At 45.2% G+C, this 222315-nt stretch overlaps 6 protein-coding genes across 14 annotated transcripts; 5 read left to right on the top strand and 1 right to left on the bottom strand.

Moving 5' to 3' along the window:
* Positions 1-31061: 31061 nt before the first annotated feature.
* On the bottom strand, positions 31062-46853 carry BDH1 (3-hydroxybutyrate dehydrogenase 1). The gene is made up of 7 exons (XM_062498937.1): positions 46796-46853; positions 45488-45619; positions 42402-42474; positions 41094-41204; positions 35913-36054; positions 34244-34396; positions 31062-32893 (listed from the first exon to the last, which is right to left on the bottom strand). The coding sequence occupies exons 2-7, from the start codon at positions 45568-45570 to the stop codon at positions 32424-32426; spliced, it is 1032 nt and encodes a 343-aa protein (XP_062354921.1). The 5' UTR covers positions 45571-45619; positions 46796-46853; the 3' UTR covers positions 31062-32423.
* Positions 46854-46920: 67 nt separating this feature from the next.
* LOC134047716 (D-beta-hydroxybutyrate dehydrogenase, mitochondrial-like) lies at positions 46921-62145 on the top strand. Its single transcript, XM_062499072.1, has 5 exons — positions 46921-47022; positions 50784-50894; positions 56219-56360; positions 59920-60072; positions 61601-62145. Exons 1-5 carry the CDS (start codon positions 46921-46923, stop codon positions 62080-62082), a joined length of 990 nt encoding a protein of 329 aa, XP_062355056.1. The 3' UTR covers positions 62083-62145.
* A 14108-nt stretch (positions 62146-76253) lies between these two features.
* APOD (apolipoprotein D) lies at positions 76254-80087 on the top strand. The gene is made up of 4 exons (XM_062499597.1): positions 76254-76376; positions 76641-76762; positions 78549-78637; positions 79852-80087. Exons 1-4 carry the CDS (start codon positions 76254-76256, stop codon positions 80085-80087), a joined length of 570 nt encoding a protein of 189 aa, XP_062355581.1.
* A 2931-nt stretch (positions 80088-83018) lies between these two features.
* Positions 83019-95651, top strand: PPP1R2 (protein phosphatase 1 regulatory inhibitor subunit 2). 7 transcript variants are annotated; one of them, XR_009933465.1, is made up of 8 exons: positions 83019-83175; positions 87636-87743; positions 88228-88305; positions 88612-88715; positions 89790-89969; positions 91161-91368; positions 92841-92891; positions 94217-95651. XR_009933465.1 is itself a non-coding variant. In XM_062499085.1 (7 exons), the coding sequence occupies exons 1-6, from the start codon at positions 83030-83032 to the stop codon at positions 92843-92845; spliced, it is 621 nt and encodes a 206-aa protein (XP_062355069.1). In that variant the 5' UTR covers positions 83019-83029; the 3' UTR covers positions 92846-92891; positions 94217-95651. The 7 variants fall into 7 exon arrangements, 4 of the variants coding, with proteins under 4 accessions (XP_062355069.1, XP_062355066.1, XP_062355067.1 ...); XR_009933467.1 differs by lacking the exon at positions 83019-83175 and adding an exon at positions 84767-85197; XR_009933466.1 differs by lacking the exon at positions 91161-91368 and having other exon boundaries at positions 89790-89998.
* A 4169-nt stretch (positions 95652-99820) lies between these two features.
* ACAP2 (ArfGAP with coiled-coil, ankyrin repeat and PH domains 2) lies at positions 99821-164027 on the top strand. 2 transcript variants are annotated; one of them, XM_062498927.1, is made up of 24 exons: positions 99821-99920; positions 116885-116942; positions 119441-119560; positions 120187-120240; positions 123819-123877; positions 124364-124547; positions 126781-126825; positions 127909-128004; positions 132218-132292; positions 138911-139023; positions 142572-142592; positions 145697-145748; positions 147107-147207; positions 148396-148501; positions 148931-149139; positions 149355-149424; positions 150658-150752; positions 152048-152232; positions 153057-153149; positions 154449-154636; positions 154970-155079; positions 155450-155560; positions 155811-155872; positions 159805-164027. In XM_062498927.1, the coding sequence occupies exons 1-24, from the start codon at positions 99868-99870 to the stop codon at positions 159906-159908; spliced, it is 2364 nt and encodes a 787-aa protein (XP_062354911.1). In that variant the 5' UTR covers positions 99821-99867; the 3' UTR covers positions 159909-164027. The 2 variants fall into 2 exon arrangements, with proteins under 2 accessions (XP_062354911.1, XP_062354913.1); XM_062498929.1 differs by lacking the exon at positions 142572-142592.
* Positions 164028-164138: 111 nt separating this feature from the next.
* On the top strand, positions 164139-197446 carry XXYLT1 (xyloside xylosyltransferase 1). 2 transcript variants are annotated; one of them, XM_062499337.1, is made up of 4 exons: positions 164139-164534; positions 170020-170167; positions 184052-184184; positions 196313-197446. In XM_062499337.1, the coding sequence occupies exons 1-4, from the start codon at positions 164139-164141 to the stop codon at positions 196707-196709; spliced, it is 1074 nt and encodes a 357-aa protein (XP_062355321.1). In that variant the 3' UTR covers positions 196710-197446. The 2 variants fall into 2 exon arrangements, with proteins under 2 accessions (XP_062355321.1, XP_062355322.1); XM_062499338.1 differs by lacking the exon at positions 164139-164534 and adding an exon at positions 169554-169672.
* The last annotated feature ends 24869 nt before the right edge of the window (positions 197447-222315 follow it).

Here is a 222315-nt window from a genome sequence, read left to right as displayed (position 1 = left end):
GAAGAAATGTGATGTTTTATCACATAGCAGGCTACTCAGGCACTGTCTGTCCAAGAACTGCTAATGCAGGGGTGCCTGGTGAGGGCTGGCTCCCACCAGCACTGCAGAATAGCATAGCTCCTTTAAAGAGTGGGATCTATTTACAGGAAACTCTTTGGAACACAATGAAATTTAAGGGGGTGAGAGGTAATTATATTCCAAAATAATTTGATTTTGTTGAAACTGTTCTTTGAAGACCTCTCTATAGGAGGCCACAATCTGGCAGAAAAAGAACATTATATGGGACCCTGGCAATATTTAGGCTTTGTGAAAGCAGCTGGAAGCAATTTCATCTGCAGTCTAATAATGTTTAAGAATGCACAGCCACGCTTGGAGCAAGATACCTACCCCACAGAGCCAAAGGAGCTGAACTTGCTTAGCTGTGTCTGAATGTGCTGTGGAATACTGTATTGAAGTATTCAGGTGAACTCCTCCAGCCCAAGAAGGGACACGCTGCGGTTGTCAATTCCTGGCACTAAACAGTACAGACCCACTGTGTGCTGAGGATGAGGGAAGGATGAAAAACACCAGCAGGGAAGTCAACACCCACCTCCCACCTCTCCCAGGAGCCACAAGAATTTGCAAAGTTGTTTTCCTTCAGGGGAAAGGAACAAGGAGGTAAAAGAGACTTTTCGGATTTTGTGACTTTACACAAGGAATAGGAGCCAGGGCAGATCCTTGTCAGCCAAAGGTGTGAATGTGTGCATATAAGAATGTGTAAGAATGTGTCTGAGTGTGTGTGGTTGTGTAAAAGTGTGTCTGAGTGTGTGTGAATGTCATATTGACAGCTGCAGCCTGTCATTCATTTCCAGAAAGGCAAAAGAAAAATTAAGAAAAAGAGTGGATATTTTTCCCAATATTCTTCCTTCAGCAAATCCTTCCCCCACTTTGGAGCCCAGAAAGAAACTGAAAAGAAGGGATTAAGTAGCAGCTACTGTTATGACACTCAAAAAGAGACTATTTCTAGTTAACAGTCAATATCTATGCAACACAGAATTTGGTGGACACGGTGCATTTGCTCATACAGCTTCAGTCTCACCTCTGACATGAGCAGGAGAGAGGTGAGAAAACCAGGATGAATTCATGTTTATTTTGTCAGTCAAAGGTACCTGGGGACAAGGGGCTTGCATCCTGCTTTGATCTAATGGTATTGAGTGCCAGAAGACAGGACATCCTTACTTATTACGCTCACAGCAAGCCTGATGTGCTGCAGAGCTGGGGTCACATCTTCTCTGTACAGCACAGGTCTTCAGAGTGCCTCTCCAAAGAAAATTCCCACAAAAAATGGGGCCTGTTCTGCCTGAAAGTATGAAAAGCCTGGGGAAAGCCTGTGTAATGGGATGCAAATCGCTTTTTGAGGTCTGTACTTAAGATATAATCATTCTGTGGCATTTGACCCAGGGCATGTCCATCTCTTCTCACCAAAGTGCAGGAAACACAGACAGCGTAAAGTTATACCCTGTTTTTGGGGTGAAAATTTCTGGATAAACTCTTGCAGAGAAGGTGAATGCTGCTTTTACATTACAGCAGATTCAGTGAAGTAAAAGAGACAGAGACAACCATCTTGATCTAATAATACATGAGAAAAACTGGAATGACAGAAATAAAACACCAGTCTCTAAGTTGTCAGAATATCTATACTGATATGGGAACAGGCAGGAAGAGGGAGAATAGGCTACAAAAACTGTGATCAACCATGAAAATCTACTTCCAAAAGCTATTTGAAAAGTATAGACACTGAAAAGTGAGCCCCGTGTACAGAAGCTGGTTAGGATGGCTATCCACTGTATCCTGTTGGCCTCTTCAGGAGCAGCATTCTCTACTTTGAAATATATGGCTGATACTGCATTAGTAGGAGTCTTTCAGAGCAGTGCTGTTCCATCTTTTAGTTAGTGGATGTAGAGAGCATGGATTAGAGGGTCTCTCTTCCAGCTGCCTGGACAACCATGACACCTCAAGACCTTGAAATTTCAGGACAGTTAAGATAAAAAAGGAGATATTTTCTCACATTCAAGAAATCTGCTAGATCTGCTTGGATATGACCTGTCTCCCAGCAGTGGGCAGGGAGGGATGAGGGAAACTGGCAGAAGCACTCCTAATGTGGGAAAGAGATACTGTGCCATGTATCCCTTGCCCTATCCCAAAAGGAACTGCCTGGCTGCCCTTCTCAAGCACATCACAGATGTCCTGTCATCCACTATCTGTGCCAGTTTGTATCCAGGACATTTCAGGCACACCAGCAAAAACAAAGCAGGCAATTGCCAGTAATGTGTGGAGCACAAACTCAGGTGCTACATCCAATTCACTTGTAGTGACTGCACTTGATGTTTCATTCTTGATTTGGCAAGATCAAGCCTTGTAGAAGCAAGTCAAGCACTACTAAATAGACAAGCCATGAAAGTCTTATGTAGCTTTCAGATGTTTATCTGTTCCCAGAGTAGGCAATTAATTAATTTTCATTTAACATAGTAAAGATATCTGTGTAAGAGCTTGACATAACTGATCATGAAATAAATGTAATCTAATTCTATCTCACTGATACTGCAATTATCTGCAGAAGCAGCTAGCTGGTCAGCTGGATCCCTGCCTTCACTGGAAAGGCAGAGCACTAAGCTCTGCTCCAGGGATGGCATGTTCCCTAAGCAACAACCTGGCATGCTATGTCATCCCAGGGGTCAGAGACCTCCTCAGTTTAATGTGGATCTACTGGAGGGGTTTCACTACAGCAGCACAGCTCAGGAAGGGCAGAAGTGGAGGATCAGAAGGGATGTCAGACATTTTTAAAAGAAAATTCATCTCAAGTTTTGTAGGTCCCTGTATGGAAGCTCAGAGGCAGGTGCTCTAGGTGCTTCCAAATGCTCTTTCCATCTTGAGGAAAAATGAGAGAAATGTCAGGTTGGGGTAGAAAGGCAGTGGGCATGCTGTGATCCTCCGAGTGGGGTCTGTGGGGAGTTCAGGATGGCCTGGCAATCCAGTGGGCACTCACCTCCCAGTTGGTGAGGCTGGCACAGGGGTCGTGCATGCACAGGGGACAGAGCCCTGCAGACACCCCAAGCCCTGTTGCTGCACAGAAAAGAGATCTGTGCAAGATATTGGTACTATGGCTTTGGGTGCTGTGAAAAATATCAGAGGAGCCTGTGATGTGGGCAAAAGATTTGCCTTGCAACCTCTGTGGCAAGTTAATTGCTGTTGATTACAAACCCAGTGCAGTCTTGTTAATTTGCAACGCAGGACAACAGCCATTTAAGAGAGCAGCGCTGCATCCAGCTCCTCAAGCACAACATTCTCACATTGTTGCTCACATTGTTGAATAGCATGGTGTGGGGCTGTTTAAGAAACAAATAGGTAGTGCAGCTGGTAGGGGCCAGGAGGGTTGGAGAGACAGATAACAGATATTTGATTAGTACCAGGAGGTGTTAAGTTCCATGGATCTGCAGTGGCAGCCTGCTCTCACAAAGGCCAGGTCCTTCCTGCTGGGGCAGTGCAGGCAGAAGAGATGCTGTTCTGTACACTGCTCTTGGCACCTGCTGAGGAGCCTCTGGTGCAGCTGAACCTCTGGGTTGTCTCTCATCTGTACTGCAAGAGCAATCCCGTCCTTGTATGTTGGCAGGGGAAGGAGCAGGAAAGAGCTGACCTGAGTGGCAAAGTGACTTGAGCAAGGTCACCCAGCAGGTCAGCAGAAGAGCCACATGCAAGGCTCCGTTGAATGCATGACCAAATTCTGGACACAGTGCCCCAAGTTTTCTCCAGGGCAGGGACAATTCATTAGTGGCTGGACACAAGTTTTCAGCATTTCTGCAAAACAGCCTTTCAGGGGACACCCGTCAAAATTCTGGCAGAGCAAGAGAAAGAGCTGCAATTCCTCACTTCAAGTCTTCAGTAGGTCTGCCAGAAGGACAAAGAAGGGGAATGGAATAAATCCAGGCTGCACCAAAGCATGGCAGGAGACATACGTTGTCTGTGGTTTTGATACCCTGGACACAGGCAAGCTCAACAAGTTCTCTTCCACCTCATCTTGTGAACAAAGACATTTCCTATTGCTGAGAGAAGAACCATTACATCTGTACAGGATGTTCTTTAATCTAATACCACAGTAAATGATTATTTTATAACACTCATATACTCAAATGTGGAGTTTGTAGCAAATGGGTTTTACATTATTTTCTTTGATTCAAATGTCATAATATCACATATGCAGCTCTGCAGCATGTCTGCCTTCTCCCTAAGCTTACGTTGTCCCTTTCCAGAGGAATGGGAGCAAGAGCAGCTCTACTGAGCTGCAGGTTTCTTTGTGGCTGTCCCTGATGGATGATGGTGACATAAGCTGGCTGTCTTGGGGATTTCACGTAAGCTGAAGCTTGGAAGGCTGAGCTACACAGAAGAAGCGTCAAAGCACCCAGGAGCCCAAAATAGGAAGGAGAAGGAGGCGCGTGGACTGAAGTGGCTCAGAAGCACTAGATCTGGACAGCAGATTAAATATAAATTGCTGTGAATGTAAGGTTGGACTAAACCAGCTCCAGCAAGACAGGAATGAGGTGTCCTGCAGAATAGTGCAGGCACAGAGAGCAGAGTGCTCATAAGCAAAAATACCTCCCCTCTTTATCCTGCAACCAAAGCAAGAAATCCAAATCAAAGTCTTGTTCAGTTAAAAGCTATTAGTACAGAAAATATTTTGGAGCAATTGGAAAAGATATGTTTTGAAGCAGTGAAACACAAGGAACAGTGACCAGAAAGGAAAGAAGCCAAGTGAGTAGGAAGGATCCTGATGTAGTCTGAAAGCCCTGGTTGCTACCTTCTACACAGTTAGAGGGGTCTGGAGTGACACCCACATACTAACAAGGCTTGCACACCTCCTGTGGGAATTAAAGAACAGTTTTAGCCTCAGTTACAGTCATTGCTAACATTACTGCAGCTGGGACTGAAGATCAGCAGCTGCAGAACCCCCTCAGGGATGGACTATCAACCTGTGCAGGCTGACATTCAGAAAAAAAACCCAGAAATATAAAAAGCCAGAACACCCAGATATGAGAATTCAAGGTTTGACTTGCTAATATATTCTCACGCAGTGTGAGGCTGGGAAGACAGCATGCAGGTGTGTTTTATGGATGTGTACAGAAAGGGCAGGGATCAAATCACTGAAGTGCTGTTGTCACGTTCAGGGATGATTGGCAGAGTTCAGGAAGAGGAAGCGTTCATCATCCCTGACAAGCTGTATGAGAACAGCAGTGAGAAATGCTGTCATTCCAATGCTAAATCCAAAACAACACATTCACCTTTAATCTAGTGCATTTTAAAAAGCATTAGTCAGATTGGCACATGACGCTGGTTACCCCAGAAGGAACCGTAAGTAAAGCTTAGAGGCTTCTAAGCAGTTTATAGGCTGTATGTTCTGCTTGAGTGCCTCCTCTAAGTAAAAACCCACAAAATCCTTCATCTCCAACACCTTCAGGAGCAGAAGTAACAAGAAGCCAGACAAGGAGCTGACGCAAGTCACAAGGTCAGCACCCAGCACAGAGGCACTGCCTGGCAGCAGAGCAGATGTCCCTGCTGGGCTGTCCCACCACCAGCACTTTAACACCTTGCTTGCTGACTCTGCATCAGCATGTGACACCTCCCAGCCCTCCAGGACTGTACATCTATCCCTGTTCTACATACCGCAGTCACTCTGGACTCTGTGGTTCACTGCCCCTGAGATCAAGGGAATTCACATCTGTGTGAGATCCTGTGTAAGTAGGTAGAAGTGCACGGTCACAAAAGCATGGTGGAGAAAATAATCCTAGTAGGAGCTGGGGGAGACTCCCAGCATGGAACCAGCTTCTGCCTGGCGCCTCTGTTGGGGATGACTGGACACAATTCTCTTTGCAGATCAATGTTATTCATATGTAAATCAAAAGCTGGTTCAAAGGCTTCTGCTGAATTCTTGATTCCCCCTGACTCTGGCTTTCACTTTTTCCTCTTTATGCCAAGAGCTTAGTCAGAAGTCTTTTAAATCACTGGAAACATCTCAATTATATCATTAACCAGAATGTGAATATCTGCAAACTGCCACAGGGGAAGGCTTTGGCTGTCCAAGTTTGAGGGTAGAGAAAGCTTGTGTGCTATTAATTTTTAGCTAAAGCTGACAGAGAGGAGGCTAAAACCAACTGTGATCCTCTCTGCCAGTTCCTCCAAGGACACAGCAGCCACCAAGGTTGCACTGTGCCCACATAATCACAGGCACCACATGGCTGTGTGAGGAGGTTTGAATTCCCTCTGTTAAGGGAAGGAATTGCACAGGAGGTGGTTTTTGCATCCTTAGAGGCAACTTGGCAAGCCCCAAAAATGCTTTGTTCCACAGGCAAGGCTTTGTAGGAGTGCCCCATCACCTGATCCGCATGAATAGGCCTTTTCCTCTTTAAGCTTCACTCCCAGCTGGTGGACCATGAACTGCTGAGCCCTGACTGAAAGGGCAGGGCTGAGGAAGGCAGGAGAGCCAAGGAGTTAAGCAGTCACCAGCCAGTGAACAGGAGAGCAGAGATTCATCTGCCTCTGAAGCAGAGACAAAGGTGAGGATGATTACAGAGCGAAGGGAGTGCATAGAGACACAGAGACAGGAGACTGCAGTGCCACGGGATCCATGGAACCCTTCAGAGGGACACATGGTGCTGGCTGCTCCAGCATATGCTGGCAGAGCTCGTGAAAAGGCAGTGGATAATAATAAATTATTATTGATTGAGTACATGCTGATTTACAACAAACCTCTAAGAGTCATGATCCCAAATTCCCAATTCCAAAAGGCAAACTGATCGTCCCTAGGAAATGAGAAATCAGCTAAGCTGAGGAATTCAAGACCAAAAGTGGAAGAAAAGCTATTAAGCTGCTGTGGTACTTGTATCTCATGCAAAAGAGGTAAAGGGTCTGAAGCAGCCCAGCAGCCAAAAGCACACTTAACCACCTTGGAGGAGTAGTTGGAGCATGCAGAAATTTGCAATGGAATGGAATAGGGAATAAGAGAAAAAGCACCAATACACACAGCGGGTCAAAAGCATCTGGTTATCACCTCCGGCAATCCTCAGACCAAATGACACCTCACAGGAGGTATTATACAAGCAGACAAGTTTAGTCAGCTACATGAGAAAAAGTAGATCAAAGGAAGGAGAAGGGAGGGTCTTTCTACAGAGAAAATGGGGTAAATGCTAATCTCAGGATGGCCCCAAGCCAAGTTAACTCTTTGCCTTACTTTACAGTATGAAACCAAAAATGTTGGATATGATGTAAGAAGCAAGATGGATAATGTGATAAACACTAATTCGCCATTTTCCAGTCCATTTTCAGGGGAAAAAACCCCACAGTTTTGCATACTGGAGTGGACTGACATAAGAGGCTGCAGAAATACCAGGGTTTGAGCACATCTGAGACATTAGGATGTGACTAGGGAAATACAAAATTTAGGAAGGGATCTTAAGATCTTAAGAAGGGAGAAGTGATGAGGAAAGGTTGAGGCTTGATAGTTTAACTGCAGTAGAAAGCCAGATCTTAAAACAAATTTTGAAATAGTACAAGATAATGAAGAACACAGTAACAATGAATGTGGACTGTGCAAAGGGGAATTTTGCCAGACTTTGTTCTTTCTTCCTTTGAAAGTCAAATGAAGACTTGGAGCTCATTCCTTTGGACTTCAGAGAAGCAGCTGACCTGCCATCAAAGGGGGATTAACAAACTGAAGATGCTTCTGCTAAAAGAGAAGGAACAAAAAGGAATTGGCTACAAGGAAATGGAAACAAGTATTGCAGGAGGCAGGATGAGCCTGAAGAGGAAGCACTACCCCAGGTCCATAAGGGTCTGCCATCAGGTCTGATATGTGGTTTGTCTCTCTGGCACAAGAGAAGTTTGCTCTTGCTGCCCACATTAAGGAGAGCTGGATAAATTTCAACAGACATGAAAGAGCACATCAGCAGGAAACCAGCCTACTCTAGCAAGGACTAAATGGCTGTATAGTTCTGCAAAACACAACAGGGGAGACCTCATTCCTCTGTAGAGCACACCAGAGAAAGGGCACAAGAGAGGAAACAGTTATTTCAGCCACCAAGAGCAGCAGTGGCCAGACTGGCTGAGGCAGCATCAGCCCTCCCACCACTGGGACAGCGGGGCAAGAAGCCAAACTTATTTCCAGATCAAGAGGGATTCACTTGTGAAGAGCAGCAGACAGGGCAGAATAATGGGTGTAGTTAGAGACACCCACACCAGCAAAGTCCTCCTGTTCCCTAGAAACAGCACTCCTCTCTTGCTGCCTGCCTCTCTCCTCCTGTGGAACTTCAGACTGTGCCAAAGTGCCTGTAGGGCCCCAATACCTGCAGCACTGCCAGGAAGACCTGGGAGCTGGCAGAGGTGCTCTAGTGCTGCCAGAATGGACCCCTTGGTGACAGCAGGTGCTCCAGGAGCAGCAGCTTACAAGTAATTCAGGAGCATTTTTAGCAGCATTAGTCACCACTCTTGTCCTGACATATTCTGGCTGTCTGGCCAAGTTAATGACACAGACATTGCTTCATGGTGGTCAAATCTCTTGGCTCATAAAATAGTAGTTGGAGAGTTGGAGTTTCCTGCCTTTCATAAAAGCCAGGAGCCCTTCACCCTCCAGTTCATTCATGGGAGATAAAAATCTCTTGGCACAAACTCTTGCCTCACTTGGAGGGTAATTACATTGTTCAGGCTCTGCAGAGCACTTAATACATCTCTGTCCTGTTAATCTCCAGCAAAGGCTGTGACTGATGTGGCTGAGTACCAGCCAGGCACTGCCAGTTAAGGTGTAGAGAAGGTTCTTTACCCATAGGTTCTTTTTCTCTCCCATCTCCACAGCCAGCAACACACTGTGAGATTGCACAAACCCAGCCTGTCATTCTGTCCCTTGCATCTCTAACCTGTCTCCTCACCACCAGAGACATGTCCAGAGCTCTGCAGCACCGAGGAAGTCCAGGACTTCTTCAGCAAGGGTGGGAAAAGCAATGGGACCCAAAGGTGCCTTGGCTGCATGCAGAAGGTGGAGTGACCATGTGTCAGGGAAATGTTCCCAGAAACACCATGTACCTGTAAGCACTAAAAGTCTCTGGACCTCCTGGTTTTCCTTAGGGACTGCAAAGAGCAATGGTGAGAGCCAGCCAGCATTAGGTGTGTCCTTCTGTCCTGGGAGATAATGGCACCACGCCACTGAAGTCAGTACAGTTCAAAGAAATTAGGCAGCGCAATTTTAATTAAAATTGTAAACTAATTAACTAATGAGCTAATGTTCGCAAGGGACATGATAAAATATCTATTGCTGAGGCTTCAGAGCAAGGCTAATTGCATAGCCAGAAAATTAAAAATTCTTGGTTTGAAACAACTGTGGGAATTGTGCAGAGATCTCTGCATCTCCTTCAGAGACAAGACTTCCCAACCTGTTTACCCATCTAGTCCTTTTCCCTCACAGCTTGCTGCAGACATTCACCAGCCATTTCCCCATCCCTATTTAACTAATGTGGTCATACAGACTGTCCAGCCCTCACCCTAAACCTATGTCCCCTCTGAAGCCATCATCTTGTCCCTGCGATTCTGCAGAGCTCATTTAAAGCTGCTGCTGCCTGCTAGTGGTGCAGTGCTTTGTGTCAGGCTAGCAGCAGAAAAGACTTCTACTCTCATAATATTTAGAAGTATAGTCAGTCATGACTGTGCCTTTGTAATTCAGAATTACAGAACTGAGCATAAAAGCAGAGTTCTATAAAAAATATATTCAGAAAGCGATTTGATCAAAGCAGGGCCATACTGGGTGTCCCCACCTGACCCTACACCCATCCCAGCAGTGCCACAGTGAGAGGAGGAGCACTAAACCCTTAGGCTTTTGTTCCACCAGCACTAGTCCTTTCAGAGGCTGAATACTGTTATTCGCTGTTAATAATAACAATTAAAAAATCAGTACCTCTGCTCTACTAGACAGCTACAAGTATACCAAGTACTGCTCAGCCAGTGTGGTTTTCATCAAGGTAGCAAAGAGCTCTTGCACTGCTCCTAAAACGATGAGTTCTCAGCTCTCAGTAATACTGGCACCACCACCATGCTTAGGAAGGTGAGCTGAGCTTTCCCCAGCCTTCCCTTGTGCTGCCTACACCAGGTTTCTTCAATTTTTGATGGCACAGAACATAAATGGAGAGGCTGCATTCAGTTCATGGAGCTGTTGAGAGATTATCCACAGGGTCTGAGCACCAGGACATTTTGCCATTGCAGTGGGGCAGCTCACCAGAGGAAGCTTTGTTCACCACCTCTATATGCCTGCAGGACTTGACCCTCAGTTATTCCATGCCTTCAAGCCCTTCAGTTCAAGCAACAGCCCCAAGCTGTGTCCTCCAAAGCTCTCCACATCTGCCAGAGCTATCCATGCCCATGATACCACTCAACTTCAGCTCTGCCAGGCAAAAGAATGAAGTCACAGTGAAATCCATAAATGAATGCTGTTTGCAGTCTATAAACCCTGCAATCTGCGACAACTTTTCTGCCTCCCAAATCCTGTCTCTTGTTAATGCTCCAGTTCCTGCAGGTTAGCAGTCTCCATCAGTCAGCCACAGTGAAACTGCCAAGCAGCTGGGGAAACAACAATTTTGGTAAGGTTGCAGCAGTGATCAGAAGAACCTGACAGGGACACTACAAGCAGTGTTGATGAAGTGTTAGCTGGACAGCCTGGGACATACCAGAGGAGAGACACCCCTGTCCCACCCATTACTGCAGAGCACCTGTCAGGAGCAGTCCTTGGATTCAAAGGCAGAGGGGAGCTCAGGCATGCCAAAAGGCTTCCACAGGGAAAAAAAATACACCCTATCTGCATTTCTGTGGTGTACTTGTTGCTGCCTGTCATGGATCAAGGGTAGGAAGGTCCCACCTGCTCCATCTGGACTCCCTGGGGACAGGACTGGAGGAGGGGAAGGTGAGCATTGTTGCAGCAACAGCCAAAAACCAAAGCAGTCTGGTCCCCTGCTCCCCAAACAGGCCTGAATCTTCTTCACAGAAGGCTAGGGCAGGGAGAAACTGGAAATTACAGTTTTTGTTCTAAATCCATGATGAGATTTTTTTCACTTGGAGTAGCAATTACATAAGCCCTTCTCAGAAGAGAATAATTTGCTGTTCTTTTCAGGAGCCAGTAGGGAGATGCATGTGCAGCATTTGGGGCAGAGCAAGGGTTTGTCCTGGGTCATCATCCTCCCCTGCAAGCACCACAGCATTTCTCTGATCTGCTGCCCATTAATTCCTTGCATCACTTGCCTTGCACTCAGCAGGAATGACCTCGACAGACACCTCTGGAAATATCTGGGTAGCAAAATGACACGTTTGTTCTTTTTTGGCAAAAGAACAATCTTGAGAAATAATAAACACTCACTTTAATAGAAAAGTCTAGTTTTATATTCATGTCTCCTCTAGTAATTTTGTTCACAGAATTGCATATTTCAAAGTATCTTTGTTATTCTACTTCCCTTCTTGTGCACTTACTTCAACAATGGCTATAACTCACTGCAGTGCCAGCTGCATTAACACCAAAATATTTGCACAGTGTCAAAATAACAAGCCTCCTGGAGAACCAAAAAAATATTCAAATAGGTGACTTTTTTCAAGTGACCTATTTCTCCAGTAAGAAATTTTTGTGATGTGGAAAGCTAGTTTTCATATGTAAATTCTCATTAATAACTTCAAGTTTCACCCCCAATTCTCTTTTTAGTTTTTGTCTGAAGTGGCAATTCCTTGGCATAATCAGTACAACTGGATTCTGGTCTGACATCTACATGAGATGGGAGCAGGTAGAGAAACAGCTTTGAGTTGAATCACCAAAAGCTTCCTGATTTACCTCCTACCAGAAATACAAGGACCTCATGAGCACATGCAATAACTTTGCTACCAGTTGACTTTAAAAAACACAACAGGATCATACTGGTTCAGTGGGACAGATCTTAAAAGTAGCACCTAGAAAATACCCTTTAAGTACATGCTAATAATATCTGAAACATGAGTCAGTGTACTAAGCAGTAAAAAACCCCCTCAAAATAACCACCTTTAAAGCCAACAGGAGCTGAGGGGTTCATCATCTCTGAAGGTGGATGCTTTTTGAGACCACCAAGTGGCTGTACAAAGCTGGCTGGGGACCCAGGTTAGGAGACGGTGCCAATGGGCACAGGCTCAAACCAGTTAAATCTGAGTCAAGACTTTGCTTCACCCCATAGTCATCATAACCTAATCTTTTTTCACACTGAAACATCTCCCCTATCCAGCCTTGGCTCTTCAGAGCCAACAGCAGCAGCAGATTGTACACCTGCATTCCTACAGCAGCATCACTTGTGTGTTTACTGCCCGCCTCAGCCCCGCTCCCGTCTCACTTCCAGATTAGAAGGGTTTCTTCCAAAGAGTCAGAGCATCTGAACAAGGGTTTCCTCTGTTATAAATCCATAAGTATCACATCTCTTTTCAGGAAGTGAAGAGGTGGGGACAGATCTTCCAAGAAAATGTCCTGGTACAAGACCATCAACATTCCTGCTCCTGGAATTTGGCCTCATGATCCCATGTCTTAAAACCGTTTTCCAGATGACATGCATTTGCTGAACTGCTTTATATTGTGGGTAAAACAGGTTTACTCAGCTGTTCTGAGTACAGAAAGTAGATGTAGAATTATCTCTTAGAAATCTCTCACATGGCTTCTTCATGGAAAAGGAGATTTTGCAATCCACAGCAAGTGTTTTTTTCTGGGTTGCCCAAGCCATAGCCCGTAGTATAACACCCTGGCTGAAAAATAACATCAGCAAAAATTCACATGTACAATATTATCTTATTCTTACTCATACTGAAATCTGTTTGCTGCTGTACCTGCACATATTTTTGCAGAAAACAACACATTCCTCCAGGTATGAGCGCACAGAGGAGCACCTGAGGTGTTGTAAAGAATTTTCACTGAAGTAAATCTCTATTGGAGTCAAACAAGTTTTCCAGGGTTAGGTTTGAATAGAATCTTTGGGCTGCAAGTCAGGTACCTTTGTTTTTCTCCTGTCTATGGCCATACAGCTGTGCTGCCTGCAGAGCTCTCAGCAATGCCCTGGGCACAGCAGCAATCCCTGTGCTGGTGGAAGGACACATCTTGCTGCTCATCAGTGCCTGTGGTCATGCAGCAGGTCAGGCCAGCCCCTGGATTATGGGATGCTCTGTCCAGGTACCCAGCAGGACAGGGCTGCCTCCATCAGCTGTGGCAGGAGACTGATGTCAGTGTTCTGAGCCTGGCACCATGAATGGGAGTAATAACGAGTATCATCACGCAGGAACTAGAAGTAGGTAGAAAGAGAAGCTTTGTGTGGGTGGTGAGAGAGAAAAGAGGCTGATTAAGGAGACAAGGATCGGAATCTGCAAATCACGCAAAACCAGTTCTGTGTCAAGCAAGGAATAATTAACTTGCTCTTTTCTTTACTCCAGACAAGCAGCACTGATGTTGATTTAGAAACTCCTTTTCCAACAGCAGGTGAAACTGGACACCCTTCAGGATGCTTTGCTTTGAATTTTCAGTGCTATTAATGCATAGTTTTGCCATTCACTGTATATTAATATGGCACTGTAGAGGGATGGTAGGAGCTGCCTTCATTGCAAATCCAAACCTGCTGGCAGAGACACGAGGCCTTGGAGAGGGTCAGTGCCTGGGGACATGGTTCAAGACAGTTCTAGAGACAGACACTGCCCCAGTGACATCCAGGGTTGTTCTGTGAGTTTAAGAATGCATGGGAGATACTCCCAAGAAAATTGTTAGTATAAAGATTAAATGGCATTCCTTCTACCTTGTTGATTCCTTGGATTTTTCTTCCACACAAGCTTTTTGAACTATTACATCTGTGCAACTTTGAGGTGGGATCCAGGAACCAGGCATGAAGGAGGGAAATATCAGGAGTAAATACCTGCTGTGGCAAAGCTCAAGCTAAACCCAACCTGTTGGCAGGTGAGCTCCCCTTTTGTGGATCAATACAAACCTGTTATTTCTGCATTAATGCCTAGGGCTCTTTCTTGGCAGGATGAGGCATTTTCTGAAGCTGCAGTTCAATCCCACAAGAACATTGTCAGTGTGGGCTGGAGTGTTGTACAAATCATACCTGAGCTTGGGCCCCCACCATGCAATGGCCAGGCTGCATCCATCTGTGCTCTGCTGGCTATGGCACTGAGAAGGAGAGTTAGCTCTGTTCATCAAGTTGTAAAATGAAATCTCAGTGTTAGGAAGCAGAAGTCCCAGGCCTACACCTTACAGTGCACATTGCCAGCATCAGATCTGAACACAGGACTTGGCTGCTGAAGCAGCCCCATCCTGCCTGGGCACTGCTCCTGCTCCCTCACCACCATGACAGGAAAGCAGCAGAGCTGCTTGCTCTTTATACCTGCAGCACAAGAACCCAAATTCCTGCAGGGCTGCTTTTCAGGACATGAGAAAAATAGGCAAGTGTCCCAAGCATAAATAGGCACAAAAAAGGACTAGAGGACTTAGTTATGTAATCTCTGCAGAAGTCAAAATCCAGGAGCCTTTCCACCCTGCCCTGCATGCTAGGAGTGGAGGTAGAATGATTGTTTGCATGTTTTCACACACCAGAGAGGACAGAATCATCCTGCATTTAGAAAAGGCAAAGACATTCAGAGCTGTTTTGAGAAAGAAATCGTTCCAACTCAGGGAAGGAAAAAAAAAAAAAGCCAAACCAAAAAAACCCCACAGGCAGCCATTATTCTGTCTGCACAGGACTTATTTAATAATCCAGTGTCTGCAAACCATAAGTTGAAAATTTTCCCTGTCATACAGCATGCCAGACCACAGCCGCATAAAACAGAGAAAACCTGTTATAAGTGACCAGAGACGTTGGAAAACAGTGGAAATATTGCCTCAGGCTGCAAGGCCCTTTCCTGTGGAAAGAATATTTTGCAATTGTCTGTTCCTTGCTGACAACTAGCACTCATACATTCTGGGTTTCATCAAAAAGGCTGTTCAAAACTCTGAATTGCAAGTACAGAAAAATTTCTTGCTCATTATTCTGATTTATTCATCTTTCCCCCTTCTCTCCTACATCACACATCAGATACTGAAGAGAATCAAAACTCAAAAGCATGGAAAAAAATGAATGTGCAGGAACAGGATGCCACATGTCACGGAGGCACCATCACTTGATTCTGGATTCTCCACGCAATAGATTTTTGACTAGCATATGTCAGCTGATGCTAGAACAATTTTATCACTATTACAGCAATACTTATTCTTTAAGCAAAGCAGCACTCCATATAATATTTCTTTTTCTCAATAGCCCTTAAGATATTAAGTGAATGAATACTTATCTCTGACTGAACATCAGAGCTTCAAAATCCTAAAAAAACTGTAAAGTTTAATCCTCAATTCAGTGCTCCACTCAGCCCTCCCTCTTTCCCAGGCTGTTCCCTTGAGGGCTCTAACCCAACACCAGCAGTGAAGCTGCCCCTCTCCTGCCTCCCAGCCCCATCTGTGATGATCTGCCACCCCCAGTCTCTGCTCTGGCCATGAGCTGATGTTTGTCAGCTCCTGAATGGGAAGGAGCAGACTTTTGAGCTGCCAGCAAGGGTGCTGAGGAGCTCCTGGGCACACATGGCACGGGATTGCCTTGTGGTAAACATTTCCCCTGCATCTTGACTGCAGTCAAAATTATACAGTTTCCCCCCTGGCTTCCCAGGACACATCATGGAGGATGTAAGCGCCAGTGGTTTCCATGAGAAGGTTTCTGGTGGCAGGTTACAGTGGTCACTATGGAAAGATTTCAGCTCCAAAGAGAAAAACACGACCAAGGGCTTTAAAGGGCAGAACTATTTCCAGAACATATCCTAGCCACTGTTTCCATGTGCCCTGCTTGTCAGATCAGAGCAGGATTAAAGCAGCAGAGTGGGAAAAAGCAGCAGGGGACCAAAGCTAATGAGAGTCTGATTAACTGAGCTGGGAGGTGATGGCTAACCTGAAAGTAACAGAGAATTTTGAAGGGTGAGAGCTGTAACAAAGCCAAAACAGTATCAGAACACATGGGGGTCTTCACCAGGGCAGGAGAAAGGACCAAACAAAAAATTGTGCAGAAGATAACACCTGTGACACCTCATGGTGGTTGCACAACAAGCCTCCCACTACAATATACCCTCTAGAGAGTTCTTGTGCAGCCATCAGGGACAGGTTCTCCTGCTGCAGGACAGCATCTACAGCAATATAGGACTGCAGAGAGAAAGAGGAAAAGTTATTTGACAGCAACTTATGTCAGCAAAATCTGAATAAAGCTGAATAAAGTTTTCACAAGCCCTTTGCTATACCATGTAGATTTGCAGAATTCTTCAATTTGTCATTATTTTGAATCCCAGTTCTGTCCTCCCATCCTTCTCGCTGTCAGCCTGGCATGCTCCTGTGAGCCAGACTTCTGACAGAGCCACACTGGAGCCCAGCTCTGGGGCAGTGCTCCCCATCCCCAACACAGAGCAGTGCTTCACACCTGGACAGCAGCAGCATTTGCAACATCTGAAAGCTTTCAAACACTTCAGCAAAACTCAGCCTCCTATGATTCAACAGAAAATGAAACAAGTCCACAGAGTGCAGAGAAGTCACAAAGATCTAGAGATTTTGATTAAAAATCTTAAAAAGGGAACACTCACTAGTGTGGGCTGCCAAAGAGGCGAGTTCCTGCCCCAGTTCCCAGCTGCCAGGACCAGCAATAAAACCTAACATAGCCCAGACTCCTCCCAGCAGCTCCTCACTTATGTCCTCCCAGCAAACATCCCCCCACAGACCTGTCCTTATCCAGCTAATTCACAGGTCACAGTCAGTCCATGTCCAAGCCAGCCCCAGCCCAGAGCTGGGCCACCACTGTCCCTGCTTCCTCCTGCTTTCTCAGGCAAGGCAAGCTCCTGGCAAAGCAACAGGAGCAGGGAAAATTCAGAGTAACACGGATGGGAGGAAACTTCTTACACAGCAGAATCACAGGAAGCTCCAGACCACAGGGACAGCTTGCAGCACCAGCAGCAGCCAAGCAGCTCTGTGCTGCACAGCCCAGGGAAAGCTGAACCCAAACACAGAGGAAAAACAGATTTGCTGGTAGCACAAGAAAATCCACGCAGCCTCTTCCAGCTCATGGGGGAGGGAGCCCTGAGAAGCTGCACAGCCCAGGACCAGTTGAAGAGGTGAAGCAGTGGCGAGTGACAATTAATCAGTAAATAACACCAGGATTTTTGGCCGTGCAAATGAGTGAGAGCAAGGAAAAAAGGTGAGGCTGTGCCACACTGATGCTGGGGGTCCTAGACTGGAATAAGAGCTGTGCAAAAATGCTGCAGGAAGTCCTGAGCAGCACCTGGCAGGTGTCAGGTACATAGGAAGGGAGACTTCCATCCTTCCCATGGTTTCTTCACACGGAAAGTATAAAAACCCCATGCTCAGAGTGAATCTGATGCTGCAAAGCCCTAGGCAAAACAGATTAAATCCACTGGCAGTGGACAAGGCAACCAAACATCTGCTTGGACCTATGTGGTGTGTGGAAAAAGGGCTGTGTGTTCTAACATCTTAATGGTGTGAAGCTAGAGCAAAACCAAATGGTGAACAGTTAAAAGGTGTTTTTATCTTATGGAGAAATTTAAATGTATCTATGGCTCTTGTTGTGTACAGGAGGAATCTGTAAGTCCCTAGAAATTAAAGAAAACACACTTGAATTAAAGAGCCATTTTGGTTTTAATTTTTAGATTGCAGGTTTAATTGAAAGATAAGTGCTGACCTTCTGTACACTCTGCATATCATTGTGCCTGTTGGATCTGACAGTGAGCCTGATGCTCTATTTCATACTCATACCATTTGCTAAGCAAATTTGAGATGCTGCTGTCACCGGGCTGAACCAGGTGGTCAGAAGGGGGAAAGGTTCCCTGGTGAGATCTCAGCACTGCCCAAAACAGTTTGCATTTCCTCCCTGCCTAGGCAGATACAGGCACTGCCTTCCTCAGGGTTTTTTTTATATGATCAGGCAACAAATTCTTTTTATTACACCAAAATAAAGCCTTTTCCTTGAAGCTATTGCAAGGGTGGCTGTGATCAAAGGTGACTGGGAACGCTGCTGGTAGAAACAGCCATCAGCAGTTTGCATGACCCAGGGGTGGTGTAGACTAGGGAGAAGATGAAGAAGGTCCTGTAGCACCTCCTGTGGTCTATTGTTCAGGACTTCAAAGAGCCCAGAATCTGTAGCCACTGCCAATAGCTGTTATCTTCCGGCAACAGTAATTAGGAACTGAAGGAGACTCTGAAACAGTGACTATAAAAAGCCAATAAAGCTACACCTTTTCTACTTCATGTACTTGATTACTCCTGTTTTCATTATATCCACCCCTCTAGGATGTGGCTTTTAATCCTCCAAGCTGATCTATCCCTATGAATATGTACTGTCAATGATACACATATTGCTGCTGTCTGAATATCCCGAAGCTGCTATCAGTCATGCATTAATCTGACATGCAGCTCCTTGGGCTTCATCTAAATTGCAAGTACAAAATGTAAATAACTGGGAGAATAAAATGCTGAAGTCAGTAAAAGATGATTTATGGTTTTCCAGTTCAGCTTCATATTAATTTTGCCATGCTGTATTTTGGAATGTTTAAAGTCCACATATGACTTATGCAACAACCTATAAATTTCACACATATGTTGAGCAAAGGGATGTGGAAACAGTGAGTTGGACTGGCAGAACCTCTCCCCAGTGTGTGCCAAGGGGAGGGTAAATGTCCAGGGGAGCTTGTAAATGTGACTCCTGCTTCTCCTCCCCACATCTACTGACACTTGGTTCAAGGAATTCCTAACTGAGGGGATGTATTTGAATTAATGACCACCAGGTATTTTCTTCTCTTAATACAATGAATCATTTTTTGAATCTTGATAAAATTTTTGTAGCCTCTCTGCCATTCAACAGACAACAGCCTGAATGGAAATGTTGTAAACCAGTTTTTCCTCATTTGTTGTGATGAACATATTTCTGCTAGCTTCACCAGATTACCCTAAACCTCGTTGGACAAGAGGCAGAGGATAACCACTCCCTGTCGGTCACAGCACTCAGGCTTCTGCAGACTTCACTGATTTTGTAGTATGTAGAACTGCCCAAATCCCAGGTCCTCATTCGCAGTGCGTGACCGTGCCGCGGCCCAGCAAATCCCTGCGTGAAGGGGATGTTCCATGGTTGTCTCCAGGGTGCTGGGTGACACGCACAGCTGCGGGGAGTTGCTGATGGCCCCGCAGGAGCAGAGGGAGTGGCACCGCCAGGCTGCCCCAGCCAGCTCCTCGGTGTGCCCACACCGACCGAGCAGCCCTGGCCCTGCTGGGTCCTGGGCAGCTCCATCCCGGGTGTGCCTGGAGCTGCTCCCGGCCTGGCAGTGCAGCCACAGCGCTCCGTGGCAGCAGGGGCTGGCTGCTGGCACAGCAAGGTGCCCTGCGTGCGGCGCAGCCTGAGAACCCCCGGCTGTTCCCTGGCATCCCTGACATCACTCATCACTGTTTTACACATCACTTGTTCATATTTCTTCCTCTACACTGAGAGGGGCAAGAACACTTTTGTCATCAGCTGGTGGGGAGAAACAATAGCCCTGCTCACGCTGCCACTCCCCCGGAGGAGCTGAATCACCGTCAAAGGCCAATTAGCCTCTGGCCTGTCGCTCGGCTCCTTCAACACCGTGACTCATTCTGCAACATGGACGGCAGCGAAAGGCGGATGCTTCAGCCTCCTGCTCCTACACCAAACCGGGAGCCAAACAGGAATCTGTGGCTGGCATCATCTCGGGGCAGGAGAGGAGAGCCCGGGAGGCAGCCGGGGGCTGGGAGCGCAGCAGCTGCTGCCACGGCCCCGGGCACGCAGATTTCTGCTGCTCTGCAGCCCCTCGGGGCTTGGCTTCCTCCTTGCTAAGTCCATCAGCCCATACAGAGCAGGAGAGCCTGTCTTTCCTTCTCAACAAAGGTTCCCCACAAGCAGCAATATTTATTCTACCTTCCCTCTGTGTTTGGTTTCCTGTACCCGGGCTCAGCAGAGCCCCCAAGCCTGAGGGATGCTCCGCTCCGCAGACCACTTCGAATAGATTTAAACGGGCTGTAGGTACCCACAAGGAGAAATGAACCGTGTCCTGGTGCCGCACAGCTGTCACAGCTCATTCTGGAGGACAGACCTGAGGGGATGCAAGCCCCGTGTGTACCTCCGGGCTGTGGGTGCTAGGGCTGGACCCCAAGCTCAGCCTCGCACATCATCCCCGGGCTCATCCATCCGCCCCCAGAGCCGGAGAGGCGGCATCTCACCTGCCGCGTGATGCATTGTACAACGAGGGCTGCTGACTTCCAGTTAAGAAAGCTCACAGCAGCCTGGGAACGTGTTTCCAGGAGCAGGGTACCACATGCGCCTGCCGCAGTGAGGCTTCTCTCGTTACTCATCGGCAGAGAAACGCGCTGCCAGCCTGGCGGCGAAGAGACGACGCGTCACCAAGATTAGACACAAAATGTATTTTACAGGAGAGCTAAAACTAGTCTGAGGGTAATAAATTTTACAGCATGCTGCCTTTTGGAGCACGCTAGAGGGCAATTCCTCCTTCCTCTGGCTTTGCTGTTGCCAAGGGAGCCCCGAGATGGAGATGCTGCAGGGATTGTGTGAGCACCGGGTCACTCCCAGGGGTCAGGTGAGCAAAAGCGCCTCTTGCCCGGGTGAGGAGGGTGCAGCTCTCTCTGCCCTGTGTTGAGGGGCGGCAGCATCTCCTCTCCCTGCCGGCCCCAGTGGCACTCTGCCAGGGAACCCCTACAAACCAGCCCACGGGCACTTTATCACTCTCTGAGTGGATCTCTCTGGCAGATGAATTCATGCTGGCTTAACTCTTCATGTTTGAGTCTCTCCTGTATTGCTGCTTGCCTCCCTGGTCCCCACAGCCACTCCTCCCCCAGGTTTCCTCACTTCCATCACCACCCACAGCACAGCTCTGCAGTGCACTCCATGCCTTGTGGAGGTTCACAAGAGAGTTGGCAAATGGCCTTTTCTGAGCATGCAGAGCTGCTGCACACAGGTTCTGTAAGATGCTATGGGGTAATTAGTGGTTGAGGCAAGAATTATCTCACTAACAAAAATGATCAGGCAATTAAGTTTTAAGACATTTTGGAGATACTAGCAGTCATTATAATTGTCAAATATTTTCTGGCAATACGTAACACATGAACACAGAATTTTACTGGGCTTTTGAAGCTTGGATAAAAAGAAGGTGGTTGGTTTTTTTTCCTACAAGCCTCCTCTCCACAAAGGCAATCAGTAAATCATTTTTACAGATTTTTTTACTGTACAAACATTTGCCAAGAAGGAGAATCTCTTCCACTTGCACCCCGGTTTAGGTTCATCTGTGCATCATTCTATCTTTAATTGTGCCTTTTGTGCCTAGATATCACCTATATTTTCATAAAAAAAAACATGTAATATAAGACACAGAGATTTCAGGTGTTGCTGAGGAGCAGAGGGAGTTCTGCAGGCAACATTTCCATTACAAACTGACTATTCCATGGCTCGTGCCAAGTGCTGTGTGTCAGACCAGTCAGTGCAGAATGGTGCAGGACCTGACTGTCAAAGCCACGTCACCCCAGGGGTGCAAGGGCAGAGAGGAACATCCCCAGTGGCCCAGCTGTTCCCCCCAGCAGAGCCCAGGACCTGGCACAGGGGCTGCAGCACAAACAGTGCTGCTGTGAGGTGAGGGCTCAAGGTGCTTCACCCAGGAAGGTTACCTGTGATCACTCCTGTGGGGAACCACAGAAGGTCTAGCAGCTCCCCAAACACCTGTGAGGTGAGTGAATATGATGAGCTTTTCACCTTACACTGCACAGTAAAGCTGCTGCTGCTGCAGGGAAAAGCTCAATAGCAAAGACTCTGCCAAGCAAGAAAGGATTCCCACTGCAGGATGGAAGGAATCACTGGAAAAGCCCACAGCATGGTCCAGCTAATGTGCCATGAGCTGCAGAGCAGTTCTGCACCTTCTCCAAATATTTTCTGAGGGGGAACCTCTCTATAGCATTGTCAGCATTACTGCAATGCTCCATTTGGGAATAGCATGTTTGTGAGGCCCCCTGCCCCCGCACCCATGGGGATTAGTGGCACCCACACAGGCTGGTGAATCACTAAGCCCAGGAGAAGTGGTTCTCCTGTAGTAATTGTCTTCCCCTTGCACAGTGATGTCTGCAAATAGTACTGACAGCCTTCACTGTGGGGAGCCTTAGAGTGTCAAGAGTTAGAAAATGGTGTTTATGTTCCTCCTGACTCTGGGCAGCCTCCAGTTGGTCTGGGCTTACAATTTTATACCAATAAATAATGGGCTTGATTAGAGATATTACAGACATAAGTGAGCGCAAATGACAGGGCTGCTAATACACCAGAGGCTTACGTTGATGTTGTGAACTGATGCTGAAGCTGGGGACATGGTGCTGGAGACAGTGGGTTCTCAGGCAAGACATTGGTGCCCATTGTGGATATGCACCTTGAGATACTTCATATTGTTTTGGGATGTGTTTCCAAAGCCATTCATTGACAGTTCTTCCAACCTATTTCTCGTATAAAAAAATAACATTTGTTCTACGCAAAAGACAGCTCCCACAATTTACAGCTCCTGCAAGGTTCTGAAAGCCTTTGAGTACTAAGTGGGGCATTATCAGCATTTCTGAAGGTTGGGAACTGTCTTGGATGGTGCAGAAGCCTTGCTGAAGGTGGCAGGAGTCTGAGCAGGGAGCTCAGGACAGCCCAATATGTCTGAGCTGCAGCCCAGGGAAGAGGCTCACAGCAGGGTGAGGTGCAGAGGAAAGGCAAGGAGCATTGCAAATCAGAGGATGAGGGATGTCTGGGGTCCTGCACAGCTACTGCCTGCTGCAGAGCTGGAGGGTGCTGCAAATACCTTGGGCCCAGACACACACATTTGCACCTGAGCAAATTCCATGTGAGAGCCTGTCTGGAGCAGCTGTCTCTGGAAGCACCAGGACCCATCACAGCCCTGAGACACTTGGTGCTCAAACATGTGCCTGTCATGATTTAGGAGACTGGGGAGGAGAGGACATGTCTGATGGCAGTGTCTGCTCCCAGCAGCTGAGCTGTGGGTCCCCACCTTGGTGCAGCTCAGTGCCCTCCCCACACAGAACATCAAATAAAAGGCAGTAGGCAGTATACATCACACTGATAAGAAATTCCCTCCCTGAATTGCTCTTTGACCAGCCCAGTCAGGCTTCCCTTCACCTTCTAGATGTTATGTGACCTCTGGAGCAGCACTGTGCACCAAAAATGCTGCTTCTGTTCCCATCTGACAGGGAAGGGTTCTCCTATCTATCATTTGTCTGTGCCCCCTACTTGTAACACTCAGTTTAAACAAAAACCCACTCCTGCTTGCAAACCAGGCACATCAGGAACTCCTGCTGGAAGAGAGGAGCAAGTTGGGCAGGTCTTTGAGCTCCCAGGAAAGACAAGAAGCTCTGCTTGCCTCAGGGATGGGAAAGGGAGCAATGGCTGGCACTAAGTCCAAGCCCACAGAAGCACATGCCCTCCCTGGAGGATCTCTGGGAAATCCAGCCTCCCCATCACCCATCTCTGGGGTCACTTTTACCAAAAAATATTTGGTAAAAAGATCTCCAGAATAATATGTGGCACTCTTAGCTGCTTGCCCTGAGCCTGCTCAGCACTCATACAAACTTCTCTCCACAAGTAAAGGGCTGCAGATCTGCTCCTTGGGGCCGGGAGCTGCTGCTGGCAGCTGACCACAGAGGGCTGAAGCTGTGAGGAGGGAGAAGGCACCAAACCCTCTGTGACTCACACCAAAACCACGCTGTCTGCATTTCCAGCCAGGCCTGTAATCAGGCTGCAGAAGGGCTGATCCTGAAATGGCAGGAGGGTGACAGATCTGCCTGTCAGAGGGGTCACAGCCCCTGCTGGGGGACTCACAGCTGCTTCTCAACTCTGAAGACCCCCAGGCTGGAAGGAGCATCGCCAGATGGCCACCCCTGCATTTCCCTCTGGATACTCAGGGACTGCTGCAGATGCTTCAGTAGGTGTTGCCAATGGCAGCAACACTCACACTTCCTCCAAAATTAGGTCTCTTAAGGAATGTGATGTTTTGAAAATTCTGCTTTGGGGCTGCAATGTGTACTGGTGCAGTTCAAGCTGAAGACACATCCACCACTTGGCTACCAGCTGGCTAAAATCCAGCTCTGCCTGTTTGCTGTCAGAAATCCTTCAAAACATCTGTGACTGAGCTAATAGCAGCATTGCCAAAGCAAAATCCCTGTCTGCCCTCTGCTCACCACTGCAGTGCCTCAGAGGTTCCCATGTGTTCCTGACTGCTCGAGGGATCAAAGCTGCCAGCTCAGCTCAAAGCACTGCTGAGAGTGGAGCCTAAAGAAAGCCTAGCCAAGCCCTAAAAACATTTCATCTGCTTTCATACTCACTGCAGTCTAACAGACATCCACGGGGCATTGGGTAATTCCTGGTGGATTCCCTTTCTCTCTGCTGTATCAAACCACAATGAATCCTGTCAAAAAGCACATTTAAAAGATCTCAGCAGTCCTGGCAGTCTGCCTCCATGGCTGGGAGCTGGATGGCTGTGAGGGAGTGGTGCTTTCTAGGAGCAGGAGCTCAGCCTGGTGGGCATCCCCTGGAGATGCCAGGCTGTCCCACCTCCTCAGAGATCTGGCTATCAGCTGGGCTGGGAATTATGGTGCATTTTTTTTCCATTTCTGCAGTGGAACTAGCATGCCTGGATGTTTTTCCTAAAGAATTACACAAGAGGAGAGACAGCAGTCAGAAGATGCAGTCCTCCAGGGCCCCAACATTTCCTTGGAAAATGGGAAAAGAAAAATGCCTGATGTTATTCTCAGACACCAGGGCATTTGCCCACTCCTGCCTCCCCAGTGTGACCCCCCACATGCCAGGCTACACTCCTGAGCCCAGACTAGGGCCGCCTACGGCTCCCTTTGTTCCCGAGGAGCAGCATTAGCAGCAAACTCTCTATTCAAGGGAGGGACAGGGCAGCAAAGCAAAGCCCCAGTGCTGCTGGGCAGAGCTGTGTCTAAGTGGGTACCCAGAGCCAGGTCAGCTCCTGCACACAGTCCTTGGGGCCCTGTGAGAAGCTCTGGCATGGGCCTTTGCCAGGAACAGAGCTGGTGACCCTCAGTGCCATGTGGGACGTGTGACATTTGGATGGGATGCATGTCCTGGGAGGGCATCACAGCCCAGACACTGGCCCATGAGCCCTCAGCTCAGCACAGCTTGAGAGTGGCCACATCTAGGGGAAAACCCCAAAACTCATGTTGCTCCAGCTTCACACTCCACTTAGAGGACTTTCTGATGGGTTTTTGGTCTGGGTTTCTATTGTGGTGCAAACCAGAGCACAGCTGCAGCAGGTCAGAAAGTCACAAAGGCATCTGTGTGTAGGACGCAGCCACGAGTGAGAAGCTGGGAGTGAGGGTTGTGGCACAGGTTCTGGGGACAGCAGCCAGGGCCACAAAGGGCCTTTCAGGGTGGTGGCTGGGGCTCAGCCCCATGCTGTGGTACCAGCCTGTGCCTGGCCAGCAGCAGTGGTGCATGGCTTGGCTCTGTCTGTGCTTTGTGCCAGCGCTGAATTGTTGCTGGCGGGTATGTCACCCCTTGTTCTCATCTACCAGGGCTGAAAGTGAACTTTTCACCTCCACGCAGCACTTAGGGCACCCAGCTGGGCCACAGCACTGATGGCAGGTGGCTGGAAGGACTGCAGGGGGATCAGTTCAGGGCTGGCATCTTGGGGACAGCCTGTCCTCCCAGCCACCACTTTCCTGGCCTTCCAATGGCAGCCAGAACAGGACACCCACCCATCCTATGGCAGGATCCCTATAACCTCCTCAAGATGCCACAGTGTTCCCCACTGGGACCCCTGCCACATCCCTGTGTGCCCATCTCATTCTGCAGCATCCCCGGCTGCCCCACAGAACACCCACGCACACCTCCCAACAGCACCAAGTCTGCACAGGAAACCTGCTTTTAGAATTAACAGCAGAAAAGAAAAACTACCAACCTCTTGAAAGCTCAGGAGTCTCTTGCTGCCCCTCCATCCCAACTCTCCCAGCCAAGCCACTCACCCATTAGTGCCTACAACACAGCTGCACATTGATCTGGCTGAAAAGAGCTCAAGGGATCTCCCAGGAGCTGAGAAACAAGAGTACAGGAGGACTCGAAGGGTGAAAAGGAAGGATTGCATCTCTAGGAATGCTGTCCAGGCAGTATCAAACCAGACAGGGCTGGGTTGGGTTGTGTTGGGGTTTGGCCCCCTTTCTCCTGTGCAGAACCCAGGTTTCCAGGCAGGCCAGTGGTGTTCCTTCTCCACAGGGAGAAGCAGCAGGAGGGTCAAGAAGCAGAGGCAAGACAAAGGGGGAGGTGCTGAGCTCCACTGCCGAGTGCAGCAGGCTGAATGCAGGCAGTGTCAGCTGCCAGGAGCATCCACATCAGAGCAGATCACCCCATGTCCCAGAGTGCTGCTCCTGCCCTGAGCAGGATCATGGGCTCTCTCCATTGGAGAAAGGGGTCAGGCTGGCATTGTAGGGATGAATCCAGCCCACTGGGGCAGACCAGCATTCTCCATCCCCATTTCAGATGGAATACACAGCTGTTTGCAGGGATGAAATGGATCCTGAGCCATGGTCAGGGTGGGGAACCCCAGCTAGCACTGACAAGGTTCTGATGACCCATCAGAGAGTAATATCTTTGGTTTTAAACTCAGTGCAGATTCAGAGGTGAGACATCAAGAATAACCCAAAGTTTTACTTAACCGATGTATAATTTTTCTGGTCTCTCCTTCAGAACAGTCACACTTTCAGTCTCATGACAACAAATACCCCAGTTTCACTGTGTGGTAGATTGGATCTTGGTAAAGTTTCCCACAATACCTCCAAGATCTCAGATAGGGGAAGCACCAAATACTCACCCTGTTTTCATGGATATGACAGAAAGCTGCTGCTTTCTGTGCTGGTAATACCCAGCTCTGGGTGGGCTGGCTCAGATGCTCTGGCAGCATTAAGACTCCTAAGGCCTGAAAAACTGGCTGAAAGTCTCTGTGGCAACATGTTATCTCACAAGATTTATGGTTCATCCTGCTCCAGGCAAAGTCAGAAATACCACCACAGTGATCACTCCGGATATTACTGCATTTTTAGGCTACTGCTCTGACATTCACAGCAGGGGAAGAAACGAGGATGGGAACATTTACACTTTCACCCCCAGCTCCAGCAAGGAGCTTTCTGGGCGTTTTGGTGTGTGGGTATTCGGAGAGGAGGCGAGCAGGCTCCACTTGCTTCCCAGCTTGCAACTCTGGCTGGAAAATAGAGCTCAAGGATGAATGCCTGCACGAGATCAGGAGGGGGATATTAGTTTTCTATGTCCTCCTTGGACATAAAAGACTAAACTCATGGGACTAGATTGTTGGGAAAGACAAGCCCTCTCTTCAGTGCCCTATTTCTGATGGAGAGGTAAGCAGTGAGGGGGACAGCACATTGAAGCCTGTCAGACAAGCGAAGGGAGGATGGCCAAAGCCCCTGGCAAGGCCTGCACCTGTCTGGGGTGGCTGCAGGGAGGCTGCAATTCCCAGGGCACAGCTCCTTAGTACCACAGATCCCAGCTGGTCTGTGGGTGGGCTGACCTGCTTGCTGCAGGGCTGAAAAACCAGAGCACCCCCGCTTTGGGAGAGCTCTGTTTCCCCAGGACTTGTGTGGGTGATGACACAGGTCTCCCAAGCTTTTCTGCTGAAGGTGGAAATCACACAAATAATTGCACAACCTTGCAGTAGGGAAGGAAGGGAGAGGATGATTGGAGGAGGCCGTAGCCAGGTCTACTCCCTCTTGCAGTTCATTATGGTGGCAGAGCCCCAGAAAGTCAGAAGTACTTGTATGTGATCAGGGAGAGATGCTGACAAAAAGGCATCCTCAAACAACCACAAACAAAACACTGTTTTAGCAAAAATTATTTTAAGACAACCTACACCTTAGCCAGACTAGTCACCCCTATGCTCCCCACAGACCACAGGGAACTGCCTGCTGGCTATGGAAGCAGAACAGCCTGATTTGTGGTTTTCAGGCAGCCCTGAGGTCCTGAGACTCTTTGGAAGGTAGAAAATGGTAGGCAACCACCTCCACTCTCCCTCACTGGTTGCAGGAGAGCTGCAGGATGGCATCTATGCCACTGTATGTTCCTCTCTGCATGGTGGGGGTGGAGGTTCCCAGAAACACAGGCCAAGCTGGAATCCCATGTTTGCCATCACCACTCTCACTGCTGGCAGGGTGGTGCTGAGCCTGCTCAGGCAGTCTGTCCCTGCAGCTGACAGAGTGGAGATGTGCTGCCCCATCTGCCTGCCAGCATCAGGTCATACTCACAGCACCTCTTGCACCCACCACCATGAGAAGGTCGTGATGCTCAGGTGACGGCTGGTGATAAGCAAAGGGTGGCCATCCATATGACAAGTGCACAGGCTGCTCCTGGCCTTGGCATCTCCTGTTTCTTGCACTCCTGCTCAGTGAGGAAGAACTCCTTGCTTACTGCTTTGATGGTACCAGGCCAGCACTTCCCCTCGTACAGGGAAGTGCCAGTTTAAGTCCACAGCACCCCAGTCCTGCACAGCAAACCCTACATCACTGTTAGGAAAGAGGAGAGAGAAACCAGTGCAGTGATCCTGAGCAGTACCTTCCCAGGAAAGTGTCATCAGATGCGTGAGTTATGCTTATGATTCCCTTCTTGTTTTCTGGAGAGACTTCCTTTTCAGAGCCACAGACCTCAAAGTGACAGCAGCTGCACATACACCTTGAAGCAAGGCCCCCTTGGCTTCAGTCCAACCTCAGAATAGACAAAAAGGGATTTGACTTTGCAGCTCAGCAACTGAGAAAGTTTTATGTTTAGTTGAGGAACTATATAATTCAACTGGGGAAGACATCCTGTGTTCTGCTGTTTAACAATGCCTGAACATGAGTGGTCTTTTCCTCTTTTCTGTTTCCAGAGCAGTCCTGTTTCCAAACTGCCACTCCAGGGTAAGTCTCAGCCAGACCCACAGGGCTGAGACCTAGCAGGGAGCCTGAGCCAGACCTCTGCCAGGATGTGGGAGCTGAAGCATGGGCCTAGGACCAGGCCCCCTGCAGGTGTGTGAATTTTCTGACTGAGAAATGGCATCCTGTTCAAATGGGAAATCCCTGCACTTTGTCCTGATAAGGTGGCAGTAAGGAGTCACTGAATGCTGGTACTCACTACCCTTATCACCAGGAACAAAAAGTGGGTAGGACTTCTGAAGTGGGTAGGACTTCATGATTTCCACATTAATCTCAGAACAAGATGTAACAGCTGCAGTTAAAATTACTCTATCTCTGCTACTTCCCACCACCCAAGGGAAAGTTATTTTTAACTCCAGGTTGCCTAAGGGATACTGCACAGCGAGATCTGTTGCATCAAGGGTCTTTGCCTGGCAAGAAATTTGGGAAGAGAGAGCCCTTCATCCAGCAAGCTGGGACCAGACTGGAGCTCAGGTGTGTGCACTCCTACAGACTGACCCCTCAGGCTCCCCAGCTCCTCCTGAGGGAGCAGAAGCTGCCACTGAGGCAGCCTTGAGAGTACAGAGGACCAGGTGCCTGGACAAGTCCTCTTTAGTTCTTTTCAGTTTTCAAATAAACTTGGGCTTAAGCTATTCCAGGAGCTGCAGTGGCACCATGCAAGCAGAGCTCGAGTGCTCTGAGTCAAAAGGACAGTCATGCAAACCCAGAAGGGATTAGCTTTTAATGCGCTTCTCAGGGCAAACCCTGAAATCGGGGGATTGCCAAGATGCCAGCAGAAAAACTAGCCAGCTTGCTGCCCTCCTGATCACAAATCTACTGCCAAACTCTCCCAGTGTCAGAAAAACTCACACAGAAATATTAGAACAGCTGTGGATGCACAGGAGCACCCCAGCCATTGCCTCCCCATCATATGAAACCACACAGCTCCCTGTGACTTGCACTGCAGGGCAGCAGGACTGTCACATCTCCTCCAGCCCTGGCGTGGTGGCACAGCTCCAGAGCTCCCTGAGGCCACCTCATGGGAGAATTCAGGGGCCTCGAGAAGAAATTGCATGTAGATGTGAGCGCTGTTATCCCTGCTCAGCTTTCTTTATCCTTCTGGCTGGGAATGAACACGGTGCTGTTGAACCCTTTGCTCATTTACGTTTGCTTCCGGAGTCTCTGAGCTAAGCTGAGAGAACCTGGCTGAGTTTCCTCCATATCTAACTCCATTGATGTTTAAAAACCAGCAGTAAAACTGGGAGCTAGCATGCCAGGTGGAATTACATGATTTTTTATGCTCCTTAGCATCTTAAGAGCTAAACTTTAGACTACAAGAACTTCCCTTGAAAAGGCTTTTCTCTCTTTGCCGTGTCATCTGTAACAGACAGTGCTATCCAGGTGCTTTGCTCTGCTTTGCAATTCAGTCCTTGTGCCTGCTGGGTAGTTCATACTCATGTTTTGTCCTAGAGAAGAGTCCTTGTATTGGAAAACAAGGCAATACTTCCTGCACTCAAGATGTAGATATCAATGCTGAGATTCTGGAGAAAATCAGGAAGCTCTGGAAACCAGTCACTCTCACCCTAGAATTTATTTGGGATCTGTCAGTGACCTGTTGTGTGCTACCCCGCTGAATCACTGCCACAACCCTCCCCTCTTCAGAGCTCAGTTTCCTTTCCTGATCCCTTAGGAATAATCCATAATAATCCTTTGTAATCTGCAAAAGTCCACTACAAATGCAGGTTTAAGAGCTGTGACTACACAGAGTCCAGGAGTTAGGCATCCCTGTCACGAGATGCAGGACACAGCTGGTACTCCTACAAAAGTCTTGCAGTACCCAGTACAGACATGAAAGGCTCAAGACTGCAAATGAGCCTCTGAATGATGCGTGTGTGTAACAGGCATGAACCTCACCAGCACAGAATATGAGCCTTCACCATATAGATTTCAAAAATAAAGAGAGGGAGCCTCTGAATTTTGTTACCATTCATCTATACATTTATTAAGCCAAAGGAGTTTGATCATGTCACAATATGTTACTAGAGCACATGAGATCTTTTCAACTTCACTAACAATGGTCATTAATTACTTTTTATTTTTGCCTTTCAAGCTTAAAAAAATTTACTCTTCCTGAAATTCTCCATGAAAGGCTTTTTTTTTTTCTTTTTCTTAAAGTACAAAACAAATGTTTCTCAGATATGTAAACAACCATAATGGAAATGAGACTGCTCCTAAAGTTACTGTATTGTTATGGATGTTCTGATAGACCTGTGTCATGTGGCATGTATTTCAGTGACTCCTGTAATGGGAGTTTTTATTGTTATCATCACCTGTGCTGCAGTACTGGAGGCCTGGTCGGGGTTGAGGCCCTTCTGCATAAGGTGCTGAACAAATACTTGGCTGTAACTGAGGTCCCTGGCAAGAAGAGCACTCACTGATGTGACTATAACCCTCTCTGCTCCATCTGCTCTGCAGTGCTCATCACAAACCACAGGAGCCCAAGCAAAACTCCTCTCCAAGGTAACTCTGGAGTTCATGTTCAAATACTGGTGAAGAGAAGGGAAATGTCACTGCAGGCCAATCCTGACACCTGCAGTCCTGTGCGTAAAGCTGCTCACAGTCATGGGAATGCTCATATGAGTAAGAAACTCCTGCGGGGAAAGTCTGCAGGGTTGAGTCCCTGGGCCATTAAACTCCCTTGCAAGAAAGCAGGTGAGAAAAGCAGACTGTTTCCTTTTCTCAAATGTTGCATCAGTATAATTCTAAGAGAGAAAGAGACGGGGTCAGTTGCTCAGTTTCAGCACCTTGAGCATTTTGAGTTCTGATCCCCAAATCAAAGAAGTCTCTGCTTTGCCTTGTGCTACTGTGACCAGGCCTGGAAAAGTCAGTTGGACATTCTTTGTCGTGAGGAAGCAGTGGTTTGCCATTAGAGCATGCAGGGATTCTGTTTTATGGTGCGAAGACTGCATCCTAGGCAGGAATCGTGAAGATTGTGTTTGGCCATCAGCAGAAATTATTCTGAAAACGCTTCAGAGCAATTGCAGTTTAAATAATGATTATAGCTTCATATTTGAGGTGAAAAACAAGATAGCATTACATGAAATAAATAGCAAAAAAATCATCGTCCCTGTACAAACATAACATATTCCTGCCTATGAAACATCCCTTGCAAATTACTGCCTTTTAGGTTACATCAGATATTTAAATGAACCCTTTAGAGCTAAAATACAGTACTCTGAAATGAGGTTAGAAAAATTTTAAAAGGACTAATGGGAAGTGTGTACAAAGCTCTCCTTAAAACAAATTTCCCACCTGGATAGCTTATGAGTGTGAGGCCTCAGTAGACGTAGAGCCGGTCTGAGATGGCAGCGGGCATGTGGGTCATGATCTGCATGCGCAGCCACCAGTAGTAATCCATGGGGTGGTAGCGGGTGTAGGGGGCCGTGGAGGTGAGCGCGTGCGCCACGCTCTCGATGACCGGCGAGGTGTCCCTGGAGCCGCTGTTGCAGTACGACTCCATCTTGCTGACCTGCTCGTCGAAGTACTTCCTGCCGTAGTCCTTGCGCACGATCTCGGGGAGCTCGTCCCACATTTTGTCGGCGATGGCTTTGATGCGCTCGGGGCTGTACAGGTTGGTGCCAGCGATGAAGTTGCCGGGCTCCACGATGCTGACCATGACGCCCTGGGGCTGCATCTCGTAGCGCAGGCAGTCGGAGAAGGCCTCCACGCCGAACTTGGTGATGCAGTAGGGTGAGCGGGCAGGGCTGCCCATCCGCCCCATCATGCTACTGATGTTCACCACGCGACCTGGGCAGAGGCCGGGCAGAGCACAGCTGAGCCGTGGTACCCGACCCAGAGCGGGTACCTGGCACACACCACCCAACGCGTTCCTGAACGTGCACCCACCCACCTGCCCACTGAGGGCCGCCTGGCAGACCTGCCCGTGGCTCTGCCTGAGCGGTGCTGTCCTAAACAGTGGCCCTCAGGCAGGAGCACTGCTTGCGCTCCTTGGCTCCTTCTAGCTGAGGGAACAGGCTCGTGCTGACATACAAAGCTCAGTGCTCTGGGGAACACAGGAGAGGCTGGACAGAGCCTGCATGGGGGGAAACAGGATTGCTCAGCAGCAATTTGGACCAAGCCCGAACAAGTGAAAGCAAGATCAAGAAAGCCTCTGGCACCAAAGCTGAGTTTGTTCATTTGAAAATCAAAGGCCAGTGATGGCTCCAAGTGCCTGCTTCTCAAAAGGGAATGGGTTGCTCCTGTACCACCAGTGGGCAGAGCAGCTTAAGTCCACTGCACTCTTCCACCTGACAACATGGGTTATGGCTCCAGGCACAGAGGCCTTTCTCCCTGCCAGAAGCCATCTATTTGGGCTGGGGAAAATGCTGGTAAGAGGTTGTGGATGCTGTAGTCTAGGCAGAGGTTGGAGCATTCTGCACTTTCTACCAGGGCTCATTGTTAAGTTGTGTTAAAAAGAGAAACTTTGACCTCAGAAGCGGATAAGGATCCCTGGTGGAAAAAGGGCTGTCCAGACCACATCCAGCCCATGTCTACAGCACAGAGCAACATTGTTAATGCCTGTGGATTCCTCAAGAGTGAAAACTACTCTAATTTAGTAGAGCAGTAGACCCTAGCACAGGAAAGCTTTGCCCCTTTATGCTGAGACCCATGCAAGCTCCAGGTCTGCATGCCTTTGCTGTACAAACCCCTCTTTTCCTATATCACAGGCTCCCTGAGTAGCAGTGCAAAATGACAACTCCCCTGCAAGAAGCTTTTTACACTGCTGCTGCCCACCCTGCCACTGGTTTTTATATAGCAGGGAAGAATGCCCCAGCCACTGTAATTTATTGTGAGCTACAGATTCTGAACAGGTAAAAGAAGGTACAATGGATTAGATCTTGCGTGGGATGTTGCAGGATAAGGCAGCACATATGGAAAAGAGAAATAACTGTTTTCAGGCCTGCTGCCTTGCTGTGTAACTCAGAGAGGTGAGGCAGTCCGTGTGTCTGCTGGGGACCACGTTCTGTCTCTGAAGGCAGGAAGGTGGCCAATGGTGCAGAGGGAAGTGTCATAGACCTTCTGGCCTCTAACACAGCAAAATGTGACAGGATGAGGGACCTGCTACAGGGAGAGCCAGTCAGGAGGTCTGCCACTCACCCTTTGACCTCCGGATGAGCGGGAGGAAAGCCTTGGTGGTTCGCACGGTTCCCCACAGGTTCACTTCAGCTACCTCCATGTAGGTGTCCATGCTGGTGAATTCAACTTCCCCAAATGTGGAGATCCCAGCATTGTTAACCAGCCCCCAGAGCCCTACAAGACAAAACCAAGCACCATTAGTTGTGCTAATAGGTTGTTGAACCACACAACAGAGCTTTTCATTATGACTTGTGATGGTGAAGACCAGAAGAGAAGAGAATCCAGAATACACTTCAGTCTCCTGAGCAAATATAACCACCGTGGAGATCTGCCTATACCACCCAACACTGCAGCCACAAAGTACTGTGAATAAGGCTTCCCAGGAAATTCTGAAACAGCAAACAGAACTTCAGCTTTGTCTAAGCTGGTCTCCTTGCGTCTCTTTTTTTATCCATAATGATTTTTTAAAAGAAGCAAAATCTATAATGCAAATAATAAGAATAGGAATGACCTCGTAAGAAACAAAAGAGTAATTCTTTCAAAGTAAAATCCCTTTTGTCACCATAAGTACTAGACTGTCTGAAGTGCTGGGAAGAAGGGTGTAGGCATGGGTGAGCATGCATGCCATGGCCTCTCCCTTTTATTCTGCTGCAACCAAAATGGCAGCAACTGAAGCTACCTACTCATTTGGCAATAAAAAGAAAGATTTAAAAGGAATTTTGAATAAAATGAACTCACTTCATATAATATTCTAATTGTACAGGAAACACGCTGAGAAAAGTCTGAGAAAGGCTTCTGTCTTTTATTTAGAAAAACTCACTCTTATCTGTTGATTGTGTCCAGACCTGTGTTATCAGAAGAAGCCCACGAAAGGCAACTTTATTCTGGCCTGTGCTTGAAAATACAGAGCTAGAAAACTTAATTTATATAGAAGATCAATATATAAAAATTAAATACAAAGAAAATAAAAAGAAATTGGTTTGCAAAATCCAAACCAAAACACTACTGGCTGTTCTCTGCTTTTAAAACAACCTTGTGTTGAATGTGGATATCCTTTAGGAGAAAAATGTACTTCAAAGGATGGAAAGGTTTCAAAAATGTATGAGCAAAGGCATTTTTACAGTGCTGGAGCAGAATTTGCTATCATCACCTCAGTAGAATGAAGTAGGCAGGGTAAGAAAATCAGTACAGCTACCCCCCGAACTCTAAATGGTTGTATTTACAATAGCATCAATGATACCCAGCTGGCTTTATGGGAAATTCTTTGGAAAACGTCTCCATCTTCTTTGCCTTTTGAAAGAGTGGGGGGGACATTTCCATTGTTAATTCCCAATCTTCGGGCACTGGTCAGGTTTTACGACAGAAAGGGAGTCACAATAAACTTCAGTTCACAGGAACAAAGGACTAATCCCAGAGCCTCGAACACCACTCTGGTTTTTGTCAATGTCCCTACAGGAGCTAGTAGAGAACAAAGCAGTTTCCTTTGTGGATGCTGTGTGAAGTGGGAAGCTCCTTTCTGATATGGTACAATATTCAAACAGGCCATTTGCTCTGCCCTGCTGCTCCTCAATGATTTGTGTCCTTCAATCACATGCTCAGCTTTTGAAATACACCATGACAGTGCTCTTGGAGCCCAGCCAAGCAAACTCCTGCCCCCTCTGCTGCCTCAGAGCCCATTGCATACACCCACCTTTCTCTGGATCCTCGAGGCTGTTTTGCACATGCTCCACTGCCCGGTCCATTTCTTTGCTGTCACAGACATTGAGCTGGACAGTTCTCATTCGATCGCTCTTCATGGCATCCAGCTCCTTGGAGCCACCCTGTCCCTTGTCCTAGAAGGGAAGAAATTGCTGGTTTCAATCTGGCTAAAGAGTCTGTGCAGAATATCAAACACATACCAACTACCAAATCAAGCAAAAGAGTGCACAGGACAATATTCAGGACAGTCCTGCAGCCTTAGGAAGAAGGGGAGCAGACAGGACTGGTCCTGCAGAACACCATCCCTCAAGCATCTCCATCTGATCATGAGCCCTGTACCAAGTCAGCTGGTACAAACTGCTTCAACCACCAAGAAAGCAGGCAGAGCTCAATCTGCCACAACAAGGCACCCAGCAAGTACCCCCTGCCTAGTATGAGCTCCTGAGGCCAAGCTATGTCCCACTGCTGCAGGTGTGGGAATGTGGTGCCATCCTCATTTGGCTTGAGAGGGGGCACAGGAACTCACTTGAGGGGTTATGGTATAAAATGGCCAGCAAGGGGCTGCACATCTACATTGCATGTGATTGTTGGTCACACTGCCAGCTATGGGAGCAGCAGTCCAAGAAGAGGGACTGCTGTCCACTGCTCTCCACCCTCAGCTGATCTAGACACAGCTTTCCAGGCAGTGGAAGCCATAACTACTGCCTCCAAAGGACTGCTACAGAGTCTGGTCATCAAGAGCCTGACCAGTCTGTTTACTGGCAATTCACCCTGGCATCTTCTCCAGCATCTTGTTCTCTTCTCTGCCTCCCCCATCAACTTTTTCTCACTCTCATTTCCCATCTCCACTCCTTTTTTTCTCAGCTCAGAACAACAGTTTCCCCCAGTACACACTCCCTCAGAGCCTAGCAAATTACCTGCAGCCAACCCCTGAGATACTTCTACATACACCAGACATTGCTGGCAACACGGCTGCCATGCCCAGAGCTCATCTCTTTGTAGTGGTGAAGCCTGGCCATGGTGCTTCCAGGACACAGACACAGGATGTCAGGATGAGATTGGGACTATACCTGAATCATTCCCATGGTTAGAAACTACTGGACTGTGCCAGCCAAACAAGAGTACTTTTGAAGAGGATAGTGAGATCTACCTCTGAAAATGATCAAATTTTGAGAATATTCCTGTCTTCACTGTAAGAAGCTCCTTCAGTATCATCCCTCATCAGAAGTCTGTTACTCCCAGTTAACAAGCTAGACATGGAACATTTCCACAGGATCATCTGATGGCTGCTCAGCTCTTACTCCCCCACTGCTCAACCTTCCAGGTAGCCTCACTCACTGTGTCTGCATCAGCAGGCAAGCATCGGAGTGTCCTTCACTCCTGATAAATAAGGGGTTTTGGCTAGAGAACTGTTTTCCTCTGAGCTGGAACAGGCCAGTACTTCATAGCAGGCCTGTTTCCTGACTGCTGAATGACATTAGATTGCTCTGAACATTTCAAGCCACAGGCACTCCTTGTCAGATGCCTGCAGGCAGTTGTCAATGAGATGGAACTTGTCTGCAGTCTGAGCCCAGGCTGCCCATCTGTCCCTCAAGTGAGAGTTCCCTTCAGAGATCACACTTCAGATACCACATGAGGGTGGTCATACAACCCTGCCTCTGTGCCACTTGTCTTCCAAAAATCTTTTCCCTGGCTCCTCTCATTCCTATGCTTATATACTGTGCTCAGAGACACTTCGCTAACCTAACTACCTGATATCTCCTGTCTTCTCCATGCTTCCATATTCCATCACAGACTGTTAACACCAGCTAGTGATTGTCCTTAAGAAAGGACATCTACTGGTCTCTCTTCTCAGGGAAGCACACTGCTTACAGAAAGGAGTGGTTAGAAGTCTCATGCGCAGTTTGATGGTGGTGTTAGAATGACTGAAAAGAGTTTGCTGCTAAGTTTGTTGCTCACTCAAAAACCACTATGGTGCCAAAGCAGTCTATATGGCAAAGCATTGGAAAGCATACAAGTGGCAAATGTGGGAATGCCATCAGGGAATCAGCAAATGAAAAGCAGCAGATATTGCTAAAGGAAAGAAGGAAAAGGAGGCCCAGGTCCTTCTTTCCCTGATCCCAGTTCTATGAGGTAGGACAAAATCTCTGGGCTGCACCAGCCTTAGAGGCCTCATAGCTCTGCTGGGACCTCCACAGCATCTTCTTCTTCAACCCTGACAGGGTTGGCTCTGTAAGCCACCTGCCTCCTGCCCTCCCACCCACATGCAGCTGGGTGCTTGGACAGGGACTCCTGGGGCTGGGGTCCCAGCCAAGAATTGGACTCCAGATGTTAACCCACACCCACAAGGCCATTCGCTTGGCTTTCAGCAAGGGCAGATGGGAGATGTTTAAGCCAGGCACCCGGTGACTGTGTCTCCTGGCAGGGGATGCAGCCTGTCCCACAATCCCCAGACCCATACACAGCAGTGAAAGGATCTTCTCATGCTACAGCAGAGATCAGTACATCTCTGCTGCCAGCCCCATGGCAGGCCATCCCTGTGGCAAGACGGCCCAGCTCTTGCACACTGAAAAAGTACATTGTTGCCTTGCCTTCCTCCTTCTATGGTCACTCTCCGGGGCTCCTGGGCTTCAGCTTGTATCTATATCAGTGTGTCCTTGGTGTCTCACACCCTGTGGCTCTGAGCAGTCCTGTGGAGCCCTGCAGTGGCCAGCCTGTTTTCCAGCTTGCTCAGAGGACCTCTGCCTTTGCATTCCCCTGCAAGCTGAAACAGCCCTGAGCACACATAGCAAAGCAAACAGGGGTTCCACCACACTCCTGACATCAGAGACAAACATAACATATGACCAATGGTAACAGATATTGATGGAAAAGTACCTTCTTTATCTTGTGTCAGCTGGCTTCTCCATATAATAACCAAAGAGGTAAAAATAAAACAGCTGCAGCATGAGTGTTCATTGGATCCAGTCTACAACTGTCTTTTGGCAATGCAGCATCAACACAACTCTCACATGAGTATATTTGCCACTGAAAACATTAGGAAGTAACTGTGTGTGAAACAGCACACTATTAGCACAGATCCATCCTTGGGCTCCCCTCAGCCATGACTCTACACTCCTAGCTCATGTTTCCTTTAGTAAAATTACAGTCAGGTGCTCAGGATCTGGCCACTTTATGAAATCTGTCCTAATAAAGAGTGAACACTGCACATACTTTAAACATGCTGTAAGGACATGGCATTCCTAAGAACCATGCATGCCCTGAGGACACAGTGGCTCCCCAAGCAGCAGTTTGCTTCTGAGGTGCAAGTGTGCTGTGAGAAACAAACCAAAGTTTCAGAGTAATTTCCTCTACATCAGGGCTAGGTCAAATATATCCAAGCCAAAGATTATGTTCCTTATTTCTACCTCCACTTTTACCTAGCATCTAAAATACCAAGCTTTTTCTGCTGCTAAACTCAGAACCAGCAGTAATTATGCTCTGATCTGATTTCTGTTTATCGTTTTGCTAGAGAAGCCTGCAGCACAGTGAAAAATCATCTCAGCCTCCTGGAGTTGTTTTTTGTACTACAGAAAGTATAATGGCCTGAAGACACATGGCAGGGCACTCAGCTAACTCGGGAACTTTGGCATTTTCCAGTGTTTTCTGATGGCAACTGCTGTTACCATTCTTGGCATGGCCACACAGATTTTGGAACACAGCATGTGAGTTCAGCTAAAGAAGCAATATTTAATTACAGAGTGATACTGCAAAGCTTTCTGCTGATTTTTCTGTGAGGAAGTAAATATTGATCAAAGTCTAAAAGACTTCTGGCATGCTGTTGCATGTCAGTTTATGCTGAAATTGTCAGAGGCCAAGATTTTCCACTAACATGCATTCAGCAGAACAAGTAGTGAAGACAACAAAAATAGAAGGGAGGTTTCAGTAACTGTTAGATATGTCCACTGAAAATTGTGCCTTTTTAGCAGCTCAGACAGAAGAAATGAAACCCATAAGTAACTATGCAACTCTGAAGTTTTTTACTTCTGTCAACATAGATGAAGGCAATTCTCCAAACAGTGTTTTTTTAAGTTTGCAGTGTTCTTATATTCTCTAATGTTGTTTTTCAGTTACAAAAGTTGAGTAGAAACATCTATCGAAGTACTGATCTACCCTCTGTCTTGAGCCCTTTCAAAAGGCACCAGTTCGTACTAAGTGTCCTGTTCTGCTGTGACGCCTGCAGAGGGAGCCCAGGTTAACAAATAAATCTTTGAACACACACAAGACATAGAGCTATCGAGACAGATTTCTCTTTTGAAAAAATGCAGCAGAAACAAACTACTAATTTAAGCAAAACTTAGTAATAATGCAAAAAAATAGTAAAAAGTCAGATAACATTAAAGAATACCTGGCAAATTCTCTTTAAATAGTATCACTATTCAAGATACATTTATATTGATGAGTGAGGGAAAAAATTAGATCAAGCTAACTGACCCACCCCAGGATATCCTGAGCAGAAAGTTTGTTTCTGTTAGGAAATAGCCAGGCAGCTAAAAACAGTGCAGTGCTTCATAAGGAGAGAGAGAGACTAAAGCTCTCCTGTTCTCCATGACTATCAGTCAATGCTTTGCCACACCAAGTTCTCTTTCAGAGCATATCAAGGCTGTGTCACTAAGCTGTGGCCTAAATCTTCTCTCATTTGCACTAGTGGGACTCCATAACTTACCCAACTATTTCAGGAGACCCCAAATACACACCATGACATGGCTGTACTCATGAATATAGAAAAATATGCTCAAAACACATGCCACAAAATCACTGGTGCCTTGGTGTATGTCAAAATTAATCAAAATAAGGCCTGCATAAATATATATGGTCTGAGAGCAGGGCCAAAGGTCCAGAGTATAGTCTGACACCAAACTTTGCTTATGGTTAAACCTATAAAATTAGATTTGGGATTCCAGTTCATCAGACATGGAACAGACCACAATGCTGTGGTTTAAATAAGAACCTCCCTAGACACCATTCAGTCCTGGTTCTGCTCTGTGAAATTCAAGCACCTGTGTCTTTCCCTTTGGGCTACCAACCAATGTCCCTCTCCTTGGCAGAAAGCTGTGCAGTGGGGAGGGAAGACTGGAGTTGCTATGTGTCACTGTACATGCCACAGGTGAAGAACAGTTTTTGTTTCCCTTACCTTTTGCAGGCAGCCAGCATAAATAATGAAACCTTTTTCATGCAGGTGCTTGGCCAAGTCAAATCCAAATCCTGAGTCACAGCCTGTTATAAGCACAGCTCTGCTGCCAATCTGCAAAACAAAACAGAACAAAATGCACCGGACTTGAGTATTTGAAATTAGTGATTTGCAGCACACAGAACAAGTCATGTCCTTGGCCAGGAGCAGTCTGTCCCAGGGATGTTCACTACACCCACTGCCAGCTCCTGCTACCCAGTGCCTCCTGAACACAAGAAATCACATTTTCATACTGAGTTCACTCCAGTAAGGCAAGATCACCGCCCTCCCAACATGGAGGAGCTCAGCACCTCTGGAAACAGGCTTCCAAGGCAAACAGATCAAACAAACCACCATACTCTGGCAGTTCATATCCATCTGGTTGGGCTTTTTGGTCTTCCTATTTTTCCAACTCACAATTTAAATGGAAGTATACCTCCTTTCCTCTCCAAATTCCTTTTTCTAACCCAAAGACAGGCAGCAGTTAAATAACAAGCTAAAAATCAGATGGTGCATCAGACAGCAATAATTGCACATCCAAGGTGCTGCTGTGGGTGGGATTACATAACAACTGCCTGCAATTCACTTCAACTCATTTCTTTTAACAAACTATAAATCCATCTGTCCCCAGTATACTCAAGGACCGATCAGGGTGGAAGCTGTGTGGAAGCAGGAAAGGCTCCTCACACTAGAAGCCCAGCAGTGACACAAGCATCACATCTGAGTTCCTCCTAAACTCTGTTCCAGAGTTATGGAGCAAGTTATGCATGCTCTAGCACTGCTACAGTGCTGAGTACTGTGACACAAGACAGACAAGATGAGAAAACACTCCCCTTCCTTTTGCCTGGCACTGTTCCTGGCAAGTCAGTATCTTCAAGGAAAGGGCTGCTGAAAAGGGCCACTCTCCAGATGAAATGGTGAGCACACATTGACTTATTTGCATGTCTCTAAACAACTATACTCCAGAAAGAGTGCTCGATTAAGAATTTGTCATGCAGATTCCCTCCACTGTAAGGTGGAACATTTAATCTGCTGAGTGAGTTCCAAAAATAGAAAAAACCACTCGTATGATTGTTTATTTCCATCCTTAGCAGCACATGCCGTGCTACGTCAATGGAAGCTCGGTGCTAGGAAAGAATGTGGAGCATGCTCGAGAGGTCCAGCTTAGAGTCTTTCTGGAAAACCGAAAAGATGCACTTGGTCACCAGGCTTCAGGGATTTTAAACCCCCTGCTCAACAGAACTAGTTCCTGGAAGCCCCAGTTACACTCACCCGATCGACTTCATTTGCATAAGAGCGGCTGCCACATGGGGACATGAGAGGGAAGGAAAATTTTTGCACAGGCCTGTTAAAAAAACCCAAAACAACAGAACAGTCAGATGTGGAATATCTTGTCCAAACCCTGCTGCAGCAACATACACATGAAAAGGAACGTAGTGCTGCCTACCTACATCATGTAGATTGTCATTTGGGAAGCCAGAATCTAGTCTACACTTCTCCTTAGTCTGAGCCCGTGTTGTTTCCTACGGTATGACACATTTCTTTCTCCAAAGACCTTGATGCTATTTCCAGCTGCAGAAGCTGTCTGGGTATCACAAAGTATTCTAAAATAGCTCCTGGTCTGGAGGCACAGAGCTGCTTCCACCCACAAAACAGGCAGTGCAGTGTTTACATTTTCAAAAGCAACAAGATTTGCACAAAGTTGGGGTATGGGAAGTTATTAATTTGTCTGACAAAGGTATTCTGCTGCGGCTTTGTCTCTGACACCCTGCCTGGTGCTGAATTTGCTTGGATTTGTCTCATTACTTTTAAACACAGTTCCAGCCTTATTTCATCCAGGATGACACCTCCTCCCCTGCAGTGTCTACCCTTTAGATACTCTTAGATTTTACATCCCCTTTTTGCAACTGTTTAAGCTAAGAAATACTGTTTTTGAGCAACACCTGCCATGCAGAACTGGAGCTCCTCTGCATAGTATGTGCGACTCCCAGAAGACAAAACATATTCACAAAGACAGACCAGAGCAAAGCAACAATGCCTTCCAGGAAATAAGAGTCCATTTAGCAAAGCTATGCTACCCAGTAGCATCACTCTGTCTTAAGTCCTGTCATCATTCATCAAAACTGGGCCTGAGCAACAAATCAGAGTGACCCCAAGCTCTGTCCTTGCCAGTCACATCTCCAGACTTTATGAGCTTTTTCATTTTTACTTTGGGCACTGACATTGTGCTTCTGGAGCTTTCTGGCCTTCCCTTAGACTTGCTGTATTTCATTCACCCTCTGGTTCCTCCGACAGCATCTTTCCTTTCCAGAGCTTATCTTGCAGGCTGCTTCTCTGTCTTCTAAGTAAATTTGCATAATTATTTACAATTATCTCCAGCTCAGACATCTCAGGCTCTCCCAGGGCAACCTGTACTATACTGCACAGCAGCTTGCAGACTCTGGCCTCCAAGTAATATCTTGGGAAAGCAAGGGATTTATGAAGGCAGAAGCTTTGAACCAGATGGGAAAGGAGATGACATATCCAGGCAATGGTGTTCACTCATCCTCCCGAAACAGTTTAGCTGTTTTTCTAATTTAGAGTGTCACAAGCCAAATCAGCTCTTGAAATAGCTATAGCCAACATAATTGCTGCAAAGGTCAGTCCCCAGACAAAGCGTGTGTTAACATCACTGACCTGCAATCCTGGATTGAAATTTTTACCTCAACAGAAAGATTCTTGGTGTGTCTTAAAGTGCCCAGAAACTTTCCTAACATTTCTTTTCATTGAATGAACTTGGTTTTTATTTCTCAGCGTCATGTTTGGTCCTGTTATTTCACTGCAGAGCACTCATTTGCTGCACTCAATTCACAATAATCTGTAGAGAATACCTGCTTGACATTCTGCCTACCTTGACCTGAAGGCAAGGGCAAAAGAAAAACAGATGCTGGCTGCCACTGAGCAGGAATATCATCAGCAGAAACAGCCAGGAAGTGATGTGAGCCCCCACATGGTACACCAACAGACCATAAGCCATTTTTGTCATTCTGCATCACTGAATTCTAGAGACCACAACAGAGACTTTTGTCCTCAAATTGAATTTGTGCTTGTAATCATGCATTGGCTTTTGTTCAGTTCCACCAATAAGAGTCCTCAGCTTGAAGAGTCAAGTATATAAATGCTGCTTTAAGACACTGGTATAGTGGCAGCACTGCCCTTCAATGAACAGTTAGATTTCCATTGCAGGTTTAGCAACTTGTGGGGACTTGCAAATGCAACACAGTTTTGCCCTGAGTACAAGACACACAAAGTATAAATACACAGTAAACAAAACAGAAGATGCAAGGGAAAAAAAACCCAAGAATATGCTGAAAATTCTTTCCTCAAGTTAATAAATCATTAATTCGTATTTTTAAGGCCACGGCAGATTCCTGCAGGTGAACTCTGGCGTACGTGGAGCAAATAGGAGATGAAAGACCTATGTCTGTTTGCACAGGAAATCTCTTAACAGCTTAGCTATCTACAACACCCTGTTACCAGAGGCACCCTTGACCGTGATGATGCTGGACATCACTATCAGCAGCAGTAGAGCAACACCTGAGGTGGCAGTTCTTGTTTAACAGGCCATGAGGCACTTTTAAATGGCTTATGTACAATTAGTGGTACATACACTGCTGTTTGGGAACCCTGCTCTAAAACAAAGCTAGGGAAAGCATTCAACTTGCTCTGAATTTGTACTAATAGGGTTCCAATCATACAGCAATATAAATGTCAGAATTTTTTTAGGAATTAGATAGGCAGTTTTCTGTTCATTTGCAGAAAAAAACAGCCTAATTACTCAGCCCACCTCAATTTCTCAGTAAAACCCTCCCTCTCAACTTCCTCTTTTCATGGGATTCACTGCCTCTTTAATGAAGTTACAGAAATATATGACAGTTTCTTGCACTGAAGCAAGGCCTACTTGCAGATATTAAAAAACCCTCTTGATGGATACTGAATTAATGCTCTACTTGACAACTTTTAGACAGCAGTGTAAAAAAAAAGTTAAAAAAAACCCAACATGTTGCAAATCCCTCCCTGTATAGAGAGTCCATCTCTGCTGTGCTCAGCTCAGTGACTGAGACCTGGTTTGTCCAGGCAGGTTCTAGAGTATCTAACCTTAGAGATACTCAGAAGCCACCTGGACACAGTTCTGGGCAACCAGCTCAAAGAGGCCCTGCTTTAGCAGGGTGGTTGGATCACATGACTTTCAGAAGTCTCTTCCAACCTCAACCACCTTGTGATGCTGTAAATAAACTGTCCCACTGAAATCAAGTGAGTCTTTGACATGTGCTTTACTCAAGATGTCACTCTTTCTTCTCTTCCACCAAGTTACTTACCTAAAGCCATTCCCTGGGTCCTTGAAATTCAGGGCTTTCACAGAGAAGTTCAAGAGAGGGCGGGACAGTTTGGTGGCCAACATGTTTTCAACTAGCACACTCTACCAAAAGCACAACTGTTCTTCCTTAGCTCTGCAACACAAGATAGCACCTGTGTTTTAGTTGCTCAATTATTTTGTAAGACATGCTGACTCCACGTATTTCAACAGGAAAATAAAGTCCAAAGGAACTCATCTTCTCCCCTTGCAGTCCCTCACACAGATAAACAGCTCAACCCTCAGCTCCCCAAAATGCCTTTAAATAAACAAAAGCATTTTTTAGTAAAATGCCAAGCAGGGAATCATTTAAAGGAAATGTAAATTTCTCCTTCTTTAATGCATCTTTAACTGATTTCTCCACAACAGGTAAAAATCAAGGCACTCATATGGAATATATTATTTGAGATGAGCTATACGAAATAACTTTAAACAAAAATATAACTTCAAATTACAGGTGATATTACATGTCTCCAAAACAATCCTTAGCTTTACAGCTAGTACAGCCACGCAGTTAAAAATATTTTTTCCTGTAATTAAGTAGGTGGTATTGCTGGATGAGGCACAGGGAACCACCAATAAACTCAACATCGAGTGAAAACATCTCAAGGACAAAACTTTGGTATGAAAAGTCAACTTCAATCATATTTATCTTGGATAAAACTAACCCAAGGTACAAACAACATCTCCCAGCCCCCTTTATTAAAGCTGAGAAACGGTATCTAATTGTTAGGGGTGGTTTGCATCTCTGCCGAAGGCTGGGCCGCCACCGCGGCAGCTTCGGGGCCTGCTACAAACCAGGCCCGGGCTACAAAACAGTGAAATTACCGCAGAAAGAGCAGCGGTGAGCACCGAGATAGCGAGGGAGAGAGCGGACAGGGCTCAGGAGGCTCGCTGGCTCAGCTAATCCTCAGAAATCCCGGTGCTTTGATCAAATTCGGGAGCACGGCTGGCGTCCCCGCAGGTTTTTGTGAGATTCGCAGCGAGGGGCGAGGCCCGAAGCCCGCTGCAGGTCCCGCAGGCCCGGCCCGGCCCGGCCCGGCCCAGCTCCTCTCCGGGACGCGGCTGCCGCGGCCCCGGAGGCGCTCACGGCCCTGCCGAGGCTGCGGGGGGCGCGGCACGGCCGCCAAGGCTTGCGGCGGCTGCGGGGGAGGCCGCGCAGGGGGGATGCCCGCGCCCCCCGCGGGCAAGGTCACCGTGCGACCCGGCTGCCAGAGCTCCGCGGGGCCTCCGCGACCCACCCCGGCCCGCCCCGCCGCCACCCGCGCGTTACCTGGAGCCGGCGGGTGCCGGGCGCTGCTGCCGTTTGAATGAGGCTGGGCCGGGGCCGCGATGCCGGGCGCGGCGGGAGGCGGGCCGGGGGCAGGGCCGGAGCGGCGGCGGCGATAGGCTGCGGCCATGCGGAGCGGCGCGGGGCTGCTGCTGGTGCTGGGCGCCGCGGGGGTGCTGCTCCTCCGCCTCCTCCTCCTCCTGCCGCGGCGGGCACGCCGCGCCCTGCCCGTGAGTACCGCGGCGAGGGGCCGGGGCTCGTCGGCAGAGCCCGCCGGCAGAGCCCCCGAGGCCCAAAATGGCGCCGGGCCCGTGGCCGGGCTCCGGTGCGGCGGGCGCTGCTCTCGGAGCCCGCGGTGCGGCAGCTGCTCCCCTCCGCAGTGCTTCACTTGGAGGGGGAACGTGTTTATATAATCATAGAATGGCTTGGGTTGGAAGGGACCTTGAAGATCTTCCCCGTTCCAACCCCTTGCCATGTGCCACCTTCTACTAGATCAGGTTGCTCAGAGCCCTGTCCACCTTGGCCTCAAACGCTTCCAGGGATGGGGCACCCACAGCTTCTCAGGGCAACCTGTGCCAGGGCCTCAGCACCCTCACAGTTAATTTTTTTTTCTAATATCTAATCTAAACCTACTCTCAATTTGAACCCATTCCCCGTTGTCCTGTCACTACATGCTCTTGTATATGATTTCCCCTCAGGTAGTAGAAGGCGACAATTAGATCACCCTGAAGCCTGTTCTTTTCCAGGCTGAACAATCTAAATTCTCTCAGCCTTGTCTCATGGGAGAGGTGCTCCATCCCTCTGATCATCTTGGTGGCCTCCTCTGGACTCATTACAGCAGGCTCATGTCCTTCCTGTGCTGGGACCCTGGAGCTGGGTGCAGCACTGCAGGTGGGGTCTCACCAGAGTGGAGAGAGAGAATCACCTCCTCTGACCTGCTGTCCGTGCTGCTTTGCGTGCCCAGGATAGACTTGCTCTCTGAGCCAATGTTTTTGCTTCAGGATCCAGCTCAATCCTTCCCCCTCCCCCCCCACTAGACTGGCCAGATAATAGCTGTAGCCTGATTGCAGCTTCACACTTCACTCTTCCATCCACTCTTCTTCTCTTACTTTCCCCACCCTTGTTCCACTTGAGAAAATACCTTCCCTTTAGTGAATATTTTCAGTTCTTTTTCCTGGGATTGAAAACCTCAGCTTTCTCAACCCTGGAAGAAGGAGCAAGCCAAGTTTACTTTGTAGCTGCACTTATATTCTAAAATCAATCTGTTTGATAACATCAGGGGATGGTCAGGGGAGGCAGAAGAGGGAACAGGATAAAAAAAGCCCAAACAAGTGGCACATTAGAAAAAGATAGTCTAGGTATGTATGGGTTATTTGCACGTTGTCTAGAGAGACACGCTGAAAAAGTAGCTTCAATTTCTTCAGTCTGTTCTGCAGTAAATGAATAATTCTGATAGATCACCTGCATTAGTAAAATAAATAAACTGGCCATATCCCAGTAGGAGAAGCTGTGTACATCTGCGCTGACTGCAAGTTAAAGTGAGGCTGCCCTTTTCAGGCTGCCTGAATAGTGAGGAATAGTGTTGTGGATCACACAGCAAGCATATACAGTGTTACTGTGCCCACACGCCACAGCAGCACCTCCAGGACGAGAAATTATTCTGTGCTCTTAGCAGATCCCAGGCACCTGTCCCGGGCAGTCTGTCAGGACTGGAGTGGTGTCTTCCTTGCAGTGTTTCCGGGGAGCACTGTATGACCCCGAATGAGGGAGGCACCTGAATGCTTCAGAATGCTCATTAAGGTCACTGTGCTGATAACTGCTCCTCTCTGCCTGTCCCAGAATCGAGTCAAATTAAGCTGCAGATTTGCCTTATCAAGCTTCAGGAGCAGATCCATTAAGCCTTATCTCAGGACTTTAAAAAGATAAGGGTGATTGAGCTTTTCTGTGTTCAGAAGTTTTTCTGGGATAGGATCCTTTTGGCTGGGAATGGGGTTGATCCCTGCTGTCATCCTTTGAAGCTCTCTGTCTATCAGGCATGGCACAAACAGGCAGAGGTAGAGATGTGAGATCCAGTCCATCCCTTGGGGTTTTGCACACTTTGGTGCTGCTTGGGGCCTCTGTCTGTTAGGAGCCATGATGCTGTAGTCAGGTGTTTTATTACCAACAATTAGGGTTGTAGCAAAGAACAACCACGGGATCCTTTTCATACGGCAAGTTGTCCCTCACTTTCCTTGCAATTACAGGCAGATTAGAGGATTTTTAAACATCATTTCTGTCTACATTTTGGTTGTTTGTTTAGGGATGTTTTTTAAGGTACTAATGATGGTTGAGGATTGGGTATCTGTGTTTGCCTGACCCGTGTTCTGGAAGTGATTACAGCTGACTATTTCCTGCACACTTCTTGCTCTTTTGGGAAGTCCTCTGTCTTCAAGATTTGGAGGCAAAGGCTCTGGGGAGGTGAGAGAAAGAAAAAGTAAAATCCTTTCTTTTTCCAGGGACCAGCTTGTTGAGTTATTGTGGGAGGTGACCTTGACAACTTCTGTGATCTGGTTCATGCTTGATTTTCATCTCTCTTGGAGTTCTGTCACACTAAATTAAATTCAGACTGAGCTCTGTATATTTAATTCTCACTTATTTTTTGTCCTTTAGCTGTAGCTATCTTTAGAGGTTTTAACAGAGTTAGTCTGTACCTGGGTGTTCTTTGTCTTAGTATAGGTTATAGTATAATGTTAATGTGGGTGTTTGTATTATAAATGCAGGATAGACTTCTTGATCAGTTCTTGTTTCAGCTTCACATCTTAACTCCCCTTTGAGAGCAGTTACTTAAACATGAGTTACAGGACAGGGTATTGCTTATTGTTCTCTGCTGAGGCTCACCCTGAGTTTGTGCAGTAATGCTCTGATCACTATCACCCTGCAATCATCCCTTATTGCTGCTTCACTACACTACATGTCAGCAAAGCAGGAGATGAGAGAGCACTGGTGATTGACCCATTTCTCTCTGAAAATGTGGCTGGACCAGCCAGTGCAATTCATATCTAAATATGTTTATATTCCAGCTGTTGTGAATACAGTTACAGGCAATATTACTTGCTGATATCTCCAGAGAGATGGAGATGACCTCACTTCCTTATTGCATCCTCTGGATTTTTATTGTTTTATTGCCTCATGGATATGGTTTCAGTTTGGAGCACTGTGCAGCACAGCAGCTGGCAGCCTTCTAACTGGGTTAAATGTTAGTTCACTGCTTCACACCTGTGGTGAGGAGTTGACTTTCAAAGACAGAGGGTCAATGGGCAGTGTTTTGCTGTAGGCTTCTCTTCAGAAATTGGGATTCTGCTTTCATATCTATCTCAAGCCTGTTGTGTCATACCAGATGGAATATCAAATCTTCTTTCTCAATTTACCTGTCAGTCAAAAGATAATAATAATGTAGGAGAGAACTGTAGGATTTGATAAGTTGTCCCTCTTAAGACTGCAAAGTTTCAGAAGGAAGCTCTAACCTGTAGTCACATTCCTGCATGCTAAAACACGGCATGGAAAGTGCTGCATAGAGTGGGAGTAAGTGGAGAGCAGACAGCAGTCACTCAGCAAGCAGCTAAAAGAGCTGCTGTACAGTTCAAGCCTGTGACTCCTGCCATTTGGATGTTCTCTATGCTACTTACTATTAACTGGTTGATCATTAACTTCTTCTGAGATGTTTCTGTTCTGCTTTGGCCACTTAAACTTGAAAGAAATTCGAGTTACTGTTCCAGCTTAGGTATCAAGGCAACACAAATTGTTACAGACCAGCCGCTGAATAAATTTATGATTTCACAATAGCTGGGAGCTGATTGTGCTTGTGCACACAGGTGCCACTGTCACTTGCATCTGGAATTGCACCTGCCCTGGCTGCAGGACTGCAGGTGGCTCGTGTGCTGTGGGGCAGGGTGCTGGTGGTGCCTGCATTGCAATGTCTGATGGTATCCTATGATTGTCTTTCCCCACACAGGCTGAAGGAAAGGCAGTGCTAATAACAGGCTGTGACAAAGGTTTTGGACATGCCTTGGCAAAATGCCTTCATGAAAAGGGATTTACTGTTTTTGCTGGATGCTTGCTCATGGTGAGTAGTGAAATTGATCAAAATTTTTCTGATTAGAGAAAAATGCTTCTCAAGTGAAAGCGTCTTCATTTGCAGCCTCCATTTACCCTGGTTCAGGACCTGAGAGGTGCAGTTGGCAGGGATCATTACATCTTCCATTGCTTCATCTGCCTGTTGTACCTCATTCCTGTAACTGTGAGCTCTTCAGGGCAGGGATTGTCTGTCAACTGCATGTCTGTACAGTAGCTTGTACAGTGTGGCACTGTTCACTGCTGGAAGCCCTCAGAAATACCACAACACCATAAATCTGATAGGCCAAGATTGCTGTGGCGCTGTGGCTTTCTGTCTTCCACGGCATCCCTGTTGCTTTCACAATGTCATTTATTGTGGACACCCTCCCCAAACTAATCTCCAAGCTGCCTCTCCTGCATTATTAAGGCTCTGTTCCCAAAATGTCCTGTAATTGTGCTTCTGCAGCTTTCTACAAGCTATTAAGTTTGTGGATCACTGAATAAAAAAATTTACCACACATTTCTGACGTCTTTAAGTCTCACTTCCTGTCACATGTCACATGTGTTTGGCAGGTGGCATCACTTGTAAGAAATAAGTATAGACACACTAAATCCAGAGGGGTTGCAGACCCCTCATCCTAGTCCCTGATCTTGCAAAGGATTTAGTGTTGTGAAACCTTTTTTTATAAACTGGGCTGGCTTAACTTCCATCTCAGCTGGGATTTTACCTTTACTTATGCATTTTTGCTGTATTGCTAGTCAAAACTCATGAAATTTCTGACCTGAATTGTTCAAAATCAGTTCATGGTCACTCATTTCTCCATTTGAAGATGACCACATCAACACAGGTGCTCAGGGCATTATGACTACAGATTTTTGAGTACTGTGGAGGGTGAGAACAAACAAAGGTGGCCTTCTGTGCCTGTGTGATCATGGCAGAGGTTACGTTCTTCGGCCACAGCAGAAGGGAAAGTAATTATCGGCTGACATATTGTGTAACTTGAGAGCAAGAGAGTCCTGTTGGATTATTGCCACTGTTTGGAAATTTCCGTATGGAGCCTCTGTAATTCCTTCTGTAATCACGTCATTTGCTGCTTTGGGATGCTTGTCTCAGTGCTGACGGCAAGTCAGGCACTCTGCAGAGCAGCAGATGTAGGGAACAGAGAGGGAAAATAGGGTGGCTCAGGGGGCTGCTTGGAAGGCACGTGCTAGTGTGGAGCAGAGAGGGACAGGCTCCATTGGAAAGCCCATAAAGAAACTAAATGCTCCTGATGTGACGCCTGTTTTCTTGCTTGCTTCATTGCTTGTGAACTGCTGTAGGTTCCCAGCAGGGTCAGAGCAGGTATGGGGGCAGTTGTCATGAAGCAGATGCCAGGCTCTTCGTTCACACCTGGTTAGTCTATCGCCACTTATATGCTTTTATACAGAGAATTAAAGTATTGCTGATGCACTACACCACAACAGAAAGCTCTTGTATTAAATACAGGATAATAGACTGTGAGGTGCATCAGGAGCTTCTTAATGATCAGAAAGTCAAATATAATGTTACAGTAATAAAAAGAGTACTGCGTGCAGGCTGGGATAGAACTGGAAAGAATCAAATGCAAAGGATCCATTATTAAGCCAAAAACATCCACATTAAGCAAGGGCAAGTAAGGGCACTGAGAAAGTTTCTGTTACTATATTAGGATTAAGATGGAAAAACCACACTGAAATAGATTATTAAATAATCCTAAAAGTAGAAATTACAGGAAAAGTCACAATAATAATTGTTTTATTTTCTTTGATCTTACTGAAAAAAAAGAGTAAATTGTTTTCAGATGCCAGCAGTTATCATGAGGACTGTAGGCAAGAAAAGGTAAAGAACAAGGGATGTTTATATAAATTAATGTGCTCTAGTTCACCAAGCCTGATGAAATATACTTAGGGGATTTAGAGGATGAGCTATTGTGATTTCTGCCCCATAGGTGATATTATCAAGAGCACCTGGAGGCCAGGGGATTTCCAAAAGTCTGGAAGAGGGCAGATAGTGTACTTCCCAAAGGTGATAGACCTCTGGAACTGCCAGCCAGGCAGCTCACCTTCAGTGCACATGATCCAGTTGCCACACACTGCCCTGTCAGTTTTACAAATGACTGGATCATAGTGTGATGCACCCTGCCTGTATAAATTTACTGGGAACAAACTGTGCTGTGTCAATCTAATCTCATTTTGGCTAAGCAGCAGAGTGGCTACAGGGGAAGGAATAAATGTATCCTGAGTTAAGGTTTTGTTACAGTTTGTTACAGTCCCTCATGATAGTCTCATGAGCAAAACCATGCCCTAAGTGACTGTTGTTTAGTCTCGGACCATATTCTTGGAAGTACCCCCCAGAAGAGAGTTTGCACTTGGAAAAAAGTATGCACAGAACCATGCAGAGATTATAGGTCTTTTGGGGAACAAAATAATCCTGACAGATTGAATGGAGTCTGAAATCAATGACGTGAAATCCAGTAATGACAAGCACGAGGTGTTCCACTCAGGAAATGCAGGAAGGCAGCACTTGGATTGGCAGTAGGGTGGGGAGGAACTGGTGCACATGGAGTGAGCTGGCTGCATCCATGGGAGTTCAGCATTGTGTTTGTGGCTTCCTGCTTCTCCCTGACATCTCACTACGGGTGCCCAAGTGCTTACCAGGACCTAATCCTGAATCTCAGGAGCTTCCCTGGGAAAAAGCCATGGCTGTGTCTGTAACAGGGGCGTTCTCCACTAATGAACATCAGTGTGATCTGTCTCTCCTCAGCACCACTGCACTGGGATCCTCCAGAACAGGGGACAGGAGTGAGAAAGGGAAGGGGAGGCAGCAAAAAGCTTGAGCAAGTTTCCTCAGCTGGTAGAGAGGGTTTGTGGAGCTCCTGGGCTTCTTAGCCAGGAGCAGCCTAAGGCACTGGGTGGGGTGGGCAAGCAGAGCCTGCAGGGCTGCGAGGACAGGATAACCAGAGGACAGGAGATAGCTGGGAGGAAACCACACAGTCCCATTGAAGGCCTGTGGGGAGAACTTGCAGCAGGCTGGGCTGGAGCACGATGGCTTTCAACGCTTATGGAGCTAGGAAGGAGAAGCTGGGAGATTCTCTGAGAGGACAAAAAGACAGCAAAGGGAGGGGGAGAGAGGCTTTGCAGGAGCAGTTGGGTGGGCCATTGCTGCCAGAGCATCACTTGATTTGTGCTGCTGTGTGGCTCCTTCCTGTGGTGAAGATCATGAAGATTATCCCTGGGAGGACAGTCTGGCTGCTTCCATGGGAATTGCTCCAGGTGTTATGCCAGCCAACAAATCTACCATTTATAAAACAAGGAGGAAATAGCATGTGGTACCTGACAAAGAATGTACTTAAAGCTCCTGAAGACCACAGAAATTAAGATGGTGTTAACTTGCTTCCATAAAAATCTGTAGCTGCTTCATTTGTGATGGGCGTTCTGGGCAAAAGAATTAAGCACTTTGTTTTACAGTTAAATAGTGGCTAAGGTGGTGTGAGGGACCTGAAATGTGGTCCCAATTGATATGGCACGTTGAAGTCAGTCTTCCAAAATCAATATGTTTTGTCAATAAATAGTAAGTTGTAGCTGGAAAGGTAACTTTGCAGATAGAGTTACATTGGTGGTAGGGGAAAATTAGTTTCCATATGAACAATACAAACATTTTTTACTGGATTTTTAAGTTGCCAGCCTATAACTTTGTTTCTCAAAAAGCAGTGGAAATGTTTCTTGTTTATAAGTATTGTGCAAGATTAAAGAAAAAATGCAAGGAAAGGTCTTTTCAGTGCTCAAATGACAGTTGGCACTTGCATGCAGATATAGTTATGGTTTTGCTTTTATATAGATGCAATAAATCTCTCTCTTTACAAGCTGAATTAGCTCCACTTTATTTATTGTTAAGTAGTGGAAATCTGGTTTATATAACTTGGTGAGATGCAGGAGCATCTTCCAGAAATAGTGAGGCATCATACAACCCTCATCTGTTTCAAAGAGAATGCAATATTTTGGTGACCATTTTGTTGACTACTTGTAACACCACTTTGAGATTATTTTTGTGGCTAGATAAGAGGGCCAACACAGCCCATCACCACATTCGATGTGCATTAGAAAAGCTTCAAACTTTGTTTGCTGTTCTTGTTGTACTGGGAAATAAGTCAGTTGTGAAATGACATGCAGCAGTGGGGCCAAGAATCATTCCTACTACTGTCATAATGCCAGTGCAACTATATATTGATTTTTAAGAGAACTGCCCTGTTTTGCTCATGTTTGTGATGGACATTTCAGCTCTTTTCCTTCACTATGTGTCATTGTTCACTGGACTGAAGGTGGAGATGAGATGTTGTATACCACATAAACTAAATAGCCTGAGATATTTATAAAAAACTAAGCAGTTACATGTTTTTCAAATCTGCCTGGCTGCAGAGGCTGCTGAGCTGGTGACTGTGGGTGGGTTGCTCACCTTGCTTGCCCTTGTGCTGTGGGAGTTGGTGTCAAGTGATAAAGGAAGAGTGGCAGCCAGGCATGGTGACTCACCAATTCATAACTTCTTCCTCCCTAATGAGGCAGAGCCTGTGATTCAGGAATAGTTTTGTGAATTAAATCTCAAGCCTGCTGTGGAACTGTGTGGGTAATCTCTGCTCTTTTCACTTTTATTTGTTATTTACCACCTGAGCAAGGCCATAAGGTTTAGGCAAGAATCTTGCCTGGAAGTGAGCAGGTAACATTTGTCATTTTAACTGTGTTTACATTTGACTAAACAAAACACCCAAAAACCATAGTAACAGAATCTCTAATGATAGCACCGGGATGGGGAGGAAAGAAAGGAAAAGGGTGGAAAGGAGAGCAGAGCCATGAAGTTCTATTGCCTATAGAGTGAAAAAAAAAATTCTTTCTTCCTTGGCCAGAATCTCCTTTCATGCCTTATGTCTGTAATTGTGCCATTGTGCAGCAGATCTCCACTGAGCATGTATTCCTGAGCATCTGACTCCAATTTCTGTACATTACCTGTACACCACAGAGACTGAGGCAGTAGAGAGTCACCCATGGTTCTCCCCAGCTGGCTCAGTATTTCAGCATGTTAGGCATGTGAAACCCATCATGGGGAGCCATGAGCAGGGTGGGCTTCTTCAGGGCTCTGATGCAGTTCTGGAAGTGGTGCTGGAGGGAACAGGAGGATGGAGCTCTGATTTGTGCACCAAGTTTACACCTGTGTGTACAGTGTCAGTAGCATCTGTTTCCTGTGCATGTGAACATGCCTGGCCCCAAGCTGCATTGCTGTTCTTGGTCCATCTTAGTGGGACACCTTTGTGTTCTTTTGAACAGGATAAGAATGGAGATGGAGCTAGGGAGCTACGGAACATGAAGTCAGACCGGATGAAAGTGCTACAGATGGATGTGTGCAGTGACCAGGAGGTGGCTCAGGCTGTGGATTTTGTGAAGAGGACCCTGAGGGAGCCAGAGGAAGGTATGTATGGATCTTTTGCTCATAGAATCCTTTCTACAGAGCAGGCCACGCATTGACCAGGTCTTTCTCTCCGTGCACCACCAAAAGAGGGTTAACAAGCCTGAAGCCCTGTGACAGTGTGTGGCTGGCAGTCAGGCTATGCTGTACCCAGGTCAGTGAGGACAATTGTCTTGCTATTGATGTGGCTGCTACATGGAAAGAGACCAAGACTGGCTGGAGGATCAGCCTTTAACTCTGCATCCCATAAAAAGCAATGAGTGGCAGCAAGCCCACAAGTATCTGTGTCTTTGTCCTTGAATGTCTGCGAAGGGCATAGAACAGGCAGAGCTTGATCCCTTCCATGCACTCCTGCCACACGTGCTCCTAGCTCATGCAGACCTTGCAAGTGACCCTGCTAATGAAGAGGTGATGGACCCTGGCTGCTTACTGCTGCTGTCCCCTCTGCTGTGTGGGTACAACTGATTTGAGCTGCCCCCAAACCTGGAGTAATCTTCAGTCAGATCAATCCATGTTTTCCATATTGCCATGCAACATCCTAGAGGTGATGTGAAGTGGAATCCAGGGTAGGCTTGGCATAGATGACCTTAATACATGTCACCTTAAGCATGAGTCCAACTCATGGACCCCAAAATGAAGAGAAGGAAGAGTCCCATCTTTTCTTCTTGGAAGTGCTTTGGCAGTGGGATGTGAGTTTACAGTCAGAGTCTGATGTGACACCACCTGACCTCTTCCCATGTGATGTGAGATTTCTTGCCCTGCAGAGGTTTTTTTGCAGCCTCCATGCCAGTAGCAAGCTGGCCAGCAGACAGCAGTAGACACCTTAGCAGTAGATACAGGCTGAGGGTGAACTGAAGTTTGACATCTGTGGCTTCAAGTCTTCAGGGTTGTGACTTGAAGGTGGTTGCTCATCTTGAAGCTTGGATGAGTCTACCATGGCCCTGGTTTTGTTCACAGCAAGTATTAAGCTAGTAAATAACAACAGCTCTAATTTTCATGCAAATTACATGAGCACACCTTTCCTTCTAAAACAGGCATATGGAATATAACTGAGTAATGTACCAGCTCTGATCCCACACTTGTTCTTTCTGCATGATTTTTCTTCCTACACAATCACCCAGCCCTCGTCATACTTTTCACAGCTTCTTAAGCTTTTCCTGAAGAGCCCAGCAACAGCAGTGGTAGCACAAAGCCTTTTCCCACTGAGTGAAAGCTTGGAAAGGAGCAGTTCTATTGCTTCTATAAATGCAGCAGTGTTTGCAAAACTGTGTGTGTAGCAGGGACAGAGAAGTCTTGCATCCCTGATCAGCAAGTTAGACTGGTTCCTCCTGTAGCTGTTTGCCTCAGCTCGGTGTGCAAAGCAACAAAGGCTTCTTTATAGGCCCATTGGTGTAACCGAGGTTTGAGGCTTCCCAATAAATAGAGCTCAATAAATAGAATATAAAGACTATTGAGACCGAGGTGCCTTGCACAGAGGTGTGGTTGCACACTGAATGTGGCCCCAGAGGAGCTAGTGCAGAACAGCTCTTGGACTGTACAGTTCTTTATACCTCTTCTCCCTGTGCTGTGTACAGAAGGCTGAACTCTTTTGATAGGAGTGCCCGTTCATTTTTGGTCTCATGCAGTTCCCACTGTATTATTGACTCTAGAGACGTAATAGTGATAAGGCTCTGCTCAATAAACACACTGCTGTCCAGCAAACAGCCCTGTGACTGGGCTCCCCTCAGCACTTTGTTCTGTTTGTAATATGCCCTGATCCGTGAGTAATGGAATTCCAACAACAAACTATTGTAAATAATGATTCAGGGACGTTCATGAGAACTAACATCACAACCCAGGAAATGGGAAATTGCTGTACAGAAATTTACAGGAATTTGTAAGGAATACTCTGCAGAGGTCACTTTGTGACCCATGGGTTATGTCTTTGGTAAATCCCTGCCAAATTTTTTCAGCATGTTTTTTTTGTTAGTGGTGAAATTGCTCCATCATGTGCCCTGTTTCCATGGTCCTCCTGCTAGCAGTTAGACCTAGCTTTGCAGCAGCAGAGGAACCCCATTCAGGCTGAGATTCTGTGCTGAATGCAGATCAGTGTGATTTTCAGTCATCTTGACTCAGTAATGGGAGCTTCAGTGGGTGAAGCAGGAACAGGCTGATGTACACAGCTGGTCAATAGCCTTCAGGGAGAGTGACCTTAGCTGGGAATGGGGCAGGGTTACCAGGGCCCGTGTGAGAGCACAGACTCAGTCTGCCAAGGGCATGTTGGTGTTTTTAAGTCCCACAGGAGGATAAATTCCATTGCACATTGGCAGAAGATTGCAATTTGCTTATAGGACCATGTTTGGTAAAATACACAGTTACTATCTGACTGAATCAATATAGGGTGGAAGTTAAAAGACTTTCATACATCAGAGTAGGGAAGCTATGGAGCAGAGGCAGGGCAAATAGCCCAAAAATTTCTAAGAGAGAGCTTGATAACTTTTATCAACAGGGTGGCACGACATTGGTGCTTTTGATAGCAATGTTGGGACTCCCTGGACATTAAGACTCCTTCTCAGCCCTGTGTTAGTTCTTGGTAAGAGGAAGGTCCTGGAGTGGAAAGTGGCCCCAACTTCAACTGAGTCCAATGCAACCCCAACAGCCCAGCCCTGACTCCAACACAGTGAAAAATAACCATGGTGTATGGCAGGACATCTAATGAGGAGCAACTCTACTGTCTTGCTCCAGCTCTTCTGTTTGTTCCTCGTGCAATTTATGGCTGCATAGTCCCATGCTTCAGTAAATCCATGAAGTATGGATCCAGCCCTACAAATGTTTACCACTGGGACTTCTGCAGTAATCGCTTCGAGGGATCAAGTCCTTGCTGACCTGCTAAGTCCTGACATGTAAAGGGTTCATCAAGATCCTTCATCTGTAAAGGGAAGTGCAGTCACTTTAATTTTGACAGGAGTGCATGTACTAAAGACATTCATTTTTAAATTCTAGTAGCTGTAAGGGTTAGTTTCAAGTTTGCAAACTCCTGATAAAGTTAGGGTTGAGGGAAACTAAATACTTGGACTAAAACAGTATCTATTAACCACGCCATGAATGTACAGATCAATACCATGCACTCTCCGAAACAGCGAGCCAGAGTTGTGAAGGGGACTAAGAAATCCAAACTACCTGTTTTCTTTCCTTTTTTCCTCCTAACTGTGGGAGAAAGTCCAGCCCCCTCCAAATTGCAAAATTCATTATAAAGTCACTGAGTGGAGGCAAACCTGGGATCAAGAGGGGGCTAAAAAGAGTCAGTCAGAGGCAGCCTTATAAAGCCCCAGAAGAGCATTTGACTGTACAGGAGATATTCAGGAGGCAATACTTGTGTGCCCCCATCACTTTCTTTGATGTTCCAAACCCATGGTATAGGAAGACTCTGTTTAATTTCCTTGCTGGGTTTTTCTCTACAACTTATTTCTATTAAAGTGCCCAGTTCTTTGTTAAGGTTTTAGGTTACTGTGAACAACAAGGAAAGTGTTTTCTCTGTGACACTCTTTCATGTCCCACTCTTTAATCATGTGCTTGTTGGCAGGTCTGTGGGGCCTAGTGAACAACGCTGGCATCTCGACCTTTGGAGAGGTGGAATTTGCAAGTTTAGACAACTACAAGAATGTGGCAGAGGTCAACCTATGGGGCACTGTGAGGGTGACAAAGGCTTTCCTGCCCCTCATTCGCAGAGCTAAAGGTACATGCTGGGCAGTGTGGTAAGGCTCCGAGCTTTTGTAGCACAGAAAAAAGATGCCACTGGAAATCCAGGCAGTACGTGGGGGGGATGCCTGTGCGGTCCAAGGAGGGTTTCTGAAGTTGTCATGTAAGCATTTGGTAGTAGAGAATATTCTTGGGGCAGACCTGGCATCTTAAGATGCTATCTTAAACATTCAAGATATCAGAGACCTCTGTGCAGTGTTGGCAGATAATCACACGGACAAGATAATCCAGAGTCCACAGAGTGGTCATGTTTGAATAACTGAATCTTCTCTCTTCATGTTATCCCATTCACAGGTGATTTCAGGTAGTGACAGAATAAATGACAGTCAAAAACATCCATTTCAGATATCTTACAGGACAATGATATTATCAAAACTCTTTGGTTTATATTAAAAAAAGATATGTATGAGCAGAACTCTAAAGAGCTTCTTTATTTAGCATGTGTGGGAATGATGGTACAGGTGTGTGTTCTGTGAGGACAAAAAGGGGCTATATTAAGAAGATTTCTCAGATGCCATTCCCAGACAGCAATTAATCACTAAACAAGGTCCATCTCACTATTAAAAGTATCTTACCCATCAGGTTAGCAGGTGGTTCTCACAGTCCCTCTGAGTTATGCTTAGGTCTGGTATGAGACAGCAGAGCTGCCCACTTGTTTCTCAGCTGAAATTTCAAGCTGCAGAAGGGTGTCATGCTCCATGGCTGTGAAAATTCTCTCTGTAAAAATAGCTGGTGGAATTTTGAAGGTTTGTTTGTAAGTGTATCTGAAACCGTAGTGTGCATGTTTTCTCTTGGATGAAGGATGAGACAGGCACAGAGGAGTGACCACTGCCCTGAGGGCTGACACGGGCTGTTGGCAGGAATTAGGACAATTGCTCTCCACTGCCCCATGGACAGCAGCACATCAAGTCTCCTCTAGTTTGTCCCAGGAATGGCCACTGTAGAGCCTTGTGGCTGACCAGCTGGGTGAGAGGGTTGTGCTACTCATGCTGCAGGTGCAGAGAAATCTCTACTTATTCTCTGCCATGCAGCTTGGGTCTAAAAGTATACAGGTGTGTTAGGCAGATGAGCTGTTGAGCTTACAGAAAGAATCAGAGCACTTGTATGGCATCACACAGAATTGTGAGCTTTGCAGCTCATGACACTCCAGTCTGGGAGCTTGAGCCCTTCTCTAGCAAGACACACAGGTGGGACACACTCCTGAGAACACACAGCTAGCAGTCTCAGAAGATATAGATACTTCCCCACTTGGAAATTATGAGGGAAATAGCTTGTATGCTTTGTAAATTCATTGATGCAGAGGTAGGCATATGCACCATCCCTGAAGGAGATCAGAACAGGGATTAGCCTCGCTTGAGGCAGGAGAGAAAAGTTCCATGACAGGGGATGTGTATACAAGATTCAGATTTTAGTAAACAGCATCATCCAACTAAGTACCCTTTTACTGGGATGTTCTGGCTGCTGCTTCTGCAGCCTGTCCTCTCTCCCTGATCTTTTCTGTCTAGGCCGTGTGGTGAATATCACAAGCATGTTGGGACGCATGGTGAGTCCATCTCGCTCCTGCTACTGCGTTTCCAAGTTTGGGGTGGCAGCTTTCTCCGACTGCCTGAGGCAGGAGATGTACCGCTGGGGGGTCCGCGTCATCCTCATCGAGCCCAGTAACTTTGTGGCAGCCACCGGCATCCTGACAGCAGCGGGCATCGACAGGGAGGCTGAGGCCCTGTGGAGGGGGGCCACTGACACGGTGCGGGAGGACTATGGCAGCGAGTACTTCACTCGCCACGTGGCCATGATGAAGTCCTTTGTGAACAGTGGCCTGAAGGACATGTCTCTGGTCTTGAGTGACATCACCGAAGCGCTCACGTCCCCATGTCCGAAGAACCGCTACAACCCCATGGAGACCTACTGGTGGGTGAGGCTGCAGGTCATGACCCACCTGCCCACAGCCATTGCTGACTGGCTTTACATCCCTGGAGCCAGCCTGTAAACAGGCATCCTTCAGGCATCCCTCCAGAGCTCCTACTCACACACAGGTTAGGGCTGACCTCTGCACTCCTTGCTGATGTGTCTCCCCTGGAGATGCACGTGCTTCCACTTTGAGTTATGGCTTCAAGTCATATGTTGTGGAATGCTAGAACAGCATAGTTTTATAGTTCTTGGGGTTTTTTCTCACTCTTGATGTTTGTATTTCTTGCTGTGCTAGTTGAAGTTGAAAGGTGCTTTCCTTTTAACTATGGAGGAAGCAGAGGAAGGTGAATAGAACATGTCAAATATGTGGCTAGTGTAAATAGGTCAGCAGAGTTCCCCCAGTGATAAATTTGGCTTATTAATGGGCTCTTGCTTTTTCTTACCGGTACAAACTGCTAATAGCAGAGCAAAGCTGTTGCTGTGAGATGGCTTGAAGGGAGAAACTAAAATGGGAAACAAAAGCAGAGTTTTCCATTTGGTTGAAAATTGGTCAGTAACAGCCTTCCGTTGTTTTCCTGATACTGCCAAGAAGCTCTGCTGTGCTGTGACTGTCTGCTCTTTCCAGGGAAACAGCAACATTTCCTCTAAACAGCCTCATTACCTAGCTGCAAAGAAGCCTCTCCCCTCCCAGCACTGTGGCCAGGATATGCCAGAGCCAGCAACTGGAGGCAGGATGGGCAGTGAAAAGCCCTTCTAATAACGAGCCATCTCTCAGCAGCCCCTTCACCTGCTGCTGCTAAGCTTTGTGGGATATGGTTTAAGCTGATGTAGCAAACAAATTTGGCTTCTCTGACTACTGCCTTAGGTGCCTGAACTACTCAACTGTGATAGACATTGTCCAGCCATCCTCCTGCTTCCCTCTGGAAGTGGTGAAGGAGCTGCTGTTGGCTTTTCCAAATCTGTTTTTTCATTTATCCTCTGCATTTGAACAGTGATGGGGCACTGTGCACCTAGTGTGGCCTGACTATGAGCTCTGGAGGAATGCTTTAAGGGACACATTTCGTATTTTTAATATTGCACAATTAAATATCCATGTCACACAATCATCTTCTCTGAGAACCTCTTGATAACTGATATGAGCTACCCTTGCCCAGTATCCCAGAGGGTCTCTTCTGTTGGCCATATGCACGATTCTGATAAACTTTTCCAAGTGCTGGGGCTGCCTGGCTTTATGCTCCATGCCCTGTGTTCCAGTGGTGACCACTGGTGGAGCAGTCAGTGAGCTGCAGGTGCTGCTGGCCAGGCTGGGACCTGAGCCTCTTACTCTAGGGACCAGCTTTTTCTTCCACTGTTTTGTCTTATGGTGAGATTAAGTGGCTGTGAAAAGAGTTTATTGATTGCTCTTTCTTCATCTGTCTCTGCTAGCTCTGACTTGGAAACTGTGCCTTAAACTTTTTGTATGCCACTGGCTGCAAATTCTTGGAGTCTGCATGCAGCCATGAATGCTGTGATGCCTTCAGAAGGGAAGCAGGTTTCCCTTGGAGATGCTGTCAAGGCAGCTTGTCTTACAAGTAACAACTGCTAGAAATACTGCTGTTCAGTTTGTGTCTTTTCCAGATCATCTGCACATGGGGATTTCCTGGGATTCAGGACCCAGAAGGATCCCACTGAACTGCAGCTTAAAGAGTAATCACTTCTGCCCCCTGCACTGTGAAATGTGATTAATGTTAAGTAGCTCTGATTTGCACAGAGAGAAAAATAAACTGTGAGATTTTTAAACTGTATGTCTCTGGCTCCAATGCTCATTTCTGTATTTGTTTTTCCACCCCTTTTTAATCTGAGGCTGGGATTTAATTAGGTTCAGTAATTAAGGAGGTGGTTTAATAATGACAATTAATGATGTTTCAGCAGGCAGTGGGACTGTGGAGGCTCAGTGAGAACTGCCTGGAGCAGAATGGCCCATTTCCTCAGCAAAAGGCAGTTAGAGAGGCCTTTCTGTAAACACAGGCACCATCAGTGTTTGTATTTTGTGTCGTTTCCTTCAAAGGAGATCGTTAGGGCAGTGCTGTGCATTATTCATTGCCTCAGCACTCTTCGTGTAGCTAGCTAATCCAAGGGCTACAGCTGCCTGGTAATAAGGATTAGCTCTTCTCACAGAACAGAGACTGGCAAGCCAAAAAGTGTTCGAGGCCGTGCAAGGACCTCGTGGTTGAGCCAAGGTTAGGATTTCACACCATGTGAGCCCCGGTCCTCTCCTCTGCCCCTGAGAAGTGCTCAGGAGGGCTGTTAGTGCCTGATCTGGTTTCTGCCTGGGAGGGAAGCTCTGGGTGTCGGGGGACAAGAGAAGAGTACATGTTTCACACCAAGGAGTTGCACTAATATGGCATTGAGGGCAGATTTTTGTTCTGCTGGTGAGTAACAGAGGGAAGAAAACTCAATTCCAGTTAACAGTGACCTTCAAAACCAGAGGACAAAAGAGACAGAAGTTTACTGAAATCCCATGGAATTGCATGCTCATTGATGCTGTGGTATCCTACAGGGAATTATACTGCCAAAGGTTGCCATTGCTTTTCCTTCTGTTTTTTTTTTTTTTTTCAAGTACCAGCTGCTGAGGCTATGTCACTATCCTACCTTTTTCTGCACGTTTCTCACAATGCTTTGAAGGCAGTGATGGTCCAGCTCCTTAGTGCACTCCTTAGCCTTTGTGATCCTGGCTTTCCCTTCAAATCATTATGTTCTCTGTGATGGCACTAGGAACGAAGAAGTGGTCAGTCCTCTGCATGCTATGTTTGGTCTGGTTCACCTTAACACAGCAAGGAGCCTCCTGGGGTTTCCCAAGCAATCACTGCAAGTTTAGATACTCTGGATCACTCCAGATTCTTTGTGTCTTGCGACCAAAACTCAAGCCCTAAACAAGTGGCAGGTCTCAGTGTGTGTTGCAGACCTCAAGGCACCTGTGGTTCCTGATTTAGCTCCAGTATGAAACCTCCACTAGCAGCAATGGCAAAGAGTTTATTGTGGGTGAAGGGAATAAAGGTCGTCTCTAAAAGCTAAGAGTAAAATCTCTCTTCTGAATGGCAAGAGCTGCAGAAGAAGTGGCTCCTTTGAGGCAGAGGCAAGACACAGCAAGTTCCTATGGAGATCCTTCAGTGACAGTCCTGTGTTTACCTCTTCAAGGAACTACACAGCAGATGGAAATCTAAACTACTTCTGGGCTTCAGAAGTCTTTACCACTGTCAAGGGTGGCTGATGACTTAGGTTTGCTGCTCTGTGGTTTTCTGTATTGTGGCTGAAGACCTCAAACAGCCATGGAGCTGGCCAGGAGGTTGCTGTATCAAGGGCCAGCTGTGTGGTGTTCCTGGGAACTATACTTGACATGCAGGTGGACAAGACCCAGAAATGGGATAAGTATGTGGGCAGTGGGATGTGATTGCTCCTAGGTAATGTTAACCATCATGTTTCTGTGTGCCACTTCCCTCCCAAATAGTAGTCCTGTAGGTGCTGTCTGGTTGCAGAGCTCTAGTGAGAAACCATAGCATGAGGGATACCTGAATGTTAGCAACATAAGTGCTCTCCTTTGCCTAATGGACCCAAGATTATTGATGATCCTGTTTCTGGACAGATCATTCCTATGGCTGATTTGTGTTGTGGTGCTTTGGCATTGTCTCATAGGTAACCTGTTGCTTTAACACCTGGGATGGAGTTAATAAGTTTTAGGGGGGAGTTTATAATTTGAGAAGCATTTCTTGCACATCTGGCTTTGAACTTGTAGCTGAGAAACTGCCCACTGCCAGAAATGTTCTTGGGAAAAAGAGGCCAGTGATGGCAGTGATCTCACACACAGCAGTGTCCTGAAACCAGGATGGGAGGTTATTCAGCACAGCTCTCTTCTGCCTCAGGTCAGGGTCTTACTTCTGCTCCTGGTGGTCTCTCCCCTGCTCCAAAAAGTTTCCATCTGGGGTCTCCCAGGCAGACTGCTTCCCCCAGAGCTTTTTGTCTTTCAAAAAAAAAAAATCCAACCCAAAGATAAAACATCAACACTATCCACTATCAGTTGGACAAACATGTCAACTGCAGATTAGGAAAAACTAAAGCTAAAGCTCTTCATGACAGCTGAAAGAGGTAAGAAAGGCTGCTGAGGTCCTGCCTTGCACAGGGAGGTGCTGGCTTAGCCCTCTGCCAGTGGCCAGGGCAGTGCCTGGGCATGGGACCTTTGCAGGCTTGGGATTTCTGCAGGGAGCTCTGCTCAACAGCACCCAGCTCTGCAACAGTGCCACCCAGCGCACCCGCACACAGGAGGCTTGCTCAGCCTATTAGAAATTTGAATATCTCAGAAACCCAGGATGGGTTTATCTTCCTAGCTTAAAGCATCCCCCTAAACATGCTGGTGCTTTGCAAATAGCAACAGCAGCACCTGTACTTCTGGCAGGGGTTTTGAAACACAAGTTTTCAACTTCTTGTGTAACCACAATGCTGAAAAATGTCTTAGCAACAAACTCAAACAAATACCAGCAGGTTTCTCAACCACCAGCCTGAGCCCTGGGGATTGGAGAGATGCTACAAATAAAGAATTTGTAAGAGAGCCAGCTCCACCTCCAGGGCCTGGCCTGGAGCCAGATACAGTTAATTCATTCTCAGCAGCACTGGAAGGGCCACAGGGATATTACTGATACAGCCCTATCATCCTCTCCCCTGGTGCTCTTTGAGGTAAGAGAAGACCTGTGTTTTCATCTTGAAATACTGATAAATAATACCTCAGCCCAGACAGCAGTTTATCAGAAGGCACAAAGTAGCTGTGTGTGCAGGCCTCCTGCAGTATCCAGTGGTGTCTTCAAGGGAAGAGCTCTGCAGAGCCTTTGGGCAGGATGGCTGGCAGCATCATCCTGCTGGTACTGAAGGCAGCTCTGGGCACAGTGCTTGGCTGAGTTAGAGTTCAGTGCACTTATCACAGCACGGTGCTGTGAACATGCCATATTTCACTGCCTGCAGGGCAGCTTAATTTGGTTCCCTGAATGTGCTTTGTCTCACAGCACTTTTTGCCAACAGAGCAGTGACAGAGGGGGTCTCTGCCCACCCCGTTGGTGTGGGTGTGCAGTATTGCTTTCCTCTGCCCTTAACAGAGAAGCTGATTGTGTTTTACTCCATATGTATGGCCAGGGAGGCATTTTTCTGGTACCTTCTGATAAAGCACGTCATTATTGGGTTATCCTTAATGAAGGAGCCCCCTCTATCAGATAGCCTCAAGCCTGAAAGAATCAATATGGAGAAACAATCTGAAGTTTTCTGCTTTTTGGAACCATAACTGTATTTTTAGGAGTGAGGGTTTTCTATGACTCGATGGTACTGCTGTACCGTTGCCATCTTTGCACTTTCATTGCCATAGCATCATGGCACTGGCCCCAATACCGTGAGTTTTATGGGTTTGCTTTGAAGAGCACACGGAGATATTTGGTCTGCCTACCAGTTCCTGGCTCTTGCCTTCCCCTGTGCCTGCCTGTTCCCAGCCAGCATAGCACAAGGTTGTCCATCCCCCTGAGCGTGGCCCCTGGTATGAAAACCAGCTCTTGGTGCACAACCTAACAGATGATGTTGAGAAGGGCAATGATGTTTCCCAGTTGTTTCCAGCTCCAGCACACAGACAGAACAGATCTGGTCATCTGAGATCTTCCTTCGCTGTGCTTGCCAAGACATTAATAAAAGTCAAAACAGGAAAAATAAAAGAATTCTTGCTTTGGTTACAGAGAGTGTTCAGCAGAAGGACCAGGTAGGAACTGGTCTGTTTTAATGGTTTAGTGGAAAGAGTTCTGCTTGGGACTGAGATGAAGCACTTCTGGCCCTGGCACTGCTACAGGTTTGCTAAATGCCCTGAATAAATCACTCTACCTCCACCAAGCTCCTTTACTATCCCAGCTGCCTCTGCCACCACCCTGCCCTTGCTGGAAAGCAGAAAACCACTGCAATGGAATGCATGTTGTTTGACTCATTTTGTTGTTATAACTGATGCCAGAAAAGGTATTATCCCCCTTCCCATAGGCTGAATTACTTTTTGTGTCAGAATAATAAATGCGGTGACTGCAGTCTGCTGTGTGAAAGCGATTACAAGTGGCTTTTAGTCCTCTGAATTGTTAGAGCTGCAGGGAGGAAGGTGCCAGCGTTGAAGGCAGGCATTAACACCATTGTGCTGCTCTTAAACAGGCACCAAGGTTAACCATCACCTCACAGGCACCTTGCCCAGGGACCTTGAACTGTAACTTGGGAAAAACTTTGCATAGTCTATTACTGCACAACTCCAAGGCCTCCCTGCCAGAACAATTGTGCTCCCCGGGGTGTGGGTGGTACTTATCACCTTGTGGGGTCAAGTGCTGTAGGAGAAGTTATTTTCCTGGTGAGACTTTAACCAGGGTTACTGTGACAATCAGCCAGCAGGCTGTCCTTGTGTCTCCTTCCTGGTTTCTGCCTGCTCAGAGGTGTTGAAGCATTCAGAGCGCATCAAAGCACCTTCCCTTTCCAGCTCTAATGAGAGGCAGCCATGGCTCCAGGAAGCGTGACTAAGGAGGGAGATGTTGGGAGAGGGAATGCACCCTGGTAAGGGCCCATGGCTCCATCACTTACTGCAGGGAGGGATGTGTCAGTTCCTGTGTCCCGCTGGAGACATCCAGTGGGTGTCTGGAGTATGGCTGTACTGCTTCCCTCCCTGTAGAAAGCTTGTACGGGTGCTTAGCCTGGCAGCTCTCCAAAGAAGAAATGAAGATCAAGCACCCCAATACAGCTGAGGGGCACTTTGATAATGAGGAAGTGCCTGCAGGAAATCTGCCTGGGGACTCAGAAAAGGCTTCAGGGTAGCAGTGACCATCTTTAAAGAGGGTGAAATGGTGTGGTGGCTTGGCTATTGGCACGAGGTGGCTTTGAGGAGGTGTAGGACACAGTCATCCAGGGGGTGCAGTGGTCTGTCCATCCCAACTAGTGACTCCACCTTGAGTTTTCTCAGGGCCAGCACTAGTGTGGGGATGGAGCCAGTGCTTTTACAGGGAGCTGCTGCCACACCATGCCACACAGGAAACACTTCTGTCCCCATCTCTCCCCATACTCTTGGCCCACACACTAAGTCCCCACCTCATCCCCTCCCTGCACATGTTCTTTTGCTGTACACCTTTATCAACTAACAAGTCTCTAAGACTCTGTAGCCCAAGAGCACTTCGGGACCTTTTTGTACCACTGCCACTTTTACAACCCTGAACTACACATGAGCTGCCTTGTTCCCTCAGGCTTTGGGGACACCTATATGGGGTGGCTGCTCCCTTCCTGCAGCACTAACAGGAGCAGAAAGCCCCCAGCTAGGTCCATGTGGGCAGGGATGGCACTTGGCCCAGGCAGCCCAGCTCCTGCTTCAGGCAGCTGTCCCTCCTGCAGGTACAAGTCAGGAGCTGTCTTCCAGCTCTGTCTGTGCATGGGCACTTACAGAATCAAAATCAGTCCCAGGTTGATCTCTTGCATCCCAAAGAAGTTCCTACACTCCCATATGTCTGTCCTGCTGTAAGAAGCCTTTGTTTTAGTCCGTGGTTAACAACTATTTCTCAAGAATAATTATGTAGGGGAATGCAAGGTATGACGTGTGGATAGTGCAGGCATGTCCTCACACCAGGTCTCTTTACCCTGAAATACACACCTGACTAGTATTCCTGGGGTGCAGCACAGATAGAAGCATTTTAAATACTCTCTAAACCAATCATTCCTAAAATGATTGGTTTGAATGATACTCATTGTGAATTGTATCTCTGTGCCATTTCATCCTGTAACAATGTATTGCACCAAAGTCAGAGCACTGACTACTGAGTTTATGTTACTGATTTTCTGTACAATGTAAATTCCAGTCTAGCAAACACTTAGATCTGTGTTTCAGTGCAAGCTGTGTGTGCTCGGGCTCAGCGGCCTCAATGCAGCTATTCACAGGCAAAGCCAAACACATATGCCAGTGTCTTTGTGCTCTCAGTCTGTGTGGAGGGATGAGACTTGCTCTTTCAGAAAGGGTATTCTTAAAATTCTCCTCTGATCTGTGGTGTGAGATTGGGGGACTCAGAGATATGGGATGGAAATACTGTGCTGTCTGGTCGAGAAGTCCTTCAGGGCCAAAGTGCTTCCCTTGAGTCTTCCTGGTACATATATAAAACCTATATAAACCAGCCTTGAGGCCTATGAGTCAGGGATATCTGAGAGTCTGAGGCCACCTCTGAAGTCCCTGTGTGATTCCTGGGCTCCTGATAGCTGATGCAAGTTGCTGACTTGAAGCAGTCTCCAAAGTGCTCTGGCAGCAGGAGAGCCCGTGTCCCTGCTGAAGGGCTTCCTGCTCGGCTGGCAGGACAGAATAATCTGCAGAAAATTTCTTAATTGCATTTCTTAATGTAATAGAGGCTGTTCTCTCTTTCTGTGAACAGAGCTGCAATTACCCACTCACTATAAATCTGTGTCGTGAGGAAGATGTAGATTGTATATAGGTCATAGAAAATATAATTGTGTAACTGCATTAATGCATGCCTGAGCTAAGGGCTGAAATATGGCTTAGCTGCAGAAAATAGGGCTGTGGGCTTCAAACAGCCTTACTTGGGCATCTCTTGGACAGAGCTGTTGATGCTATGAACAGATCACTATGCATCCTCCATGAGAATAGAAAATCCCTTTGCAGAAAAAGCTCTCTAAACATGATTAATGATATTTTTTAGATAATTTACAGTATGTTTCAATAGGCTAAACGTTGCTGGTTGAGAAAAAAGCATAATGACTCAATGGGGGAATGTGGGAGCTCTCCTCTGAGAAGGGGATGCACAGCAGTGCAGCCGGGATGCTCTTTGAGCTGGGTTCAGTGGGGCACAGAAGATGGGAGCAGCATCCTGTGCTGAGTCACACAGCCAGGGCCCTGCAGTGCCCACAACGCTCAAATCTGAGTGGGCATTCCCAGACAGGGCCCACAGGAGTCTGGTAAATGCCCATGGGATCTGCTCCTACACCATTGGAGAAGCCCTACTCTGCCCCCTTAGGCTTGCACTCCTTACTCCTCTCTGTGAGGACAAAATTGGACGAATGTCTGCTCTGCAGGGGTCTGGATCTGCTGAGAACCCAGCAGCAAATGCATCAAAAAAACTTTCTCAACCTTATTTAGCAGCCTAAGGCAGTCCTTCATGTGGGGAACTGGGATGTAGCAAAACCCCAGGATCATGGGCACTGCTTAAACTCCAGTTTTTATGGTGAGCACATCCACAGGGGTGAGATGGCACTGGGCCAAAGTTTTGCCACTGGTCCAGATCTACAATGTATTTCTGTGTACAGAGACACATTTTCTGTCTCTCTGATTTGTTTTACTTTGTTTTGGTTTGTTTTTTACTTTCTGAAGGGTAAATATCCCTCTGGGTTCTTCAGGATCTTGGCAGCAAAGCCAGTTAGGTTGAGGAGCCTTCCTCAGAACAGCCAGAAACACTGCTGGTCCTGCGTGATAGAGGCTGCCCCTTAAATAATAAGGCCCTTTTTAGTTTTCTAATTTCGTAAATTCTCTCTCTTTGGTTTTTTGTGTTTTGAATACATAATTGGATAACTTCCAAGGTGGACAGCTACTCACTAATTGTATATAAATGAATGACAACATCTGTGCACTTGCACAGGACCAAATTTCCATATCCCAGAGGCCAGTTCATGTGTCCAAAATCTGTTTACTTCCTTTGCTGTCATAAGTGCAATTAAAAATTTTACACCATTTTGCATAAACAGATTTCAAAGCACTTTTTGCCACTCCTACAGGGGAAAACTCCCACCTGCTTTTTTCTCTGTCTTATCTCCTACTTGTTGATTTTTGTTTCTATATGCCTGTTGCAACTTGTTGGCCAACACAAAGCTGCATTTCCTGCAGAGGAGAAAAAAGACAAAATGGAACACACCACCTGAGGCAAGAAGAGTTGTCCTTGCAAAGAGTGCTGTCTCCATAGTGGGACTCTCAGCATTCCCAGATTACCCGGGCTCTCAAGCTGCTGGGGGCTTCTCTGCAGCTGCTGAAATCCCAGCTGGAGACTCAGCGTGGTACGACAGCCTTTCCCTGGGTACCCAGGTCCCCAGCAGGCCTGGCTGGCTGAAGCTGCTCTGTTCCATATGTGCCAAGAGCTGATATTTGGGAGGTGAAACAGGACAATCTCACTCCTGCACTAAGCCAGGTCGGCTACAGGTAGAATGTCCCGGGTGGAGTGGCACTGCCCTGTCCTCTGCTGGCTGAACTTTATCTGCACTTCTAGCTTCTTCTAACAAGGGGGTTTTCTTTGCTTGCAGTGCTCAATGCTGTTGCATTTTCTCACTGGAGCCAGATGAACTTTGTCTCTGGAATGGATGGCTGGCAATGTGATAATATCCCAGCCAATGTATTCTGTCTGTAAATGTTGCCCCGCTGTCCCCCCTGGATGTGCTGTGTGGCTCATGCCACCTCAGCCCTGTATTCTTTGCACCCACTCCTGTCCACCCCTCCACTCACAGCCCCCTGCCCTGCAGGCAGCGCTGCCCTATCCTCCTGCAGCCCCTGCGGTACCTCCCTGTCCATGTCCTGTACCCGAGCCCTGCAGCCTGCCCTGCAGCTGCCTCATTATCCAGAAATGTGGGGGAGGTTTCATGGTTTCATTCTTGCATGAAGCATTCCCAGCGTGTCTGGTCCGTCCCCCCCCACCTCCCTTTTTGCCCTGGTTTCTCCACAGCTTTCCTCCTGCCCGTCCTCCCTCCCCTGCTCCAGCTTCCTGCCCTTTGATGAATGGCCCCTCCTCTGCTCCAGGGTACAAACTGCTTACCAGGTGGAGATGACTGCTCCCACCCCACAATTAGGTGCAATTATAAAGTTATGCTTCCCCCCCCAGCCCTTGTTCTAGAGTGGCTCAGAGCAGACTCCTGCTGTGGGCAGGTGGGACATGGAGCAGTCTCTGGTCTGTGCAGGCAAGTGGTGCTGGTGGTGCTGGAGGCCCCAAGCAGGGACTCAGCTGCAGCATCCCAAACCTGCTCCACTCTAAGAGATGAGCGGCAAATACCTGGGTGCTTCCTTCTGTGGTCAGGCAGAGCCCAGAAATGTGCCCCTGGGGAAGGCAGAGCCAGTGCTTGTGTGGAGACGTCCCAGCAGTGGCAGCGAGCTCGGCTGTCAGCTCTCATCATCTGTGCTTCAAGCTGTGCATTGCCTTGGCACTCATGGGGTGTTCCTGGTAGTGACCAGTGGAGAAATAGGGCTCCACTGCAGCTCCTGCACTTCTGAGGGTGCTGCCTTCGGCTGGACGTAAGATTTTGTGCAAAGACGGGTTTTCTTCCAGTGTTGTTGGTGCTGGCTGCAAGGGGGCTGATGGCTATAGCCAGACCCACCCTATCTGTCATCCCCACTCTCAGTAGGGCTCAAGGAGTGTCAGCTCCTGCTGGCTTCTGACTTCTCAGTGTCCTGGCCACAGCCCACTCCTGCACACTCCATGCAGGAGTTCCATGGAGCATGGCTGGGTGAACACCTCGATGCTCTGGTGTGGCTCTGGCTGCAGCATGCCAGGAGCCAAAATGGCAGTGCCCAGCCACCCAGATATGTCCCTGGCAGGGCTGGCACTGCAGGGCAGCCGCTGGGTACTGGGCAGCACCTGTAGGCCAGGGCAAGCAGGAGCCCCTCCTGCTACAGCAGTGTAAAACCAGTGTAGAACCATTCTGCCTGAGGACACATTGCTGCCACCTCAGCCAAGGAGTCCTTGCTCCATGCCATAGGAGAATGTTCCATGTGCAGACATGGACAAGCACACAGACAGACACACCTCCACATGCAAATGTTCTACTGTGGCCAAGCTGGCCCTTTTGCAGGACTTTCTAATTTGATTACTCTGCAAGATGCGGGTAGCTGAGCTCAGGAGAAAAACTGCTTGCTGGTGTGCATTGCATGGGGAATCCCACCAGTGCACTCCAGCATGGCAGCACTTGTACCATTCAAGTCAGGGTCTGTCCAGGAATTACCTGACTTCTAACCTGTTTGTATTGCAAGTGGTGCAGGCAAATGTGGGGTTTGCAGAAAGTCTGCAGGACAGCTCTGACTTTGACATGGGCAGCCAGAGCAAACCCATCAGGGACATTTGTGGCTGCCAAAGCACTAACGAGCTGTATGGAAGCAGGGAGAGCCCTGAGTGCTCCTCTGCCCTGTGCCAAGTGCTGTGGCAGACCATGGACCGTGTGCTACCCATGGCCATTCACCCCCAGCTGGTGCTGCTGGCTCTGCATTGGATGAGCCAGGTACAGCTCTGGTGGTCGTTGAGGTCCTAGGACACACCTTGGCTGTTCTGTGTTTCAGGACACGCCTGGGCTGGGCTGGCCCAGAAAGGGACAGGACTGAGCTATCTGTGGCTCTTGGGGTGGCATTTGGGCACTCAGGAGCTCATGTGTGTGTGTGCATGTGTGAGTAAGGCATGCAGGGCAGCATGTAAAAACACACCTAGAGAGAAAGTCTCAACAGAGATTAGATTAAAATATAATTAAACATGTAGAGCTTCCTGTCAATTACTCAACTCTTCTTGTATAACTCTTGGGACTGGCTGCCTTCACAGATGGCTGCTCTGCTATCAAAGGCATTTGCTGGGCACTGGTTGGAAAAAGTGCCAGGTCAGCATGGAATTAATTGCAGCAGCATCTTTCCTTGTAATAAGATTTAAAAATCTAGAAGAAAATTGCTGGAAGGTCTTATAGCTCTTCCAACAAACCTGTGATGCATCCTACTGCTTCGTGCTCCTCATGTACTCGCAGTAAGTGACTATGATGGGGACAAGGACATTGCAGTGGCCTGGAGGATCTCCAGGGGTCAAGTAGGAAGCAGAGGAGGCTGCATGTCCCCCCCGGAGCATGACCATGGCTGCTGCTGAACCAGAGGTTTCAGGATGGAACCTGCTGCTGTCCCCAGCCCCTCTCAAAAGCTATGACATTTCTCTCTTTCCCCTGCCATTTGCACCCAAGCCTGAGGCTTTGGTGAGTGGCTGCAAGGCAGAAGGCTCTGCAGCTGCAGGGTGATATCCAGACACGTGGGGTGCCTTTGTTTGCCTGGGTGAACAGCCAAGTTGCAGCCCATCTCCAGCTTTGTACCAGCTGCAGATCTAAGGCAGCTGACTGGCCTGCCAAAAAACCTAAACACGTGGAGCACCAGGGAGTGGCTTGTGCCAGACCTGAATAATGATGATCCCAGCACACATATAAAGAGATGCAGAGAGCTCACCACAGAGCTGTTCCTTGCTGCCCTGGTCTTTTGCAGAGCGTTACTGCACCTCATCCACCAAGGTATGTCTGAATTGGGAGACTCAGAATGGGAACTGTCTGTGTCTGCAGCAGGGCCTGTGCCTGCAGCTGGAGACAGACTGAACTTTTCTTCTAAACTTGGGGGAAATGTTACCACTGCTCCTGTGGAGGAGTTTCCAGCCAGGGAAGCAGAGCAGCCCAGTGCTGCAGGGTCTGTACGTGCCAACCTGCCCCAAGCAGAGCCCAAAGCATGTGGGCAGCATCAGGGCTCCAGTGACTGTTTTGGAGCAGCACAGCTCCTGCTTCTGCTCTGCAGGAAAACCTGTCCTTTTCCTCCTCACCCCCATGCTTTTGGGGGTCAGTTCATGTTGTATTTGACGCTGATTTGAATCTCTACCAAATTCCCCACTTTGCAGTGCTGTGTATATCCTGGCACACAAAGACTCCTCCAGAGGCAGCTGCACTGTGTCTCCCCCCGTTGCAGTGTCAGGCAGCCCTGGCATACCTGGGGATGTCTCTCCTGCCATACAGGTGTACAGGGCTCACATCCATGTCCCAGTGCTCCAGCTCTCCACTGGCTCTGGAATATGTTCCTTGTGCTCCACCATTTTAAAGCAAACATCCTGCATTTCCCCTTGCCTCAGCTCTGGACAAACAATGATGCTTCTGTGGGTCCTTAGACATTTATCACCCCTGCATCTTTCTAGGTATCAGATGTGGGTGATGAGTACAAGTGCTCTCACCAGGCATTGCCTGGCTTTTTGTGGAGCTGCTGGGCACAGCCTGAGCACAGGCAGGCCTTAAGGCTGTTTTGGGCTTGGGACTTCTTTGGCACTCTTCTAATGATTCTTTCCTCCTTGCTGTGCCCCTGATGTGCCCTGCTGCATTTCTTATCCCTCATGCCACATTTCACACAAAGCTCTGCTCCAGGGAGGCCCCAGCTCAGCTCTTTTCCTTCTTCCCAGGTCCATTTCCTTCCTGCATCCCAGTGCAGCCATGCTGGGCATGGCAGTGCGGCTCTGGGTCCTGCTCAGCCTCTTCAGCATTGGGAAAGGCCAGATGTTTCATATGGGACCATGCCCAGATCCATCAGTTCAAGAAGAATTCGATATCAACAAGGTGTGAGAAGTTCTCTAAAAATATCATAGGGTGTAGCAAGTTAAGCTAAGGGGGGATGGGACTGACAGCAAACTGCCAAAGTGCTGCAGGGGGTAGTGGCAGGTCTGGTCACACCTTGTGCCACAGCTGCCAGTGTGGGTCTGCCGCTCTGCTCACCCCCCAGCCCCAACAACCGAGTGGCAAAAACTGTGCTGACAAAGGAGCCAGGCTGCTCTGCCTCAGTCACTCATGTTAAAGACATCTCTTTAAACTTTCTTCTGTCAGTATTTGGGGAAATGGTACGAGATAGAGAAGCTGCCCTCAACTTTTGAGAAAGGAAGCTGCATCCAGGCAAATTACTCATTGAAGGAGAATGGGAAGTTCAAGGTGATCAACAAGGAGATGCTGTAAGTGTTTGTGTTCGGGCCATGTCTTCACTCTGGCAGTGGCACTCCTGTCACCTCTCTTGCTGTCCTGGGTGTTCATTGCTCTCTAAATTGCCTGTGTCTGGGGCTGAGGGTGCTGGGGGAGGCACCCTGTGCTTGCAGTAGCTCTTCTGAGAGATATGGGTCTCTGATTCCTGCCAGTGACCTGAGGATCACCAGGTCCCTGTCTCATTGTCCAAGGTGAGTGATAAGAAAATAGATCAAATGTACATGGTGACTTCAGCATAAATAACCTGGATCTCTCCCCTGACTGGCTTGTCAGCCTCAGAGGTGGTTGAGAAGCTGGATGGCCTGGGTCCTGTTCTAAGGTAGTCACGGGGCTGGTTATGGGATGGCAGCTATCACCTTGTGGTAGCGAAGAAGTGCCTGTGTCCTGTGCTCCTCTCTGCTCCAGAGTAGAGAGACACAAAGAAAAGGGACAGGGAAGATGAAGCACATGAGTAATTTTTATTTAATTATTTGTCAGCCTACTTCTGGAGAATTTACCGTGCACAGGTAGTAACTGCTGTGCAAAAGGATCAGAAATCATTGTCAGTTTAAATCAGTGGTGAAGTGAATGCTTTTCCCTTTATTAGGGAATTAGGATTGTTTGCAATTATGCTGAGGCCTCCTGGATTTTTACATGGAAAGATGCAAGTGTTAATTCATCTGTTTCCATCACCAGCCTGTGCTGTTGTGGGCTGCTGCTGTGGGGGGCCGAATGGATGAGAGGGAGCAAGCAGTGAATGCAGCGCTGTCCCCTGTGCTCCTGGCATGGCATGGGGACTTTGTTCTGGCTCACAATAACAACAGCATCAGGACACATCCCTTGTGTCCAGAGCACAGCAGCATTCCTGTTGTTCAGTGAGTGCCCAACACTGTGTCAGCAGCTCCACTGCTCAAGCTGTGCCTGGCAAACAGCTGGACATTCATTTGTGCCTGCATTAATCTCGGTGAGATTCATCCAGTCATTGCTGTCACTACTACAGCAGCTGAGGACCCTGAAATATTAGGGATGTTTTGAGTCAGGTGTGCACTGTGCATGGCTCCAGCATCAGCCCCTTGACCTCTGCTGCTGGCAGAAGTCGCTTCTGCCTCCTTGGCTGTTCCTGTTTTACAGGGAAACTTTCCTGCCTGATAGGCAGCGTCCAGGTCTTGAGGCATCCATGCAAAAATGCTATTATAAGATGGACAGCTTAAGTCTTAGGGCTTGCTGCCAACAGGCAGTGCTCTGAACGAGCAGCCAGAAAAACCCTGGCTCGCCACACAGGTACAGGTAATTTGCGTGCAGAGGAATGTGCAGTGACCTGGAAAAAGCACAGGTGATTAAACAGAATTGAACACATGCCTTCCACAACTACCAGAAGCTGAGCTGCTCCCTGGCACATCCAAGATCACGAATGGGATCCTCCCATCCTCCCATGCTGGATTCCTCTCACCCAGTGCAGAGCAGTCTTGATTTCCTTCTCTGTCATTGTCACCCTGGAACCAAAGGACATCCCACTGGCAGGGATACTTGGAGAGAGGCAGCCAGGGATGCTGGGACAGTTTAACCTGAGAGACCATCTACCCACATGGCCCAGGACCTACTGTGCCCTGAGTACTGCTGAAAACATCCTCAGGAATGCTGGGGTTTACTAGTGCCTTTTTCAGCCACCTCTTGACAGGTAGTTGTGTCAGGAGGGATGATTTAGTCGAAGTGGAAAAAAAATTATCTCCCACTTCCCTGGCTTCATTTCTCACCTTTGTCACCATTGTCTCCCCTTAGAGCCAATGGCAAAATCAATGAAGCTGAAGGAGAGCTCATGCACATGGATGTAAAGCAGCCGGCCAAGCTGGGCGTCCGCTTTAACTGGTGTAAGTGTGTGGTGGGAAGGCTCCCCTGTGCCCATGGCCTCTGCAGTGCTGTGGTCTGAGCATTGTGCCATGGCACCAGGGGTCAGAAACTGCAAAGCAAGGGGTGGAGCTCCCCATGTGACTTCAGCACAGCAGTAAAGGGGTAATAGATGTCGTGACCAGGAGGCAGTGGTTTGGTGACATTGATATGCCATTTACAGCAACAGCCCCCTCAGCAGTGGAGAACTCTTCAGCAGCTGATCTCAAAGCAGGAAAGATCAGCACCTTTACTGTCCCTCCAGGTCATTTCACAGATGGGGACAGGGAGGTGGGGAGGTGGGGGAGACAGCCCCACAGTGCTGTAAGAGCCAAGAATAAGCTTGTTTCTCTGCACACTGCAGTACAGCTACTTGCCCACGCTGCCTCTACCTACAAGTGGCTTTTAATTACCATTAATAATATGGTTTTGTTTGCTTGTTCCTTCCCTTGTCACTGTAACACTCAACAGGGGCCTGCTGAGGTGCTCTGCCACATTGCACAGCACTTTCCTCTGTCTGCAGCAACACTGGAAAGTGAGCTGCAGTGTTCCCTTGGATCACTTTTTATTCTGCTCCATCACACCTTTTCTTTGATAGCTCCATAGCTCTCTTTTTCAGAGGGGTTATTTGGAGAAATGGGTGGAGGAGGGGTAGTTGCAAAGGAAGTACAATGACTGTTCCATGACCACAGCCAGACTTAATTCTGTGCTGCTGTGGCATCACTGGCAGCCACTTCACCTGCAGCGTGTACAGCCTCAACCACCTTCCCCAGGTGTGAGCCCCAGAGAACAGCTCTGGGCTCAGCTGGCTCCCCGAGGCAGGGTTCCCCATGGCAGTGGGTGGTGGTTTGTGCTCCTCCTATCACCAGTGTCAGCTCCTACCACTACAGCTCCTTCTCTGCAGCCAGCACCCTCACACTGCTGAGGCTGGGCTGGCTTTCATCAGCCCAGGAGAGCAGTTTCAGGTCATGGCATTAACTTCTCATAAAGACCTTCACAGTCAGGGCTTTGTGTCTTTCTCAAGTTCCTCTGGACAGAACAGAGAGTCCTGGTAGGCTTTTATAAATTATAGCTCCCTGTACTGACCACAAGTATGCAGCAGCCAAAGTGGGACAGTCCCAGGAACTGTGGCTGTGGTGCTGCAGGGCTGCCCAGAGCTGATTACACATGGCAATGATGGTGCCCTCCTCTCTCCTAGTCATGCCTGCCGCCCCTTACTGGGTCATCTCCACTGACTATGAAAATTACTCCCTGGTTTACTCCTGCACTAACATCCTCTGGCTCTTCCACATGGACTATGCCTGGATTCTGTCAAGAGCTCCTGACATGCACCCAGAAACGGTGGAGCAGCTGAAGAGTGTTCTCCAGTCCTACAAGATTGACACTGACAAAATGATGCCCACTGATCAAGCCAACTGCCCTGCTGAGATGTAACTCCTGGCATGCAGCGACACAGCACGAGACCAGAGATAAACTTTGTTGCTTGCTTTATTATCCATTAGAATTTCTTTGTGCACTGAGAAATTTAATAACAGTAGTTCCCTCTTTGCTAACAGTAGTTTGCCAGCCCAGAGTTACTCCTTGCTGTCATTCCCCATGTCACTCTTCCCCCTCTCTTTGTCTTGCTCTGACTTTTGCAGCATAACTGACTGAGTCAGTGCTAATGGTGAAAGAAAGAAACCCTGAAGTGCAGACCTGAAACTCTGCTATTGCTGTAAGTCCCCCAGTATATGGATGGGAAAGGGTATGAGCTGTGATGTGCAAGTATCAATCCTGGGGAAGAATTATTCATCACACAACCCCATGTTTGTTTCCAAATTTTGTCTTCTGCTTCTGGGCCTGCCAGATTCCTATCTACAGAGTCTGAGCTACACTGTAGGCACTGCTTTAGCAGCAGCAACATCCAGACATGGTAGGTCTGTCCTGCAGCCTGGGAACTGATTCTGGGGGTCGAAAGCTTTCCAATGCAGGGCTGTAGGTGTATGTTGCTGCTAAGTCAGCAGACCTCCTTGCTAGAAAACAGATCTTGCCCTCTGTATTCTAAATCTAAAAATGCCCAGAGATTCAGCATTTCTCCATCCCCAATGTCTATATGTGTCCTTCTCTTGCCTCTAATGAGACTGGTCCTGCCTCTCCAAGGGGCCAGCTCTGACTGTACTTGTAAGCAGACATAAAGAGACAGGGCTGCTCCCTTGTTCTCTCTTCCAGAGGCTTTTCCCTGAACACCAGGAGACAGCAGGCTCTGCCTGACATCCTGCCCATTGCTGTTGCACATGCCAAGTGCCCGCTGGTCCTGCATCTGCCCTGGCAGGTGTTCAGCAGGCACTGCGACAACTCTGCTTGAATAGCATTCATGCAACTCATTAAAAATGAAATAAAAATACCTGCTTTGGGCCTTTTGTACCTTCCCAGCTGCACAGCCTTTGCCAGCAGGCCGGGGGGCTCAGTGTGTGGGGCCTGCCCCTCCTCTGAGGCCACAGCAGAGTTTCAATGAACTTAACAACCACAGCTGAAGGGAAATGGTTTGTTCCAGGAGCCTGGAGCTCTTTTTGGCTCTCTGGGATTCAGTGTATGGGCACCCCACATTGTCTGAGGCTTGCCAGTAAATCTGTGTTGTGGCTTTGACTGACTCCCATCTCCTGCTGCTTTTATTGACATGAAGAAATAATGATGTGGATGTAGAATGCTGTAAATCTGCAGGAAACATTCTAGGCTTATTTTGGTGGGACCCAAATATGTGGTGTGGGTGTGCTGCAGACCACTTTCTTGCCCTGGGAGAGCTACAGGAGCTGAGCAGGGAGCCAGTACGTCACTAATCTTTACCAGTCTGAGATGGCCAGGATGGGAGGCACCAGAAACAACTGCCATGTTTAAGTCATTATCCTTTCAAACTTTCAAATCCTAATGCCACAGTTCCTGTGACACAGAATTAAACACTCCACCCGATTTTTCAGGCTATAAGGATGATGGACATGCCAGTATACAAACAACTGCATGGTTGATCCCAAGTGTGTCAGAGTCTGGGTGTAATCATTTCATCACTGCTTCATCAGGTTCTATTTTCCTTCTCACACGGGTGGTGCTGCTGTAGCCTCATTCTGTGTGATGCAAGCCCATGGCACAGTGGCTGTGCAGGCACTGAGCCCTAGGGGTGGGAACCTGCAGCCCCATCAGCTGGGCACTGGATCTGGCTGGGAACTGGGATCTCCAGGTGTGGCTGAGAAATGGGAATGTTTCACTCAGAGAAAAAAGCCTGAGATGCCAGGGCCCTCTGGAGACCGTGCTTGTTCCTTCGTTGTGCCACAGAGATCGTGACAAACCTGGGCTGCTCTGGCAAACACGTTGCGCTGAGGGCATTTCTTCATGGCAGCACAGAGAGCTCAGGGACACCAGAGCACAGCTGCAGCCTGTCCTGCCCCGTGCCAGCCAATGTCCCCAGCCAACAGCACACATGTGGGACACCACCCTGCACATGCAAAACCCTTGAGTGCACGCGGGAGTGCCGAACAGGCACAAGTCCCACACAGTCCCAAGAACCCCGTGGATGTGCAGACACCCTGAGGGCAGCACACAACTCCTGGTGTACAGGCTGTGCGTGGCCACTGGCCCTGTGCACAGCCAGACCTCTGTGTCCATGTGTCCTCATCAAAGTGTGTAAAGATCTGGAGAGGAGATGCCAAGAAGGCAGAGCCAGGCTCTGCTCTGTGGTGCCGACCACTAGGATGAGAGGCAATAGTTAGAAACTGATGCACGGAAAATTTTTACCTGAATATGAGGAAGAACTTCTTTACTGTGTGGGTAATGGAGCACTAGAACAGATTGCCCAGAGAGGCTGTGAAGTTTCCATCACTGGACAGATTCAAGAATAATCTGGACACAATCCTGTGCAGTGTGATCCCTTCCAACCTGACCAATTCAGTGATTCTGTCCGTTTGCCCACATATCCCTGTGTGCCTGTGTCTGTGTGATCGTGCATCTCTGCGCCTGTGTCCCTCTGTGTCACTGTGTCCCCGTGTCCATATATCTGTGTCCGTGTGTCCCTGCCGTGTCTGTGTGTCCATCTATCTGTGTCTCACTGTCCCTGCCATGTCCGTGTGTCCATCTGTCCGTGTGTCCATCTGTCCGCGTACCACTGTCCCTTCCATGTCCGTGTGTCCATCTGTCCGTGTGTCCGTCTGTCCGTGTGTCCGTTCCCGCGCTCCCCGCGCGCGCAGAGCGCCCCCTCGCGGTGGTGTAGGCGCACGGCAGCAGGGGGCGCTGTCGGTCCGCCGGCCGCCAGGGGGCGCGGGCGCGCCGGGCTGAGGCGGCGGCGCTGGCGCGGGGCGGGCCGGGCCGGGCCGGGGCGGTGGCGGCGGAACCGGGCGAGCGGCGCGGCCATGGAGGCGCCCTCGGTACCGGACGCCTCGGCGACGGGGCGGGGGCCCATTAAAGGCATCCTGAAGAAGAGCGGCAGCAAGGCGTCGTCGGGAGCGGCTGTGGGGGCGCGACAGACTAGCCAGGCCTGCGACGAGGACGAGCACGGGTGAGGCCTCGGTGGTGGTGGTGGTGGGCGGCGGGTCCCCGCAGGGCCTCCCTGCGGCCGTCCCGCTCCTTCGAGGGGCCCGCGGGGCGGGATCAGGCGGGCGATGTCTCCAGCCGGGCCTGCTGCCCCGGGGGTGTTGCGCGGGCGGAAAGGGGGGTCCATGCCGTGCTCTCCGTGCGGCGGCGGGCCCGGAGCTCGGCTGCGCTGGGATCCGGCACTGGGAGCTCCTGCCGGGGCTGGAGCTTTGCTGCGAGCAGGGGGATGCCGGGGGTGCACTTGGGCGGAGGCGGGGAGCGCTGCCCGCAGGAGGCCGGTGGAGCTGTCGCCGTGGCTCCTGCCGAGGAGTGGCTGTCATCTGCTTAGTGTGGTAGCTCATAGAGGGTTTTACCGATGCTGCGAGGTTAGTCCGCAGTTTGGGAAACGCGCTTGATTTATTCTCAGCCGTCTCACAGGCGGCTCCTTTCTTGTAATCGGAAGTGTGGCCCTGGAGAGGGGACCTCTCCTGAGCTAAAACTTCATCAAGATGTATTCTCGTTTGGGCAGGATCCACCCTTAAAAATCTCACACTTGAGAATGTGCACAGCCGTGTTGTTTGTGATTTGAATGACGTGAAAATCTTGGTTTAATTGTAACATGCCAGAAGTGGTCTTTAGCTGGCCAGCACCTGTCCCTGATGGGTAAAAATCCTACAGTTTTCCTGATGCACTCAGCATCTGCTGGCTGTCGTCCTTTTGATTCTCCATCAAGTTATGATGAGCAAGGTTTAACCTGCACTCAGTGTTTACACATTTGCTTTGGACTGTTTTCTTTTTTTGGCACCTTACTCAGTATTGTAAGGAGAGAAATAATGATAAAAAAAATAAAATGGTCTTACTGGTGGGTTTTTTAATTATTATGGTAATATTCCTTTTATCTTTCCCTGGTTAAGTCATTAATATAGTCTAAAGACAGCAAGGTAAGAAAGAAGAGGTTTTGGGTTGTGGTGTTGCTTGTGTTAGCTGCTCCTGCTTTCCAGAGGAAAATTTCAGCTGAGTGCGTGAGATGATGTTTTTGAAACAGGTGAGTAGCAAGATGTTACACAAATGTGATTTTTTCCTTTTCTGTAGTTTTAATATTATGTAGCTTGATGTGCTTAGACTTTTATTACAACTAGCTGTTGGCAGCCTGTGTTTAATTTTCTGCAGTTTCTTTTGTACAATCTTGAAAAATGAGTAGAAATTGGGAGTATAAATGGATGAGTGCAATGGTATATTGGTTACTGCACACAGTAATTTCTTGGGAAGCAGTTAGCGGGCTAGAGTCCAGCTTCTATTTCCTATTTACCAATGTGAGCCAGTAAGCTCAGATTAATTCTGAAATTGCCTTGCAAATTGAAAGATATTGGCTAAACCTGGCAGGCTGCATTAGCAAATTTCCTGGCAAGATCAGTACAAGGTATATAAAACTGGTTTCTGTGCAGGTATTATTTTTGGTTGGCAATGTATCAATATATCATTGTTATTTCTGATTTCAGGTAAACAGTTTTGTTTTTAGAAGAAAGATAAGTGGTACAATTGTGACTTTCCTTTGAGATTAAAGATTAGTTAATACATTTAGGTATCTGTTTTCTTAATTTTCCTGCTTATTTCTGATATTGAAATTCAGGTCTGAAGATTTTTTAAAAATATCTCTAGATGAAAGAGCTCATCATGTCAGCTGTCGTGTTTTAAAGCACCACGTTCAGTAGAGCTCTCATGTATTTGCATCATTACTGACTTTGTGCTGCTGTTAGTGATGGTAACATTGTTTGGAAAACTTCTTTAATGAAAATATGATGCAAGAACGAAGCTTGAGAAATTGGGACACCACTGGAACTGCTTCTAAGGGACTGTGGTTTAATGGCAGATGTGTGCTTGGCATACACACTGGGATACAGTATTTTTTGCCTCCAGACCCCTGTAAGAGCCTGTGAGCAAGTGGATGTGATATTTCACAAAGGAATTATGGAAGTGTGTGTGTGCACAAGCAGCTGTGTTGGAAGAGGTGAGTCTGTTATGGCAGGAGCAAGTGAGGTGTGAGTAGTGTTCCTTGGCTGTTACTGCTGCTGAAACTTCTTACCTGTCTACACCACCTGATGTGTCAAATGAAGTTATTGTGTATTTTTGAAGATGTGAGAAAATACAAATGAGCACTTATGAGATTTTTCAAGCCTCATTTTCCTAAGGAAGATTAGATTTCCTATTTCTGTATCTGAAGGGGTGTCAGGATGCATTTCCCTGTGATGGTCCTAAGCCCTGTCATTAGTGTTGTGCTGTGCAGACATGCCTTAGCATGCAAAATTGGAGACAAACAAGGGAGGTGTGGCTTTTCAGAGCACTTAGACACTCCCCTGTGAGGGCTTTTTACAAGCAGGGGTGAAATGACATGTTTATGTCTTTGCCACTAATGACTATTTTTTTCCCCTTAGGTGAACTTTTAAGTTGTGCTTTGGGAGGTGTTCCACAGCCAAGCCTTTTAGTGTTGGAATCTGAGTTTAAAAAAACAAGTGTGAAAAACTAAGCTACTAAAAACTCGTTGAGTCTTTTATTTATGACTCACTGACTTGTTCAGTGTGGGCTGTCTGATTTCCAGCCCAGTGCATGCCAAAGGGATTGTTCCAAGGTTGCCAATATTATTATTAGGTGGAGTTGTGAGCCTGGGCTATAAACCTTGATGTGCTCTGGGCAAGTGGACACAAAGCATGTGATGGGAATTTCTCCCATCTGTTGTATTTCCTTGTCAGCTGAGCTCTATCTCTTTACAGGGGCTGTGTACCCTATGTACCATTGTCTAAGTGCTCTGGCTGGTAGGAGTCCTCACTGTGCAACACAGTGAGCATCTTGTGTTGGTCATAGATGAACTTTAGGCTGTGTTAAACTGGGTAAACTGGGCATTTTTCGACTCCTAACCAGACAGTTTTGAATGAGTGGCATTCCTAGACAGGAGCTCTTGCTTTGTCATCACGAAGCTCATGACTCCCCGCCCTGCCAGAGCCACGACCTGACTCACGTGGTGTCCGCTTATGCTGCAGTCCTTGTGTTTGCACAAAATGATTAAATGGACCTGAAGCCTCGAACATGAGACCTTGGCACTGGTTACTGTGTGCTGAGGGGATTAAGATCATTCAATTTGTATTAATTTCTGGAGTGTAAACCTGTGGCATGCTGGATTCAGCATCAACCCCCACATCTATTTTTCTCCTCTTTATTTTTTTTTCCCCCCACATTATATTATGTAGTGATCCTGTACATGCAGAATGTAGTTTGTCCTTGGAACTTTGCTTTATCTTGTTATACAGATATTATTCTGCTTAAGAGTGTTTGTGTTATTGAGACTGAATATGTCTTTCAGATCTGTTATTGGAGCAGCCTGTGTTTAAACAAGAGCAGTTAAGTGGAAGTCTTCCAGCCAACTGCTCCCTCCCAACCCCCAAAAACCCAAACAACCCCCAACCCAAAAAAAAAAACCCATAAAGTCCTGTAATGTTTGCTTCCTTAACTAATAATTTACAACAAGAATATATTATGTGGAATTTTTGTGTTCTAAAATTAAATTTATTGGATTAATCTAAGGGAAAGACCACCTTATATGAAGTTTGCAATAACCTTTTTAAATAAAACATGAAACATGGTGATTTGTGTTGATTAAACATTTTTTGTGGCTTTTAGAAGAGTGGAGGGATGGCTCTTTCTCTGGCCACAATGCAGTTGCTTTTCTTGTGGCTTATATATTTTGTTAATAAGCAGTCAGTGTGGGTGAGTTTTAGTTTCTTCAAATATACATGAAATAGTTCATTTTCTGGTTGACTAAGAAAATTCTAGATAATGTAGCATCACTGGTGCCTGTCTGTATAAAATGTGGAACTCCCTCAGCTTAATTATAGCAGTGAATCACTTGGCTTATGATTCCAATTTAGGATGACAGAAGCAGTATTAATAACCAGCTTGTTCTGTGCTACTTATTTCACTGCAGGAGAGGATTTGTTGTGTTGCTGTTGTTTATGTAACAGTTCTGCTAATAATCATTGCAGCTCCCTCAGCAGAGCTGAACTGAAAGGTATTGGGTTCTTTGAAATCTTGTGGGTTATTATAAGGGGAAAAATTCTCTTTTTACAAGATACAGTAAAATCAAGCCGTTCACAAGATAAGTCATTGAGCAAGACCAGGAGTCAGTGAATTCTATGATTAGGAATATGTTTAGAGATTGTTGAGTTTAGCTATTGTGACTTGTTAGGAAAATTAAATTGCACTGAGAATTTGTTATGACTTAAGTGTGTATAGAGAAGTATTTAATAGTCATACTTTGAACATGTCTCTGTGTCATAACAATATTTTTTGTGCTTAGTATGTAGTAGAGATCAGAGGATGTTTTAGAAATTCCTTCTCTGGTAAAGCAGAACTAATTGTTTTAGAATGTAAGAAAATTTAATTTTCTTATTTCAGTAAAAAATCCCAGAAGTGGGATGAAATGAACATCATAGCAACGTACCACCCTGCAGGCAAAGATTATGGCTTGATGAAAATTGATGAGCCAAGTACTCCTTACCACAGGTATGCTTGCTAAAGTGTTGTCCTGTACGGTGCCAGGTGGAACTGTGGGCTTAGAGCTAAATGTACTTTGTGGGTGATGTAGTATTACTGTGCAGGCCTGCTGGGTGTATGCAACATACTCAGATCTACAAAGCTTCTAAATAAGGAGAGCTAACTGAAAGGACAAAGTATAAAGGACAAAGTTTAGAAGGTTTGTTCTAGCAGACTTTAGGAGACTCTAGACTTTAGCAGACTCTAGCATTCTTTTTTAGACTTTGAATGGAATAAATAAGTCTGATTTCTATTGATTTTATTTTTTTCAGTACTGGAATATCATGTCATATCAATATTTAAAGTCGATTTGGAAAGCTTCTGAAGCATTAAAGAAGTCTTTTAATTGAGTGTTGTAATTAATTGAGTGTTGTAAGGTTTTGACTGTTTTCTTGAGTGAACTACAAACTTGAGCAAATTACTCAAAAAAGCTACTTTTTGTTTCCCCTCCAAGCATGATAGGAGAAGATGATGAGGATGCAGTGAGTGATTCAGAATATGAGCCCTTAAGAGCAGATGTGTTGAGTAAAAAGTAAGTATTGTTATAAAAAAAACCTGACTAAATGTGAAGATAATCTGCTCTTTCCTGGGGTAGATTTTCTTTATGGAAAGCTCTTGCTGGTTTCTCTAGAAGCTGCATTTTTGCTATTGTCAAATTAGGTGGTTTTTAGTGTTTGATAGTGCTATTGGTAATTGAAGCATCTTGCAGGTTGTCACTACATATAAATATGGCAAAAATAGCGAACAAAGCTGTTTGCATGAGTGTTCTGAAATGTAATGTATTTTAAATTGTGAAAAACTTGCTGTTTCAGCATTTTGTATTGCATGATTTATGTAGACTGGCAGCTGCAGCTGAAGGTAGAGGACCCAAGATTATAGCAAGGCAAGAAGAAAGCAGTGAGGAGGAGGATGAGGATGAAGAACTAACACCTGAAGAACGGGGTAGGCATAAGTGGTTTTCTTTCTTTTGTTTAGACTCCTTTCCTACAAATAGTTTCAGGTTTTCCCTAAGAAATATTTGCAAAGAAGAAGTACTATCAGAAAAATGTTGTGATTGGAAAATAGAGATATATCTACATTATCTACATATAAACAGGAATTTGCTGTTGCTGGCTGCCTGCCTCTCTACAAGCCTAAAGTGTGGGAATTCCTGCTAAGAAGTTCTGGTTTGGGGTTGGAGGAATAGTTCTTAATTCAATGAGTATCACTACAAATAAAATGCTGCTAATTGCTTGCAAACGTACAGATGATATTTCTGTTGTTCTCGAAGCAACTGGTAGATGGATGCAATAGGAAGTCTACAATTATTCAAAAGCAAATAGTATCTTCAACAGAGATGTTATTTCATGTTAACTTGGACAAGAATATTTTGAGGGAACAGTCAGACAACAATACTTCTAAGGTTTCAGGCTTGTATTATCTAGCTGGTGCTTCTCAAATTTACTGGCCTTAACTTTGAGCGTGAAACCTTGCTATACTAAAGGAAGGAAAAGAACAAAGTATTGGGGCTGGCAGTAAGCACAATTTGCTTCAATTATAATACATTACTGCTGGATATGCTAATGTTTCATATATAGAGCAGAGTTGGCTTCAGACCATAGGGAAAGTGGAAAATATTTTCTTCTACATGTGGTAAATATATCTCTTATAACTGACCTTTGGTGGCTAGCCAGCAGTCAAGCCACGCATCTGCAAAAGTTCATCTTCTATCCCAGCTTTATGTCTCAATTTGTCCTTGAGTTTTCTTAGAAACAAGGCTTGTGAAACTTTGGAGTTTTGTGTACTTTTACCAGATGTTTCCTGTGGTTCAGACTTGCTCTTAGCTGCAAGCAGGTTTTTATAAAAGTGCTTCTGAGATTCTAGTACATCAATTACTATTCTTTTTGTAAGTCAGACTCATTTTAAAAGAACACTCCACTGCTTGAAGACAGTATTTTTTATTCAGTGAGTTCCTCTTTGAAGAAGATAATGTTTTTTTAAGGGAAGGAACAAGTATTTCCATTTGTTTGTCCACAGAGAAAAAGAAACAGTTTGAAATGAAGAGAAAAATGCACTACAATGAAGGAAGAAACATCAAACTGGCAAGGCAGCTCATTGCAAAAGAACTACATGGTGAAGAAGAGGAAGATGATGAGGATGAAGAGATGCGTGATGCTGCAGATGTAGAAACAATGAGTACAGAAGCTACCGAAAATGGTGAGCTACTGATTAATTAGAAGGCACCTGTAAGTACTGGTGGTCTTTTGAGCTGTTGGGAAATGAATATACTGAAGTGTGAGAATGACTAGAAGGAGTACAGTATGTATGTAACACTCAATGAATAATGTCTTCATAGGTAAATTTGTAGCATGGAACAAAAACTGCCAGCGTTGATGCTGTTTGTTGTGGCGTAACAGAAAATCAAACATCTCCGCTTCTCACCATGTCCCCAACGCAGCTGACTTTGGGTAGTGAAGTTGCCAGTACCCTTTTTAAAGGAGGAGCTGTCTTGTACTGAACACTTTGATGGCCACCTGGGAGAGCCTGGCTTTTTGTTGTGGGTTATTTCCCATTCTGCTCCCATTCCATCCTGTAGCCAGCAGTGGGAAATTACCATCAATGTTTCCTCCCTGTTGAGAGGACTGTTTATCTTCCTGAGGAAGAACACTGAAATGTAAAACTGCTGTTAGGCCTTCAATACAGACTTGTACTTGAGCAGAAATGTTCATTGCTATAGTATGTGATAAGACTCTCAATTTTGCTTTTAGTGCAGCTACTGGAAAAAAGTTTGGGATGTTTAAGTGGGAGCTGTTGCTGGAACCTGTTTCAGGGCTGTCTCTTCACAGGAAACTCCTAAAACTATAGAGGCTGACACTTTCTCTTTCATCTTTAAACTTCTCTCTGGGTGAAAAGTCTTAGACTTTTGTGGTGGTATTCTGGTGAATAATTACAGTTCACTCCCCACCTCTTTATGTAACAGCACTTTGAATAAATTTCTGACATTAAAAAACCATACATCTGTTGCTCATGAGACTGGTGGTAGTGAAGTCTGTAAGCCTTGTTCATCTGTGGTTTGCAAAGCTATGAGATACTACCATGGTCTGCAGACTTGGGAAGATGCTGCATGGGTTTAACTTGGTTCACATCTGCTTTTCACAACCTGTGAACTAGGAACTTCAAAAATTCATTTAAATCCCACGCAATAAAAAGGTGTTTTGCAAAGTTGCGTGTTTAAGTTCTGTGGATTGCACCTTTTCGTCCTGTTATTTACTACAGGAGGACTAATTCCATCACAGTTGCACTGAAAGGGTCATTTGGTATGTGTCTGAGACCCATTACTGGACTGACTTTATCCAGTAACTTAACACAGGCCTTATAATGGCTATTTACTAGAACTTCACTCTCCAGGGGAAAGGAGGGCTGCAGTAGCCACCCGTATGGCCTTTCTGCATGGCCTGAAGCTGCCATCTCTCTGCACTCTGCTGTAAAACAGAGGCAACTCCGCTCCCCAGCTGCATTCGCCAGTGGAAAGAAGGCAGACCTTTGCAGCATTTTTCCATCTCTATTGTTGAAGTCCATTCCACCTTCCTCATAACCAGCTTCAGAGCCACAACTGGTAATTATCAATTTTAGACTGCTCATGGCTAATAGATTCCATAAGTGTAACTGTCTGCCAGTGTAGCAACCTGTTAACCAAGTGGTTCACATCCACACCATAGCATATTGAAATACTTTCCATTAACCTGATGTAGTTCTCAGTTCTTCACTTTTCTATCATTCTGCTTTAACCTTCATGTTTTGTTATCTCCTAATCTTTCTATCAGCTATCACAGCCTTTAATCTCTGTCCTTGATCAGTTCTTCTGAGGTTAAGTACTGATTCACTTTTGTAGCAGCTGGTGAATTGAATGGCCTCAGACAGATTATGAGACAGGGTTGGGCAAAGGATGATGGAATATGAACGGAAGTGTTAATAAACCAGTCTTCTGCCACTGTCCTCATTTTAAGAAATTCTTACACTGAGAAATGTTCAGTACATAGCTGTGCTAATGTCAAAGTTTTACTGAAATAACTTTTTTTGAGATTTTATTATTTATTGCTCTCTCATCTGTATTCTGAGGGCATAGAAGAATCTCCTTATTCATAAGTGTTAATTAGAGCTATAGAAGGTTTCTCAAATAGATGGCTTTAATACTTGCTACTTGGGGTTTTGGGTCATTGTGCTTTTGGTCATGCTGTGCTTTTGGTTACATTAAGCACTTGAGTATTTAAAAATTAGGCTGCTTCCTTTGTGGAAGGAAATCAAAATCCTCTTAATATTCATGTTCCTGAGAACAGTTTATGGAAAGATTATTCACCTGGATAACTTTCAAAAAGCTCTTCGACTTGAAACTTTATTTTGAAATGCTTTTCTCTAGAGCAGAAAAGGGAGGGTTTCCTTACCTCTTGTACTGGGTGATACAGGAGTCGATTTTTTCAATGGCTTGTTTTGGCTTCACTCTGTTAAACTGGCTAACAGCCCTGATGCTTGCTTTGGACTTCAAAGAAAATGTCCTGGTTTTTCTGCATGTTGTATTGTAGCTATATTTTTATAAATTCTTCCATTTGACTTGAGTTCTTGAGAAGTTGTGGAGATCATGAGGTGATGTGGCTGCCACTCAGCTATTTTGCCGGTCAGTGTAAGTGAGAGCTGCCATGCAATGTCCTTTTATTCCAATGGAATAACATGACTTCTGTAGTACTGACGATTGTTGCAGGTAAAGATGTGACATGAGGCATTTCCTCGTGGTCTGTTGTGCCTCTGGGGTTCCACTGACTCCTGGATTGTTTTTCAGGAAATTTGAGAATCTCTTCTATTGGAGTTTTTTATATCCATGAAGATCCCTTTAAATATTCTGTGCTTCTCTTATCTGATATTTCTTTCTACCCTCTACTTCTGTCTGGTTTGTATTTGAGTAAAACTAACAGTACATTTCTAATCTGTACACTCTGCTTTCAAAGAAGGGGCTAAAGACTTAGGGCAGGTTTAAGGAGGTTCCTGTCAGATACCACCAGGTCCACTAATACAAGTTGCACTTCTTGGTTACAGACTGAGATTTCTTGCTGATTGAAATGAAGATGGCCAGTCCAGTCAGTGATGGTGAGAACTCTTTGTATATTTCTGCTCCTGTCTTCATTGTGGCTACCAAGTGTTTTAAATGGATGGATCGTTCCTTTCGTGCCTCAAGTAGCCATGCCTTATCCCATGCATATGGATTCTGGCAGCCAAGCTCTTTTGTGGAAAAGAAAGTAGAAATTGTAATAAGACTGCATCTGGCAGGGAGGTTGGAGCTGGATGTCCTATAAGGTTCCTTCCAACCCAAACCAGTCTATGATTCTACATTTGCTTGCTTCAGCATTTCACCTTTGCTGGCTATTTATGCTTGCTATTTATGACTCCATGAATAATATAAATAGAGTTCTTGTTTGCCAGCAGAAGTGACCTTTGTTTCTCTCCATAAAAACCTTCCCTTTAGAAATTCTCTTTGAAGCCCCAGCAGGAAATATTCCTGATGTAGGTGAATCATGTTAAGCATGATGATTTCAGTGCAGACCTGTCTTCTGCTACACAGAAGTATCAGCCAGAGGGTGTTGTCTATAGCAGTTCAATTGACAAGCAGTAAGACTATTGTTCTCTTTCTCTGGTTCATTGAGCTGCATTGCTCTGCTAACCCTGCTCAGATGGCACCCAGCAGCTGAGCTGTCACTGACTGGGTGTACCCTTTGGCCTTTGGTAGATAGAGAATATGTTGTGTTTTCTTTACCAAGGCAAGCATCAGCCTAAAGATGAATTAAGTGTGAAGGCTGGGAGCACACAGCTATCAGTTCTGCTGGTTAACTGTGCTGTTTGCTTGTTAAACTGCATGTTACTAAATCTAACTCATGCCCAAGCCTAACTGGCCTTTTAAAAAGAATATTATCATTTTGATGAGGTATTCTTTGATCAGCACTGAGGAGAAGTTTCCTCTGACTTTATTGTGGTGTTTTTGCTCAAAAGCATGAGTTAACTTCCTGAAAACACAACTGACTGTGCTTCTTCATGTATAAACTTGGGGTTTTTTTCATTTCAAGTGTCTCATCTGGAACTGATATCTGACCTGGGAAGTACTATGTTTGCTGGTGTTTCAGGAACCTCATGTGTTAGTTCTAAACACCTGAATTAAATCCTTCCAGTTCCAGGGGGTGAGCACTCAGTGCTTGGTGTGCTGAACAGTGGTGTTGGCCATTTCTTTAGAGCATGAAGGTCAACTAACTGTTTAAGAAGTTTCTGCACTCTCCAACTAAAAGCTTATACATTGCTAAGATGGGTTGGCAGACATCATCTTTGGAGAAGTAGAGATGATTTCAGGAGGATATTTGTGTGTGTTGCGAAAATATTCAAGGGGTGTGAAGAATTATCTATTTTTTGTAATCTTTCTTACGCAGCACATGTTACTCGTGACCAGCTGGAAAGTAGAGCACACAGCATAGAAGAAATCTGTCCAGAACTGTAACTGCTTGTCAAAGACACAAATATAAACATCGCTTCATGATTTTTGCAATTAAGGCTCTTAAATGTTAAGAAGCATATCAGTTACAATGTTGTATTGCCAAGAATGTTAATTTTAGACTTGTCCATTAGGCAGAAAACACTGTCTAATTGATTTTTTTCTTGTGCCTAGTATTTCATGGAGAATACTGCTTCATAATTTGTTCAACCAGAATGGCATTCCCTGTATGTATAGCGCTGATTATCTTGCGTGATGTACTGTTTCTCTTGCTTTGAAACACTCACTATCTTTTGGTTTTTCACTATTTATTTGAGAGTGTTCTAGATGTGGTGTCTCATACAGAAAGTTTTGGGATTCAAGAGCCAAATGGTACACCATATATCAGATTGACATGTAAGCTATTTATCAGATGTGTTAAGTAGTTTAAAAAGGGATTATTCAAGTCCTACAACTTTTTTTTTTTTTGTAAAGTGTTGAATTGTTAATCTAGATTTCAGTATGTTTTTACCTGCACTTTCCCAGTCTTTTGAACAAGAGCTGTGTTATTTCTTAAGAGCGGTGTTCAGAATCAGTTGTTAGTTTCTGACTAAAGCAGTACTAACATCTGGTTAGGGAGTGTTTTTACACTGGAAACAGCTAACTTGAACTTTGCGTTTAACTTTCATAACCTCTTCATCAGAACTGGTTGTTTTGTGGAACTCTCTCTGGCTTATTGTGAGAACGTGCAAGTTTCCTCCAGCTTTTCTCTTAAAATCACAGCCACTGTTACTCTTCTGGCTCTTGTTTCAAACGTTTGGTTCTTTCCAGTTGCATGAACAGTGTTTGTGCTGGTAGCACCTGAGGAAAAACACCCAGCCATGAGGAAATACACATCAGGACTGAAGATGTGCTGAGCTTAGGCTCTGGCTGTTCTTTATTAAAGATAACTGCTGTTGATCTACTCATTTGGGGTTAGCAACTTCCATACTGAAAACCACTGGTCTAAATCTTCCTGTGTCCATTGCAACTTAGAGCAACTGCTTTTGTAAAATGAAGGCTTTTGGAAGGGAAACTGCTTAATTCAAATAGTTGTTTACAGTGTGGTTGTATAGCAGTAAAGAGGGATTCTTCACCTCCAAATTGCTGTAAAAACTTCCCACAGGGTGGAATTAGACTGGTGAATGTTCCAGTATTCAGAGTAGTTTTGGGGTTTTATTACACAAAGTACACACTTAAGCTATAGCTTGGTTATGAAATACAGTGTATATCTTAATTTTGATCTGAATTTGATATGTTGCAAAAATCCATATAATTATATGGATCTATTTTAAAATGTCTTTTTCTCCACTGTATATGTGAAGTTTGAATAAAGGAATGAAAGTTATTTTACAGTTACATGCATTCTCAAGTGTGAACTTTCCTGGAGTCCCAGAGAAATTGAGAGTAAATAAGGCAATAGGATGCTGTCCTCTGAAAGATTTCTACAGGAATGATTCATTAGACTGGATGCATTGCCAAAGATAGCTGTGAGTTTTGCTAACTGGGTTTTGTAGTGTGCCTTTCCCAACTATCCCCTTTCCTTAGCAGGTAAGAGGATTTTCAGTTTTGAGTTAGTTCATCTTCTAAGGTCCTGAATCAAGATTAATAGGGTCTTTTTACAAGAAAGAGTTGAACTCTTAATTCTGGCCAGTGTGGTGATGCTAATTTTTCAACGTGCAGGATGCTATTTCTTCTTGTATCAAATGTGGCCACCTGCATAGAGTAAACAGGGGCAAAGGGTAAGCATTTAGATACTTCTGACTCATTAAGTCACTTACTTTATCTTTTAATTTGGCTCCCAAGAATAGGATTTCAAAACTTTAGGTTTGTAACCTTTATATCCCTTTATATACCATTATATTCTTTATTGCAGTGTCCAGAGTGTTGGCCTGTGTGCACTGAGCTGTGTTTCAGCCTGAGCAGCTGGTGGCCGGGTTTGGCCCAACTGGGCACTGAAATCCTGCTGAGAGGATGGCAGTGCTCAGCAAAGCCGTGTCACTGTCAGACTGAGCATGGATGTGGTGAGCAATGTGTGCACGTAACACCAATGTGATCTGTGAGGCTGTGGAACATACCACTTGTACTTTGTGCCAAGTACTCATGGGTACTTTATACCTGCAATTAAGGAAGAATCCAGCAGGAGCAGCTCTTAAAGGCGCCAATGTCCTGCCCTCCTTTACCCCCACTTTTCTTGTGCCTGAGGCCATCTGGTGCTCAGCAGGGCTTCTTTGTACTTTACAAGGTATAGAAAGCATTTTGCTTAACAAAAAAACTTTGCTACCTTCCAGTAAAGACCTTTCCTATAATGGCTTCCAAAATCCTAAATGAAATGTGTATGTAGCTTTGAGGGAGGTACAGGAATGCACGAAGACAGTTTTAAATGAACCAGGTAATGTATAGTAAGTCACTTCATCACTCAGATGGTTTTAAGCTGCTTGTATGATCTCCCTTTTTCTGTGCCACAAGCACCTAAATTCCAAGTTTGATGCTATTTTGAAACTTGATTTAGTTTGGGGTATTTTTAAAGGCTTTGTTCTCTGCATTCTCCTCAGTGCTCAGATAAATTCAGTTCACAGTGTTCCTTTGTCTTCCTCAGCAGAAGTGCAACCTGATGTCCCTGACATTGCTTCTGATGGAAAGGCTGGTTTACTTGGTTTTCTCTGCTTACACCTTGATGCATTTTAAAAGCTAAATCGGGCAAGTTCTTCTTTGCAGTAGGTCCAGATACTCCATATAGTTTTTTTTTACAAAGGGATGTCTGATTTCCCTCTGCTTGAGAAATATCAGTTAGAGTTCCTTGCTGAATGGGGACAGGAAAATAAATGCCTTTTCTGTCTTTACATTTGCTGGCAACTTAGCTTGCATGCACATCTTAATCTTTAGGTGCATATGGTGAAGACTCATGTGTACAATACAGAGTGGTATAAAGAGGAAACAAACACAGCCCTTACTTATGTGGACAGTGAGCTCCACAGCACTGCAATTGTGAATCTTCTTGCACAGGTTTAAGTCCTCAAGCTGCATCCTGTTTAGAGAAAGCATTTTCAATATGCTTCCAAATAGGAAGATCAGTTGCAAATAAGAGCCTTAACTCATGTGTATAAGGGTTTTTTTCTGTCTTTAGTTTCTTTCCCACCAACTTGTACACAATTCATGGAAACTGCAGATACTTTTTCCATAGCTCACTGTCTCATGTGAAACTTTTACATCTTACCAGAACTCTTTGTTTCTGTAATATGCCTTTTTGTGGTATTGTGATGCCACCTCACAAATGTAATTATTCTGTTTGAAACCAGTGTTAAGTGTCACAACATAAATAAAACCATGGTTTCCATTAATGCCTTATGGCACTAATACTAATCTAATGTTTGGGTTCTTGGAGCTCTTCAGTAGAAGCTGGCAGCTAAAATTGGCAGGTATGTTCCTAGATAAATTCTTAAATCAATATTTTAATTTCCTCATGACTCTTACTTATTATAACTTTTATGTAAATTGGTTTGTTCACACATTCAGATTTGTTGACTTGCCTAGACCTGACAGTAGATCTGGTAACCTAAGTCATGAGCTTAAAGTAGCAGTATCACAGAAAATATTGCATTTTTCAAGGTCTTTGTGTGTTGTAGGATTTAAACATAACTGGTCTGTCTCTTCATGGTCAACACTGAGTCATCAGTCACTAGCATGGAGTAATGGAAAATTACTAACACCAGCTACTCCTTAGGAAGTAAAACTCTTCCTCAAAACAGAACTGGGCTCTTTGCAATTGCATACTTCAGTTGAAAAATGGATGCATGCAGCCTCACTGATACAAATACTAACATGTGGCTTTTCCTGAGTGGATGTGTCTTGAATCCCTAAAGAAATAGTGGTAGGTTGGTTAGTCTTGGTGAGAGACAGCTCACAAAAATATACAGTTGTTACATCTGTGTAACTTACGGTTTCGTTCTGACATTTCACCAGTCTTAGAAAACAAACCTGACACAACGGGCAGAACCAAAAACTGTCCCTCTGCTTCTGTGAAAGGACACAACTGAGGGAGGGACAGTAAGGGTACAGCAGGCATTCAGCTTCTTGAAAAAAGCTGTACGTTCCTCTCCTTATATGTTGACTGTTTCTCCTTGTAACACTGAAAGGAAGTGGGGGAGAGAGAATGGGAAGAACATGAAAAAACTAAAGAGATTAAAAAAGAGGTGAAACTTAGTGCAGATGTGAAAGCTGCAGGCGTCAGGGAGAGTGTGAAAGCTGCAGGGGTAAATGGGGTTGCTGGAAGCAGGAATGACAGCTCCTCAGCCTCCGGGAGGAAACCAGAGCGAACATCATCTATTTGTGTCCACTTCCCAGGGCGGCATGAAGACTGTGACGTGTGACTGCGTCATCTGTGACAAGTTTAACTTGGATAGCAACTTCATGTTGCTGCTTTTGAGGAGGAGTGGGGATGGCTGGTGTTCTGTCAGTTTTACACCTGGGAACAGTAAGCAGCACTTAACTAGTTAAAGATCTTTTTCTGTTTTCTCTTAAACAATATTCTGCTGTCCTTCACTGCAAACTGGAGACTGCAACATGGTCCTGTTCACTCTGATTTACTCCAAAACACGATCCGCTCTAGTTCAAAAAGTATTCTCACACAAAGGGTCTGTAAGAAGCCCAAGCTCACACACTTGAGAGTCCTTGACAGGAAAACCTGCGATTTGCGTTTCTCCTTCAAAGACTTTGAGCGTTCCCCACAAGAGCCTTCCTCAAGCTTTCTTCCCGCTGGTGGCACCCTCCGCAGGGACACTGGTTGTCCGCGGGAGCCAGTGCGTGTTCCTGTGAGTCCGTGTCAGTCCCTGTGTGTCCCTCTGCCCCTTGCTCTCCACCCGCCAGGGCCCGTCCTGCCGCCCCCTGCCCCGCGCGGCTCGGTGGGGCCGACGGGCGGGGCCACGGTCGAGAGGCGGAGCCCGGCTGAGGGACACGGGCCGTTCTCCACCCGCACAGGGGCCCGGCCCGTCCTTCCCGCGCTTCTCCCCGAGAGAGAGATTCTCCCGTTTAATGAAGAGCTGTAATTTTAAAAAAAAATCAAGCAGGTACCAACAACCGGCTGAGCAGGCCCCGGTGCCACACGGCCGGCCCCGCCCCCTCGGTAGCGTCACGGCGGCTAACGCTGTGTGGCCTGGACTGTGGCCTCAGTGGTGCGGGAAGCCGCAGCGATGGAGCTGCCCGTTGGCGGACCTGGCTGTCACTCTGAGTACGCCGGGGCGGGAGCAATCGCTGCGGTGCCGGCGGTTGGCTGCATCTTCAGAGCGGCCGCGCTTATTGGGCGCTCTGCCTCCTGAGCCCTCCTCTCCCGCGTTGTGATTGGTCAGCGCTCTCCCTGCTCTCGCGGGCGGTCGCTGCTGGCTGCCCGGGCCGTCAGTCGCGCCCGGGGGGGGCGGGCACAGCACCCTTCGGCCACCGCCCCCTCCCTGAGTGCCTCCCCCGCCCCGCCCCGCCCCGCCCGCCGGCCCTGGCCCGGTCTCGCCTCGCCCCGGGTTCGCCGCGCCAACGCCGCCAGCAGCCGCAGTAGCGGAGGCAGCGGCGCGCCCCGCCACCATGAAGGTGACCGTGGACTTCGAGGAGTGCCTGAAGGACTCGCCGCGTTTCAGGTGCCGCCGAGAAGGGACTGGGCCGGGGTCGTTCTGGGAGACAGGAAGCGGGGCCGGGTGTGTGCGGGGCGGGCCGGGATGTGGGGGCCCTGGCGGTGACAGGTGCTGGAGAGCTGTGGGCAGCCGGCCTTGAGCGGAGAGGCAGGCAGGGGACATGTGGGTCCTGCCGTGGTGTGTGGGCTCTGAGGAGGAAGGGGAGGCGGGATGTGGGAAGTGCAAGGAGAAGGGGCAGCATGTGTGGTACGCGGGACTGGGTGGGCAGTGTGCGGGGTCTGGGCTCGTGCGGAGGTAGCGCAGGGTGCGGCGAGCACTGCTGGGGTCACTCGCCTTCGAGGAGATGGGAGTGAATGGTGGCGGGCGGCTGGTGCAGGGAGCGCTCGTCAGCCGAAATGGTGTCAGCTGAGACTCAGGCTCAGGAGGGTGAACTCTGGTGGTCTGTCTTCGGTTTTTCAGAGTTGTGCTCACACTTGAGTTCCCACCGTCTCCTGCCTGTGTCTGTTGCGTGGTCCGTATTCGGTGTGGCCACTGTCGGGGTGCCAGTAGCAAACAAGCTCAGTAGCGTCTTAACTTCCTGTTGTCAGAGCAAGGCATGCACTCCTTTGTTTTTCCCCAGTCCAGTGACCAGTTGTCTATCATTGCTATAGGGTTATTTCTGATTATGTCAGGCAAATTTCCATACAGTTTTCCTTATGTTTTTACCCATTCTGTATATGTATTTTACACCGTTGTATCTAATCAACATAATTGTTCCTCTCTGTGGGATGTGTGGCTGGTCTGTGCCTACATACACCCACTTTCTGTGCCTTGTATTACCCTGCTTAGATGGTGGAGACGCAAACAGCTCCATGAAGTGATGTGTCATTGCTGTGCCCCTCCTGTCCCATACTGAGCCCGTATCTCAACTGCCTATGGCTCAGTGGGGGGCTCTGGATGTTGAGGGAAATAGTACTGCTCTTTCTCTGCTTTCTGGCCATATGTTCACGCCTCCTCTTTGTATCAGCTTTAGCAGTCCTGTGGTTTCTGGGATGTAGAGGAAGTTGGAGAAGGAAGGTTGGTTGAATGGCTTACCCTTGGCAGAAGTTGGAGTTCCTGTTCTTCCCTCCTTCGCTCCTGCCTCTGCTGCCAGTTTGTTGCTGGCTGCTTCTCCCATGGGTTTTTTGGTAACTGTGATGTGTGTTGATGGATCCTTCAATGAATTGGGTGCCCTGGCAGAAGAGACTGGATGGTTCTCTGCCAGGTTTGTGAGTTGTGTCAGCATCTCAGTGGGTGTGAAACCTACTAAAGCTTATGGGGAGTAGAGAGAGGAAACCTCATTGCCAGAAGCAAGACTAGAGGAAGGCAGTGGAGAGTGTGACCTCCCTTAGGGCAGCAGGGAACTTTTACACTGGCTTAGCTGTTTCACAAAACTTTGTCCTATGATGGACATGCTTGCTAGTGTATGTACTTTCTGAGACAGCTATATTTAATGTTGGTCCATCCCATTTGATGACAATGCGGTAGTAGATTGGCATAACTTAACCACAGAACTGTACCAGTAGTTGCATTTTTTCAAATTACTCATACCTGCTGAAGTACTAAATAGAGAAGTATTTAGTTCTAAGAACTAACTCGAGAAAACAAGAAGTTGTGACTAAAATTTGTGAGCAGAACTGTGCTGCTGTTTCTTCAAGGTAAGTCATACTAGTTCATTAGAATTCACTTTGTAGCATTCTCCTTTTGCCCCTCTTGATTCCTTTCCTTCAAGGAAAAGAAACTGGAGAAAACCCTTTGTTAAGGTCTGCTAGTACCTCATGGTCTTTTCCCAGTCTGATACTACTACCCTTGAAGAAATTGCAGAAAACCTTGTGGTGTATTCACTTGATGTCAGCAAAACATCCTTCCAGCCTTTAACTGATCGGAAATGGTTAAAATTGCAAGGCAAAATTCCTGTAGTATTTCTGAAAAAGTTAATATCTTTCATTATTAGTCGTCAATATTTGCTGCTATAATTTTGGTAATTCTAGTGTTTGTATAAATTACTCAACCCAAACAGTAGAAACCTTCTGAATGAAGGTTACTGCAGTGGTTTTATTCAGGGATGATAGAGACACTAATGTAGAGCAAGGTCATGATAAAGTCCTATATTCTTGCAGGGGATAGTGTGGACATTATGCCGCTTCTTGCTCTGTGTTCCTTGTAGTAAAGCTGAGCTGCAGCTTTCTCCTGACCCTGCTGATGGGAGGGTGTAGCCTCTGTCCTTCTGTCAAGTATACCTGTCAGAGCTGTTAAATAAACCTGTTGGGAGGTATGTGGTGAATAGAAATGTCACAGGTTACTTTCTTATGGTCTTGGTGATAGCTGGGAGGACATGGGTGAATCAGAGTTCCTGAGTCACTGAATCCCTGTTTTCATGGGGAACTATTTAAATTTTTCAAAGCATGCTGCTACAGGCAGCTTCAGCCACATGGCTTTCTTGCTTGTTTATCTATTTCTTATGAAGTTCATAGTGGTGTTTCTTGGCTTTGAGATTTAATTGGGCCCCAAATCACAGAACCTAAGGTCCGTTTTCTTGCTTCAAGTCCTTCTGAAGGGACCATGCATTGTAGCTGTTGAGGTGCTGATATGTGATTAGATAATAATGGCTCTACAAGTTCACTTCTATTTCATAGTAAGGCATATTGGTTTTTTTCCTCCTTCCAGTAGATAATAAAGAAATCTCTGATTTATAAAACCTGAAGCAATAATGGCTTATTGCATCACTAGATTTGTAAACTTAACATGTCAGATCAGTTTGGAGTTGGGGACTTGATGTTTAGAAACTGATTTTTAAGGTAGGGGAAAAGGACTGTGAGTTCAGGCACACTTTTGCAAATGTGTAGTCATGTTTTTTTTTTCTAAACCTGCTTTGAAAATAATCTTGCTGAAATCACATGCTTTTCTGTCATGATCTCCTCTCCTAAAACATGGACAGACCAAAGATCTAGTGAGGAAATGCGTTTGCAGTTCTCCTACAACGTGTCAATGGCTTCCCATCAAATGAAGAAGTTGGCTGAGGAAGGGCCTTGGGGCAGTCCTTGAACAGTAAGAACTGAGCTGTGCTGGCAAGTTCTGTGTATATAATCACGCATTCCTGCAGTAGTTTTTTTGATATGCAAATAGCTTTGTGAAATAATTCTTTCTCCTTTAAACAGTGAGAGTTTAAGTTTCAGAGTTTAATGAAACAGGCTTCTACACTGGTGTTTAATTTTCATTTTTTCTTCTTCTACCTATAGAATGCTTTTTCTCAATGAAGTATCACTGTAGCAACCACATGACTCACTGAAACTAAATTATTAGAAAGGAGAAGCAATTTTAAGTGATGTGGAAATGCAGCTGCTCTAAGTAACAGTTAACAATTTTGATCAAAATTTTGAACAAATAATGGGAAAAGCAAAATTCAGTTGCTTGTAATCTGTGCAATTGTAGAACTCTCTTCAAAAACATTCAGGCTGATACAGTCTTTAAAAATGCTTTAATAAAACGTTCTGTGGTTTTGATTTAATTTCTTTGTCCTTATCTGTCACTGTTGCCAAAGTTTAATTTTTTTTGCATTTAAATTTCTCTTAATTTCCTGAGACTCCAGTTGCAGAACAGATGATGGATGAATGAGTTAGATCAAAATAGAAATGAAACTTGTCAATTACCATTCTTAGTCGTGGGTAGTTTTTGGGTAGAACTGTGGTTATTCCATTTCAGCTAAGCCAAAGCACTGCTCTGGTGGGCAGACCTGCTGTGGTGTAAGGCTGGCTTGTCACTGGAGTTCCCTGCTATGTGCTGGCTTCCTTCTCCCATGGCTTTTGCCCTGCTCTGTGTGGGGCCAGCTGACGTGCACCTCGTGCTTATCCAGGGGGTGCAGGTTGAAGAGGTCACTTGTACCACTTTCTGGCTTTTTAGATTTATTATGTTTTGTTTTTTTCTCTCTTCTTTTGCACTGTGTCACCAAAGGTTTGTCACTAAGCATGTTTCCCAAACAATAGTAAATGTTTTGTCACTTAAACTGAGTAATATAAGAAAGTGGCTTATTTAACCTATTTGGAATATGTTGTGTTCAGTAGTCAGAGAAATTATCAAAAGTGCTTAACCCATATATTTTGATTTGCTTATTACCTTCTGGAGAAAATAGAGAAATAGGAGCATCAGGAAAGTTGTCCCTTTGGTGCTGAGTTCCAGTGGGAAGGGTGCTGGAGGGCAACTGCTTCCCAACCTTCTGTGAGTGGCAACAAGTCCCTGGTGTTCAGCCTGGGTTTGTAGCTCAGCCCACCTGTGTGGATGTGGCTCCACTGAAATCACTGAGGCTGCTTCTCAGGCTGAACTCAGCCACATTCCAAGTGTGAAGAGAAATGAGACCAAGAACTCTGCATACAAGATCTGTTTGTTTTGCTCAGACTTACCTAGCTGTTTTAGAACAAATTTCCAAAGAAGTGTTTGGTCTGGGCTTTCTGCCCTTGGCGTTTGGGACTGAAAAGCAAGTTTGTAACGTACTTGGCAAGGGAGGATGGAAACTATTGCAGAATAATAGGAAAAAAGATACAATAAGTGAAAAGAAAAAGCTGCCAAGCATTTGATTGTGAGTTTGCATTTAGCATTTTTCATACTTAGGTGGTTGTTAATGTTTATAGTTTCCTATATGAGACTCCAGAAGTGCACTTTTTGTAGCTGAAGTGATGTGGAGGAGTCTTGGTGGGATGTCTCTAAGTTACATGTGTACAATATCCCTGTCCACTCTGCTGGGAGTCTGGTGGAATTAAACTTAGTTAAACTGATTCTAGATTGCTAATTCTGCACTTTTGTGAAGATTACAATGACTGTTCTGCCTGTTCTGCTCAGGCTCTAGTCAATGGTTGATTTATTTTTTTAATCTGTAACTATGCCTTTCAAATGTACATTAAGAAAATGCATGACCTAAAGAAAGGGAGATGTATTTGAACATAGTGAACAGTGTTAGAGCAATTTATTCCAGGGAAATCATTAAAGAATAAAGAAGGTTCATTGAAGATCACTCCCAAATACATCTGTGAAAAATCTCTCACACTGAAATATTTTAAATCTGAAGAAACTTAGTAGTAATTTGTTAACAATCCTTCTTAATGGAGATTAAAGAAATGTGTCCTGAAATCAGGATGTCTTCATTTGGTTAGTGCACATAAATTTTTAAAATACTAAAATAAAGTTGGCTGGCACAGTTATGAATAAGAAAGGGTAGGGTTATTAATGGCGATTCTTTTTCTTTATTGTTTGATTATAATTTACATTAATGAGAAAATTTTAAAATCTTAACTATATCTTAAATTGCTAATAGGAACTTAAAATGTTAACTTCCTCAGTTTTGGTCTTTTTTCATTTTTATCTGGAAATGCTTAAAAAAACCCCACAGTGAGAAGGGACTTACAGTGGAAATAGTGACAAAATCTGCACATTATTGTAACATTGCTGTACCACAGCAGCAGTATGGTTGCTGAAGAACTGATGTTAATTAAGCCTATACAACTGATCTTTAATGAGCACTTGCAGAATTAGAAAGACAGCTTATTTGTGTGTGTGCAATGGAACTGTAATTATACAAGTCCTTATAGTCTTTCAGGTTTTAAATATAGATTTGAAGAGGTTTGGTTTTTTAGCCTCAAGTGTCTCATTTATGTTGCCTAAGCACATCTTATGTAATTACATTAAGAAACGAAGTTATTGAGATGGTAGTTTTATATTTTTTGGGAGGGGAGGAATAGCAAAGTTAAAATCTCTGGAAAACAGGGTCAGTAAATAGAATATTCATTGGGAAGGTGGCAACTATAAAATAGAAATCTGTGTCTTCTACTAGATGGACTTTTTGGTGGCTCTGTTTTTTCACTGTACATATCTGTGAAACTGTTGGCCTCTGAATAGCAAATGTGCTGATTTCAGCAATGTTTGCATCGTCCTGTGATATTTTTTCAGACTTAGCTTCTTGACAACCTTGTATTCAGAACCATATTATTTAGCTTAGCCAGAATTTTTCCTGTTCTTATTTCATGCAGCGAACAATATGGCTTAAATTTTTGCTAACTTGTTACTAGAGTAAATAATTCTAAAAATTTCCCAAAGCAAACTCTGTTCTTATAACCTGTTTTGAGAGAAAAAAAAGAAAGGAAAATGTCAAATTTCCATTGGCTACAGAAATTACTGTTTACAGACAAGAACCCTTTGCCTTAATCTTGATGCAGGCCTTGCTGCCTGAATCAGTTAAGTATCTCAGGGTGATGCAAATGCAGAAAGTGTCATGTTTACATAGGCAGGAAATAGAAGAATAAATTCTGAGTAATTTAGTTACCTTTTTTTTTTGCCTCCCTCTTGTACATGCAGAATTCATTTTAAGAACACATGTAGAAGTTTAAACTGTGTAAATGCATTTGTGAGATCTGTGAGCAGATACTGCTGTTTTGAGATGTAGATATTTCTGTGACTTTAGGTAGTGATTTGGGTGCTTTGCTTTTTGCTAGTGGCAGATTTGTAACAAAAGTAAGGGCTGAAGTCGCCGTCTGCAATGGAAGACCATGGGGAGGGCATGCAGCTTAGTGTGTGGACTGTAATGTTATCTTAATACATGCAGGAGTTTTCCACACCTCTGTGTGAGGCAATTTAAATCCTGGTTCTGTTGTCAGTCTTTCACATTACTAAAAGATTAGATTATGAATATGAGAAACAGTAGATATTATCATTATGATCATAAACTAGACAATTTTAAGCAGTCCAGTAGACTCAAACATTGTTTTGCCTTCCAGGTAATCTTTTCAAGAGGATTCCTTGTGTATGTGGCAGAATAATGATTTTATGGTTAATGTTTACTTTATGAATATTAGAAGTAGCCAGGCCTCAGACCTAAATCAGTTGTGTTGTTGTGATGCACTGCCTGTGTGAGAAGAAATCTAATTTATGGAGTGATGTCAGGTATACATTTTCAAATTGAGAAGACACGGTGATAGGCGAAGGAAATAATTTGTGGCAAAATAGATCCTTCAAGTTCCTTATATGAATGAGAGGAGATTTTGAACAGAGAAGATGCCTGTCAGATGGCTGGTAAACTTAGTAGTGTGGCATGAGTCTGTCTGTGAATCAGGATTCCTTTTTGATGTTTTAAGTTATCTAGTTTATACTTCAAGACTTGGCAGTGTTCAGGCACAATGTCCTTGGATAATTTTTGTAGTTAACATTTCAATATTAATGGCACTGAAATAGTTATATTATAGTTTTTGGACAAGGATCTGACTGTAGCTGCACATGCACAAACGATCTTTTCATTTAATGATTTGTGACCTACCTTCAGCAGCAGTCATAAAAGGAAGACCTCTGCTTACAGTTTTGTCCTGCTAAACATAAACCAGAGCTAGTGAGAATTTGCATGATGTGATTTTGAAGTTTCTAAGTTGGATATAATACAAAAACATTGGAGAAGTCTTATGTAGTGAAATGTATTCTATCTGCTAAAATTAAAACCAAAACATTCTGTGCAAGACAATTGCAGATTTCCATCTTTCTGTGTGCCAGATGTTAATTTAAGTAGGAACACATGCATATCAAATGCACATTTCTGTGCATTTGAAATATTCTGGTCTTCAATTTTTAGTGATCTTGTAGTTATTATAGAATTATGTATAACTTATGTAATGCTGGAGATCATCTAACAGATTTTAGTGTATTGATATTTAGAATGACATATTGCGGATGTAAATTTGAATTCAATCCTTTGTAACAAAGGAAAAGTGTGTTGTATTCAGGGTTCTGGCCATGAATGTTTATCCCTTCTGTCTGTCAGAAAAGATGTGAAATATGACCTGGGAGGTGGGGTTTGGGTTTCTGCTCTGTGGACTCCACCCGGGGAGGCCCTGAGCCTCTCCTGTCCCTGCCCTGTGGTCTGAGCAGGGATCTCTCTCTGCTTGGCACAGAGGTGGTGGCTGGTGTGAGTCTGTGCTGGAAGCCCTGTCCCACCCTCTGGTGCTTTCCTAGATTCCAGCTCTCCACTGACTCCCTTGCTGCTCAAGCTGCTGGTCAGTGGGCACTAATGGTGTCTGAATGTTGGTAATTTTTGGCATAAAAAGATGCAGTTTGTGTCAGGTTTGGGGGGGTGGGGGTTTGTTTTGACTTCTTTAAATAATCAGACTCAGCATTTATTTGGATTCTTATGATGAGCTTCAATGTAGAGAGTATGTGGTGTTATAACAATGCTATTGGTTCCATTTAACATGCTGGTGGTGTTATACTTTTGGTTTAAGACAACCTGAAGAAGAACTAAGTGGGTGAAGAAGAAAAATAATGTAGGTGCAGCAGTGTTGGGCCTTGTGATCTTAACTGGCTCTAGCAAAAGGCACTGTAGAGACTCACGGGCCAACTGGAAATGGCAAGAAATATTTTGTCTTTCTTAGACTTGTACCATTCATGTAAGTTGGAGTTCCTGTCTATAGAAAGTGTTTAGTAAATAATGACCTAGGCCCCTTCTTTCTTAACTTCCTTAAACAGGAAAAGGAGAATGCATCTCATCTGCTGTGTACCATCCCTCCTCTTAAGCCAGATCTTAGGCTTAGGCTCCTTACAACTATTAATCTTCATTAAGGTTTGATCCCAAGCAGTTCTTGGTTTGTTTTAGCCATATGTGTCAGGATAAGGTGAACTGCACCCTGGAAATCACATGTTTCTGTTCTATCATTTCCAAAGGTGCTTTGGCTGACTAATTCAGGTATCTGTGCATAGATACCAGTATTTGATCAGATAAGGCACACTGCAACAATAGAACAATTGCATTTGTTTTACCAGACTGGGTTGCTGTTAAGGATGAAAAGTTTTCAAGACTACTTAGGAATCTGATGTTTCATTGAGGGTGCAGCTTCTGGCTGAATTTCTGTGTTGCTAAATTGGACCCTGTTTAAAAAGACTACACACATTTACACACCTTCTCTATGGGATTATTCCTCAAAAGAATCTACAGGATTATTCTTCAGAAGAATCTCTGGTTTGTGGAGAATGATTTTTAAAAGTATTAATTTAACTTAATTTCTTTTGTCAAATGTCTGATTTTGAAGAATATATCTGCCTATTTATTCTGTTCTACTTGATTTATCCAAAAAGAATGATGAAAAATGACAAAGGAAAGCATTGAATGTGCATACTATTACAAACTATCCACTGTATTGTAAATATCAGTCTGGCAAGATTTTGTTTGAAAATATTTGCTGTTGATTTGAGATGAAAAACCTTTGACATGTAATAACTGAAGGATATTTAAGCTTCTGCTTGGTTGGAAAACAGCTTACCTGCAGTTAGGTTTGATAGATGAGTGAAATCCCCTGGTCTTTAAAATCTCTTGATGACTAAAAGCTAGTGGGAGAAAAGATACTAAATGTACCCAGAGAAGTTCCAGGGCTGTGGGTGTACTGCATGCATTTTGTAGTTTTTATGTTATAAAATTCCAAATGCCTATTTTCTTTTTTTTTTTTAATATAGTTTATCATTATCATTTGAAATGGATGAGGAGGAAAGGCCACTGGCTGTTGCAAATTTGAAAACAGTAAATTTGAGGAAAACGTGACTACACTATGTTTCTTTATTGTCCTGCTCTAATGCTTATGCATTAATCTCTTTTGGTTGAGGTTGGATTCATTTGACTGGCTGCTTCAGTGCAAAGGCATGAAGGGCTAACAAACTGCTTTTTGCAATATGTGAGAACAATAAAACTGCCCAATAAAACTCTTAATTTACATGGAAAATGCACTTTAGGTTACTGTGAGATCCATGTATGTATGTCCACCTAATATGTAAACAAAAAATTCAGGTTCAGAATGTGTATTACAACAAAGCTGCAGCCTTCTCTCTGACTGTCAAATAGAGCTTTGTGAAAATGTATTACTGAAATATTCAACTTCTGAAATGGACAAAAAGGGTAAATACTTGCTGGTGACTCAGTCTTCATAGCAAATCTGAAGCTTCCCTCAGGTTTTGGTAAAGACGATCCACCTGATAAAACTGGAATTGTAGACAGCTAATAGTCCTCAGCTCTTCTGAAATGTGGTGAGCTCTGGTTACAAAGGCTTTGCCAGTTTATGCTGGTTTATACGCAGCAGAGCTCCTCTAACTATGGTATAAGGTTTAAATTAGCAACTAAGGGAGTGACAAAAAGAAAGGGAGAGATATTACCTATTTTTTTTCTGAAATCAAAGCAAACACAAGATTCATATGAAGATTATGTGGTATCTTTTTGTTTAATTGCACAGTACTCAGACCTTTAGTTGCCTCTACTTTACACATGGTTTCCTGTGTTGGTGGTTTAAATGCTGCTGTATGAGTTCTGAGCATATTGATCCTGAGAATATTATGCTGGTGCTATGTAGTGATATTTACTCTTTCTGCATTGGTTGCAGGTGAGGTACATAAGGGGTGTCTTTCCAAATCAGGGATTAGTATCTTCACTGTTCTTCAGACTGCTATTACTTACAGCTTTTATAAGCAAAGTTGACAGGTCTTAGCATCTGACTGGTAACTCCAGATCTTGAGGCTAACAGGGTGTATTCGTTAGATGTCCTATCTTGTGTCTTTTGCAGTTGGTCGTTTGATGGTTATATTTATGCTTCCACTTCCTGACCTTACTACATACTTGAGTTTTCAAATGTTGAAATCCTTCATTCCATCTGCTGCTTCTGTGTTCAAGGTCCTGGGTGGTTGCTGAGATTTAAAAGATTAAAACAGCTCTTTGATGCTGGCAGATTTTCAGCAACAAGGCTTCTGTACGACACCATCAGTTCCTTGAGCTCCTTTCTGCTGCCCTTTTTTTTTTTTGTTGCAAGATCTTGATACTGTAGTCCTTCTTCCTTATGTGATAGTTAAGTCCTCCTAAAAAGCTTTTGACATAGTCTTGGATGTTGGAGTCACTAGTCCATGTCCAATACATGTCCAGTGCATGACATGTATTGTGATGTGTTGCAATCTTATCAACTTGTAGTGTAATCAGCTTATTTTCCGTGAAGCTTTCATGGTCACCCTTGTGTCCCCATCTTGTTTACAGCTGACTTCTGATGAACAAAACACTGAAGCTGAAAGATGAAGAAAATCTTGCTTCTCAGACTCTTTATGGAGGAAACAGGTTGCTGATTTCCTGCTTAGGCTTACTGTCAGGCTCTCCTGGGGTAGAAAAAGCTTAGGACAAAATTATTAGGCGAAGCCATTGGGAAAATAGCCCTATTAGGCATTCCTGGCAATTTACTGCAGAAGAGTAGTGAGAGAAAAAGTTAAAAAATTTTGGGTCCAGTCCTTATAGTCTGTGTGTGATAGACTGGATGATACAGACTGTTAAATGCTAGTGCAAGTTTAGTGGTAAAGAGTTTGGCTTCCAGATGAGTATGTTAAGGGCAGTAGAATTTGTTCCTTTTTGAAGACTGATTTGATTATAATGTTCATAATATTTGAGCTGTGTGTAGTCTAATAGTAAAGAATTATTTAAGGGAAGTGTACATCTTAGAAAGATTTGTCTTGCTTGCTATATCCGACCATATGAATTATTGAGGAGAAGCTAAGCCTTGTAGGTGCACACAACCTTAAAAAGTGATACCTACAAGCAGGCCTTTGCTTTAATAATTTTATTAATTCAATAAATACTTTTGCTTTATTTCATTTGATTATTTTTTAAGAAATCTGACTTGAGAGGAGTGGCAGAAGGGTCCTTTTGATATTGAGGACTTGATTCCTGTTTCTCCAGGGAAATTTGAAATGCAGATAATGCTTGCTATGTACCTGAAAACTTGGCTTATTCATCAACATCATAATATTCTGTTCAGGAAATGTATTTCCATATTTCAATCCCCCAAGCTCATAGAAAATTTCAAGGATTTCAGGGTAGGGGTTCAACTTTCTGATTAAAAACCCTACTGTTCATGTAGGGTACATAGAGGTTTTTCTAAGCTATTGATAAAATGTTGTGTGGCAATGACTGAAGAATTAATAGAAGGAGTGCTAGCATGAATGAGGAATTTTATCTTGGTGTGTCAGAGAGAGTTCATCATCTGTTCCTCAGTATGGAGGGGCTCTGTGCCCGTGGGGAGAAAAACTGTGCAGTGCCAAACCAGGGCTTCAGTGGGCTCTATGACAGGTTGCAACAGTGTTCGCTCTTCAGACCGTATTAATGGTTATGACACATCTCATAAGTTGTAAAACTCTTCTACCTATCCATGCTGTTATCCAAAGTTACTAGGCCTTACTGTTCCATGTGTGCCTTCTTTGTCCCTCAGTATGTCATGTTTCTTGTTTAGTCTCTGGTTGTCTGATGTCATAACACATGTACCAGCTGTATTCTTTCTTGGCATGCTGGTTTATGTGCCTCTGGACACCTCTGTATATCTCACTGTACATGAAGGAAGTCAAGTGAAGTACAGAGTGATTGGAGGGAAGCCTGAGAAGCTGGAGGGTGGGTCTGCCATCCAGCAGGACCTCAACAAGGGAGGGGAAAGCACAGGTAGAATGCTCCTGAAGTTTAACCCAGACGAATGTGAAGACTTCCTCTGAAAAGTAACAACCCTGTGCAGCTGTGCTGGCGGACAGGGGCCTTTGCAGCCTGGTGACCAGCAAGTGGCCCTTGGTGAGCAGTGAAGAGTGGCAGTGTCCAGTGGCATTAGTCACTGTGGGGTGTGGGCTCTCCCGGCCTGAGGGCACTCAGCAGTCCCTCTGTGGCTGTTTCTGAGCTCATCTGTGAGTAGTTGCTTTGCATCTGAAGGGTGATCCCAAGGTGCAACTGCAGTGGGAGGAAAGGGAGTTGGAGGCAGAGACAAAGCAGACCAAGTGGGTGAGCAAGTGTGATATCTTCCGTGGTACATCTGCATTTTAATTTGCCTTTGCATCACACTACAGGTCTTTGTCTATCCTTTGATTAATGTCTACTGTCCTTTTTGCTGTCAGCTGATAAGCTCTGACATACAGGAGGAGACATTGCTGTAAATCATCAGGTTCATATTCTTATCTTGCACTTAATGTATCTCATTTCCAGGTTTTCAGGTACCTTTTTTTTTCAAGCTGTCTTTAAGGTATAGTGGATGTTGGCTGAAAGGATGTAATCTCCAGTGGAGTCTAAGTTGTGCATTAAGAAGCTGTTCTGCATAGAATATGTGCAAGTAAGAGAGCTGTGTCTTTCTAAGATTTTAGGACAAGACTTTAGCAGTAATGCCATTGAAACTGCAGTGGTAAAAATCCATTCTTTCCATTTCAGGAGTCCAAATATATGAATGTATTCAAAAGCCCCAGAATGAATAGCAATTGATTTTGTGACTTGTTCCTGTTCTTCTGAAAGTATATTCATGAAATGAATCAAAGCTTTTCTCAATAAAAGAAAAAAAATAAACACACGCTATTGGAAAATGCTTTATTATTGGGCTTTTATTATTCTGAATGTTTTTTATAGTGATGTATTATATCTAAAGTTAATGACTGTTAGTTGCCCGTGGCACCTTTGACCTCTCCAGTTTGTTGCTTTTAAGCATCTTATTTAGAGTGACTACTGATTCCAGCCTCCTCATTTTCAGGAATGCAATCTGAAAATGCAAGCCAGAATATGATGAATCAATGAGCAGAAGACTAAAGGCAGGGTGTGGCTTCAATTGCAGCTAGATTTTGCTTGAAGAGGAGCTGACTTTAAAAGCCCTGGTGATCACCACTCTTCTGTGAGAGCAAATGGGCCTGTAGACCCCTGTCTGTGATGTTCTGGTCTGCAGTAGTGCATTACTCCAGGATTAATTGTTTCCTTAGGTCGTGTCTGTAGCTTCTGGTCTAAGAGTGACACATTGTTTTTTTTAGAGGAGAGTTTATCCATCATCATTCTGCTTGATTCCTGGGATTCTCAAAGTACCTTAACCTGGAAGAAAGTCTTTTACTGGTCACTTATGGGGAGTGCTGTGATGGATGTCAGAGTTCAGCTGTCCTTCACATATGCTGGGCTTGGTAACTGGTGACATTATCCTCATTTAAAAAGGCTGCAAAGTCAGGACTTGAGTTTTCTTCCATCATCTCCTGTATTCCTCCTGCACTGAAGCTGTGCAGGAAGCTGTATCTAGCAAACTGAACTGTGTTTTAGGGGGGTGGTGGAGGAGAGAAGTCACAGCAGAGGAAAGAAACACATTCCTGAGAGTCCTCATTACAGAGCATGAAGCGTATGTGGGACCGCTCATTAATAAAAGCTGTCCTCCACCCTTAAGCAGCTGTTCTGGTTTTGTGCGTTGCCATGCAGTATTTGAACATCTTGGGAAACCACAGATGTTTGACTCATACTCTGGACCTGATTTGATCCTTATTCCTAGTGCTGGAGCCTTCTGGCTGAGATCACTGTGATGCAAACCTTGCTCCCAGCTCCCACCTCACTAAGGAGCAACAGTTTTGTTACATGTCATGTCTGGCACTTGGTCCTCAGCTGTTTCACCACCACTTCCTGTGTTTATAGCTGGACAGTGGGTCTTGGCTGTGGACATGACATTTACCCAGAATTAGGATGGTTTTCTGTGAACTGTATGCCTGACACAGATGTTTCAGAGAGAAATGCACCATTGTATTCTGTAGCTTCAAAAGTATTAAATTAAGAAAAACAAGGGTAGCATTAACATAGCAAGGCTCAAATCAGCTGTTTTTCATGTATTGCTAGCCCAGGATGAAAACATGAAGACAATTTTTTCACTAGATGGTACATAATTGGACTTATATATATCTATATTCTGATAGCCTTAGGGCATCCGCTCTGTTGTTTCTGTGCTTGTAATCAAATATTGGGCTAATACCTGTAAATATGTTTGCATGATAATAACTTCTACTAGTTTTTATGTGGAAACAGTGAAAGTAGTCATTTTTATACAAAGAAACATAGAATTGAAGTGGAGTTTGGCTGGAACCCCGCAGCTGTTTGATCCATATCTGGCTGTAGGGCCCAGATATACCATCCCTCCATCACATGGCAGTGGTAGGAAATAGCCCAGAGAACCAGCCTGGTGCCTCAGAGGCCTGTGGCATTTCAGAGACCTGCAATGAACTGGGTCATACTGGGGTCTCTCCTTTGTCCTATACCTCTATCTGCTTTGCTTTATACTTCTTTTTGCTTGACCTACCTTTCATTGTTTCAGGCTTTTGATGTTCTGCTGTTACTTCTTCCAGCTGAGCTTCTTCTGTCTTAAAATTTGCCTCTTGGAATAGAGGTTTAATTGCTGAACAGATATGTTGTCTTCATTCGGCCTGCTCTAACTGCCTTTGTTCTTCATTTTGAATCTTAGACTTTTAGCTCATTAAGTCCTGTGGAGCTAGAACTCTTTGCTAGTTAAAGACACCAAAATAATAATAATCTTATCAGATCTTGCTGCAGTTCTGTAAACAAGCTACTTAATCGTGCTTTTATGTTAATGCCAAAGAAACAAATAAAAATTTGTTGCACTGTAATTATAAACAAATGAATACAGAATTACAGTCTAAATATTGAGATACTTTTCCTTCCTTTGGGTTTTGCTTTTTTAAATTCTCTTTAGTGCTTTCTGAAACAAGGTTAACTAGGGACTTAAATGGAAATAAGTCAGTTATGGAAGAAAATAAAGTAAAAGAGAAATTGATGTTTCCTGAAATCCTTCATGGTCTGAAGCTTGTGAAGAGGGAGAAGCCAAAATGTAGCTGCAGAGATTTCTTGGATGTGAAACCTAGGACATAGCAGTGGGAATGCACTGAGGTACAGGAACTGGAATGCAGCTATGTGTAGTGAAATCTGCAAAAGCTGGGAATGTCATGCTCAGTGTTTGAGATCTGCAAGCAATTGGCAGCATTTTTCAGAACTGTTTTTGTCAAACAACTGGTTTCCTGAACTTGGGGCCTGATCCAGTCTGGGGTTTTTTTGTGTTCTTGGCTTGTACTCATGTGAACTAGAATGGAATTAGCAAGAGACAGTAAAACTGTGGTTGTGTGTAGTCTCTCCTCAGTGGTATAAAGTTGGCTTAAGAAATTCCTGCTCCAAATCATTCTTCCTGCCTGTATAACTTTTTCCAGGAAGAACTGGGTTTTTTTGTAGGACTGAAATGTGAAATGTCTGATCCAATTTTCCAAAAAGCATTACAGAGAACTTCCTATTACTTTTTTTTCCCCAAGGCGGGCTACTAGTGGTAAACAGTGTGGCTCCATGAACAGTTATGCTGGAATGACTGAAAGAATGAGCACCCTGTGATGGCAGCAAGGGCACTCCTTGCCAGAAATGAGTCCGTTCAGCTCTCAAGGCAATAGCCTGATGAAGCAGCAATGTTCTGAACAAAGTGTCATCCATCCTCAGTCTTCTGTTTTTTCAGGTAGCAATAAGGAAAGAGGTGTCCAAAGAAACATGAGCTTTCAAGGTAAAAAAAAAAAAAAAAGCTGTGCTTTAGCAGTGCTCTATGAAAGCAGCTTTTACTGGAAAGTTAAATTTGGCTGGCCTGCAAGATTTGACCAGTCTAGACTAGAGGTAAATGGTCTAATCAAATGTGCCATCCCTGCAGATTAATTGACACATTTCCTAATCTCATTGCGAGGCTATTAATGAAATAGCTGCACCATTTGCAGGTTTGAGCCAGGAGGTCACCAGAAGAGTTAAGAAAATTCCCTTTGACTTGCAGTTTCTTTCCTTTGTTGTTAGCTTCAAACATATAGATTGTTGTCTATACAAGAACAGAATAAACCTATTTTGGTGTGACAGATATTAGGATTGATAAAATTTGATCTCAAATCTTTATCAATAGATGATGTTTTAGCAGTGATGTAGTTTTTCTTCTTTTTACTGTCAAACTTCCTGTGATTCTTGTGGTTCTTTAAAATCTATGCTGTTTTACAGCTGAAATTTACTTAAAGCTGTGATAGTAATAAATGAGTTAAATGAATGTGCGTCTGCCCCTTCTTCCCAGACTCAGAGTATTTTTGCATAACTTTTTAAAGGAAAACCTTTTTTATGTGTGCAGGGCAACCTTAGAAGAGGTAGAAGGAGATGTGACAGAGCTGGAACTGAAACTTGACAAGGTAAGCTTTTAATTCAGCAATGTTTGTTCTTGAAAACATCAGCAAGTGTGTTTTGGTTTTGTTTTAAAGTTCGCAGCTGGGAAGTGTCAGTGGCTGACCAAGCCCCCTGCTCTGCAGAGGAAAGGGATGCAGGTCGAGCTCACAGCTGGGCCCCCAGGCCAAGCTGGAGCGAAGCAGCAGCGGGCAGCTTCAATCGAGGCTGAGCTCGCTCCTTCCCCGGTGAGACTTGGGCCATTCCCTCCTGACCTGGCCCCTCACTGAGCCCCTGTGACAGCCTGGGGGGAGCCGCTGCAGACTCCTTCAGCTTTCACGGGAGATAAAGGCCGGGCCTTGGTCACTGCTGCACCGAGAGCCTGTTTTACCACAGCGGCTGCGGGGACATCTGCATGCTCTTTTAGAGGTTTAAGATCTGTACTGTTTGGAGTTGGTAGTCTGAGGCACAGCAGTCAGGGGTGTGTGTGTGTGTGTGTGTATATATGTATATATATATTTATATATATATCCTTCACTGTTGTGTGGAGGACCTGACTACTGTAAAATTCATCCTGTGTTTTGTCATGCTTTGTGCATGTATATAAAAAATTATATGTAGCGTCTTTTCAGCTCCTTACTGTTTATTGGTTTCCTCACTTTTGGAAACTTCTGGGGTTTTTTTGCTAGTATTTTGAGAGTGGCTTATTTTTGGTTGTCATCTGTATAAGGTCTTCTTTCCTTTGCATTTGTGCTAAATGTTTTAAATTATTTTTATCTGTATTTTCATATGGCAGGCAGATGTCATTTGTTTACCTCCTTAACTGCTTTTTGAGTACAGCCATTTTTCCTGCAGCTGTGAGTTGGCTGCAGAGGGCTGGAGACAAATAAAGATGGTGTCAAGCCTGAAGACTTATTCTTTACTACATGTAATAATATTTCTAGTTTTATCTAGTTGATAATCAAACAGTTTGCTCTTGGAAAATAAATTCAAGATCCTTAATTTAGATTTGGTGTGAATCTTGATGAAACTGGTGGGTATAACCCACATTTTTACTGTAAGGGTGTTGAATCTGTTTTGATAGATCATACAGTGTATGTATTTAAAGGATCTGAAAAATCAGTCTTGGAAGTTTTGCTTTTCCACCAGTCTGAGAGGATTGTTTTCGGGGAAAACAATTCTCATATTTCTTAAATGGCATTATTCAGGGCCTTGTAGTACAATACTGAAGTAGAAAGCCAAGCTTCTTGGGTGAGCTGAAGCAACTATGGCCTGGGGGTAATAATTTGGCTAGGCTTGGTTAGTAACTTTTTCTGCTCAGTTGTTCATACTAAACTTGATTTTATTGTCTCACAATTTTGACTTTGGGCTACATTGCAGTTTTGTCCTCTCTGGAAGAAAGAAAGCCCAGTTCGGGCTTGTGAACTACAAGCAAAGGTGAAGGAAAAAGGTTAATGTTGATGGTGATTTTTTGTTTTTTTCTGTCCATTGTTCAAGCAATTTGGACATTCATCAGAATGTGGAAGATCACGCTCAGCTTTCCATTTTCCCTAAGGATCTCAGTCAACATAAAAATTACTGTATGACTAAGGCAGGAAGGATGCTTGGATGGTTTCTTGGCCCCAACATAGGATCAAGTACTTCTGTGTTGCTTTTCATGGCAATTTATTTACCATCCTTGAAAAGTCTTTCAGAGATGAAGGTTCAATCTTCTGGTTTTATTCTCTGGTTTTATTTATTTTATTTATTTAAGCTTGTCTTAGGTTGGGGGAGCTCGATCATAATGTGCCCCTTCTCAAGAGAGCATCTTGACAATTGCAGTAACCACTCATCCTTACATTAATGGCCCAGTGCATAAATGGTTCAAGTGGGAAAACGTCCCTCACAAGATACTGAGGACCTTCCTATCAGACTGGAGTACCATGAGGGCTGAGGTGCTGACTGAAGCAGTGAGTGGTAGGGATGGAAAACCATCAGAAATTAGTCTGTTTGTGAGTGAAAACATTGATTTCACCTCCTGAGATGTAACCACGGCTCTTCAGCTGTGCTTTGTGCACAGAGCCTTTTGCTTTCCTGTGCCTGTATTCTGAGTGTCTCAGAATGGAACAACTGGTGTGAGTTTCTTTTTTGTTTTGTGGTGTTTTTCCGTAGAAACCACAATAATCTCATTATTTGCTTGCGTTCTAACCAGTTATGTTTTAGTTGCTGTAATTTTTGCCTCTGTAAAACTCTCTCTTGAAGTATGTGCAATATCTCAGTTAAAAATGAATTAAGTAAAAACTAATTTTAAAAATATTATAGAGTGGTAACTTTCACAATAGCATATCTGTTGACCTAGAGTAGTATTTTTATAGCTGTTACTATACAGTAGAAAGCTTTTCACAGAATCTGAGGGATGGGAATTTAACTTTTGGAATTTTTATTTTGTAGCCTTAACAAAACTCAGTATGTTCATGTTTCTATGATTATGTAAAAACCAAATAAAAATAAACCTTCTGCTTTCTCTCTCCTTTTATATTCATTTTAGCTGGTAAAGCTTTGTATTGCAATGATTGATACTGGGAAAGCATTTTGTACAGCCAACAAGCAGTTCATGAATGGAATTCGAGACCTTGCACAATATTCCTGTAAAGATACATTGGTTGAGGTAAGTTCTTTGAGGTGAAAGTGGAGGGAGAGAAACATAACTTAAAGAAGGTACATTGTAACAGATGGCAAGACAAGTAGTTGACTTTTATAGAATTTTTTTTGCCTTTTTGTTTCTTTTTCCTTGATATCTCTTTCAGAGTGAGGATTTTTGCAGCTGTGGTGCGCTGCAGGTGTCTGTGCTCTTTAGTTTCAGCAGTGACAGGGTCTGCCAGATTTCAGAAAATGTGCTAGATTAGTGGGTATGCTGGTGAATGCAACATGTTAGCCAGTTTTTTAGAGTAAGAGTAATAAATGTGAAAAATATTTATTAGTGTAAGATTAAATACTGTAAATTAATGTTTTAGATCATGTGAGCTTCCCATATCTTTAGTCAATGTGAATTTTCTTGCTTTCCTTCAGTTTAGTAACCTTTTTGTTGTTTGTATCTTTAATAGATTTATTTGATATTACAATCGTGTTCTCCTTCTAGACTAGTGGTTTTAGTTTCATAATCATGCTATTCCTCATACAAGGAAAATGAATTTCCAAGTTCTTTACTGAAAAGCTGTAAACCTCCAAACTGTTGTTTTTGTGCTGTGTGTTTAGTAGAGCTTAACTTAAACCACTTTTATTTTCTCTTTACAGACCAATTTGACAAAGTTCTCTGACACCTTACAGGAAATGATCAATTATCATAATGTGAGTATTTCTAGCTATGACACGGCACGGATAGCTTACTTCCAGTTATATTTGATAATAGATAAATGGTAAAGCCTTTCTTGTTGATAGTGTTTGCAAAGTAATGGTTTAAATGGTGTTAAATAGTTCTCATTTTATGCTTATGAATATTTTATTAATGTTTTGTTAACAAAGTATTTATAAATATTCCCTTTCCTGCAGATTTCCATCTTGGTTTATTTTGTAAGCTTTGCTGCTCAAAGACAGTAAATGCTGAATAGTTTAATCTTTTTTAATCAAACTGATGGTAACAGTTACAGACTATGTGCTTATACCTTTGCTGGTCTGAAATAATGATTGTCTTTTCCATAATTGCTGCTTTTTCCCCCTATCCTTTATAATACACAAAATGAAGCACCTCTGATTTGCATATAGTTTTATTTTTGGAAGGATAGTAAATTTAGATAAGTGTGAAGAAAGGAGAAAACGCTAGGATTTAAGACTAATTGTAATTATTAGCATATCAGAGTTCATCAGAAACTTCAGTTTCAACTTTTCCCTGGGTTGAAAACTATTTTTTTTTTTTCTGTGAAGAGTTTGCTCTTGTATACAGAAAGCCAAAAGGATGTGTTTGTTCTTCTGTTTTCGTCCTCTTGCATTGACCCAACTGCTCTTCATTAGTTTCTCAGCAAAATGCTGGAAGCAAATTGAAGTGTTTCTAAAGGGCTGAAAATACACAGGACACTTAAAATGTGGGTTTTTCATACCACTGGGTGTTTAAAAATTGACAAGATAGAGAGAATGCTATGGAAGTTTGTTAGCTTTAACTTAGCTTTCTAAAAGTGTCTGATTAGGCTTTTTTCCTTCTCTCTCTCTCTCTCTTTTTTTTTTTTTTTAATGCATGCTTTTAGAATGGAAAGGAAGCAAAGCAGGTTAATAGCATTGTGCTTGATTTTCTTTCCATTATACAAAGTGTGCATATCTGCACCTAATCTAATGAAGACTGTAAAGAAGGGAGTAAGTGAACAGTGGTTCTTGGGTTGTAGTGAGAAAGGAGTGCCAAGGTTCAAAGCAACAGTACTGGAACAAGCATTACTTTCATGTCAACAATATCTGCAGATTAGATGGAGCAGATGACCAGGCTGTCCTCTTCATCACACATCTTGCTGCTGGTTACCCTCTTAACCATGTCTTTTATCTGTGGTTTGTTCTTTTGGCCACCTCTGATCGGTCCTGTATTATTGCTGCTGTTATTCTATGTGATCATGGCTTGCACTGCTTTGGTAAAATTTGGCATAGCAGAGCTGTTCCTTTTGGGCAGTTTGAAGGCAGAAAGCAAAGGACAAACCATACTAAAGGTTTCTTTTTGGATCTAATAAGTAGGACCAATCTGAGTTCTGTTCTGCTTTTTTTCTCTCCTCCATACCCTTGCGGTGCTCAGGCATAGTGAAAACAAAGTGGCTTTTACCAAAGGCACAAACATCAGGAGCAAGGTACAATTGCTTTTCCAGACTGCTTTTTGTGAATCTGCTTAGTTCAGCAGGGCTTCCTGGCTCAGAGTGACAGGTCTGTTGCTGACCAAGGTGACACAGCCATCGGGAGGGAGAAGCTAGAGAGAGAAAAAAAAGGATGGAAGGGGTGGGAGATGTTCCCACTGGGTTTTGGATGACTATCAGTTTTTTCATGTGAGCTTTGCTACAAATAAGGCCAGGGACCAGAATAATGCAGCACCTTCACTGATTCAGCAGTGGGGGAGTAACTGTGACAGCTTATGGCAAATAGCAGCTTTCTTAGACTTGGAGTGAATGAAAGGTAGTATGTGACAAGGCTGTAAATCTAATCAGATTGTGGTCTGGGCACTTCTTTCTGTTCTTTTAGTGGAAATGTTGTCTATGTATTTTTCTGCCCAGCACATTTTTTTCTCTTCATTACTGTAAGCAGAATGCAAGGCTCATATTTCTGGGAGTTCTCTAATCATTTGAGTTCCCATCTGGTTTTATCTTTTGGTATTGATCTTGGTTGGTGTGCTCCCCAGGCACTGGCAAGCTTAAATGTCAGCAGTGGGAGTAGTCCCAGTGTGACTTCCAGTTTGTCAAGAAGTTCTTTATTCTGGTTGTCTGCTTTTCTGGTTTCCCAAAGTGAGAATACAAACAGGTTCTTCCATGTGTTAATGGTAGATAGAATTCTGGTTGGAAGGCACCTCAGGAGGTGTGGATGGTTTGACTGCCTGCCTAAATCAGTGTCAGATATGAAGCTGGAGCAGGTTGCTTTGGTCTTGAAAACCTCCAAGCATGGAGACTGGATGCAGGGTATAGTACCACTGCTAATGAGTGGCTTAAACTCAGCCATGTTTCCCTTCAGTGTTTCGTAAAGAGAGATGAGCTGGTGAAGGTTTTGCTGTCAGTACTTGACATTGCATAGCTTCTCATTTCCAAATCTTAATAAAGAATCTAAGACTGAGAACATTCAAAGAAAACATTTTATCACCTTAAACTCTGAGGTTTTGACTTGCTTTTTCAAGAAAATTATTTAATATTTCAAGATCTTTATGTTTTATGAGAGATTCTATTCAACTAGGCCGACTTTATTTTTGTGATACTGCCTTGTGTATTTCTGTTATGCAGAAAATAGGCAGTGTAGAGGGGGGAGTTGGAAATTGAGGCAACTTTCATTGTCTGCGCAATAAGTGACAGAGAATTTGTCTGGTGGCCATTGACCTGTTCCATTCCATCCTAAAATTCAGAAGGCAGATGTGAAGCTGAAGGAATGTGTGTTTTCATTTTCCAGTTAGAACTTTTTTTGGGTCCTAAAATAACATACACATTGTCTCACATCCAGGTGTGCATTGGCCTTAAAAAATTAACAAACATCTTAGACTTCACAATTCAAATGAGTTGATTTTCTTTTTTGCCCACCAGCCCCCCCCAGCCTTCCCAAATCATCAGAAATTTTGGAAGCATTGCTTAGATCACTTATTCTTCAAAAGAATCAGCCATTCCTTTCAGCCATTCGTTTTTGTAGTCCAACAGTGAGTGTTTTTGTACAAACATATTATGTAAAGGAGATGGTACTAAATACTGCATACAAAGTACATATATGCTTCATTTTCAGCATTAATTTCAATCCAGTTGGGGTTTTCCCCAGTAGTTAAGAGCATGTTCTTTCTATGGTTTCATTTATGGTTTAGGTGTTGATAAATTGTGAAAAACAAACAAAAAAAATTGTTCCTTAACATTCAAAATTGTTTCTTCAGGAATATAACTGTACAGTTAACATAAATAAACTTCTATGAAATGAGGCATGTCTTGTATTGTCAGGATGGGAGAATAAGATGCCAGGAGCTCTTATCTCTCCTTATAACCACAGTCTTAAAGAAAAGAACAGCAAAAAAATATTTGGTTTGTGTTATTTCCTTACTTTCTTCCTTATCTTGTATTTATTTCAAAACTACCATGAAGGGATTTATATTTTGATATTAGAGACACAGGGGTTTAATAATAATTCTCTTCAAATTCTGCATAATTGCCATTTGTATTTCTGAAATCAGAAGGTATGAGTACCTCTAAGTTACTGACCTACATAATAATGCTTTCTTTCAGATTCTGTTTGACCAAATCCAAAGATCAATTAAAACACAGCTTCAGACTTTCGTTAAAGAGTAAGTTAATTTGCGCTTGTAATGGGAAAATTGTTTATAAAATGGAATTTTTAAAATGTGATTTGATTAAGTGAAACATCCTTCCTGTAAATAGCTACCCATAAATTGAGAAGTGTGTATTAAGGCTTTGTAAAAAATCACCCCAAATCACTGAGGCTTTAAATCTAGCTGCAGAAATGTTGCAATAGGATGAATTACTGATCTAATTACGTATTGCAATTTCCTAAGCCTGGGGAACAAAGCTTTTCCCCAGTAGGCATTAGATGTGTTCAGTTACATTTCAATTTTGTCCTTTCCTTGGGAAAGAAAGACAGGAAGCTTCTGTCATAATTTGTGGATTTCCCTTTGAACCAAGCATGCATTGAAGAATATAAAATTTGAGAAAGATACTAGCTATAGCAGTCACAAGCTTGGTCTGTCTGGTGTAGCTTTAAACTCTTTCATGCTTTGGAATTAATTTGTTATCCATATTTCTTTTTTCCATAGAGATATTAGGAAATTTAAAGATGCAAAGAAACAGTTTGAAAAAGTGAGTGAAGAAAAGGAGAATGCTCTGGTGAAAAATGCCCAAGTTCAAAGAAATAAACAACATGAGGTAGAGGAAGCAACCAATATATTGACTGCAACACGGAAGTGTTTTCGACACATAGCTCTGGATTATGTTCTTCAGGTAAGGACAGCAATAAAAGTTATGTTTCAAAGCCATTTGTTACATATGGCTGGAGACATGTCATTGACAGTCTTAGAAGTTCTTTTCATAAGCTTCTTGGAAGCTGTGGAGATTCAGGGAAAAAGGAAGAACTTTTTCTGCAAGTAATTTATTTTTTAGTAAAATGTGAGGAAAATGAATTGATGCATTCTTATTGCTTTAATGCTGTGGTATTCAATGCCCTTGCTGCAATGGCATAGTTTAATTTTCAAGTTGAACTTGAATTTTGAAAAAACCCAGTATTTGCTTGATATTTAACCTGAATGTTTCATGAGTTAGATATACAGCAGTATCTTATGTATTTAAAGTAAAAACTGTAACCTAGCCTAGGAAATAAAAATTACTTGAATCTAATACAGGATATTGGGTACTTCTGCAATTTTAGTTGTATGCTTTGGGTTGTATTCAAACACTATTGTATTTTGGGTTGTCTAGATGCCTCAGAGTTTGTCATTGTGCTATAAGGGGAGTCAAGAAATTAGCTATCCTTTACCTTTTTAGTGGATATGTCCCATAGGGTGTTGAGGGGTGTTCTTTGTCGTGCTGCTTTGAATCCTGTAGTACAGTAATACATTTTCTTTTGATACTTAAAATCCATCTGCTTTATACTTACCCACAACTACAGTAAAACAGGATTATTGCAATTCAGATGGTGTGAGAGACTAGGGGCTCCAAAAGGGTCTGAGCTTCTCCTATGATCAAACACAGAACAGCTCTTTACAATGAGGCTGGTTTTATATTGGACATTGTCATCTTGATTTGTGACAGTCCAGTCAGTTATTTAAAGCTTAATTAACTTGTCTATAAATCACATGATGAGTTGTAAAATGAAGAGGAGCCTATCAGCCTGGGTGTGTTCACAGATATGGTGGGCAGTGGTCAACTCTGAGCTCCTGCTTTTAGAACACTGAGGTAATTTTGGTGTTTAAATGTCGTGTGAATTATGCCCCACAGGATTATTTGTTCTAGCACTAAATGGTGGGGGAAGCTGGCAGTCACTACTGTAGTAGGCCAGTTCCTTGTGTGTGCACTGAACTGCAGGTCGTTTGCCTCTTGGAATTTGTATGTTCAAAGTATGAGCAGTTCCTGAGATAAAGATGCATTTAGAGTAACTGGGAGCAGTTTCAGGATCTCTCAACATGGACAAAAATCAATTCAGCTTTAGGAATTCTTTCTACTTGCATGATTCTTCTGGGAAAATGGCTTCACAGCTGTGGTCTCCTTGCAGCTAGATTGGCTTTAAACTGTAATTCAAAACCTTTGCTTTCCTTTTATTTTTCTTTGCTTCACAGGCTGAGGGTTTATTCTATACAAACAAATCGTAATTATTTTTGCTGCAGAAAGTTTTCCAAAATAATGACCACTTAAGTACAGAAGTAGAATCTGGTTTTGATTATAACTTCAGCAAGTTTATTTATTTTGCTGAAATTCTAAACTGACATAGAGGTGTTAAATTACAAAATCATGCCTGTTTCTGCAAAGTGGGTCTTTTAAAGTAAAATCCATAGTTCTGGATGGCAACCTTTAAAGAATAGGGAACAAAGAAGATAGAGGAGCTAGGTGAATGCAAAAAATCAGTTGTTTTTTCTATATAATGTGAAATTCCTCAAATTCTAGGACGACACCATTAACCAGTGACTTCAGCTATCTTAAAAGTGCGGGTATACACAGAAAGTTACTTACTGAAGCTGTTATGTTCTTGCTTGCCTGGGACTACTTTTGGGATACTTAAATCCTGTGAGTCAGAGAAAAAGTAACCCTGCCCCCATCCTTTACTCTGCCCTGGCAGCAGTGCTGAGTGCAACTTCTGCAAGGAGTTGGTGTTCTGGCTTAGCTCACACTGCTTGAAACATCTTGAATTCAATCTCTTGAAAATGAGAACCAATTTTCCTTGCTTGAAAGGTGTATTATGTTATTTCTAGCTAGCACGTGGTATCTTGTATTTTCCCTACTCATATAAGAAAATGGTGACTATCACCGTGAAGCTCAAGCTTTGCGAGTGTTCCCTGATCTCATGGTTTTGATATCATGACAGAACTAGAGTGCGTCTTCTTTCAAAAGTACTTTGGGAAGTCTGATGTTGAGCTGTCATCTTCCAGTGTTTTAAACCTGGATGTGATTATTTGAGGAAAAATTGCAAATGAAATAACAAGTTTAAAACAAAATACATTTCTTGTTTATTCTTTTTTCTTAGATCAATGTTCTTCAATCTAAAAGGAGAGCAGAAATCTTAAAATCGGTAAGATATACTTTATCCTCTGTATATCAAATATTTTAATCCATCTGAAATTAAAAACAAAGCAGTATGTTAAAAATTTGGTCCTTTTATTGATCAAAATGTTATCGGTAATTTGGTAGTTTGGTGACTGTCAGTTTGGCCTTTCCTGTAGCTGGGCATACATGTTTAACTGTTTTTGACAGTCCTTCTGGTTCAGATTTGAACACTTACAGGTTTTCACTACTCTTGATCCTTTGGTATGTGTTCCACGGTTAAAATCAAACTTTGCCAAGAATTCTGCTATTTAGGTCTGGTTTATTACTCTGTAAACAGTAAGTGCTACTTACAGTAATTCTAAGATGAATTCTGCTCTTTCTAAGAACAGGGTACATTTTAATATGAATAGTATGGTATCTGCTAAATTAATATAAAGCTATGCCTGCATGCCAATTTTCTCCACATTGTGTTCCCTTTTCAGCTTCACATTATCACTGTTAAAAGTTGACTGAGATAGAGAATGACAATTAAACCGTGCTTTTCTTCCAAATATCTGAAGCTGCTCTCCCATAATTTTCGTAATTCCTTAAAAAGCAGAAACTTTACTTGGGTTGGTTTATAACTGCCTGCTGTTCTGCTTTGCACCTTCCTAACTTGTTTCCTGTTTAAGGAAAATAGGAAGGTCTGACAGTCTTCTCTGCTATGTTTATAAAGGTTATGGGTTTGTATCATTAGTAAAATATTCTACAGCCCCTCTCTACCTTATATGTTGCAGTTGAACAGGAGATAACAAAAATTTCAGGTGACATGATTTAGAATTACTTTTCTGCCATTAACTAGATTTTTTTGTTTGTTTGTTTGTTTTTCTCATGGGGTTAATGCTATCAACTGATTTCTGAGATTTTTGGCTTGGTTCTTTTCTTTCTTTACATTGCACATATATTTATTTTACAACATTGGAAACTCTATTAGGTATTGATGTGAAACTGTCAGGACATGTGAGGAGAAATTAAACCAGAAATGGTAGGTTATGTGAATAAAGTGACATGTTTATGTGATATGTGATGCAATTTTTAAGGGAATAAATATTTACTTTGTTCCTCCTAGATGCTATCGTTTATGTATGCACATCTGGCTTTTTTCCACCAAGGCTATGATCTGTTTAGTGAACTTGAGCCCTACATGAAAGATCTTGGTGCACAGGTAACAAATTATTTTGAAAGGTATAACTATGTGCTGAAATGGGGGAAATCTTGATATATGCCTACATGTCAGGTACTTCATGGATTTATTCAACAAAAAGGGAATTGTAGTGTGATAAAGGCAAAACATGAAAAAAATACTGCAATGAAAGGAATGAAAATAGTTACAAACTGAAAGTTGTCTGTTTACTAAAATTAATACTACCTTTAGGATTTATATACTTTAGCACAGCCAGGTACTGCTCTGTGAGGTATATTATGATACTCAGGATACTGGATTATTTGGATTTCAAAATTTTTGTATATGACCCATGTTTATAAATATATCTAATAATAAAATGTAGATTAGTCTGGTTTTCCTTCTACTCATATACTTTATTTACTGTATAAATTATGCAGTTTCCATAATTAAATTTTGATGTGTGCAAATATAACTTTGATGTTAGCAACTTAGACCATAAAATGGAAGTATGATTTTAATAAGTAGTGCAAAATTTAGTTCCTGCATGGAGTCCTTCTTGCCCAGTTTTGTTATTTAAGAGCAGACCATTGGCACTTCTGGGTTTTCAGTGATGGACTCATGAAAAGCTTAGATGAACCACTGCCAACAGGTGGATACAAGAAACATTGAAAACAGCTATGCAAAGAGATTGGAACATACAGTATTCAAATGAAAATCTATCTGTGGTGTAGGAAGAAGACTCAGCAGTGTCTTGACTTGTTTTTCAGTGCAAGCTATGTGAGCAGTTTTTCTATTTGCCTCTATGTGAGGACTTGGGACATGTGCTCTGATACAAACCCCTCTATCACTTCTTCCCAAATAGATCTACAAAGCTGCCAACCAAATTTTTAAGTGTCTGTCTGGGTAAGAAAGCAAATAAATGACAGCCAACTTTTACATTCATTTTGAGTAGATGTCATTGAATGTTTAAGAGATTAATTGATCTGAGCTGTGCAGTGGAGCAGATTGGGAGTTGAGGAAATAACTCCAACAACCCAATGGGTGAATAGTTATTTTTATGCTAGACCAGGCCCCAGTTGGGTTACTGAGGGTCTTATTAATGTGGAGAAACATGTTGGGCCTTGGTGTAATAGGGGCACTTGAACAGTTCAGGTGGAGGTTACTCTTCCATAGTTGTGCCATTTATTCTTCAACAGCCTTCCAGTCTGGGTTCCAAGTGTTGAACTGCAGTGCCTGGTTGTATAACATGTGTGTCCTGTACTTCTGTGGAAGGGGGGATAGGGAAAGGAGACACCAACTGTGGAGTTGATTGTGGTTATGCTATCAGCCAAGCTTCAATGCTTCCATTTCATTTACATTATTCGAGCAAGAGAAAACAGGGTTATTTTTGTATGTCTGGTCATGCTTTTGCTAGATCTGGTAAGGAGCACTGTGTAGCATTCATTTTGGTGCTGGTATCATAGCAACTGAAGGAGTTAAATTTAGAAAATCCATAACTAAGAATGTTTTAAATATATTGCAGTTGGAGCAAGGATAGACTGAAGATCCTAAAGTTGTACAAGTTGAGGACTTGTTCTTTCGTAGCAGACCTTGGCATTTAAGTAATGGATATTTTTCATGACAGAAGCAGATTTGTAAATAACTGTTGAAAGTTTTAACAGTTGATGGCCTTGCAGCTGGTACTGGTTGAAGCTTCTTCCTTTAACAAAGTATGTTGTGACATAATGGGGATTTGCTGGATTTTTGTGAAAATGCTGTTAGATTCCTTCTGTTGGTGAGTGAGCTTTCATTACTAGGTGAATTTTGTGTATGATCTTAATTACAAGGGTTAACAGGATCTGAAGTAATAGAATTGATCTTAAATAGTATAGTTGCGATTTTGAATTATATTGTCTTTATGTTCAAAATAACTGTTTTACTGTGATGAAATAGGATTAAGGAATTTTGCTTTCTGCATACTTCAGGTCAGGGTAGGATCCCTTAGGAATCAGATCATTGTATGGGAATCTTTAATGGTGTGCAAGCATAATATGAGCTTTTGCATGGAAACTATGGTTTTTGGTTCTTCTCATATGAAATGTCGTATTAGCTTAAAAAGAAAACATTTGAATTTTCATTGAGATGACTATTTAAAAAGCCATATATTTAGTCTGACTTAATTCTCCTCAGAACGCCAATTAGAGCATTATATTTATAAAAATACATTTACCAGTAAATGCAGTAGTTTGAAAACCCTAATTTTCTGAAAACTACCCAGTGATGCTGTAATGAGTTGGATTTTGATAGTTTAGTTGTCATTTGCTACAGCTTTTGATAGTTGTTGTATGCTGTTGGTCTCTTTTAAGACAATTCATGTGCTGCTCACCTGAGGGAAAAGGAAGGAGCTCTGGTTTGAGCTTGCAAACAGGAATGGTGCAATGCTGTCTTTGTAGTAAAAAAAGTAACTGATGGACTGAACTGCTGTTAAGAATTTTGTTTTGGCTGTGGTAAATGTACCCTCAAATGCTTGTATTCAAGATAAATTAGAGGTAATTGCCCTACCCTGAGTAACTGCCTTCTGTTTCATCTAATGGCGTAGAAGGAAGAATTTCCTGGGAGCCATGTGCAGATTCCTGAATCAAAAGTTTTAGCAAGAAACTTGATATCTATGAAGTTTTGAACAGCACTTGATTCAGTTCTCATCTTTATCACAAAATAAATGGTTTCCCAAGGATTCTTGATGCAAAACAGTCTTTGAGCCTAGTTTCTATTTTAGAGGCTCTTGTGTCATTTTTAAGTCCTATAGCTGCTTAGATGTGACATCTGGGCACTTCAGCCTTCAGCGTGTTCCTGTTCACAAATACCTGTAAAGGTGTACAAGTGCTGATATGGCCTTTTGAGTCAGAGAAGAAAGGGGACATGAGTTTAAAAAGGCAACAGACTATGGAATTGGATCCAGATGTTTCAGCTTTCTGATGTCTCCATAATTGTTGGAGACTGTCTAGCATAAGGGTGTAAAGGCCTATTATTGTCCCTTTTTTCTCATTTGTATCATGGTAAGCAGGGCAAGTAAAAGACTGGGGAGATTGTCCGAAGTTGGCAGGGCCTGTCGCTTGTGGTTCTGAGAGCGGGTGGAGGGGATCCTCTTTGTGTGGATCAGAGGATGTGTTAGTCATCTGTGTCCTGTGCCAAGTGAGCGCCCCAGCTGGGAGCTGGTGCTGCTGCATGCTGCTCCTGCTGTTCTGGCTGTGCTCCTGGAGCAGAGCCAGGCCTGTCCTACAGACCAGAGCTGCAGGCTGAGCCCTGTGCCCAGCGCTGTGTCGGCACAGCTGGGGCTGGGGTAATGGCAGCCTTGAGTTATGGGCTGCACAAATGAGGGGTTCATAGGGCACGGAAGTACCAAACCAACTGGTCTTTCAGGCAACATCTGCTTCTCTACTGCATTTCTTACTTAAACATGAAGGCCTGTATAAAAAAACAACAAAACTAAAAGGATCAAAACTATAAAACATAAACAACCAAAACAAGCAGCCAACCACAGAAGAAAACCCCAATCAAACTTTCTCTTATAATGTATCTAAAATTTCCTCCCTTTTTTTTTCTTTTTGTGATTATAAAAGGAAATTTTTTGGGTAGTGTCTTTTTTATTGTCACAGATTTTGTAAGGATACTAACTTAATAGAGTTTGTCACAAAGAACATTTCTTTTCAAAACCATATTTTTATTTCCAAAATTAGTTTGATTGTCTCTACCTGATTTCAAGCAGTCTTGTTTGAGTACTGCTGGTCAGCTGATCAAAACTATAGATAAAAAATCCTGATTGAGACAGTTCTCCCACTTTGTGGAGGGGAAAAAATCCATAGCGTTTGCTCCTTCTAGTTTTTGCTGCTCCTGCCAGTGCTGCTGCATAGGCCAGCAAGAGCAGCTAAAGCATGAGTCATCCTCTTGGGAGACTGAGCACCAATGCGGTACACTCGCAGATGCTTGGCACCATGCTGCTCTTTGAAACAGTTCTTCTAATGCTTACAAGAAATGTACACCTTTGTAGAGGTTAATTCAGGGTGGCAGAGCAGTGCTTTAAACGAGGCTTCAGTGGTTATTCAAGGTAAACAATTTGTGACAAAGAAGTAATTATACTAGGCAAATAAAATAAAAGTCTTGCAATGTCTAGACATAATGTGTTGTTTGTTTTTTTTTTGTCAGCATTGTGAAATCGACTGAGCCAAATTTCTTACAATTATTTGAAGGTCCAATTTTCTGTTTCTCTTTACAGCTGGACCAGCTGGCTGTAGATGCTGCGAAGGAGAAGAGAGATATGGAACAAAAGCACTCCACTATTCAACAAAAGGTACTTGTCAGAATTGTAAAAGGCAGGCTGCACACATTTTTTTTAATCTGTAGCATCTCTCCCTAGCATCTCTGCATCAGATCTGCAAGGGATGATATTTTTAGTGCAGAGAGACAGACTGACACATCATTAAGTGTAGGGTTGGATTGCAGATATTAATTTTGTATTCCTGAACAAAATATTATGCTTAGTCTTTACTGAAATATAAATAGAACAGTAGAATTTATTTGAATGCTGGGATTTTAGCATTTCAGTAGAACTCCTAATTCCTGTTACCTCTTGAAATGAGTAAGTTGTACTGGTTTCTGTATTTCCATGCTGTATGTTTGTAGAAGAGGTGTATGCACTGCACAGCCCTACAGCCATAGGTTTTGCTTTGATCTGTGGCAAATCCAAGTGCAGCACTTGGAGCTTGTGTGGCAGCTGCTGTTGTATAGGAAGAGCAAAAGTAAACTTTTGTAAAGAGTGTCTAATGTGCTGGTACAGCTGTGCACAGATATGAAATTCAAAATATTTAATTGGTGTTTTGGGGAAGATTTGTGCAATAATTCTTTTTAATTCTTGAGAAAAATTTAGGTAATTAATGTTGGGGAAATGACTTCTGTTGTTTGGAGATTTCAGAAGCTCTATAAGATCAGTATTGGTTTTGCAGGTCTAATGCTAGAAGTTAAAAAATTTCCACTGAGCTCTCTGGTAGTGAGATTATACTACAGGCACTTTTGAAAGGGATTAGATACCAGTTTAAAGGTAATGCTATACTTCTTGCTCTCATTCGGATATGTTCTGTATCTGTTCAAGTGGCATAAATTTTAAAAAATCCCACCCAATATAAATGAAATCTGATAACTAAATAAATTCAGGAATGAAAACATGCTGAGATATTAAGTTGGCTAGCCTTAGTAGGAGCCAATATTAATGCTAATGGGAGAAGATGGTATTTTTGGTTTCTGAAAACATTTTTATTGGTGCATCCTGTCATCCCTTTAGGAGTTGGTGGGAAGCATTAGGATTGCTGTGAAATTGAGCAGATGTGATGATGAGGGCAGAGCTGACATGCTGTGCTTGGAGTCAGGAGATAACTACAAGAAAGGAAGGGGGATAGAGGGGGGAAATGGGGAAGATGGAACTTGAGAAGTAATGTTGAAGGTCAAATTTAAATGTTTTTTTGGCTTAAAGGCTGTTTCAGGAATGGACAGTAGTTGAGAGGTTCTCTGTTGAGAGAGCAGTAGTGCTTGGTGAAGGATGTAAGTTTTGAGCAATTATCTTTTAATTGGCCGTAGAAATAATGACTAGTTACCATGAATTATGGTTGCTGTTGTTGCCAGTGGTGTTTACAGTCTTTGTTTTTTCTTCAAATGCTGCTTAAGGCTGCTTTACAGGTAAACTACCTCCACTAGTTTCAATTATTACAGAAATTTTTAAGCTTCATGAAACTTGATAAGCCATATCTGTGTGTAATATGAATGTTCTTAATTTCTAGTAGGAGTGACAAGCACAATGATGTTACTTTTATTGTTGCTTACTTTAACTGACAATTTAATGCTGTCCCTAAGATAAAATCACGGCAGTCAATGTATTGTTTGTTGTCCTCTTCAGTTCTGTGTTTTGAGTTGTAAATGTTGTCTCTTGTCCCTATCAGTGAAGTCACTGCTGCATTTTTGTGCTAATAATGCCTAGACTGTGCTTTATTGGAGATCCCTCTTATAGCTTGTCCAATCATTTTCTTAGTTTCTTATTCAAATCACATTGTCTGTTTTTGTCCCCTCCTACTTGCTTTTCCCAGCCTTCACACCAAGTTAGCTTCCAGCTCATCAGGATTTCAGAACTGCCTTAGTCTTTGGATCTTGTTCTTTTTATCACTACCTGTCATCTGGTCACCCTGTCCTGGATGACAACTTTATTCCCAGTTCTCTTCTCATGTCTTGTCATGTTGCTTTCCATTTTCTTCCCAAATTCCAAATCTTTCAATGCCAAATCCTTCCATGTTTTATAACAACTGAAACTTCTGAAGCTTATTGTGTTGAATATTCCTTGAGGTATATATGCATTTAATATACTGTAGTTCTAATCTAATGCTTCAGAATGATGCCTTTCCTTCATTGTGTGGATAAAGAACAGTTCCTTTTCTGAAATGTATAGGTAAGTGCATACGTGCACACACCTACCCACCCACTACCTGTGTTTGCATATATGTGCATATGCATGCAGAATAATTGCACTGATTAAATAACCCATCTCACTTTTCTGTATAATCATTGTCCTACTTGATTAGGCTGTTGATGGAGAGGCTATTAAAAGTGTCATGGAAGGGCTTGGTCACCAATACAGTGTGATTTCTTTTTTAGCAGAGTTAATAATCTGATTTACTTTTTTTGATTGCTTATAAGTTTTGTGGTCTATTTACTCAGCAAATGTGCGGGAAGCATTTTTTTAATTTTATTTTTTTCAGTGTAAGAAATTATTTTTTCTGTATTGAACTGCAGCAACATATGCGACTAATTAATCTAGAAGTTTCATGATGATTCTGGGAAATCTTGCAATATATTTTTATAAGGAAAGATTCATATTAAAAGAGTGGTGTCACAGTGTCAATACATTAGACATGACTCTTGTTTTCTGAGCAGTTTGCAGCCCATTGCTGTAGCAACATGTTTAAGAAATATTTAAAAAAATCAGTTGCACCTGTAAACAGCTTTGTGGATTTTTGGTGTTGTGTCAGGTATTTTGTTCTAAAATGAGGGAGATGATACAGGAAGAGTATTTGTATTGAACTTCAAATAGTTGTTGCTGTATTCAAATCCATTTTTCATTAAAGTAAAAATCTGCTTCTGAAGAACTACTCAGGAAACAGCTGGAGTGAGGATGATTTGAAAATTTTTAACATCTTGAGTAAACAAGGTAATAGGAAACCAGATGCTATCACAATCACAAAGCAGGTATAAACCAGTACTGCTATTGAGAAGTTGTGCAGAATAATTCTTGTTTCCAAAACCAGAAATGTGCTTGTATTTCAAGTGACCGGTTTGCTCGATGACACTCTCACATTCTCTCACTCTGTCTTGGACTGTAAACCTTGTTACTTGTGGTGCCTGTTGTTTCAAGCCCTTCCTCGAGGGACTTTTCAGCTTAAGCATGACAAACATCTCTTGCCAATGCAAAGGGAATGAAAGCAACTTTCTAAATGGGGGGTTTGCACAATTAGCGTCTCCTGTTTAGTATATGCTGGCCTAATTTTTCAGGTTAGTGTTTTCTTTAGTATTTATGCTTTCCCATTAACTGCCTTTTAAAAAAACTTCTAAAATGCTGCTTCTAAAAGTAAAAAATCATTTGGGTTACACATTCAATGTTAAAATATAGTTGCTAAGATTTACTTGTAAAATGGTTTGAATAGCTTTCATGGCCTGATAGCAATTTTGAAAGTAAATCAAAAGCTCTGCTTCTGAAAAGTATGGGGGATTTTGTTTTGGGAAAAGGAAAATCATACACAGAGAAACAGAAAACATGCTCTGAAATAAATCAAGTTTGTATGATGAATTGATACATTCATCTGAAAATGCATTCACTGAAACCTTGTCAAGAATATTAAGTGTTCTGTGACACACCAGATTAGTATTATTTCTGGAGATGAAAGTTGTTTTTCCATTGCCAGCTGGCTTGCTGGCACTCCCCATGGACATTTAAAGAAAAAGGGGGAAAAAAAGCATGAAAGCATGCTTCACTTATATAACCCACTTCAACATGTTTCTCTCCCAGTAGCAGCCAGCCGTGAAAAATTAGTGTCAGAATAGAAGCCATAGATGTTTATTCTTTCAAAACTCAATTAATGTGTGATATAGCATGTCAATGAAAATTACTTAATACTGGCTAAATTTTCTTATTTCTGGTTAGGTGAAATCTACTTTAGACCTAACTGACACTTAATTAGTTTAATTATGTTTAAAATGAAGTATTTCTTAGTTGTGTGCCTGCTGGCAGAATACACAATTCTGAATCACATACAAGTGACTGAGTTTATTAACATGTGATTCTCTTATGCAGGACACTGGAAAGAGATGGGTGGATTTTTCTCCACCCCAGATTATTTTTCATGATTCACTAAACTTTTCCGTGCAACAAGATAAAAATAAACTATAATGTGACTGCTTTGCTCCTAGTTTTTAAATTATGGAATTGCAGAGACTAAGATCAGAGCACAGATAATTTAGTTTCTTTTTCTACTTTTATCCATGGAATTGAAATGGAACATATTCTTTTTTTCTGATTGTTTGGTCATGTTTTTCCTGACCACAACTTTATCAATGAAGTTTTATGGATAAAGCACATGGAAGCCTTACTCCCTCCCCTCTCCAGCTGGTATTCTGCCATGTACAGTTAAGGAGATATTTGGCATTTGTTTCTGTACTCTGGTGTCTTTTTATATGGTGTCTGTAAAAGTGGAATTCAGTCAGGGAAGTAATTAAAAATGACACTAAATTCATTTCATGAGAAGGCTCAGTATTTTGGGTAATTCTGACAGAGAGTGTGACTTGATAAATGTTCCAAAGGTTTCCTGTCATACTTGTATGCACCTTCAAAGCATAGATCTGGGCTCATTGGAAAAGACAGCTGCATTTTTGCAGCAGTTCTCCAAACCCAGAGGAAAATATGATTACATAGTTTGGACAGAAAAGACTGAGGAAATCTATATTGTCTTTAACTAGACAAGGAGTTCTAGGCATCACTGAGGCAGGAAGATGCAAATCTTCAGCAGATTTCATTATGTTTGGGAGCTGGTAAGTCAGAGTAATTTATTAGTTTGGGGGAATGTAGGGAATGTGACATCAACATGTCTAAGTTTATGCATAGTGGTTTTCTTATTTTGAGAGCTTACATGAAGCCTTCTATGTTCAGCATGGTCTGATCTAGAAAACTGGCAGAAAATCAAAGTTATTAAATGCTGAATAATAAATATAAAAATTTGATTTTCTTTTAGTGAAGCTTTCATTTGTAAGTAGTATGTTTATTCAGATTGGTGTATGGTAGTGATATGATAGTTCCATTTTCTTTCAGAACTCTTGCATTGATCATCTGTCAATTCAATAATAAAAATCTGGATTTAAGATTTCAACATTAGTTCATCTATCCAGATTAGTAATAGCTGAAAAGAGTGAGTAATTTTAAGGAATTTGTGCTGTTCTGACTGGGGAGCTTAAAGGGCCCATTTTAATATTTGTAACCATTTCACTATCATGTGTAATTAACCTTGGATTGGACCAAACCATCTGCATGTATAAGAGTAAACATCATGTGTAGCACGAAAGTTGTATGCATCCTGGGCTATTACCTGGGGCTAATGACCATGTTAGTGTTGAAGCTACTTTTTTTTTTTAATATGTATTTCTTGCTTCTTTATGTATAGACAAATTCCTAAAGGAGCAGAGTACAAAACGGAGATTTTTCAGATATGCTTTTCATACAAAGCTAATGTTTGCCATTTACAGAAAATAAGTACTGAAGGTTCAGGAAAGTAATATTAGAAAATGTTCTGTCTTTTCAGTATTTAACTTGTTTGGTTTTTTCCTTCTGAAATTTAATTTTCAGTAATGTGTCCCTTACATCCTTGTTAAGGGGAAGAAGCCATATGTTGCTAGTCTTACTTTAAGGATACATATTTTAATAACAGTAAAATAAAATTAGAGCATGTATATTATTTTCATCTCTGGACAAGGCTGTGATAAATGATGTCATTCCATGTGTGCTTTTTCATGCACCCCTAGTAGATGTTAGCCTCCCACTCACTGAATATCAACTCTACCTTTCCTGGGAGGAGTCCATGCTGTTCTCAATGAGATGTGAAAGCAAATGATCACCACATGTATTATTCCTTAGTCTAAACTACCTTTGCTAAAGATGTGAAGCAGTCAGCCTTTCTAAAGCTCAGAGAGCTGCTATTAATTGTTGTTAGCTGGTTGTAGTTGTTATTAGGTTGATCGAAATGCATATTCCCTTATCCTACTGGTAATTTTGTAATCTTATCCCAGATAATAAATAAAAAAAATATTACTAAGGTCTTGTCATCAGTGCCAGCAAAATGATTGCTTTACTGTAGAGTTAACTGATAGTATCATCTTTATTTGATTACTTGTCTTCTAAGTTCCTATGCAGCTCAGCTGTCAACACAACAGAGCTGAAGAAAATACTAAAGCATAGCTGGCTTCATACAGGTGTCTGCAACAGGCTGCAATTGTTTTTCAGTTTTGACTCCTAACTTTCATGGCTTCTTTTCCTCTGCTCTTCTGTCCCCTTTCTTGGGATTATATGAGAGACCATTTTAGCAGACATTTGAAGCATCAGATGCTCTGGCAGCAATGTTTGCCCTCTAGTTGGCTGTAGAGGTCACCAATACCTGAACAAGAAATTCCCCTTGTTGCAGGTAAAGTAAAAATCTTCAGTATTCTAATTGCCTAAAATTGCTTTTTTTTTTTAAAAAAAAAAAAAATCAGGGTCTTAGTCATGGTTTGACTAGCAAGTGTTGCAAGCAAAACCTTATTCCTAGATATTCACTCTTTGACAGTAGTACTGCTCATATTTGAAGTTTCATTTGAACTGCAGTGTGTTTTTCTTGTTCCTTTGTACTAGGATTATTCCAGTGATGATACTAAACTAGAATACAATGTAGATGCTGCCAATGGCATCGTAATGGAAGGATATTTATTTAAACGAGCCAGCAATGCCTTCAAGACTTGGAACAGGTAATTATTCAGAACTTCTTTTTGCTGCTCATAAAAACACTGCTTTTTAACCTGAATTCTCATCTGATTCATAATTTCTGTAATGCACTGACTCCATAGTTTTGACAGAACACTAGGGTGACTCTGTTAGTTAACTTAGAGATGACACTTCAAAGCCATTTTTCCTTGTTTTCTGTCCTAGTTGCTTGCAAACCTTTCTTTTGTGAAGGCATATACTAGGAAAGTGTTAGAAGACAGAGTAAAATAGAAGTTGTATAGCCACTGGAAGCAGAGAAACACAGTCAATTACATAAGCAATGTAATTGTTATCCTTTAAAATTCCTGTCCTGTGCAGTGAATTTTGCTTAGTAGTTTTGATGGCCCTTTTGGGAATTCAAAATATATTGTTAGTCATAGATCTTTAACAATGTATATTTTACTGCTATTTAAATATTTTTCTTCCTGAACAGGATTTCTTTTGCATTTCCAAGGGTATGTGCATTTTTCAAGGAAATATATAGTCTGGAGCATTTACAGCACAGTGGAATACAGTTCTTGAATTTTAAATGTAGTTTGTTTTGATATAGAGCTCTCTGTTGTCCATGTTCTGCTGTTTTTCAGCAGCACTTCTGTTAAATGATTTGCTGTGTTTCAAAGGACAGAATGTGCATTTGAGTGGGTGGTCCTTTCCAATCTTAATTATTTTATACTTCCTTGAGCATCTAGCACACCACAAGCTTGTAAGAAATTTGGATCGCTTCAATTAAATTCATAAACTGATGCAAGGGCCACTAGTGTCAATAAGACTGGATCTATATTAGAAAGTCATGGGCTGCTAGTACAAAGGGATTTTGCTTTGGACAGATTCTGGTCTGGTCCTTTGGCCTGATTATTCATGTGTAATTGTTATGTACTTCCTGGGTTAATTTCATGCAAGCCAAATTCAGAGTTCTCCAAGCCAAATCTGTGAAGGGTCAAAGGATGTTGAAGGGAGAAAACTGAGAAACATGCATCAAAAGCACCTTTCTGGTTTGAAATAAAATGTTAGTGTTAGCACACTGAGAAAAAGCTGCAGTTAATAGGACAGGAGATTGTCCTTTATTGAATTTCCAAGGGGCTGAAAGGGTCCTTTTTGCCATTGCTGGATTGACTGATGGCAAAACTCTGTCTCTGGTTTCGTCTTCTGAATAGCAGGAAGGCCTTGTTCTGCAGGGAGGTGACAAGAGAGATGAGGATAGGGGTGTTTGCTTCCATATAGCTTCATTCCTAGGAATACTGTACATGTCTCTTACCTTAAGGTGGTTAGAGAGTAGGATTCAAATTACCAACACAGAGGTTAATTTTAATTAAATAGATACGAAGTAAGTAAGGAGAAGTTGTAATTAAATCAAGATACACAATGACATTCCTGTAGATTGTTGCAGATTTGAACAAATAAAATAAAAGCATATACAAGCAATAATTTAAGAGGTCAAAGATAAACAGCTTGTTAATGAGTCAGAGCTGCCTTCTTTTATTACATAATTGATATTTACTTATAGACTTTTCTTCTGTTTATCACAGGGACATTCAATGTAGCAAAACCTTTAACCTTTTTAGTATTAGATTCTTGATAATTTATCTCACTGTGATAGATTAGTTGGATGCTTTTAGGCAAAAAATAGGGTTGGATATGCTATCTATAAATGGTTCTGAAATTGAATCAATCATTTAAATTTTGTATTCCACACGTTTACAAACCATTAGTAATTGCTATTAAACTACTTTTATCATACATAAAATATACATTTAAGACCTTAATGAAGACAGTTTCTAATTTCTAAATCTAGGCCCCTCCCCCCCATTTTTGGTATGTTTTAATAAAAATAAAGAAGTATTTTTGTTATTTTTATTTCTGAATACATTTGTAATTGCTTGCTATGCTATAGGCACAGAAGTGGTCACTGCTATTTTCCACTGCCTGTTTCCTGTGATGGAAGGTTTTACTCGTGTAGTTTTAGTTTCAGCTGTGGGGGGATACTGCTGATTGAAGTTTATGATATACTAGAGGTTAGAGGGTTTTCCCAGTCACTAGTTAAAGTACAAGAAAGTATTTTTCTCATTGCATTAAACTGTTTTGTGTGTAAAGTTTTACAAAATATCAAAGGAGGAAACATTTAGAGAATTCTGTATTTTATTTTAGGAAATTCTGAGCTGAAGTCAAGACAGACTACTTTTATTGTTTTACAGATTGGCAGTTTGCTGCTTTATTATATCCCCGTCTTTGAGGAAGGTGGTGGAAAAATCACCCAGCTGAAACAAAACTAGAATACTTTGCCTAGAAAAACTGGAATTTCCTGCTGTTCTCAACCAAGGATGAACAGCACTGGTCTTCCTTGCTGACTGCTAAATGCATTGTCAGTATTAATATGTATTTTAAATGGAGGCTTCTCTTTTACCCCTGATGGTATCAGTTGGTCTTATGTTGATCTAGATTTTTTAAACAACTCCTTCAAGAGTGAATTAAAGGCACCAAAAGCCATTGCAATGGCCACTATTAGCAGATGCTTGCCAGTATTAAAAACATAAGAGAAGGGGCAAGGGTATGATAAGGGTATGACATGATGTATGATAGGTTTTGTCTGGGTTTGGCACAGCAGTGTGATTCTAGCTGACAAGTGAGAGAAATGTGATGCTTCTGTGTGCATGTCTTGGTCGGTGAGTCCATGGACCCCATAGTGGTATTATCCTGGGAAAAGTCTGGTTGCTGGGAGAGAAAAAAAAAGACTGTATCACACAGACCTTTGAAGGGGGAGCAAATCTGTGGTGGTGAATCAAAATTTGTTTCCAGTCCAAACTAATGTCTTGCTAGCATAATGAAGTTTCTTCCTGGGGCACCTGGCAGCTCATGTCTCATCATCTCAAGACTTTAATTATATGGGCTTTTGCATCAACTTTCCTGTTCTTGGGAGGGTTCTGCGTGACACTGGCTTCAGAAACAAATAAGTATTTGAGCAGGCTGCAAAGTAAACCCCAAGCTATTTGCAATTCAGTGTCACTGAGTTTTGAAAGAGATGGAGCTTTTGTAATCTCTTTTTGTTGTGACTAAAAGGACAGCGTATAATGTACACAAGTATTTCAGATAATGCAGTTTACTGGAATCAAAATTATATCCTTGTACTGCAAAGTCTTAGAGTAGCAGGTATGGGCCTGTGTTTAGAATGTGTGTCTTTCTGTTGGTAAATGATATACCTTATTTTGCACCAGTTTTCTTAAGGCATCAGGAACTGGAGTCAGGTGCATTTATTATGGAGCAGTAGCTAGAAAGCTGTTTTGGTTCCCAGATTCAAATGAAAAATAAGTCCATATCATGAAGAAAGACTAAACGTGTGTAGGGAGAAAGGCATTTGTCAAACCACTGGGATGTTCCTAATAGGTTTAAGATTGGATGCAATAGATGTTTTCCTTTTTAATTCTGCTGTGTTTTCAGATCATGCTAATTCTTTTTTTATTTTGCTCATTTTGCATTTTTCATCCCTTTTCCTCCTTTCCCTTATGTTTTAATCCTACCCCATTTTTTCACATGACAGGAAAAAGCCAGATCACATCAGGTACCAACAAGCTTTTTATACCTTCCCAATGTTTCCTTGGCACGCAAAAAGCTCTTCATTAACCCTGCATTTAATTTTGATTACTTGCAATGGATGTTTAAGTGACTCAGTCTAAGAAAATAACAGAAGGATTCTGCCTGGGATGCCAGTATACCTGCTCCTCAACTCCTTTAAAAGATTTAGTAAAATTGAGCTAATTTTTAGCTAAAAAAGGAATTAAAGCCAAGTTTCTGCATTCAAACTTCTGAGCATACAAGATCAATGTCTTGCCTTTTACCAGTTGAAGTTGATGAGATTTTTTTCCTGTCAACTGCATTGGTAATAGACATGTACTTTTAAATGTTTTGCATTTCTAATTACTCTGTTTTAATTGTGTGCTGCTAGCAACTAGAGGGGACAAGTGTTTCTGAGAATCAAAAAGCGCAATTCATTTTTTTATATAAAATTCAAATTTTATATTTCTTTTCAGTATTACTCTCAGTTCTCAGGAACTGGATTTTTTTTCTATAGATTTTGCATTGTTTCCTATTAAATACAATTTTGAATTGTGTAGGTATAAATGATGAAAAGCATTCAGTTTGTAAACAGGAAACAACTGTATTTAACCACAACAAAACAAGACAGTGTAAACTACTTTAATATTCCCTTGAATGTTTTCTCCTTCACCATGCTTCTCTTGCTTTTGATAGAATGAGACATTTAAGGAAACTTTGGTAATAATCAATACTTGCTGCACACATAATGCCTGAAGATTTATTAAATTAGAACTTGATAGATGTGGGTTATCCTATAGCAGCACATTCAGTACAGAGGTTGTACCTCAGAAGTTCCTGGCTCATGCTGGTGTAGACCCCCAGCAGTCTGTTTGCTACACTATAAAGTGTAGAGTTTGTTGATGGTATTTGGTTAACGAGGAATAACTCCAAGTTTTTGGCCTGAATAAAACTGCGGTGGTGCTGATACCTTGGAGTGTAGCCTGACACTTTGATCTTGTTAAACAAAAAATAAAATGTATTAACTCTACTTCTAAAGTGTGATCTTCAAGTTATCCTACATTCTAAATTGTTGATCTCGTTCAGTAAAAGTTTATTTTAGAAAAGCATCAAAACCTGCACCCTTTTTGGCTGGACTGAAAATTTTTCTTTGAAAGATTTAATTTCTCTACTAGGAAAAAAGGGAACTGAAATACTTTGAAAACTTCTAGACTAGGTTTTAAAGATGGCACAAATTTGTGTTGCAATTTGTGTGTTCATTTGTGTCCAACTGATGAGATTAGAGCTTGTTTAGTAGAGTAACTCATGAATTATTTAGCTGTAGAACAAATTAAGCATTGCATTAATGAAGTTAATTGCACTTCCTAAGGCTCTTATTAGAGATTTGCTCCATTGCTTGTCTTGGGGCAAGGCTGATTTTCCCTCCCCCCCCCCCCCCCCCCCTTATCACTGCCTTTATCACATAGGCACTGCTTTTCATGTTGTTCTGTTTTGTGTTACATTCAAAAAAAAGACATGACTATTTCCTTTTAAAATGTGCCTTTTTAGTTAAGTTTCCAATCTGAATATTAGCAATAACCTGCCTTATATTTGGGGCATACTTACTGCATCTTTAAATAGATAGTAAAGATGATACCTTTTCAATAGTAGTGACTAAAACTACTGCTGTTAATTAATTGAAAAAGTCAAGGATGACAGGAGATCCTGTTGCTTTCTAAATTAAATATATCTGCACAACATTTGAAAAGATTGTTAAAAGGTAGAATCTCATCTGTCTATGAAACACTAACCTTTCTAACAAACACTAGATTTTCTGTTTTGGATCTAACATTTTTTTGTATTATTAATTTTTCTTAACCGTCTCTGTGCACTTCTTTCCGTGAATTGCTTGTGATGGTTGAGTAAATACATGGGGCCCTCTTGTTACTAATTGTAGTAAACTGTAGCTTGAAGCTCAACAGCCTGTAGACAGTAACAAGATCTGTTGCAACACAGTATTTTGTGTACTATTACCATTCAAACTAACCGGCAGTGCAGGAAAAAGTGATGTGTGGTAAAAGTGGGGTATTGGAGATAATTGAGGAAGGATGCTGTGGTAAACACAAGTTTGCATTATAAGCCTGAACAAAACACGGTGTAAACTTCACTGGATTGTTTTTTATATTCCCTTCATTTTTGTTAGTGAAAATGAATCTCTGGTAATTGGTTAGCTTTTATTTTGGCCATCCCAGCAGAGCTAGAGGGGCATGGTTATGTCTATTGTTGTTTTTCTTTTTCATTCGGTGGTCTGATAAAACACCATTCTTAGAGATCTGAAGAAATTTTTTCCAAAATGTGAGTGATTTTTCCATTCTCTGAGATACTCGCTGTGTGAACAGTGAGTTTGACTAGGAAGGATACAGTTCAGAGACATTTTTAAGCATTATATTATCTTTTGGATTTTACAGGATACCTTCACTGAATCTTTTATTTGATACTTTTCTTGAAAGCTGGGGCTTAAGTTAGGATCCTACTGAAAAGGTTTTCATTTGATTTGTTTTTTTGTTTGTTTTGTTTGTTTGGTTGGTTGTTTTTTTAGTTTTTAAATGCAGTGATTTTATTTCAGGATCAAAAATTTTAAGACATGCCCAGTGTAGCTAGATATTAAACCTGCATGGGATACCGACACCAAAGTCTTTTTAGTGCTTTACTAAGTTAGTTCTACTCCCAAAAATATTTCAGGATTAGTTTACATGGGTTTAAGTATTTTTGTTATTCAAACTATCTGAATTTGTGTTATCAAACAACTACTTAAAATTGTAACTTGCTGCTAAAATACAGAAGGAAAAGTTCTTTGAAATGAAAATGTTTTGTGTGATAGCTTAACTAATGTGGTAACATGAGTGTGTTTGTTCAGGACTCAAATTATTTGGATCTTGCTTTCTTTTCTGTTTTGTCTCTGCTTTCCCTTTTTTCATTTTTCTCATTAAATATTTGCCAAAACTGACTGCAGCATTACTTTTATGAATTCTTTTATGCAGTCTCTTTGTAGACTGTATGTTAGCACATCTCAGTCAAATAAGCACTGTAAAATCAGTTACGTATTCTCTGGATGTCTCTTCATTTGAATAGGCGCTGGTTCTCAATACAAAATAACCAACTTGTGTACCAGAAGAAATTTAAGGTAGGAATTGAAAACTCCCTTGGGCAAGTCTGGGGTTTGGGTGATGATTTTCCTGATTGATTGGGGAAACTGCTGATGTGGCATCCCGTGTGATCTTCAACAACCTACTGCTTTTTTCTAAATTAGTTTTTCTCTCTTCGTAAAATGAGACTGATAGCAACACTGACATTCTGAGATTCCTGTGCAGTGATTGTAAGCACGTACTTTATTTGCTGTGGGTTTTGTAACCTAGTTAGAGCTTTAAAAGTTGTTGGTCCCAGAAGGCTTCTGCTCACTTGCTGGCAGTCAAATATTCCATGCAGTTCTCTGAGCAGTTGTATTTAACTCTTTCACGACTTGCTCCCTCTAGTTACTTACTGGTTCACACACCCAATGCAGCAGCTGGGGGAAAAAAAGCACAAAACTTCTGTTACAAGCAGTCAGGGCAGCTATATGCATGTATTTAGTATTGAAAATGCACAGTGGTTCAGCAGTCAGTATCTGCCTTGTTGCTGGTGGGAAGTACAGTGGTTTTATGTTAAAGCAGCAAGTCAGCTCTGCCCCAATCCATAGAAGCCTTTTCAGTCAGGTTTTGGGCCCCTGCTCCTTTGTTTGCTGTTCTAGAATCTGCTGTTGCACTAAGGAGCTGTAGCTGTTCTTCAGGTTGTAGAAATATAGAGACTGTATGGAGACAGTGGAGGGGGAAAAGAGAGGAAAGAGCTTATGGCAATTGATTCCTCTTCACTGCAGACAGACAGGGATCAGAGGCTGTTCCTTGTTATCTGATGCTGTCAGATCAAGGGGCTTCATTTCTGTGGTTGGAAAGGTAACACACAGTTGAGTTTGTTGTGAGCATATTTGTTGGGCATTTTGCATTTGTGAATTCTTGTGCTTTTTTTTAACTGCACCTTTTAAATGCTGATAGCTCAAAATAGAATTATTATGAATTGAATCAAATTTTCAAAACCACTGCATTCATCTTCTGGGGTTTTTTTATTTGGCACTTAAAATACTGCTGATTTAGGTATAACTTTTCTGATTTAGTTGTGAGTTAATTGCATTTCTTAGAATATCTTTGTAATTTAAATACTGTTGTTTAAATTTAAGGTGTTGATTATTCAGTAGATTGGATTGTAGGTACAAAGAAATTCTTCAAAGTTTGGAAAATTAAATTTTTATTGAATATAACTTAAATTTATCTAAATATATCCCACTAAGTATCTCCAAATCCGCTGAGTTCAAATTTTACTTTTGGAGGAAAAAAATTGTGTAACCAGGCAAATACAATTCAATTATTAATAATTCAGGATTGAATTATTATCTTACTGTCAACTGTATTATTTTTTCTCTGTGACTTTTTGTTAACTTTTGTCTCTTAGGATAATCCCACAGTAGTTGTTGAAGACTTGCGGCTCTGCACAGTTAAGCACTGTGAAGACATAGAAAGACGTTTCTGTTTTGAGGTGGTTTCTCCAACAAAGTAAGGAGAAGTGATGGAGTATGTTCATTTAAAAATAAAAAACATTGCATGTAGTTGCTTTAAAATGTAAGATTGACATTTCTCTTGGGATAGATCAAAACAGGAAAACTATCTGAAAAATTCTGTTCTGTGAAATTTTGGCCGAGAGAAAGTGATGCTGTGAGAAGTGTCCCTGGTATTTAGTTTAGTTTTGGCATTAAAATAAACATGCATTCTTGTGCTTTTTGCATAAATGGCTTGTGGTGCAGAGCTCTGCTGTGACTTAGTAGTAGCTGATACTCTCAGCTGCTTAGTAATGTAGAAAATAGGTCTCAGTTTCTCCCCATTCCTGGTTGGTGCAATGGGAGAGAAGCACATAAATAAGCTGTTAGTGATGTTAAGTTATACTTCAGAATGCACTAAGTGAAACTACCAAATAAAATTATTTTTCAACTCCACCAGTGCATTGGCTGTACTTAGGGAATATTGGCATCCTGCCACAGCAAGGGCAAGACATGGATTCCTCATTATTGATTTTGAGATGTAACCATATTTAAGTTTTTGATAAGAGGTCAACTTGCCTCTAGGTTTGGAGGTTATCTACACTCTCCACTCCTCCTTACATTTCTCCTCTGAGTGGATTGCTGTCTGTCCTGATGTTTGCATCCCCACTTGTGTTTCACTATAACATGCATTTTGCTCTTGCTTGCCTTTGCTTTATCAACCCATAAGTGTTGGAGCTGTTTTATATTTCATGACCTGTTTCTCTTACTGTTGGTGAGAAGTAGCTCATTCTTTGTCAGAGAGCTTTAAAATTACTCTCTCTCAATCTCAATGAATGAAAGTGTGTTTTCAAGGACTGGTACCTGTGTCTTGTGTCATGGGGGTAAATTACATTTGAGGATATAAAAAAAAAAAATTGGAATAAGAAAAAGAATAGGAAGCTAAGCCATTGTCGGTGTTTTTGGAAGAGTAATTTCTGTATCTATCAGCACTACCTGCAAATAATTTTGAAATAAGGGGTTTGCAGCTCACAAAGGCTCAGCTGCTTTGTTATCTTAAAATAACTGTGTTTATTAGATGATGCCTACTAAACAATACATTTGTGACAGCAAGAAACTTTCTCCATAAAAAGAGACCCCTGAGCAATGTGTTGTTGGATGTCAGCTGCTTGGCCACTGTCTCTGAGTCCTTTATGATCTGTCACAGGAGCTGCATGCTTCAGGCTGACTCAGAAAAGCTGCGCCAGGCGTGGATTAAGGCTGTTCAGACCAGTATTGCCACAGCATACAGAGAGAAAGGGGATGAATCTGAGGTGAGTTTAACCATCCACCAAACAACAACCCCACTGTAGATCCTGGAAATTTTAAATATATAAAACCTCTTTTAATGAGAGGAAAGGAAAAAAACAATCCATTGTTTGTCTTCCAGTGGAAATGCAATGAAATTTGGAAGGCTGTGAGTTATATCTAATCTGTCTTTCACTTCATCATGTTAATATTAATACAGACAATTTTTTTTGAGATATTTCCGTAGTGTGATTAAAAGTCATAGGACAATCTTACATTCACTTTTATAAATCTTCTAAAAACTGAAACTTTTTTTTTAGTTCTGTGGCTTTCCTTGGCCTTGCCAGAAGAGACTTTGCTTGAATTTTAGTGCACAGGCAGTATCTGTAGGACTTGAATTTCTTTATTTTAGCATGTGTCTCTTAATTGGTTTGTTTGTGTCTTTTCTCTTTTAGAAACAGGAAAAGAAATCATCCCCTTCTACTGGGAGCCTAGAATCTGGGAGTGAGACAAAAGAGAAGTTGTTGAAAGGAGAGAGTGCCCTGCAGCGAGTGCAGTGTATTCCTGGTAATGCTGCCTGCTGTGACTGTGGTTTGGCAGATCCTCGCTGGGCCAGTATCAACCTGGGAATCACACTGTGCATCGAGTGCTCTGGGATACACAGGTTGGGGAACTCCTCACAACTGCATTTGATTTGTGCATTGGCTTAATTAGGAAGGGTGGTGTTTGCCTTCAAAGGTATATTGAAAGAAAATTAGAGACCCTTCTTGGTAAATAGAATTAAGGTAACTGCTTTATTTGCATATATTAATAGTAAATCTGTCTGAGGTAAGATATAACATGTAGTTACATGTTAATGTGTTTTTCCATGTTGTTTAGGAGCTTGGGAGTCCACTTCTCAAAAGTAAGGTCTTTAACGTTGGATTCATGGGAACCTGAACTCCTAAAGGTATAATATTTTTGAAACAGGTTTCTATTTGGTACTTTGATTGTTGTTCTAAAGCCTATGCAGCAGAAAGCTCCATGCAGGAAACACATTTGTACCCAGTGTATGTCTTGCAGTTTTGAGCAGAAAATGTTTATAGTTGCGTGTTTTAGTTCACACTTTCTTATACTCCATAGTAATTTGTGCTACAAACTTGTAATTCAGAACAACTTACAACACCTTCAGGTTCCCAAGTGCACACTGAGTAGCAAGTTTCATCTGATACTTTCAACACATAAAAGGGCAAAACTGTTTACAAACCAATATCTTTCAGTGGGCTGAAAATTTTGGAAGTGATATATCAGCCTAAAGCATGATCATACTCCAAAATTTGAATGTCAGCTCTTAACAGTGAGATGCTTCTGGCTTATCAGAGAATACTCATGCAACTGCTCTTGTGTGCTATTTGTGTGCCAAATTTCTAGCTTGAACCATGGTTATAAAAATCATGTGACACTGAATTCCTGACATATGAATTCATGCATGGATGCATGTGTGCAACTGGATAACTTATGCAAAGCATTTGCTTCTAGCTGTGATGTTCTGGCACTTAGCAATTGCTTCTCTATTCTGAACAAACAAAAGAAAATGTGCTTTGTGGTTAAATAATTTTTATCAATGTGTTCATGCTGAGAAAACAACCAACCAACCCCTCATGCCCACTCAAAAAAATAAAAAAGTTGTACCTCTTGCACTATTCACATAAATACCAGAACTAAGTATTCTACCTTGTATTAGAAACAAGAAGCTTGTTTATTGCAGTCAGTAAATTCTCCTGTAAGTAGGCTTTTGTCTTTGTTCTTTTCTATAGTTGTATCAGATTATGGTTTAGCAAAAATATCTGTTGGGTAAGGTGGAAGACAGTTGATTGAATCACCTCTTGCTGATGGTGTAAGAAAAACTCCTGGCAAACTGGTGGGAAAGCACATTTGTTAATGAGGCCTGCAGGTCATTCTGCTCGTTGTTTTTTCAAGCACTTTAAAAGTGACTATATTTTTTTTATCTTACTCAGAATTTGGTCTTTCTATTCACTGATTGTTTCATTATTGTCATATAAACCCATGCTTATTTCTGTAAATGTACTTTACCAGTGAAAGCACTAAGTTATAAATACAGGCTGAGTGAGGTTAAAAACAACTGAATAGGTAGATAAAGCTTTTTGCAACTATGTTTGAATTTATTTATTTTGCTTTATAGCTTATGTGTGAATTGGGAAATGATGTTATAAATAGAATATATGAAGCGAAGTTGGAAAAAGTGGGAGTAAAGAAGCCACAATCTGGAAGTCAAAGGTAGTATTTTACCAGCAGTGCCTGCCTGTTGCTTCCTTCAGCCTCCACCTGTAAAATATGCTGCCACTTAACTGTGTTGCACTCCTTTAGTGTACTCATTTCCCTCTATCACCAGTATGTGTTGCTCTCTCCCTTTTCTCACTCTCTGTCTTTATTGGGTATTCCTTCTGTTGGTCCATTTCTGCTTCTCTTGTTTGTTCCTTTTGTGATCTCACTCCCTCCTTTTGATGACAGCTCTAGAGCATCATGTGGACATGTTGGTTTTGTTTCCTCTCTGCTGGGTACCAGCTCAGCCAGCTATACTCGGTGTGAGTGCTCCTGGAAGGAGCCTGTGGCTGGTCCTTTTGCTTACAGTGACTTTCTTCTTCCATTTGACTTCTGTTCCCTGACCCTCAGAATGTTCTCATCTTCCAACCTATTTTGTAAATGAGCTCTGCTGCTTTACAGAAGTCTTCAAATCATTGTACTGCTGTCTTCTGTTTCTCTGATGCTAATCTGTGTTTGAAGGTAGATTGCCAATGTTTGTGCTGCTGTTTTGTGTGCATAGGTCTCTTAAAACTTGCTTTTTTACTACCTTTCCAGTTCCGTGCTGCTTCATGCCCAGCAGTTTTATAGTGTAGAAAACTTTTTTTTTAAGTGTTGGTGATTTGGAGACAATGATGATTAAATAAACAAAGGAGGAGATTTGACAGATATTCCTTCTAGTGGTAACTGCTTTTCAGCAGTTTCAATGCAATAGTTAATTACAGCCCCTTCTATCAGTTTGGCACAATTGCTGCTGTGTCTTAAGCTAATAACCTCAGGTCACAAGGAAAAATACTTCATTCATGTAGAACTGATGGCTGTGCCTACCTAGGGCTTGTTATTGTTTTCTTGTGTAATCTTAATGTTCCCATAACAAATGTTGCAATTAATATTTACATAAGAAACTAAATATATGTTTATTACTAGGTTATTAACAATGTAAATATCTATAAAGGTTTAATACTGGTTACATAGAGTAACTAATGCTTATTTCTTTCACATACCACTTTCCAGAGTGTCTGTCTGAAAGTAAATACATGTTTGTGAACTTAACATAATTACTTTCTTTTGAGCCTTATGCAAAATTTAATCAAGAATCCAGAACGTGACAGTGTGCTTTGTGTCTTTCTGAAAATGTGCTACAAGTGTGTCTTATGTGCAATGCCAAGCTACAATTTTGGTACTGACTTTAGTACAAAATAGACATTATTTTAATACATGAAAATACTAAAATATTAGCTTACTAACTCCAGGGATTTTCTGTATGACAGGCAGGAGAAGGAGGCATACATCAGAGCAAAATATGTGGAAAGAAAGTTTGTAGAGAAGCAAGCTGCATCAGTACCTCTGCTTGAGCCTGGAACAAAAGTTTTGCTTCCAAGTCAGGAAGAGAAAAGGCACAGTGGCCCTGAAAAATCTCTTTTGGCAGGGGAGCAAGGTGCAGCATCCCCAAAAGGTATTTACACACTTCTCTCCTTAGCTGTATTATCCGTCTTTTTTTTAAGGTAACATATTTTTATATTAATTGACTTCTGCCTGGTGCAGAGGATTTGGAATCTGTTTTTAGTGGGTTGTAGGCTAGTGTAGAGTGTAGGGGACAAAAAGACTTCCTCAGAGACTTACATGGGAAAGGATTTGGAATGGGGATGCTTATAATTCAGAATCATATTAACAACCTTCTTTCCTCCGTATTTTCATCCTTCTTGATTTTTCCAATAACTTTCTTTCCTGCCCTGTCCCTTCCTTACTGCCTGCTTTGTGCTTTGCTAACCTGCATGTCCCAGCGGTTGCTGTAAGTAGCGACGAGGCGAGGCGGGAGTCTCTGTTCTGTCCTGATGAACTTGATTCACTCTTCTCCTACTTTGATACCTCTTCAAAACTCCGTAGTAGTAAGTACTACAGCTGTAGCGTGTTCAGTATTTGCACTAGTGATCCATTGTGTGTTTTGGCCATCTCCCTGCTTCAATCTCTTGTCTCCAGGCTGCAGCATTGCTTAGTATTTTCATGAAATAATTTAAGCTTTTTTACTTATCCTGATTTTTTTTTTCATTTCTAGTTATCTTTGACATTTATTGTTATTATTATAATTGTAAATGTTATTATTACAAAATGTGACGTCACATTTTTCTATGGCTGCATTAACAATACTGAACAAGAACAAGCCATTTTCAAAAAATTGTGTTCAGGACCAAGTATAAGAGCTTGCTTTATTATCATGGTATCTGTGAGGAGCAGGTAGCTTCAGCTCTGCATAGTAATTGCAGTTTCTCTCCCAAACAGTCCGCAGCAGTGACAGTGGGATCCAGCCAAGTGCTGATGACAGCAGAGAACACCTTGCCTCTACTATATCAGCCAACAGTTTGTATGAACCAGGTGTGTTAGGCTTTGCACTTTAAAGTGAAAATTTAAAAATTTAATCACTTGGCAGCATTTTTTTTTTCCTTTTTTTGTAAAAAAGATTAATGCTCGGTGATACAATTCATGGCTGCTATACTGGTTGAAATTACTTTAGCAAGGGTAGAATTTGCCTGAGTGATCTTTCCTATGGGCTTGCTACCAAAAATTACATTTAATCCTTCTAAATGGAGTCAAAGAACTATATTTTTTTCCAGTCAGATGAGATTGATGCCAAAACACTGATTTTTTTTTTGCAGATAGAGAAATGCTGCATTTTGAGAAATACACGTCTCCACAGAAATGTATGATCCTTTTATAAATCAATAAATTGGCAGAGAAAGAATTCCTCTGGAGTTCAAGATAATAGGCTTTTATGTATTGTTTATGCATTTTTGCTTAATTTTTCTATTTCTTATTTATGTGGAATTGACCAAGTCTTTAAACATAATTTCCTCAATTCAGAAGTTTTATAAGTTGATGAATGAAATTATTTGCTTATTTTAGCATGCTGTTCTGACAGATATGTTGAGTATGGCTTCTCAAAATTTCCAAACCATTTGTTTATAAAGCAGACTTATTCTTCTACATTCAAGCACTGTTTTAAGATATGTTTTAAATCCAGTAGTTCACAGGTGTTATTGCAGGCAGGCAGCATGTGGCTTAGATCTTTTATGATTATGTTGTTGAACTATTTATGATGCTGTAAATCACAAAAGCTTTTATGTAACATCTTTATCTCCCAAACTTCGCTCCATATAACCGTTATTGAGATGAAGAGAAAGATTATTCTGTAGTCTAAAAGATTATAGCCACAGCAAGTAATTGGTAAATGACAGTGGTATCTATTCATAAAAATTAGGTCAGAACAGCATTAGCTTCATACTCAGGTGTTGCAGATAAAGATATATTTGTATGACTACATCTCTTCAGCAAATGTGTTTTATTTGTATCTTGCAGTTTACAGTAAAACATGCTCCAAACCTTAAACAATTCCTTAGAAATTACATGGAATATGTAGATTGAAGTATATACACATGTGCCAGTAATGTGGAGAGAATGTTTTCTGTGTAGTATCAGTTCTGTGAGGAGACCATGTCTGAATGCTGGAGCTAAAGGCATTTGTTAATTCCCCTGGCAGAATTGGACAACAGTACATAGCATTCTGCAAAAGCTGAGCTACCTATTGCCAGATAAATGATGTTTTGATTAGCATTCCAAGAGTTACCTTGTAAAAGCAAGCCTTAGGTAAGCTTTTTTTTTTTTTTTTCATTTTAGAAGGAGACAAGCAAGAGTCTCCGGTGTTCTGTGACTCCAAGCAGCCTAGTCCAGGATTGCAGTTGTATCGAGCTGCCTTTGAGAAAAATCTTCCCCACATGGCAGAAGCATTGGCTCACGGAGCTGAAGTAAACTGGGTCAATGTGGAAGAAAACAAAGCAACACCACTCATTCAGGCAGTGCGAGGGGTATGTGGTATAGAGCACTGGTGATGGGGGAGGAGAGCAAGGGAAATAATGATATTTCTGTGTCACTGTTCCTTTTGAGATGCTTATTTTCCTAATGAATGATAATACGATGCTGAAGTTGTCTTTACAGTGTTCTTTCAGAGTTGTTTCTGAAATATTTTTTACTGTTAATGCTTTGTTAGGAATTCTATGTCCTAGTAGTGTTTAGAGTTGATATGGAAGCAACTTCCTTTTGTTTCCTTTGTCGGGTGGCTCAGTGGTGTGAAGGCAGAAGAGGGTTGGTTTGATTCTAGAGATGTGGTGCTGAGTTGTTTCTTTGTTTTGATTCCGTAGGGTTCGTTGGTTACTTGTGAATTTTTGCTGCAGAATGGAGCCAACGTGAACATCCGAGACATGAAAGGAAGGGGGCCCCTGCACCATGCCACAGTTCTAGGACACACTGGGTAACTCACTGCCCCACAATTTGTACATGGCCATCCTTTACTGTGGTTGTTCATGTGAAGCTTCTTCATTGCCCCAGATATTTTGATATTTTAATATTAGTTCGGGTGATACAAGTTTTGCTTAAGCTCTGGTTGTGAGAGAGGAAATAATTTTGATTTAGCAGTCTCATCCACTAGCAAAACACACGTGTTTTCTAATGTGGATTAAATAACTGGTTTGCTTACTACTCTGTCAATACATTCTTGATGAACTGCACTATTTTGATATGAGACTTTTGGTGTTTTAAGCTAAATACGTTGTATCTAGCTTGACTTTATTAGCATTTTCCTTTATTGTAAAAAATATTCTTCTTTTTTTTTTTTTAAACAGGCAAGTGTGCTTATTCCTAAAACGTGGAGCAAACCAGCATGCCACTGATGAAGATGGAAAAGATCCATTGAGTATAGCAGTGGAAGCTGCAAATGCAGATATTGTAACACTGTAAGTTGTACATTCTGTTTTCTGACTAAGTAACTTAGATTTGGCTATTCTGTTTCAAGCTAAAAATACAAGAAATGTCAAAATTCCTTTACATAAAAACAGGGGGGAACAAAAGAAATATCAAAATACTCTAATCATAGATGACCTCTTTGATGTGAGATTCAGGGGAGCATTGTAGCTCTTGCATTGTAGGTCTTGCATTTTTTGTGCTTGAAAGATGACACTGTTCCTTTTGTTTTCTGAATGGCAGGTTGCGTTTGGCAAGGATGAATGAAGAAATGCGTGAATCAGAAGGACTCTATGGGCAGCCAGGTCAATACTCTACTAATAACCACACTGAAATGCAGTATAAGAAGTGTATACAGGAATTTATCAGTTTACAATTAGATTCTTAGTATCTGAGGGAAATTTAAGATTGCTTCATACAATAATGTTTTTTATAAACCAACACATTCTAAAGCTTCATTGAAATTCAGTGATGTGACTTTATCAGAGTACTTAGGGAACCCTAAAGGAGACTGTTTAAAGAGCATCATTATAGCAGTGTGTTAGTACAGCCATGACCACCCTATTTTGCTGGTAGTTGTCCACAGTTTTCTCCTATTGCTGTTCCATTGACATTTGTGTAATGTTAGGATTTACCTGACATTATTTAGTAGCAGCTTTCTGACTCAGCTTGCTCAGAGACAGTTGAAGAGTTCATCTTATTCCAGGACACCATTCTCCTTCCTGTGGAATGGTCTGCTTTTTCTTTTTTTAAGAAAAAAATGCTTGCACACCAATGTAAAAAGTGTACATCAGATTTGCAAACTGACTCCAGACAGAAATCGGACAGTATTATTTCCTTAAATTTCATTTTTAAATATTTTTATTTGTTAAAATACTAATAAGAAACAAAAGAGTCATTCTTAAGTATGTATTTTTTGTATGCATAGTTTCTCTCCGTTTGGTAAAAAAACATAAGCTGGCAGATATTTGAGCCGACTCCAGCAAGAAAGTAACAAATTATATTTAATGCATATGTGCAACTTTATTCTCAGGCACTCAGCCCTAATTTACACCATGTTCTGATGTGGTATTTGCTTCCATAGGAAGGTAATTTAATAGCATGCAAATACCAATAATGAAAGCACACTTGATTGTGAAGTTAGACAGCTAAAAACACCCTGCTATTCCTGGCAGAAGTGAAAGGTGAACCTTATTTTTCGGGTTGAGTGCTGAGTACTCTCAGTTCACTCCTATAAAGGCCTTGTGTATTTTCCACTGATTGATGAGGGTTGGGCAGGGGGGATGTTACCAGATTGGAGCAGTAGAATCTAGAGACTGCAGTTGATGCAATCTGATTCATATGCTTTACACCTGGTAAGGTGAGATTGAGAGTGAAGAGTAGATTTGCCACAACAGGCAGAGCTTGCCCGAAATCAGGGGGAGGCTTTCATTAGAATAACTTCTGAAATTAATGCCACAAGCTGTAGCACAAAATCCCAGCTAGGGGAGCTTACTGTTTGGACAGTATAGCTCTGCCCCCTTCACTCTGTTACTTGTTGAAGTCTCTTTTAAAAGTTGGAGTCAATATTTGAGTTTTAGGAATGTTTGTGTCTGCTACAGAAGGGTTGTGGTAGTGTAAGCACAAAATGTGTCTGCTGTCATGAGATGTCACACCTTTCTGTGGTTTTAAGGGATGCAGGTCTTTTTCACTGCATATACATGTTAAATTATCTGCACTGCCCTTACTTTAGAACTCCAGTGTTCCAAAATCATGATTCTAGAAGAAAATAAGGATTTTTCAAGGCAATTGTGTATTTGCTGGTAGCTACGTGAGGGTAAATATCATTGTATGAGTTTGCTGTCACCAGAGTGAAGCCAGCTAACTACGTCTCAGCTCTAGCAGTACAGCTGATAAACAATTGTTCATGTAGCTAATGGCATCAAAAGTTATCATTTAAGTACATATGGCTGGTTTGAGCTACTGAGAGAATGAATATATTGCTTAGCAAGGTACAGTTAGTCTTCCAGAATATTCCTGGAATGGGAACTGGCTGAAACCAGCTTTAAAAGGTTATTTCTGGTGGTAGAAGCCATAGGCACCATAGTACTGTTTCTGTATAATACTTGAGTGCTCATCTCCTGGTGCTACAGTATGTATTGCTAACTCTTTGATATTAGCATTGCTACTTTTTCTTCCTACCTTTTCTTGAATGTATGATGTGTGCCTTTTGAGTTACTCTGGTGTTAAATGGTAAAGCAGTGTTACAGTATTTTTGTACATAGAATCTGCACTTTAGGGAAAACATTGCTTGGAAAGGGAACTTCCAGAATTCAATTTTAAAGTACAATTTAAAAATAATGATAAGGTTTACAGTATTAAGCATTTTAATGCAACATACAAATTAAAGGGGCACTTTATTTTAGTCTATTTTTGTATGTAATATTTTTGTTATGTAATAGAAACAAAGCCAGAGCCACAATGTATCTTGCAAAAATAGATTTTTTTTCTTTCAAGTTAATTTGAAAGAACCAAGTGTGGCAACTTGAACTGCAGTTCTCATTCACCAGTGGAACCCACTTCTGTATTAAAAGCATAATTGCTTTTATCACAGAAACCTAATTCTGCTTTTGCCCTTCATAGCTGTTCTTTTGGTGAATGTTACAGCTCCATTCTGTGCTGGTCTTCCAGAGCAAGCAGTTCTCACAAACTGTTACAATAAAGCCTGTCCTGTGCCTCCCTCATCTCTAGAACACAGAATCCCTGAATGGTTTGGGTTGGAAGAGACCTTAAAGATCATCTAGTTCCAACCCCCCTGCCATGGGCAGGAGCACCATACTTGAAATTAAATCTGAAAGCCAAAAGGAAATTTCTCTAGAACTGACTTTTCCTAGTAGAGCAGTATTGAAGGTATTCATATTTTAAAGTCTGGAAAGAATTGTGTTACTGCCCTACTAAATATTTCTGTAAAGTCGGTTATTATTTGTGAAAGCGTTTTTTAAAGAATGCAATCTCATCTCCAAAGGAATAATAGTTTTAACTTTGGATATGTGCATTAAAAAATTGAAAAACAGAACAATGTAACTTTTCCCAGTAGTGCAAACTTTTAAGCACAAAAACACTCTTTTCTTCCACAGTCATGTTAGGGAAAAAAAAAAATCTTCACATTCAACATAGATGATGAGAGAGGTTTTGGGTTGATTTCTTTGTCATGGTATTAATCAAGTTGTCAGGAAGAAACAGTAATGATGGGATCTTGTTTCCTGTGTGGCCATCTGTGTTGGGAAGACTTTAAAATTTGGATGGCTGCATAGGTCCTGACCCAACCCAATGTTTGATGCATTTAATTCCTTTTGAAGACAAAAGGGTATGGTTAGTGTTTTAAAACAGAACTTGAACTCAAGGCCCAAAATGCTCCAACATGAAAGAATGTGAAAATGAATGAAAAAAAATGTCCATTTTAAAGTGGCAAAAGAATGTCTTGGCAGTGACTCATGAAGTAATTGCTCCTGAATGTTTTCCTGTGTAGACAGGGAGGGGGAGGAACACATTTTGGAATATGTTCTAGTAGTAGGGTTGGGTTTAAGCATAGAGGGTGAAGATTTAAAAGAAAAAAATATTATAGGGCAAGTATCATTGTTCTTAGATGAAACTGTAAAATATAATCAAAGTTGTAGGTGAAATGAATGTAGAAATTTTATTTTTGCTGAAGTAATAGACCAAAATAATTTATGGGCAACAATTTATCTACCTAAGATTGCTTTTAAAAATATGTATTATTGCTTGCTGATTGTTTCTTTCATGGAGAGTTCTGTTTGGCTGTAAGAATTATGATCTCTGTTTCCAAGTAAATCTTTATTTATGCCATAATTCTGTTTTTCTGTAGAGAATCCTGATTAGCAGTTCCTTGCAGAAACAAGGATTTTATTCTTTAACAGCTAATAAATATTTTTTTTCTTTTTAAGTTGCTTTAAAGTGCTTTAACTTTTCCTTTCTAACTCTGAACTTTCCTCTGTGTGGCTGCCTGTGAGGTACTATTTCAGGTATAGTTTGGCTTTGTTTAATTTGCTTCTACAGAACATGCATGCAAGTAACCAGTCCCTCAGGGTTCACATCAGCATCACTCCATCTAGAAACAGTCTTCATTCATGAATAAGTGTTACACAGTAATTGATAGCAGAGTAGGGCATTTGTGCAATGGTGGGTGATGTTGACTATTACAAATGTTTGAAACTCTTTCCTTTTCTTTTCTACCTAGGAGATGAAATTTACCAGGACATTTTTCGTGACTTTTCTCAAATGGCATCAAATAATCCAGAGAAGTTAAACCGCTTCCAGCACTCAGATTCCCAGAAGTCTTAAGTATCAAGAAGGAAAAGAACCTGAAACTTATAGTGCAAGTCTTTTTTTACTTTAACAGAATGAATTGTATACATTGTTAGATAGTTTGGATAAAATTACCACTCCAATGTAGCTTTAGATTATGGTAGCTGGGGAAATGTATGAGTTGGTTTATGTTCTACAGTGCATATACCTCAGCAGCTGAAGATGTTTCAAAGCCCTGAGTACCTGCTAGCTCAGTGTACACCAGCCTCAGTTACACTGCCAGTGTTTGCAGCTTTCCCTCGGGGGTGGCAGAGCATGGCTGGAGCACTGCAGGCTCTGACTGCAGGATGGGCACAGCAGCCTTGCTACCCAGTGTCATCCACTGTCATCTGTCCCCCTGTTGCCATAAAGAATGTGCCTCTGACAAGAAGGTCTGGGTTGCATTTTCTGGGACTGTTGGGAAGGGAAATTGGGTAGTGACTTACTTAGTTGTCCTTCTATTTGTGGGACTGCAAATCAACAGATTCTCTTGTTCCTACACTAACTCTGGTTAGAGGTAGGCTGTTCATAACAGATGTGGTAACTCCTGCTCTTTTGCAAGCTTTCACAGTGGAAGCTCTAGCACCAGGCTGGCCTTTGTGCAGGTGACTGCAGGTCAGTCACAAAGGGATATATCCTGGGGACCAAATTCCTAAGAGCAGTCCATTATCCTTTTTCTTTTTTTTTTTCCTTTTCTTTCCTCCTAAATTAAATTTTCAGTGCAGCAAGTATCCTTCTAAATGAGCATGTGGAACCTTTCGTAAAAAATAAACTTAATCCTTTTGGACATGATGTGGGGTTTGTTTGTAGTATTTTGATATAAAAACTTGAAATTTGAGACATAAAAGTAAATACTGAGCCAATGAATTTTGTGTAGAATAGTTGTACAAAGGTTATTTCTACTTTTTGCTGTTCTCATTACTAGCCCTAAGCTCAGTATAAAAGTCTCAGGTCTTGCAGCCACTCTAAATTTAGGGCAATCAATCCTTTCTATGGGGAAGTAATTTACAATGATGTGTATTTTTGTGTTGTCTAACCTAAGGTGAGTGAAAGAAAAACTAGAATTTCAGTGCACATTTTTGTAAAGTAATGAATGAGCACAGTCTCCAACTGTGTTGTGAGGGCAGCAAGAGAATTTGCTTTATTCAGTAGCGAGTACCACTCTGCCCTTGTGCATGTATAAATGGTAACTTGTTATATAAGCATATATCTAGAGACATTTATACCTAGGTAATAATTCTCCTAAACCCCAAACCAGCAGATGCAATTCTTTATCATCTATTTGTCTGCCCTATGGAAACAACTTCAGCAGAGCTTTTAGGTAATGTAGTATCAATGTGAGTTTTCAGTAATCCTAGTAGCTGTGGCATTATGTTAACCTGCTGTTTAAGTGTATTTAGGAAATGGATTGGCTTTTCTCCATGGACAGATAAGCAAAACTTGAATAAATCAAACTGAAATCTGTAAACTATGGTAAAGTTAAACTTTCTGGCATGTTAAGTTTTAAGAAGGTATTTCAAATATTTATAATTTTGCATCAAATGTGTAATAATGTATCAAATCTGCATATTACTATTGCTGCAGAATTAGTATGTTGTAGAATTGTCCATTGGATTTTATTTCCAAGCAGAAAAATCTTACAAGACAGTTCTTGCTTTGTATGTGGTCTAATAATGGTAGGAAAAGCAGATTCTGCCCTTTTGAAGTGTGCTTTAGTCTGAATAATAAGAAACTTAAGGGTATCACCTGTACGCAGTAATTTTTAGTTAAGTTGGTGTTTAAATAGCTGCCTGTGAAATGATAATATACTTCCTAATCAGCAGTATTTACCAGCAGATGGGTGTTTTAGTAGATCTTAGAGAAAGTAAGGTTACTGGCTTCCAGATGGGACAGTGTAAGATATGACTGTATAATATACACCTTAGACATAGGTTTTTCTAAATGTTTGTTTTTCCCAGCCTGACTGGAAGGCAATGTGTAGTGAGATTGGCTGGAATGTAAAGCTGGCTGAAGCTTAGTGGCATGATTGCTGTCTCAGTCCTAGGCTGCTGAAAAAAAGGTCTGAGGGACTTATTTCAAATCTCCACTGGTGATTTCTTCCCTGGCCACAACATCTCTGTGACAAATTTTGCAGGATGACTTCTCTAGACTAAAAAGTTTCTACCCTGTAGCTCTACACGTCCATGTGCTGCATTCCTAACTCTCATCTGTCTGGGAAACAGCATTAGTCTGTCTATGCTAAAGGATGAATCACACCTGGTTGCCCGGTGGTGTGACTTGTCAGGAGCGCTGGAGTTTTAATGGCTTAGGGAGTAGGTGTGTCACTTGTGATCCTCTGCCTTGTTCCCCTGTCCTTTCAGGTATGATAGGATGTCCAGTATAAACTGCACTCAGTTAAAGCCTTTTTCAGGTCAGGTGCAATGGTAACATGTTGTTTATCAGCAGAAATGAATGCACCATTAAGTTTGATGGCTCAGTCTCACCAGGCTCTGGCAGGCTCTGTGTTCCAGGGCCTCTGTGACTCACAGGATTCAGCTCTCAGTAATGTGATTATCACCACAGCTCTAAAGATCTGGATTCCATATCAAGTTTTGACTCATGTTAATATTCTGGTCAGTAGTATTAGGAAACTTCCATTTCTAATACAAGGTGGAGCTAAGTGGAATAGTAGACAGTAAGGCTCCATTGTTGGTTAACATCTTGTGCTTTGTACCAGGCAATGGAAAGGTTCAATTCCAGTTCATGCTTCTCTATAGGTATAAAATATAGTAATGAGGGACAAAGCAGAAGATTCCCAACACATTTTAAATCCATCTTTCACGTGGATATTTAGTAATTTTCTATATTGGAATTTGTTCACATGAATTTGGGTGAAGGTGGTAGATGGTAGTAGTATTTCCTTGCTTTCACAAACAGCCCACATTGCAATCAGATGGATGTGTGTTCCAGGTGCTCATTAGTACATTGAGGACTTCAGCCTCTCTGCCCATTAGGACCTGATCCAGGAAGTCACTGATATCAGTGGCAGTCTTTCCACTGATTTTGGGGATTTTAGATTGTACCACTCGTGGCTTTTAATGTTAGAGTGCTAAAGGAGCCTGTGTTAATACTGCATTCTTCACTCTGTGGCATTTTATATTTTACCTGTTTGTATAATGAGCTGAAATAGTTTTAGAAAATGCAACCCGACCTTCCAGCTGCTGTCAGAAAATCCTTATACAAAAGGAAGTTTCTCCTGTTTTGCATTATGACATCAGTACACATGTGTTGTCCAAATTACTAGATCTGCTGGATAGAGCATAAACTTTGTTGCACTAAGCTAAAAAGGTGAGAACTAGAACAAGCCGAGGGGTTGATGTTTCCAGGACTTTGGTGCTTCTCTGCAGCCATCTGTTTTAAATTGTGGATGTTACCTCTGCTGCTTCATCTTGAGAATCTCAAATAACAAAGTGACTATGAAACGATCCTTTGAAACTGCAAATAATAATATGTGAGTACAAAGGACATGGTATTTTTACAGTTTCAAAAGACTGAGCTGATTATTTTGATTCTTCAATACAGAAACTATTTTGAGAATTAATTTTTCAGGCTACAATCTCTGCCCCATTCATTATGGACACTTTTTCCCAAGTTAGAGTTTATGGCTTTTGCAGTCTGACAGCCAACATGCCTTGCTCTCGTGCTGACACAAAGGCAGAGTTTTAAAACAGGGACAGCTCTGGAAAGGCACTGCTGGGGAAAAGGATGAGTGTACCACTTTGGTATATACCCTTTCATATGCTTGCTTTATCTTTCTGCATACAGTATTTTCTTGTTTCTCTTCCCATGGAAGGAGATGATAGAGGAGGAAAAAAATCTACTCACTTTTCTGTTAGGACCCTAAGTTTTCCATGTTTTGACAGAAATCGCCAAGAAATCATCGTTTGCTCAAGCAGAGACATTACACTCTCCGAAATAATGAACTTTGTTTTTTCTCCGCGCGTTCCTCTGTACTCGGTGTTTTTTAAGCATTCCAGCAGTAAAATGTAAAGAAACCCTTCCCCACCCTTAAGCTGTAACTGTACAGACTGTATACCCCGCCCTCCTTCGCGTTATGTACGGCTGTAGACTTTGTATCTAAAACTTGACTGTGGTTTGTGTAGCGTGTCGTTGTGCAGGGGCGGCGCGGGCGCGGCCCCGCCCTGCAGGCGGGCCGGGGGCGGTGCCCGGGGCCGGGGCCGCCCCGCCATGGCGGCGCTGCGGGGCTCGGCTCGCCGGGGCTGGCTGCGCTGCCCGCAGCCCGCGGTCCTGGCGGCGGCCGCGGCCGTGGCCGTCTGCGCCTTCTACTATCTGGGCGGCGGCGGCGAGACCTTCTCCAGCGCCACCCGCCGCCTCCGAGCCACGCCGCCCGCCCCGGCCGGCCCGGGGCCCCGTGGGCTGCACCTCCTGTTCATGTTCACCAAGGCGGAGCGCAACCCCTCGCTCCGCGACAAGGCGCAGGCGGCGCTGCGCTCGCTGCTGCGGCACGGCCGCTTGGGCGCCGCCGATGTGCTGCATCTCCACCTCGTCACCGAGGGCGCCAGCCGCGACATCGGCCTCGAGCTGCTGCGGGACCTGCTGCGCGGCGCCGCCTTCCGCCACCAGGTGCGCGGGGGGCCGAGGGCGGGCCGGGCCCGCGGGGAGCGAGCGAGCGTGATCTTCCCGCCGGGCTTTGCGAACAGCTCAGCGGGAATGAACTCCCTCCATTAACGGCCGTGTGCCGGCTCTCAGCAGCGCCGTTCGCTCCCAGTCTCTGCTGGAGAAGCTCCCCCTGCTCCCCGGTCTTGGGAGTCTTGAGGGGCTTGTTTTGTGTCCCCATCGCTGCTGGCTAAGGGGAGGTGTCCTGGGCAGCCCAGTGATTCTCAGCTGGGACTGGGCAGCAGCGTGGTCTGGGAACACCTCTGGCACACCACCTGTGGCGGAGAGGAGCAGTTCCTCTAAGCAGTGCTGCTCTCCGGGAGCCCCTCTTAGTCCTGCTTCAGCATCTCGACACAAGGACCACGTGTGTTTGTATCTCCATGGTTTCCCGATCAGAAGAGAAGGTTGGCCTGCTGCTAGTGGCTCTTGAGGGCCAGAAGGGAGAGCCTGCAGGGGCTGGAGTGCATCCCCACGTGAAAGTGTTCCTATTGCCAGGGAAGTGGTTCTGCCTCCCAAATCCACAGCCAGTTTAGTTTATGCAAAGTCAGGCTCTCCGTTGTGTTTAATGGGTGTCTGAAAACTGGAGTGGTTTCAAGTTCAGAGATTCATGTAACCTGACTCTCCTGTACTGAGGTGCTGCTGCAGAGCATTGCTTGGAAGTGTCCTCTAGTCCTTCTGTAACTTCTATTGCTCATAAGTCCTGTATGTCATAGTAGCTGATCTCTGCCAAGATGTAATTGGAAGTGTAACCTTACATTTTTCTTTCCTGGTAAATAATTCTACCACTCGTTTTTGTTAAACAAGTCTTTTCTTAGTGCTGGCCCTCAGTCAGGTCATGTACCTGTGATGGGACACCCACACCATGCAGCCATGCTTGGCTGTCTAGAGGGTGTGCACAGCTCCCTCAGGAGGATTCTGGCACTCTGCAGCAGGATGGACTGACTGCCCCATGATGGTGCAGTGCTGATGTGGTACAACGGCCCAGCCCAGGTTTGTGGTATTATGTCCTCTGTGGGAGGACCCCCCCAGGCCACCATGATGTTCGCATCCCTTGCAGTCACCCCTTTGTGTGGATGGCTGCCTTACTGCTACTTGCCCCTCTGGGAAACAAAGTTCTCTGCAGGCACCCTTGCCAGCCTCACTTCTCCAGAGCAACGTGGGCTTGGAGTTGAGGGTGTGAAGTGATTTTTCTGTTGTGGATGGGACCCTTTCTGTAGGTGCCTGTGGAGTCACAGTGAAACCTGACTTCTGGTTTGGTGAGTATGTCTGGCACCAGAACTGATCTCCTGGCTGTAAGCAAGCAGCATGATCTGGAGGCTTCAGGTGGGATCTCACTGAGATCTGCTCAGTGGGACAGCTGCTTCTCCCTTTCCTGGCAGAGCCTGACATACCCTGGTTTCACTAGCTAGCCTATAGTTGCCAGTATGTTTTGGACCAGTCCATTTCTCTGCTTTTAGGTACAGAGCAGAGGCTGTTCTGCTCTCAAACATGCAGTCTTGTCCTAATCCTGTGCCAGTTTCTGCAACACCAGCAGGGACAGCACCTCTTTATTCTTGTTGTAGCCTACCCCATTCCTCTTCTTTACCAGTGGGAAACTTATGCTTAGCTTGGACTAATGGTGCTCCTGCTAAAAAGTTGAAGATGATTGATCCTGATGCTCAGATAGCTCCAGCAGTCACCTATCTCTATCCCGAGACATCTCGTTTCCTGCTCCTCTTGATGTGTGCAGAACACTCTCCTAGTTCTTATGCTGTTTTCCTAGCACAGACCCAGATATAAGGCTAGATAAAGTGCTCAGGGGGCAGCTGGCGCCACTGAGGCAGGACTGATAAAACCCCCTGAGCTTTACTTTCTCTTCATACGGAAGTGATTCAGGCCCTGCTTTTGGAGCTGGCCTTGCCCTCCCATCCTAGCAAAGCTGGGATCAGTTGGCTCATTTGTTAGAGTGAAGCCCAGAATGAGATGCGGATCATAACCTTTTGGGCAGGTTGTACGCAGCTTTTCTCTCTCCCTGGGCAGATTCAGTACCTTTCAAAGTCTCCTGGAGACTGAAGCAGCCGGCTGCAGCTCGGGGACTGTGCAGAGAGTGAGGGGGCTAGGGCTGTGAGGTGCGGGCATTGAGTGTGTGGGAGCAGTTTAGGCACTGGACCGTCCCGGCCGGGCAGGGCTGTCCGGGCGTGGGCAGTTGCTGCGTGGCGTCACCGCAGGCGCTGGCTGTGCAGATGTGGCCCAGATGTGCAGCCGGGAGCGCAGCCGGGCGGCGGCGGCAGAGGGCGCTCGTGCTCCGCGTGTGCGGCCGGAGGCGGCGGGAGGGCCCAGCCCACGGCGTCCTGCCCGTGCGGGTTCGGGGGCTCCTACCGGGCTTTGTGACAGCGGTCGCAGACAGCGTGTGCCGCACACCGGTGGCTCTGTAGCCTCTCCCGACCCCCGGCCAGCGGGAAGTGCCCGACAGCAAGCCTGGGCCGGCCTCGGCTGACACTGTGCTTACGAGAGCACCGGCTCGCCCCGTTTCCTGCCACTCCAGTGTGCTGCGACTCCTTGTGCGATTCCTGTCCTTATTGATTCCATTTCTCTGCCATAATAACACGAACTACGCGTTCGGCTTTCTGCTTATGCTGGTCTCCTGCTCAGATGAGCCCTACGAAGGATGCTGCTGGGGTGGATGTAACTGGGCTGCCATCGTGCTATGCTTACGGAGACCCGTGAGGATGGTCGACGTGGGAAGGAGGGAAAGTTAAAGAGAAGAGAAATGCCGGTTGTTTTTTTCCTAGTGAATCAGTATAAAGGGTTTTTTATCAATGTGGGACGTGCGTTTATAAAAGTGTGCTTGAACAGGAAACCCCTAGAACTTTTCTTAATGTCCTCAGCGAACGTGGTGGGATTTAACTACAGGGATTTACTAAGAGCTGTTACACAAATAAATAATGAAGTACAAAATTAGCAGCAGATTAACAGGCTGTGCTAAAGTCAGCAATGAGAAGGGGAGAAGCTACCTTGGCTGTGGCTGCAAGAGCAAAATTCAGCTGCTCAGGAGTTTGTTTTGCAGAAGTACAAAAGGGTGGGCAAAAGATAAGTTTTCCTGTTTTCTTTGGCAAGAGTGGAAATGCAGATGATGCTGTGTCTGGAGTTTCAGGAGTATTTTTCCTATAACTTTTATCCACTGGTGCTTTGGCAGTGTGCTCATTTCAGAGGTTTGACATTTTTCTCTCTTTCCTACATACTGTACACACCTCAGGCTGCCTTTGCTGGATGTGGAAGGGTGATTACAGGTGCTGTATTTCCTTTCCATGCTTCTCCAGTCCAGCCAGATCCCAAAACTGCTGCTGCCAAGCTGGGGTGGGAAGAGAGCATCGTGCATCCCTGTGCTGATGGTGCTGTTTCACGAACAGGCTGCCAGTGCCTTTGCACCTGGAGATCAGTGGTTTGCTTGTTTGGTCGGTCACCTGGGTTGGTTGCTGTCCTGCTCCGCGTGCCTGCTGTCACTGTGATGGCACAACCGACCGTGCAGCTCAGCAGGGCCGGAGTGAGGTACTGCCTAATGGTAACAGAGTTTCATCCTCTGCAGTGTCTTGGGGACTATACTGTGCTATCCAACGCCAGGTGTGGCTGCTGCTGAGCTCTCCCAATGCACTTTTCTGGTACGCGTTGTTCTGTGTTTTTCCTGCTGTTCTGCTGCAGGCCTTGGCTCCGAGCCCAGCAGCCAGGACAGCAGCAGCGGGGCCGCCCCGCCGAGGGATGTGCTGGCCCCGGAGCCTGCGCACGGGCTCTTACGGCACCCGGCTGTTGGCAAGGGCCAGGGACCAAGCGTGGATGTTTGGGTTGCCCTCCCCAGGACAGGGCCGTAGGGCCTCAGCCTGTCCTCCAGCAGTGCCCTGCTGTGGGCTCAACCATCCTGGCCAGTGCTAGGACAGGCTCATCACCTCACTGTGTTCAGTATACTGTAGGTGCCACAAGCACAACCCTGCATCCAGCGACCTCCACTCTGCCATGAGAGCGCATAGGTCTGAGCAATGCGTTCTTTCTTTTTGTGGAAGAAGCTCTAGACTGCTCACTGCCTCGATATCTGCACCAGCCTTGCTGAGCATGAGTGCAGCCCCTTGTGCACCCTGTAGAGAGGTTGGTCACTGCACCAGCACAGGCTCCAGAACCACCTTCTGCAAAGCCTTTGTCTTAGTTTAAGTTTTATTTTAATAAAAAAAAAATTAAAAAGCAAGTGCTCTATCCTGCATGTTTTAAGCATATAGTGCAGGGCCCCTTGTTGATGAAGTTTTAGTAGGGAAAAAAGTGAAACTGTGGAACCATTGAAATAGTTTAGTTTGAAAGCCACTACAAAAGATCGTGGTTTGTGTTCCCTGCTGAAGGCGGGGCCAGCTTGTGCAAGTGTCTTGGTGTCTCTCAAACAAGGGCAATAGGCTCCCCTATCCCAAATTCAAGTACTGCTGCAATGTCATGTCCTTGCTGGACTTTAGTTCCAGCAGGGCTTTTCCTGCTTTCTCTGACCTGAAGAAGGCAGCACGACCTCAAGTCTCCACACTCAAGTTCCTGCACTCCCCTTTATCTGCACCAGGGTCATATCCCTCATCTCTCTTAATTATCCCGAAAATCCCTTTCATTATCTTTGTGTGATTCAGTGACCTGTATGCTTCTGTGTGTATAACGAGCTGCATGAAAGTTCTTGTTCATTGGACTTTGACCAAAATAAATTGTAAACTTATAAAATTTCAGTAGCTGGCAAGGTGTATTTGGGGTTGCTTCTGTTTCTGGGACATAGCCACAGCTGGCACAGGCATGCCAGGGCCCATGCTGGTGCATGAGCTCCCACAGGGCTGAGGGATGCAGAGCAGTGCTGGCTGAGCTCCGGCAAAACTCCAGCACAGGCAGGCTGAGATCCATCTACAGAAGTTGCTTGGTTCTGCTGTAGCTCCTGATGTTTGGATTTTCATCAGCATGCTGCGGCCTATCCTCCCTTTCCCCCCGCAGCCCCACCAGGACGTGCTGCAGAGCTTGCCTCAATGCCGGGCTGAGGAGCAGGAAATCCGGGCTGCGTCCCTGCTGCTGCCCTGTCACAGCCTGCCTCTGTAACAGGGAACAAGCCTTGGTCCTGGGTAAGTGACGTGCTCTGGCTAAGTGACGTGCTCTGGCTTGGCTCTAAATGGCAGCATACCAGAGCCTGGAGCAAACTGTTGCCTCTTCTGATGGACTCCATATGGGAGACAACATATATGCTTGCACAAGGCAGTGGGAACAGACTAGAGAAATAGCCCAAAACATGGAACACATTTGGTTGTGTGAGGGGATTCAAGTCCCTGCCCACCTTAGAGTTACAAAGTGGCTGTATAAGTCCTTCTCCTTTCCCTGCACTTGACTAGTTCTCGCATCAAGGCAAAGGCTGCTGGAGCTGGGCCTTTCCCCAGAAGCAGCAGCTGAGTGGTGTTTCTGGTGTCTCTGCCAGGTAATAGTCCATGATGTGAATGAGCTGACAGAAAAGCTGTTTCCCATCGTTGAGGCCATGCAGAAACACTTCAGCGCTGGATCGGGGACCTACTACAGTGACTCCATCTTCTTCCTGTCGGTTGCAATGCATCGCATCATGCCCAAAGGTAGGTCTCTGCTGTGCTCCAGCAACAACACAGGCTCTCTTTCTCTTCTGCACAGAGATGTTATCTGGTGCTATTTGGAATACAAAGTTAATAAACTTTTGGGATGGACTCCTAGGCGTCTGCTCCCTCCTGCAGACCAATGCACTCATAAGTCCAACACCACATAGGTCTTGCTGGCATGAGTGGCAGGAGGTTCTCCTTGTCACGTGGCAGCTGGCCCTGCCTTTATGCTGGGAGATGACAGGAGCAAGCAGGCCTGTTCTGTGTGTGTTTACAGCCCCCTTCCCTTCGGGGTGCCAGCAGAAAGAGGTACTGTGTGTCTGTGGTGTAGCTGTGCACTCTTGAGTATCAGCAGAGTAGTCTTGGCTTTAGGGAGCTTTTGGAAAGCTTTGCTGATTAGCAACCACTGATCACTTAAGTTTCCTTATTGTGCCTCTGCTGTTACCAGGTGCAGAAACAACAAGAACTCTGCAGGAAAACAAGGCAGGTGGCAGAAGGGGATTGGCTCAGCTGATGAAGTTTTCCTCCCCTAGCTGTGTGCTGTTGCCTCTTGTGGAACCAGTGTGCTGTCTAGTCTTTGGCCGTACAAGTAGGGTTTTGTATCCTTGGGTTCCAAACCCCTTCTCTGGAGCTCCTGCAGCCCTACTTGTCCATTCCCAGTGCGGGTCCCTGGGCTCTGTCTGTCAGCTGCTTCACTGGCCTGACACACCAGTGATGGCAGCATCCCTTCCTGGGCTGGTCACATCCTCCCTGGCCATGGCAGTGGTGGCAAGGAGCCCTGGAACCCTGCCTGGCCATACACCTGCCCCAGGAGGAGGTGACCAGCCTCTCAAAGTTGTTTGTGGATGTCATGCAATGTTGGCCTTTTCCCACAGGGAACATGTTCCTAGGGCTAGCACTGCTGGCACCAGCAGCTTCCTTGGCATCTGGAGCCTCTGCCCAGCTCTAATGCTTCCTGCAGACTTCCTACCACGGGTCTCAGGTGCACTCTTGCTGAGATGTGAGCAGACATACCTCCCCTGTGCCCCTGCTGAGTCCTGTCCCAGTTTGGCTCTACTCAGGAGCTTTCTACTGTGAGGTTTCCTCTGTCCTTTAGGACTTGCCCGTGTCCTCCTGGCATGGCCTTCCCACACTACCTCATTAAACAGTGGGGCAGTGGTGGCCCTGAGGGTCGCATCCAAGCTCACTGATCATTACTCTGTGGGCTCCAGCAAATGTGCTCGACTTGGCTCTCCCTCAGACTTGGGTAATTCTGTGAGTGTCTTGTACTGTCTGCACTGTGAACAGCGTTGAAGTACACTGCATACAAATGATGGTATTAATGCTGGCTAATTCACTCCTCCTGATTCCCTACTCTGTCTTTACTGTGTACTAAAGATATCCCTGTCTGCTGCCTGCCAGCAAGAAGCTGCTCAGTCTGAAATGCCTTTTCTCAGTTCATCAACCCATGAGGCATCTTATCTCTTGGAAAGCTTGTTTGCTCTCCCTCAGCCTGACAGGGCTTTCAATGGTCTGTTTGGGGCACAGGATGTTTAAAGAGGCATTTTTACAGTTTCAAGAGTTTAGTTTTTGTTTCAGAAGCTGCTGGTAAAGCTGATTTATATTCCCCTTGCAAGGGAAGGGCAAGTCAGGTTTACTGTGCTGGGTGTCTGGTGATTTATGGGGCTGCCAGGTCTCACTGGCCTCCTCCCTGTGTGGCCAGCACTGAACAAGAGGCATCAGGAAAGGCTGCAGCTCTGCTGCCCACTCGAAGGCTTAGAGATGATGTGGGAATGGCACTGGGCTCTTGCCTAGTCCTGACTCTGACAAGCTGATATCTATTGATCTGAAGAAGCCACTTTGCTGAGTTGGAGGGGAAAGGACCAAACCTTCTTTTTCAGGCAGTATCACCATTTTTTCCTGGTGCATTTCTTTGCCATTTCTTCTGCCTTAAATGCTATGTTCTGCCCTGAGTGCTGTGTCTTTGTGCACCTCTCCAAGCGCATCTGGCTCCATAGCATTAACACCACTTTTTTTGTGGAATCCAGATTTGATTGGAAGCTTGAGCATCCTCTAGCAGAAATTAAGACCCTGATCTGAATATTAAACTTTCTGCTGTGTTCATTTGCATTTGCATTAATCAGTCTATAGGTTTTTTTTCAGTAGGGAGCAACCTTTGTACTGAAATTTCCCTGGCTTTAGTTTACCAAATATATCATTTTTTTGAAGGGAGGCATTTCCACAGTATCATGATTTAGTGATTTGTTTGGAGCCTATGGGTTGTGATGAGGCATTTACTTTGCAGACTGGTGGCACTGAAAACTGAACACCAGGTTGCCTTTTTTTTAGGGACTTTTGTGGGACATGCGCTGGCTGCATGCACATTGCACTGATGGTAAATGGGGTTTGCCACTCAGCTGCTCTGTCATTTACTGTTACTTGGGATCTTTGCCCAAAAAACTTCAGATCTAAAACCTGCAGCTGCCAAGTTATACTATAACAGCTTCTTAGCTGGTGTAAATCATGGAACACTCTTTCCTTAAATGTCTTATATCAGTGGAGTTAATCTGATTTAAACCAGCTGGGGAGTTGGTATGCAGCACACAGAAGTGCAGACTGCATAACTCTTGTCTGTGCTCAAGGCTCATAAATCCCATTTTAATGTGGTGTGGCCAGGCCTGGGGAGCTGGAGTGGGACTTGATCCATCAGAATGGTTCTGCAAGGGAGAAGTGATGGGAAAGTTACACAGAGAGGACAAGCAGGTTCAGGCTTAGAAGGAGCTGCCAGGATGAAGACAGTGCCAGCATGAAATAGTCATAAGACTTGCAGAGCAGTGCAAAGAGGAGGAGGGAGAACAAGGACCCAGACCTTTTCACTTTCCTTTTCAGTATGCCCATCTGGAGGGAACCTCTTCCTTCCTTCCTGACTGGCTTTGATCCCTCTATCACTTGTCATTTTAGCTGTGTAACTTCAGGGGGCCCAGCAGGCTTTTTATCACCCTTCTATGGGTACATGAAGGAGTAATGTCCGGGCAGGTCTGTCTGGCAGGCAAGGTCTGGGGACAGACTCCTCCACCAGAAGTGAGGGGAGGAGGAGTTGAGGTGACAGAAGGGCAGCCTGGGAAAGCTGGGAGCTCCCCAGGGAATTCTTGTCGCCCATTCTTGGCCCAAGTCAGGTAGTTTTCAGGAAAAATTTCTTTAACAAGTGGTCTTCCTCAGGTGGTGGTGTGCCAAGACAGAGCCAACAGCATCCTTTGAAAACTGCCATTTGGTGTTCAACTCCATTGGTGTTGCTAATGGTGCTGCAGCAGGATGGCCCTGTGGGAGAATAAGGAGCAGAGAGAAAATGAAACGTGACACAGAAGTAGCTTTGTGGCTTATCTCTGCCAGTTCAGATGGAGGAGTGGGGTCCCATTAGCTCAGGGGAGGCTCTGAAACCTGGCTGATGGAGTGAAGGTGTTTAGCAGAATTTGATGGAAGTAAAATTGGAGGTAAAATTTGATTGAGGCAAATTGGAGGTAGCAGAGTTTCCTGGCTGGTACAAACAGCTGGCTGTCTTCATGGGGAATAGCAGCATCTCTGGGCATGGTGATCTCCTCCCTGCTGGCAGCATGTGGGGGAGTTCTCAGGGTTTCTCTCTCACTGTCCAGTCCAGCCTGAAGGCAGAAGCTGTGATGAAGGGTAGGAAGATGAGGATAGGCTACAAAGGGTCCCTGGGCTCTGCTGGGGTGTGAGGTTAGCCCTCATACAGCATGCTACATCTTCCAGGTGCTGAAGATACAGCTGGGTACTTACTGCCTGAACAATCAGGAGCTTGCTCTGCAGGTGTATTTGGTAAGGCTGTTTGTAGGAGGCTTATAGGGGAACTAAGAGTCAGTGGGAAAAGTGGGTAAATTTATGTGTGACTAAATAAAAGATGTGCAGCTATGAGGAAGGAGGACAGAATGGAACTGATCATTAAGTATTGCCAAAATTTATGGCATATCAACACGGTCTGTTGGTATAAAATGAAAGCGGTTTAGAGAGGGCAGTGGCTTCTGTGTGGGACAAGCCTGGCTGACTGGGACCATCCAGTCTGGAAGAGGGCTGGCCAAGGGGGTTATGGTGTGGTCCATGAAGCCGTGAGCCATACAAAGCAGAAGTTTGTACAGGAACTGGGGACATCAGAGGTGGTGAGAAGGGTGCTCAAAGCAGAGTGTGGTGATCTGTAGAGCTCCTTTCTGTAGGATATTTTTGGTGCTGGGCTGCCTCATGGATGAGGGAATCATGGCCAACTGCTGTGTGATAGACAGCAAGCCCCAGTGTATCCCAGGCGTACCAGCTGTGCAGGAATGTGTTGGGAGGACACAGCTGTGTGGTGGGGGGAAGCAGGGGTGGCTGTTGTGGGTGAATAAGCAGCACTGTGTCTGGGGAAGTGACTGTCAGAAGGAAGCTGTGCCTTTGGCTTGTTAGCGAGTGTCCAGACAGGGCCTGTGACGCATCAGGATTGATGGGAAGTCCAGTGGTCTCCCTGGCTTCAGGCTCTGAACAGGGCAATTTCTCCTGCTCATTATCAACAGTTGTACTGATTGGTAAGCATAGACCAGATCATAATGATGTTTGTCCAAGCAGCCTGATAATGACCAAGCCCCAGTCACTTGGGGTTTGGTGCTGCTTGCAGCAGGATCCAGCTGCTGGCTCCAGCTTGGTCTCCCACGAAACTGGTATCAGTTTTTGTCTGCTCTGGGAGTACCAGCCCAGAGACAGAGGCCTCTATGAATATCAGCTTATGCCTTTCCCTCCAAGCAGAGCTGGAGGGAAGGCAAAGGCCAGCCAGGAGACATGTTGGAGCAGGCACTGAGCTGTGCTGTGCTATCTCAGGACACTTTGCCTGTGCTGAGGCTGGGCATCTGGAGTGCTCCTGCTGCTGGCTGTGAAAGTGGAGAGTCTGGGAGCTGGGGAAAGGGGTTAAGCACTGAGGTACCAGGAAAACAGTCTGTGTACTGGAATAATGCCTTGACTAGTAACTGTCTTCAGCTACTGTCCTTCTGGAAAAGCCCATGAGCAGCATCCTGAAGACATTGACTGCTTTTGTAGAGATGTGTGCATGAGGATTCAATGTTGCATCTGCACTGTTTGAATCCACAGCACAGGATTGCCCAGGTCGGACTCTATTTGCCTGTGGGGTGCCAGATGCCCACGTGTGATGTGTCCTCTCAACAGCACCATGTGCAGAGTTGCACTGCAGACATCCCATGTCACATAGGGCATCAGAGGTCTCTGAGGTGGAGCCTGGCAGAGGGAGATGGACAGGCATCATTCCCCCTTCTTCCTCCTGTCAGCTGCAGACCAATTCCTGGTCCACAGGGCAGCTGCCCACAGAATTCAGTAAATCACTGTAATAATTTTAATAAGTGAGCATTTTGAAAGTGCGTCACTCCTGATCCTTTCCTGCTGGCTGAGCATTGCCATCACTGCTGAGCCCCACCACATCAGGGAATGCAGAGATGCAGCTGTTGAGGGGGCTGGGAGGAGAATGCTCAGATGCTTCAGGCTTGACTGTGTGCTACCAACAGGGAGAGGTTGGGAAAAGGCAGAAAATTGGAGTCTGTGGCAGAGTCATGGGAGTTGGCCCCAGAGCTATGTGCTCGCAAACCTCAGCTCCCAAGGGATGCTGCAGTAGCTGAAGGGCTTACTTTCTGGCAAAAATGTTACCATTTTTATAGGGATGGAGGGAGTGTCAGTAAGTGTCTGATGTGCCCTCATAACCTTCCTCCCTGCTTCATGCTGCAAGCCCGTGAAAAACAGCCAGATTCCCTTCCCAGCCTGTCTCTGAGCTGCATGCACTTATATCAGATCCTGTAATGGGAAGGGAAGACACTGAAATGATCGTTTTGCAAACAGTAGGGATAGCTGTGCCAGCCAGTGTTCATTGGTGGGGTGAGCCTGTTGTGCTGAGAGAGTTGTTTTCATTATTCTTTTCAGGAGCAGGCAACAGGAGACCTCTGACTAAGCCACCCTAGGTAAACACCAGAGGCTGTGGCCTTTTGGAGGGGTCCACATCTGCTGAGATGAGCTCCTTACCCCATCTGGCTGCCTGTAGGATGTGCCTCTCCTGGCAGGAGAGCTCCTTGGCCCCAGCCCTGGTGTGGAGGAGGCGTCAGGAAGGGCTGCTGTGATGAGGGGGATGTGGCTGCTGCTTGGCAAGTGCCTGGAAGCCTCCTGGGTGCTGCATCACAGCACAGACCCCTTCCCTGTGGCACTGCTGCCTCTGGGGCCAATGTGGCCTGCAGCCCCCGGAGGTAATGTCACTTCTCATCATTTCCACTGCTTGCCCCTTGCCACAGTGCCACCATTGATTATTTTTGGATGTCCTAGATCTGTCACACCAGGGCTGGCTGCTCCTTCTGCTCCCACAGAGCAGAAGGGTCTCATCGCCCAGTGCTGTGATGGGTGCTGCCCTCTTTCCCCAGCCAGACCAGTTGCCCCATCCCCAAAGGGTTGGAAGCTGCTGGGGGCCACCCAGTTGTTGAGAGCAGCCAGGGCTACTCTCTCCCACAGCCTCTCCCTGCTCTGTGAAAGCTCATTAGAGCTTAGCAGGAAGAAACAAGGACAAATCTGCCTGCAGCCCTTTCCCCCAGTGTGTGCAGTTAAGTGGGATGTGAGCCCAGAAAATTTATTTTCCCATATGTCTTTTTGGTTTCCCTTTCCATCTCACCTGCTTGTTACTTCATAGCTTTCCATACACTCTTTTGTAATTTATAGCAACCTGGAATCAAACCTTATTTTGTCTGATTAAAAGGTTTCCTGCTGCTCTTCCTCCAGCTCTAAAAAGTGTTTTCACACTCCACCCCCAGCAGTAAGCATGTATTAAATACAAGGCAAACACCATGTCCAACTCCATTCTGAAACCTATTGCGTGTTTAGCGATCTTGCTGCCTTTGAGTCCAGTTAAGAGCCAAGGTATTGAGAACTCCTAAATATTAATTCCTCAGACCTCGATGGATTACAAGGGAACAGTTGGATGCACAGGAAAAATTAATTTCCTGGAGCAAAACACATCCATCTCCTGCTGAGTCTTCCCCTTCCCTCAGGAGATGGCTGCAGGGTGTGGAGCAAGACGATCAAAGGGATGCCGCTGTCAATTCCTGGGAACATTGCTGCTGCTCCAGACCCCTGAGCTCAGCCAGGTGCCTGCCCTGTGTGGGTGGTAGCAATGATTTGTCATCTATCTCTGGCAGACAGCCTAATTTTTAAATTAGCTGATAGGCTGATTAGCTGCTGTGCCGTAGCCACTGCTCTGCTCTGCTGGGTGCCTAATCAGTGCAGAAACCTGGTTAGCAGTCGGGCTGTTGGGGAACATTGCCTGCTGCACTTCTGTGAAGTCTGTGCAGAGAGGGAGCCTGTTTGGTGGGAAGGTGGCTGCTGAGCTGTCCCAATGAGCGGAGGGGACCTTTGGCTGCATGTATTGAGGCACACAGCTGGAAGGTAAGCTGCACTGCACCTTGGCAAGCTCTGCTGGTGCAGGGCTTTGTAGCATCATATTCTCTTGGGAGGGTGGGCTCTGAGCAGCACCGTGTCCTGGGAAGGGGGACTGCAGCCCCCCTCCCCAGTTTCCAGCACAGTGGCAGCAAGCTTTGAGGAGCGTGTCATGCTTGCACACGTGTACGTATGCCCCTGCCTTGGCTGCTTCCTCTGGGCAAAGCTCTCCAGCGCTGCCGAGGTCAGCTGGGCAGGCAGAAGTGATTAATCCTGGGCGCAGAGGGAAGGCTGTGTGTAGAGAAAACAAGGCCTGGCCAGGGGAGCACACAGCCAGAGAGGAAGCTGCTCACAACCCTGCTGACAGCAGCAGGGAGAGCGGCCAGGGGCAGCTGCCAGTGCAGGGGGTGAGCCAAACCCAGGGAGCCTCTAAAGAAGGGCAGGATGGAGAACCCAGCATGTTTGTGTAAATAAACTGTGTGCCTCCACACTGGGCTTGTTGAGGTGCTGGCATCCCTGCCTGGCACTGCAGCTGTTCTCATGCCAAGCTCCCTGCTGCAGCTGAGGCTTTTCGGGACAGCTGTCTGCTGCTGCTGGGCAGTACCCTCTGGGTTGTGCAGGGATCTCTGGAGCCTGTCACCCACTCTGCATCCATGCTTGGCCTTGGTGCTGGCTGTGGGAGTGGAGTTTTTCTTGGCCACATGTCTCTCTGAGCCAGTGAGGGCGGAGGATCCTGGTTTCACAGCCAGCACAGGCAGCTTTGTTGATCTGCGTGTTGCTCCTGCAGGCACACTGCCCACTGGAGCTGGCGGCTGCTGCTCTGCTCCAGGAGGTTTATTGCCCAAGGCAGCCTTGTGAAAGCCACTGCTGGTCCTTCACAGTTCCTTCTTCCCTTGGGATCTTGTCCTGTCATGATGGGGACAGCTAAAAAACCTGACTGAAAAAAGCATTGCTCAAAGCAATTCAGAGAGGTGGAGGGGCAGCTGTCCAGGTGTGCCCAGCATTTGTAGACCAGCAGACCTGAGATCCCCAGCCCTTTTAATACCAACTCTGAGAGCTTTGGTTGCTTGTCTCTCTTCCAAGTGGTTCAAGTCAAGTGGCAAAATGAACGGGCACCCCCTGGCCCTTCCCCACAGCCCGCTGCAGGCCCACAACACCCAGAGCTGCAGCCAGCAGGGGACACTCCCGTCATTTGGCTGCACTGTCACCCGTGCTGAATGCAGCTGCTGCTGGCCCTGAAGAAGGTTCTCTGAGCTGCTCTGCCTCCAGCAGCTCTGTGTCCCAGCCCTTGCCAGGCCATCACCCAGCCATCACCTCATGCTGCCTCCTGAAGGATGGAGTAGGGTCTTGCCTCCCTGTGTTGCAGGACTGGCAGGTGCTAGCTCTGTGGGAAAAGGCAAAGTGGTGCATCTGGGTCACACAGCTGGCTTGGCAATCCCAGTAATGCTCTTGTTGATCTCACCTCTTAAAGCACCTCTGGCTCCAAAAGTCACTGCTGTGATGCAGAGAACATGTGGGGATGTCGAGGTGCTCCCACCTGGTATGTGCCAAGTGCCTTGTTAACAGCTGGACTTGATGGTCTTAAGGGTCTTTTCCAGTCTAGATAGTTCCATTATTCTGTCTTGGACAAGTCTCTCTTCGTTGGCATGAAGCATCAGAATACAGAGGATATCAGGAGCAGAGCCAAATTACCACCAGCTTTGGTGACAGGGATTTGCCTCAGGACTGTGTGTGAGATTTGGACACAGTGCAGCCTGGTGGGGTGGTGTCTTGTCCCCTTCTGGAATCCCACTGTTGCTTGCAGCATCTCCTCTGCCAGACCAGCTGCAGGCAGGATTTTTTACTCTGAGGGGGCTGAACTTGTGCTAACAGGAGCCTGTCAGTGGGCTGGAGAGTTATAGCATTTCCAGCATTTTGATTCTTGCTTCTACTCTACATCTATTAAACCACTGCTCAGTTGCCAATGATTTAGACTGCAATGTTTACTGGACAGCTTCTGCCCTTTTTGCTGTGGTTGCAGCTCTTGATTTCAGTGTTAAGTTCCTGGACACAACTCTTCCCCTCTCCACTGCCAGTGCTGGAGTGCTGCTTCTCCAGATCTCCTATGGTTTGTATGGAAGTGGAGGCTTTGGAGCCAAGGGCAGCACTTAGACCCCCAGCCCTGCTCCTGCTGTCTGGGCTTAGCTTTGCCAGGGCAATGACTCTTACGCAGAGAAAGTTGTTGGGATAAACTTACATGACTTTGGCTGCAGAACAGCCTGTGCTGCTCTCAGCAGGCTCCTGCCTTTGCATCTCCTCTTCACCTGACCCTTCATCAATGGTCTATAGTTATAAACCCACTATTTACATTTCCTAGAGTCCATCCTCTCATCTCAGGTTAGGTAAAAGTAGTCCTATTCTACGGGAAGGTTCGAGGCCACCCATCCATAGGCTGCTCTGAACAATGGGAGCAGGTCCTAAAGGGCTGGAGGGGTAATAGCTGCTGCTGATTGCTCATTGCATGACATCCCCAGAGTTCCAGCTAGGTCTGCCAAAGCAGCTCACCTCCTCCCTGTGCCCCTGGCTGCCATTCAGGATCTTGCTTGACATTTCTGGGAAGAGCAATTTCATAGAATCTTACAATGGTTTGGGTTTGAAGGGAATCTTACAATGGTTTAGGTTGGAAGGGACCCTAAAATTCATCTGTGTCCAACCCCCCTGCCATGGACAGGTGTGTCACCTGGTAGATCAAGTTGCTCATCTAGACCAAATTTGCTCCCAAGTGACACTCCAGTGGTGGAGTGGCCTGCCTCACTGCACACCTCCTCTATCCCTGGGTCCATGCTTCCTGGGAAGGGCTGTTAGACTTCCTGCAGAGTTGCCCCCTGCCAGAGGGGCTCCTGGGTGCCTTTCAGAGCATCCAGACAACCTGCTGTGTCCCCCAACACACTGATGGGTGCCTGTCTGTGTGCTGTCATAGCCCCACTGGGTCCTGGCAGAGAATGTGGGGCAACAGGGTACAGGGACATGACCTCTGCATGCTTCTGCCCCCTTAATGGACAAGGCATATCTGAATCTGGCCATTCTCCTCTGGACAGGGCTGGGGGTTGGTTTTGAGCCAAGCCTGGAGCACAGCCCTGCTGTAGCTGTTGATGCAAGGCTGCAATAAATGATTACAAGCTTTAAATGGGGCCAACCTGTGCTATAAAGCCGTCACTGCTAATGGAGACCATCTCTGCTCTGAGTGGCACAGCTCCTCTTTCATGCCGTGGCTGGAAGAGCTGGAGCTGAACAGAGTGGAGGGTTCTACACAGTATGGCAATGTTAGAAAACTCACTGCTGAGCAGAACACTCAGCCTTTTCCCAAACTTCCAGCTGGATCCCTCTGAGCAGCTTGTGCCTAAGAGAGCAAGCGATTCCTCCACCCCCACATGGCAGCCATGAGAAAGCGCTTGGTGGAAGGGCAAAAGAGCATGATACATCATAAATATCAGTGCCTGGCCCCTTGCCAGTCCCAGGGAGAGAAATCATCTCAGCCATTAATCTGTGTGTGCAAGCCGCATCTGGCAAAGTGATGCTTAATGTCACCCATGCTCACTTACATCTCAGTGTTGCAGTTCATGCTTGCTTTAACAAAAAATCTTTAAAATTTCAAAAAAATATAGCAGAAAGAATACTTGGCGCTTTCTGGCTCTGATTTCTTAGTGAGTGTTTCCTGGGGGAAGCATAGGGCACAGCATGGACCAGTGTGCTGGGGTGAGCCAAACATGGGAAGCCTCTAATGAGGGGCAGGATGGAGAACCCGGGGTGTTTGTGTAAATAAACTGTGTGTCTCCATGCTGGGCTTCTTGTGGCACTGGCATCCCTGCCTGGCACTGCAGCTGTGCTCAGCTCAGCTTCCTGCTCAGCTGAGGTTTCTGGGGACAGCTGGCTGGGCAGCATGCTCTGGGTTGCAGAGGGACCCCCAGAGCCTTTCACCCACTGAGGTGCTGGGGCAGGCAGGGCTGGGATTGGAACTTCCTCCAAGCTCAGCTTTCATTCTCCACTGTGATTAATTGCAGTTGCTGCTCATGTGGAATTTTAGAGAACAATCGGATGACGTGTCTCACAGTTGATTTAATTGAAACCTCATGAGGTATCATACAGCTGCTGTGCACCAGGGTGAGTGGTGCTGGGATGCCCCTGGGAATCCTAACCCCCCTTCCCAGCCTCAGCAGTACCTTGTAGGGCTCAGGCTCCCCACATTTCTCTGGAGCTGAGCTTGTGCTGTGAGTCCAAGCTCTTCTTGTCCTGGAGTTTTGTGACCAGTCTGGCTATTCTCAGGTGTGGTAATGTTCAAATTTTGGGGGTTTACCCCACTGTAGTTTGGGCCACTGGGGAGGTTTGGTGCATTTGGGATACATGTCTTATTCCTCATTGCAGAAATCTACTGCTTGCGTTGCACTGGCCATTTCTGAGGCAGTTCAGAAGGCTGGGGGAAATTGCTTTCAGGTCAAGACCTGCTTTAGCCTGTGGTGAATTACTGTGCCTGGCGTTTAAATCTTTGCAAACAGAGGATTATGGTGATGGTAAATACTAGGTAGGCCTGAGGATTGCCATACTGACAGCTGAAGGGAGCATGGCCTTTTCCTTTAGCAGATAGAGCGTGATGGATGTTAAAAAAATAAATTGAGATACAGCCAAAGTTGTAGCTTAGACACTATTTCTCCTTGATTTATATTTCTGCTTGGGTGCTTCACAGTGTAAGCAGTATATTTCTTGCTTAACCTCACAGGGTCTTTTTGTTCTTAAATGAGGACAATGTGGTAGGTATGATCAATTGCCAAGAGTCCCAGATTAGTGCAAGATCTGCAAAAAATTCAGAGCTGCTGTACAGCCCAGCATCTGCTTGAAACACAAACACCAAACAATGAATGCTTTTGAAAATGCAAATCTGCACTCCTGTGCTTGGGGATAACTGCTGGTGCCTGGCTGTTCTTGGTGCCTCTGGGTCTCTAGTCCCATGGTGGCTTGGGGCTGAAAACAGAGCAATTGCTTCCTGCTCTCAGCAGCCAGGAGTAGCCAGCAGCCTGTCCCGAGCATGACAGGGTGACAGGACGAGGAACCATGGTGGCACTGCCCCAGCAACACCAGCCTGATGGGAAGCCCTGCCTGTAGGCACAGCAGGGGCAGGCAGGGCTTGTCCTCCTGCCTGCAGGTACTGGGCAGGAGGAAGGATGAGGCTTGGTTTGCTAATTACTCTGTAAGTGGTGGTGACAGGCAGGTCTGGCCTGCAGGGAGCTGTAAGGGCACCTGTGCATGATGAGTGGGACCAAAACAGGTTGACACAGACTTAAAATCCAATTATTGCTGACTGCTAAGCAACCTGGCCAATTTGCTCTTGGCTTTTATAACACATATAAATAGAGAGGGCATTACATAATGCCCTGGGGATGGCTCCACTTTCATTCCCTGAGAAGGGCTGAGCTGACCTGGCCAGAAGATGACCATGGCTTTGCTTGTGGCTGGGAGATCCTATCTGATGGCTTGATCTCTTGTAGTGTTTGCACTTGCTGCATTGCATTTGGCCTGCTGCAATCCATGCGGCATCCCCAGATCCAGCTGGGACATGCAGTCTTGTCAAGGCACATCTGGACACTCTCCCAAGTAGCATCTCCATCTTTCAGTCCTGTGTGTTGTAGAGGAGACTGAGACAAATTCGGCCAGGGGCTTGACTCTGACTTCAGGCCCAGCCTTGAGAATGATGTCCCCCAGCCTTTCCTTGCTCTTGATGTCTCATTGCAAGTGGAAGATACTTCCGTGTCTTCACAACCCTCCTCGTCTCTGAGAGGGTACCACCAGCAATAATAAAGTCTTCCAAGCTGGTGCAGATCACCAGCAGTTCTGTGCAGGCAGAGGGCTGTAATCTCTTCCTCAGGAAAACCCATGGCAAGCTGCTAGGAGCTAATGGGTTTGTGCAGGTGATAATGGAGGTGTCATGTGGCAAACTGATGTTGTCTGTGATGGGAATTGCTTTGGTATCTCAGGCCAGAGATGGATGCTCTCTGGGCTGGAGGTGGGAAACACTCATGGACTTGGTAGCTGAAAGTAAATGTGAGACTTTGTGTGGCTGGCACCACAGAAGCACTTCCAGAAGGGGAGAGAGGCTGGGTTGAAGCTACCTCTTTCTTTTGTCTGTTATATGGAAAACCAGTCTTTTGGAAGAAAGGAGGGAGTGGATAGAAGCAGGGGGTCACCAGAAATTATTTGTGAAGTAAACACACAGTGGTAAGTTCTTCATGATGGTTGAAGTTTGTTTGCTTCATGCAGAGGTTGCAGCTGGATTGTGTTTGCTCTGAGTTGGTCGGGTCTTGCCCATGGAGCAGACTGCACCAAATCCTCATTGGGTTCAGTTCCTCCAGTAGCTGCTGGTAATCATGGGTTCCAGTTTTATCTTGTATTGCTGACTTTTCCTCTTTGTGCTTTCAGAAATAACACGGATCATCCAGGTGGACTTGGACCTGAAGTACAAGACCAACATCCGAGACCTGTTTGATGAGTTTGACAACTTCCCAGATGGAGCAGTCATTGGGATTGCCAGGGAAATGCAACCAGTGTACAGGTACAGCCCCCTCCCCGTGAGGACCAGGGAGTGGGCAGCAGGTGGCTGGTGGCTTTTCTTCAACTCAGGTTGCTCTTTGGAAAAAAACCTAGGGAGCAGTGGTCTCCCTGCTTTAATCCCTGCAGGGGGACTTAATCTCAAACTTGTAAATTGGTATGAGCAAAGTGTACAGTATTGCTGTGGTTTGTTTGCTTGTTCTCACATACCCTCACAAGACTTCCAGAGCCAAATTCTTTGATCATTGGTGCCAAAATCCATGCCTGGACTCTAGTACATATAGAGGCATGTTTGCCCAGCCATGCCTGCTGAGGTGCTGTAATTGTTTGTGTGTTGGCACTCGGAAGTTTTGGCTGGGAGTATTGCAGAGAGTAGGGATTGAGTTTGGGCAGCAATGAGGTTCTGGGTCCCTGGAGTGTCAGTGCACTTTCTGCTTCCCCCAGGGAAGGCTGAATGGGCAATTCTTGCTGACCTGGGCTTGCAAGCATGAAGGTGGCCTCATGGTCTCTTGCTCTTCAGCCACTGCTGACTGTGCTGGAAACCACTCACAAAGGGGCGGCCCAGTCCATCCCACTCATGGACCACTGGTGGGATTCAGGGACACAGATATTTCCAGGTGCTTAGAGAAATTGGTTTAGTTTAGCCTGCATTGTTCCAAGGATGTACCTCAGATTTTCTTTTAGTCCAGAGTAAATCAGATAATTATCCCAGAATGCCTTAAAGGATCTCAGCAGAGCTGAGTTTGAGCATCTGAGATGGCTTATCCAGATTTTCCAATCCTAATGGAAAAGTTCTTGGAGAAAGAAAAAAGTGTAAGAGGTCAGTAAGTCTTTTCCTTCCCTACTGGAAGCCTACTTCACTACTGAGCCTCCTAAGACATGACCAGCAGCACTCCTGGGCAAAGACTGAGCTGCAAAGATCTGGACCAGCCTTTCTTGCTGCTTGTACATCCAGATGGGAAGAGAGTAGAGACAGAGAGAGGCTCATCAAAAGGGAACTGATGGTCATTAATCATCATCAATTGCTTCCTGGAAGCCTAAACCATATGAGAGAATGTGATTTCCAAACTACAGAAGTCACCACTATTCCTGAGATGGAAAAAAGACATCTCTCTGTCAGGGGCATAAGTGTTGCCTCTCTCCTGATTTGTACTCTTGGCAGGACGAGCTGGGACTAGAGGGACACGGATGCTAAGGTCTTGTCTCCATAGGGTGGCATCATGATCAGAGTAGAGGGCTCCTGTATCTGCTTTGGGTATCCTGACAGGATTTTGGTGCCCAGAATGGTAAATCCAGCCCCAGTTAATCATATCCAATTGTTAGAGCTTAAAAGGGGGTGGCGGGAAGTGCTGCAGCCAAGAGCAGCCATGGGGCTGTGGGACTGTGGCCTCGGTCACATCCCTGTTGTTAGCGGTGCAGCCTGGAACGGGGTAAATCAAGCCTTCCTTTGCCTGCAATTAGTGCAGGGTGGAATCACTTTGTTTTTGTCTCTGCAGGGTTTTGCATTGCTTCAGTGCATAACTAGGGAGTGGGGATGGTGATCTGCTGCCTGGACGTGTTTTGTGGGACCAGGCATGCCTGGAGAGGACTGAATTAGAGTTTGGGGTGCTCTGCTGGAGAGCCTTTCAGCATGGCAGGGGACAAGGCACAGGATCGTGGGGCTGAGCACTGAATACCTGACCCAAGCCATGGCTTCCTGCCACCCGCAGTGGGGACAAACATGCCAAGCAATAATAGCCCTCACAGGCTGCGTTTTTGGGCTGAACTTTCTGTTGTTGTACTTTTGACATTCTGGGTCACTTTGGGCTATGTTGTGCTTTTCTTCTTGTGTTGTTTTGATCTTCATATGAAAACAAGTTCCTGATCCTTCTTGTTGCCAGATCACCCGTTGTGGGCCGAGCTGTGCAAACTCCAGCCTGCCCTCCTGCCAAGCCCTGCACCCTGCGAGGCTCACACCTCGCTGCTAAAAGGGTGTCCAGACACAAATATGAGCTGACAAAGCATGGGTGTCTTTGTAAAAAAAAAAAAAATCTTTACTATTTTTATACTTTTAGAAAGATAAAAACATGTTGTAGGTATGAAATAAGAGGTGTCAGCTCCAGCCGTATTGTTTGCCTTGTGTGTAGGCTTGAAGCATCAGTTGGGAAGATGGTTGTGGGGAGAGAGGAGGATTACAGGGCGACTGTGGGGTCTCTGTGTTGCCACTTATGTTTTCCTCACCATTTCACACAGCTCTCTGCAGCACTAGCTGTGCCCCAAAACATCAGAGGACCTGGAACAAGTTAGCAGAGGTTTCCTGAGCTTGCTCATGGAGCTGTGGACTCGATTCCCTGGGGCAGGGTAAGCCAGTAGCCAGAAGGGGTCTGGGTGCCATCTTTCCTGCTGTGTAGCAATGGGAAGGATGGATGGAAATCAAGCCATATCTGTTTCCATCAACTGCCTATTGCCTGCCTGGCTATGGGCTGCACTTTCTAGGCACAGGTTGGGCCTGCAGAAGGCTCAAGCTGCTGCACTGGTGCAATGAGCAGCGCTGGGCACAGACATTAACAGGAAACAGAGGAGTAAGAGAACAGCAAATCGGAAACATCCCGGAGCCTGTCTGCATATCCTGAAGGTAGGGGAAACCTCCAGACAGCAAAACAGGATGGCACGGGAGTGTTTCCACTCACTTGACTCATGCTGAAACAATGCCCGGCCACTGTTTGTCTTGGACAAACACATTTCTCTGAGCCACAGGATCTCCCAGCCCTCCTGCTAGGTCATTGCTGGGATTTAACTGTTGCACAGTCTGGGGTAGGCCTGTCCTTCAAGGCCACTCAGGGTGAGTTGGAGTGGCCTGTGGAGAGCAGTAGCTCCTGCTGAAGCTGGACATGGATCACCCTGCAGTGTCTGGCAGGGAGTCCTGGATGAAGAGGGGGAGATGGCAGGAGCCCATGTCATGTGCAGGAAGTGGTCTGAGGTCCGAGGCCTTCGGCATCATGTTTCCGTCTCTCCAGCCATGGCAGGGAAAAGAGGCACCCTGTCCATTGGTCAGGCATGTTGTCCTTCCTTTGGCTTTTGGATCTAATGTGGGACATGGGCTACGGTCAACACCTCTGTGGATAGGGTTGCAGGCAGAGCTTCATCCCACAAGAAACTGCCCCCAAGGTGGAGTTGTTGAGGATACTGGTACTGCAGCAGCCTCCTAGATGCTTGTGAGCTTTCCATGGCAGCACTGGGCTCCCCCTGCCAGGCTGTTGTTTGAATACTGGCCTGCAGAAGGGCCTCTTCCCAGGCTGACTTATGCCTGCTCATGTGCCTGCAGAAGGTTCACACTGTGGCCAAGATCAGGAGTTCTGGCTTCAGTGGGAGTGATTTTGATGTAAAGATTAGACTTTGCATCTGAAGTTTGCATCATCCAAAAGGCTTTCCATGCAAGGAGGTGCTTCTTCAGAGTTAGAACCTTAATCAAAAGTCCTGTTGCCCCTGCAGTATTTCAGCTGCTCAGTTGTGCTGGCCAGTCTTGCTCACCAGGCTATATAGACTGAGTGATAGTGGTCTGTATAAATATTTATGTTGCACTGAGCCTTCCGTGCCAGATCTTGGTCAAATTGAGAAGTCCAGGCTCTCTGGTGCTCTTGAGCCCTGCTAGGAAACATGCATAGAAGCACTACAGATCCAGGCTTCATGGGAGTGACCAGATGGGGAGCCAAGTCACTGTCCCTGGGGAGTGTGGGGGTACATGCCCTGCAGAGCAGCTCAGCTCTGCTCCCAGCAGTGTAGGTGTGCCATGGCTGGTGCTGGGAGCACAGCCTGCTGCCTCTCAGCCTGCTGGCCAGGTGTGAGCAGTGGGGCTGTACCTGGGGCACAGCGGGGTCTCCATCAGGGCATGACAGTGACATCCTTACATCAGGGCAGCCCAGACCTACCTGTGCCTCCCTGCCAGCCTGGCTTGGCTCAGTACTTGTTCCCAGACACGGGAGCTCAGTGCTTCCAGGTGCCAAAGGGATAGGACTCCTCATTTCAAAGCAGCCCTGTGTTTGGGAGGAACAGAGTGGGGAAATACTGTGGCACTCCCCAAAATGTCCTGAAAGCTCTCAGATTACTAAAGGCAGAGCTTAACCCCTATTCTTACTGTGTTTCCTGGTTACAGATCCCTCTGGTCACACTGGTGGCATGTGAGAGGAAGTGGAGCAGTGGTATTGATTGCACAGCTGCTCTCAGCAGCCTTGACCTGAGCCTGGGCCCGTGTGCCACGCTGTGCTCCCTGCTCCCATCCCCACAACCGTCCCAGCCTCTTCTCTGCCTACACACTGCTGCTGCTGGTACTGGTACTGGCATTGCCAATGGCAGTGGACTCTGGTGCCCACCAGTGTGCCAGCACCACCTGGGGCCCTCAGCACTGCCCCCATCATGCTCCCCTTGGAGGTGTTCTTGGGAAGGAATGGTCTATTGGCAACAGGGAGGACCTAATCCACAGATCCTCAGATGGATGCTTTTACATCCTCCAGGTAGGAGGAAGAGACCTGCTGTGAAGATGGGCCTCGGGAAAAGTCCCAGAGCTTCACAGGTCCAGGAATGTACACAGCTGAGGCTGGAAGGGTGGCTGCTGCCTCCACTTCTGCTGTTGGGTGAGATCTTTACTGCTGTCCCCTGTGTCAAGAAGCTATTTAAAGCTTGAGAAATCTTGGGAATCCGCAGTGTTGGAAATGATAAAAGTTTGTCTGGTAGGAAAGGATATCTACATCAAAGGGGCAACTACAGACTACAAAGGGCCAACACTTGGGTCCCTGTGTGGCTGCAAGGCCATTGGCCTTTGCCTCTGCCTAAAACTTAGGGAGAACTCAAACAAGACATTATTTTGTAGAAAGGAAAAGCTTTGTTTCTGCTTCTACTCATGTGGGCGCTGCTGTAAGTGTGCTGTGTGTTCAGTGACATGCATTTTGTTTGTTTAAGAGCTGCTAAAATAACCCAGAGAAGGCCATTAATGGGTGGAAGCAGGACTGTGCAGCTCCGGACGTGGGGACGCGGCACTTGCAGCGCTGGGCGTTTGCTGGGAGCTCAGCGACACTGGTGCTAAGTCACTTTGTCAGATGTTTGGAAGAGGAAAGGAGTTATCCTAGGCTGTGAGCAGGCTAATGCTAAATCCATAGCCAAGCCAGGCTGTCAGAGAGTCTGGGCTGAGACGGTACATTCTGTACCTTCTCTTGGGATCTAAAAAAAACCCCAAAGTACGGCTGACTTGCTCCTTGCAAGCAATGAGCAGCTGGATTCCCTGGCTGAGGCAGCCATGGTGGTTGTAAGATATAGCGCTGCAGGTGGGCTGCTACCTGTAATGGAGCTTTTCAGTCCTCCTGTCTGAGTTTTCCTGGTTTGATGGACTTCTGCGGCAGGTGACTCTGACTTGGAGGCTTTACTCTTTTTCCAAGGGCTTTTGCCCTGAGGAAGCAGGGAGCTGGGTTCCACAAAGGGCTGTGTTCCCCAGGCCCCTCTGGAGTAAATGCAGGAGAATTTGTGCCTGCCATTTGTGTCATTGTCAGTGCTCCCTGCCCACAGTCCTGCAAGCCCCAACCCCTGAGTGCTTTGGATTTTAAACCGTTTCAAGACTTTGACTTGATTTGTAGCAAGTGCTACAAATTTGTAGCAAGTGCTACAGTTCTAGGAATTGTCTGGCAGTGGCTGCCAAGAAGCAGCCAAAATTACAGAGCAAACAGGACCTGCAAGGAACAGGAAGCTGAATTAATTTCAGGAATTCAGCTTTACCTCTGATTTTAAAAATTACCCAAGAAGGTCAAGAGTTGTGTAATTTACAACTATGAATATTATTTATATATAGGACCTGTCCAATTTATTCCTACTATGATGCAAACTTGAAATGTCATTTAAAAGCAATGAATAAATTGGACGAGATCTGACAACCACAACTGTGCTTTGATTATCACAAACAGTATTAATAATGTTAAGCAGTAGGTGAGCTTCTGTGATGGGAGAGCATCTCCCCTGTGCCCAAGAGTCCCATTGGCAGGCAAGGGTGTCCCAGAGCAGACAGCCTGTGCTTCCAAGGCAGGCAGGAGAACACTGCCAGAGTAGAGTTTTTTCAGAGTTGTTAATAGAAATCTGCCATTTTAGCAGTAATTAGGCCCACAGTAGTTCTAGAGCGTCCCTGTGGATGAGTTGCCCCCCTTCCTGTACTGGTGCTGATAGAGGATGGTCTGACACACACAGGTCATTGCTCTGCACTGCCACCAGTGCCACAAGTGTTTGATCTATAGAGGGAGGGAAACTGATGTCACCCAAACAGGGATTTATGGTCCCACCTCTATTTGGAGGATGACTTTAGCACCAGCGTGGGCTGTACAAGTGTTTGGTGGTGAGGAGGGCCACCCTTGAAAATCTGTCCCAAAGAAAGATTTTGCTCACAAGCTGTGTTCACAAGTTGTCATTTGTCATCTCTTTAAGAGTTCCCATTTTTGGACTAAGTCCACACAGAAATGTCATCAGTGAGAATCAATTTGCTGCTCTAAATACAAGCCTTTTAAAAGTTTGGCATGCATGCTGTGGTAGAGACCAGCACTGTACAGACATAATTTGTGCATTACGTGAGAAGTTTATTAAGGAATTAGTGATGTCCTCATTGAAGAGGTCAATCTGTTGCTTCATCAGTGTTTTCCATGCCTGAGTTGGACCTTTACCCTGAACCCATCAGAGAAGGGTAAGGTGGTCCTGGTGTGCCAACACATCCTACCCTTTGTTCTGGGATTGGAAATTGGTGTTGTTTTGCCCCAGGGTGACATTTTCTGCCTGCAGGGCAAGGGGTACTGCTGTGTTGGTGATGCCACTGCACTTCGGGTACTCCTGAGGTGGTGCTCCTGAGAAGCTGGAGCTGGGATTTCCTGGATTGCACAAGCTGTTCCTAAGGGGCTGTGGAGTGGGCTGGTACTGAACCCGCTGCCCTGGCTCCTTAAGGGGTTTAGCAATTGCACATGGAAAATAAGCAATTAGCAACAAGAGCTGCTTTGTTGCAAAGCCACTGAGCTCACCAGGCTTGAGGTCCGGCTGCCCGGGCAGGGGGAGGGAACTTGGTTGGGTGCTGCTCCGGGTGCAGCCCCGAGTGGTTGCCTCCCTTTGTGCGGCAGAAACTTGGAAGGGCCCACTTTCATTGTAGCAATATCTTTTGGAGGTGGGAGGAGAGGGAGGAAGGGGAGCTGGCCTTTTCCTGAGGGTTTATCTCAGTTGAATACAGTGATGGTAAGGGGCTGACAGCTGCCTTGCCACAGTGAGGATTAGCCAAGAGGGGAAGGGTGCAGGGAAATTTCTTGTCTGTGCTCTTACTTTGTGCTAAGGGTGATGGGGGAAAGCCACCATCACGCCCTGAATGAACCATGCCCTCATTCTCATCACTCTCCCCTCCCCCGCTGCCCACACCCTGGCAGGACAGAAGCTGCTATCAGGGTCTCCCCTTTGCTCTCTCCCATTTCGTCCACATCCCATGTCCCCATGACACTGCATACTTCACATTGGGCATCCCATCCCATCCCATCCCATCCCATCCCATCCCATCCCATCCCATCCCATCCCATCCCATCCCATCCCATCCCATCCCATCCCATCCCATCCCATCCCATCCCATCCCATCCCATCCACTTCTTTGACTAGCTCTCTGGGACCCTGCAGGTCCCAAGCACCACCCGGTGGGCAGCTCAGCCAGGGATTGCTTGGTGGGACCACAGTCAGGTGCTGTGTCCTCCTGCCACCCCAGGGGGGTCCTGGCAGCGCATGGAGCAGGGAGCAAGGTGCACTTGTGCCTCACTGCTCGCTGCACAGAAGCATTAGTGTTTGCCAGCTGGGCACATGCCTGCAGCTGGGGATAACGCTGGCAGCCATCTGTGTTCTGGCTCAGGAACTGAACATCATATTTAGAGGTATGAGAGCGTGCACTTGTTGTTTTAGTTGGTGTTTGGGCTGGCTGGGCTGTTGTCAGAGTGGCTCAGAGAGGTATCGCTGGCAGCCCGTGCTTCCCTTCTGCTCCAGGAGCCTCATGTGTGGCTGGATGGGGCTCAAGGTGTCCCAGCCCCTGACCCCTGTGAGAGAGGTTTGCTGACAAAACATATCCTCAGTACTGGCCTGCTGCTGCTACCCATTCTGGTCTCCCAGACATCTGCCCAAACTGGCAGCCCTTGGAAAGAGGTATGAGCAAATCCCTGAGCTCCAGCAAGGAGCTCATTCTTTCTGGGATGCTTATTACATCCAGACTCTTGTAGATTTCCTATTTTTTGGCTTTATCCCATGACTGTTTCTCCTTTGGTGAGGGAGAGGCCATGCAGTCTTCCTCCCTTGGTACCATGCTGTGTAGGCTCATGCAGTGCACACTGGCTGCACCCTGCATCCTTCCAGGAGCATCCTCTAATCACAGCCACCCTGGGTCTGGCCTGGTATCTAGTTTCACTTCATGTCTTTTTGACCTGGTTCCTTGATTCCCCAGATGCCTGTGGGGGGAGGCTTTCTTGGAGATGTGGATGCCTGGGGAAGGTCCACAGCCTCAGCAGCAAGCCCAGTGGCAGCTGCACAGCTGGTGTGGCAGGGTTACAGCCTCTTGAACATCAGATGGGTATAGGCACACAAGTCCAGTCTGCTGCTTGTGGGGCAAGTGCTTTGAGCTTGCTGCTGGTCTCCCAGCTGGCAGTAACCCCTGTATCTTGCCTTTCCTGCCAGCTTGGGCACACAGCTGCTTTTACCAGAGGTTTCCGGCTCAATCCCATTAAGTTGTCCCATAACCCAGAGCTGAAGTAAATGAGTGGAAATTCACAGATTTGGACGAAGTCTTTCCCCCATTTGTTTGTCCATTGCTGCACATGAAAACAAGAGAAGGCCCTGCAGAATACAGCTGGTGGGTGGAGTGGTCCTTCTGCCCTGGCAGCTGTCCCCAGCGAGGCGTTTGGAAGGAACGATGGCAGCTTAGTGAGCTGGGGCTCGTGACCGCCGGGCTGTGAGACAGGGGAGGTGCGGCTGCAGCGCCCTGTGCTGGGCCAGCAAGGGAAGTCCTGCTGGAAGCAGAGTTTTTTATCTGGGCTGCCTGGGCCTGGCGTTTGAATGCTTGGAAATGCTCTTCTCCAGATGTTTCCTAGCACACGCCGGCTCTGTTTATAAACAGCTCCTCAAAGCAAAGCCTGCTGGGGCTGCAGGCAGGCAGGCCCCGCACGGCTCCCCTGCATCATGGCACGGGGTCTGAGGGCACAGGTCACCTCTGTCCCCTCCCATCTAGATGGGTTGGAACAGTTAGCAAAAGCTCCAAAAGCCTCCTCTTCCTTTCTTCTCCCTTTCTCCTGGCTAACAGCTTCCTGCCCCAGTGTATCCTGGTGGTGCCGGCATCTCTGGGCTGCCTTCCTGCCCAGGCTTCTACTGCTGGGGGCACAGAGAGCAGGGCACACTGCCCTGCCCAAAGTGCCTGTTCCCATTGAGATCCTAGCCACTCTAGGAGCTTGGGTCAGGGAGACATTTCCACTGCATCCACTTGGGGTTCAGTTCTCTGATGATTGACTCAAGGGCACATCCTGAAAGCATGCTCATCCAGCCCCTGGAGTTTTCCCCTTATGTTTTGCCAAAATTTGAGTTGGGTGCCAAAGGGCGATGTCAAGCAGGACAGAGTGGAGTGGGTGCAGGCTGTGTCAGCTGTTTGGCTGGTTGTTGTGCTTTGCCAGCCCCATCTCCTCTGAACAGAACAATGCTCATGCTCGTCAATTCTTCCACTTCAACTGGGTGGAGGTGCCTTTCAGACATGCTATTCTCTGTTCTGGCCCCTACAGGACAGCACCAAAACCCCCTCGAAAGACAAAAGCCAAGAAAAATCCTGTCTAAACAGCTGTTGCCAGTGACCCTGCCAGGATACCTTTCCCTTGGTTGGCCTGTGCCCAGCTGGTTCCCAAATCATCGGCACTGCAGAGCCACCTGCAGCTCATCACATCCTGGATCTCACCTCAGCATTGCTCCCTGCGGATGGCCCTGCCCTCCCTGCCAGCCCCACACCCCGCACAGGCTGGAGGAGGACAGCCCTGTCACGGCCAGTGCTGGGAGGAAGGGCTGAACAATTGCTGCTTGTCAGTCTGCCTCCTCTTCCTGTAGAAAAGGGCACAGTATCAGCCATCCACGAGTCATCTGGGGAGCGGCATTGCTGGAAAGTTGAGTCATGTGATACAGATTTGCTTTAGCCCCACCATGGCCTGGGTGCTTGCAATTTTTTAATCCTGGCTGCTTGCAGTGGCTGTAATATTGTCCCTTAGCTTGGGCAACATGTGTTTGGAGGTAAGAATGTGAAAGGAATTGGCTTCACTGCTGTGGAGCTGGAAATGTGCTCCCCTCTGTGGCACTGCTTACCCTCTCGGTCCTGCCAGCTTCCAGCATAACACTGTGGGCAGGGGGATGGCTTTCTCGGCACTGCTGGGGAGAAGCAGAGAGCAGAAGATGCAGAGGTGAGCTTGAGCCACTCCTGGATCTGAGCACTTCAGGAGGCTGATTGGTACATGGCTAGGACTTGTCTTCGCAGGTTGAACTTCTCTCTAATGCTGCATGGAGAATGTTCCTTTTCTAAGGAGTAACCCATCCATGAGTTGTCTTTGCCTGTCCTCAAGATACAGCTGCTATTTACGGAGGCAGAAGCCTTTATCCTTTCCCCACCCTTTAGATCCAGCGAGCACTGCTGCCCATGAGCTCTGATGAGGCAGCTCATCCTCCACCCCTCTTCCCTGGGAAGCATGGATACGACTGCTTCAAGACTGAGCCCTCCTTCCATGGAAAACTGGCAGTCAGAAAAACCTTTTCTGTTCTGAATCAGGTGAAAGGGAGTGGTATAAAGACTCTTAATGAAATGGGAAATATCAGTGCTTTAATGGAAAGTTTTAAGGAAGTGACGCTGCATGATGCTTGGGGTTCTCCAGATCAGGAAATAAAAAAGATATTCACAGCTGACATCATTAATAGAACCACATTTTCTGCTGGGATAATTCTGCTGGTGGCTGTTGAATCCTGGCAGTCACCTTGATCCCGAGCACAGGCCAGAAGGATGAATTTGATAGTCTGATCTCTGTACAGGCTGTAAGAGTTCCTGGGCAAGTGGGAGCCTGACACAGCTTAGAAGAAAAATTTAAATTTAAATGCTTGCACTGAGAGCATTGCCTCTGGAGCTGTCCCAGGAGCAAGTGTCCCTTCATCTTTCTTACATCTGAGGGAGTCCAGCTTCAGCTTCCAAGCATGGGACCACTTTAAACATTTGGGTGCCAAATCTACCAACAAGCTCTTGTTAACTTAAGCTGCATGGAGACTTGGATGGTGTCTGACAGATTTGAAGAAGAACCAGTGGCAGTCTTGGCTTACTCTTTCTAACAGTGTTTCTCCTTGACATCTTCACAGCAAGGTGTAAAAAAACCCCTAACTTTACCTTAAGTGTGAGGGCTGGAAGGAGAGAGTAGTGCTGGCAGCCCTGGGCTGTGAGATGGTGGTGGGGGTCACAGGTCCCTCCTGCTCTCCTCTGAAACCACAGGCTCAGATTGCTCTCAGGTGCTCAGCTTTGCAGCAGAGGGATACTGTTTGAGGGAAGAAGACACTCAGACTGAATGGGAGCAATTTTGGGGGGCAGACCCAGTGGTGTGGGGAATAGTATGGCATTAATTCAATTCCTGCAGGTGGTAGCAGCCTGTGTATGTGTGGTGAGGTATATTCTCTGATGCAGGACTGAGAAAGAAGACAAATTTCTGGGCTGCTTGCTTAGGTTATTGAAATTAGGACACTTCTGGTGGTTCACCCAAAGCACTGGGGATATGGTTTTGTCTCTGCACAACTGTGTGAGCAGTCATACGATCTTGTGTCCTCTTGGCTCACCAGAATGATGCTGGTAGAAACAAAAAGGGCTTTAGGAGATGGTAAGCAGCATGGTTTGAAGTCTGGGCAATATCCTGTGCAGGGGGATGGAGAATAAGGCAGCCTGTGAAGCACTGGCTGTTCTGAGAGGCTCGGTGCTTCCAGACAGAAGACAAGCATGGTGAGATCCCTTGGGTGGGTGGTAGATCCTGTGCTGTGATCCTGACCTGCCCAGACTTGAGGTAGCTGCTGTTCAGGCTGCATTTCCTGACATCCCTGTGCCTGTTCTTCCTCTCTTTCCAGGCACACCTTCTGGCAGTATCGCCGTGAGAACCCCCAAACCAAAGTGGGGGAGCCCCCTCCTGATGGGCTGCCAGGCTTCAACAGTGGTGTCCTGCTCCTGAACCTGGAAGCCATGAGGCAATCCAAGCTCTACAACCAGCTGCTGGAGCCCACCATGGTGCAGAAGCTGACAGAGAAGTACCACTTCAAGGGCCACCTTGGGGACCAGGATTTCTTCACTATGGTGGGGATGGAGTATCCGGAGCTTTTCCATGTGCTTGACTGTACGTGGAACCGGCAGCTTTGCACATGGTGGAGGGACCATGGATACAGTGATGTGTTTGACCAGTACTTCCAGTGTGAGGGGGAGGTCAGAATTTACCATGGAAACTGCAACACCCCAATCCCTGAAGACTAAGGCACCCACTGCCCCCAGGAGCAGCTCTGACTGCAGCAAGACCTGCAAGGCCATAGTGGCTGCACTATCAGTCCCTCAGGAAGAGTGACCAGCTCTGATCCAGCATAATCCAGGGGAATCCAGGGATCTCAAGAGCATTCAGTATCCTACTGCCTGTAGCCTCACCCTCCAAGAGAAAGGGCAGTTCAGCTGTTGGAACAGGACATCCACAGCCACTATATCAGGGCTCAGCTCCTGGCTCTGCTTGATAAAATCCATAGTGCCCATCTGTGCCTCAGCTGCTGAGGCATGGGGACAGTAGAGGGGCCATCAGAGACTGCTGCTTTTACACTAGGCTGGGTTCCTGGGTGCTGTGCTGCTTTGCCTTATCTGATGGTCAGCAGGAGTCCCGAGAGCAGTTGGGTTTCCTTTGTCATTCCTTGATGGCCCATTTTTGCACCTCATGCAGAGAATTGGTCTGGTCGCTCCAGAGAGCAGACACTCCTCAGGTCATCTTCCTTTTGAAGCATTCCAGAAAGGCAAGAAGGCTTTAAAGACTGAAAAGCTTCAAATTGGGTTACTTACAAACAAAAAATGAATGCTAGATAAGCTTTCAAGCCTTCTGTTAGTTCTTCTTAGCAATAAAAGCTTTCTGCCCTATGTTGTCCTAGAAGTGTTCAGTGAGTGTGTAGCAATAGATTCATTTTTCTAGCTTTGCCTTTAACCTTTCATACGAGAATAAAGCTGCAGATGTCAGACACACTTGGCTGTTTTTCTGTGGCACAACTGAAGTCCTGTGCAATAGGAGATTTCCTGCTCTTATCATGATTAAAAAGTAGCTGATGTGTATCTGCTGGGCAGTTGAGTGTGGTGCCCCACATAGCTTATCCCACATCTGTCCCATGTGAGTGATGCAAATAGACTAGCTGGATTTTTAAAGATCATCGCCACTGGAGGCAGGTTTGGAAGGAGCTGGGAACTGCCTGTGCTGTGAATGAGTGAGCTGCAGGCTGAGCACGCTGTTCCTTGAATAAATGCTGCCTTGGTGGGCCCTGCACCGGGTCTGTGTCAGGGACTGCACGGCTCATTAACCACCACCAGCCCAGCCCAGCTTGTTTTATACCCCATGAGTGCATCTGTGTGATGTGCACATGAAAGAGAGAGGCGTGGGCACCTGATTGTGGTTTAGCCTAATAACAACACACCATATGTGCCAGGAGTGTCCTGGGCTTCTTCCCTTGTGCCCATGAATGAACTTACTGTGGGAGAGGCTCTCTTCCCTCAAGCTGATGTGCAACGCAGCAGGCTGGGGTATGGGCTGCATCCTGAACCCTGCCTTCTCTGATGTGCTGAACCAATCCATTTCCAAATAGCACAAAACTTTGTCTTTAAGTATTTTGTCCTCTCCAGGGAAGGAACAGCAAAAAGGTGATTAAAAGTGAGAAAAGACACAGTGCCCTGCTGTGTTAGACTCACATTTTCACCAAAAAACAAGGTAATCCAGCCTCATTGTGCAAGGCAAGGCAGCCAGCCTTGCTGGAGGCTGCAGCGGGGCAGGATTTGGAGCAGGTTATGCACTGTGATGATGCACCCTGAAGGATGAGGAGGATTACTGGTGTTTACTGGTCAGGTCTCACTGGTGGCACCAGTAAGACAAGGGGCTTCATATGCCAAGGCAGGACCTTGCCATCAGTTTGGAAATGGCTATGCTGGAAATACAGGCCAGGCTGCTTGTGTCACCAGCACTGGGGAGGAGTGGGATGATGAGCAAACGTGACTTTTACTGGGCACTGAGCAGCTCTGGGGTGGCTGCAGGTATTGGGGCTGGCCCAAAAGCACCATGATGGGTGCTGCAGGGTGACAACTTGGGAGACAGGGCTGTGTGGAGCCAGGTGCCCTCCCTGCCCTGCAATCATTCCTGGAGCTGTGCCAGGCCTTGTGCCCCCTCTACCTGCAGCCAGGGAATGCTCTCCATAGGGTTGGGAGCATTTCTCCCTCTCTGTGGAGTCCCAGAGTCTGTGTAGGGGAACACCTACATGTGGCTACTATGGCCCTAAGGCTGAAACCTTTTGCTTAGCTATTTTTCAAAAAACTTTTTTTTGTTCAAAATCACAGTCCACTGGGAAACTCGCTGCATTGTTGTTTTTTGGTTTTTTTTCAGCTAAGAAAAGCATAGCTAAATGAAACATTTAATTGAACTTTATTGGTTTTCCCCAGGCAGCGCAGAGAGGCCCCTGGCACAGCATCCCCCTCAGCAGTCACGGCCCCGTCCCGACCCGTGCGGTCCCCGGGGCCGTGACTGAGCAGCAAGGACCGCACCGTGCTATTTATAGACCCCGCACGTAGCTCCCTGTGTAATTATGTCCCCTTCATGCCCTGCTGATTGCAGGCACTAATGAGCTCAGCTGCAGAGAGCGCCGTGGCAGCCTGGGGCTGACTCGTGGGGCTGCCGGCTCAGCCTTTTCAAAGGGTGCTCCTTTGGGGCAGAAGCAGAAGAGCTCACTGTGCATCCCTGAGGGCACTGCCTGTCCAGGAGCGCTCACCCCACAGGCAGCTCCTGTACTAAGTGTCCGGTCGGCATTTCCTTCAGTTCCTGGAAGAATGGGGACTCTCTTTCCCAACCCTTCTTTGCCCTCCTGCACCCTCCTGCTGCAGCCCATCCTCAGCCAGGTGTTGCTCCAGGCACACAAGTTCAGACCCGAGCATCCCCTCGTGGCCCTGTCATGCTGGGCCAAGGCCAACACAACCAGCACTTAGCAGCTGCCAGCACAATCATGGTGAAAGATGCCCAGAAACCATTCAAGAGCACCAGTTTGCCCCTGGGCACTGGGGATTTGCAGCAGCACTGGGACTGACAGGCAGCTCCTGGTCTCCAGAGGACTTGCACCGTGTCCTTGGGCCAGCACTGGTGCCCTGCCTAGCAAAGGGCATCTACAGACTCCAAAGCCTGGTTATGGGCTGGTTGGAGCCCCTCTGGAGATGCAGCAGGCTAAAGGCAGCCCTTGGTGAGTGGCAAGTGTGGGCATGCTTCTGTGGCACACAGCAATGTGGGGACACAGCTGTGGGGAGTGGGAGACCAGTCCCACCAGCACAGGCTGGTGGTGAGGGATGGGGCACATTGCACACATGGGAGAGCTTCAGTGATCTCTGCAAGGACGTGGTGGAATTTATCTTAAGGTTACTCAGCCCGGAGCTCCTCTATCACAGATACCTGCTCCTTGTCTTCTCACCTGCTTGCTCACAGCAAAGTGCTGCTCATGTCAAGAGTCCCATGTTTTTCCTGGGTGGAGAAGGAGATGGGAGAGCAAAGGGGTCTCCTTTTTAGATCAGCCTGTGGAAAAAATAGCTCTGTAGCTTAAACTTTAGGGGGGAAATCAGTTTCTTATGCCATTCAGCGTTCATGAGACATTATACGTAGAGAAAACAGTATTCATGATTTTCTGCCCAGCTTTGCTTCCAGCCTTGTGCTGGAGCGGCATGAGATTTTTGGTCTCCTCTCCTGCATTTCATAACACCATCAAGTGTTTATTCTCTTACTCATTTGTACTTATTTCCCATCTGAAATAATCAATTGTTGGTATAAACTCACCTAGGGAGCAATTACTATGAGCCTAACCCAAACACGCACTGGGGTGCTCCATTAAGCAATATCACTGCCCTCCCTCTCGGCTGATCCCAGAGGATACAATATTTACTTTTCAGCTGTGCTATTCATACCAAGAGCACTTCTGTCAGCCTGCCAAGAATAACACAAAGCCTAACAACGGGCTTCAGCGCTAAGATGGAGTTTCTGACTTTACAAACCAAAAAAATAAAAAGCCAACCTATTATTTTGCCTTTGCTGAGAAATGCCTGGCAGCAGCAGAGAAGGCAGGCGCCAGAACCACCCTTCTGCCTTCAACAGAGCCATGGGCAGTGTGAAATCTGTCTTAAGGGACACAGAAAAAGGCAAAAATAAAGGAAGGAAAAAAAAAAAAAACAGTAAGCCTGGGACACGAGTCGGCAACTGCCTGCTTTTCCTTTTAATACAGATTTTATTAGGTTGCTGCAATGTTTTGTGAGCATTTCCTCAGAAGCTTTGCAGAGCCATGGAGGTAGACTTTCCCCAGCACCTGTAGATATTCCAGCCGGGTTTTTAGTAGCTCTGTCTCTGACCAGCACTGGTCTCTGCAGATTTAATTACTAATTGCAAAGAAATTGCTGCCCAGTCCTGTAGCCTTTTCATTGCCAGCGGGGGTTTGCTTTGTCCAGTTCTGTTCTGGAAATTATTTATTCACTAATCAGCTGCTAACAAGGGAAGCACTTGGAGCAAATTACCTTCCTGAGGTACTTCACTGGCATTAGCTGTATTGTACTGAAAGTCTCAATGTTAATTTAGACAATTTGCCTACCTGAAGAAAAACCTGTAACAAAGCAGAGTCTGGAGCTGCCAGAATGAGCCACAAGTCTGGACCTGCAGGAGGCTTTGGCATTGCTCACAGATAAGGGGATGCTCAGCAGTTTGTGGGGTGTTCTGAGAGCCAGATATGTTTTTCCTGGGGCAGATGTTGCCGTTGTGGCAGGTGAAACCATGCCCTGGGGTTCCAGCTCCCCTCAGAACAGATGGGCACCTTTGAGCTCTTTGTCCTGGCTCATTCCTGATGGATTTGGCACCATGCAGCCCTGGCAAGGCACTTGTCCCAGTGTCAGTCTTCACCAGCACAGCTCCAGTGCCAGCTTCTCCTCCTGCTCCTGGTCAGCTATCATTTAGCAGCAAGCTGTGACCTAAAGCTGTGCAAGCCACAGGCTGCCAGCAGAGCCCTGTTCTCAGAAGGCACTGCATGAACCGTCTCCATTTATCACCTACAGACCTCTCGCTCTTAGTGCATTTTGCAGCTGTTGCAATGTTTGTGGCCTTTGTCACAACTCATCCCCTTCTTGGAGCTGGTCAGGATAAATGGACACTTCCAGGTCCTAAGGACAGTATCAGTTTAGGGAATAAATCACTTGTAGATGCCCTGTGGTAGATGGGCCTCTAAGCAATGTGTCAGGGAAAAAAAAGTGTATATTTTTCCTGCATGCTTTTTCCTTTCAAACTAGTTTCTTTTCTGTGCTGGAGGACTTCTCTGGCTACCTTGGGAACACAAGAAAGATGTCTCTTTCCAGCATAATCTGCTGAGTTCAAGGGAGAGGGGAGTTTTATACGGAATGCTTAAAAACACCAGCAACAGTAAGGAAAAAATAAATGGGCATTTGAGATTGGGCCCCTCAGCTGTGGGATGAGGGCATGTGGAGCTGGCCAGGTAAGGGATGCTCATCTGAGCAGACAGGCCCTATGGTCCTGCAATAAAAAACATTATCTGGAAAATAGGGTATAATGGTGACATGGCAGAACCTGCCACTGATGCTGAGCTGTTCAAGAGAGGGAAATGTAGAGCCAATGTGAAGAACTGCACGTAAGTAAGGAGCAGCAGGTAATAAAATGAGAACAAAATTCATCACTGGTAGATGCTGGGTAGTGCAGATGTAGAAGGGCATAACCCAACGATGCAGAGAAGAGCTGTGGAGAGCAGGAAGGTGATCTGGGAGGCAACACATCCCACAGTTCCCCTCCTTGCTGAAGCCAAGCTCCCACCAGTGGGAGGGAGATCAGGATGGGATCTCCCTCCATGCTGGTCATGCCAAGCCATGCCCCAGTGGGCTCCCCAGGAGCACCCACTTCAGCAGCTCTTCTGTGGGCACAGGGCAGGAGAACCACTAGTGCAGAGCAGGCAGGTGGGCTACGTGGCCAAAATGCTATGCTGTGCTCTGCCTGACTGTGTCCTGAAGCTGCACTTACAGAGCCACAGCTCTGGCCTTGAACCACCCTTGGTCTGTGTTCCATCAGCCCCTGGAGCTGGGACAGATGCTGGGCATCAGCTCTGGTGAATCATCCCCAGGGATTAGAGCAGCCTTCAGGTTATAGTGCAGCTGAGAAGAATCAGCAATATTCATACCCTCTCCTGGGAGCAAATGAAATCTTGCAATTCTGCAGGATCTGTGCTCAGCAGTTTGGAGAACTCTTAGTGCTATAGAAAAGTGAAGGTGTCCAGCAGCAATTTTTTTTTCAGTAATTGGAATAGACATAATGATGTCATGGCACTGTAAACCACTGCACTCTGCAGAAGGGGAACAGCAGAGCCTGGAGTCCAGCAGGGCTGGAGTATTCCAGTTAAATAATGGCCATTCACTGTAACACCAATGCAGAAGGCAAGGAGGACGCCAATCCTGTGCCAGTGTCAAAGGTAAAGGCTGGCAATCCCAAGATAGCAGTTTATTCCCAAGTTAGGCAAAAGGATGGGAAAACTTTTCTGGTGTAAATATTTCCCAGATAGGAAATTTTCCAGGTCAAAAAGATTTTACCTGGAAAACATGTAGGAACAGATCTAGAAGAAAATTCCATATGGTGGAAAAGAAACTGGAGGCCAGCAAAGCTGTCTGTGCTGACACCTCAGCATTTCATATTTTTAAAGCAGCCAATGTTGCAAAAACAGGAAATAAAAGAAGTCAGCATTATTAAAGAAAATGTAATGAAATATACTATTATGAGTCATTTACTTTTATACCTCAAAAATTTTTTAGCACATGCCACTAAATTTCTTTCACCAGTATTTGCTCTGGTGAAGTTTTACCAGCAAATAACAAAGAAGATATAAAATGTGCAGTGTTTCATGCTCTCCTTCCCTGAAAAGCTGTGTGTAATAGGCTGCATTATCAAATAATCGTAATAAGGGAAGACTTTAAATAATGCTGGACTGAGTAGCAAGTGCTAAGGCAATCATAAATTTGTAATAAAAACACAGTACCAGGTTCTTAATGAATAACCATGTCAGCTGGATTTGGGCTAGTAGCATCATGTATAAATCCTGAAAAATTACTCTTTGGTCTCCAGGATGAAGTTACTGGTGTTTGCAGTTCTGCAGTTCCTCCTGCCCATGAGTTTCTGCAGCCTGTGCTCAGTCAAGCCTCCCTGCAAAGGGACCACATTGTGCTGGTTCTAGAAGAGGAAAAGAAGCAGCAGCTGATAAGCCACTGTCCAACACGGGGCCTAGGAGTATTTCAAGATTTTCTGGCTATATTTTCAGCTTCCAGTCCCAGAAGTCCCAGACTAGAGGGTATGGGAGGCTGACCTGGAAGCAGGTGTCCAGAGATGATGTGGATCTTTTTCCCGGTTCCACTTTCACATCCCTTACAGAGGGGTGATGCCCACGCTGCTCTGGTGGTATGGGCAGCTCAGCAGGAGCCCAGAGCATCCTGTGCAGGCTGGGAAGGATGTGGTACAGGATGCTGGGGACATGCCTGTAGCACCACCACACAGGGTGAATATGGGTGCTCAGAGTGGCATGGAAGGGTGGCAGAGCATGTTTAGGAGAGACCTCCTGCAGCCAGAATTCCTCCTGGAGGAGCAGCTACACTAGAACGTGAAGTTGCCCTGACCCCAACGTCCCATCTAGGACAGACATGGAATTTCAAGTGCCACCATGCTCAGCAGAGCAGGAGGGCTGTGGGCGGACATGAATTAAATATAATGGTCTGGGCTACATTTACCCTTCTCAAAATAACTTTGCTTTTTGTGGATCCATTGTCAGAAAACCACAATTGATACTGTCCTAGTGCTCCAGCTCTTTATAGCTGCTTGTAGAATAGCAACCTTCTGGTACTGCCAGAGCAGGCGTGGACCTGACCAAAGCTAAATCAGTGCTGTGGCCAGCAGCAGGGCTGGGCTGAAGGAGAGGATGCTTGTGGCTGACCCATACAGGCCCAGGGATGGCATTTGTTCCTGGGGCCCACACTGCAGACACCCTCTGCAGCTGTCAGCTGTGGGAGGGCACCAGAACGTTAGTGCTGTCCTGGGGTCCCAGCACTGCCACCAGGGCTGCCCAGCAGCACACTGTCCACCACATGGGCATGCACCGAGCTCTCAGGGTTCCTCCTATACACCATCTGGGCTCAGACCATGTAAAACACAGCAAAGTGCATGCTAATTCCTCCAAATTCCAGATATGAGGAGAGCAGCTGAGCCCATTCATTTTGTTTGCAGAAGCTCCCTGGGAGCAGCATGATGCTGTGAAGGAAGTCTCCTGGCAGAGTGCTGTGCTCTGCTGCTGTCCAGTTTTAGTTATGAACCAAGTTTGCCTGTTTTCTTCTAATTTCTTCTTTAGATGTCACAGTCTTTTGCATAAGGAAGATCAAGATGCTGTGGTATTTTCAACCATCATTGTGAAAAAACATACAGTGCATTGTGGGGAAAGCTGAGTCAGGTATAGCCAAGAGGCTCAGTTTGGCAGGGGAGGATACGGGTGCTGGCACCAGGACAGGGGAGCCTTTGCTCTGGGACACCTGCTTTGTATGGTACAAACAGAGCTGCAATGCCAGGTGAGATAGCGTTTATGCTGAAATGATGGATTGTGCTGAAAAAGATAAAAGGGGAAATGATGAGGAGTTCGTGGTGCACAGAAGTGATCCATTGCCAAGGTGGCACACAGAGCTCAGCAGCAGTGGGGCGGGTGCAGTGGGCACTGAAGGGAGGAGCTGCTGCCCCACAGCCACGTGAACCTCCCTGGGGCAGGGGCACAGGAGCTGCACCTGCCTCGTTGGCTTTGGAGTTGTGTTGAGCTGTGGTGGGTGAAGGGGTGTCTGGGCTAAGGGTGATGCCAAAGGCTGCTGTGCTTCCCCCTGCCTGGCCTCTGGAGTGTGCCCATTGCAGGGGCTGGGCAGCAGCACCAGGGGGATTTCGGCACTGGCAGCTTCTCTGCCCAGTCCCCCATCCCTGCCCTTCAACACGAGGAAATATCTGAGCTGGGAATCCTGTCCAGGTCGTCACAGATGGCAAAGCACACAGATAACTGCCTTGTCAGGGCACGCCTCTGCTTTTCCATGTTCTCAGAGTTTAAAAAATGTATTCTCTCCTGTAATCCCAAAATTCTTTTGGTGATGAGAAAAGGCAATTGAAAAGTTTTGTTGCGTAACCTTCAAGATCAAATGATGATTTATTCAGAGTGTGCTTTGTGATGTTACATGGTATACAGGCTCAGCAATTAGCTGGAAGCAAATATCCCTCCTCATTTTCCATGAGTGTGCCATTAGGATAGCATCTCATCAGTTGAACATTATCATTATCAGCTGCAAGTATTGCTGAAGTTCAAACTATTTACTTGTAGTTTACTTTTTATATTATCAAATATTGTTAATTCAGTTTCATTGCTGCCTTGGCAATAATCTGGTGACGTTTTTTCTCGTTGCAAACTTCTGTAACAAACAATTATTGGAAATATGTTGTTATTTCTACAGCTGGAAGTATCAATAGCAAGGAAAATACCCCTTTCAAGCAAATCTTTAATAGTTCATTTTCTGGATGAAAGAAGGTCCAAGGTATTGTATCCAATGCACGTAGCTTCTGTCTGCTGCTCATCTCCGGTGTCTCCTGCAACCTCCAGGGATCTCCCAGCCATACCCAACACTGCTACAAAACCAGGCTTCCTGTTACCTTCCAGCCCTTGGATAAACCTCTGCGACAATTTGGGGGGAGGGCTGGGGGAGGGGGATTTGGTAGAGACAGATATATGTTTTTTCCATAGTTATGGATAAACATGGATCTTTGCCATTACATTTCCCCGTTCAATGAAGCAGGAAAACTGCCAGCAGGGTTTGTGCTGGGCTTGTGTGCAAGGGTTTGGGCTTCCCAGCCCATCTCCCACACTGAGTGCAGGTCCCCGGTGCTGTTTGGGATGGCTCTCCTGCAGTTCTGCTTGCACCAGTTTTGTCCTTGGTCAAACAAAGCAAATTATAGAAGAGGGCCCCCCCTCTTTCATTCTGTTGCCTGTGGCTGGAATAGAGCAGGAAAGGCTGTGGGGTTGCTTCCTGTCCCTCTGTCCTCCTGTGGGACAGAGATGTGGGTCACAGCTGTCCCATACCCCTTTCAAACATCCAGAGGGTGTTTTACTGGTTTAGGAGAAAATTTGATCTCAGGATTCTCAGCTCATTCCCAGCCTACTGGTGCCAGTGCCAATCCCGTGGGACCTCTCTGAGCACTGCTGTTAGGAAAGGGAGTGGGTGGGCTCCTGGTTCCCAGGAACATCTCCTGGGAAGGTCCATGATGCCCTCCTGGCCTGAGGGGTGGTTCTTGCTGGGGAATGCTGCAAACCAGGATGAGAACATGCTGGGGAGGTCCTCAGGACTGGACACCCCTTCTCCTGGAGCTGGGCCTTTTAGGATTCTGTGGATGAGGATGGAGGGAAGTATCACCCCTTATTAAGGCCCCCATGTCCTCCCCTCTGGGAGGTTTTAGCCTCTAGGAACAGTACATCGTGCTCCACAGAGTACAGTGGGACAACAAAACTCCTTCCCTGGCTGTTCTGGAATCAGTAATTTTTTAGCAACATGAAATTTCTGTATGTGGGAGAGCGTTGCATGATCTGTGTTTGATGGGGAAGAAATGCTTTCAGATAGGGCAAAGATCTTTGGTCACAGGCATTTGATAGAAATAAAGATTGAGGAGAGCAGAATGAAGAGTGATAAATGTTTCTCACAGAAAGGACAGTTAATCTTGGAAGCCTCAGATGTTTTTCTTCTTTCAGACTGACGCCAGGTGAAATACTTGCCAACAGTGTTGTCTTTAAAGCCTTGAGAGCCTGAGAGGAAACTCAAAACCTGCTGCTGTTTGTAATAAGTCCAGTGAACAATTTTAGCCCTGAAGAACACTTCCCATGTGTGTTACAAGAAAGGCTTCACATCGAGAGTCTGTGACTATAAGTCAAAATGCAAAATAAATCAAGAAGTGATGCTTTATTCTGCCTGTCCAGGTGAAAGCCCTAAATGTTGGCCATTCCTTACTCTCAGACCTTGCTGTATACAGGGCTCCTCCACTGTTTATTTCAGATTAGGAGAACATCAGCTGGGCTTTCTGTGTGGATTTATAGTCACACCTTGTGAACCTCTGCTTCCAAGGGAAAAGCAATAATGTGGAAGACAAAATCTACTGTCAATTTACAGACTTGCCAGGAAGAGGCAGGAATTACCTGCAGTCGTTATTGGTCATGCCCATAATCCAAGAGGCTTCTTTCAAGGTGTGATGGGACATAGGCTTACTGCACATTGAATGTTGAAAGGTAGTGACAGCTTTCACAGTAATTTAAGGCTGACATTCCTTCCTGCCTTACTCTTGCTTCCAAAGGGCATCTTTCATCTTTCTTGGAGGCTTATCTTTAGCAGACATCATAAACAAAAGCCTTTAAACACCCACACCATCTCTCACAGATCAGCTTCATTCAACACCTGGCCAAAAATATCGGGTGTCCCTTTTGTCTGGATGGCTGAACACTTGGCTGAGGAGAACAAGTCTCTGAGGTAGGGCAAGTGCACATGAGTGTAAGTTTGTACATGGGTGTGTGGGTATGCAAGGTTCTTCATGCCACCCTCTCCAGCCTCTGAATCCTGGGCGGTGTCCCACAGGAGGGTGAGAAGGTGCTTTTCCTAGCACACAGGCACAGGGGCTGTGCTGCAGATCAGGAGCATGGGTGTTTGCTCCATGTTTTGCTGGGATAAGCTGAGGCAGGAGCCTCAGGGCAGAGCTGCAGATGATTTGGGGAAAAAATAATTAAAAAGAAAGACATTCTAATTGAGAAGGGAGGTGTTGGTGGTTACTGAGCACAGGGCAAGGAGAAGCTCACCATGAAGCTGTGGCCCAGCTGTCTTAGTGCACTTTGGAGAAGCTTTTTTTGATGTTGTGGTCTTTGTTTTCCTCCAGCATGTGAGGTGCTGATTCAAGGTGAGACACAGATGGACATTTTGCTATATTTTTTCTAAACTAGTAGAGTTTAAAGGGGAGCTGTGCTTCAGCAGCAGGGTTTTTCATTGCACTGGTGGGACCCTTTCTCCCCAAGCATCCACACACTTAACCAGGGTGTCCTGACCTTCCTCTTCCCAGAGAACAGCCACTCTGACCTCTGTGCTGGGCCCTTCCTGGCAATTAGCAACCTGCCAAGCTAATCAACACCTCCTGGCAGCGCACTGCCACAGCCGGGAAGAATGACTGTGCTTGATCGGTGCTGGGAAGCACCATGGGCTCCAGCCAAGTGGGCACCTTGCAGAGTAGCTCCCTGCCTGCTGCAGTGTGATGTCCTAAATTCTCTGAGAGCAGTGGCCCTAGGGAAGCATGGTCTGCACACATGTGCTTCTCACAGGTTACACTCTGGGGAGCAGGGTGCAGGATTACTACAGGGCTTCTGAGAAGCAATAAACAGCCATGACCAGTCTTGCATAATACCACAGTCTGATTTCCAGTGTTGCTGAACTCCTCCCTTGGGAAGAGGAGCCACAGAAACTGGTCTGTTGGCCAGTCTGTGCCCTGTTGCTCATGGAGTACAAAGCCTTCTGCCCTTTGAGTTTCAAAATACTCACAGCACCCTCCGGCTCCCCCAGGATCACCCACACCTTCATGCCTGTCAGTGCTGCTCTTGGCTTTGCCAGGGATGGACCTATGAGACAGGACATGTCCATCTGCCCCTGCTTTGCTGTCCCACTGGCTTCATGCTGTGGGCACCTTCTAGCCACATGCTGCCCAGCGTCCTCTGCAAAACCCATTGCTCAGCTGATATTCCCAAAGTGGCAAACAAATGTCCTGTGTTCCCTGGGCTGGTGTGTTGCTTCACCCTCTTTGCTTTGCCTGTCTGCCTGTGGCTCACAGCCAGGAGGTGCCTCAGCCCCAGCTGGCTCTCTGGTAGGATGCTAGGGAGGTTTGCAAACTGGGAGTGCCCAGTCTCTGGCTGGACAGGGATGCAGAGGACGCTTCAGACTTGCTGCAGCCATGGAGCTTGTCTGGGGACTGGTCACTGCCAGCAGCAACCATGGATCAGTATCTGGGATTGCCAGAATAAGCACAGCATAGCAGGCTTGTGATACCTTCACTAAAGAGAGTGACCACTGCTGCACCACTGATGGATGGTTTGCAGCAGCAATGAACCACCAGGGCACGTCTCTGAGTCACAGGGGAGTGTGCTGAGACTGGGACAGGGGGAAAAAAAACCAGGAAAGGCAGCTGCCTGCTGGAAGGGATTAGATGCAGCTCTGAATGTGGAGCAGGGATTATAGGCAGCCCAGCCTGCCAAGAAATGCTTGTTGGGAAATCCAAGGGGGAAAAAGAGGAGCATGAATTAAATAATTGCCCAGAAATTAATTTCTGAGCACTACCTCTGCTGCTGAAGGACTCTAGCTCTATTCCCACAGTCTGGACTCAGGGGCCAGCACAGCCCAGCACAGCCTGTGCCCAGTTCCTTCAGCATCACACCCAGGGACTTCAGAGTGATTTACAAGGAGCTGTCACATCACCAGTGAGAGAAATAACCCAAAATGATGTTCCACCATGCTCCTTAGGGTGAGCTCTGAGTAATTACTCCAATTACACTCCAAATTACAGAGAAGCCAGTGGCCTCCACACAAGGACAGATTGCAGAATCCATCTTTAATTGTCACTCGGGCTGTGCTCTGCTGCCTCCAATTTGAAGTATCTGTTCATTTCCCTCATGGGTCTGTAATCACACTGCTTATCATCACCTTTTTATCACTCCTCTATTTCTAGCATGCATGTCAAAATAGACAGTATATTAATCAGCCAAGCTTTCTTCACTGCTTCTTGTCAGCAGCAAACTGTCTTCTAAAATGGAGCAGCCAGTTGTCTTCACCTGGAATTGCCTAGGAGAGGCATCCATCAAAAGCCAGTAAGTGACAAATCCATAGGAAGCATGATCTGTTGCTCCAGGTAAATGATGAAGGACAGAGCTTATCCAGGCAGGGAGAGGCCAGCTGTAAATCCAGATCCCTCCCTGAGACTGTTATGTCAATAGTTATGAAAGCCCATCTACAGCTTTTCCTGCTGCCTGCAGCCCCAGTGCATCCCACCAAGCAGGGCTGGCACAGGGACAAGGCCCATGGCAGGGGGCTGCTCTGCCAGCACAGATTTTGTCTGTAGTGAAGCTGCAGGGCTGTGTCAGTCTGAGCCTACCCACACCTTGGTCACAGCATTGCCAGGGATGGGGAACTCACTGCAGCCTTCTCTCATCCTTGTCTGCCAAACAGAGGCACTGCCAAACATTCAATCACATCAAAAAGAGCTTTAATAAGCTGGGATCAAGTTAGTCCTTTAACCTCTTTTTCTGGCCCGTATTGATGGTGTCCCAGGAATTTTTCTCCATTAAAGGTCTGTCTTTTCAGCCCTTCATGGGTCCTTGGCTTCTTCTTTGGGTTTTTGCCAGTTTCCCTGACTCCTGAGATGCTGACCCCACACTGGGCCTGGCTCTCAGGGAGGCTGCAGATCCCCCCTGGACAGCTCTGCTCCGTCCCTTCCCTACAGAGACATCTTTTTTTTTCAGGAGGGGTTGTCCCCCAGCCTCCCAGGGAGCAGCCCCCTTGCCCTGGTGCCAGGTGCTGTGCTGTCAGTACAGCCTGCCCCTGGTACCTGTGCCAGGATGGCTTCACCAGAGCCTGGGCAGTTCCTGCTTGCACTGGGAAACCAAGAAGGTGGGAAATAAAGGAGGGGTGAGAATCAATCCCCACTGGAGGCCTCTGGAAACACCTGCCTGAGCAGCAGGGCTGTGCTTGCAGCAAGGCTCAGGAGCTCTGCGGTGTCTGGATTTCCAGCACAGGAACTCCCTGCGCTCACTCCGAGCAGCTGGAGTTGCCAAAAGCCTTACGCAAGCTGCTTACATCAGTGCCGTCACCAGTGTGGCTGATAGGGACCATCCAGAACAGAGATACGCCACGATCTCTTTTTCATAAAATGGTGCTAATTGACACTAATGATAATTCCCCATTTCAAACCTTTATCAACCAAATCCGGTCAGGGCCATTTCAGCCCTCGGCACTGGACTGATGTCAGCTGGAGTGGCCTGGGACATCCTGTTTACTCCATGGAGGTACGGGCAGTGTGCCAGCGCTGGGACCCCGGGGGAAGTCCCAGGGACCCACAGGAGCTAATTAGGCGCTCCTTCCCCGGCTTCTTTTTAAGCTCACTGATGTGTCAGACCTGCCGATTTAAAAATCTAACCCCGGTAGCTATTGTTCAACATCTTCCTGAAGCCCTCGTAGGATGGAAAATGTTTTATTGTGATTATATTTTACTTTATAACATGCTGTATTGTTTGGCTTTTGCCTCCCAAATGCTGAACAGAAATATTTATCAAATACCTCTCCTTTTCTGGGTTGCTGCCTACATGATTTGTCACCCTCTGCCTTTCTGGTCTGGGCAGAGATTTCTCCTTGTGCTCACCATTTCCTTCAACAGTCTTGTGATGTTCATGCACCTTGTCACAGACTTATGCATTTTATTCTGGTATTTGTTTTTCAACTGCCTTTACCCTGAGATGTGCAGACCTGTATTTTTTTTCTGGCCACAGTTTCGGGGGTTAGGCTGACATATGCTGGGTCAATTCTTGGCCTCTGCTCTGGGGTGTCTGCACATCCTGTTCTGGGATGAAGATTTCCAGATTTCCAACCCACGGACTGCTCCAGTGGGCTGTGGTGCTGTCGTGCTCTGTGTGGGCACGGATCAGCAGGTCCTGCTCTCCTTGGGCTCTCCAGCCATTGCACCAAGGCAGAGTGGAGGTGCATGGTTGGGCAGGATCCTGCAGGGTGGGTGCAGTGGCTGCCTTTCATTCCAGGAGGGGTAGATAAGCCTTTTGTGCTACCCCCACACATGATTTACAGCACAGGAGCCAACACCCAAAGCACAGGGAGGGGGCTCCCCTGGGAATGGAAATGTGGGCACCTTGTGAGACAATGCTCCAAAGGAGTAGTCCCATGAGGTGAGAGGCTCCTCACTGCTGTGCTGGGATGGGGTCCCTCCATGCACCCCTCCCTGGCAGCACATTGGCTCTGCTGCTGGGATTTTACATAGAAAACAGCTTTGGTTCCAATAGCAGTAAGAAAATACAAAGGTGATTGCCTACAGGGGCTGTGGCAGAGTAGGGGACTCCCACATTTGGCATCAAGAAGGGTCCTGCCCCTGCTGCAGGAAACAGATGTTGTATCCCAGATATCTCTAACACTTCAGTGCTGGATGCACACGTGTGCATGGCCAAGGCTGAGGTGGTCAGGTGAGCAGCATCTCCCATTACTGTGCTGCAGTCCTGAGGATCCCTCCCCAGTAATTACCCTTCCCAAGGGCTCCCGAGCCAGCATGTGCCCCAGTCATCACAGCAGGCCGGCAAGACACAGCCAGCAGTTAATTTCTTCTGTACAAATTATCAAATTACAAACTTGCTTTTTAATTGTACACTCTTTAAAGGAGGTCACTGCCTGGCTGGGACATAGTTCTATCTGTGGGCCACCCAAGAGCTGTGTGACAGCTATTTTAGGTGTCTGGAAATGATGAGGTCTTCAGGCTAAATGGAAGCACCCCTGGGCCATGACCCTGCTCCAACCCCTTGCACCTGCCCTGCCTGGCCACCCTCACCCCAACAAATACATGGGTTGCTCTTCACATCCCAAAGTCCTCTTTGCATGTCCTGAGCAGAGCTGCATGCAGAAGCAGAGCCTGCTGCAACCCAAGGGCTGCACATCCACGGAGTGGGGACCAAATTGTATGGTAGTCCCTGAGCTGTGTGTCCAGCATCACTTGTTTCCCAGATTGCTGTCCAAAAAGTGTCAGCACCCATCCCACCCCCAGGACATTTCCACAGGGATGCAGGCCCCATGTGAGAGCTTGTGTGCCTGGTTTGCTGTCATCACTCTGGGCTTGCACAGGGACTGACTCAGTCACAAGAAGGGGTAAGGAAATAGGAAGATTGCCACGGGAAGGAAAACATCCCAGAGCACAGGGTGCTGCTTCCCAGCCCCTGCCCTGCACCCACACCCTGGCAGGATGCAATGACAGGTGACTTTAGGTATGAGCAGCACAAAAAGGCTTAACAGAGGTGTGATGGAAGGCTGATTCAGCTGGTACAGGGGGTCCTCACAGCTGCACATCAGCTGCCACCTTCGAAGGACAACTGCATAAGGTTGACAACTCTCCTGGCACCCAGCCCAATCCCACAGCACAACGCACCTGAACTTTGCCCTCACTGGCTTTTGTTATTAGCCATCTTCATGCACCCAGGTGCTTCTGGTGAGGCTGTTTAGGTGGTTGCAGGTATTTAGGCTATTTAGGTGGATGCAGACAGGTACAAATACCCCTCTGCTTATGGTGGAGAGGTGGCTTTTCTGTATGCTTGAGACCTGCAGCAGCACCTGGTTCCTCCAGCTTGCCGTAAGTTTGTCTGTTTGATCTATCTCACTGTAGGAAAAACTGCTAAAGCTGTTCAAGTGACTTTTATTAGGTGTTGTTTTAGCCATAAGGTGCTATTTGGTATCTTCAAGTAGTGATGGAGGGTTTATTTCTTTCTCTGACATGTCTGTGTTCACCAGCTGTACCTGGAACATCTTATCCTTCATGCCCTTCACTTTGAAGCCTTGTTTTGTTGGTCAGGCAGGTCTCCCCCATTTTTTTTTGGGCTAGGAGCTTGGTGTGGGCTTGGGCTAGGGGGAGAGGGTGCTGGGCAATGTCTCTGTTCTAGGAGATCTCCAAAACTCAAATGTCTTGATCCAATGTTTGCAATGGTCTTGATGGGAACAGAAGGTTGGGCCAGAGACCTCCAGAGATCTTTTCTAACCTTTATTTTATTTTTCTCCGGGTGCTGTCTAGCACAGAGCAGTGATTTGTCAATAGCCTCATCATTGCAGGGCAGCCTGGTTGTTTCCATTAGCTGTAGTCCCTAGGTCACGTCCTCAGCCACTGCTTCCCTGTACCGAGTCTCTCATCCTTCACAGCACTTGTGCCCTCAGGTCCCAGCCTGCCCTTGTGCTCACAGTTTCAAGGTGCATTTGGGGCTGGGTGACTCAGATCACTGGCACTAGCAGCATGTACTCCTTGCTGTTTATGGCACCATCAGCTTGTGTCATCTGCTCGTCGTACCAGGAAAGACTTTTCTAGTCATTTAGTTAATTGGTTAAAGTATTAAATTATGCAACACCAAGAGATGATCCCCTTGGAGCTGCTTGTAATAGCCAAATGGCATCTCTAATTCTCTCTTGCCCTTCAGACTTGGTCAGAGCATCTGTTTGTATGCAGTGATTTTAACTCGTGTCAGCTGGCGTTAAAAACCCTTGAGAAAACTGGATTGCAAGGCATCGACCCGACCTGTCAGGCAGGACAAGCTGTAGTCTTCTCCAGAAAAGAAGGACAACAGCTCTGTTTTCAAAACCTCTCTCTCCCTTGACAGTTAGGTGCTTAGCTGTGTACCTGAGTGCCTTGGCTGTTTAACTATTGTGAGGATTGGTGGTATTGGAATATTTCTTGCCCTGTGACTCTTCCAGCTGAGGACCCATGCTCTGTCTGTCTCTGGGTTTGCAACCATACTTCCCACAGCTCCAGGGTACCACGCTGCATTGGCTCCTGCACTGAACTGGCTTCGACTCAGCAAAACCCTGTGGCAATCACTTAAAAACAATAATGGGACAAGGAAGTTCCCTCTGGGAACAGCAAGGACTGTTTGCTGTCTGCCATTGGCTCCTGGTAGTGCCTTGTTGCTCATCCCTGTCTTGTGACAAGGTTTGGGGTAGGCAGTGGTTGTAAGGCTGTTCTGGAGCTTACCAATGGTGGGCATACATAGGGCCACCACTGTAGCATTGGGAGAAATATCATGAGCAGTGACTGTCCACAGCACCTCTGCTCTGGCCCAGGCATGGTCAGTATCCTCTTCCTGAGGGTCCTGGATGTGCTGTCCTTAGGTGAAGGCTGGAGGCTCCAGGGATGGGGCAGTGTCATAATTCCTGGGTCTAATAGACTAATTTCCAGGTTAAACAGTTGTGTGGGTAGGTGCAGGAATTGCTGTTGTGCCTGCAGAACTTATCAGCCCAGCAGGTGACACGCACCTGCCACTGTGGAATGGGGGAGGTTGAAGGCTGGAGCTGCCCATCCTGCCACTCGTGGGATGAGAGAGGCAGCTGCCAGGGTGGCATGCTGGACACCGGTGAAATCCCACATGCCAAGGACAGGGAGCTGCAGCTCAGGCTGCACTGGGAGTGCAAAGACAGAGCTCTAAGCAGTGCCTGTCCCAGGACAGGCTGAACCTCATCCTTCTGGTGAGGGGAGGAAGAGGAAACGCAGCACATGAGCAGCTTGTCCTGTTGGAGGTGTGGAGCTGGCACCTGGAGCCTCTGGTTGCATTAGCATCTTCTGGGAAACGAGCCCTTGCACCACAGTTCCTGCTGCTCTGCACAGATGTTTTCTGGCCAGTTTAGCCTGCCTGTGGCCATGAGTGTGTAGCCCTGCTCTGGGAGGGTGCTTGTCCAGCAAACACTGGCTTGCTTGGCTCTACAGGCCACCTTGCAGGGCTTGGCAGTGCTGGGGAGGATTTCACTCGCTCATGGCTCCCCTTTTCTTGGGCCTTTGGTCAGCACACAAGGAAGTACTGGAAAAGGAACAGGCTGTCTGGGGAGAGCTCTGTCCTTTCCAACACCCTGCAGTTAGAGCAGTGTGCCAGGCAGCTGTGCACATACATGGTGCAGGCAGATGCCATCTCACAGGTCAGACCAAGCTCTGCTTGTACAATTCCTTTTGACTGTGTGCTCAAGGATAGGGTGTCTCAGACTGTTCCAAACTCTAAAAGCTTTTTCTAAAGTAGTGGCTGTTTGTGGGGTAGCACTTCTTGTCTCTCCTCCCTGGCAACTGAAATACCCAGAAGAATAAACTGCACAAGGACGGCCCCAATCTCGATGTAACATGATAAATTATGTAACACAATGTCACAATTATGTATTTCTGAAAGAGAAGTAGGGCAGGGAGCTGCCAGAGAAGGCTCCACTCTCTGGTGAGCAACTCCTAAGAGCTGCTGCTGAATGAACCGTGAGCTGGGGGGGGGGGGTCACCTCCCTCCACATCCTTAATGCCACAGTTCACTGCAGAATCGGTAGGAGCTTTCAAGACCCATTTTTTTATTCCTTCAGAGGCACTGTGTGTGTGTGTTTGTAAACCCTATAAAAGGGAACAAGCAGGTAGCTTGTGCAGCTAGCAGCACATTGCTTGATGCTTGCACAGTTTCTTGGCAGCTCTCAGCAAATCGTTTAACCAGGGCCTTGTGCTGGGTCAGGTCAGAGCTTTCTGAATGCTCTGACCACCGCATTTGCAGAGCCTTTCTTTCTGTGCCAATACACTGAGCACTCATGCTTCATCTTCCTCGCTGCACTGGGAGCAGAGTAAATACATTGTGATCTTTGCAGAGCTTGTCAGAAGTGGGCAGGGAAAGGCAGAGACTGAACGAAGTCGATTGGTTTGGGCAATCCAGAGCCCGCAGGAAGAGTCAGCAGCCTGTGTTTCATCTCCGCTTCCTCTGCTCCAAACACAGATGGGAAAAACAGGAGGGGGAGGGAGGAGAGGCAAAGATAAAGTGAGAGACAGGAGGAGTGAGATCTGCTACTGCAGTAAGAGTGTTGTTGGAGCAAGTGAAATATTTTACAGCAAAACAGTGCTTTGGATTTTTTGTCATGCTGTACTGAATGCTTTAATCTGAGGGACTGGAGTCAACTGCAAATTAAATAATTAAAATATTTCTTTTTCTTCCTCTTAGAGTAAGGAATGAGCTCCCTGGCTAGTGGTGGGCTGGCAGGAAAGCTGTGCTCCTGTGGGTGGGTGCCTGGATAGCTGTAGAGGTGCCAGGTAGCTGTGTGAAGGTGTCTGGCAGAAAGTGGAACCCAGAGCACACTGCAGCTGCCTGGTGTCTCTTCCAGAAGTGACATCCCCCCATAGTCTGTCTGTGTAAGGAGAACAGAAAGTGCACTGCACAGAAGTGTCTGAGGTGAGAAAGAATCCAGTATCTGCACTGGGAGGAATGAAGGAACTGAATTTCTTTTCCTTATTCTCAAGAGCAGAGAAATTCTTTCCCAGCAACTGTGATCTGGGCTTTCATTTTGCACTCACCCAGGCCATTAACATCCATTCCACTGTTCCTGGGAACTGAGGTCTGGGTCATGCATGTGTGTACAGGGCAGGAGGAGCAGCAGTGAGTACAGCACACAAGCACACACACTACCACATGCCTCCCCCATGGCCTCTGCCTATCTGGAGAGGAGGAAATCCTGCCAGAGCTCACCGGATGGAGAGGGGAGTGACCCAGGCCTCCAGCAGACATGACCTGTTCCCATTCCACAGAGGCACAGGGCTGTGCCATACACATGAGCATCCATGTGATGCCAGTGGAAGAGCAGGGGGCACTCATGCATGTGAATATGTAGGATGAAGTTCTGAGAGCATTTATTCAGGGGGGAAGAACCTGAGCCATGCTGCTACTTTTCAGACTCCTCCAAAGGCTGTTGAAGTTGTCCAGGTAAAACAGGAAAGCAGGATGGGGCAGTTCCAATGTCAGACTGCAGCAGGAGGAGGCAGCAGCCTTTCAAAAATAATCTTTGCAAGGTCATCCCCGAGCAAGGCGGAGCAGCCCTGGTGGGCTTGAGCACTTTTCTGCAATTCAGCTCAAAAAGACTGGATCTTGCCTTTTCTTTATGGGAAGGAAAGCATGTGATGACAGGTCCCAAGGGCTTTTATTTTGAAGCCAAATGCTTAGAGTGCATGAAGACAGCAAAAGCATTTTCCTTCAGGCGATACAAATCAAATAAATGGGGACAGTGCACTGCAATTCAGTGCAGGCAGCAGCACAGGATGTGCTCACAGCTCAGCATCGGTGACAGAAGGTGCCCAGGACTAGCATTGCCAGCAGTCCCTATACCCCAAACATCTCCTGTGCACTGGGGGCCAGATCTCTGCCCTGGTGTGACTTTGCTGGAGCTTTTGCAATGGGGTTTTTCTGCCTTCCTGTTAAAGCTGTGTGCATGAAGCTGTCTGCAGAGTTTAATTAAACTATACAGAACTAGCTTCAGGAGAAGCTGCCTGGTTTAATAGACTCTCTGTTCAATGTGCAAAGCTGAGTGGTGTTCCTATGGGTATGGATGTATTTATTTTATTGTCCCTATGAAGAGGGATTAGCATTAGGATGGGTAACTGCCCCATTCTTCCCAACCCCCCTTGGTGTCATAACATTGTCTAGGCTGCCCCACACAAGAAAGGAGCTGCAAAGAAGGGACCTGTCCTCATGGGCTGGGTGGTTTTGCAGGGTATTTTGAGCACTGTGTAGATAAGGAGCAAAGCCCAAAAGATGATGCTGGGGTTCAGCAGAACTGCCCCAGGCAGGCACCTGTGAGGGCCACTGGGAGGAGGTGGGCTACAGAGGGACAGATGCCTGGTGTGTGACCTGGGGAACTGCTAAGGGACCAGCAAGCAGCACTGGGACCACGTGCACCAGTGCTTGTGATGGGGAGAGTCTGTGTGCTGGCCCCATCCTGGCAGAGGAGTCATGCAGACAGGTTTTTGGGAGCATGTGACTGTGTCTTGGAAGTGAATTCTGGATGCAGTTAGCTCACCTTAGCTGCATTAACATCTGCTAAATAAATGATCCAGTGTGAAAATTGAATTGTAAGAACACTAAAGCAAGAAATGAGCCAGTGGATTTTATAACAGCTCTAGAACCCTTATCCTCTCATTAATGGGTTTTTCAGCTGTCATAAGTGAGCCATCTTCTTGGAAATTAAACATTTTCTTTACAAACAGCCATTTAGGTGTTACAGGCTACTCAAGAGATGGGGCTTATTTCTAATTAAAAGAATATTTCCCTTCACTTATGTGGTTTGTGGCTGGACTACCTGCCACAGCTGCAAGCTGGAGCAAATCAGTGGAGACCAGCAGGTCTTTCTTAATCCTACTGGGTGAGAGGGACTGGAGCCTCATCCTCATATGGGTTTGGAGTACTCACCCAATCTATTCCTCATTTAGCAGATGGTACAGATGCTCAGTGTTGCTTCCCCTGTCACTCTGGCCAGGCGTTGGTGCTTTGTTTACTCACATCACAAACAGTGCAAGGAAAGAGCTTTAAGTTAAAGACCCTGGAAATGAGTGAGACGAAGCAAAGCTCCATAGCACTGGCATAACACCAGTGAGAAATCCATTTTATCTCACTGTGATGAGTTTGCTACATCTTCCTGTTTGATTTATGGGGTGAGTGCAATGTTGACTTTGAAACAATCAGCTGCTCTGATGTGCATTCTGGCCGACTTCTGGAATTTTTTCCAGGGGCTGTAAACTAGCTCCCCACATCTCCTGGACCAGCTGTCTTTGATGGAAGGGTTTGTCTCCTTCTGGCTTTGCTCATGCAGGGATGTGTGTTTAGGTGGCTGTGACCCTGCCATACTGCCTGACACTGCCTCCATGTGTAATGGCAGAGGGCAGCATGCTCTGAGGTGGCCCCTGCCCAAGCTGGAGTTTTACAAGCCCATCTCAGCACCTTGGGACTGAGAGCAATGGGTTTGTTTGCTTCCTTAATGTGTCTCCTTTCACACTGGGTTGGACTGTGTCCAGGAAGGCGTTTATCTCCCTTCCCACTGGAAGCTGTGCAGGCTCATGCCAGCTGCTGTCTGAGGAGCTGCTCTCCATTTCAAAAGAAATAAAGTCAACTTTGTTCCCAAGCCTCTATTAATCACCTTTTCCAACTTCTTGTCTTCTAGCAGCAGGCTCTGCTTGGCTGTTTGAGCTGGAGGATATGAGAACCTTGGGTGGCTTATCCTTGGTGTAGCCCATCTCTCTAAGCTCCTTCCTCCTGACCCTGGTCCTCTGCAGAAAGCCGTGCCAGGCAGGATGCACCAGCCTAGGCAGTTTGCTGGTGGTCAGAGTGGGCACTGTCTGTTTACCCTGCTTGGGAAAATGCTTCCAGGTTAGGAGGTTTCACACTTACATGACTTTGCCAAATGAATCATCACTGCATGAGGACCTGGGGTCTCTCCAAATAATTCCCAATATGAATTTAAAGGCTACAGTCAAGCCCAAACATGTTCCTGGCTATATGCCCCGTTGTGGGTGTGATCCATTCCCATGTGGGAATTGGGAAAGTCCTTTAAAAAAAGAAATTACCTTTTTAAGCTGGCCTGGCCTCCACACCTGCCAGTGCTCACAGCAAGAGCTCTGCCACCTCTGCCTGGTCATTGCAAAGGCATTTGTGCAAGGAGTGCTCCAGACTTGGAAAAGTCCCTGGTCTTGCCCATGGAGCTGATGCCCCAGGAAGGCTAATGGAGCTGTCAGGAGCTGATGTTAATCACTGAAGGCAATTGTGGCTCATTTGTCTCTTGGGGAGATGGGACCTGCTCAGCTGCCCCAAGATTGGCTGCAGAACAGCCCCTGCCATGTCCCATCCTGTAGCAACACCTGTCTCTTTAAGCAACAGCCTCTGCACAGCCTGTGGCTCCTTCCCTCGTGTCCAGTCTGTGGCACCAGGGGTGCTGGTCTCACTGCCGTGGGTCCTGAGAATGCCTGCAGCACCCAGAGTGCCAATGGCATCCGAGTGCCACCACTGAGCAGCCCAGCAGCACAAAACACCTGAGTCCCGAGGGCTGTGAGCAGCTCTGAGGATGATGAACTGGAGTCAAGGAGGCTCCAGTCAAGGGAAAATAAAAGGAGCCTTTCCAGAAGCTGTGGTCTTGGAACACTGAACTGAGAGGAAAGGCAGCCTTCAGAAGGGCCTGGCTGTGGATATGAAGGGTTAAATCATGGTTGACATCCATCCTGCTGTGATTTGTCAGCCTGGACACATGTAGTCTGTGGAGAAAAACCGGCAGAGTAATTTCCTGATTTAAATGAATTTCAGAGACCACCACAGGAAGGAACTTGGGATGTGTCCAAAGGGTAACCAGGCCATGGAAAAATACCAGGCAGGGGAAGGGGCCAGGGGAATCAGAACTTGGATTTTACCCTTGGTCACCATTGCATTTTCCAGTTATGAGTCCAGTTATGAGTCCTAAATTGAAAAATTTAGGACACTTTAAATGTCAGATTGTTGAATAATCAGCTTTTCTGAAGAGGAAAATTCCGAGAGCCTCAAGCCCTTCCCAGCTGGCATTTCATGTTATTTACTGAATTGCTTATTGTACCTGTGTCCTGAGTATAAATCAAAAAACTTATTTGCTGCTGCCTGCCTTGTCCATGAACAAGACATGGTATTTAGGCAAGGCTTTGTTTAAATCACTGCATTCCCACAGCAGTGGCAGGGTCTGTGTCACTCTTGCACCAGTCCTGACACAAACTTAGTGACAGACCAGGTGTGGGATATAAATGATGGTTCAGGGAATCATGGTATTTCTAAAAAATACAAAGGTGTCTGTCTGAACCTAGAGAAGTGAAGCTGAACCAGGCAGCAGAGACCAGAGGGCTGGGGTTGTGAATGTGCTCCTTCATGTCCTGGGGACTCGGGTGATATTTCTGTGCAAAAAAAGAACTGGCAAAGCACAGAGTAGTGAGAAATAAAGGCATGTCCCATTTCTTTTCATCCCAGGGACCAAAACTTCCCCAGCAGCAAAGCTGCTCAGTCATTAAAACTCACTTGAGTAGAAAAGCTTCTTGCAAGTGCTGTCAGCACCAGCACAGGCTCGATGGCGGAGATGGTATCTGCAAAAAAGAAATAAAATACAAGCTATAAGGAAAAAGTGCTATTCAACCATTAGTGAATTTATCATCCTGCTTGAGATGCTGGAGTTAATAAACTAA

Source organism: Cinclus cinclus, chromosome 10 (assembly GCF_963662255.1).
Source record: "Cinclus cinclus chromosome 10, bCinCin1.1, whole genome shotgun sequence".
Taxonomy (NCBI): Eukaryota; Metazoa; Chordata; class Aves; order Passeriformes; family Cinclidae; genus Cinclus; species Cinclus cinclus.
The sequence above is the reverse complement of the archived record's forward strand: the minus strand, read 5'-3'. Positions and strand labels throughout refer to the sequence as shown.

What these genes read in the sequence shown, in the direction of transcription:
- BDH1 (XM_062498937.1), bottom strand. Translation starts at nt 45,570, where the DNA reads ATGTTGGCCACCAAACTGTCCCGCCCTCTCTTGAACTTCTCTGTGAAA. An exon ending in GACCCAGGGAATGGCTTTAG is followed by an intron (nt 42,475 to 45,487) that starts GTAAGTAACTTG and finishes TTTTTTTAACAG; the next exon opens with GCCTGTGCAAAAATTTTCCT. An exon ending in GCTCATCCGGAGGTCAAAGG is followed by an intron (nt 32,894 to 34,243) that starts GTGAGTGGCAGA and finishes GCCTCTGCCCAG; the next exon opens with GTCGCGTGGTGAACATCAGT.
- LOC134047716 (XM_062499072.1), top strand. Translation starts at nt 46,921, where the DNA reads ATGCGGAGCGGCGCGGGGCTGCTGCTGGTGCTGGGCGCCGCGGGGGTG. An exon ending in GGGCACGCCGCGCCCTGCCC is followed by an intron (nt 47,023 to 50,783) that starts GTGAGTACCGCG and finishes TTCCCCACACAG; the next exon opens with GCTGAAGGAAAGGCAGTGCT. An exon ending in CCTGAGGGAGCCAGAGGAAG is followed by an intron (nt 56,361 to 59,919) that starts GTATGTATGGAT and finishes GCTTGTTGGCAG; the next exon opens with GTCTGTGGGGCCTAGTGAAC.
- APOD (XM_062499597.1), top strand. Translation starts at nt 76,254, where the DNA reads ATGCTGGGCATGGCAGTGCGGCTCTGGGTCCTGCTCAGCCTCTTCAGC. An exon ending in AAGAATTCGATATCAACAAG is followed by an intron (nt 76,377 to 76,640) that starts GTGTGAGAAGTT and finishes TTCTTCTGTCAG; the next exon opens with TATTTGGGGAAATGGTACGA. An exon ending in GGGCGTCCGCTTTAACTGGT is followed by an intron (nt 78,638 to 79,851) that starts GTAAGTGTGTGG and finishes CCTCTCTCCTAG; the next exon opens with TCATGCCTGCCGCCCCTTAC.
- PPP1R2 (XM_062499082.1), top strand. Translation starts at nt 83,030, where the DNA reads ATGGAGGCGCCCTCGGTACCGGACGCCTCGGCGACGGGGCGGGGGCCC. An exon ending in CCAAGTACTCCTTACCACAG is followed by an intron (nt 87,744 to 88,227) that starts GTATGCTTGCTA and finishes TTCCCCTCCAAG; the next exon opens with CATGATAGGAGAAGATGATG. An exon ending in TACAGAAGCTACCGAAAATG is followed by an intron (nt 89,970 to 94,216) that starts GTGAGCTACTGA and finishes TTTCTTACGCAG; the next exon opens with CACATGTTACTCGTGACCAG.
- ACAP2 (XM_062498927.1), top strand. Translation starts at nt 99,868, where the DNA reads ATGAAGGTGACCGTGGACTTCGAGGAGTGCCTGAAGGACTCGCCGCGT. An exon ending in CTCTGGATTATGTTCTTCAG is followed by an intron (nt 124,548 to 126,780) that starts GTAAGGACAGCA and finishes CTTTTTTCTTAG; the next exon opens with ATCAATGTTCTTCAATCTAA. An exon ending in ACAGTTCTAGGACACACTGG is followed by an intron (nt 155,080 to 155,449) that starts GTAACTCACTGC and finishes TTTTTTAAACAG; the next exon opens with GCAAGTGTGCTTATTCCTAA.
- XXYLT1 (XM_062499337.1), top strand. Translation starts at nt 164,139, where the DNA reads ATGGCGGCGCTGCGGGGCTCGGCTCGCCGGGGCTGGCTGCGCTGCCCG. An exon ending in GCGCCGCCTTCCGCCACCAG is followed by an intron (nt 164,535 to 170,019) that starts GTGCGCGGGGGG and finishes TGTCTCTGCCAG; the next exon opens with GTAATAGTCCATGATGTGAA. An exon ending in GAAATGCAACCAGTGTACAG is followed by an intron (nt 184,185 to 196,312) that starts GTACAGCCCCCT and finishes CTCTCTTTCCAG; the next exon opens with GCACACCTTCTGGCAGTATC.